General features: G+C 45.3%; 1 protein-coding gene across 5 annotated transcripts; it reads left to right on the top strand.

Moving 5' to 3' along the window:
* The first annotated feature begins 2,412 nt into the window (after positions 1-2,412).
* Positions 2,413-197,041, top strand: depdc5 (DEP domain containing 5, GATOR1 subcomplex subunit). Of its 5 annotated transcripts, none has more exons than XM_068005515.1 (41): positions 2,413-2,526; positions 4,304-4,391; positions 7,336-7,382; positions 10,474-10,559; positions 13,612-13,695; positions 18,400-18,449; positions 18,957-19,026; positions 22,726-22,804; positions 24,254-24,315; positions 25,090-25,159; positions 30,224-30,296; positions 34,226-34,329; positions 36,643-36,717; positions 39,252-39,386; positions 40,492-40,553; positions 49,526-49,599; positions 53,013-53,082; positions 53,951-53,987; positions 56,644-56,770; positions 58,129-58,343; positions 60,186-60,389; positions 66,487-66,622; positions 78,495-78,592; positions 83,819-83,875; positions 87,563-87,719; positions 107,809-107,969; positions 112,041-112,161; positions 121,058-121,225; positions 122,215-122,434; positions 128,505-128,638; positions 130,645-130,768; positions 140,001-140,176; positions 151,113-151,196; positions 153,670-153,802; positions 155,199-155,307; positions 158,869-159,093; positions 164,471-164,640; positions 171,782-171,953; positions 184,873-184,933; positions 191,690-191,772; positions 194,578-197,041. In XM_068005515.1, exons 1-41 carry the CDS (start codon positions 2,469-2,471, stop codon positions 194,871-194,873), a joined length of 4,755 nt encoding a protein of 1,584 aa, XP_067861616.1. In that variant the 5' UTR covers positions 2,413-2,468; the 3' UTR covers positions 194,874-197,041. The 5 variants fall into 5 exon arrangements, with proteins under 5 accessions (XP_067861616.1, XP_067861617.1, XP_067861615.1 ...); XM_068005516.1 differs by having other exon boundaries at positions 87,536-87,719; positions 158,869-159,033; XM_068005514.1 differs by having other exon boundaries at positions 87,536-87,719.
* The last annotated feature ends 46,752 nt before the right edge of the window (positions 197,042-243,793 follow it).

Raw genomic sequence — 243,793 nt, 5'->3', positions numbered from 1 at the left:
CAGATCAAGCTCTCCCAGGGCAGGCACTTCAGTTACGTGGATAGACTGGAGCTTGGGTTGTTCTCCTTCCAGCAGTGAAGGTTGAGAGGAGATGTGATAGAGGTGTTCAAAATCATGAGGGGTCTAGACAGAGTAGAGAGAGAGAAATACTTGCCTTAGAGGCAGTGCAACAAAGGTTCACTAGATTAATTCCTGGGAAGAGTGGGTTGTCCTTTGAGGAGAGGTTGAGTAGAATGGGCCTATGCTCTCTGGAGTTTAGAAGAATGAGAGGTGATCTCATTGAAACAGACAAGATTTGGAGGGGCTTTGATAGGGTAGATGCTGAGAGGTTGTTTCCCCTGGCTGACGAGTCTAGAATTAGAGAGCATAGTGGCAGGATAAGGGGTCGGCCATTTAAGACTGAGATGAGAAGGAATTTCTTCACTCAGACGGTTACGAATCTTTGGAATTCTCTACCCCAAAGGGCTGTGGATGCTGAGTCGTTGAGTATATTCAAGGCTGAGATTGATAGATTTTTGGACTCTAGGGGAATCAAGGGATATGGGGATCGGGCAGGAAAGTGGAGTTGAGGTTGAAAATCAGACATGATCTGATTGAATGGCAGGGCAGGCTTGAGGGGCCGGATGGCCTACTTCTGCTCCTATTTCTTATGTCCTTACATTCTTCCCTCCACATCAACTGAGCACAAACTGGGCCTTCTCTCTCCCCATCAACTGAGTATAAACTGGGCCTTCTCCTCATCAACTTAGCACAAACTGGGCCTTCCCTTTCCCCTTCTAAGAAGAAATCCCCACCCCCTGCTGAGCTGAAGGTTGTTCCCTGCTACCCTGCTTAGAACATTTCCGAGCAGTAACTCATCACCCACTCATTGAGAGGCAAATGCCCCCACACACCCTTAGAAACAACTTGTGCCTCTTTCAGCCCCTCACCCTGAAGCAACTCAGCACCACCCCCATCCTGAAGTGAAAACATACCCTCTGTAACATACCTCTCTGGAGACAGGAGGTTATGTGATGAAACCTCCAGGAATACGTCCAACCAGAGTTGGCACTCCCACCTGTCCCAGTGCAACAAAACCCTTCCCCATCCAATGTTGTTTTGTTCTCAATCCCCTATCCTCTACACTTGTTCTCCCATACCCTCCCTCTCTCTGTCAACCTGCTCCTACTCCCCCCACCCCCGGCTGAAGAAATAGGCCCTTGCTCATTCACACTCACCCCTTTATTGTCTTCTGTTGCTCCCTCTCCTCCAACCCCTCCTCCTTCAGCCCCCCCCACCCCCCGCTCTATTCCCTCTTCCCTTCCTTCTTCCCCACCCTCTTCATTCCCTCTTCTCCTCCCCATTCCCCCCCTCCCTTTGCTCCCTGTCTCACTGCCCTTTCCCCTGCTTGACCTGAATTCTCAACTTGGTGTTGACTCCCTGTGTGTAGGGTCACAGGAGATCAACTCGTTTATATTTTAACAAGGGGGCATAATTTTAAAATGAGAGCTCGGCCATTCAGAAGCGAAATGAGGACGCATTTTTTCATACAAAGGGTAGTGGAAATATGGAACTGTCTCCCCCAAAGGCTGTGGATGCTGGGTGAACTGAAATTTTCAAGACTGAGTTTGATGGATTTTTGTTAGGTATGGTTATCAATGAATATGGATTAAAGGCAGGTAATTGGAATTGAGGGGCAGATGAGCTATGATCTGACTGAATGGAGGAACAGGGTTGAGAGGCTGTGTATGTATAGTATCAGCTGTGGTTCAGTAGTAGCACTCTTGCCTCTGAGTCAGAAGGTTGTGGGTTCAAGTCCCACACTAGAAAATTGAACATAAAACTAGACTAATACTTCAGTGCAGTACTAAGGGAATGCTGCACTGTTGAAGATGCTGTCTTTTGGATGAGATGTTAAACCGAGACCCCATCTGCCCTCTAAGGTGGACATAAAAGATCCCATGGTGCTATTCGAAAAAAAGCAGGGGAATTCTTCCTGTGTCATGGTCACTATTTATCTCTCAACCAACTAATACAGATTATCTGATCATTATCCTATTGCTGTTTGTGGGATCTTGCTGTGCACAAATTGGTTGCCGCATTTCTTACAACAGTGACTACACTTCAAAACTATCTAATTGTCTGTAAAGTGCCTTGTGACATCCCGAGGATGTGAAAGGCGATGTATAAATGCAACTTTGTCTTTTTTATTCTATGTATATTTTATATATAGTGTGTGTATATATGTATATATATATATATAGGGTATATATATGATAGGTAGCTATATGGGTATTTCTATGTACAGATATATACATACCAGCAATAATCATTGCCATTGCAACATTATGTTGCTACTGCAAAACAGTTCCCTCCGAAAGCTATTCACTGTTACACCAGTAGTGCACGTGAATATATTTCCGGAGTGAAACAAGCGTTGGCAGAAAGTTCTCGGTGGTCTGAGTCCGGGATGTTGGTTCAGTGTCACCATGAGAACCAATAGAGTTTATAAACTGTGGATCCACAAGAAGGGATTCGGGGGCAGCGGTGAGTGCGGGGGTCCGGTGCAGCCGCCTCTTGTGTGACATTTCATCCCCCGATAAGCCGGGGTCTGTGAGCCGCTGAAGATGGAGGAGTTCTGTAACATGGGGCGGGGCGCTCCCGGTGGGATGGCTGTGTCCTGATCTCACTCCGTCTCTGTCCCGGTAACTGAAGGGCATTTGACTGGGATCTAAAGCAGCCCGTGTTTAATCCCTTCATGGCATCGCCCTCCATAGAACTCCTCCCAACCCAACCTCTGCTTTCCACCGACTCTGGCCCTTTGCCTCACCATTGACTGTGAACCATCTTTAGCCGCCAAGGCCCTATGCTCTGGAATTCCCTTCCTAAGCCCTTTTGCCTCTTCACCTCCTTTAAGATCCCATTGAAACCCACCTGTTTGTGGTCACCTCACCTAATGTCTCCTTTGGCTCTGTTCCATTTTTTAAAAAAAATTGCTTCTGTGAAGTGCCTTGGGATATTTTTTGTGTGTTAAATGCACTATATAAATGCAAATTCTTCTTGATGATTCCCAGGTCAATATGACCACAGCAAGTCTCTGATACTGGGCTGAACCTCCACAATAGTCTGAGTTTGAAAGGCCTGCAGTAAGGTGGCAGAATGTAACTTGCACCTCTCCACTTTGCCCAGCTCCAGATGACACTTTCTGTTGCTGAGTTATGGCTCTATGGGCAACAATTAACATCTAGCCCTTCAACCAAGTGCACTTTCTTTGTGTGAGCTGAGACAGTGAATATTGGCAAGCTATTTGAACATGGGGAACCTCACAGTTCAGCCTAATTCTTTTCTCACCCACTATCCACATGTGTACTTTCATTGGATGGTGATCAAGAGTGGGAAACCTGGCTGATTTTGTTTAATCTCTTTAGCTCCTCGGGAACTGTGACCAGTTGAAGCAGCCTCTGATCAGCTAACTCAACACAGACCAGCAATCAAGTGCCATTTTCTCAACCTGTGGACTTATTTTTTGGGGGGAGGATGGTTAGGAAGTATAAATGCAGCATTTTCCCTCCAAATATTAAATGGGTGAGGTAGAATCTGTGACAGTGGATCCTTTGTGCTCCTATGGAAAGAGTGGGCTTGATGGGCTGAATGGCCTTTTCTTATTCCATGTTCTCATACTAGATAGAATATAAAAACAGGGAGGTATTGGTGAGACCGCACCTGGAATACTGCATACAGTTTTGGTGTCCATACTTAAGAAAAGACATACTTGCTCTCGAGGCAGTACAAAGAAGGTTCACTCGGTTAATCCCGGGGATGAGGGGGTGGACATATGAGGAGAGGTTGAGTAGATTGGAACTCTACTCATTGGAGTTCAGAAGAGTGAGAGGCGATCTTATTGAAACATATAAGATTGTGAAGGGGCTTGATCGGGTGGATGCGGTAAGGATGTTCCCAAGGATGGGTGAAACTAGAACTAGGGGGCATAATCTAAGAATAAGGGGCTGCTCTTTCAAAAGTGAGATGAGGAGAAACTTCTTCACTCAGAGGGTGGTAGGTCTGTGGAATTTGCTGCCCCAAGAAGCTGTGGAAGCTACATCATTAAATAAATTTAAAACAGAAATCGACAGTTTCCTAGAGGTAAAGGGAATTAGGGGTTACGGGGAGCGGGCAGGAAATTGGACATGAATTTCGATTTGAGGTTAGGATCAGATCAGCCATGATCTTATTGAATGGTGGAGCAGGCTCGAGGGGCCGATTGGCCTACTCCTGCTCCTATTTCTTATGTTCTTATGTTCTTCCTGTTTCTTGCTTTCTTTAGACTATGAGCTGATGGTGAACCCCAAAGTCTTCCCTCAGGTGAAGCTGGGTGATATTGTGGAGATTGCATATATCAATGATGAATACAGGTAAATGTTTTGGCACCATTTTGATGCATTGCTTTTTGTTGAATGTTGCTTGTTATGATGCACAGCACCCTTCCTGGGGTATGTGCAACCCAGGAAGTTTAATGTTTTGATGGAATGTAATCTTTCTAATTGAACTTCAGAGTTAAAATGTCTGTGTAAAGCCACAAGAATTCTGTGTTAATATGCTAGATGGGTGGGTACTTTTTTTTTGCTGGTACTAATTTAGATTTATGTAGAAAATTTGGTATGCGTGGTGAAGGAAGGTCTGAAGATGACTCTGTGGGTACAGTGTAATGCCAATACCAGCACACTGCACCACAGGAGGGGATTGCACCCATATAACCTAATTTCAGTTGTGGCATCAGGGTAAAGTGTCAATGAGCAGGATTGAGATGGGACGACAGAGGATGAGTTGCCGTGGGATGTGGCTTTTCACTGAGGTGCAGCATTGGCAAGACCAAGAGATGGTTTGTCTGGCTGCCCCAGCTGTGAAATGTAATTGGGGGAGTGAAAGGCCTGACCAGAGGAGGATAAAGTAACTGTAAATGGGAGGATGAGAAGTACTTGTACACTACAGTAGAACCCCTCTAATTCTACCACCAGCAGGACTGGTGAAAAGTGTCTGACTTAGTGAGGTGATTACTTGGAGACTTCTGTCCCACTTTACTTTTCAGCAAAGCTGATGGGACTGTTGGGAATGTGTATTTTGCAATAATATAGAGGAAGGCTGCAGCCTTGTACCTATATGCCCAGGATGAATTCAATACACAGTCAAACGCTTTAAAGGTTAATGAACCTGGCCATACTCATGACCAACATCCGAGGTTACAAAGGATGCTTTGTTGCAGAAGATACACATATTACAGCTCAACCCTCCAGATGTCTCCCTTCTTCATCTTCCAATCTCACGTTACAATGGTCTTGCTTTTAAGCTTAGCTAAAAGGCCATTACATCACCGCCTTCATGATCGTCACTCTTAGTTTTACATTAGCTATTATTAGCTCAACATACCAAGGCTCAAAAAGGCTCCATAGCATGATTTCAGGGCATAACATAAACTACATTTAAATGTACAGAAAAGAATAAACATAGAGGGGCAGAAATCGAAACCAACACTGCTGGCTGCTCCATAGATTTATACTAATCCACTAGCTTACTTTTCATCGGCCACTTCCTCGAATAGGAAGCGGAGAAGATCCCAGCGTCAGTTCAGGCGTAGCTAGGACCCTGGGAGAAGCGAGAGGATCGCTCTCTCCCCTCGACCAATCAGATCGTAGCATTTTTGACACGCTGCGTTCACTGTCTCAGTAGGCTTTAATTGTTAAACCAGGAAGTGAAAGGTACAACCTTAAAATCAATATTAAAAACAGTTGTAGACAGCGAATAAAAGAGAGGGTAAGAAATAATTGAATTAAATAAAAGACAGAAAGGAATGACCAAAAACTATTAAAATAAGGAATAATGAGACTCGACATTTTTAAAAGTTAATTTTTAGTTGTTTGGCAGTCATTAAGACTTACCATGCTGTTAAAACTTCATTCAGACCTGTTTTGTGGTGTAATTAGTTACTTTCCAGCGGGGCAGATAAGGAAGTTTGCACTTTTTCACAGATTTCTCTGATTGCAGTGTGTGATATACCTTTAATTCGAAGCTGTCATTATCACCGGCGAACCAGTGGGAACAAGTTCCGGATTTCCGCGTTTCACCGCATATGTGCGAGCGCTGGAACTTGCTCCTCCATTTCGTCACTATCAATGGAGAGCGCTGTTGAGCTCTCCTTTATTTTGGGAGTGATTTCTGCCCCATTGATATATCCATGAGAAGATTAGGATTATCCAAGGCTATTTTTATATAACGACCGTCACATCCTAACAGATTTGTCGACATTTTACAGATATTCCCTGTTTCAGCAAATCGCTGAAGAAGTTGCCTTTCACCCACAAAATGGAGACTTCAGTTGATTACAACTTCATCTAGCATAGCTTCTCTAACAGGATGGTGCTCTGTTCCTCCAGTCCTTTATCCCAAATATTTTTAATATATATTTATAGTAACTCTATCTCTACCTCCTGATCGGTGACTTAGATGAAAAATGAGTGTTGGGCATTTTTTGTTTACTAACCTGGATGTAATTTCCATTGACTCTTGGTATTTCAAACAGGTCTGTGTAAAAGTAGCTGCCAATTGGGGTTCAATGTACTATTTGATTTAGTCAACTTTGCTTCCCCTTTTGCTAACAGCCAATGAAGTGTCAAGAATTCTAACTCTATAAAGTTAGAATAAACTTCATGAGTTTTGCTGATTTTAAAATTGTTATGCCTTTTTATACATAAAGGGAAAGTAACTTGTTTCTGAGGGGAGGACAGATTAATGTGCCAACTGTGCCACAGAGCAGGGGCGGACACTGGTTCAAGTCCTACTCTACACAGGTGCAGGTCTGAGTCACGCCCCTGCCACCAGAAGGAACAAACTTAAAATTGAAATCTGCTCCACAAAGCCCACAAGTGTAACTTGTGGGAGATTTCTCCTCATCTCATTGTGTGAGGGGAGTCAGTTGGTGGTTTATAGCTCCTAACTTCTCTCAACTGACCTGTTGTGCTAACTGAGCTCCCCTTAGATTGCTGCCTTATAATCACTCTTTTAATGAGGTGTCCTGACCAATGTTTATCCCTCAACCATTGTCACTAAAAACAGATAATCTGGTCATTTAACACATTGCTGTTTGTGGGACTTTGCTGTGTGCAAACTGGCTGAGCTGTTTCCCTACATTACACAGTGACCACACCTCAAAAGTACTTAATTGGCTGTGAAGTGCTTTGGGACGTCTTGAGATTGTGAAAGGCCACATATAAATGCAAGTTCTTTCTTTCGCTCTTGCGCTCTGTTTCTCGCACTCTCGTATGTGTTGCGTACTAATTATTATGTTGTCTCTATGAATTGCAGCCCTCTTCTTCTTCAGGTGAAGTCTTTGAAAGAAGATCTGCAGAAAGGTAATGCCCTGAATTATTTTGCGTTGTTTACTGCAGTGGCTGGCGGAGGTGGGGAAGAGTGGAAATTTGCAGCTTGTGAACCATGTCTGTGTTAAACTGTATCCAGATTGTGTGAGATCTGCACCATCAATCCGAAAATTAAGAGTGAGAAGCTCTCTGATTTCTTTTTGTTTGTTTAAAGATAGAATGGAGTGGACGTGTAGAGCTGAGGGGGGCCTCTGTTTTAGAGTACTTTTACATGGCATGTTCCTGATCGCTGTTCTGCCCTGTAGTTGGCAGCCTCTCCACAGGGAGGGAAGCCTGTTTGGCTCAGCCTTGCCAATCTTTCAGCAGTCAGTTACAATATTATGTTGTAAGAGATCTAGGAGCAAGACTCCTGTGTAGTCTAGGGGACCTGAAGGGGGGGGGGTGGATTGGGGTGGGGGAAGAGAATGAATATCAACAAATGGGTATTTTAATGTCTGAGCTGGGTTTGAATCAACTTTGCACAGATGAGACGAAGTCTTTCTCTGGGAACTGGGTAATCTCAACATGGTCCATAGCACACAGCTACTCCTAATTTAGGAGATTCGGGTTACAGAGGTAGATGGTGTGAGAAAGAGAGATGTCACCCAAGTACTGTGTCTGAAAGTGGTGATCACAGTGTTCCCCTGAGGTCTGGGTTGAAACGCTGTAGGAGGAAAGTCTTGTATTTGTATAGTGCCTTACTACCAAAGAGCTGTATCTGTTTTTGGTGGTGTTGATTGAGGGAGGAATGTCGGTCAAGGCACGGGTAGAGCTCACTGATCCTCTTCAAATGGATCCTTTAAAATTAAAACAAAAGCAAAATACTGGAGATACTGGAAATCATCTGAAATAAAAACAGAAAATGAAGGAAACACTCAGCAGGTCAGGCAGCATCTGTGGAGAGAGAAACAGAGTTGTAGAACTTCAAGGTGGGGCATTCTTGGAAGAGAAATGGCCGTGAATTACACACTAAAACAAAAGCAAAATATTACGGATGCTGGAAATCTGAAATAAAAACAGAAAATGCTGTAAATACTCAACTCTGTTTCTCTCTCTCCACAGATGCTGCCTGACCTGCTGAGTATTTCCAACATTCTCTGTTTTTATTTAAAATTAAAATATTCAAAAAAAAATGAATGTTTCAGCTTTCTGCTGGGGCCCCAGGCATACTGCACTATGACAGGTTCCACAGCCAGTCATTTCCAGTTACCCCACCCCGAAGCAGGTGACACACACAGCCCCGAACTCTCTCAAATTACAGTAACACCTCTGACCTCAGGATATGAGCCGGGGCACAGATGTAGGTGCAGGTCCTGCCCCATGGAGCGGCCCAGGGAAAACCTGCCCTGCTGCCTTGAATGCATTCAGTAAATCTATTCTCTTTCTTGTGCTGCTATTTCTCTCCCAATCTGTGTACCAGTTAAACTCTCCCATTATCACCACTTTTTCTTCTTGTAGGCCCCCTTGATCTGCATGCACATATATTCCTCTGTTAGGCCTTAAAATACTTCTGATGTTTTGGATCCCTTTATTGTTGTTTAGTTCTACATGTACTGATTCCACTTCGATCCCTCCCTTCTATTGCCATCATGACGTGCCTTTAGAAATCTTGCTCCTCTTCCTATTTTCCTTATCCTTTGAAAAAAATTCCTGTGTCTTGCTATATTTAGCTCCTGATCTTTCCCAGGCTGAAGCCAGATCTCTAATTGCATTCCCCTAAATTATTTTAATCCTTTCTCTTTTCACCTCATGCTATTTTAACCCCTTGCCCTACTTGCTTCAGTTCTTCCCCACTTCTCTATTTATCCTCTATGTGGATATTGATACTGGTATGGTTTACGTGTCTTGTTCTCATCCTTGTTTTTAAATCCCCCCATGGCCTTGCCCCTTCCTATCTCTGTAACCTCCTCCAGCCCTGCAACTCTCAGAGATCTCTGCGCTCCTCCAATTCTTGCCTCTTGCGCATCCCCAATTTTAATTGCTGCACCATTGGTGGCTGTGCCTTCAGCTGCCTAAGCCCTAAACCCTGGATTTCCCTCCCTAAACCTCTCCGCCTCTCTACCTCTCTCCTTTTTAAGACGCTTCTTAAAACCTACCTCTTTGGCCAAACTTTTGGCCACTTGTCCTAATTTTTTTTTTTATTCGTTCATGGGATGTGGGTGTCGCTGGCGAGGCCAGCATTTATTGCCCATCCCTAATTGCCCTTGAGAAGGTGGTGTTGAGCTGCTGCAGTCCGTGTGGTGAAGGTTCTCCCATAATGCTGTTAGGTAGGGAGTTCCAGGATTTTGACCCTGCGACGATGAAGGAACGGCGATATATTTCCAAGTCGGTATAGTGTATGACTTGGAGGGGAACGTGCAGGTGGTGGTGTTCCCATGTGCGGGCTGCCCGTGTCCTTCTAGGTGGGTGGAGGTCGCGGGTTTGGGAGGTGCTGTCGAAGAAGCCTTGTCGAGTTGCTGCAGTGCATCCTGTGGATGGTACACACTGCAGCCACAGTGTGCCGGTGGTGAAGGAAGTGAATGTTTAGGGTGGTGGATGGGGTGCCAGTCAAGCGGACTGCTTTGTCCTAGATGGTGTCGAGCTTCTTGAGTGATGTTGGAGCTGCGCTCATCCAGGCAAGTGGAGAGTATTCCATCACACTCCTGACTTGTGCCTTGTAGATGGTGGAAAGGCTTTGGGGAGTCAGGAGGTGAGTCACTCGCCGCAGAATACCCAGCCTCTGACCTAATATTTCCTTATGTGGCTCAGTGTCAAATTTTGTTTGAAAACGCTCCTGTGAAGCGCCTTGGGACGTTTTACTGCATTAAAGACGCTATATAAATGCCAGTTGTTGTTGGTACAGCTTCCTCTGCCTTAGAACTCGTCCCAATTCCCTTGAAATCTGAAACCCTTACAGAAGTGTAGTGAGTGCAGAGAGGTTTGGGTTGCCCAATAAACATTTATATTAAAAATATATATGTGCATCAGCACTTTTAACTTTCTTTTGTTCAAATAATTTTTAATGGAGATATGGGAAGGAAAAAATCCTTTTGGCACATTGTGAAATAAGTTTAATTGCATATTTTGCCCTTGTTGTTTGCCTCAGAAACTATTAGTGTGGACCAGACTGTGGCCCAGGTGTTTAAACTCCGAGCTTACCAGGACGTCTATGTTAATATTGCTGATCCCAAGGTAAGTGGTGTGTTTTATTTTTATTTCTCCCCTCCACTCCCTGGGTCCCCAGTGCCCTGTATGTTGCATTTCTGGCTTCCTTCTCATTTTTATATTTTTTTAGGCTTGCAAACCAACTACTTCAGCCTTCTATTCTGCTTGAAAAAGCACTTTCCTTCCCCTCGCTCTCTTAGCTGTCTCAGCACTCACTGATTGGCCTCTCCTTCTGCCACTAGCACTCTGCACCTGGCCACCCTCCCCACCCCTCTGCCAGTGATGTTCTGTAGCAGCTACCACATAGTGCATGAGACTGACCTGGAGAGACTGCTGATGTTTTTAGGTTTGCTGACTGGTGTTCTCATTCCCCCTAAGAACTTAGCTGTGTGGGGAACTCCCAGGCTTCAGACCATTGCACAGTGCCAGTAGGCTGCTTCCACTGAAAACTGTTTTGTGCCATACCTTTATAAATGTGACATAATAGTTCCCTTTGGACTTAAAACTCTAGTGCTTGTGATTTTTTTGTTATATTGTTAATAATTTCTCCTTTTTAAACTGCTTAATCCCCCTCCCTCACTTTTTAAAAAAAAAAATCCACAGCCATTAGAGCTTCGAGTCTAAAGGAACTAATTGGGCTGATGCTATGTTGTGTTTCACCGGCACGAACTCAACCAACTACCTCATTGTTCGATGTGTGAGCCTAGACATAGCTTATAATTGCATAGTTTACAGCATAGAAACAGGCCATTCGGCCCAACCGGTCTATGCCAGTGTTTATGTTCCACACGAGCCTCCTCTCACCCTACTTCATCTCACCCTATCGCGTATAGTCTAACCCTATCAGCATACCGTGCGTGTTGGCAAACTGTTCCACTGTGGGGTAGCATTGCAGCCGAGGAAAATTCTACTCTCTCCTGATGTCCAAATACTCGCACTTTCTGGCAGAGGTTCCCCTGGTAATTATTTTCCCCTTTCCTATCCTGTGGGCACTGGGGCCCATTGTAGAATCCTACTTCCACCATCACCAAGGATGGGTAACCGAGTACAGATGAGGGATCAAACACAGGAACTTGCTGCTTTTGCATGGCTTGGGTGCATTTATTACAACAACAACAACTTGTGCCTTTTAATGCAGAAAAACGTCCCAAGGCCCTTTACAGAAGCATAACCAGACAAAAAGTGACACCGAGCCAAAGAAGGAGATATTAGGAGGAGTAACAAAAAGCTTGGTCAAAGAAGTAGGTTTTATGGAGGATTTTAAAGGAGGAGGGAGAAGCGAAGTGGTTTAGGGAGGGAATTCCTCAGCTTTGGGCCTCAGTGGCCGTAGGCACAGCAGCCAATTATGGGGGGGAAAGGAGAGAGGAATGCATTGAGCTATCAGGAAGCTGTAATTTATTTTTTCGAATGTTATTTGAAAGGGATTTCAGAATAGCTCAAAATAAGAAGAAAAAGTCCATTTTTAGTTTTCTTCAGCTGCTGTAGAAGTTTTGCTACACTTGTCTAGAGGTGGAACTGCCTGGCGGGTATGACTGTGACCACAGCTGTCACAATGCATTTCACCATTTCTACCAACCAGCGAATGCAACTCCGCAAGTGGAAATTGAGCCCTGTCTGAACGCAACAATTATTTCTTGTGTAAATGCATGAGGACAGTTTCCATTAGCAGGCCGTCTCTTCTGTTACATTGAGTTAACTGAGCCCAAATAGAACAAGTAAACCTAATCACATTGCGTACTGGTGAGCATGCAGGATACCCACTGTTATCGTTTCAGAAGATGGAAAATTGCACATTGTGTAGGCTAAACTATTCATAAGATTGATTTACAATTAAAAATGATATACACAAGTATAGCCATAGGCAAAACAATAAGCAGTGGTGTAGGAGAACCGGAAACTGCCCAATTAGTGGTGGATTTACTCATCCAAATATTAGACTTTTCCACCTGGAATTCTTGTGGGGGTTCTCCTAATCTTCCACTGTAGCTTTGGCGGAAATCCTGGAAAGAAGCTATAAACAGCCGTTTATGCCATTTCTCCAGGATTCCTACTGAAGCGATGGTAGCAGATCAGGAGAACCCTTGCAGAAATTCTCCCTGTCCGTGATTAAAGCTAAACAATGTAGGGAGTACTGCTTTTGGCTTTTCTTAGTTTCAGACTGGAGCAGTTTCTTTGGGTGAATCAGGCCTTCTTTTCTTGCCAGGTAAATGGTATGAGGTCCTCCTCAAAGTTCATCATTCAGGGTGAGGTATTATATTTGAAATAAACCCCAAACATCCATGGAATTTGATGCACCTAGGTCAGAACTGCTGACTGCTGGAATTTTTTTGTGTCTCAAGTCTCTTTGTTTTAAGACGGTGCTGTCAAATCAGTTGTGATCAAAAGAACAATCGTTCAGCCCTCACGCTCTCAAAATACAGTAACATGAAGCCAGTCACAGGAATATTGAGAGGTTAACCACGTTATCTGGAATCCAAGCAGCTAACATGTGCTCAAGCCCTTACAATATATATTTTATTTTGCAAAGTGAGTATTGACACCACTGTGTCAGCCAATGAGTTGGAGGCAGAACGGGATTTACAGCAAACAGTCTATTTATTCAGCAAACGGAATCCATTTAAACAGAGTCTGTACGAACTACAGGGAACAGTTTCATGACTGAAACTACAGCAAAGTCTCCCGATAAAAGCAGGATTATTTCTCCAGGAAAATGCAGGGAGTGGAGGATAGTTACATAATACAAATTATGTGCATAAAATTAATCCTAGTCACTTACAGCAGTGTGGTTTCCAGGCGTGATTGACAGGGTAATTCGCCTATCATCTCCACTCTGGCCGGGACTAGTGGTGTCAACGTATGCTGCATTTATTTTAACTAATTCTTGACAAAAAAGAATCTGCCTTTTCTCTAGCCTGACCGTCTCCTGTCTTTCATTTTGAAACTCAGTTACTGTTGCATTTAAAACCTATTTCAAAAATTCTATTTTTGTCACAATCAGTTTTATTTAATTTAGTGTTTATTTTCGGATGTGCCCGAGCTGTAAATATTTCCCTGTGCTATCCGTCTGAATATTTAACAGGATGTTACCCTCGATCTGGTGGAGCTTACCTTCAAAGACCAGTACATTGGGCGCAGCGACATGTGGCGGCTAAAGAAAAGCCTGGTAAGTTGTAGATAATTTGATTTTACTTCATTCTAGCCCCAAATTGCTCATAAATTGCTATTTTGTAGGCTGATTGTACCACCCCACAAACCTCTGCCAAACTGTTCTAAACACCCTGAGCATCACAAGAACAGGAGTAGGCCATTCAGCCCCTCAAGCCTCTTTTGGAATCATTGAAAATTTACGACACAGAATGAGGCCATTCGGCCCATCGTGTCTGCGCCAGCCGAGAATGAGCCACCCAGCCTAATCCCACTTTCTAGCACTTGGTCTGTAGCCTTGTAGGTCACGGCACTTCAGGTGCACATCCAGGTACTTTTTTTAATGAGTTGAGGGTTTCTGCCTCTACCACCCTTTCAGACAACGAGTTCCAGACCCCTACCACCCTCTGGGTGAAAAAATTTCACCTCAGCTCCCCTCTAATCCTCCTATCAATCACTTTAAATCTATGCCCCCAGGATATTGACCTCTCTACTAAGGGAAATAGGTCCTTCCTATCCACTTTATCTAGGCCCCTCATAATTTTGTACACCTCAATTAAATCACCCCTTAGCCTCCTCCGTTCCAATGAGAACAACCCCAGCTTATCCAATCTTTCCTCATAGCTAAAATTCTCCAGTCCTGGCAACATCCGCGTAAATCTCCTCTGTACCCTCTCGAGTGTAATTACATCCTTCCAGCAATGTGGTGACCAGAACTGCGCACAATACTCAAGCTGTGGCCTAACCAGTGTTTTATACAGTTCCAGCATAACCTCAATGCTCTTATAATCTCTGCCTCGGCTAATAAAGGAAAGTATTCGATATGCCTTCTTAACCACTTTATCTACCTATCCTGCTACCTTCAGGGATCTGCGGACATGCACTCCAAGGTCCCTCACTTCCTTTACACCTTTCAGTATCCTCCCATTTATTGTGTACTCCCTTGCCTTGTTTGCCCTCCCCAAATGCATTACCTCACACTTCTCTGGATTGAATTCCATTTGCCATTTTTCTGCCCACCTGACCAGTCCATTGATATCTTCCTGCAGTCTACAGCTTTCCTCCTCACTATCAACCACACGACCAATTTTTGTACCATCTGCAAACTTCTTAATCATGCCCCCTACATTTAAGTCCAAATCATTAATATATAATCACAAAAAGCAAGAGACCTAGTACTGCGCCCTGCGGGACCCCACATTCAATTAGATCACGGCCGATCTGTATCTTAACTCCATTTACCCGCCTTGGTTCCGTAACCGTTAATATCCTTGCCCAACAGAAATCTATCAATCTCTGTTTTGAAATTTTCATTTGACCCCCAGCCTGAACAGCTTTTTGGGGGAGAGTGTTCCAGATTTCCACTACCCTTTGTGTGAAGAAGTACTTCCTGACATCACCCCTGAGTGGCCTAGCTCTAATTTTAAGGTTAAGCCCCCTTGTTCTGGACAATATCTGTGCACTTCATGGAACTCTGCTGGAGTGAACATGAAGACAGTGTTTAGGTGATCTTGAGTGTAATCCTATCGGATTTACTTTGTCTCAGATCTGTTGGTGCTGGTAGTAGTGGAGTGTGCAGGCTACAGCTAGGGCAGGATGTAGATTTATGTTTGAGATTCTTGGGAATTAATTATTAAAGCTGTGAGGATGTACTGTACAAAAGAAGGTGCATCCCACAAAGAGGGTGAATTGGAGGGAGAGTCACCATGGACCCGTCAAACACCTTACACCCAGTTTCAGTACCTTTTTTAGGAGGTGGTTTTGATGCTGGGGAAAACCTGGGATGTATAGAATTATTATTCACTTTTTAAACTTTGTGATTTTATGTTCTGAGAATGTCACTACAATGGAATGTCTCGGGCCAGCATTGGCTTGGAGGCACAACAGTATGAACCGTGCCTAAACTCCAAGCTGGTGCTCCTGCTATCAGCTGGGATGTAATCTGACCATAAGACCATAAGAGATGGGAGCAGGAGTAGGCCATTCGGCCCCTCGAGCCTGCTCCGCCATTCAATGAGATCATGGCTGATCTGATTTTTACCTCCTCCACTTTCCTGCCTTTTCCCCATATCCTTTGACTCCCTTGTTGACCAAAAATTTGTCCAACTCAGCCTTGAATGCATTCAATGACTCAGCCTCCACAGCTTTTTGGGGTAAAGAATTCCAAAGATTCACGACCCTCTGGGAGAAGAAATTCCTCCTCATTTCCGTCTTAAATGGGCGACCTCTTATTCTGAGACTATGCCCCCTAGTTTTAGATTCCCCTCTCAGCATCTACCCTATCGAGTCCCCTCAGAATCTTGTATGTTTCAATAAGATCTCTTCTCATTCTTCTAAACTCCAATGAGTATAGACCCAACCTGTTCAATCTTTCCTCGTAAGACAACCCTTCCATACCCGGAATCAACCTAGTGAACCTTCTCTGAACTGCCTCCAATGCAAGTATGTCCTTCCTTAAATAAGGGCACTAGAACTGTACACAGTACTCCAGGTGTGGTCTCACCAGCACCCTGTACAGTTGTAGCATGACTTCCCTGCTTTTATACTCTATCCCCCTGGAAATAAAGGCCAATATTCCATTTGCCTTCCGGATTACCTGCTGTACCTGTATGTTGACTTTTTGTGTTTCATGTACGAGGACACCCAGATCCCTCTGTACCGCAGCATTTTGTAGTATTTCTCCATTCAAATAATATTTTGCTTTTTTATTTTTCCTCCCAAAGTGGATGACTTTACATTTTCCCACATTATATTCCTTCTGCCAAATTTTTGCCCATTCGCTTAACCTGTCAATATCCCTTTGCAGACACTTTGTGTCCTCCTCGCAACTTGCTTTTCCACCTATCTTTGTACCATCAGAAAATTTGGCCACAAGACACTCTGTTCCTTCATCCGAGTCATTGATGTATATTGTAAATAGCTAAGGCCCCAGCACCGATCCCTGGGGCACCCCACTAGTTACAGATTGCCATTTTGAAAATGACCCTTTTATCCCGACTCTTTGTTTTCCGTTAGTTAGCCAATCCTCTATCCATGCCAGTATATTGCCCCCAACACCATGAGCTCTTATTTTGTGCAGTAATTTTTTATGTGGCATCTTATCAAATGCCTTTTGGAAATCCAAATATACTGCATCCATTGGTTCCCCTTTATCCACCCTGCCCGTTACTTCCTCAAAGAACTCTATTAAATTTGTCAGACATGATTTCCCCTTCATAAAACCATGTTGACTCTCCTTGACTGTATTATGAGTCTCCAAATGTCTTGCTACTACTTCCTTAATAATGGATTCTAGCATTTTCCCAACGATAGATGTCAGGCTAACTGGCCTATAGTTACCTTCTTTCTGTTTCGCTACCTTCTTGAATAGGGGTATTACGTTTGCGGTTTTCCAATCCGCTGGGACCTTTCCAGAATCTAGTGAATTCTGGAAGATTACAACCAATGCATCCACTATCTCTGTATCCACTTCCTTTAAGACCCTTGGATGCAAGTCATCAGGTCCAGGGGACTTGACAGCCTTTAGACACATTATTTGACCTAGTACTTCTTCTATAGTGATAGTGATTGTTTTTAGTTCCTCCCTCCCCTTTGCCCCTTGATTTTCTTCTATTATTGGTATATTATTAGTGTCTTCTACTGTGAAGACATACAAAATATCTGTTCAATTCCTCAGCCATTTCCTTGTTTTCCATTATTATTTCCCCAGTCTCATCCTCTAACGGACCAATGTTTACTTTAGCTACCCTCTTCCTTTTTATATACTTGTCGAAGCTTTTACTGTCAGTTTTTATATTTCTTGTTAGTTTACTCTCATAATTTATTTTCCCCCTCTTTATTATTCTTTTAGTCATCCTTTGCTGATTTTTAAAGTTTTCCCAATCTTCAGGCTTACCAGTAATCTTTGCCATGTTGTATGCTTTTTCTTTTAACCTGATACCATCCTTTACTTCCTTAGTTAGCCATGGTTGATTCACCCTTTTTGTGGAGTCTTTCCTCCTCACAGGGATATATTTTTGTGACGAGTCATAAAATATCTTTTTAAATGTTTGCCACTGCTTATCCACCATCTTACCATCTAATCTGTTTACCCACTTTAGCCAATTCTACCCTCATTCCTTTTATAATTGCCCTTATTTAAGTTTAATACAGTAGTTTCAGACCCAAGATCCTTGCTCTCAAACTGGATGTGAAATTCCATCATGTTATGATCACTGCTTTGAGATCATTAATCCTGTTTTGTTACCCATTACCAGATCCAAAATGGCCTGTTCCCTGGTTGGTTCCCCGATGTATTGGTCTAAGAAACAGTCCCCAATACACTCTATGAACTCCTCCTCAGGGCTATTTTTGCCAATTTGATTTGTCCAATCTATGTGAAAGTTAAAATTGCCCATGATTATTGCATTACCTTTTTTACAAGCCAATGTGGTGTTCTGCAGGTGAATTCCTGCAGCTGTAGAGACCGGACCAGACTGGCAATATCTTTGGGTTGACGAGATGCTGTGTTGCTAACACCAGCACACTGCGCTGGCGCACAGCACTGCGCAAGTAGTCCACACTGCAGTTGGCACTTGGAGTGAGTGGGTTGGAAGCAGGGCTCGACCATTTTAATATCTACATATTTGTAGTAAACTTCAGAGAAAGGATCAGGTGATGAGTGTTCATAAATTGGAACAATTATGATTTCTGATATTGTAAGATATTTGTCTATCTCTTCCAGGTTAACACCTGCGCTTATATCACACAGAAGGTGGAATTTGCTGGAATAAGGTCAGATATGTAGTTCTGTAACATGTAAAATCTCAGAAGTATAATTGATGAGAATTTCCTATGCGTGACTGGAGCATTGGCACCAGGAGTTGTTGGGGTATGGTTTTACCCCCATGATAGCTCTCTCGCTCACACGGAAGCGGTAGTGGCGGCTAGCAGGCGTCATCACTCTGCAGCTCTCGCGTGTCCCATCGCCGCGAACATGTGGCATTGGTGGAGGCTCAGTGGCAGGTCAGCTGCCAGTGGCATTTGGCAAGAACATTATGTGAAAATGGAAAAGGATAGTGTTGAGTTGCACCCTTAGGGAAGAAAAACGTCGAGTTGTGAATTCACAGGATTAGACCTCAGACAGCTCTGCATTCTGTTTGTCTTTAATTGAATCCTGGCAGAGACAATGCACTATTGGTTTAGTGTTTGCTGAGGATTCTCTTTGTGGGGGGGGGTACTGTATATAAGATTTCTGTATTACTGGTTAAGATGGTAGTCATGTTTATTCATTCCTTTTAGAGCACAAGCAAGTGAACTCTGGGTCAAAGGAGAAAAGGTTACATGCGGATACATAAGCGAAGATACCAGGGTAAGAACTTAGATGGTTATCGGCTTAGTGTTGTTATCGGTCATTGTTCAGGTATTATTTTAGGGGCTATCTGTAACCAGCACTGCGAGTAATCTTTTTGGTTTACATACATGCGTCATCCATCCAAAGTGACATTCTGTGTGATCTTGGTACATTACCCCTCCTCATCCTCTCTGCATCCTTTGACCCAGTCAACCACACCATCTTCCTCTACACCTCTCCTCTGTTATCCAGTTCTGAGGGACTGCCCTTGCTTTGTTCCACTCACGCCTATCTGATTGTAGCCACAGCATCTGCACCAACGGTTTATCTCCCCAGACCCGCACCGCCACCTCAGGGTTAATTCTTCCCCCGTTCTCTTCCTCATCTACGTGCAACCCCTTGATGACATCATCTGCAGACATGGGGTCAGCTTCCACATGTATGTTGATGGCATTTGGCTCTACCTCTCCACCACCCCTCTGAACTTCTTCATTGCCTTTGTGCGGTTAGATTATTTGTCCAACATCCATTCTTGGATGAGCTTCAATTTCCTAAACATTGGGAAGACCAAAACTATTACCTTCAGCCCACATCACAAGTGCCTTAACCTAGTCACTGACTCCGTGCACCTCCCCAGGCACTGTCTCATGCTGAACCAGACTGTTCACAACCTCGGTCTCCTGCTCAGCCCCATATATCTTCTCCATCACAAAGACTGGCTGCTTCCACCTCAGTCTTATCACCCACCTCTGCCGCTACATCATCTCATTTGCTGCTGAAATCCTCATCCATGCCTTTGTTACCTCCAGACTTGATTATTCCTGACCTACATTGGCTCTTGGTCCTCCAATTTAAAATTCTCATCCTTGAGTTTAATCCATCAATGTTCTCATCCCTCGCTATCTTTGTAACCACCTGTGCTACAACCCACCTCCTCCCCAAACCATCAGTTCCTCTGATTCATGCCTCTTGCGTATTTTCTCCCTCCCTTCGCCCCACTACTGAGAGCCCACCTTCAGCCGTCTAGGTCCACACTCTAGAATTCACTCTAAACTCCTCTGCCTTTCGATGTTCCTCTCCTCCTCCTTTAGGAGGCTCCTTGAAACCCACCTCACCCCTCCTCATACATATCTATCTTTGGCTCGGTGTCAATTTTTTTTTTCCTTGTCCTGTGTGAAGTGCCTTGAGAAGTTTTTTTTTCTACATTGAAGGTGCCATATAAATGCAAATTGTTTTTCCCCCCCATTTACCTCCCCCTCCTCTCCTGGAGGGAGTGACTCGTGCTGTGTTACAGTCCTACAGGCACTCGCTGCTGTCCAGTGCCCCATCAACATGGTATTTCTTCATATATGAGCCAAACATTTTTTTTATTCGTTCATGGGATGTGGGCGTCACTGGCGAGGCCAGCATTTGTTGCCCATCCCTAATTGGCCTTGAGAAGGTGGTGGCGAGCCGCCTCCTTGAACAGCTGCAGTTTGTATGGTGAAGGTTCTCCCACAGTGCTGTTAGGTAGGGAGTTCCAGGACTTTGACCCAGCGACGATGAAGGAACGGCGATATATTTCCAAGTTGGGCTGGTGTGTGTCTTGGAGGGGAACGTGCAGGTGGTATTGTTCCCATGTGCCTGCTGCCCTTGTCCTTCTAGGTGGTAGAGGTCGCGGGTTTGGGAGGTGCTATTGAAGAAGCCTTGGCAAGTTGCTGTAGTGCATCCTGTGGATGGTACATACTGCAGTCACAGTGCGCCGGTGATGAAGGGAGTGAATGGGGTGCCAATCAAGTGGGCTGCTTTGTCCTGGATGGCGTCGAACTTCGAGTGTTGTTGGAGCTGCACTCATCCAGGCAAGTGGAGAGTATTCCACCACTCTCCTGACTTGTGAGGAGTATGATGGAATACTCTGGTGAGTTACTCGCCGCAGAATACCCAGCCTCTGACCTGCTCTTGCCACAGTATTTATGTGGCTGGTCCAGTTAAGTTTCTGGTCAATGGTGACTCCCAGGATGTTGATGGTGGGGGATTCGGCAATGGTAATGCCATTGAATGTCAAGGGGAGGTTGTTAGACTCTCTCTTGTTGGAGATGGTCATTGCCTGGCACTTGTCTGGCGCGAATGTTACTTGCCACTTATGAGCCCAAGCCTGGATGTTGTCCAGGTCTTGCTGCATGCGGGCGTGGACTGCTTCATTATCTGAGGGGTTGCGAATGGAACTGAACACTGTGCAATCATCAGCGAACTTCCCCATTTCTGACCTTATGATAGAGGGAAGGTCATTGATGAAGCAGCTGAAGATGGTTGGGCCTCGGATACTGCCCTGAGGAACTCCTGCAGCAATGTCCTGGGGCTGAGATGATTGGCCTCCAACAACCAGTACTATCTTCCTTTGTGCTAGGTATGACTCCAGCCACTGGAGAGCTTTCCCCCTGATTCCCATTGACTTCAATTTTACTGGGGCTCCTTGGTGCCACACTCGGTCAAATGCTGCCTTGATGTCAAACGCAGTCACTCTCACCTCACCGCTGGAATTTAGCTCTTTTGTCCATGTTTGGACCAAGGCTGTAATGAGGTCTGGAGCTGAGTGGTCCTGGTAGAACCCAAACTGAGTGTCCGTGAGTAGGTTATTGGTGACTAAGTGCCACTTGATAGCACTGTCGACAACACCTTCCATCACTTTGCTGATGATTGAGAGTAGACTTATGGGGCAGTAATTGGCTGGCTTATGAGTATTGATGGGCTATTCCTTTGTGGTGTGCATCGTTGCCAAGCCCCTTTTTGTCCTCACCTTGTGTCCACACACACACTTCCCAGCAGGAGTCTGAGAATGGTGAGCAGGCGGGGGAACCTTGCCTGAGCCCAGTAGCAGAAACTCCCATCATCTCCCTTTTTTTAAAATTATTCATTTTTGGAATGTCGGTGACACTGGCAAGGCCCGAATTTATTGTCCATATCTAGTTGCCCTGAGAAAGTGGTGGTGGGCTGCCTGCTTGAAATGCAGGTAGCGGTTTGAGGTTTGACACAACTGAGTGGCTTGTTGGGTCACTTCAGAGGGCAATTAAGAGTCGACCATGTTGATGTGGGACTGGAGTCACATATAGGCCAGACCAGGTAAGGGTGTAAGGTTTCCTTCCCAAGAACATTAGTCAGCTAGTTGGCTCTCAGCTGCTGATAGCTGAGATCCACTCACTTAGCACGGACAAGAATTAAACCTGGAGCCATCTGGTCTGCGTGGTTCAGTACCACAGTTTGTAGTCCATTCACTCAGAGCCACTGAGGAGTTGTGTTTATAGGAAGATTGTGGCATTTGATGTTGCAAGCTGACTCGAAGTATAATTGCTGTCTGCCAAAGTCTTGCTATGGCGGCTCAGTGTTTAAAGGCATTATTAGGAGTTGCTGTTGCTTCTGGACATGTGATATGGTTTGGGGGAATTAGTTGCTGATGTTTTGAGACAAAAGACCCCAGAGTATGGCACTCTCAACAAAATCCAAAAGAGAGACATTGAAGGGCAAACCTGAAGGGGCAGGATTGAGGTCAATGCCAAATTTTGGTAATGGTGTAAGAAAGAGAGTTCATTGCAGGAGAGAGGGAACTTTAGCACTTGAGCTATATAAAGAGGAGGAAAAATATCATTTGAGTCTACGCTTTGGGGATGGGGATAATCAAGAGAATTCTGTAGTCAGAAATAGGTTGAATTGTGACTAACATTATTGGTGTCCTTTTTAAAGGTGGTGTTCCGATCTACCTCCGCCATGGTCTATATTTTCATCCAGATGAGCTGTGAGATGTGGGACTTTGATATCTATGGTAAGCCAGTTTTTAATACAATATGACTATAGTGTACATTTTATAACAAACTGTACTATAACGTCAGTCATAAACAGAAGTCATGTTCCATGACCATACTTGCAGTGCTGTGACTCTTTTTTCAAAGTAATCGGTGGGCCAAGAATTTTAAATATTCACTGTTCTGATGGGAGATTATCCACAGTTTAAATGGACACAGTATGATAATTTTGCACATTGTGCTGACAGCCCTAATAAGGTCTACTGTGAGAGAAAGGAGCCTAAGTGGCAAACTAGCAACACAAGGATGAATAGAATGATTTTTTTTCTTTAAAACTATGAATTACAAAACGGTTGGTTCAGTATGTTGTCTGACTAAATATCTGCTTCCTGTTCCTAAAAAGCTCAGTTGCTATCAAATATTGAGGTAATATCAGTTCTCTGAGTGGTATCACTGCCTCCTGTGTCTCCAATGTGCATTGGCCAGTACCCGAAGCTGAGGTAGGTTAAGAAATAGGTGCCTGCTCCGCCATTCAATAAGATCAAGGCTGGTTCTTCGACCTCAACTCTACTTTCCCGCCCGATCCCCATATCCCTTGATTCCCCTAGAGTCCAAAAATCCATCTATCTCATCTTGAATATATTCAATGACTCAGCATCCACAGCCCTCTGGGGTAGAGAATTCCAAAGATTCGCTCTGCGTGAAGAAATTCCTCCTCATCTCCATCCTAAATGGTCGACCCCTTATCCTACGACTATGCCCCCTAGTTCTACACTTTCCAGCCAGGGGAAACAACCTCTCAGCCTCTACCCTGTCAAGCCCCCTCATAATCTTATATGTTTCAAAGAGATCAGCTCTCATTCTTCTAAACTCCAAAGAGAATAGGTCCATTTGAGTCAATCTCTCCTCATAGGACAACCTTCTCATCCCAGGTATTAATCTAGTGAACCTTTATTGCACCACCTCTAAGGCAAATATATCCTTCCTTAGATAAGGTTATCTGCTTTTAAAACCATGTCCTGTGATCCTTGTGTTTTCTGCAGTATATATGAGATGAGCAGGTAAGTTGCTGCAACCCATTTCTGATTCTGTGATATTTAAAACACAGAACTCTTTGTGAATTCTATTTAACGAAACAATTTTTTTCTTTTCTCATGTAGACAGGTAGTTATGGGATAATATTTCATATTTGTATAGTTTAAAACCAGAGTGGCAACTCAGAGTTCCTGTCTCTTTCTTGAAGTGTCCCCACAATCACTGATTAGATACAATCTAGTTGGGCTGTGTGTCGGACTAATGTGCCCTAGACTGATGAGAATTTAAGGGAAAAAGATGCTGGACTTGTCAATTTGGTGAAGTTTTAACCTTCTCCACTTAATGGGGGGGGAAAAGCAGCGGGCAGATTGCAGATGTTTCTTCTAATGTTTGGACTGTTCACTAACCATCCCGTTTGTTTCTTTCTCACTTAGGTGATTTGTACTTTGAGAAGGCTGTAAATGGTTTCCTTGCTGACCTTTTTGCCAAATGGAAGGTAAAAAAGGGGGAAAGAAGGAGAACAACAACTGATTGTGATATAGTCAGTGTGGAAGATGCAATCAGCTTTGCTTGGAGTGTGTTATATATTTTTCTTCCCCCCACCCCCCCCCATTCCTGAAGAGACAAGTGCTGCCAGCTATCTGGTACCCATCTACCCATTCCCCCCCCAATTGGCCATTCTTGATGTGTTAACCTAGATGGTGAGAATTAGCAGGTTTTTTTGCTACAGGACTATTGCAGCAGAGCCTGGTTATGCCTCACCTATGGGCATGGGTTCCTCCAGTTGCCAATATGTGCGGTAAAGTTGGTAGGAGTATAAAATGGATAGCCAGCCTGCCACTGGTTTCCTTCCAGGTCTCCTTCAGCATCCTAGATTATATAAAGGTCACTGGGAAGTGCTCAGTCTCTATATGTTACCTCTCCCTGGGGCCATGCTGAGATTTGGAAACAACAGCACTTGAATCATAACTGCAAGTTCACATCTGACATCACGGTGACAACCACCCACTATTGTAACCTTTAGTCTGTCGATGTGTTTAGCTTCTATTACCCTGATCAGACCTGAATTCTAAATGTTGTATAACCTGTATATTGGACAGCCCTCATTGAGTATTCTTAATCTATTAGTAATAGAAATAAAAAGATTGAATAAGATATTCAAATGTGAGATGTTTTTGCTGTACAAATTTCTGTTACAATTTGAGTGTCCTATCAAACAAGATGGACTGATTGCATTTTCAAATTCTCTCTTTCCCTCCCTTAATTTTAGGATAAGAATTGTAGCCATGAAGTGACGGTGGTTTTGTTTTCCAGAACTTTCTATGATGCCAAGTCAATGGGTGAGTTTATCCTCAATACCTCGTGGTATTGTAAAGCTCTGAGTGAAGGAATGACCAAAGGCTACATCAATATGCTTTTCTTTTTAGATATTATAAAATTCGTTTAGCCCAGGAGTCTACACTAATGGTGCTGCTGGTTATCATTTGCTCCACTGTTGGAAGTTAATTGCAGATAAATCCATAATTGATTGAAGCATAAAATTAAATTGCTTTCCGTTCTATAAAACTACTAGTCCAGTGTGAAGCCTAAATCAAATGATCAATTTTGCTGTATTTACTGTTCATTATTTTTGGCATGGTCATTAAAAAAAATCTGGTTTCAAGTTGCTGAATCTAATACTTTTTTCATAGTCACAAACTGGAGCTCATTGATCAAAAATTTATTTGATTTTGTTTTTTTGACGTGTTCCACACTCAAAACTACAATCACATTTCATACTGGTAAGCTCTGTGCCTCAGCTTTGTATATCTCCGTGGCTCAGTTGTTCACACTCATGCCTCTGAGTCAGAAGTTTATGGCTTCAAGCCCCATTGCAGGACTCCAGCACATAATCTAGGTTGACACCCCAGAACTGAGTACCTAAGGGGTGCTACGTTATCAGAAGTGCTGTCTTTCTGATGAGGCATTAAACTGAGGCTCCATCTGCTTGTTCAGGTGTACAGGACAAAGCAGCCCACTTGATTGGCACCCTAAACATTCACTTCCTTCACCACCGGTGCACTGTGGCTGCAGTGTGTACCATCTACAGGATGCACTGCAGCAACTCGCCAAGGCTTCTTCGACAGCACCTCCCAAACCCGCGACCTTTACCACCTAGAAAGACAAGGGCAGCAGGCAAATGGAAACAACACCACCTGCACATTCCCCTCCAAGTCACACACCATCCCGACTTGGAAATACATCGCCGTTCCTTCATTGTCGCTGAGTCAAAATCCTGGAACTCCCTTCCTACCAGCACTGTGGGAGAACCTTCACCATACTGACTGCAGCGGTTCAAGAAGGCGGCTCACTACCACCTTCTCAAGGGTAATTAGGGATGGGCAATAAATGCTGGCCTTGCCAGCGTCGCCCACATCCCATGATTGAATTTATTTAAAAAAATAAAGATTCCATGTTGCTATTTGAGGAGAGGAAGTTCTCCTAGTGCCCTAGCCAACATTCCCCCTTCAACTAACACCATCAAAGATGAACGAGGAGAATAGGGAAGAAAATAGGAAAAGTAGAGAGAAAATTGGTATGCTCCATGCCCAGTTGGAATTGAGGGCAGGGTGAGTCTACCCATAGAACAGCCTCCTTACAGCCAGAAAGAGGTAATTCAGCCCATAGTGTCTTTGTCAGCGCTCTTTAGGATTAGCAATCTAAAGGTAACCCCACTACCACGCTCTATCCCCATAGCCCTGTATCTTCCTCTGCTTCAAATATTTATCCAAGTTTCTCTTAAAAGATGCATTGGTCTGTAAGGAAATTTCTCCTATCTTCTCTCCTCACTTTCTTAGTGACAATATTAAATTCACGATCACTTGTCACTTGTTCCCCAAAGAGAGGAAATAGTCTTTGTATATGTCTGTGGCTCAGTTGTTCACACTCTTGCCTCTGAATGAGGTCCCACTGTGGGACTCTAGCACATAATCTGGGTTGACACCCTGGTACTGAGTACTGAGGGTGTGCTACATTGTCAGAGGTGCTCTCTTTCTGTAGAATAACCCCTAGATCTCTTGGTGTGCATACTCCCATTCCTTGTTTATCCCCTAGATTATATTACCTCACACTGATCCACATTAAATTATACCTGCTACCTATCTACCAATTCTGCCAAGCTGCCTGTCTTCCTGAAGTCTTTTACAGTTCTCCTCACTGTTGCCAAACCACTACTTTTGTGTCATCAGCGAATTTCAATATTGTATTCCCGATACCCAAGTCCAAATCATTTATATAAACCGAGAATAAAAGTGGATTCAACACCGAACCCTGGGATACAGCACTTCCAACCCTTCTCCAAACCATTACCTTAACTCTCTTTGTTTCCTTTCTGTCAACCGACTTTGTGTCTATGTTGCTATATTTTCTCTTCTCTTACTGAAAAAACTGAATTTTTCTAGCAAGCCTTTTGTGAATGTTATCAAATGCCTTCTGAAAATCCATATTAATTACATCTATTGCATTCCATTTATCCAATTAGTCACTTCTTCAAAAAGCTCTAATATTTATCAAACATAACTCGCCTTTAACAAATTTCTGCTGGCCTTCATTGATTAACCCATGCATTTCTAAATGTTCACGAATTTTATCTTGAATTATGGATCCTAAAAGTTTGCCGCAGCAGACGTTTGACTCTTTGGCCGATAGTTGCTCAGTTTATCCTTCTCTCCTTTCTTGAACCATTGGCTAGTGCCCAGTCCCTTGACACAGTTTGCATATTTAAGGGGGAACAAAAAATTGTGGCCAGAGCCTCTGCAATCTCTTACATCTTTCAACAGCCCAGGGTGCAGCCATCAGGACCTGTTGAATTATCCACCTTGAGTTCTGTTAGTTTTTTTAAAACCAATTCATTTTCTACAGTAATCTCTAACCATTCCTTATCCTCCAGTACACCTACATGCTCACCATAATTTGTAAAAACTGATGCAAAATATTCATTTAGTATCTCTGCTGTAACTTCATCCTTCACAATTAGACTCTCTCCTTCATCCCTGCATGATCCTCCAGTCCCTTTAACTATTCTCTTCCTTTTTATGTGCCTAAAAAACAAAGCACTTTTTTAATATTCTGTTACCATGTTTCACATTCCCTTTTAATCTCTCTTTTTCACTTCGCCACTGCACTTTCTATATTCCTGATTATTTTGTTTAGTGTTGTAAACCCCACTTTTATCATATGTCTCCCTTTTAAGTTTGCTTAGTTTTAATCTCCATGATTCAATGAAACACCATCTTTTGATGCAGTCCCTTTTTGCTTTGCAGGAACTGGGAACAAATTTATTTTATACTTTATCCATCTCATATCTTTTGACGATTTTCCACTGCTGATTTGTCAGCCCATTTGCTAACTTTTCTGCTCGGTTACTTTGAGCCATATAGGAACAGGAGTAGGCCATTCAGCCCCTCGTGCCTGCTCCACCATTTGATAAGATCATGGCTGATCTGTGATCTAACTCCATATACCTGCCTTTGGCTCATATCCCTTAATACCTTTGGTTGCCAAAAAGCTATCTATAGCAGACTTAAATTTAGCATTTGAGCTAGTATCAATTGCCGTTTGCAGAAGAGAGTTCCAAACTTCTACCACCCTTTGTGTGTAGAAATGTTTTCTAATCTCGCTCCTGAAAGGTCTGGCTCTAAATTTTAGACTGTGCCCCCTACTCCTAAAATCCCCAACCAGCGGAAATAGTTTCTCTCTATCCACCCTATCCGTTCCCCTTAATATCTTATAAACTTCGATCAGATCACCTCTTAACCTTCTAAACTCCAGAGAATACAACCCCAATTTGTGTAATCTCTCCTTGTAACTTAACCCTTGAAGTCCGGGTATCATTCTAGTAAACCTACGCTGCACTCCCTCCAAGGCCAATATGTCCTTCCGAAGGTGCGGTGCCCAGAACTGCTCACAGTACTCCAGGTGCGGTCTAACCAGGGTTTTGTATAGCTGCAGCATAACTTCTGCCCCCTTGTACTCCAGTCCTCCAGATATAAAGGCCAGCATTCGATTAGCCTTCTTGATTATTTTCTGCACCTGTTCATGACACTTCAATGATCTATGCACCTGAGCCCCTAGGCCCCTTTGGACATCCACTGTTTTTAACTTTTTACCATTTAGAAAGTACCCTGTTCTATCCTTTTTTGATCCAAAGTGGATGACCTCACATTTGTCTACATTGAATTCCATTTGCCACAGTTTTGCCCATTCACCTAATCTATCAATATCCCTTTGTAATTTTATGTTTTCATCTACACTGCTTACAATGCCACCAATCTTTGTGTCGTTGGCAAACTTAGATATGAGACTTTCTATGCCTTCATCTAAGTCGTTAATAAATATCGGTGAATAATTGAGGCCCCAAGACAGATCCCTGCAGGACTCCACTAGTCACATCCTGCCAATGTGAGTACCTACCCATTATCCCTACTCCCTGTTGCCTTTCGCTCAGCCAGCTTCCTAACCAAGTCCGTACTTTTCCCTCTATTCCATGGGCTTCTATCTTAGCTAACAGTCTCTTATGTGGGACCTTATCAAATGCCTCTGGAAGTCCATATAAATAACATCCATTGACATTCCCCTGTCCACTACTTTAGTCACCTCTTCAAAAAATTCAATCAGGTTTGTCAGGCACGACCTACCTTTCACAAATGCCTTATCTTGCTGAATTTTTCATTTTTCATTTTTCCAGTCTAGCACCTTATCTTTGAGTCATCATTATCCTTTTCTGCTTTTACATTGTAACTATGTTGTGATTGCTATTTCCCAACAGCTCCCCTATGCTCGCATCAATTATTTGGCCCACTTCATTTGCCAGAACTAGATCAAACAATGCTTTTTTCCTTGTTGGACTAGAATTACACTAATCTAGGAAGCAGTCCTGGATACACTCTAAACAGCATTCCCCATCTTGACCAGAAACATTACCTTTTATGCAAGTCTATCTTGGGATAGTTAAAATCACTCAGTATTATTACCCAGTTCTTCTTGCATCTCTCTCTGAACTACCTGCAGGTGTCTCCTCTATCTCAACTCCAATGTTTGTTGGCATGCAATGCACATCAAAACAATTGTACAATTTCCCTTCCTGTTTCTTCATTCTATATAGGTTCTGCCGTTGCCCTCTTTGTTAGCAGTTTTAGTGGGACAAGTATTGAATGGGGCTCTTTTCATTGTGACAGAGCTGAAAAAAGTGAAATTGTGCAGAAAGCACATGGGTTATGTTTATGGGGCCATTCATAGCTTGGGCTGCTTCACCCCCTCTCTGTCTTTGTGACAGCATTGTTCTGACGGGGTTGACTGTGCGCTAACAAGGTATGACTTGTATCTTGACATGATCTGTGCTCACATCCCAATTGTGTTTGTTACAGATGAGTTTCCTGAGAGTCACCGATCCTCCATTCAGCAGGATCATGAGGGAAGATTCTACGAAGACTTTTATAAGTAAGTTTTTTTTTATATATACAAGTGTGATTTTCCTTCCCTCACACTCCATGGAACAAACAATTCATCGAATGAGAGCTGAGCCATTTTGGGTCCACCTCTCAGCTGCTGCAGTGATTCAGATTACAGGGAGAAGTGACTCCATTAGAGGTCAGAACTCCTGACTGAACAGCAATGGGTCCTTTTTTATATTTATGCTTTCAGTCAATAGTGGGTGTAAGATTTTGAGATCATTATCTATTTGGCCTCGATGGGATATTGGTTTAATTTAAATGATGTTGCTTTGAAGGTAGATTTGGTTCACAGAGTCTCAGAGACAAGCAACTGGGATATTGTTTATGAATAGTTGGAATACCAGATGAATCAGCCATCTGGGAGCTGTGTATTCTCACATACCATGTCAGTTTTGAGACAATGGAGGTCATTCAGCACTTTCCATAGTTTGCACCTTTTTAATGTTAGAATGGTCTTCATTCAATATGCCCAGTTGAGGTGAGCTTAGCTAATGGACAGTATATCATAGTAGGTAAAGCACAGAAGGAGGCCATTCAGCCCATCATGCCTGTGCTGGCTCTTTCAAAGAGCTATCCAATTAGTCCCACTCTCCTGCTCTTTAGCCCTGCAAATTTTTTCCCTTCAAGTATTTATCCAATTCTCTTTGAAAATTACTATTGAATCTGCTTCTGCCACCCTTTCAGGCAGTACATTCCAGATCATAACAACTCGCTGTGTAAACATTTTTTTCCTCAAGTTGCCGCTGGTTCTTTTGCCGATCACCTTAAATCTGTGTCCTCTGGTTATCAACCCTTCTGCCACTGGAAACAGTTTTTCCTCATTTACTCTATCAAAACCGTTCATGATTTTGAGCACCTCTATCTAATCCCCTCTTAACCTTCTGTGCTCTAAGGAGAACAATCCCACCTTCTCCCGTCTCTCCACATAACTGAAGTCCCTTATCCCCGGTATCATCCCCGGTTCACCACTACTCTCTGCTTTCTGTCCCTTAGCCAATTTTGTATCCACACTGCCACTGTTCCTTTAATCCCATGGGCTTTAATTATGCTAACAAGTCTATTATGTGGTACTTTATCAAATACCTTTTGAAAGTCCAAATACACAACATCAACCATATTATCCTCACCAACCATCTCCGTTACTTCATCATAGCTCCCACACCAAGGGGGGAGTTTCTCATTCAAGGTGGTAGCTTTAAATTACAGTTTGGCGAGCAGATCCTTGATGCACAGATCTGAGGCAGAGGGCTTAATTCCTTCTGTCTCCCTCTTTGTGTCTTTTTATTTGTCTCTATTTCTATCTGTGTGTGTTTCTATGTGACTCATGCATTTTCTACTATTGTTATCTATCCATCCCTGACACTTTCTGTAAGAAGCACTTGCTCTCTCGTGCACGCGCTCTCTCTGGATGGTCTTTTCTGTCAGCTGCCATATTAGATCTGGAGGTGTGACCTTACCCACTTCTCCAGACATATCCAAGAACTAGTGCGACAATTGTGGATGAGGGATTAACAGGAAGCTGAAGCCTAGAAGGGAGCAACAGAGGATCTAGCTGGGCAGGGAGGGAATCGTAGAGAGACTGGGCAATGAAGCACTTGCATTTATGTAGAACGAGTTGTGTGATCACCATGGACCAATGGCATAGCAAAACTGACACACCAGCTGAACTGATGCAGCTTTTTATATCATAGATTTTGTTTTGAGTATATGCAGATGAGGCACGCTAGTGCTGGGGAATAAATCGGCTTCCTATTTCATGTACCTAGTGTGAGCATTGACACTCCCAGGTCAAGTGTAGCACAGTTAGATGCTGAGTAAAGCTCCCTGTACTCCAACAAGGTGCCTTACTTGCAATCTCAGAAGAACACCATTATTGCTGTGCTGTTGTGACATTTTTCTGTTCCTAATAGTAGCTACCTTGAGTGAGGTCATCAGACAGTGCTGATCAACTGGGATTGTGCTTTTGGCTGATACTAACTTGGACCTGTGTTGAATATGGTCGGTAGGCAAAAGGGATGTGTATCCAATTAGTCTGAGCCCATGCCGGTTAAAACTTTTTAAAACTGTAACTTGAGTTTTCTGGCCAGTATTTTTAGTTTGTTTACCTATTGCATGAACTTGACCGATTGACACAACTTTCAGAAATTAGCTTGTAGAAAAGAGTTGTCCCTAACACTAATAGTAACGTTACATAAGAATCCCATGATTGGCCAGCTGAAAACTACAGAGTGAAAGTTTCTTTTAAATGAATAAAGGTCCCAATTGAAAAAGCTTACCAACCAAAGATCTCTTTCCAAACATTCCCGTTTCTGTTTAAAGTTTTTTTTTCCCCATTGGTAAGCTCGATCAAATCAGAGAGCTGTGCAAACATCACTGACTTTTCTTTGCTCCTTCACAGAGCCATGATTATATATAAAATCCATTTAGGCTCTGCCCCAGAAGGCCAGTGATGCAAGTCAACTGATGCATATGAAAGGGAGTTAGATACTTGGAAAGTAAGGTTATTAAGGGATATGGAGAAAAGGTAATTGGGATTAAAAAGATGAGCTGCCATGGCTAACAAATATGGTGGAGCAGACCTGATGGGCTGAATGGCCAACTCTTGTTCCTATTCCCTGTGTGGTTCCTGACATTGATGCTCACCACAAAATTACATCAAAATACATCAAATTTGGGAGTAGTTTGGTTTTCAATTTAGCTTTTCTTAGAATTTTCTTGCCCTGTTCTTCTCCCTATCTCTCCTGAAGATGTTGCCTCCTCAGTGGGGTACGTTTCTGTGGGTGCTGGTCACCCTCTGATTATGCTGCCATGTACCTTTTTCTGGGGGGAGAAAGATACTGATGATGAAACTGTCTGTTTTATCCTCTCCTAAAGACACTGACTCGTGTTGCGATACACTTACATGGATTATTCTTTGTGTGTGCCCCAACACGGTAAATGCTAGCGGACTGTTTGACCATGGGGGTATTACAGCTGAACCTGTTCATGTCCAAGCCAGCTGTTCAGCAAAGTTATTGGGGAGCTGTTTTTTTTACCCCTCCAGCCAGATAAGCTGAGTATTTATAACACGCAAACCACCTCAGCACAGAATCAAATCTAGGATATTGATTCTCCAGCTCCATGCCAATATAGTTGTAAGAAGAGTGGAAAGTTAGCAACATGGGACTAAACCGGCAGCATAAATTAAGCTTCTCCATGCTCCTCTCTTCTCTCCTGAGAGCAGTTTCTCATCTGGTTCATGGTTCCATGGGTGGCAGTTTCTCCAGTATCTTTCCCAAGTGGTCAGCCTTTACGTGTGAAACTAAACAGTGAGTGTCGGCGGGTTATTTGACTTTGGGTCATCGTAGTTGAGCCTGATCCTGTTCTCATCCATTCTCCACTTCTGTTATGGAGGTTTTTGTACAGTGATAAGGAACTCCGGATGTTCGAGTTTGTTCCCCTCTATCATTTGGGGAAGCTGAAGACAATTGTAGTCCCTCCATTGTTGCTCAAACTAAGTCAATGATCTCCAGTTTCAGTCCCTATCTGCATGTAGCCCCCTAAACCAAGATACAGGAACACTTATTATTAATACTTTCTTGTGAACTTTAAGATCTACAACGAATAGAACCATCATGGGACATAATTTTAACTTGGAGCTTTGAATTACTGCAGATCTGATGAAGCAGCCACCAGATAATGGCAGGTGACCCTGGAGTGTACCTAAATAGTGTCCTGCTATCTGGCTAATCTCTATCTGTCCTTTGTTGTTTTTAATTGGATCCAGCTGTATATGCTGGCAATCTTCACAGGGCTTTTGGTGTAATTATGTCAATTCAGTAATGGACTTAAATTTGTACATGGCCTCAAAAATAAGCAGTCTGAATTCTGAATTGATGGTGTTTCTTTGTTTTCCAATTTCTGTTGTTTTCCCAGAGTTGTTGCCCAGAATGAAAGACGGGAAGAGTGGACATCACTATTGACGACAATTAAAAAGCTCTTCATTCAGTATCCTGTGCTGGTGCGATTGCAGGAAGCAGGTACTTATCACAGTAACTTCATGAAGTGGAGCCAATGGGTTGCAGTTGTACAGTCTGCACTGGGAACACTTTGAGAGATCAGGGGGTCGCTATTAACCCCCCCCCCCACCACGACGGGCGGGAGAGAGTGGTGGTTAAAAATGTAAAATCGCGAAACGAGTCCCCAACCCGTCGCGTAAGCGTCTGTCGCCGTTTTTACAGCGGCGGGTTTTGTGCTGTACCTGTGTCCTGCTCTCGAGAGGCGGACACTTCATTATCATATTTAAATCAGATTGCCAAAGTGTAGTTGGGGGCCTGATTTAAAAATTTATCCCTGGCCGGTGGGTTTCCCAGCAGCTAAATAGAGACGGGAGCAGCCGGATAAAGCAGGTTACTGCTTTTTAATGCACTGCTTGAGGGCCAGGAGATGCAGGAGTTTCTCCCCCCCGGCCCCCCAAGCAAACCTTCTGCTGATCGCAGCCTCTCCTCACTGCTGCAATTGGCCTCCCCCTCCATTGGGGATTTCAACTTTGGGATGAAATCACTTTCTACTTTTTGCCCTCAAATAGCATCAAGTACTCCCAAATTGAGTACAGCTAGAGTAAAAGCAGAATAAAGCTCCCTCTTCACAACCCCATCAACTTACCTCGACCCTAAAAGAGCACCACCCATACTACCTTGGACCAGTACTGTACTGAAGTATCAACCCAGATTATGTTCTCGAGTCTGGGGTTGCGGGGGGGGAGGCTTGGAACCACAACCCACTGAGCGCTGCCTCTGAGCCAAAATAGGATCCCCCTTGCAGTCGAAACACTTGCTGGCAATCACCGTCTGGGGTCACACATGAGGTATCGCCACTTGAGGGAGGCACCAGTATGCGACCTGGACATGCAAAACCTTATCCCTGCAAGAAATCTGTGTTTTCAGGAGAGGATGGAGTAGTGGTGAGTAAACTGGCATAAAAAGGAGTTCCCCTGTGCTGTAGAAACTGCCCCATTCACAAGTTTGGGCAGGCACAGTTGTTTTTAGGGTGTAGTTTGAGAACTTTGTTTCCGGCCATTGTAACTTCTCCAGTGGTGGGGAAGCTGCATTGCTGGTTTGTACAGGTGGCCTAGGGAGTTCAGCCTCGAGAGCTCAAAAGAGATTGTGGGCTCTGCTCTTCTTGGTACTATCTGTACTTCAGTTGGCGGTACTGTGGTCTTGGAGGTGCTAGCGAAATTCACCTCCTTCTTCGTCTCGGTATATCAGCGCAGTCATATTCACTTCACAGCAATATTGCTGCATGCTGTGGTCAGCGGCAGGACTGTAGAGCAAAAGGGGCCATCTGTGTATCCTTTCCTGTAAACATCCCCTCTCCCTGGATTCAGATTCTGCAACACTTTCAGTATTTGAAGTCACGTTGTGTAAACCGGTCGGTTGCTGACCTCAACTGAGAATTATGCCTGAAGCCAAGTAAAGATTGGGATGACGAGGAGCAAGCAGGGTCCTCCAGAGATGGGATGTTCTTGTGTAGGCCAATGATCCTTGTAATCTTTTGGTGAGGGGGTGAAAATTTTTGCATTGCTGTTTTTAAATCTTAATTTTAATCTTAAGATTAGAGCTAGGCCTTTCAGGAGTGAAATCAAAAAGGACTTTTTCACACAAAGGATAGTGGAAACCTGGAATTCTCTTCCCTAAAAAGGCTGAGAATGCTGGGATAATTGAAATTATCAAGACTGAGGTCGACAAATTTTTGTTAGATAAGGATATCAAGGGATATAGATGAAAGGCGGGTACATGGAGTTGAGGTACAGATCATCCATAATCTAATTGATCATCCAAGCTCGAGGGGCTTAATGGCCTTCTCCTGTTCCTATGTGCATCTCTGCAAAGATGAGGTCTAATGCCTTGAACAACATGTCTCCTGCTTTAAAGCCTTAGTTTTATATTTATGGTTGTTTATTATCATGTTTCTTTGTTGTAGTAAAGGGCCCCTAGAATTGCAGCCTCTGGTGGGAGATGCTTTGACAGCCTGTAATTGTACAGCGCTGCGTTAGGGCATATCTACTCAATAATGACTCAGATATAATTCACAGTCAGTTCCCCTTTTCCATTTAACCAAAGTGATTGTATTGTGCATGTTTCAGGAATGAGCACTCTGCCAGGATCCCAGTATAATGGAGAGTGGGTTTTCTACCCATTCACTGTATATCTGATTGATTGATTTATGCTGTTAATACCAGTATCAAAGGCAACCACCTGTTGCTGCAGAATGAATGGCCGCTGATAGAACTATAACATGCTGAAATGTTTCTCATTGTACAAACTACACTGCTGCTTTTCTTTACTCCTTAGATGGTTTCCCACGTGGACAGAATTCTACTGCGGCCCAAGGAAACTATTTGGAGGCCATCAACCTCTCCTTCAATGGTGCATATCTGTGTGCCATTTGATTCATGTTTAGGGGATTGAACGAGTGAAACTGACTAGGTTTGCCCGGAGTGCCAACTGTAAGGAATCTGGGGTTGCCCAAATGTCTCGATGGATAGTTGCGCTGCCAGCTGTGGTTCTGACCCAGATAGACCAGAAAAACCCAATTCGATTCTTGGGCCGTGCTGTGAGCTGACCACAGCCAGGGCAGCAGTACAAACCATGATTGAATTCAGTGTCCCTGGACTGGAGAGGGAAAAATAAGCCAGTATCTCCCACCCATGATCGCTGTCCATTGTCTTCTACTGGAAAGAAACCGGGGCGAGCAGGTTTGGGCACAGGTGTAATTCCTACCCACACCCCTTCCCAGATCCCTGGTGTTAAATAACGTGCCCACACTCGATGACAAAGCTCACTTAAGTGAGGTACAGGAGGGTTGCTGGTGCCCACGGAGCTTCAACAACAACAACAACAACTTGCATTTATATAGCACCTTTAACTTGGTTTAAAAAAAACACCAAGGTGCTTCATGAGCATTATGAGACAAAATTTGACACTGAGTCACATAAGGAAATATTAGGACAGGTGACCAAAAGCTTGGTCAAAGAGGTAGGTTTTAAGGAGTGACTTAAAGAAGGAGAGAGGGGTGGAGAGATTAATGGAGGGAATTCCAGAGCTTGGGGGCTAGACAGCTGAAGGCACGGCCGCCAATGGTGGAGCGATGGAAACTGGGGATCCACAAGAAGCCAGAATTGGAGGAGCGCAGAGATCTCGGAGGGTTCTAGGGCTGGAGGAGGTTACAGAGATAGGGAGGGGCGAGGCCATGGAGAGATTTGAGCACGCGGATGAGAATTTTAAAATCGAGGCGTTGTCAGACCGGGAGCCAATGTAGGTCAGCTAGCACAGGGGTGATGGGTGAGCGGGACTTGGTACGAATTAGGATACGGGCAGCAGAGTTTTGGGTGGAAGGTGGGAGGCTGGCCAGGAAAGCATTCGAATAGTCGAGCCTGGAGGTAAGTAAGGCATGGATGAGGCTTTCAGTAGCAATTGAGCTGAGGAAGGTACTCAATATGAATTGGTACTTCCAGGAGAGAAAATTGGAAGGAAGACGAACAAAAAGAAAATATGAAACGTTGAACGCTCAATTATTCGAAGTCTTTTTTGTGATGATAGCGACCAAGATCTGAAAAATGTTTTTTTTTCGGGAAATACAGTGGGATTTGCTTGGCCTTTAAATTGAGCATTTTGCTGAGAATTAATCTTGGCTATTATGGGTTCTTCAAGTGGGGCTGAGAAGAAGAGTAGCTGCAGAACGTGTGGAGTGAATAAGCATTTCCACACTCCTAAAGTTTAATCTACGAGGGAACTGAAAGGATGAGAGCTATCACTTGTAATTTGCTCTTGACATCTGGAAAGCTCAAAAGGGATATTCAGTATTTTCGATGAAGATAAGGCAGTTTATAGTCTGACCCTGTACAGCACCGACACATGTAGGAATGTGCTTATTCGGCCTGTACCTGGAAGAGTTGGGGTTTTGGAATCAGATCTGACTGACTTTGTGCTGTAGGTAGAGTTTTGGATAAGGCATAAACATCCTGAGGTAGGAAACTGATAAAATTCCTGATAATTAAATTGAATCCTTCCAAAATACACTCGGCCCCACCTCCTTGCTGTGTTCATTTAATTTCTACTCTACCATTTCACTTTTCATTTATTCTTTATTTTCTAGTTTCTCACATGCATGATGATTTTCATTTTCTCTGTTTCATTGACGTTGATGTTTTTCATCCGTTCTCCTTTTTAGTTCCTTTTTTTCTTACTATTTTTCCTTCTCAAGATCATGTTTGATGAAGATACTGTCAGTTTCAGAAGTTAATTTCAGTATATTCAGAAGGAGTGTCCTGCATGTGTACAGAACGGGCCAAAGACTGGGACCAGTATCCAGAGTACTGGAGGGTAGCAGAGAAAAGTTGGACTTGTGATCAAGGTCCAGTGAAAAATGGGGGGAAAAAAAATAGGGAAGGACCAGTACTGATAGCCCGGCTGTCCTTTCTCTATCCTGTGTGTTACTGTGAAAAGAGCTGTCCAATTACACAGCAAAACAGCCCGTGTGTATTTGTCAGACCCTATTCATGGTGATCGGGCTCTGAATGTGTAAGGTTTCTATGATTTCTTTTGTTTTTTAGTAGTGAGAAGTGTCAGTGCTGGGGATTACCCACATCAGATGTCCTTAACCTCTGAGTGAAGTGCTAATTTGTGCCCATTTTTTGGATGTGCAGAATTGGGCTGAGATTACCCAGATCCATATAATATGGACCCTTTGCAGCTGGCAGACAGAAACCATTTTTGTCCCATCTGTCTGGATCCGACTGGATTTTGAACCAGGGTCCCAGAGCACAGTCAATCCTGCCACCCTCAAAAACTAAATTGCAGCAAACCGATTTAATGTGTGTTGGTGTATGTTGGTCTTGGTCTCTTACCAAGATTATTTTGTGAGTGTTTATAAAAAAAAATCTTTTTGTTTGCTCATTTAGTATTTGACAAGCATTACATAAACAGAAACTTTGACCGCACCGGGCAGATGTCTGTGGTTATCACACCCGGGGTGGGAGTGTTTGAAGTAGACCGGCTGCTGATGATTCTTACCAAACAGCGGATGATTGACAACGGTGAGCTTCGGCATTTGTGGCAATTTTTAATGTTCACTGTTCTACAGTCCTGTATTATATAACGGGGCCCAAAGACAAGAAATGGAGAAAGAAAGAAGTTTGTGGCCAAGATGGGTGTCAGCAAATGTCACATTTTTTCAATAATACTTTTCATCTACATTTTAAGCAGAAACAATTCTATTAGTGCTTAGTGTACAGAAGAGTTTGCAAAGCTTCACCTGAGGTACTGTCTAATTGCTGTAGCAATCTATTAAATCAAAGTTGATCAGGAGAGTGCTTTGCACCCTGAAGCTGCTTGTGAGCGATAGCTCCTTGTTTTTCTGGCTAAAGTATATTTGCCAACTGGTCTGGAATAACTTTATAACATGGTTTTTCCTTATTGTCCAATCATGGTCTCATCATAAGTCGTTAATGGGTGCCAGGGTAAACAGCTCCAGGGTCCCATTGTTAGAGAATGGATATTTTTACTTATAAGTATTACTTCATCCAATTAGCTGGACTTCAGTTTTAACAAGAACAACTCCCCATAACTTGACTCACTCCCTAATTTTCCAGATCTATGGCAGATGCCTTTTCAAGGCTAGAGCTAACAAATTTTTGTGCCCTCTCTTTATCGGCTAAAACACTGTCTGACTGGAATCCCTTTTACTAACTGAATATTGCTAATAGCAACTCACTTGAAAGCTAAAGTTAATATAAAGAATTTAACCATTTCCTTACACCCACCAATACTGTTCTCAAACTTGCCTCAAGGTCAGCAAAGCCAGTGCAAGGGGATGCTCCCTCTGATTTCTTCCTTCCCTGTGGGAAAGTACCTGGACTTGACCAGACAGCTCCCCATGATACGGCTGTGTATGTCTGAGATACATTGGAGTGTGGGAGTGTCAGGCATAATCTGACATCCCACTAGTGCATGGCTGGCACAGCGTGTTGATAGTCCAGTGCTCTGTGTCACCTAGCTGTCTCTTATTCATTTCATCCTCTCTGTGTTGGGGAATGGCTGTCAGGATCTATCTAAGAATGGGGATTCCTGAGTATCTTTTTCTTTTTAAAAAAAAATGTTGGTTCCGAATGACATTTTTTAACATTTATTTCCTGTGTGCAGGTATTGGTGTTGACCTGGTTTGTATGGGTGAGCAGCCCCTTCACGCTGTGCCATTGTTTAAGGTATGTGATGCTGTGTGACTCTGCCAGGCTATTGTGGGCATAGATCGATACCCATTTGAAATGCTGTACATGATCAGAATGGCTCAGAAATTTGTGGATGTTTCAAATTTTGTGTTAACTATTCAGATTGATACCACAGATCGTGTGGCAAAGCAGAGGTTCAAAATTCCAAAGCTATCACCGTCCCAATTTATAGATCAAAGCAATTAGTTTCTGTTGATGGAATTTGGAGGGGGTTAACCTGTCACTGGGGGCTGAGATTCTTTCTACTCTTGTGTATTGGTTTGCAAATTTACCATGAGTAAGCTGGTCCTAGCTGGACAAGCTAAATGGATTCTTGAGTGACTCTGACTTTCTAAAGCTCCCCGACAGATTAGCTGAGATTGTATTCTGAATGTTAGATGGGTACAGTTTGTATCTTTAATTCAGCATATTTAGAACTAAAGAGAAAAGCATCTTCCTCTGCCACCTATACACGATCAGTTTTCGTAAATAAGCCTGAAAGCTATTTAACCAGAATTATTTCGCTGGTAATTATGATATGTTGTCTATTTGCCAGCTACTGCATATGGTGTTTTTCAGATTAGCAAAAGCCCATTTGTCTAATCTTGTTTTTTGGATGTGACGTGTGTTTACTGTAAGCACTGAAAGGCAATGAACAAACACCATGGATTAAACTCAAGTTCAAAACTCTTTTGCAGTATCTCCATCCCGAAGGCTGTCAAAGCATCATTGATATTAATGACATTGAAATTAATTTACTTACTGAGCTTCTTCCAGAATGGTGCATGGTTGATGCTCTAGCAAACCAAGTACTCGATCACAAATGGATACTTGAATGACTCTGAATTTCTAAAGCTCCCTGACTGTTTAGGTGATTAAGGCAGTGAGTAGCTGAGCCATTCACACTGAAGTTTGTGCTGAGTTAGTTGATCTCAGCTGGGGCAGTGAAACGGTTACGATGATTGGTCTGAGTACCTCTGGATTAGGCAGGGGAAAATCAGCCAGGAAGTCCACTTCTGATTATCCAATGATGTCTGCCCAACACCCCAGCTCTTGTGTGGATATCAGGTGAGGACAAGATTAGACTTGATTTCCCCCTCCCCATACCAAACGGCCAAGTAGTCCGCTGACAGTAAACAACGACGTAGTAAAATGTCCCAAGGCGCTTCACAAGAGCGTAATCAGACAAAAAAATGTGACAGCGAGCCAAAGAAGATGATATTGGGACAGGTGACCAAAAGCTTGATCAAAGATTTAGGTTTTAAGGAGGAACTTAAAGGAAGAAAGAGAGGCGGAGAGGTTTACGGAGAGAATTCCAGAACCTAGGGCCTAGGCAGCTAAAGGCATGGCCACCAGTGGTGGAGCGAAAGAAATCGGGGATGCACAAGAGGCCAGAATTGGAGGAACTCAGAGGGCTATAGGGCTGGGGAGGTTGCAGAGGTAGGGAGGGGCGAGGCCATGGAGGAATTTGGACACAAGGTTGAAAATTTTAAATTTGAGGTTTTGGGGACCAGGAGCCAATGTAAGTCAGAAACATCTGGCCTCACAGGTAAGAAAGGCCACTTGGGTTCTGGTGGATGTTTGCTGACCATTAAATTGTATTGGAGCAAGGAATTGTGTCTTCAGGGGAGAAGGAGGTGAAGGGAAAAGATTGGTGGAAAAAGATGAAGAAAAGAATTGTACTTCTTGTTGCCTTTTGTAAAATTACATCTGTCTTCTGTTAATTTTTAAAGTTTCTTGTTTGCCTTGAAGAGAAATGCACTGATCTGCTTGGTTGGCTGGATTCCTCCCCCCCCACCCTGGTTTTCTTTTCTGCCCTCCTCACGACGGGACAGACTGTTGCTGGGGTACACTTCCGTGGGTACTGGCAGCCCTCCAGTACTTGCACAAGTGACCTTTCTTCTCATGTGAATTTTGTTGGTGAGGTTAATAGACTGTGGCGTTGCACTGCAGTCGGCCCTGATCCTGTTCTCTCCTGATGTTCACACGTGCTGACTCTGCAGCAGGATTTTAACATTTACTACACAATGCTGCACTTTGAACAGTAGAACATGGTTTGAAGGCTTGGATCTTGCGCTTTTAAACTGCCTGTAATGAAAACAAATTCTTGAGATTCACAGAAATTCGAGTCTTAATCATCCTTGCCACTTCTCTTTCGATTGGTAGGATGCTATTTCTAAATGTGGCCTCACCTCTGATCCATTTAAAGTGAGAATAACTTTTTTTTGACTTGCAGTCAAATGTTCTCCGGTATCAACCCAGTACTTGGTTAATCTCTATCATGACTGTGCCGCATTGATTGGAGAGTTAGGGTGTGATTATTGAGTGATCAATAACAGTATTTAATTATCTTACATTTGCACATATTAAAATCCCACCTGTCTTTTCTGGTATAGGTGAGATCATGGACTTGTAGGGATTGTTCACGCCAAGTCACAGTATATTGCAGCTCTAGTGCATTCGGATATTACAATGTCCTTTATTTTTATGTACAAGGGATGGTGCACTTTCAGCCATATTGCTGGTTAGCAGAGGAACGAGGTAGGGTCTCCAACTCTTCCCCCTTATTGTTTGTGTCAGCCTAACAGCCTGGCGCAGGTTATAGACATACTTCATCAGCTGCACCAAATGTCCAAAATGACATTCATCCCAATGAAGAAACTTTGCTTGAATTTGAGTGGCTTTACTTCCATACCCGGAATCAACATAGTGAACCTTCTCTAAACTACCTCCGATGCAAGTATGTCCTTCCTTAAATAAGGGCACCAGAACTGTACGGAGTACTCCAGGTGTAGTCTCACCAGCACTTTGTACAATTGTAGCATGACTCCATCCTCCTAGAAATAAAGGCCAATTTTCCGTTTGCCTTCCGGATTACCTGCTGCACATGTATGTTGACTTTTTGTTTCATGTATGAGGACACCCAGATCCCTCTACCGCAGCATTTTGTAGTATTTCTCCATTCAAATAATATTTTGCTTTTTTATTTTTCCTCCCAAAGTGGATGACTTCACATTTTCCCACATTATATTCCATCTGCCATATTTTTGCCCATTCGCTTAACCTGTCAATATCCCTTTGCAGACACTTTGTGTGCTCATCGCAACTTGCTTTTCCACCTATCTTTGTATCATCAGCAAATTTGGCTACAAGACACTCTGTTCCTTCATCCAAGTCATTGATATATATTGTAAATAGTTGAGGCCCCAGCACTGATCCCTGCGGCACCCCACTAGTTACAGATTGCCATTTTGAAAATTACCCTTTTATCCCGACTCTTTGTTTTCTGTTAGTTAGCCAATCCTCTATCCATGCCAGTATATTACCCCCAATGCCATGAGCTCTTATCTTGTGCAGTAATCTTTTATGTGGCACCTTATTGAATGCCTTTTGGAAATCCAAATATACATCATCCATTGGTTCCCCTTTATCCACCCTGCCCGTTACTTCCTCAAAGAAGGGTCATCAGAACTGGAAGACATAAACGATTTAACAGTGTTTAAGCAAGTACAGAGCCAGGGAAAGGGGAGGGGAGGAAAGAACAAAAGGGAAGGCCTGAGATAGGATGGAGGGTAGGAGTGATTAAATGGCAAAAGGGATGATGGTGCAAGGCAAGGAGGGTGGTAATGGGACAGGTTAAGAAACAAAAGATGGGTCTAGAGGAGCTGTAAATGACAACAGCAGAACCATTACCAGCAGCTGCTGTCCGAAAAAATGGAAGCAGTGATTACAATCTTCCGGAGTCAACACTGAATTCAGCAACTTCAGATTGTAAAGTGCCTAATTGAAAGTTGAGGTGCTGTTCCTCGAGCTTCTATTGAGCTTCATTACAACAGTGTAGGAGACTAAAGTCAGAGTGGGAGTGGGACGGTGAATTAAAATGACAAGCGACCGGAAGGTCAGGGTCGCACTTGCAGAGTGAACCGAAGTGTTCAGCAAAGCGATCACCCAATCTGCTTGGTCTTCCCAATGTAGAGGAGACCGCATCGTGAGCAGCGAATACAGTGTATTAAATTGAAAGATGTACAAATAAATCGCTGTTTCACCTGGAAAGAGTGTTTGGGGCCCTGGACGGTGGGAACGGAGGAGGTGAAAGGGCAGGTGTTGCATCTCCTGCGCTTGCACAAGAAAGGTGCCATGAGAAGGGGAGTGGATGTTGGGGATGATAGAACAGTGGACCAGGGTGTTGTGGAGGGAGAGGTCCCTTCGGAATGCTGGGAGAGGAAGATGTGTTTGGTGGTGGCATTGTGCTGGAAGTGGTAGAAATGCAGAGAGTGATCTGTTGAATGTGGAGGCTGGTGGGGTGGAAGGTCTCCAGAGGAGATGAGGTCAGTGATGGTCTGGAAAACGACAGCTTGATGTTTAGCAGTGGGGACATGGCGTAGGAGGAAGTTGTTGTTCAGCCCCCGTAAGGTAGAGGTCTATTCACCAAACAACGACAGCACCATTCTTGTCAGCAGGTTTAATGACAATGTCAGGGTTGGACCTGAGAAAACTGAGTGCTGCAAGTTCAGAGGGAGGTAGATTAGAGTGAGTGAAGGGAGCAGAGAAGTTGAGACGGCCAATGTCATGCCGACAGTTCCCAATGAAAAGATCGAGAGGGTAAGAGGCCAGAGGGAGGGGTGCAGGTGGAACGAGAATTCTGAAGATGGGAGAAAGTAGGAGGGTGGGGAAGACTCCTGGCCAAAGAAGTGAGCACGAAGGCGACGGAAGAAAAGCTCAGCAGCGTGTCGAGTTCGAAATTAATTTGCGGTGGGGGCATAAGGGGATGAAGTTGCTGAGGGCTGATCGTTCGGGATCGGAGAGGGGATAGTGAAAACCTGACAATGGGTGAGATTGGAAGGAAGGATGGTGTCAGAGGAAAGTGAAGGGGAAGAAGGATCAGGAGAGGCGTTGGTATCTGAGTTGTTGAAGCTTGTGATCCTTAACACCTGAATGGGGGAAAAAAAAAGTTATTTGTTAAAGCGCCAGATGAGGCGAAGGATGAAATGGAACTGCGGACCAGGACAGCTTTGAAGTAGAGTGAGACGGTCCTGCTGGAGAGAGAGGTCGAGAACGTGCGTGTGGCGTTGAGCGTGGATCTCAGGAAGCGGCGAGAGCAGTGGTTCGAGGAACGCTGAATATCATGGAGATATCTGTAATCACAGGTGGATCTGAAACATGAAGGGTGGAATTTAAGTTGGAATCCTCGTGGAATAAGTCAGAGCCAGAGACAGTTGCTGAGGAAAGAGATGTGGCTGTGAAAGCGAATTTTAGTAAATGCCTGATCACTGTAGTTGACAGGGCCCTGGACAGTGTCCGTCCCATTTCCCACACTTTTGCCCTCACCCCTTCCCCTCCCTCCCTCCCAGAACCACGATAGGGTCACCTTTGTCCTCACCTTCCACTCCACCAGCCTCCACATTCAACGGATCATCCTTCGCCACCTCCAGCGCGATGCCACCACCAAACACATTTTCTCTTCCCTCCCCTTTCAGCATTCTGAAGGGACCGTTGCCTCTGTGACACACTGGTCTACTCTTCCATCACCCCCAATACCGCACCTTCCCATGCAAACGCAGGAGATACAACACCTGCCCTTTCACCACCTTCCTTCCTACCGTCCAGGGCCCCAAACGCTCCTTCCAAGTGAAACAGTGATTTACTTTCAATTTAGCATACTGTATACGGTGCTCCCGATGCGGTCTTCTCTACATTGGGGAGACCAAACACAGATTGGGTGATCGCTTTGCTGAACGCCTTCGTTTAGTCCGCAAGCGTAGACCCTGAGCATCCGGTTGCTTGTCGTTTTAATTCTCCGTCCCACTTCCACTCTGACCTCTCTGTCCTCTGTCTCCTACGTTGTAGCAATGAAGCTCGAGGAACAGCACCTCATCTTTCGATTTAGTCACTTTACAATCTTCTGGACTCGTCGTTGATTTCCTTAACTTCAGATCATAACCACTGCTCCCATTTTTTTGGACAGCAGGTGCTGGTAATGGTTCTACTGTTGCCATTTACAGTTCCTCTAGACCCATCTTTTGTTTCTTTACTTATCCCATTACCCATTTAATCACTCCTGCCCTCCACCGTATCACAGACCTTCCCTTTTGTTCTTTCCTTCGCCCCCTCCCCCACCAAACTCTGTACTTGCTTCAAAACTGTTAAATCTGTTGAAAGGTCATCGACCTGAAAATGTAACTCTGTTTCTTTCTCCACAGATGCTGCCTGACTTGCTGGGTATTTCCTGCATTTTTATTTCAGATTTCCAGCATCCACAGTGTTTGCTTTTAATTTAGTGACAAATCTATCCCTGTTTCTAAGGGCCTCAAGTACCTCAGTCCTGGCAGTTTCCACAGTGCATCCATTTTACTTGCTGCAGTTCTTTGCCAAGCCTTTTGTCCAACAACCTTTCTTTACGACAAAGCATCTTAAACCTGTTTTTCTTCCGTAAGCATTATAACCTTTTCAAGAGTATGTGGAAAGACATGAGACATTGGGATGCTGAAAACAATGTCAAACTGGGTGTGACATCAAATCCCTGTCGCCCAGAGAGAATTCCCTCAGCGCATTGAACGATTTTCTCTTGTTCAAAAAATTGGCAGATAAGTCGGGAAGAAAAAGACATTTCCTGACCTTGTTCCCTGTGCCACAAAGTTTCTGTGTAGCTCAGGTTCCTGTGTTCAGAGCTTGGGTTCCTTGTGCCCTTTCCTTAATGGCCTTGGGATTCAGTCGGAACTCATTCCATTTTTTTTGCAATAATAACGTTAAGTCACAGGCTTTCTAACTCTTCAGTAAATTGGAAAAACTAAAGATTATTTTTTCTGCTCATATATTACTGAGATCATCCGGCTTTTCTGACCCAAGCTTTATCTGCCTCCAGTAGATGAGCCGATGATGGTTCAGCAAAGTTAGTCTTTCATCAACCACGCAGATCCTGTGATTTCTTGCCTCCACTCCATTCTCTGCAGTTTTAATACTCTCTTCAATTGATTTGAGGCTATTCGTCATTCTGGCTTTTAGTGCTGCCATTCATTCTAGCTAATCCTGCCCACTCGGAGTTGTCATCTCACACAGATTACCAGCTGGGACTCTAATTTCTAAGTGCTCCCTAAGGAGCTTTTTACATTAATGGTGTGCAATTGCCATCGGGACCTGCTGCCCCCACCCCCTCCCCCACCTGACAATTTAAAGTTACCAAGCTCAGTGTTGCCAGCGTCTAGGACCAAACTGTTTCTTCATTCTGAGAGCGACTGTTGGAGGCGTTGGGGAAAACCCTTCTCTCCTATGGGGCATCAAGTGGGCCTCACAATCATTGGTGGCACAGTGAGAAAATAAAAGGGTGAGGGGGGGGGGGGGGGGGAAGAGAAGAACGTGGACTTGCACTTTAGCCCCCTCCCCGCTCACAGGATCAATATAAATGTACCTTTAGTAGAGACCCTGCAGAGCTCATGCGTGAACTCCCTTTTGTTGGATTTTCCCAGTATATGTTACTCATCTAACTAGTATACTTGATGTCTTTAGTGCCATCCCAGTGATGTCTGTTACTGCTATATATTAAAACACAAAGACAAAGATCATCATTGTTTTTAAATATTATTCACCTTTGGATTGTGGCTTCCACCATCTTTTTGTATCACTTCTTGTCAGTTATGTTTACTTCTTAATTGCCTCTTCTGACAAACCTACCAATTAGGAGAAGGGAGGTTCTTAACCCAACTTCATACTGTTAATATTTTTTTCAGTCAGTAGTTTATTGAAGTTGCCCCACTGGATTAAAATTCCCATTGCAGAGAAGGTGAACCGCAGAACACTGGGGCAATTTAACCAGCCCCAGAATCAGCTGTTCTGCCAGTCCTTATGCTAACAGCGCCAATGGGGGCTAATTTCCAGCCATGGAGTCGTCTTACCAAGATTTTCAGTGATGTAAATGACATAACTTGTATTTCTATCAATGCTTTTTCCATTAATGAAGTATCTTTCAATATTGTTATGATGAGGTAAGCCTACAGGCTTGCATTATCATCTCATTCAGCTATGGCACCTGCATTCCTGTAGGCCTGCAGTGTAACACTTGGTGAGTATTACCTTCAGACAGTCAATAGTGAATCCTAACAACTACTCTCATTTTACCTAGTTTCAAATGCTGAATCACAGTACACTTCAAAATGTTGGAAAATGCACCAAAAGAAATGTCAAAAATCAAGATTTCCTTGACATTCCTTTCCCTGGGGGACATTCCCTTAGACTGCCCACTCCTAAGAAATAAATTTTGCACCTGCAGAATTCAGTTTCCCTCCCCCATCAAAAATTTCTAAATTCACCACTGCAAAAATTGCACTTCTGTGTAATTTTTTTTCCCCCTTTAACACATCTGCTAGAATAGTGCAGCAAAAGTCCTGACAAGTTCATTCCTACTGCGCTCTCATCGTAACTACTTTTTGTATATCGTATGTGAAACCATTGGGTTTCAGTAATTACAGTAAAACAAACTGAAATGCCAAAGGTGATCCCACAACACTAATAAAAGTCCTGAATTCCAATGCAATAAAAAGGAATTTAACTTAGTTACCTTGAAACAGTGGCCTGGGTCATAGACCTTTATTCAAGACTGTTTTTCAGTTATAGCTTTTTTTTTTCAGTTGTCAGGTTTTTTGAAGCTGTTGGGCAGCGTTTCAAGTTTTGTAAGTCGGCAGGTATGCATATAAAATAGAATGGCAATATTTATGTTGTGCAAATTCTTGGAACTTTTCTTCAGGGCTGAATTTGCATCTGACTGCTGAAGAACCTATTAATTGTTATGCAGTTTGGGCCAGTTCATTATTAAGTGTTTTATGCCTATTTACTTCAGTGGGTTTCCTGCCTGGTGAATTAGGTTAAAATTAACCCCGGTATTTTAAAAAAAAAACCTGGAGTATTCTCAAAGAACGTTATGGTGTCTCATTGGCTTGAAAATGTTTCAACTTTTCCTTTTTTTTTACAAAAAACAGTTGCACAATCGAAGTATCCCTGGAGATTCTCGTCTGGGTGATGACTACAACATTCCCCACTGGATAAACCACAGGTTGGTGGCCGTTGCCAAGAGTTTCCTCTGTTAGCGATGTATATGAGTAGATGTGCTGTGATTGAAGCTGTAGGTTTGCTACAAAGACCAACACTATTAACACTACATTCATGTTCAAAGCACTACTTGGACATCTGCTGGTAGCATTGTCCTGTGTGTTCTGCAGGGCTTTTTCTTCCCCACTGTGCTCACTTGAGATATCCAGTGTCAACATCAAGTACTCTCGGGGAATAGGGCAACCAGCTGTAAAGTTCCTTCCACTCTGCTCAACTGCAGAAAAGCGCCCTACTCCCCCAGTCTGACTGTTCTATTTACCATACGAATCCTCCTGTGATGAAGATGAAATGGAATTGTTAAAACTAGTATTGGGAGAGCTCCAGCTCCTAATCACACAAACTAACAAGAAGTCCTGCCAGCTATGACACAAGGCCATGGCTCCAGATCCACCACTATGTCCCAGACCAGACCAATATCCAGCATCCCCGCCGCCTCCCGGCCCAGGTCCCACCGCCGCCCCCGGCCCGGGTCCCGCCTCAGTTTCTCTTGTACTTATTTGTATTCCAGCAATCCCCAATCTTTCCACTCAGAGGTTCTCTTTCCCACCCAGGCTGGGGACTCATGCCTTCCGCGGTATGTTTTGGCGCTTGTATTGGTAAATGTCTTTTCGGGGTGGGGGGAATCCTTGAAAGAGATTCATTCAGTAATATATCTGAGAGGCATACAGAGGCAGATGGTGGCATATAGAAGAGCAGGGATGGGGAAGAACAGACTTTTAAGAGTGCAGTGGAATGTGCCTGAGACAGACAGAAGCTACTTTTTATATTAGCCTTTTTAAAATTTGAATCTGAGAGTCCGGAATCTGAGAGTCAGTTCCGTCTGTTAACACTGCTAAATCTGGGTCTGTTATGTTGCCAGCAGACTTGTAGCTTGTGGATATGCGAGTGCTAGATTTAGAAGTGTAAATGATAGTTTCATAGTAGGCACAGCCCATCATGCCTGTGCCGGCTCTTTGAAAGAGCTTTTCAATTAGTCCCACTCCCATGCTCTTTCTTCATAACCCTGCAAATTTTTTCCCTTCAAGAATTTATCTAATTCCCTTTTGAAAGTTACTATTGAATCTGCTTCCACCACTCTTTCAGGCAGTGCAGTCCAGATCATTATAATTCGCTGTGTAAAAAGATGTTTCTTTGTGTCACCTCTGGATCTTTTGCTGATCATCTTAAATCTGTATCCTCTAGTTACCAACCCTTCTGCCACTGGAAACAGTTTTTCCTTATTTACTCTCTCAAAACCGTTCTAGATTTTGAACACCTCTGTCAAATCTCCCCTTAAACTTCTCTGTTCTAATGAGAACCACCCCAGCTTTTCCAATCTCTCCACATAACTGAAGTCCCTTATCCCTGGTACCGTTCTAGTAAATCTCCTCTGCACCCTCTCTAAGGCCTTGACATCCTTCCTAACGTGTGATGTCCAGAATTGAACACAATATTCATGTGAGGCCTAACCAGTGTTTTATAAAGGTTTAGCATAACTTCCTTGCTTTTGTACTCTGCCTTTATTAATAAAGCCCAGGATCCCTTAGCTTTTTTTAACAGCCTTCTAAACTTGTCCTGCCACCTTCAAAGATTTGTGTATGTGCACCCCCAGGTGTCTCTGTTCCTGCACCCCCTTTAAAATTGTACTTTTTAGTTTATATTGCCTCTCCTCATTCTTCCTACCAAAATGCATTACTTCACACTTTTCTCTGCATTAAATTTCATCTGCCATGTGTCTGCCCATTTAACCAGCCTATATGTCCTCTTGAAATCTGTTACTACCCTCCACATTGTTTACTACATTTCTGAGTTTTGTGTCGTCTGCAGACTTTGAAATTATACCCTCTATACCCAAGTCCAGGTCATTAACATATATCAAAAAGAGTAGTGGTCCTAATACTGACCCCATGGGAACACCACCGTATACCTCAACGGTATTGCCGTTTGCCGACAAAAGGGAATTTGATCAGTACTTAAAGGGAAAAAATTTACAGGGCTATGTGGAAAGAGCAAGGGAATGGGACTAATTGGACAGCTCTTTCGAAGAGCCAGCACAGGCACGATGGTCCGAATGGCCTTCTCTTGTGCTGTACCTACTATGATATTTCCCTCCAGTCTGAAAAACAACCGTTCAACTACACACTGTTTTCTGCCTCTCAGCCAATTTTGTATCCACTCTGCCACTGTTCCTTTAATCCCATGGGCTTTAATTTTGCTAACAAGTCTATTATGTGGTACTTTATCAAATGCCTTTTGAAAGTCCATATACACATCATCAACCGCACTACCCTCATCAACCCTCTCCGTTACTTCATCAAAGAACTCAATCAAGTTAGTCAAACATGATTTTCCTTTAACAAATCTTTGCTGACTTTCATTTATTAGCCCATGCTTTTCCAAGTGCCAATTAATTTTGACCCGGATTATTGTGTCTCAAAGTTTTTCCACCACCGATGTTAGGCTGACTGGCCTGTAATTGCCAGGTTTATCACTCTCCCCTTATTTGAACAGGGGTGTAACATTTGCAATCCTCCAGTCCTCTGGCACCGTCCCCATATCTAAGGAGGATTGGAAGATTGTGGTCAGAGCCTCTGCAATTTCCACCCTTACTTCCCTCAGTAACCCAGGATACATCCCATTTGGTCCGGGTAACTTTCCTACTTTGAGTATTGTCAATCTTTTAAGTAGCTCCTCTTTATCTATTTTATCCTATCCAATATCACTACTACCTCCTCCTTTACTGCTACAATGGCAGCATTCTCTTATCTGTATCTGAATTAAAACATGGCCAATATAAAAGCAGCTAGCGAGGTGCATATATAGCTGAGCGAAAGTGTGTTACAGCCACACAGGGAGAGTGCATCAGAGCCACACAGAGAACACGAGAATAGAAGACAATCAGAAAAATAGAAGGGGAAACAGAATGAATTAGAGAGTTGGGTAGAAACAGACAGTTACAGAAAAAGAGGCATGATTTTTATTTTTGTCTATGGTCAACTCCAGAAAGAGATCAACTAGTATATATCGATAAAATACACACGGGTGCACAGACGCATGCATCACCCTAAATCCTTCTGCAAAACTTTTGCTGCGTCCTCTGTCTCCGCTGCTCTGTGTTGCCAAATTGATCGCCACCCCAATCTTTGTCTTCCTATTTCTATGGATTGCAAGCCACTTGATCACAGGGGGGAGGGGAGAGAGGGGTGGCACCAGCTAAGAATTGGTGAAATCCAGTCAAAATTTTCAATGAACTCTGGTCTGTTCGTCATTTGTAACACAAAGATTTCTGATTGATTGTTACCTATTCAAGAACACCAAACAATGTCCATATGATTGGTAACTTCCAGTAGGACTGACTTGGTTTCGTTTTATTTGCAGCTTCTACACCTCCAAGAGTCAGTTATATTATAATAGTTTCACTCCTCGCATTAAACTTGCAGCAAGAAAGGTGAGTTGAGGCCTGGCTGAAGATGAAATAGCTAGCATTTTAAAAATGTTAGTTATTCGCTTCTGGCTCCTATTAAAGTCTGTCATTATTCATCCAAAATAATATTTGGCTGTTCTTATATTAGCTGTCTGTGTATTTGATACTTATCTTTTTTCTAACCATTATTTTAAAGTTAATAATAGAAAATGATCTTAGAAACCTCCTCTGAAGGCCCAGTGGGTAGAACCACTGTCTAATATAACAATATGCTGTAGAGACTAGAAGGCCCCAGGTTTGATTCTAGGTCTAAGCTGAGTTAGCTGATCTGAGCTAGGCAGCAGTTGATGGCATTTGTTAAGGGAAGAGAAAATTCAGCCAGGTTTCCTGACTGCTATTAAGCACTTTCTTCTAGAAAGTAAATGTGGGCTGCCAGGTGTGCGATTGAGTTTTAATCGATAATGGTCACTGAAGATGCGTAAAAGGGTTATTGTTATAGTTTAGTTTTCCTCCCACGTGAAGATCTGAATTTGGTTTATTCTATTCCAGCATTTTATAAATCTTGTTTTACTTTATCCAGCACTGTTTATCTCTTTGTGCTATTTATTAGCTTCCTCTTTGCAGTCAGTATACTCTCCCTCTCCAACTGTTCTCCCCTGCCCTTTGTCCTGGTCAGCCCTATAAAGGGGCTTTTCATAACTGATTTCATTTCCAAGAATTACAGTTTTCCTTTTTATCTCTGGGTTTGTTTTTTTTTAAAGAGTACATTTGCTAAATGCAAGATTCAATTTACAGTATTTTATACAGCTCTTGGATTTAGATTTCATGTATTGAGGTCATTTCACTAAAACCCGCAGACAGTCACTGTCTTACATCTGTTCTGTTTTTCTAGGCGCCAGCAGAGAAAGGCAAAAATGATAGAGATAACAGTAAGTGCTTGCATCGTCTCGTACTCTTCTGTTGTCATGGAGACAGCAAGCCCTTTGTTAAAGCCAAATGTTGGACCCTGACAGTAAAATATCTGTCAAAACTATGAATGATGTTAAATTGGAGATTCATTGGCTCCCTGCAGGAGGACTTGCTGGTTTTGCTCTTTTTGGATCTTCTCCTGGTTTCTAGCACTCGATAACCTGCAGCCTTTTAAGTAGAGGGGTATTGCGTAATGCTGCAGAGCTTTACTAGCAGGAAAATTCAGCTTCACAACACCACCTATTGAGGCTGAGAGAAAGCCCAGCCATACTAATCTGAACAAGAGATGGTTCGGTGGGTAAAATGCATTCTCTGGTGTGGTACTTAGCTGTACAGATCAGATCCCCACTCTGTGCAGTGCTGGCTGATGTCAGATAGGACGGTGATGAGGGTGCTACAATTAGTCTCAGCACCGATGGGCTAGGGAGGGGGAGATCGGTGAGAGTTACTGCGTCTGATTGTAGTCCCGCTGGAAAAGTGAGTAGATATCGAGCAAGGACAGGATCAGATTTTGTTGTGGTGCATCCCATTGTTGAATAGCCTGCTAACACTGGTTGTTCAATATGATGACTGGCTATTTGGGTGACAGTACAGGAGGGCTAGCAGTGCCTGTGGAACAATAGCCCACAAGAGTCCGCACCATCAGGAGAGGCGGGGTGAAAAGGAGAGGAATGTTTTTAAAATAATTTATTATTAAAGAAAGGAATGTTTGGGTGTGTTTTTTTTAAATTGTCATCCAGTTGACTATTATGAACCCTAAGGTTTGAAGTAATACACTTGCTGCTTTTCCCCAACCTCTGCAGAGTAGCCTTACTGCACCAGCACAATAACCTTCTCCATTTCCCACCTCTGGTATCCCTGTGGCCTCTGAGTGAGGCTGGCTCCTTAGTACCAGTCTATGCTGAGTGCTTGTACCCTCTGGGAATTGGATTGAATCTCCAGGCTCATTTCACTTACAACACTTGCAGCCAGCAAAATGAAGAGACAATGAGAGAGCAGTGTGCTAACCAACAACGCCATCCAGTGTCCAATGTAGACTTGTGTTCTGATCTCATTGTTTCCCATTTCATGATGTATACAGAATTTGAGAGTTTCAAAGCTCCAATTGCTTCAGGGAATATCCACCATCTTGAGAAGAAAATTCAAACTGTTTATTACTGTCAGTTTAAGACTAAGATTATATTAAAGCCTTGAACTCCCTCCCTTGTATTTTCTAGCACCTGCTGTTAAATTTGTACGTGGGGAAGGGGGATTGTTGTCTAGTTTTGTTTTCTGGTTGCTGTAAGTCTGCTCCATATCATTAATATGTGATGATCACATGAAGATATTAATGGCTTGTGACCGCATTTCACGCCCCTCCACCCGGGTTGCTTTGGGATTACTGTGATTACTGTAAGAATGGATGTCCGTGTATATAATGTGACCGTGTTTGAATGCCCTCAGCCTCTAGGTGTTTACAAGTCAATGCTCTGAGTGCAGCTGCTTTTATTTTGTGCAGAAACTGTGTTCGTGGCAGCAGGTTCCTGCAAATCAGTGTCACGCTGTTGGCTGCAACCCAATAGTAATCTTGCTGGAATTAATTAAGGTGGAAACAGTCTTTCCAACTGTTGCAAAAACCAAAATACAGCAGATGCTGGAAATCTGAATTAAATAACCAAAAATGTTGGAAACACTCAGGTCAGGTAGCATCTGTGGTGAGAGGAAGGTAGGGTTAATGTTTCACGTTGTTTCTGATGAAAGGTCATCGACATGAAACATTAACGTTAACCCTACCAGATGCAGCCTGACCTACTGAGTGTTTCCAGCTTTTTTCTGTTTCTTTTTTTCCAGCCGTTACAAATCCTGGTAACTTTACGTTGTGTCACAGTTGGCCGCGTGAGACTAATGCATTGGAAGCCGGCCCCTCTCGCATGTGTCTTGTGCAGTATTAAAGTAGCTTCAGAGTGTGGTACTGCAACCCTCTTCTCTTTCTCTCTTTTTCTTTATCCTTTTTTCTCTTTTTCTTTCTCTCAGGGGAGAAATTTGGCAATTTGTTTTCGTAGTTAAAAATACCATGCACAGCCCCTGTAACTATAGGAACACAACAAAGGGTAGAGGACTGGAGGTTTAGCCATTGCCTCTCCTCCCAGATCTTGAGGGAAAACAGGGGGCAGTAATTTAAAAAAAAATTAAACATCTTTAATGAGTATTAAAAGTGCAAAAGATGCTTTGAAACTCCTGGTTAGGTCAGTGACCCAAGTGTTGCCATCTTGACTGTTCCATTAGAGGAAACAGTGAAACTCCAGGGCCTTTTCCTTCAAAATAATTGTACTTTAGTGGGGGGGATGATTGATTTGAGCTTACTTAAATCTCATCCAGTTGAAGCAGTAAGATGCAACTTTAATGCCAACTAAACTCATTATTACATCATTTTATTTTTGTGATGATAGTGGAGCTCAAAGTTCCTGCCAGCTCTCTGACCTTGATGCTAAAGGTCATTCTGTAGGCTCAAGGAGTTTTGAGATGACAGCAATACTAGGAGGGGCTATTGAGATCCCACAGCCATCGTTGAAGGAAAGGACACTGAATATTTGTTGTTTATTTACTCCAGCCCATTGTGCATTTCTTCACCTTTAGCGATTGGTGCCAGTAGTCCAAAGGAATCGGAGAACAGCCTTCCAATCCAGGTAGATTATGATGCATACGATGCTCAGGTATTCCGGTTGCCAGGACCTTCACGAGCCCAGCGGCCTACCTCCTTCAGGTGAGTTTTGCAATTGTTGCTCGAGAGACTTTTGGATTCCCAAGGTTTGTTCTTGGAAGTATTTTCTTGAGTCTTGCAGCTCCTTGGCCAAAGGATGGTTGGCAGTGGCTCCCTTCTGCCAGTGCATGTGAAACAGCTCATGAGGCAGTATGTGAATTCCAGGGTGGCCCTCTGGCTGATAATTACTTCCCTTTTGGGAAACCACCTAACCTTGACTTGGACGTTCTCCACAGTAAAACGCTGAGGGCAGGAACTGAGCCATATGGGATCACCGTGACACACCAAGGGCAGGAGTTAAAGTAGAGTGGAGTGGGGGAATCGCTGACACCACCCCCCCCGCCCCCCCCCCCCCCACTGGAGGCAGGAGCTAAGCAGTGGTGGGGGGGGGGTCCCAGTGATCTGAGCGGTGGGTTCCGATGATTGGAGTGGTGGGGGAAGTGTCCCGGTGATCTGGGGGGGGTGGGGGTGTCCCGGTGATCTGGGGGGGGGTGGTGGGGGTGTCCCGGTGATCTGGGGGGGGGTGTGTCCCGGTGATCTGGAGGGGGTGGGGGGGGGGGGTGTGTCCCGGTGATCTGGAGGGGGTGGGGGGGGGGTGTGTCCCGGTGATCTGGAGGGGGTGGGGGGGGTGTCCCGGTGATGTGGGGGGGGTGTCCCGGTGATCTGGAGGGGGTGGGGGGGTGTCCCGGTGATCTGGAGGGGGTGGGGGGGGTGTTCCGGTGATGTGGGGTGGGTGTCCCGGTGGGGGTGGGTGTCCCGGTGATGTGGGGGGGGGTGTCCCGGTGATGTGGGGGGGGGTGTCCCGGTGATGTGGGGGGGGGTGTCCCGGTGATGTGGGGGGGGGTGTCCCGGTGATGTGGGGGGGGTGTCCCGGTGATGTTGGGGGGGTGTCCCGGTGATGTGGGGGGGGTGTCCCGGTGATCTGGAGGGGGTGGGGGTGTCCCGGTGATCTGGAGGGGGTGGGGGGGGTGTCCCGGTGATCTGGAGGGGGTGGGGGGGGTGTCCCGGTGATCTGGAGGGGGTGGGGGGGGTGTCCCGGTGATCTGGAGGGGGTGGGGGGGTGTCCCGGTGATCTGGAGGGGGTGTCCCGGTGATCTTGGAGGGATAGTGACCGACAAGGGCAGGATCTGAGTTGTGTGGGGTTTTGCGTGATATGGTAGAAGTTACGGGCAGGAAATCGTGTCCCATCACTCCGGCGTTACGTTTTGGTGCTTTTTATTCTGTCTTTTATTGAGCAGTTATAAAATTACCATTGTTTGTTTGAGTTCTTCCATTGCTTTGATAGGTTATGTTACAGATTATATATAGCACTGTCTAAGCAACACTATACAGTGAACGTGATTTATTGTCTCTGATCTCAGACCTGTTCGAGAAAGCCACACCAGAAAAAGTTCCAGCTCCTATGATGTTTCGAGCAGCCCGCCCCATCACAGAGGGACCCTGCCCTTGGAGGAAGTCAGGAGCCAGGCCTCTGACAACAGCTCGCTGGGAAAGATTTCAAATATTCTCCTGATCCCACGGCCTCACCTTCACCAGTACGAAGTCAGCAGCTCTCTGGGCTACACAAGCACAAGGGGTAAGGGACAGGCTTTGATTTCTTCAAATCTTTTTTTTAACTGCTCTTCCTCCCAGGCCCTGTCTCCTGGACTCCAGCAGAGAGCGATGAGATCTCTAGCCAGACACATGTCCTGAAACCAGACCTGAGGTAAAACTCCCAACACCAAGCGGACCCCAGGGCTGCTCCAGAGCTGCCTCCCCATCCTGGACCTGCTCTTGGGCTAGTTTGGAATTATGCCCCCCCCACTGCTTAGGAGATCACAGTGGACGGTTTCCATGACTGTGATAAAATTGGCAATTGGCAAAAAAAAGTCTAAAGCAATTTCTGGTAAGGATAATGTCTTCTATTGAATAAGAGGTACCCTTAGAAATGTCTTCCCCTTTAAGCACTCAGCACAGCGAGTATTTGCCCAGCTAGTCTGGTGGTTGTTTGGATGTCTGTTGGTACTGACCCTTGTAAAATCGATCATCTTGCCTTCATTAGAAATACCCACATACCCATACGAGCTGGGAATAAGTACCTACAAAGGCATTAAACATTGTGCCATGTGCAAAATACATTACCTTATCACTAATAATTATGCCTGTCATACTTCTAGCCTTTGCCTTGGGTCCTCAGCCTGCATTCACTGAGTGCCATTGGGCCACATGACCCAAGTCATTCAGGTCAACATTGAGTGAAAAGGGACAAAAAAAAGAGGGCAACTCCTAGTTGGAGGTCACTGATGTGAATGTATCTGCCCAGTCTTAGATGGGGGTCACCAAGGGGGTCACATAGCACCCTCCAATACTGAAGATCAGGAAAGTGAAGGGCAGGCCACACCAACCCTTCCTGGGAAGGAGCCATTGGATTCGAAATACAATCAAAATGGTCACGGCCACATTCAAACAAATTTTGTTGATGGCTCGCTGGTTAGTAACTGAGAGTTTTTCAGAGTCTGGTACAGCCCCAGTAAAGGATAAAGTCTATACTACGGAGCCTCACAAGATTATTTCCCTTGACACAGAACCTTGAAGGCCATGACATAAGTGGGTGCTGTGTCGCACCCCCACCCACAAACCTGTGGACCAATGACCGCTGGGCTCTTCAAACCTATTGGAGAGTAGAATGATTCAAATAGCCCACCCTCCCTCAGATAAAAGTAATGAGTATTAACCTGCCAATCTGCAGTAACTCGTTCCAGTTTCCTCATCAGCAGATGGGTGAATAGGAACAAGGTGGAGGGGGACACTGACTCTCTACTTAAGGATGATCTTTTGGATCAGAGTTCTAATGTTAAGAGGCTTTGAATGCTCCCGTCGCTCAAAGCCTCAGCACATTTGGCCCAAGGGTGCCTGATCCCCGAGTGGAGCCTTTCCTTCACTGGCTGTGGACTATTTAAATGGGGTTTTTCATGCCGACGTCCCTTTGAGCCATGGCTGTAAGCATATGGTGTGATGTTGAATTTTAATGGGAACTGTCCTCAACATAAATCAAGCACATAAGGTTCACAGGAATGTTTCTTTCCTGAGCGTGGCTTCATTCCCTGCTGTTCACAGACTGTGCTGTAGACTGGTGTCCATGGAATTGTACTCCAGCACGAACCAGTGCCTTGTGGGGAAAGGATTGGAGAAAGCTGGAGGGGTGAGGGTATGTTTCTCGAGAACAAGTAGAGTCTAAGGGGGTAATTTTTATCTAACCTGAGTGGGGAAACCCACGGGATCAGGTGGAACGCCTGTTTTATACCCTGCCCAGTATTACTCCTCGGGGGTGTAAAACCAGTGTTGCACCCGATCCGTCAGTTTCCTGATAGGTGGGTTAGGTTAAAATTGGCCCCAGAGTGTCCATTTCTTGTTACCTTTGTTTAATTCTGAGTTGCAGATATCCTGGAGCGAATGATCGACTCGCAGCAGAGAGATTCCAGTGCCCCAGGGCGCTTTCATGTGGGCAGCGCCGAGTCCATGCTCCACGTCCGGCCAGGCGGGTACACCCCACAGCGGGCGCTCATTAATCCCTTTGCACCTTCCCGGATGCCGATGAAACTAACGTCAAACAGGCGGAGGTGGATGCATACGTTCCCAGTGGGTAAGTGAGATGGGTTGGCAGCCTGTTAGGTACGGCAAGTAATTGAATTGAACAACTTCCTGACAGCTCTGCTAATAGCTCAGTTGGTGAACGTGCTGCTCTGGTTTGGTACTGAAGCATGCTGACCAGGAAGATCCATAGTTTGATTCCTGCTCGATCCGGAGTTGGGGGTTCTCAACCAGAGTGGCAGTAGAGGCCACTACAGTTCATCTCAGTGCGTGGGGCTAGAAAGGAGAAGGCAAGACAGGACAGCCTTCACTGTGATGCTGTTCGGTCAAATAGCCTACTGACTGTCACTGTCTTGGCCGTGTGAGGCTACATCAGTGAGATACTGGAAGGCACCGGTTCAATAACCCATATTTGTATATTTAGAGCGCATAGGTTCTTTGACAATAACATCTGTTGTGGGGAAATTGCTGGAGTCTATGATTTAAGGATAGGGTGACTGAACACCTCGAGAATTTTCAGTTAATCAGAGAGAGCCAGCATGGACTTGTGAAAGGTAGGTCGTGCCTGACAAACCTGATTGAATTTTTTGAAGAGGTGACTAAAGTAGTGGACAGGGGAATGTCAATGGATGTTATTTATGTGGACTTCCAGAAGGCATTTGATAAGGTCCCACATAAGAGACTGTTAGCTAAGATAGAAGCCCATGGAATCGAGGGAAAAGTACGGACTTGGTTAGGAAATTGGCTGAGCGAAAGGCAACAGAGAGTAGGGATAATGGGTAGGTACTCACATTGGCAGGATGTGACTAGTGGAGTCCCGCAGGGATCTGTCTTGGGGCCTCAATTATTCACTATTTATTAACTACTTAGATGAAGGCATAGAAAATCTCCTATCTAAGTTGGCCGATGACACACAGATTGGTGGCATTGTAAGCAGTGTAGATGAAAACATAAAATTACAAAGGGATATTGATAGATTAGGTGAATGGGCAAAACTGTGGCAAATGGAATTCAGTGTAGACAAATGTGAGGTCATCCACTTTGGATCAAAAAAGGATAGAACCGGGTACTTTCTAAATGGTAAAAAGTTAAAAATAGTGGATGTCCAAAGGGACTTAGGGGTTCAGGTGCATAGATCATTGAAGTGTCATGAACAGGTGCAGAAAATAATCAATAAGGCTAATGGAATGCTGGCCTTTATATCTGGAGGACTGGAGTACAAGGGGGCAGAAGTTATGCGCAGCTATACAAAACCCTGGTTAGACCGCACCTGGAGTATTGTGAGCAGTTCTAGGCACCGCACCTTCGGAAGGACATATTGGCCTTGGAGGGAGTGCAGCGTAGGTTTACTAGAATGATACCCAGACTTCAAGGGTTAAGTTACAAGGAGGGATTTCACAAATTGGGGTTGTATTCTCTAGAGTTTCGAAGGTTAAGGGGTGATCTGATCGAAGTTTATAAGATATCAAGGGGAACAGATAGGGTGGATAGAGAGAAACTATTTCCGCTGGTTAGGGATTTTAGGAGTAGGGGGCACAGTCTAAAAATTAGAGCCAGACCTTTTCGGAGTGAGATTAGAAAACATTTCTACACACAAAGGGTTGTAGAAGTTTGGAACTCTTCCGCAAACGGCAATTGATACTAGCTCAATTGCTAAATTTAAATGTGAGATAGATAGCTTTTTGGCAACCAAAGGTATTAAGGGATATGGGCCAAAGGCAGGTATATGGAGTTAGATCACAGATCAGCCATGATCTTATCAAATGGCAGAGCAGGCACGAGGGGCTAAATGGCCTACTCCTGTTCCTATGTTCCTAACATAAGAATCGGAGATTAAGGAAGGTCATGTAGCCTATCAAAGCTCATCCCTCCATTATGGGATATTTATTATACAGTTCAATGTGACAAATATAGCTTTCACTCGCCATTGTTGCAGCCATCGACGAGATTTAAGCAGATTCCTCTTTATATACCATATTTCTGCTCCCCTGCCCGTCCCAACCCTGTCTCCATCGAGACTCGCCAGTTCAGCTGTTCTCTTTGATCAGAGCGAGTTTTAATTGCGGGGCGGGAGGTGGGTGTGCAGTGGGGGAGAAACTGATGAGCAAAGAAAAACTGTGAAATGACTCAACTTCTGGTGGATGTGTGTTCATGGGCAGTTTGACTGCAGTTAATTTTAGACATCTAGCAGATCCCTGCTTTATGCTGTTGCAGCCAGATATGAAATCCCGTGGAAGGAAGGGAGGCGGGGGGCACAGCGTGTGGCCATGTTTTTTAAAAATAAATAAATCTGATGGTAAGTTTGTGAGATGGGCTATCGAGCAGCTAACTGCTTGGGATCAAGGCCCTCAATTAAAAGTTAGTGCGTGCTCTGTTATGGAAGTTAAACTGTTCACCAGAGCGTCTAATCATATTTTGTATAATCCCAGTGCTTTTTTCCTTTACTACTTCGTAAATTGTTCCAAGCAAAACATCTAGAAACCAAAAGTAGAATGAAGACTAGTCAGCACGGATTTCAAAAGGGAGAGTCATGCTTGACTAATCTTATTAAATTCTTTGAAGAAGTATCAAAGAGTAGACAAGGGTAATGCAGTAGATGCAATATATTTGGATTTTCAAAAGGCCTTTGATAAGTTACTGCATAGAAGACTCGTGACGCAGGTCAGAGCAATGTAGAGTCAGGAGACGAGCAGCAGAATGGATAGCAAACTGGCTACAAAACAGAAAGCAGGGAGTAGGGGTTAAAGATAGTTACACAGACTGGCAAAAGATGAGAAGTGGTGTTCCACAAGGATATGTGCTAGGACCACTGCTGCTCACCATTTACATAAACAATTTGGACTCTGGAATTGGAAGTATAATTTCAAAATTTGCAGATGACACCAAATTGGAGGGTACAGTTAATACTGAGGAAGACTGTGACAAATTACAGGAAGACATTAATAAACTTGCAGCCTGGGCGTGTAATTGGCAAATGAATTTCAATATAGATAAATGTGAGATGGTGCATTTTGGTAGGAAGAGTAAAGAGGCCACATACTCGTCTAAACAGGGTACAGGAGCAAAGGGATCTAGGGGTCCTATCACAAAGTAGTGACACAAGTTATTACGGCCATTTTTTTAGAAAAGCAAACAAAGCACTAGGGTTCATTTCTAGAGGGACAGAATTGAAAAGCAGATAAATTGTTAATCTAGTATAGACCCTTGGTTAGACCACAATTGGAGTGCTGAGTACAGTTCTGGTTTCCATATTATAAAAAGGGATGTTGAGGCACCAGACAAGGTGCAAAAAAGATTTATAAGGATGATACCAGAAGTGAGAGGATATTCTTATCAGGAGAGGCTGAACAGGCTGGGGCTGTTTTCTCTAGAAAAGAGAAGGCTGAGGGGTGACCTGATAGAGGTCTTTAAGATTATGTAAGGGTTTGATGGGGTAAACGTAGAGAAGATGTTTCCACTTGTGGGGAAGTCCAAAACCAGGGGCCATAAATATAAGGTAGTCACTAATAAATCCAATAGGGAATTCTGGAGAAACTTCTTTACTCAGAGAGTGGTTAGAATGTGGATCTCTCTAGCACAAGGAGTTGTTGAGGCGAATAGCATAGATGCATTTAAGGGGAAGCTAGATAAGATCATGAGGGAGAAAGGAATAGAAGGGTTTGCTGATAAGAGTGGGAGGAGGCTTGTGTGGAGCATAAACACCACCATAGACCAGATGGGATGAATGGCCTGTTTCTGAGCTGTAAATTTTATGCAAGCATTTAAAACTGAGGTTTCTCTTGAACTTTGCTGCTTTTTGGATCTACTGCACACCACAGGAGTAAAGACAAACCTGATCGGTTCTGGGGAAACCAGGTGCTGAACACACAAATGAAAATGTCGCCACAACATATATAAAGCCCTAGGACTTGTCCTGTTGCACCCACAATGCTCCATGGTTTGTCTCTGCTATCGATACCTTCTCGGGTTCACTGACATCAGTCTCTCTCTAAGTGCTCCAAGACAAACTAATGAATTGCTTATTATTTACAGTCTATGGGGAAACAATATCAAAGCTAGATTATTTGCATCTTAAATACTGATCAGCTCAGAGCCTTTTTACTTGTGTGAATACACAATACATTAAAACACAATATCTAATGCAAATTCTTTTTTTTTCGGAAACTTTACTATGAAAAAAATGGTCAGAAAATCTCAATGTGCCAGTGCCTAAACAGGCGACCAAGGTAAAAGACTTGCACATTCTTGCACTAGACTGTCTTTTTCAGGGCAAGTACACAAAAGAAAACAAAAGTTATGCTCTATATAAGAAAAAAAGGAAGCCTTGTATTTATTTAGTATCTTATCCCATCTCTCTGGACTTCTCATGATGTATTTGTTGGTATGCAGCAGCCAGGTTGTGCATAGCAAACGAGTGAGTTACTGGATAATCTGTATTTAGTGTTAGCGACTGAGGGACGAATGTTGACTAAGACACTGGGAGAGCTCGCTGCTTTTTCAATAGCCGCTTCTTCGCAATGTACCATTCATTTAGCACTGGAGTTTCAAAATTAATTGTGATTCTCCTGTCTGCCACAGCATCTGCCAAGGGTTTTAAGTGCTGTGCAAAATACTGCAGTCCATTCACAATCGCTGACACGGTCATTGTATAAAATGTCACCTAACGCGATGCTGTGACTTGCCACATTTGGCTCTTGTCTGTGAGGGTTTATGATACTGTGCTTCTCACATTATTCAGAACAACTGTACACAAGCACAGGAAGCTAACAAAATCCAAACTCATGACACTGGCAATAGAAATAGTTCATTCCCAATCAGAACATTTATTTCCACCTCCCCACCCACCCACCCCAAACCAGGTATTTCGTACTTCATCCTGTACCAGACCTCCGTCGTAAACTGGTTCCTAAAATGGGAAACGTATAAGATGGTCGCACTACCGTAGATTATCCAGGCAGAGTACCAGAGTCTGGTTAGCTGCCACAAACCTAAAGGATGCATACTACCATAAACCCCTGTACAAGAATGCTACGAGACATTTCTTGGCTTCAACCTCGGGCAGGAAAGTTACCAGTATAAGGCCTTTCCTTAGCACCCAGGGTTTTCCCAAAGTACTTGTGTGTGACCTTGGTGCATCTTAGCATTCAACAGAAGAAAGGCTGTTGCCTTGAATCATGCAAGATCCAGAGCTGAGATCTGGTCACTCATTTCTACTTGAGATGGGGATGCTTCTTGCGACAGTTTTCCTGACACAATTGGTGGCTCGTATGCGGCAGAACTGAGCTCAGGAGAAATGGACAATAGAGCAATCAAGTCAGCACATCCGTCAATTGGATTGCCGGGTATTGAGGTTGGCCCTGGAACACTTTCACCCATAGTGCATGGTAAGCTGGCGTGTGTATGTGATCAAATATCACTGGTCTGTTATGCCAACAAGAAGTGGGGAGCCACTCCTGCTCCCTTTGTCAGTGTGCGATCCAACTACAATCCTGCTTTTTGGGTCGTGAGCCTAGTCTTAAGAGCTCAGCATCTAGCTGGAGTAAGTACATTGCAGCAGACATCCTCCTTCATCTCATAGTTCATCTTCACAAGTAGAAGATCCACTCTAAGGTAGCTCAGGTCATTTTCTGGAGTTGGGGAGCCATAAGGCAATAGACCTGTTTGCCTCTCTGGTCAGTGGCCAGCCATCAGGTCCCAGGTTTCTGCTCCAGGAGAGAGGCCATTTTCATTATGGAAGTTTAACATTCTCCTTTTTCTGGACGCAGATTTCTGAATGTGTTTCCTTCATTTCTCCTGTGTAGTTCAAAAGATCCAACAGGGAAAACAAAGGCACTGATTACCCTTTACTAGCCCATCAAATCATAATTAATCAGACATCATAGCAATGGGCAGAGGCAGGATTACGCAGTGTTGCAGGAGGGAGTTCATTTCACAGTTGGTCAAATATTGCATCCGAGCTCAGTGATGTCCTGATAATTGAAAGATGATGGCTGTTCGATCAGGCCGTCCTGTCCCATCCCCAGCAGGAAATTCATCGATTAGTTTCCAAAGAGCACCCACTAATACAGCTTGTAACACAAATCAGAAAAAGTTTGTTTGGTTGCCATGGCTCTAGGTGTGATTGTGCTGCTTGTATGTTTTCTTTGCAGGCCCCTCTGGAGAAGCCATCCAGATCCACCACCAGACCAGACAGCATATGGCAGAGCTTCAGGGAAGCAGTATGCGAGATCCCACACACTCTTCCGCAGAACTACTGGAGCTGGCCTACCATGAAGCGACTGGCAGGTGGGCACAGATGATGCCACTGGCAAATAATTCATGACCAGCTAACCTCATGTTCTGGTGTATCAGGAGCTAGAAACATGCAGCAGAGACCCAGCATGTCTGCAATTCTTGTTCAGTTGTTCCTTTCTGCGTAGTGCCATTTATCCAAATTTGTTACAAAGGCAGTTTACATCCTCCAGATATCTTAAAGCACTTCACATCCAATTAATTACTTTTTGAAGTGTAGTTACTGTTGTAATTTAGGCAAACACAGCAGCCAATTTGCACACAGTAAGGTCCCACAAACAGCAAATTACATAAATCTGTTTTTGGTGATGTTGGTTAAAGGAGGAATGTTGGCCACGACACCAGGAGAACGCCCCTGCTCTTCTCTGAATAGTGCGGACAGGCCCTCTGTTTAATATCTCATTTGAAAGACTCCTGCAGTATTACACTGGAGTGCTGTCAGTCTAGATTATATGCTGCAATCCTGGAGTGTAATCCCTAAAGTTTACAAAGGGAGATATCAGTATACCTAACTATTCCAGCTTCAACCCAGGTTCCACTGGAGCAGATTACAAATGATCCAGCTCCAGAAAAGTCCGCTTCATGGTCAGCCTGCATTGTTTTAAGTTAGTTGTGAATGAGAGTGTGCAGAAAATCTCAAATGCTCTTGTTTACAAAGGGCATGTATCACCTCCTGTCACTGATTTTTGTCTGCTGATTAACCCTGTATGAGCAGCCTCCATTTTTCGGGGGCAGGCAGATGAGATTTGTTGCCGTTTGCAGAGTTGCATATCTGGTGATGTAACAATCCATTTTTCCCATTTGTAATAACATTGGAGTACAACTTCATGATGTCACAGCCAGAGAACACTCTAAGATAAGAATATAAGAAGTAAGAGCAGGAGTCGGCCATACGGCCCCTCAAGCCTGATCCGCCATTCAATAATAATAATAATAGCTGACCTTCGACCTCAACTCCACGTTCCTGCCCGATCCCCATATCCCTTGATTCCCTTAGTGTCCAAAAATCTATTGAATATACTCAAAGATTGAGCATCCACAGCCTTCTGGGGTAGAGAATTCCAAACATTCACAACCCTCTGAAGAAATTTCTTCTCATCTCAGTCCTAAAAAAGCTGATCCCTATTCCTGAGACTATGCCCCTTAGTTCTAGACTCCCCAGCCAGGGGAAACATCCTCTCAGCCTCTACCCTGTCAAGCCCTCTCAGAATCTTATGTTTCAATAAGATTCACCTCTCGAGCATGGCACCGTGGTATAGGAAGTCGTTCAAGTGGGGGTGTAAAAAGGAAGGTAGTTGTAGTGGGGGATAGACACTGTTCTCTGCAGCCAGGAGCATGAGTCCCAAAGGCTATGTTGCCTACCCGGTGCCAGGGTTAAGGACATCTCCTCCAGGCTGGATAAGAACTTGGAGTGAGAGGGGGAGGATTCAGTTGTCATGGTCCACTTAGGTACCAACGACATAGGTAGGCCTAAGAAAGAGGTTCTGCTGGGCTAGTTTGAGCAGCTAGGGACTAAATTAAAAAGCAGAACCGCAAAAATAATAATCTCCGGATTATTACCTGGGCCACGAGCAAATTGGCACAGGGTAAATCAGATCAGAGAGATGAATGCGTGGCTCAAAGATTGGTGTGAGAGAAGTGGGTTTCAATTCATGGGGCACTGGCACCATTACTGGGGAAAGAGAGAGCTGTTCCGTTGGATTGGACTACACCTGAACCATGCTGGGACCAGAGTTCTAGCGAATAGAATAACTAAGGAGGTAGATAGGGCTTTAAAGTAAATAAGGTTGGGGAGGATCCCAGTGGAGAGAAATCTAGAGTGCCAAAGAGAAAAGACCTGGAAGCAGTGCAGGAAAGTGGGATAAGGATAACCAGATTGTGTTAGGAACGGACAGAGTGCACTAACAAATAGGATCCGGGTAAGAAAAAATGGTAATAAGACAAATAGGGCCATAGTACAAAAAAAAATGTTAAGATTCTAAAAATGTTAAAAAGATAAATCTAAAGGCACTTTATCTGAATGCACGAAGCATTTGTAATAAGGTAGACGAATTAACAGCACAAATAGATGTAAACGGATAAGATATAATTGCAATTACGGAGACCTGGCTGCAGGGTGACCAGGGCAAGGAACTGAATATCCAAGGGTATTCGATAGTTAGGAAGGGCAGGCAAAAAGGAAAATGAGGTGGAGTGGCGTTGTTAGTAAAGGATGAAATCAGAGCAATAGTGAGAGAGGATATTGGCTCAGAAAATCAAGATGAAGAATCAGTCTGGGTGGAGTTAAGAAGCACCAAAGGGCAGAAAACACTGTTGGGAGTTGTCTATAGGCCTCCAAACAGTAGTGGTAATGTAGGGGACAGCATCGAACAAGAAATTAGAGATGCATGTAACAAGGGTACTACAGTAATCATGGGTGACTTTAATCTACATATAGACTGGCCAAACCAAATTAGCAATAATACGGTGGAGGATAAATTCCTGGAGTGTGTACGAGATGGTTTTTTAGACCAGTACGTTGAGGAGCCAACCAGGGAACAGGCTATTCTAGATTGGGTATTGTGCAATGAGAAGGGGTTATTTAATAATCTTGTTGTGCGGGGTCCTTCAGGGAAGAGTGACCATAACGTGGTAGAATTCTTCATTAAGATGGAAAGTGAAGTAGTCCAATCCGAAACTAGGGTCCTAAATCTAAACAAAGGAAACTACAAAGGTATGAGGAGTGAGTTGGCTATGATAGATTGGAGAGCTTCATTAAAAGGCATGACGGTGGATAGGCAATGGCTAACATTTAAGGAACAAATGCATGAATTGCAACAATTTCTGGTGCAAAAACACAAAAGGAAAAGCAGGCCAACCATGGCTAACAAAAGAAATTAAGGATAGTATTAGATCCAAAGAGTTATAGAGTCATAGAGTTATACAGCACGGATAGAGGCCCTTCGGCCCATCGTGTCCGCGCCGGCCATCAAGCCCTGTCTAATCTAATCCCATATTCCAGCATTTGGTCCGTAGCCTTGTATGCTATGGCATTTCAAGTGCTCATCCAAATGCTTCTTGAATGTTGTGAGGGTTCCTGCCTCCACAACCCTTTCAGGCAGTGAGTTCCAGACTCCAACCACCCTCTGGGTGAAAAAGTTCTTTCTCAAATCCCCTCTAAACCTCCTGCCTTTTACCTTGAATCTATGCCCCCTTGTTATAGAACCCTCAACGAAGGGAAAAAGCTCCTTAGTATCCATCCTATCTGTGCCCCTCATAATTTTGTACACCTCAATCATGTCCCCCCTCAGCCTCCTCTGCTCCAAGGAATGTAAGGAATCTTACAACACCAGGTTATAGTCCAACAAATTTATTTTAAAATCACAAGCTTTCGGAGATTATCCCCTTCGTCAGATGAATGAGTGAAAAGGTTCTCAAATCGCATATCTTATACTATGCTGGGACAGCATCACACCAAAGCTTACCCGAAGATCGTTCTCCAAGGCGGCCTTCGAGACACACGACAACGCAAAATCGTCGAGCAGAAGTTGATAGCCAAGTTCCGCACCCATGAGGACAGCCTCAACCGGGATCTTGGGTTCATGTCACGCTACACGTAACCCCACCAGCAAAAAGGGGGGAAAAAATTATGTTTTTTAATATTCTCTCTCTCTCTCTGTCTCTCTCTCTCTCTCTATCTCGTTGCCATTTTGAGTTTCTTTCTGCCTGTCTGTGTAATTGACACAATGTATATCCAGTGTACTGGGACATGCTGTTCTCCGTGACTGGCCTGTTTGAATAACAACGACACCTTTTGATTGGTGTGATGCTGTCCCAGCATAGTATAAGATATGCGATTTGAGAACCTTTTCACTCATTCATCTGACGAAGGGGATAATCTCCAAAAGCTTGTGATTTTAAAATAAATTTGTTGGACTATAACCTGGTGTTGTAAGATTCCTTACATTTGTCCACCCCAGTCCATCACCGGCATCTCCACATCATGCTCCAAGGAAAACAAACCCAATCTTCCCAGTCTCTCTTCATAGCTGAAGCGCTCCAGCCCTGGTAACATCCTGGTGAATCTCCTCTGCACCCTCTCCAAAGCGATCACATCCTTCCTGTAGTGTGGCGACCAGAACTGCACACAGTACTCCAGCTGTGGCCTAACCAGTGTTTTATACAGCTCCATCATAACCTCCTTGCTCTTATATTCTATGCCTCGGCTAATAAAGGCAAGTATCCCATATGCCTTCTTTACCACCTTATCTACCTGTTCCGCCGCCTTCAGGGATCTGTGAACTTGCACACCAAGATCCCTCTGACCCTCTGTCTTGCCGAGGGTCCTCCCATTCATTGTGTATTCCCTTGCCTTGTTAGTCCCTCCAAAGTGCATCACCTCGCACTTTTCCGGGTTAAATTCCATTTGCCACTGTTCCGCCCATCTGACCAACCCATCTATATCGTCCTGCAGACTGAGGCTATCCTCCTCGCTATTTACCACCCTACCAATTTTTGTATCATCAGCGAACTTACTGATCATACCTTTTACATTCATATCCAAGTCATTAATGTAGACCACAAACAGCAAGGGACCCAGCACCGATCCCTGTGGTACCCCACTGGCCACAGGCTTCCAGTCACAAAAACAACCTTCGACCATCACCCTCTGCCTTCTGCCACTAAGCCAGTTTTGTATCCAAAGTGCCAAGGCACCCTGGATTCCATGGGCTCGTACCTTCTTGACCAGTCTCCTGTGGGGGACTTTATCGAAGGCCTTACTGAAATCCATGTATACCACATCCACTGCGTTACCCTCATCCACACGCCTAGTCACCCCCTCAAAAAATTCAATCAAATTAGTCAGACATGATCTTCCCTTGACAAAGCCATGTTGACTATCCCTGATTAATCCTTGCTTCTCCAAGTGGAGACTAATTTTGTCCTTCAGAATTTTTTCCAATAATTTTCCTACCACTGATGTTAGGCTCACTGGCCTGTAGTTCCCCGGTTTTTCCCTACTCCCCTTCTTGAATAATGGTACTACATTAGCGGTTCTCCAGTCCTCTGGCACATCCCCTGTGGCCAGAGAGGTTCTGAATATATGTGTTAGAGCCCCCGCAATCTCGTCCTTTGCCTCACACAGTAGCCTGGGATACATTTCGTCCGGGCCTGGGGATTTATCCATTTTTAGGCCTGCTAAAACCGCCAATACCTCCTCCCGCTCGATGTTAATATGTTCGAGTATATCACAGTCCCCCTGCCGTATTTCTATGTCTACATCGTCCTTCTCCATAGTGAAAACAGATGCAAAAAATTCATTTAGAACCCCTCCTACATCTGCCGGCTCCACACACACATTGCCATTTTTGTCCCTAATGGGCCCTATTTTTTCCCTAGTTATCCTCTTACCCTTAATATACTTATAAAACATCTTAGGATTTTCCTTTATTTTGCTCGCCAGTGTTATTTCATGGCCCCTCCTTGATCTCCTAATTTCTTTTTTAAGTATCCCCCTGCACTTTTTGTACTCCTCTAGGGCTTCCTCCGTCTTTAGCCTTTTGTATCTGCCAAAAGCCCTCCTTTTTTTCCTAATCCATTCTCGTATATCCCCTGACATCCAAGGTTCCCTGGAGTTCTTGGAACCACCCTTGACCTTTACGGGAACATGTTGCCATTGTATGGTCTCAATCTCCCTTCTGAAAGACTCCCATTGCTCCGATGCGGATTTTCCTACAAGCAGCTGATCCCAGTCCATTTTGGCCAGATCCTGCCTTATCCTATTAAAATCGGCCTTCCCCCAATTTAGAACCTTTATTTCCGGCCCCTCCCTGTCCTTTTCCATGACCACCTTAAATCTCACTGAATTATGGTCACTGTCACCAAAGTGCTCACCTACTAGCACTTCTTCCACTTGGCCGGCCACATTCCCTAGAATTAGGTCCAGTACCGCCCCCTCTCTTGTAGGACTTTCTACATGCTGGCTCAAAAAGCTCTCCTGGATGCACGTTAAGAATTTTGTACCCTCTAAGCCTTTTACACTCTGAGTATCCCAGTTAATATTGGGGAAGTTGAAATCCCCCACTATTATTACCCTATTATTTGCACAATTTTCTGAGATTTGCCTACATATCTGTTCCTCTATCTCCCCCTGACTGTTTGGGGGCCTATAGTACACTCCCATCAAAGTGCTTGCCCCCTTTTTGTTTTTAAGCTCCACCCATATGGCCTCATTAGAGGAACCTGCTAATATATCATCCCTCCTTATGGCAGTAATTGATTCTTTAATTAATATTGCGACCCCCCCTCCTCTTATACCTCCCCCTCTGTCTCGCCTGAAGATTCTGTACCCCGGAATATTGAGCTGCCAGTCTTGCCCCTCCCTCAACCATGTCTCTGTGACAGCAACAATATCATACTCCCATGTGTTTATCATCACCTTCAGTTCATCCACCTTATTCGCAAGACTCCTTGCATTAAAATAGATGCCATCCAGCCTTGCCCTTACATATTTGCCCTGTCTTCCAAGCTGACTTGTTTTTTTCTATATATTTGGCTGCACATCACCCCCTATTGTAGCTCCACTCTGTATCCCATCCCCCTGCCAAGTTAGTTTAAACCCCCCCCCCCCCCCAACAGTGCTAGCAAACCTCCCCGCAAGGATATTTGTCCCGCTCTGGTTCAGGTGCAACCCGTCCGACTTGTACAAGTCCCACCTTCCCCAGAAGCAGGCCCAGTGATCCAGGAAACTGAAACCCTCCCTCCTGCACCAACTCTTTAGCCACGCATTCATCTGTTCTATCCTCCTATTTCTATACTCACTAGCCCGTAGCACTGGGAGTAATCCAGAGATTACAACCTTTGAGGTCCTGCTCTTTAATCTGCTACCTAGCTCCCTAAATTCTTGATGCAGGACCTCATCTCCCTTCCTACCTACGTCGTTGGTCCCAATGTGGACCACGACCTCTGCCTGCTCACCCTCCCCCTTGAGAATGCCCTGTAGCCGCTCAGTGACATCCATGACCCTGGCACCAGGGAGGCAACAAACCATCCTGGAGTCACGTTTACGGCCACAGAAACGCCTGTCTGTTCCCCTTACGATAGAATCCCCTACCACTATAGCTCTTCCACTCTTTTTCCTCCCAGCCTGTGCAGCAGAGCTACCCCTGGTGCCAGGAAGTTGGCTGCTGCTGCCTTCCCCTGATAAGTCATCCCCCTCAACAATATCCAAAGCGGTATATTTGTTTGAGAGGGGGACGGCCACAGGGGACCCCTGCACTGCCTGCCTGCTCCTCTTACTCTGCCTGGTGGTCACCCAATTACTTCCTGCCTGTACAACCTTTACCTGCGGTGTGACCATCTCACTAAACGTGCTATCCACGACGTTCTCAGCATCGCGAATGCTCCATAATGAATCCATCCGCAGCTCCAGTGCCGCAATGCGGTTTGTCAGTAGCTGCAGCTGGATACATTTCCCGCACACATGGTCGTCAGGGACACCGGAAGGGTCCCTGATTTCCCACATAGAGCAGGAAGAGCATAACACGGGGCTGGGCTGTCCTGACATGACTTATCCTTTAACTAATTAATTCAAATTAAATGAATCCCACCAATTTCACTTCAATTAAAAGGTATACTCAAGGGCCCTTGCTGAACAGCAGTCCCCCACGACACAACAGAGACCAGAGAATCCACAAACTCTAACCTTAGACAAATTCAGCAGGAAAATACTCAGCAGTCAATCACTTACCTCTTCCTTGGTGACGTCCCACTTGGATTACTTTTTGCTTCTTATTTATCTTAGGTCCAGGAGTTAAGTCCCTAAAAACAAAATATAAAATCGAACCTACCCTTTAAATTCCCTCTACCCCCCCCAAAAGGTTAGAGGAGGTGGGAGGGTGGGAGTCTAGTGTAGTGTCTCGGGTTTAGCAACCGCTCCCTGCCTTTGAAAAAGCCCGCAAAGCTCCTTACCCGCTGGGGAAAAAGACTCACGTAGGTGAGTTTAATTACTCACCTCAGGCCTCCGCTGCTCCCTTTATCGACTCGCCGCCGCTCCAACCAGGTCCGCTCCTCCTTCCCCGCTGCCGACCGCTCTGTGGGAGAGAGAAAGAAAGGCTCCTCCTCCGCCGCTGTCGACGCTGGTCTCAAAGGAATCATAAATTTGCCAGAAAAAGTAGTAAGCCTGAGGATTAGGAGCAGTTTAGAATTCAGCAAAAAAAGGACCAAGAGATTGATTTAAGAGGGGAAAAATAGAGTATGAGAGTAAACTTGCAAGGGACATAAAAGCGGACTGTAAAAGCTTCTACAAGTATGTAAAAAGAAAAAGATTAGTGAAGACAAATGTAGGTCCCTTACAGTCAGAAATGGGAGAATTTATAATGGGGAACAAGGAAATGGCAGAGCAATTAAACAAATACTTTGGTTCTGTCTTACGGAAGAGGACTTCCCAGAAATGCAAGGGAACCAAGGGACTAGTGAGAAGGAGGAATTAAAGGAAATTAGTATTAGTAAAAAAAGTGCTGGAGACATTAATGGGACTGAAAGCTGATAAATCCCCAGGGCCTGATAATCTGCATCCCAGAGTACTAAAAGTGGTAGCCATGGAAATAGTGGATGCATTAGTTGTCATCTTCCAAAATTCTATAGATTATGGAACAGTTCCTGCAGATTGGAGGGTGGCAAATGTAACCCCACTATTTAAAAAAGGAGGGAGAGAGAAAACAGAGAACTACAGACTGGTTAGGCTAACATCAGTAGTAAGGAAAATGCTAGAGTCTGTTATAAAGGATGTGATGACAGGACACTTAGAAAATATCAACAGGATTAGACAAAGTCAACATGAGAGGGAAATCATGTTTGACAAACCTACTGGAGTTTTTTGAGGATGTAACTGGTAGAATTGATAAGGGAGAACCAGTGGATGTGGTGTATTTTGATTTTCAGAAGGCCTTTGATAAAGTTCCATGTAAGAGGTTAGTGTGCAAAATTAAAGCACATGGGATTGCTGGTAATATACTGGCATGGATTGAAAATTGGTTAGCAAACATGAAACAGAGTAGGAATAAATGGGTCTTTTTCATGGTGGCAGGCAGTGACTAGTGGGGTACCGTAAGGATCAGTGCTTGGGCCCCAGCTATTCACAACAATATGGTTAAATCAATGATTTGGATGAGGGAACCAAATGTAATATTTCCAAGTTTGCTGACGACACAAAACTAGGTGGGGTTGTGAGGAGGATGCAAAGAGACTTCAAGGCGATTTGGACACGTTGAGTGAGTGGGCAAAAACATGGCCTTTGCAGTATAACATGGATAAATGTGAAGTTATCCACTTTGGAAGGAAAAACAGAAAGGCAGAGTATTATTTAAATGGTGATAGATTGGGAAATGTTGATATGCAAAGGAACCTGGGTGTCCTTGTACACCAGTCACTGAAAGCAAACATGCAGGTGCAGCAAGCAGTTAGGAAGGCAAATGGTATGTTGGCCTTCATTGCAAGAGGATTTGAGTACAGGAGCAAGGATGTCTTACTGCAGCTATACAGGGCCTTGGTGAGACCACATCTGGAGTATTGTGTGCCGTTTTGGTCTCCTTACCAAAGAGAGGATATACTTGCCATAGAGGGAGTGCAGCGAAGGTTCACCAGACTGATTGCTGGGACGGCAGGACTGTCGTATGAGGAGAGATTGGGTCGACTTGGCCTGTATTCACTCTAGTTTAGAAGAATGAGAAGGGATCTCATTGAAACATATAAAATTCTGACAGGGCTCGACAGACTGGATGGGGAGGATGTTTCCCCTGGTTGGGGGGGGTCCAGAACGAGGGGTCACAGTCTCAGGATACGGGGTAGGACATTTAGGACTGAGATGAGGAGAAATTTCTTCACTGAGGGTGGTGAACCTGTGGAATTCTCTACCACAGAAGGCTGTGGAGGCCAAGTCACTGAATATATTTAGGAAGGAGCTAGATAGATTTCTAGACACAAAAGGCATCAAGGGGTATGGGGAGAGAGCGGGAATATGCTATTGAAATAGAGGATCAGCCATGATCATATTGAATGGCGGAGCAGGCTCAAAGGTCCGAATGGCCTACTCCTGCTCCTGTTTTCTATGTTTCATTCTTCTAAACTCCAGAGTATAGGCCTATTTTACTCAATCTCTCCTCGTAGGACAACCCTCTCATTCCAGGAATCAATCTAGCGAGCCTTCATTGCACCGCCTCTGTGACAAGTATATCCTTCCTTAAGTAAGGAGACCAAAATTATACACAGTACTCCACGTGAGGTCTCTCCAAAGCGCTCTACAAATGCAGCAAGATTCCTTACTCTTGTACTACAACCCCCTTGCAATAAAGGCTAACATGCCATTTGCTTTCCTAATTGCTTGCTGTACCTGCATGCTAACTTTTTGTGTTTCTTGTACCAGGACACCCAAATCTCTCTGAACACCAAAATTTAATAGATTCTCACCATTTTAAAAATGTTCTATTTTTCTGTTCTTCCTACCAAAGTGAATAACCTCACATTTCCCCACATTATACTCCATCTGCCACCTTGTTGCCCACTCACTTAACCTGTCTATAGCCCTTTGCAGACTCTTTGTGACCTCCTCACAGCTTACTTTCCCACCTAGCTTTGTATCATCAGCAAACTTGAATACATTACACTCAGTCCCTTCATCTAAGTCATTAATATAGATTTGTAAATAGCTGAGGCCCAAGCACTGATCCTTGCAGCACTCCACTAGTTACAGCCTGCCAACCTGAAAATGACCCGTTTATTCCTACTCTTTGTTTTCTATCTGTTAACCAATCCTCTATCCATGCTAATATATTACCCCCAACCCCATGAGCCCTTATCTTGTGTAAAAACCTTTTATGTGACACCCTATCAAATGCCATTTGAAGATCCAAATATACAACATCCACTGGTTCCCCTTTATCTACCCTGCTAGTTACATCCCCAAAAACCTCCAATAGATTGGTCAAACACTGTTTCCCTTTCATAAAACTGTTTTGACTCTGCTTAATCATATAATGATTTTCTAAGTGCCCCATTACCATGTCCTTAATAATAGATTCCAGCATTTTCCCGACTACTGATGTCAGTCTAACTGGCCTGTAGTTCCCTGTTTTCTCTCTCCCTCCTTTCTTGAATAGCGGTGTTATATTTCCGACCTTCCGATCCACTGGGACCGTTCTAGAATCTAGGGAATTTTGGAAGATCAAAACCAATGCATCCACCATCTCTACAACCAGAGATGTCTTCCCCCCCCCCCCCCCCCCCCCAAATCTGTGTAGGACTAGTGAGCAGAAAACTGGTAACAAGTGGTGTTTGAGTGACACGGCAAGAATATTGATCTCTTCCCTCTACAACATTTGAGATTGTGGGTCAGTTTAAGACTCTGCTACCCCTTTTCCCAAGCTGTAGTCTTCAGGTCTCTGATTTATTTTACCGTGTAAGGTCATGGCAGCCCATTAATTCCAAAGTTGATTTAATTTTGAAGTGTAACTTTGACAGCTAAATAATATATCACCTCTCTCCTCCCTCCCTCTCCCCCCTCCACCTCACTGTGTACTGATGTTGGGGGAGGAGTAATTCCTGGTTTCTCCGTTCCCAGGTTACAGTGCAATCAATGTGATGTGTAACACCATGAGTCTCTGCTAGAAAACCAATGGTCATGTGCTGTCTGTCAGTTTTGTCCTTCACTTCTCCAGTGATTTATAATCACAACCTATCTTCTATCTGGCAAGGCTTTTTTTGATCTTGATTGAAATTAAGGAGTAGAAGTAAAATGATGTATATTTGGAAAACTTGATTGCACCATTGAATAGCATTGGTGAGTCCTTGTTGCTTAACGTAATGTGTTTCTGGTTTCTCCTACTCCCAGACGGAGCACTGCCAGGCAGGCTGCCGATAATTTATCTTTCCTGGGGTGTACGGGAGTGGATGAGTTTGCCACAAGTCCAGCCAGCAGCCACAGTGCAGGTAAGAATACACAGGGAGTGGACTTGTTTTCTTGTTATTCTATCTGTGTTCGTTCAAGAATTTGTTTCATAGAATTATACAGCACAGATGGAGGCCATTCGGCCCATCATGCCTGTGCCAACTCTTTGAAAGAGCTATCCACTTAGTCCCACTCCCCCGTTCTTTCCCCATAGCCAGTCAAATTTCTCCTTTTTATAGTAATGATCCAATTCCCTTTTGAAAGTTATGATGTGGAGATGCCGGTGATGGACTGGGGTGGACAAATGTAAGGAATCTTACAACACCAGGTTATAGTCCAACAGTTGGACTATAACCTGGTGTTGTAAGATCCCTTACTTTTGAAAGTTACTATTGAATCTGCTTCCACCACCCTTTCAGACAGTGCATTTCAGATCATAACAACTCGCTGCATTTAAAGAAAAAATGCTCCTCATCTTCCCTCCCTGTTTTTTTTGCCAATTATTTTAAAACTGGTTACCGACCCTCCTGCCAGTGGAAACAGTTTCTCCCTATCTGCTCTACCAAAACCCTCCATAATTTTGAACACCTCTATTAAATCTCCCCTTCACCTTCTCCAGTCTCTCTAGATAACTGAAACCCACCCCTCATCCCTGGTACCATTCTCGTAAATCTCCTCTGCACGCTTTCCAAGGCCTTGGTGTCCTTTCTAAAGTGTGGTGCCCAGAATTGGACACAACACTCCAGCTGGGGCCTAATCAATGATTTATAAAGGTTTAACAGATTCATCTTTTCACTTTGTCTAGATGTTGACCTCGAGCGCTCAGCTCAGTTCAGTCCGTGCTGAGATGGCTGACCTTGCAATGCACCAGGGTTAGCGAGTAGAAAATGAGCCTGTCTTCCTGCTCCTGATCGCCACCCAGTGACCCCTGCTGTAAGTGCATATGTGTAGCTGTTGGCTGAGGACAGGATCCACATTTGGCTATGGTGCCCCACACAGTCGAATAGCCTGCCAACACTCACTTTTGGCTCACAGATTAGGAATAGCCAATTGGGTGTGAGTTACCAATAGAGAAGGAAGGAGAGAATCCAATTAAATGAGGCAGAGAAAAGTACTCATGCTGGATTGTGGTTTGGACAGCAGAATGAAGAAGAAAGCGGCTAATTTGGGAACACAATATGTACAAAGTAGCAGCAAGGACCTTTGTCAGATATCACGCACAGGATTTCATTCACTGTGATCGTGCCTCATTATGGCCTGCACTCATCCCATACGTCCTTATTCATCTCTCATGTTATCCATTGAGTTCTTATTAGTAGAGAGCCGTATAAAACTAAAAAGCAAAACTGCAAGAGTTGGAAATTGGAAATAAAAGTTGAAAATGATGGAAACACTCAGCAAGTCAGGCAGCATCTGTAAAGAACGGGAAAATGTTAGAAGTTTCAGGCATAACCCTTCAACAGAACCATACAGAACTAGTATCATAGTAGGTACAGCACAAGACCATCGTGCCTGTGCCCGGCTCTTTGAAAGAGCTGTCCAATTAGTCCCATTCCCTTGCTCCTACCACATAGCCCTGCAAATTTTTTCCCTTCAAGTATTGATCTAATTCGCTTTTGTCGGCAAATGGCAATACTGTTGAGCTACTTGAAGTGGCCACGTGTAAATTGAAGCAGAGTTGAGCAGGTTCTTTGACGCTGGCAGCATTTGTGTGAATAAAACACTGATGTCAGAAGTGGGATTCAAACCCACGCCCCTAGAAAGGGACCAGAATTCACCAACCTTTAGTAAGGTAAGGATAAGCAGTCCTTGAGTCTGGCGCCTTAGACCACTCATCAACTGTTGCAGTTCTTTTTCTCCCAATCCATTTCTATATTTTAAGAAGCGTAGAATGAGAGAAGCCCATTCATCCCATCAAGCCTGCTCCTTCCACACACTAAGTACAATTACCCCCATCATGCATTCTATCCCACTCATTCAATCTTCTGAGGGAAAGTTCAGTATCAATACTCCCTGATCACCAAAAGTTGTGAAGCAAAACTCCAGAATATTTATTCATTTTTGCGTCTCCATTGTTGAGCCCTGGCCCATTGTTCCCTACGACCCACGTGCCTCTTCCTGCCCCCCTGCAGCAATGTGTCCCTATGGAGTGTATATGTTTTTTTGTCCATTTTCCCCCTCTATTACTCCCTGTACTTTGCAGCCAGTTCCCAGGTCTCTGCCAGTGTCCTTCTGTAGCCACCCAGCAAGAGCGACCTGAGCTGAGTCTGTTGCCCAGACCGCCCCCACCCGGGGAATTCTGGATGCAGCCACTCTATGCCACCGTGTGTCGGAGGCTCAGACTCGCTGCCTGCTCCAACCCCTGTGAAATGCTCTGCTTTCATAGTATGGCACAGCAGAGGAGGAGCCCATTCAGCCCCTCGTGCCTGTGCCAGCTCTTTGAACAAGCTAGCCAATTAGTCCCATTCCCTTGCTCTTTCCCCATAGCCCTGTAAATATTTTCCCTTCAAGTATTTATCCAATTCCCTTTTCAATAGGCCGCCTACTGTAAAATGATTTTTCCACAGCCTTGAAAGCTGGCATTGTGGTGAGAGACTGTTATGTTTCTACTCCAGCACACAGTGCACTGTTGTCTGATGTATGCACTGGAGGGGACAACATGGCAGAAAATGTATCACCGTGTACCAGTTGTGTGATGGTACCATGACCAGCATGGCTGCCTTTCAAGCAGTTGACTTGGGTTCAATTCCCAGCCATCACTTTTCTCACTTTCTCAGAATGATACTGTGACTAAAAGGGTTAAATTATGAGGACAGGTTGCGTAGACTAGGCTTGTATTCCCTTGAGTATAGAAGATTAAGGTGTGAGGTAATTGAGGTGTTTGATGATTAAAGGATTTGATGGGGTAGATAGAGAGAAGCTATTTCCTCAGGCGGGGGAATCCAGAACAAGGGGGTATAACCTTAAAATTAGAGGTAGGCCATTCAGATGTGATGTCAGGAGGCACTTCTTCACACAAAGGGTAGTGGAAATCTGTAACACTCTCTCCCAGAAAGCTGTTGAGGCTGGGGGTCAATTGAAAATTTCAAAACTAAGATTGATGGATTTTTGTTAGGGAAGGGTATTAAGGGTTACGGAACCAAGGTGGGTAGATGGAGTTAAGATACAGTTCAGCCATGATCTAATAAAATGGCATAAAAGACTTAAGAGGCTGAATGGCCTCTTCTTGTTCCTATGTTCTTACCTTTTGGGTTTAATACAAGAACATAAGAAATTTTAGCAACGGAAGAAGGACATTTACCCGAACAAGCCCATTTTTGATAGATCTCAACCCACCTCCCTGGTGTATCACTCATTTCCTTCTCTTTCCAAAAGCGCATCTTGTTGCCTTTTGATATACTAGCCACAAGTTTGGATGTGGACATGCAAAATCATTTGCCACAGTCATGGGGTGTCTACATCCTTCTAAAATCAACCCAACTCTTGCAAAGAGGAGAATCATGTTAATTTGGAGCAGCACGACCAGTTTCGGGTGTGGGACAGACACCTGGAGGAGGACAGCGGAGGCTTGGGGTCAAGAAGCAAAGGCAGCAGCACTATCTAACCATAGAACCGGCAGAATCTAACCACCACCGCTTGACATTCAACGGCATTACCATCACCGAATCCCCCACCATCGACATCCTGGAGGTCACCATTGACCAGAAACTTAACTGGACCAGCCATATAAATACTGTGGCTACAAGAGCAGGTCAGAGGCTGGGTATTCTGTGGCGAGTGACTCACCTCCTGACTCCCCAAAGCCTTTCCACCATCTACAAGGCACAAGTCAGGAGTGTGATGGAATACTCTCCACTTGTCTGGATGAGTGCAGCTCCAACAACACTCAAGAAGCTCAACACCATCCAGGACAAAGCAACCCGCTTGATTGGCACCCCATCCACCATCCTAAACATTCACTCCCTCTACCACCAGCGCACTATGGCTGCAGTGTGTACCATCCACAGGATGCACTGTAGCAACTCGCCAAGGCTTCTTCGACAGCACCTCCCAAACCCGCGACCTCTACCACCTAGAAGGACAAGGGCAGCAGGCAAATGGGAACAACACCACCTGCACGTTCCCCTCCAAGTCACACACCATCCCGACTTGGAAATATATCGCTGTTCCTTCATTGTCGTTGGGTCAAAATCCTGGATTTACAGCACTGTGGGAGAACCTTCACCACACGGACTGCAGCGGTTCAAGAAGGCGGCTCACCACCACCTTCTCGAGCAATTAGGGATGGGCAATAAATGCTGGCCTTGCCAGTGATGCCCACATCTCATGAACAAATTATATATAAAAAAAACTATTGAGAAACAGGCCTGCTTGTGAGCAAATTGTGATCGCTCATTAATTATGGCCAGTGATTTGGATGGTGTGGCAAACACCACATTTGCCCTGTGCAGTGCAGTCCCCAATTTAACACAATTTTGCATAAAATGTGCTGGAGTAAGTGAAAACAGCAGTTTCTGACCATATTGAACGATAATAAATCATTTGCCCTAGTCGATTATCTGGTTAATACAACCACGGTGACCTTCAGTGAGCAGCCCGGCTGGTCCCAGAGCGTCTGCTCGGAAGCTGTCTGCAAGCAGGTTGTCTGCCCCATTTCTCGGAATGGGGAAGCAGCAGGAGCAAAAAATAATGTACCATGCTTTTTTAAAAAAAAAATCTTTTTGCCTGTAGGAGAGTGATTAATACAAATGCAAAAGTAAGGGTGGTTCAGTGACCGTGAACCAGTGACCTATCCTGTTAAATATATGCACAAGTGGGGCCACTTAACCTGTCGTAGTAACATTACATGTGAAGTCGGAGTGATGTGCCTAACGAATGGGACATGTCTGAAAGGGAGGAAAATTCATTATTAAAATTGTTTCAGAAGATGCTAAGAATCTTCTGGTTTCACAAACTCTTCATGACATAAATCTTCTGGTTTCACAAACCCTTCATGACAAACCATTCATGACATGAATGAGCGCTGGCTGACTGGGTGTTTGTGGGACGTTTTCTAGTCCTTGGAGATTGCTTTCATCTTTAGTTGGATGTTTGTGAGAGTTGGCTAATCTGTCCGTACTTACTGATCAATGGGAAGGAACCTTGCACTTCACTGGTGTGATCAGAAGCCAATGAGTTGAAAAGCGTGCAGCATTGTACACTCCATGCCTCCGGACTCTGCGTCTCTTATCCGAGGTCAGAATGACTGATGTCTGTTTTTGTTCCAGGGACTCCTCTGAACCAGGCATCGTCCTATGAGGACCCTTCTACCGGCCGTGATCCAAGTGAGTCACAGACAAGACCAAACCAGAGAAGAAAAAAAGGCAGCGAGAATGGTGGAAATACACAGCAGATCATCAGCATCTGACAGAGAAAAGACAGGTTAACATTCAGGGAGAGACCAGTCATCAGAACACTAACTTCTGAGGAAACATTAACCTGTCTCTTGTGTTTCAGATGCTGAGTTAACCTGATGTGTATTTACAGCATTTTCAGTTTTTATTAAAGGAGAGCTAGCGATCTGTTGTCATCTCTTGCCCTCCCTCTCCTCCATCCCAATAGATATCTGAAGAATTGAATAACTTTAGTACATCTGTTAACCTTTGAACTGTTAGTCATACATTTGTAGAACTGCACCACGTGGAGATGTATTGCATCTTTTTCATTTTCAAGGTGCTTTGGTATATTTCTTTCTTTTTGTATTTTTGTCTCTCTTTTTTCTATCCATCTCGCCCGAACCTTCGCCCAAGGGCACAGGTGCACAGTTTGTCCACAGGCTGCCCACCAGCTCCTCAGGTAATCAACCATAGAATCATAGAATGATACAGCACGGAAGGAGGCCATTTGGGCCATTGTGCCTGGGCTGGCTCTTTGAAAGAGCTAGCCAAGTATTTCCACTCCCCTGCTCTTTTTTCCCCCACAGCCCTGCAAATTTTTCCCCTTCAAGAATTTATCTAATTCCCTATTGAAAGTTACTATTGAATCTGCTTCCACTGCCCTTTGAGGCAGTGTATTCCAGATCATAACGATTCAATGTGTAAATTTTTTTTTCCATGTTGCCTCTGGTTCTTTTGTCAATTACCTTAAATCTGTGTCCTCTGGTTACCGATCCTTCTGCCACTGGAAACAGTTTCTCCTTATTCGTTAAACCACCAGGAATCGGAGGAGAGAGCCCGGGAGTGATTCACCTGTCTGATTTTTCCTTCTGCCCTGCAGGGGAAGGTGGGGCAGGGGTTGGGGGGGGTAGATGAGTGGAGCGGGGGAGGGGGCGCGATGGGTGGAGGTGGGGGAGGTTAGAAGTGGCCTTCACTCAATGTATTGCTGCTCAACACGGCTGAGATCAGGAGCTGAACTGAGGGGATCAGATATTAACCTTTGTCTACCCCACTCCAATTGGTGGGGTATTAAACCCCTCCCCCCCCCCCCCCCCCCAATCCCCATGTGTATTTTACTCAGTTGAATAAAAGACAGTCTTATTACTGTTTGCACTTCACAGAACTTATATTTTGGAATAATCTGTGTAATATAAAAATATGATATACTTTTGTAACCTCTCCCCTTCAATTATGTGCACACTTTCGGGCCTCTCTGTCTTTGCAGTGTCTTTCAACTGAAAGCACATTAAACTCTGACGTACTGCTCCGTATAAGCTGGCAGTAAGTGCACGTTAGCAAAGCACGATAAACCTGCTTGCCTAGGAAAGCTTTGGCTCCCACCAGAACCCCACAGTCTTGTAACGATTAACTTAATGCTTGTGTTGGGCCAGTGTAATATTGTATGACTGGCATTACATAACAGTTATAATGCTGTGTATTATATATTAAAGTACTGTGTAAAAATACTAAAAATTCCCATCAGCTCTGAGTGGGTATTTCACTGTTTTGACCCTTGATACCATTCCTTTATGTCCTCTAGTTCCTTTTTGCCTATGCCCCTACCCCCCCCCCAAAAATTTAGCTCTTCTGTTCAGACCACCTGGGTCCTTGCTGACTGGCTTTGAAATCCAGCCACACCCTGCACAGCTGAATTAGTTTGTTCAGCTGCACTTGTTATATCTAATCCTAGCTCTAGTTATCCAAAACCATATAGAGCTGCCTGGACTACTGATGGCAACCAATTACAGGACTGGGATAATGTGACCTGATCCAAGCTTTGAATTCCAATGTACCATTCCTGTTCACTCTCACGTAATAGAGAAATGCTGATCCAAAGGCTCTCCCCATGCCTTAATGGGTTGGAGGGGGAAATCAGCCAAAGTTCCCACTCCCAATCGGATATCTCCTGCTAAAAAGTGCTTGTGTGGGAGTATTGGGCTCAGCAGTAATGTCTCCAAAAGGGAAAGAAATTGGGAAGCAAAAATTGATCCTAGAGGAAAGTTTCCAAATAAGTTGGTTGTATATTCATTCACAGTTGACTGAAAGACAAAATGCCTGGTCAAATTATACTTTGAATTAGATTGTATTTATTGGTCTCTGGTTTTAAAAAAAAGTTCACTGATAACACAAAAAATGTACACAATGTTATTACTAATTATAACTTTCTTTATTCTGGTGCTGTGGCCTTGTATATGTGGAGAAGCATAGCTCCCTCAATGATCTACTGGGTAAAGACACTGCCTGGTGTAACACTGAACCATGTAGACTAGAAGGTCCCAGGCCTCATTCCCAGTCTGTGTTTCAACCAGGGCCGCAAAAGTGGGGGGCTATAATTGGCTAAAGTACTTCAGGGTCAGTGAGGGGAAAGAAACCGACCAAGGTTCCAGCTCCTGATTGCTGTCCATTGAGTCCTGCTGGAAAATGTGTGTGTGTAAATGTCAAGAACAGGATCAGGCTCGGCCTCCACAATCCTGCTGACTCTCGCTGTCTAGACTCGCACGTTAGGAGTGGGCAGTTGGGCAAGGTACTGGAGGGTAGCTAGTGCCCACAGACCTACCCCAGTGAGAGCACCGGAAGGAAAGTAGGGGAGAAAATCTGAAGGATTTAAGAAGTGTACTCACTCTGAACAGTACTAACTGCACACAATCAAACTAATAGCGGTGAGAAGTAACCACTATCCGATGTACTAACTGGGTCTTAATGCTGGCCTAACATTTTTTGTCTGCTGTCAGCACCATCCGGTGTCACTACAGCTAAACATCAAACGTAGTCCTGCTGAACCTGGGAGGGGGTGGGGGGTGCTTTGTGTGTGCGTGTGTGGCTATTTTGATTCACACTTCTAACATTTGTATGTCTGATACCACTTGACTGCTGCAGCTAGGAACCCTTGAACATATCCTCACATTGAGCGAGCTTGGAAAAGGTTCCGTGTGATTCCTGGTGTAGCAGTAGGAGGAAAACAATATTTATTCACAGTAGTGTTGAATGTTGCAGGATTTGATGCTGGATTTACTTTATTTCCTATTTTGATTTCTGTTTTTTTGTGCCCATTTTTCCGGCTCTGAAACTTACTGGCATGGTATGTGATTGTGACCCATCTCCTGTACTGTGTATGTGTTGGATATGTCGTATACAGTGAAACCTCACTATACCTAACGACCTCCTCCCCCTCCTCCGGACCCAATCCCGCTACTTTTTAACAATGGATGAAAAATGTGATTGATAATCAAATAATCCCTTCTGCTCTTGTTTTGCACACTGCGCAATTAATTTAAATGCTTAACAATTACTAAAGTAACACTTTTTGTGTTTTGGTATTGCTGTCAAATTATGCACAATGATGTATATGCATGTTAAATTTGGATAGCAAGAATCTTTTTTTTTAACAGCTAATAATTCTTTTTTCTTTCTTCTCACTCTTCCTACTTCCTTCCCTTTCTGCTCAACCAATGGCTTTACTTTTCTCTTCCCCTCCACTCCCCTTCTCTTCCCTCCCCCTCCGCTCCACTCCCCTTCCCTCTTTCCTTGCCCTGGAATTCGGTGTCCATATAATTTTCTGACTCGCTGAAGTTCTGATGCTGTCTGCTCCTCCTGTAGTGCCCAGTTTCTGTTGCACAGTGGGTGTTGACTGGAAATCTCTCACCACACCTGCCTGCTTGCCACTCACCACAGACTACTTTCCAGACCGGCAGAGCCTGCAGAATGACTACACAGAAGGGTGTTACGACCTCCTCCCAGAGACTGATGTCGACAGGTACGTATTGAGTATCCTTTACCTTGCTTAAGTTGGTCTTAGGGCTACCAACTGTTGCGAAGTAGAGATCAGCAGGATGGAGGGGAGATAGGGCATGAGATTATGCCTGGAGTTTTGAGGTTTGCTTTAGCAGTGACATTACATAGCAATTAAAATCAATAATTAATATCCATAATTAATATCTCTAGATCACAAGATAAAGAAGTGTTTTTAAAAACCAAAAGGGTGGCAACCCCAGGTGATCTTGAAGTCTTAATTCCTGTTTTTTTTTTAACGATTATATTGTGTGTCGGGTTATTCTGAGGGTAGGAAGCAAAATCCAACCAAGCCCGATCCCAAACCTCCTACTTTAACTCAGCATCCATTTCTGTTAGTGTCTTGACATTTTTCTATGTTAAAGGTGCTATATAAGGAGCAAGCTGCTGTTGTCCTACCTGTTGTTGGAACATTAGTAGCAGGAATCCTCTTTTTTTAATAGAAAAAAGCCCCCACTGTTTTCAAACTTCACGGTGTGGGGATTCCTCCATGCTGCAAATATTAGCACAGCGCTTGGGTGCCCTGCCCCAACTTCCCAAAGAACACGTCAACCACCTAAAGGAAAACAGAACCCTCATTGCCAAAGCATTTTCCATTCAGGTATAGAGCAGCAGAAATAATACAGAATAATTCAGGGACTTCAGTTTGAGAAGCTGTACTCTAAAATAATTTTTGCTTCGTGGGGAAATGCTGGTGGCCTATTGGAGGGGGTGGGGAGGATAGAGGCACTGCAGAGAGGGAAAGCAGTCTGAGGAGGCAAGAGTTGTGAAGGCAGACCTTCCAGAGTTGAAATCCTATTGCAGTAGTGAACCTGAGTGCTGAACAAAGTGACTCATTCAGCAAGTACATTTCCTGCCACGTACTACGGTGGTTGTTCTGTCTTTCACTGGAGTACGGGAGAGAGGGAGGGAGGGGTGGGGGTGGGGTGCGGAGGAGGAGGAAAATGGTAAAATAGATTTGAAAACAAGAGCCAGTGTTTCATTTTTTTGATGAAGTGCTCGTTACTGATATTAGTTGTCCCAATTAATTCATATCATTTGAACAGCATAATGTGGGAATACTTTTAACCCTCTAGCAGATGCAGGTCGGAGATGCTGAAAGGACAGAGGAAGGTTCAGTATCAAATTTTTAATGTGATTTTGAAGTATGACCATACATCTGATTGGGGGCGTAGCACTGTAGAAAGTTCCAGCAGCATGTAAATCTTCATTGTTCAGAAAAACAATGTCAGACGATTGATCTTAAAGCAATTGGAGCTCCCAAAAATATAATTGGTTTGACTGAAAAATCTGAAGTACAATTAAATACCACAATTGCCAGAAGTTGGTTAGTATGAGTGAGCTATCCAGCAGAAAGCCTTCTCTGTGTGACATCCGTTTAAAAATGAGATTCCAACCCCATATCCGCTCCATCACCATCGCCTACTTCCACCTCCGTAACATTGCGCGTCACCTCCGCTCCCTCAGCTCATCTGCCGAAACCCTCATCCATGCCTTTGTTACCTCTAGACTGCACTATTCCAGTGCTGTCCTGACCGGCCTCCCATCTTCCACCCACCATAAACTTGAACTCATCCAAAATTCTGCTGCCTGTATCCTAACTCGCACCAAGTCCAGTTCTCCCATCACCCCTGTGCTCTCTGACCTACATTGGCTCCCGGTCCAGCAATGCCTTGATTTTAAAATTCTTATCCTTGTTTTCAAATCCCTCCATGGCTTCACCCCTCCCTATCTCTGAAACCTCCTCCAGCCCTACAACCCTCCAAGACCTCTGCCCTCTTCCAGTTTCTGCCTCTTGCGCATCCCCATTGACGGCCGTGCCTTCAACTGTCTAGGCCCTAAGCTCTGGAATTCCCTCCCTAAATCTCTCCGCCTCTCTACTTTGCTCTCCTCTTTTTAAGACGCTCCTTAAGACCTACCTCTTTGACCAATCTTTTGGTCACCTGTCCTAATATCTCCTTATGTGGCTCAGTATCAAATTTTGTTTGAAAATCGTTCCTGTGCAGCGCCTTGGGATGTTTTACTACGTTAAAGGAGCTATATAAATGCAAGTTGTTGTTGGAGGATTGAATGTTGAAATATCAAATTTAACTATTCCTGACATCTCTGCTGCATGGACCATGTGAAAATTCTATATAATTTGTGCACTGTGTGTGCGTCTACTGTCAATTCAAATTTGATGTTTTTCATGAAAAACTTTGGATTATCTAATAATGTGAATTAACGGACCATCCATTCCAGTGAAAGTGAAGTAGACCAGACCGTACGCTGTGCGCGCATCCGTGGGGCGGCGTACGCTGTGCAGTACGTAATGCTTATATGGGGAGTGGGTGTACTGTGTATGCAGGGGGGTGTGCAGTAGCGTATACAGTATTGTGGGTGCAGTATCCAAAAAGATAGACTTGCATTTTATATAGCTCATTTCATGACCTCGGGATATCTCAAAGCGATTTACAGCCAATGAAGTACTTTTGAAGTGTAGTCACTGTTGTAATGTAGGAAACGTTAGGAAAAACCTGATTTTAGATGATATTTTTGAATAGATTTGAAAGTGAGACTAATTTATTTATATACGGCACTCTGATCATCAAATCCCTGACCGTGGGAGCCAGTTGTTTCACGAGGTACAATGAGGTGTTTACTATATGCAAATCCCACAAGAAAACATGAAATTAACGCAAGAAAGTTAGAAGCTAGAATCGAATTGTTTAATAACAGATGCGTAATTTAACAGAGCCTGATATTGAGGGGGTGGGTGTGATGTCTATAATAGAGATAGTAATTAATTGCTTCCACACAATAGCCTGGTTTTCAGCTCCTATTGACTGTTCATTCCAGTGGATGATGTCTGCTTTATATAAAAACACAAGGGTTGCTGCCATCAGTTAACTGAAGGCAAACTAAGTGACCTGGTATAGGTATGTTCCCAATCTGAGGGAGTTAGTTTTGACTTTGAAGCGTGTCTGAAATCCATGTTGCTAATCCTTCGATCTATTGTACTTTGAACGATTGTTGATGACTAACCAGAAGCTCCGGCTCTTGCCAGCAGGTGGCAGTGTTTTACTGTCCTTTGTCAGTCGCTGCAAATGAGTCAGTGGCAGTGATTGGAGACAGGGATATTCAAAGATTCTCTGTCTTTCTGAAATTCCCAAGCTTATTTTTACCTGTGCAAATTTAACAGCATGTGACTTGAGATACTTAACAGGTTCCACAGTTCTTGGGCTTCAATATAAAAGGATGCAAAAGAGAAAGCGCTGATAATCAACATCATTAAAACAGATGATCATAGTAGGTACAGCACAGGAAGAGGCCATTTGGCCCTTTGTGCCGGCCCTTTGAAGGAGCTCTCCAATTAGTCCCACTCTCCTGTAATTATTTTCCTTTCAAGTATTTATCCAATTCCCTTTTGAAAGTTACTATTGAATCTCCTTCCTCCACCCTATCAGACAGTGCATTCCCGATCATTACAACTCGCTGCATAAAAAGATGTTTCCTCAGGTCACCTCTGGCTCTTTTGCCGATCACCTTAAATCTTTGTCTTCTGTTTACCAACCCTTCTCCCACTGGAAATAGATTCTCCTTATTTACTCTGTCAAAACCTTTCATGATTTTGAATGCCTCCATCAAATCTCCCCTTAACCTTCTCTGTTCTAAGGAGAACAACCCCAGCTTCTCCAGTCTCTCCACATAACTGAAGTCCCTCATTCCTGGCTCCATTCTAGTAAATCTCATCTGCACCCTCCCTATGGTCTTAACATCCTTCCTAAAGTGTTGTGCCCAGAATTGAACACAACACTCCAGCTGAGGCCTAACCAGTGTTTTATAAAGATTTAATAAAGCCCAGGATCCCAAATGCTTTTTTAATAGCCTTCTCAACTTGTCTTTCCACCTTCAAAGATTTATGTATGTGTACCCCCAGGACTCTCTGTTCCTGCACCCCCTTTAAAATTGTACCATTTGGTTTATATTGCCTTTCCTCATTCTTCCTACCAAAATGCATCACTTCACACGTCCCTGTGTTAAATTTCATCTGCCATGTGTCTGCCCATTTTACCAGTCTGTCTGTGTTCTCCTGAAGTCTGTTACTATCCTGCACATTGTTTACTACATTTCCGAGTTTTGTGTCATCCGAAAACTTTGAAATTATACCCTGTATACCGAAGTCCAGCTCATTAATATATATCAAAACAAGCAGTGGACCTAATAGCTGGTCATTTATTTCATTGCTGTTTTTGAGACCATGCTGTGTGCAAATTGGCTGCTGCATTTCCTACATTATAACGGTGACTACACTTGAAAACTACTTAATTGGCTGTAAAGCACTTTGGGATGTCCTGAGGTCATAAAAGGTGCTATATAAATACAAGTTTTTTTTCTTGCTTGAGACATTTGAAATAACATTCATTCTGGTAACTGATCCTGCATTCACAAAGTGTAGCCCTTCATAAACCTACCTCCTAACACTGAAATCCCTCTCATGATTTAGGATTAAATCTCTGATCCAAAACATAGTTCTATCCTTTGCATTGCCAGTTATGCCAGTTTTAGTGGAGTGTCTCTGTGCCACTGACTCATTACCCATCAGAGCCAACACATTTTATTAGAGCTGTGCTTTTGTTTCTTTTCCCTCCTGTGCTGCCCAAACTTTTCCAATTCCACCTCCAAGTATGTTAAACTTCTCAACGCAGTGGAATTTACTGGAACTTTGACTTCAGCAAATGGGACACCAGAGCTAAAAGTGATGCGCGAGTGTCTCAGGCTTAAAATAACAACATAGTCCAGCTGGTACTGGGAGGGCAAAGTTCAAACTGGATTACTCCTGACCTTTAAACGCTGATTGTCAGTGATCTCATCAGAGGAGTTACCGAGTCTGGCAGTGTTTAGAAACTTGACATACATGGGGGAGGTTAAGTTTTCCCTTGTCAGTGATTGCATCCTCCAACATTAATCCAGTGCCCTCATGCTGTAAGGCTACGTTCTTCCAATGATGTAATCAGTACAAAAATATTCTGAATAGTCACAATGTTAATGTAACTCTCTGCAGCTTTCCTTCTTGTGAGAGTTGCTGAAGAGGCAGTTGCTGCCAGACCAGTCCTGATCCTCCAAATCTAGATGCCAATCCTTTCGATATTCGTGTAGTGCTTTATCACGGCTCTCTGAAATGTTCTGAAAGTTTCACATTAAAGGGCAGGCACAGCAACTATTTTGCGCACAGCAAGAATCCGCAAACTGAGAGAGAGTTGGAACGAGCAATTAATCTGTTTCTGGCGGTGCTGTTGAGGGATACGTGTTGGCCAGGATGTTGGGAGAATGCTGTTCTTCAAATCACACTATGGGATCTTTATAGAGCACCTGAACCATTGATTCAGGCAGGGCCTAATTTAACATCCCCGCTGCAGGCAAGCACTTTCAAAATTACAGCACTTTCTCCAACATACTGTATTTTTTTATCTGTCAGTTAGCTACTGCAGATAGATGTGTATAAAAAGGTGGGGAATCCTTCATGTGATTACCAGGAGTGCGCTGTAGTGCTGTTTAGCTGGTTTTGTTTAGACTTTTCATGAAAATGAATGCAGCTCTCAGTTTGTCATACAAATGTCATTAACATTTCACCAGGTTTCTCACAGCACACCTCCTGGACACTGCTAACCGTGAGTTCTGTTTCACCACGAGCTTTGCTCTTGTTCACTCGAAGCTGCCCGGGAAATGTTTATACATAGAAGTTTATAACACCAGAAACAAGCCATTCGGCCCAACCAGTCCATGTGATTGAGAGCCTGATATTGAGGGTCTCTGTTATAACAATCACCCTGTCACATCCCCACCCTCAGTATCAGGCTCTGTTATAACACACTCCATCACGCACCCCACTTTCAGTGCTGAGGGAGTGCAGCAATGTCGGAGGTGCCGTCTTTTGGTTGAGACATTAAACCGAGGCCCGAACTGCCCCCTCAGGTGGATGTAAAAGATCCCATGGCACTACTCAAAGAAGAGCAGGGGAGTTCTCCCCGGTGTTCTGCCCAATATTTATCCATCAACCAACACCTAAAACAGATTATCTGGTCATTATCAGGTTGCTGTTTGTGGGACGTTGCTGTTTGTGGGACCTTGCTGTGTGTAAATTGGCTGCCATGGTTTCCTATGTTGTAACAGTGACCAAACTTACTTCATTGGCTGTGAAGCATTTTGGGATGTCCTGAGGTTGTGAAATATGCTATATAAAATGCAAGTTCCTTTTTATCTTCCTTCATTTTTTTTCTCTCTGCTAGTTGGGGCTGAAGCACATTGTTGGATCTGTGTAAAGGGAGCTTTACATTGCGAGTAGCAAGGGTCAGAGGAACTAGGAAGTTAGGAACAGGGATATTTTAAACAAAGCATTGTGAAGTTGTGGGATAAATTGCCAGGTAAGGCTACAGTAGCAGGGAGTAGAACTGGATTCAAGAGACAATTAGATGTGTTTTCTGGAGAGAAAGGGGATTGAGGGATATTGTGACGAGCTGGATGGTTGCGATGAAATCATTGATAAAGGGGATGGGCTTGTTGGGCCTAATTGACTTTTTCTGTTCCTGAGAATTCTTGTGATTAAACCTAACTTCTGTGCCTGTTTAAATTAATTACACCGTTGGGCGGGGGATTGAATTATTCTTCGGGATTGAGGCAGCCTGAAAAACTCCCCACGATGGAGACTGCCTCTTTCAAAGGGCCACTTGCACCACTGTATCAACTTTGATTAACCCACGCTTCATACGAGTACTGCTTTAGTTAAATCTAATGCCAGGGGTTCTGACATTTAGGCCAGTTTACTGATACAGGATACATAATGGACCAATTGCTCCGCAGTGCCTGGTGAATGCGGAGAGTGTGAATGCCTTGTGTGGAATTCAGTGCAGTGCAGGTTTGAAATGCTCAGGCTAGCCTGTGTACTGCTGAACTGGGTTTGTGATTTATTGATGATTTATAGTGATGCTAATTTAATCAAAAGGCATTCCCAGACATAGCTGCTAAATAGCTGTTCTGCTGTGCGTTATTTGTCAGATTGCTTATTTGCGACCTTTGTGGTCTAGTTACCAATTAATGATCCAGAAGCTGGTGTGGAATGTAAGATTAGATCACGTTTTTGTGTCTAAATACTGGTTGCAAGTACTTTCATTTGCTCCCAGTGAGATCATTAACACAGCAGGCTGAGCTCGCCCTCTGACTGATTGGAGAAATGCCTCTTGCGGTACTGACCCAGACAGTAGGTCCCAGGTTTAATCCCTGGCCTGTGTTGTGTTAGCTGACCTCAGCTGGAGAAGCAGTACGATAACTCCTCCAATCAGTGTTTGTGAGGTAGGGAGGGGGAAAGATCAGCCAGGGTTCCAGCTCCAGATCACCCAGTGCCTCCAGCTGAAAAGTGTATGGATGTGGATATTGGGTGAGGACACGGCTGTGATGCTGTCCATTGGTTGAACTGTCGACCAACACTTATTTCTGATCACTGATGAAGAATGGCCATCAAGGCGAGGTACTGGACTTGTGAAACCAGCTCCCCCCTGTGAGATGGGGAACCGTATCTCCTCCCCCACCGCCCCCTCCCCCGAAGTGGAGAACCGTCTCTCTCTCTTTCCTCCCCCCACACCCCTGTGAGGTGGGGAACAGTCTTTTTCCCCCCCCACCCATGATGTGAGACCTTCAGACAATTGTATTCCGTCCCCCTTCCCCAACTGCTCTCCCTCCAGTTGAGGAATAGAGAAATGTTGGGAAAGGGGCAGAATAGAGTTGGTTGGTTAAATTTGTATCCTAACCTGTGTGCGAATAGCAGCAAATCATTCTTGTTGACTCTGGTATTTAGTAAAGTCCTTCACCCTGTATAATGTTTCATGGCAAATAGTACAGCATGCTAATGGTGTCCGTGGTTTGTCCCTCAATATGATGGTCAGGCATCTAGAAACCTCAAGGAACCTCAGACGAGCACTTTTCCCCCTGTGTTTGGCTGTCCGTGTCAGCTGGCCAGAGAGAATGTTCCTGCTAATCCCAACTCTATACAATTAAAATCTCTGCTGGGGCTGTTTAATAAAAGCTAGAAAGAAAGAATTTGCATTTATATAGCGCCTTTCATGACCTCAGGATGTCACAAAGTGCTTTACAGCCAATGAAGTAAGAATATAAGAAGCAGGAATAGTCTTTATGGCCCCTCGAGCCTACTCCGTCATTCAATCAGATCATGGCTGATCTTCAACCTCAACTCCACTTTCCTGCCCAATCCCCATATCTCTTGATTCCCCTAGAGCCCAAAAATCTATCCGTCTCAGCCTTGAATATACTCAATGACTCAGTATGCACAGCCCTCTGGGATAGAGAATTCTAAAGATTCACAACCCTCTGTGTGCCAGGGGAAACAACCTCTCAGCAACTACCCTGTCAAGCCCTCTCAGAATCTTATGTTTCAATGAGATCACCTCTCATTCTTCTAAACTCCAGAGAGTATAGGCCCATTCTACTTAATCTCTTCTCGTGGGACAACTATCACATCCCATGAATTAATCGAGTGAACCTTTGCTTCACTGCCTCTAAGGCAAGTATATCCTTCCTTAGATAAGGAGACCAAAACTGTACGTAGTACTCCAGGTGAGGTCTCACCAAAGCCCTGTACAACTGCAGTAAGCCTTCCTTACACTTGTACTCCAACCCCCTTGCAATAAAGGCCAATATACCATTTGCTTTCTAATTGCTTGCTGTACCTGAAAGCTAACTTTTTGTGTTTCTTATACGAGGACACCTAAGTCTCTCTGGACACCAACATTTAATAGTTACTCACCACTTAAAAAATATTCTGTTTTTCTATTCTTCCTACCAAAGTGAATAACCTCACATTTCACTCCATCCGCCACCTTCTTGTCCACTCACTTAACCTGTCCAATCCCTTTGCAGAGTCTTGTCCCCCTCACAGCTTACTTTCCCACCTGATTCTTGCGGTACCCCACTCGTTACAGCCTGCCAACCTGAGAATGACCCGTTTATCCCTATTCTGTTTTCTGTCCGTTAACCATTCCTCTATCCATGCTAATGTTACCCCCAACCCCATCTTGTGTAACAACCTTTTATGTGGCACCTTGTCGAGTGTCTTTTGAAAATCGAAATATACTACATCCACTGGTTCCCCTTTATCTATGATGCTAGTTACATCCTCAAAAAAAAAACTAATAAATTAGTCAAACACTATTTCCCTTTCATAAAACCATGTTAACTCTGCCTAATCATATTATGATATTCTAAGTGCCCTGTTTACAACTTCCTTAATAATGGATTCCATCATTTTCCTGACAACTGATGTCAGTCTAAGTGGCCTGTAGTTCCCTGTTTTCTCTCTCCCTCCTTTCATTTGCTACCTTGCAGTCCACTGGGACCGTTCCAGAATAGAGAGAATTTTGGAAGATCCTAACCAATGAATCCACTATCTCTGCAGCCCCCTCTTTTAGAACCTTAGGATGTAGGCCATCAGATCCAGGGGATTTATTGGCTTTTAGTCCCATTAGTTTCACCAGTACTTTTTCTAAACTGATATTAATTACTTTAAGTTCCTTACTCTCATTAGACCCTTGGTTCCCCACTATTTCTGGTATGTTTTTTTTGAGTCTTCTATTGTGAAGACAGATACAAAACATTTGTTTAACACACATGCCATTTCCTGATATTTCCATTATAATTTCTCCTGTCTCAGCCTCTAGGGGACCAATGTTTATTTTTGTTACTCTTTTTTACATACTTGTAGATGCTCTTACAATCCGTTTTTATATTTCTTGCTAGTTTACTTTCATATTCCATTTTTCCCCCTTTTTATCAACTTTGCTGGTTTCTAAAACTCTCCCAATCCTCAAGCTTACTACTCTTGGCAACATTATAGGCCTCTTCTAACCTAATACTATCCTTAACTTTAGTTAGCCACAGGTGGACCACTTTTCCCATGAGTTTTTATTTCTCAATGGAATATATATTTATTCAGAATATTGAAATATTTCTTTAAATGTTTGCCATTCACTCATGTCGCACATGTCACTTTGCTTTTTAAGAAAGGCGAGAGAGGGGGAAACCGGGGAATTATAGACCAGTTAGCCTAACATCTGTTGTGGGGAAAATGCTGGAGTCGACAATTAAGGATAGGGTGACTAACTGAAAATTCTCGGTGTTCAATCAGAGAGAGCCAGCATGGATTTGTGAAAGGTCGGTCGTGCCTGACAAACCTGATTGAATTTTTTGAAGAGGTGACTAAAGTAGTGGACAGGGGAATGTCAATGGATGTTATTTATATGGACTCCCAGAAGGCATTTGATAAGGTCCCACATAAGAGACTGTTAGCTAAGATAGAAGCCCATGGAATCGAGGGAAAAGTACGGACTTGGTTAGGAAGTTTGCTGAGCGAAAGGCGACAGAGAGTAGGGATAATGGGTAGGTACTCACATTGGCAGGATGTGACTAGTGGAGTCCCGCAGGGATCTGTCTTGGGGCCTCAATTATTCACAATATTTATTAACGACTTAGATGAAGGCATAGAAAGTCTCATATCTAAGTTTGCCGATGACACACAGATTGGTGGCATTTATATCTAGAGTACAAGGGGGCAGAACTTATGCTGCAGCTATACAAAACCCTGGTTAGACCGCACCTGGAGTACTGTGAGCAGTTCTGGGCACCGTACCTTCGGAAGGACATATTGGCCTTGGAGGGAGTGCAGCGTAGGTTTACTAGAATGATACCCAGACTTCAAGGGTTAAGTTACGAGGAGAGATTACACAAATTGGGGTTGTATTCTCTGGAGTTTAGAAGGTTAAGAGGTGATCTGATCGAAGTTTATAAGATATTAAGGGGAACAGATAGGGTGGACAGAGAGAAACTATTTCCGCTGGTTGGGGATTCTAGGAGTAGGGGGCACAGTCTTAAAAATTAGAGCCAGACCTTTCAGGAGCGAGATTAGAAAACATTTCTACACACAAAGGGTGGTAGAAGTTTGGAACTCTCTTCCGCAAACGGCAATTGATACTAGCTCAATTGCTAAATTTAAATCTGAGATAGATAGCTTTTTGGCAACCAAAGGTATTAAGGGATATGGGCCAAAGGCAGGTATATGGAGTTAGATCACAGATCAGCCATGATCTTATCTAATGGCGGAGCAGGCATGAGGGGCTGAATGGCCTACTCCTGTTCCTATGTTTCATTGCTTTTCAAACGTCATACCCTTTAATCTAATTTCCCAATCTACCTTTGCCAACTCGCCCCTCATTCCTATGTAATTGGCTTTATTTAACGTAAGGAATCTTACAACACCAGGTTATAGTCCAACAGTTTTATTTGAAAATCACAAGCTTTCGGAGGCTTTCTCCTTCGTCAGGTGTGTGTGGGATTCCTTGAGATTTATCGCATATATAGACAGAGAACAATGCCTGGTGATTACAGATAATCTTTCCAACTGCCCGTTATCAAGGCAATCAAAGGAATTGAATAGTGTTCAGACAGAGACACATTAGATACAAGACTACTGAATATACAAACGGCCAGAACCAAAGACAGACAAAGAGAGGAGAGAAACATCCAAAAGGAAGAGAGAGAGAGAATGACCAGTTGTATTAAAAACAGATAACTTTTTTTTTCGCTGGTGGGGTTACGTGTAGTGTGACATGAACCCAAGATCCCGGTTGAGGCCGTCCTCATGGATGCGGAACTTGGCTATCAATTTCTGCTCGACGATTTTGCGTTGTCGTGTGTCTCGAAGGCCGCCTTGGAGAACGCTTACCCGAAGATCGGTGGCTGAATGTCCTTGACTGCTGAAGTGTTCCCCGACTGGGAGGGAACCCTCCTGTCTGGCGATTGTTGCGCGGAGTCCGTTCACCCGTTGTCGCAGTGTCTGCATGGTCTCGCCAATGCACCATGCTCCGGGGCATCCTTTCCTGCAACGTATGAGGTAGACAACGTTTCCCGAGTCACAGGAGTATGAACCATGCACCTGGTGGGTGGTGTCCTCTCGTGTGATGGTGGTATCTGTGTCGATGATCTGGCATGTCTTGCAGAGGTTGCCGTGGCAGGGTTGTGTGGTGTCGTGGACGCTGTTCTCCTGAAAGCTGGGTAATTTTCTGCGAACGATGGTTTGTTTGAGGTTGAGTGGCTGTTTGAAGGCGAGTAGTGGAGGCGTGGGGATGGCCTTAGCAAGGTGTTCGTCGTTATTGATGACATGTTGAAGGCTGCGGAGAACATGACGTCGTTTCTCCGCTCCAGGGAAGTACTGGACGACGAAGGGTACTCTGTTGGTTGCGTCCCGTGTTTGTCTTCCGAGAAGGCCTATGCGATTTTTCGCTGTGGCCCGTCCAAACTGTCGATCAACGAGTCGAGCGTCATATCCCGTTCTTAAGAGGACGTTCTTTACCCAAACACACGGGACAGCCATGGGGACCAAATTCGCACCCCAATACGCCAACATTTTCATGCACAAGTTCGAGCAGGACTTCTTCACTGCACAGGACCTCCAACCAACACTATACACCAGATACATCGACGACATTTTCATCCTATGGACCCACGGCGAAGAATCACTGAAGAGACTACACGATAACATCAACCAGTTCCATCCTACCATCAAACTCACCATGAACTACTCCTCAGAATCAGTTTCTTTCTTGGACACACGAATCTCCATCAAAGACGGGCACCTCAGCACCTCACTCTACCGCAAGCCCACGGACAACCTCACGATGCTCCACTTTTCCAGCTTCCACCCTAACCACGTCAAAGAGGCCATCCCCTATGGACAGGCCCTGCGAATACACAGGATCTGCTCAGACGAGGAGGAACGCGATGGACACCTACAGACGCTGAAAGACTCCCTTGTAAGAACGGAATATGACGCTCGACTCGTCGATCGACAGTTCTGACGGGCCACAGCGAAAAATCGCATAGACCTCCTCGGAAGACAAACACGGGACGCAACCAACAGAGTACCCTTCGTCGTCCAGTACTTCCCCGGAGCGGAGAAACTACGCCATGTTCTCCGCAGCCTTCAACATGTCATCAATGACGACGAACACCTCGCTAAGGCCATCCCCACGCCTCCACTACTCGCCTTCAAACAGCCACTCAACCTCAAACAAACCATCGTTCGCAGAAAATTACCCAGCTTTCAGGAGAACAGCGTCCACGACACCACACAACCCTGCCACGGCAACCTCTGCAAGACATGCCAGATCATCGACACAGATACCACCATCACACGAGAGGACACCACCCACCAGGTACATGGTTCATACTCCTGTGACTCGGCCAACATTGTCTACCTCATACGTTGCAAGAAAGGATGCCCCGGAGCATGGTACATTGGCGAGACCATGCAGACACTGCGACAACGGATGAACGGACACCGCGCAACAATCGCCAGACAGGAGGGTTCCCTCCCAGTCGGGGAACACTTCAGCAGTGAAGGACATTCAGCCACCGATCTTCGGGTAAGCGTTCTCCAAGGCGGCCTTCGAGACACACGACAACTCAAAATCGTCGAGCAGAAATTGATAGCCAAGTTCTGCACCCATGATAACGGCCTCAACCGGGATCTTGGGTTCATGTCACGCTACACGTTACCCCACCAGCGAAAAAAAAAGTTATCTTTTTATTACAACTGGTCATTCTATCTCTTTCTTTCTTTCTGTCTGTCTGTCTGTCTGGCCGTTTGTATATTCAGCAGTCTGGTATCTAATGTGTCTCTGTCTGAACACTATTCAGTTCCTTTGATTGCCTTGATAACGGGCAGTTGGAAAGATTATCTGTAATCACCAGGCATTGTTCTCTGTCTATATATGCGATAAATTTCAAGGAATCCCACACACACCTGACGAAGGAGAAAGCCTCCAAAAGCTTGTGATTTTCAAATAAAACTGTTGGACTGTAACCTGGTGTTGTAAGATTCCTTACATTTGTACACCCCAGTCCATCACTGGCATCTCCGCATCATGGCTTTATTTAAGTTTAAGACTCTAGTTTCGGACTTAAGTACGTCACTCTCAAACTCCATGTGAAATTCATCACATTATGATCACTCTTCCCCAGAGGATCCTTTACTGTGAGATTACTAATTAACCCTGTCTTATTACACAAAACAAGATCCAAAATAGCCTGTTCCCTGGTTGGTTCCATGACGTATCACTCTAGGAAACTGTCTCGAATGCATTCCATGAACTTGTCCTCCAAATACCTTTGCCAGTTTGATTTGCCCAGTCTATATGAAGATTAAGGTCCCCCATGATTACTGCATTACCTTTGTTACAAGCTACTATTATTTCCTGATTAATACTCTGTCCAACAGTATGGCTACTATTAGGGGGCCTATAAACTACTCCCACCAGTGTTTTCTGCCTCTTGTTATTTCTCATTTCCACCCATACTGATTCTACTTCCTGATCATCACTGTCCTTATGTTATTAGGGCTACACCCCTCTTTTCCATTCTGCCTGTCTTTTCTAAATGTCATGTACCCTGGAATATTTAGTTCTCAATCTTGGTCACTTTGCAACCAAGTCTCTGTAATGGCGATTAGATCAAACCCATTTATCTCTATTTGTGCAACTAATTCATCTATCTTGCTCCGTGCATTCGGATAAAGAGCCTTTAATTTTGACTTTTACTTTTTTTTTCCTGCTTTGACCTTATTTGTTGATGCTCTGTTATTGGCAAGCTCTCTGTCCTTTCCTGTCGCACTCTGCTTATCTTTACACTGCTCTGTTGCCTTGACTTTTCTCATTAGATTTCTAAATTTGCCCTCACCTGATTTTTCCCACCCTCCCCCGCCTTTTTAGTTTAAAGTCCTATCCACAGCCCTGGTTATTCAGTTCACCAGGACACTGGTCCCAGCCTGGTTTAAGTGGAGCCCGTCTCCACAGAACAGCTCCCTCTTTCCCCAGTACTGGTGCCAGTGCCCCATGAATCGAAACCCCTGTCTCCCACACTACTCTTTGAGCCATGCATTTGACTCTCTGATCTGTTTGTCACTACACCCATTCGCATGTGGTTCAGGTAGTAATCCAGAGATTATTACCTTTTTGAGGTTCTGCTTATTAATTTAGACCCTAGCTGCTCAAACTGTCTCAGCAGAACCCCATCCTTAGTTCTACCTATGTTGTTGGTTCCTACGTGGACCATGACAACTGGATCTTCCCCCTCACGCTCAAAGTTCTTTTCCAGCCACGAGGAGATGTCCATAACCCTGGCACCGGGCAGGCAACACAAACTTCGGAACTCCTGGCCGCGGTTGCAGAGAACAGAGTCTATCCCCCTGACTATGCTATCCCGTACCACTACCACATTCCATTTTACTCCCACCCACTTGAATGGCCTCCTGTACCATGGTGCTATGGTCAATTTGCCCATCCTCCCTGCAGTCTTTGCTCTCATCCATATAGGTAGCAAGTACTTCGTACCTGTTGGACAAGGTCAAGGGCTGAGGCTCCTCTGTCACTAGATCCTGGGTCCCCATACCTGCCTGACTCGCAGTCACAGCCTTCTGTCCCTGACCATTGAATGAATCTAAACTACTATCTAATCTAAGGTGTGTGACTGCCTCCTGGATCAGAGTGCTCTCCCGAATGCATTGTAATATCTGCATCTCTGAGTCCAGCTCAACAACTCTGAGCCGACGTTCCTTGAGTTGCAGACACTTCCTGCAGATATGGTTGCCTGGGATCACACTGCTCTCCACAAACTCCCACATGCTGCAGTTACAGCACACCACCTGCACTGCCATCGCTTGTCGAACCAGAATTTATTTATTTACTTTATTAGAGTTTTTAATCTCTCGCTATTAGTTTCATTAACTAATTAATTTATCTAGTTTGTTATTGATTTAAGCTCGTACTTAAACCGCTGCCCTAACTTAGAGAGAAAAAAAACAGTAATACTCACCAATACTCACCCCCAATCACCTACCTGCTGTCCTGTGATGTCAGTCCTTCAATTTCTGCCTGTGCTGAGTATAGTCACTGTTGTAATATAGGGAACGGGGCAGCCAATTTGCACTGCTGTAGTTCCAGATTTTCACGTTGATGCCCCTTATATACCTGTCTATCAAATGCACTGAGCTATCTATTCCCTGAGCAGAATATTATAGCGTGGGGCACAGACCCTCCCAGTTTCCACTGGAAAATGTATTTGTTTTAAATGTAGATGGTGACACAGCAGGATGTCAGAGTTTGTTTTCACTTTTATTTGCCCTTCAAGTTGAGGGAACTAATTACTTGTGTAATTTGGGCACCCATTGTCAGCAAATAACTTTGAATCAAGAGTAGTAGCAGTTCGAGTGCGGCAATTTTTCCATGACTTTTTTCACTTTGAATTAAACAGCTTCTAATTAAGAGGAGTAATTTGTGCATATATTTTTCTGTCATTGTGCAACAAACAACAACTTGCATTTATATAGCGCCTTTAATGTAGTAAAAACATCGCAAGGCGCATCAAATGAGCCCCAACAACATCCCGGCTATAGTGCTGAACACTTGTGCTCCAGAACTAGCTGCGCCTCTAGCCAAGCTGTTCCAGTACAGCTACAACACTGGCATCTACCCGACAATGTGGAAAATTGCCCGGGCATGTCCCATACACAAAAAGCAGGACAAATCCAATCTGGCCAATTACTGCCCCATCAGTCTACTCTCAATCATCAGCAAAGAGATGGAAGGTGTCGTCGACAGTGCTATCAAGCGGCACTTACTCACCAATAACCTGGGTTCCACCAGGACCACTCGGCTCCAGACCTCATTACAGCCTTGGTCCAAACATGGACAAAAGAGCTGAATTCCAGAGGTGAGGTGAGAGTGACTGCCCTTGACATCAAGGCAGCATTTGACCGAGTGTGGCACCAAGGAGCCCTAGTAAAATTGAAGACAATGGGAATCAGGGGGAAAACTCTCCAGTGGCTGGAGTCATACCTAGCACAAAGGAAGATGGTAGTGGTTGTTGGAGGCCAATCATCTCAGCCCCAGGACATTGCTGCAGGAGTTCCTCAGGGCAGTGTCCTAGGCCCAACCATCTTCAGCTGCTTCATCAATGACCACCTCTCCATCGTAAGGTCAGAAATGGGGATGTTCGCTGATGATTGCACAGTGTTCAGTTCCATTCGCAACCCCTCAGATAATGAAGCAGTCCGTTTATTTTTTTTTTATTCGTTCATGGGATGTGGGCATCGCTGCCAAGGCCAGCATTTATTGCCCATCCCTAATTGCCCTTGAGAAGGTGGTGGTGAGCCGCCGCATTGAACCGCTGCAGCCCTTGTGGTGAAGGTTCTCCCACAGTGCTGTTAGGAAGGGAGTTCCAGGATTTTGACCCAACGGCGATATATTTCCAAGTTGGGATGGTGTGTGACTTGGAGGGGAACATGCAGGTGATGTTCCCATGTTCCTGCTGCCCTTGTCCTTCTAGGTGGTAGAAGTCGCGGGTTTGGGAGGTGCTGTCGAAGAAGCCTTGGTGAATTGCTGCAGTGCATCCTGTGGATGGTACACACTGCAGCCACTGTGCGCTGGTGGTGAAGGGAGTGAATGTTTAGGGTGGTGGATGGGGTGCCAATCAAGCGGGCTGCTTTGTCCTGGATGGTGTCGAGCTTCTTGAGTGTTGTTGGAGCTGCACTTGTCCAGGCAAGTGGAGAGTATTCCATCACACTCCTGACTTGTGCCTTGTAGATGGTGGAAAGGCTTTGGGAAGGCAGGAGGTGAGTCACTTGCCACAGAATACCCAGCCTCTGACCTGCTCTTGTAGCTACAGTATTTATATGGCTGGTCCAATTAAGTTTCTGATTAATGGTGACACCCAGAATGTTAATGGTGGGGGATTCAGTGATGGTAATGCTGTTGAATGTCAAGGGGAGGTGGTCATAACTGGGCACTTGTCTGGTGCAAACGTTACTTAACACTTATCAGCCCAAGCCTGGATGTTGCAGCAAGATCTGGACATGCGGGCATGGACTGCTTCATTATCTGAGGGGTTGCGAATGGAACTAAACACTGTGCAATCATCAGCGAATGTCTCCATTTCTGACCTTATGATGGAGGGAAGGTCATTGATGAAGCAGCTGAAGATGGTTGGGCCTAGGACACTGCCCTGAGGAACTCCTGCAGCAATGTCCTGGGGCTGAGATGATTGGTCTCCAACAACCACTACCATCTTCCTTTGTGCTAGGTATGACTCCAGCCACTGGAGAGCTTTCCCCCTGATTCCCATTGACTTCAATTTTACTAGGGCTCCTTGGTGCCACAACCTGAGTGAGCAGGTCAGTCAGTATCTACGGAGAGAAAAGACAGGCCAACATTTCAGGAAGAGCCCTTCTTCAGAACTGAAAACTGAAAGATAAGCGAGCATTTTAGTAGACTGGCGAAGAGCATTGTAGTCAGAGTTCAACTTCTGGGAGAGCAGCATCAGAAGAAGGAAGATGCTCCCACCATTCATAAAGGATCGATTATGAATGTGGAGTAAAAGCAGAGACAGGGAATACATAGTAAAAATTTGGAGATCAGCCCAGAGTAATTAGATGAAAGTCTGTGTGATGGCTCTAAGGATTCCATGAAGTGAGCTTAGTTAGTCTCAATCCATTTCTAGGTAGGGGTGGGCTGGTGGCAAAAAGCTAGACTAATTGGCAGTCTTGCTGAGAGAACATGAGGATGCCTGGTGAGCGAAAAGCCAAATTGTTGCAGTGGGGGGCGATCTATTGAGGTCAGGGCTGAGGCACATGGGACAGTGTAGATGGAGCTTTATCCTGCACCTGACCCTGCTACACCTGCCTTGCGAATGCTTGATGTTGATACTGGGCGCATGAAATGAAAAGTGTAAAACATTTGCAAATAAAAATTTAACAAGTAAATGTCAAAGATGGCAGGAAATACAAAGTGATGTGACTTGCAACTAGCAGAGCTGCTGCAATCTTCAGCTCCCTATAGCTGGAAGGAACAGAGTGGAATTTTCCATCTTTGGGCAGTACACGTGGCAGTGTGACTGAGAGCTGCCAGGTGCTGGCTGCCTCAAGGAGTGGAAGGAGGAGTAATCGGTCGTTTGTGCTCAGTGGCCTGAATATCGGTTTCAGTCTATTTTTGTAATTAAAACGTAATGTGTTAACAAAATGATCTTGCTTGTCACCAGACCAATGGGAGGAGGGAGGAGGGATTAGTTTAGTGCAGCAAGTACATTCTGACCTGGCTACTTAGACCCTTTACACCATTACAGTGACTTACCGAGAACGGAATGTAGTACCGACCATTGATTTGCTGTCTGGGTAATGGGCTGCATCTACTGCAGAATATGTTATCTGGACAGGGTGGCATATCACCATTACTGTGGCAGAATGTGGATCGGTCGCTCCTGTGATGACCCACTCTCCAGCTGAGCCACACTGACCAGGGGGTTCCCAGGTTATGTTCCCTGACTTAGCAGATCCCAGCAAAGGTGCTTCAATTGGGCTCATTGCTTCTGAACTAGAGAAGGGGGGGAAATCAACCAGGGCTCCTACTAGACATTACTATCCAGTGACCCATGCTGGGAAGTTTGCGTATGTGAACATTAGTTGCTTCAGCAGTGGGCTGCCTGCTCATCCTCCTCCCTACCTTGAGAGCAGGCTGTATACACACACTCTTACATAGGAAGTAAGCTGTCCGCCTGCCCTCTTATTTGGGGAGTGGGCTGTGTACCTGCTCTGTTGCCTGTCAAATGGTGCAGGGATGACTGTTGAAAGGAGTTCAAAGAGAAAGTAACAAGGTGTGTCGGTAAAATATAAATGAAAGTAAGTCATTCACTGTAATATTATGACCAATGAGAATTTGGTTAATTCTTAGAATGGGGATAGAGTATTTGATAACTAAAATATTCAGTTGTATCAGATCAGAACAGGTTTAGGCCTGGATCATATGGGAAGCACACTCTATAGTGAGATATCTGGCTGGGCCTGGACACACCCCTTTAGCTGGCTTGTGGGTGGGGAGGGAAGGTGAAGAGAGTGTGTTATTGCTAGTCTGAAGGAGAGACTGATGATGAAGCATTTTCTGACCTGTTGTTCTGATCATTCCTAGGAGAGATGAGGATGGGCCAATAATGACAGCCCAGCAGGTGTTTGAGGAGTTCATCTGTCAGCGCCTCATGCAGGGGTATCAGATTATTGTCCAAACCAAGAACAAACTGTCCACCACCACTGCCTCGGCCCCCCTCAGCAGCAGCCCCCTCTACACACGTGGTAAGGATCTGCATGTGTTGGCCACTGAGCTGACATTTTGTGTTGATAAATAAGATCTAGGAACTAACTATGTTTCAGAGGGTCACTGCAGTGTGTTACGGTGTACATAGTGGGTTCAATCCCAGTCGGTGTTGAGTTAGCTAATCTTCGACAGATTGCTTTAGGGCACTGCGGTTACCCACAGTGCCCGAATTGAGGGCGAGCGTTAGTTGGTCTTTCGCTTTGCGTCTCTATCCAGCGCCCACTGTCTTGTGTGAGGGCAGGAGTGGGCTGAGCCATGATGCCCCCCACGGATGAATAGGCTGCTTACATTCAGAGTCTAGGCGCACACATAAAGGATGGCTGTTTGGCTGGGAACAGGCGGTGACTTGGAACCGTACACTATCTTTGCGGGGAAAGGAGGAATTTGGCACAAGAATGTGGAAATGAACGTTGGAGAAGCAAAGCTTTTTGCAAGGTGAAGATGCTGGTGATACCATCATCATCGTTGGTCGACTATCATTGAAGCTCCTGTGACTGTCCTCCATTTTGGACAGAGTATTAATCAAGAAATAGTGAGAGCCTGTAACAAAGGTAATGCAATAATCGTGGGGGACTTTAATCATCTTGTAGACTGGACAAGTCAAATTGGAAAAGGTAGTTTGGAGGACGAGACAGTTTCGTAGAACAATACATAGTGGAACCAACCAGGGAACACGCCATTTTAGAACTTGTCTTGTGTAATGAGACAGGGTTAATTAGTAATCTTATAGTAAGGAATCCTCTGGGGAAGAGTGATCATAATATGATAGAATTTCATATTGTGTTCGAGAGTGACGTACTTAAGTCAGAAGCTAGAGCCTTAAACTTAAATAAAGCCAATTACATAGGTATGAGGGGCGAGTTCGCAAAGGTAGATTGGGAAATTAGATTAAAAGGTATATCAGCAGATAAGCAATGGCAAACATTTAAAGAAATATTTCATAATTCTCAACGAACATACATTCCATTGAGAAATAAAAACTCCAGAGGAAAAGTGATCCATCCGTGGCTAACTAAAGAAGTTAAGGATAGTATTAGATTAAAAGAAAAGGCTTATAATGTTGCCAAGAAGAGTAGTAACCCTGAGGATTGGGAGAGTTTTAGAAACCAGCAAAAGATTAGGAAAAAATTGACGAGGGAGAAAATAGAATAGGAGAGTAAACTAGCGAGGAATATAAAAACGGATTGTAAGAGCTTCTACAATTATGTAAAAAGGAAGAGAGTAGCGAAAGTATACCTGGGTCCCTTGGAGGCTGAGACAGGATAAATTAGAATGGGGAATAAGGAAATGGCAGAGATGTTAATTAAATATTTGTATTTATCGTCACAGTAGAAGACACTAAAAGCATACTGGAAATAGTGGGGAACCAAGGGTCTAATAAGAGTGAGGAACTTAAAGAAAAAGTACTGGAGAAATTAATGGGACTAAAAGCCGACAAATCCCCTGGACCTGATGGGCTATATCCTAGCGTCCTAAAAGAGGTGGCTGCAGAGATAGTGGATGCATTGGTTGTGATCTTCCAAAATTCCCTTGATTCTAGAATGGTCCCAGTGGATAGGAAGGTAGCAAATGTAACCCCGCTATTCACGAAAGGAGGAAGAGAGAAAACAGGGAACTACAGGCCAGTTAGCCTGACATCAGTCATCGGGAAAATGTTGGAATCCATTATTAAGGAAGTGGTAACGGTACTTAGAAAATCATAATATGATTAGACAGAGTCAACATGGTATGAGAAGGAAATCTTGTTGACAAATTTATTAGTTTTTTGAGGATGTAATAAGCAGGGTGGATAAAGGGGAACCAGTGGATGTAGTATATCTGGATTTTCAAAAGACATTTGATAAGGTGCCACATAAAAGGTTGTTACACAAGATAAGGGCTCATGGGGTTGGGGGTAATATATTAGCATGGATAGAGGATTAATTAACAGACAGAAAACAGAGTCATAAACAGGTCATTTTCAAGTTGGCAGGCTGTAACTAGTGGGGTACTGCAAGGATCAGTGCTTGGGCCTGAGCTATTTACAATCTGTATTAATGATGAAGGGACCGAGTGTAATGTATCCAAGTTTGCTGACGATACTGTGATGCTGAGTCGTTGAGTATATTCAAGACTGAGATCGATAGATTTTTGGACAAGGGAATCGAGGGATATGGGGAGTGGAATTGAGGTCGAAGATCAGCCATGATCTGATTGAATGGTGGAGCAGACTCGAGGGGCTGTATGGTCAAGTAAAAGTAAGCTGTGAGGAGGACACAGAGTCTGCAAAGGACTATAGACAGGTTAAGTGAGTGCGCAAAAAGGTGGCAGATGGAGTATAAACGTGGGGAATTGTGAGGTTATTCACTTTGGTAGGAAAAGTAGAAAAACAGAATATTTTTTAAATGGTGAGAAACTATTAAATGTTGGTGTTCAGAGAGACTTGGGTGTCCTTGTCCACGAAACACAGAAAGTTATCATGCAGGTACAGCAAGCAATTAGGAAGGCAAATGATATATTGGCCTTTATTGCAAGGGAGTTGGAGTACAAGAGTAAGGAAGTCTTGCTACAATTGTACAGGGCTTTGGTGAGACCATACCTGGAGCACTGTGTACAGCTTTGGTCTCCTTACATAAGGAAGGATATACTTGCTTTAGAGGCAGTACAATGAAGGTTCACTAGATTGATTCCTGGGATGAGAGGGTTGTCCTATGAGCAGAGATTGAGTAGAATGGGCCTATATTCTCAAGTTTAGAAGAATGAGAGATGATCTCATTGAAATGTATAAAATTCTTGGAGGGCTTGACAGGGTAGATGTGGAGAGGCTGTTTGCCCTGGCTGGGAAGTCTAGAACTAGGGGACACAGAGTCTTAGGATAAGGGATGGGTCATTTAAGACTGAGATGAGGAGGAATTTCTTCACGCGGAGATTTGTGAATTTTTGGAATTCTCTACCCGAGAGCTGTGATGCTGAGTCGTTGAGTATATTCAAGACAGAGATCGATAGATTTTTGGACAAAGGAATCGAGGGATATGGCGAGTGGAGTTGAGGTCGAAGATCAGCCATGATCTGATTGAATGGTGGAGCAGACTCGAGGGGCTGTATGGCCTACACCTGCTCCTATTTCTTATGTATTTTAAGGCATGGTGTTGTGTTTCGGACTGTCTGTGATCGCCCTTTCGTTGACTTGTTCTGTACTGTAGATGTGTCATGACTGCAGGCTGTGGACACCATTGGCTAATTCAAGGATTAGCTCATTCACCTTTTGATTCCCCCTTCCAGGGGCTCACCCGCCGGAACTCAGTGGCACCTTCTGGAGGTTGTCGGGTTATTTAACCCCCCCCCCCGGCACTCGGTGTTGACCAGTCATGGGGGCGTGCCATCTACTGTCGTTGCAGTAAAAGGTTTTAGCACCTGACCTGATTCCAGTTGGTGATACAGAGTAGAATATCATTCCATTTGAGCCACACGGGGTGAGCATTAAGCCCTCCCAGGTCAGGTATCCCAAACTTGATCAGTCACCCCTTAATGCACTAGTGCAGCATTTCCAGCTCCAACAGCAGCATTCCTTGTGGCTCTGAGTTGTCAGTCATGCTTGGAAAAGCCAAGTTGTGGATGTTTACACCCACTAGAGACTGAAACCCAATTCAACTTGGATCCTGAAAGGTGTGACCTTCATTCCATCATTGGACAGGATCCAGAGGTAAAAGGAAAGTTTATAACCCACTGCACCACCCTGCCCTCATGGTGGCAGAGGAGGCGAGTGCAAACCCAAGCTGTAAATCGAATGCAGTACGTACACCAGCAACAAAACCAAGTCTGCAGAGAAGCTGAGTCCAGGTATCACACCTTTTTATGGCCAACATGTGTCTCTGGGATCTCATTGGTTTCTGCTCAGCATGTGGTAGATCATACTGCATAGTTGCCACAGGCCAATCAGAAAAGCATTGGGATTTCTGCATTAATTCATACCGACAACACTTTCTTGGAGAGATCCTTCCAGATGAATGTCGGTTACCGAACCAGTGGGTGGTGCTGTTTAGTAACCAGTGTAATGCCTGTGTTTGTAGGCCTGGTGTCCAGGAACAAGCTGGAAGAGGAGGAGATCCCGTATTGGCTGAGCATGGGCCGCACTTTTCACAAGGTCTGCTTAAAAGACAAGATAATAACCGTCACCCGCTACCTACCCAAGTAAGTAGGAAACAAGTGGTCCAGCCCTGGCATTCACCCAGTTGGTGTATCTGTAGTTTCATTTTGGATGGGACAGGCAGGAGCTGCAGTCATGCTCTCTCTTTCTAAAAAATAAAGTGAGAATGCAAACTAGATTTGAAAATGAAAGCGGAGCTCAAACTTTTACCAGAACAGCTTACGGTCACACAACAATAGTGCTTTTTTGTATCTAGCAGAAAATCTTGACCTGGTTTGAACCTGCTAAAATAAAGCAGGCATTAACACCTCAGCAGCGAGAAGCTTGACTGAGCATTTATAAGATGCATCGGTCAAATAAGGCCGTGATTGGGTTTACATAAGTGAGTGCTGCCCTTGAAGATCAAAACTGTAAAATTCCTGCATTGTGTATCCAAAACGAACAAAATAACTTGCATTTATATAGCGCCTTTCATGATTTTGAGACATTCCAAAGCGCTTTACAGCCATTGAAGTACTTTTGAAGTGTACACTGTATCTACCCCATTCATGATATAGGAACAGCAGTAGGCCATTCAGCCTGTTCTGCCATTCAGAGCGTTCATGGCTGATCTGTATCCTAACTCCACTTACCCACTTTGACTCCCTATCCCTTAATACCAAAATCTATTTATCTCAGATTTAAAATTATTAACTGAGCTAGCAGCTACTGGGAGAGAGTTCCACACTTCTACCACCCTTTGCATGAAGAAGTGTTTCCCAAATTCTCTCCTGAATGGCCTGGCTCTGATTTTAAGGTTATGTCCCCTTATCCTCGACTCCACCACCAGTGGGAAAAAGTTTCTTTCTATCTACCCTATCAATTCCTTTCAAAATCCTAACAACCTGAATCAAATCACTCTTTAACAAGGTTCCCTTTAATTTTTTGTGGCCATGTGCGGAATGAATTTGGGTTTGTGCACCGATATAAAGGCTGTGTGTGCCACCATAAAAGAAATTGCTACTTTAAATAGAACATCTTTTTAGAAAACATTATTCAGGGTTAATAACAAGCAGAACAAATGTACAAATAATGGATAATTGTAACAATTTAATGTATATTGGCTGATAAATTTATTTAATTTATGAAATGGGTTTCCTGAGTTGCACGAAGATTGAGCAGACCAGTCTCGTGTTTTATTAAAAATTATCTGGTGGGAACAATTCCAGTCAGCTTTTTGTAGAATCAGCTTAATGATTCTGATTGCACACGATTTATTTCTGTTTGAATCAGAATTCTTAAATTGAGTCAGAAATACACAACAGCTGTTAAATCAGTCAGTGTGAATTTGGGGATAGCCAACAGTTTAATTAAAGCTGGTTTCCCCCCTCCTCCCCTCCATTGAATCCTCAGCAGGGTTTAAAAAATGATTGCATTCCAATTGTACATCCTGCAGGCCTCATTAGTTTTGGCTGCCTTTATGTACGGGCCCCTCGTCTCTGGGTGGAGGAGCCTGGTCCAGTCTGTGATTAGCCACTGACAAACGCATTGGTTTCGATTTTTACTTCCTGGTCTGGATTCTGCGCAGCCAATCAGCTGCTCGCTGTCTGCATTTCCTAGCAACGCAGTAAACAACTCGGCGGCTGGGACCGGAGCCACGGGATCGGATACTCCTCAGCACCGGAGGCAGAGCAGCCTGCCTGGGGCTGGAGCACTAGGGACCGGAGAGGCAGAGCTGGCGAAGGGCCTGGGGTCCGGGCACTGGTCAGCGTGAGAGAGCGGCCTGGGGTCTGGTCAGCGTGAGAGAGCGGCCTGGGGTCTGGTCAGCGTGAGAGAGCGGCCTGGGGTCTGGTCAGCGTGAGAGAGCGGCCTGGGGTCTGGTCAGCGTGAGAGAGCGGCCTGGGGTCTGGTCAGCGTGAGAGAGCGGCCTGGGGTCTGGTCAGCGTGAGAGAGCGGCCTGGGGTCTGGTCAGCGTGAGAGAGCGGCCTGGGGTCTGGTCAGCGTGAGAGAGCGGCCAAAAGCACTGGTGCCTAGACGGAATGTTTAAGTGCGCGGCCCACAACAGACTGCTGCGCACACGCACAGCTTAGTGGGAACAGTGCCCCTTAACCTTCTTTATTCCAGGGAATACATGCCTTGTTTATGTAATCTCTCCTCATAATTTAACCCATGGAGCCCTGATAACATCCTAGTGAATCTGCGCTGCGCTCTTTCCAAGGCCAGTATATCCTTTCTAAGGTGCGGTGCCCAGAACTGTACACTGTACTCCAGATGTGGTCTAACAAGGGCTTTGTATAGCTGGAACAAAACTTCCTCCCCTTTATATTCTAGCCCTCTAGTTATAAAGGCTAACATTCCATTAGCCTTTTTGATTATTTTTTGTACCTGACTACTATATTTTAGTGATCTGTGTACATGGATCCCTAAATCTCGTTAGATCTCCACTGTTCCGAGCTTTTCACCATTTAAATGGATGATCTCATACTTACCTGTGTTGAAATCCATCTGCTACAGTTTTGCCCACTCACTTAATCGATCAATGTCTCTGTGTTTTTATGCTCCCGTCTACACTACTTGCTATGCCACCAATCTTTGTGTCATCGGCAAACTTAGATATATGGCTCTCTATTGTTTTATCTCAGTCATTAATGAATATAGTGAATAGTTGAGGCCCCAGCACAGATCCTTATGGACTCAAATACCTTCCGATTCGAGTACATACCTATAATCCCTACTCTCTGTCTTCTACCGCCTAACCAATCTCCTAACCAGGTCAATAAATTGCCTTCAGTTCCATGAGCTTTAATTTTCGCCAATGGTCTCTTATGTGTCGCTTTATTGAATATCTTCTAGAAGTCTATATAAATACATCCATTGACATTCCCCTGTGTATAGAAACATGCTATTGACAGAGCTAAGCGATTCCACAACCAACGGATCAGATCAAAGCTCTGCAGTCCTGCCACATCCAGTCGTGAATGGTGGTGGACAATTAAACAACTAACGGGAGGAAGAGGCTCTGCAAACATCCCCATCCTCGATGATGGCGGAGTCCAGCACGTGAGTGCAAAAGACAAGGCTGAAACAGAAATCCCGAGTGGATGATCCATCTCGGCCTCCTCCCGATATCCCCACCATCACAGAAGCCAGTCTTCAGCCAATTTGATTCACTCCACGTGATATCAAGAAATGGCTGAGTGCACTGGATACAGCAAAGGCTATGGGCCCTGACAACATCCCGGCTGTAGTGCTGAAGACTTGTGCTCCAGAACGAGCCGCGCCTCTAGCCAAGTTGCTCCAGTACAGCTACAACACTGGCATCTACCCGACAATGTGGAAAATTGCCCAGGTATGTCCTGTCCACAAAAAGCAGGACAAATCCAATCCCCCACCATCAACATCCTGGGGGTCACCATTGACCAGAAACTTAACTGGACCAGCCATATAAATACTGTGGCTACAAGAGCAGGTCTGAGGCTGGGTATTCTGCGGCGAGTGACTCACCTCCTGATTCTCCAAAGCCTTTCCACCATCTACAAGGCACAAGTCAGGAGTTTGATGGAATACTCTCCACTTGCCTGGATGAGTGCAGTTCCAACAACACTCAAGAAGCTCGACACCATCCAGGACAAAGCAGCCCGCTTGATTGGCACCCCATCCACCACCCTAAACATTCACTCCCTTCACCACCGGCGCACAGTGGCTGCAGTGTGTACCATCCACAGGATGCACTGCAGCAACTCGCCAAGGCTTCTTCGACAGCACCTCCCAAACCCGCGACCTCTACCACCTAGAAGGACAAGAGCAGCAGGCACATGGGAACACCACCACCTGCACGTTCCCCTCCAAGTCACACACCATCTCGACTTGGAAATATAACGCCGTTCCTTCATCGTCGCTGGGTCAAAATCCTGGAACTCCCTTCCTAACAGCACTGTGGGAGAACCTTCACCACACAGACTGCAGCGGTTCAAGAAGGCGGCTCACCATCACCTTCTCGAGGGCAATTAGGGATGGGCAATAAATGCTGGCGTTGCCAGCGACGCCCACATCCCATGAACGAATTTTTTTTAAAAACTCCCTTAGATACTTCCTCAAAAAATTCAATTAGGTTCATTAGACATGACCTACCCATTACAAATCCATGTTGGCTCTCCCGAATCAGCTCAAATTTCTCTAAGTGCTCAGTCACTGTCCTTAATTATAGATTCCCCACAATAGATGTTAAGACTTTCCTGGTTTCTCTCTCTCTCCTTTCTTAAATAATGGAGTTACGGTTGCAATTTTCCAATCTAAAGGGACAATTCCTGAATCAAGAGAGCTTTGGAAGATTATGTCTAAAGGATCTGCAATTTCCTCACCTACTTTCTTTAAATCCCTGGGGTGGAAACCATCAGGTCTTGGGGACTTGCCAGTCTTTAGTGCCATTATTTTTTCTAATACTGTTCTCTTGCTTATGTTAACTTTAGTGAGTTTCATTCCTTGATTCACTATTAATTTCCCTGGAATGTCAGGTATACTATCCTCTTCCCACGTCTGGAACTAGAGTCTTAAACTTAAATAAAGCCAGTTACATAGGTATGAGGGGAGAGTTGGCAAAGGTAGATTGAGACATTAGATTAATAGATATGACAGTAGATAAGCAATGGCAAAGAATTAAAGAAATATTTCATAATTCTCAACGAACATACATTCCATTGAGAAATAAAAACTCCAGAGGAAAAGTGATTCATCCGTGGCTAACTAAAGAAGTTAAGGATAGTATTAGATTAAAAGACGAATCTTACAATGTTGTCAAGGAGAGTAGTAAGCCTGAGAATGGGAGAGTTTTAGAAACAGCAATAGAAGCCCAAAAAATTGATAGAGGGAGAAAATAGAATATGGGAGTAAACCAGCCAGAAATATAAAAACAGATTGCAAGAGCTTCTACAAACATGTAAAAAGGAAGAAAGTAGCGAAAGTAAGCATGGGTCCTTTAGAGACTGAGACAGGAGAAAGTATAATGGGAATTAGGAAATGGCAGAGACATTAAACAAATATTTTGCATCAGTAAAAGACACAAAAGAATACCAGAAATAGTGAGGAACCAAGGAGCTAATGAGTGAGGAACTTTAAAGTATTTAATATTAGTAAGGAATAAGTACTGGAGAAACGAATGGGACTAAAAGCTGAAACATCCCCTGGACCTGATGGCCGACATCCTAGGGTTCTAAAAGAGGTGGCTGCAGAGATAGTGGATGCATTGGTTGTGATCTTCCAAAATCCCCTAGATTCGAGAATGGTCCCAGTGGATTGGAAGGTAGCAAATGTAACCCTGCTATTCAAGAAAGGAGGGAGAGAGAAAACAGGGAACTACAAACCAATTAGCCTGACATCAGTCATCGGGAAAATGCTAGAATCCATTATTAAGGAAGTGGTGACAGGGCACTTAGAACATCATAATATGATTAGGCAGAGACAACATGGTTTTATGAAAGAGAAATCGTGTTTGACAAATCTATTAGAGTTTTTTGAGGATAGATAAGGGGGAACCAGTGGATGTCGTATATTTGGATTTTCAAACAGCATTCGATAAGGTGCCACACAAAAGGTTGTTGAGCAAGATAAGGGCTCATGTGGTTGGGGGTAACATATTAGCATGGATAGAGGATTGGTTAACGGACAGAAAACAGAGAGTAGGGATAAACAGGTCATTTTCAGGTTGGCAGGCTGTAACTAGTGGGATGCCACAAGGATCAGTGCTTGGGCCTCAGCTATTTACAATCTATATTAATGACTTAGATGAAGGGACCAAGTGTAATGTATCCAACTTTGCTGACAATACAAAGCTAGGTGGGAAAGTAATCTGTGAGGAGGACACAAGGGGGTGATTTTAAACCCCAAGAACGGGTGGGTTGGGGGCGGGTGGGAGTTGAAAATAGTTGTTTTTTGGGTCGCAACTGCAACCCAGCTTTATTTCCGGGTTCAACATTGGCGCGTAAAAGTACAGGCTTCCCACTGGGAATGCAAAGTCTAAAAATTTTGTGGTTGCGACATAAAAAAACAACTATTTTCAACTCCCACCTGCCCCCAACCCACCCGTTCTTGGGGTTTAAAATCACCCCCAAAGAGTCTGCAAAGGAATATAGACAGGTTAAGTGAGTGGGCAAAAAGGTGACAGATGGAGTACAATGTGGGGAAATGTCAGGTTATTCACTTTGGTAGGAAGAATAGAAAACAGAATATTTTTTAAATGGTGAGAAACTAGTAAATGTTGGTGTTGAGAAAGACTTGAGTATCATTGTACAAGAAACACAAAAAGTTAGCATGCAAGTACAGTAAACAATTAGGAAAGCAAATGGCATGTTGGCCTTTAGAATCATAGAACTATAGAAACGTTACAGAACGTAAGAAAGCCATTCGGCCCATCGAGTCCATGCCGGCTCTATGTAAGCGCAGCAGTCCAGCTAGTCCCACTCCCTCGCCCTATCCCTGTAGCCCTGCAAATTTTTTCTTTCAAAATGCTTATCGAGTACCCCTTTGAAGGCCATGATTGAATCTGCCTCCACCACCCCGTTGGGCAGTGTATTCCCGATCCTAACCACTCGCCGTGTGTAAAAAAGAAAGAACGTTTTTCTTCATGTCACCTTTTTGGTTCTTTTGCCAATCACCTTAAATCTATGCCCTCTGGTTCTTGACCTTTCCACCAATGGGAACAGTTTCTCTCTATCTACACTGTCTAGACCCTTTATTGCAAGGGAGTTGAAGTCAAGAGTATAGAAGTCTTACTACAATTGTCCAGGTCTCACCAAAGCCCTCACCTGGAGTACTGCGTACAGTTTTGGTCTCCTTATCTAAGAAAGGATATACTTGCCTTAGAGGCAGTGCAATGACAGTTCACTAAATTAATTCTTGGATGAGAGGGTTGTCCTAGGAGGAGAGGCTGAGTAGAATGGGCCTATTTCTCTCTCGAGTTTAGAAGAATGAAAAGTGATCTCATTAAAACATAAGATGCTGAGGTACTTGACATGGTAGATGCTGAGAGGTTGTTTCCCCTGGCTGGAGAGTCTAGAACTAGGGGGCATAGTCGCAGGATAAGAGGTCGGCCATTTAAGACTGAGATGAGGAGGAATTTCTTCACTGAGGGTTGTGAATCTTTGGAATTCCCTACCCCAGAGGGCTGTGGATGCTGAGTTGTTGAGTATATTCAAGGCTGAGACAGATACATTTTTGGACTCTAGAGGAATCAAGGGATATGGGGATCAGGCAGGAAAGTGGAGTTGAGGTCGAAGGTCAGCCATGATCTGATTGAATGCCGGAGCAGGCTCGAGGGGCCATATGGCCTACTCCTGCTCCCATTTATATTCTTACTATCTTTTTTGTCTTCCTTTGCTGTTCTTTATATCTCTCCCAGTCCCCTGAATCTACATTATCGTTTGCACTTTTGTATGCAATTTCCTTTTGTTTCATGTTATCTCTCACCTCTTTTGCCGGCTGTGGCTGATATATTTGGTAAGTAGAGCTCTTGCCCTTTTAGGGGTATATACTGGTCCTGTACTAAGTTAATTTTTTTTTTCATTAAAATATACTTTATTCATAAAATTTGCAGCAATACATACAATACAGTTGTCATATCACATTCCAAACGTACACTATACAGATTATACAATTTGCAGGTTACACCAAGTACAGTTCAATGAACACATTGTACATAATTACAGTTCATGACACTCTAGGATGCCTCATTGCATTACACTCAATACAGATTATTGATTACAGATTCATTACAGGTACATTACATCAATTAGAATTTTACATTCTGCACCTCTGTAGTTTTACCCGATAAAAGTTTTGACCAGTTTGCTGTTGTCAGTCTCTGTCTTACCCCATTAAAGTTAGTCCCACCAAAATGTAGAATCTTAGTAACTGTTACGTTTAAAAAGGACAAACACACATTTGAAGCTGTGCGGCTTCCCGCATCTTTACCAGCCTTATTGATCTTTGGTTATAGTGCTCTCTCACCCTGCTACTATATTTAAAACTAAAACTATGACATGTTAAGGGTGTGAGCTCAATCCCCACTTGGCACTGGAGCACATAACCCAAGCTGACACACTCGTGCAGGGCTTGTCAGAGGTGCCATCTTTTGAATGAGACGTTAAATGGAGGCCTCGTCTTGTCCAGTGGTTCAGATGGGCTTAAATGATCCCATAGTGCTATTTGAAGTGGAGCAGGGGGTTCTCCCAGTGTCCTGTCTGGTATTCTTCCCTCAATCAACAGCACCAAAAACAGATTATCTGCCCATTTGTTTCCTTGCTGTTTGTGGGATCTTGCTGTACAAAATTACTGCAGTGTCTGTCTACACTTCATAGTAATTAATTGTATATGAATCACTTTGGGATATTTCTGAGAAATGTGATTAAGGCTGTATAAATGCAACTTTTTTTAAATGGGGTGTGATTTTGGAAAAAATTTGATAGGCGAGTGTACAGAGGGGGGAGGGTTGACCAAATGGACACGTACTATTTTCAACAGTTGCTATGGGCCCGACGAAGCGATTCTGAGCGGGGAATAGTGTTGGTGAGAGTGGGTTCTGGCTCCATATAGAGTGGAGCAGTAAAAGCGCTCACTGAGTCACCCTGGCAACGCCAGGAACACTAAGTCTGGTCAGCTACAGGTTTTTAAAAAAAACTTATGTCAAAAAAAGATAAATTGTCTTGTGTTCTAAAGTGCATGTCTTCATGGGATGGAGTTGGAAAAGTGAAGAAGTGAGCGGTCAAAAAATGGTGGGTTTTGGCTTCTGTATTTTGTATAGTTTCTAAAACATCTTTCCTACTTGCCCCCTCATTCTGGAAATGCTGCTTAGAAGCGGGGGGAAGAAAGGATTGCAAAAACCTGGCAAAGTGAAGATTCTTTTAACAAACTTGACTAAGGACAGCAGCTGTGTTCTGATTTTTGGTGGCTGCTCTTTATCTCACTCAGGTACCCTTATGAATCTGCTCAGATCCAATACAGTTACAGCCTCTGCCCACCAAATTCCAGCACCGAGTTTGTGTCGTGCTGGGTGGAGTTCTCTCACGAGCGGCTCGAAGAGTACAAATGGAATTATCTGGATCAATACATTTGCTCATCAGGCTCTGAGGATTTCAGGTACGTATGTACGCGAGCTGCTACCCTGCTGTACATTCTGAAGTAAACAATCTGGAATGTGCTCCAGTGCCTCTCTGCTACCATCCCGCCTCTTGACCTCCGGTCAGTGCAAAGGTCTCCATTAGTGGCGTTTCTCATGCACACTCAGGAGTGCTAAATTCAAACCGGTGAACTCCTTGGTAGAGCTGAGAATACAGCTGAGTCCCGGGCTCACACTGACTGGCAATTGGAGAGAGAGGCTCTGGGGAACATTGCAAAGTTCTAATGTGGAATTATAGTGGGAGAGTTTGAAGTACCTTATGCTATGTGCAAAATCCAGTGTGAGTGGGGATGGAGACTGGGACCAGGCAAGGAGCAGAAATCTCGATGATATAGCAAGACCTCACAATGCCTCCAGACATGGCTGCTCATGTCTAGAGGCACAGTGCTCTCCTGCCCGGCCTCCCACCTTGCACCCTTTGTAAACTTGAGCTCATCTTAACTCTCACCAAGCCCCATTCACCCAATACCCCTCTGCTCGTTGACCTACATTGGCTCTCGGTCCGGCAATGCCTCAATTTTAAAATTATCATCCTTGTTTTCAAATCACTGTATGTCCTCGCCCCTCCCTAACTCTAACCTCCTACAACCCCTGAGATCCCTGTGCTTCTCCAATTCTGGCCACTTACCCATTCCCAGTTTTAATCGCTCCACCATTGGCGGCCGTGCCTTCAGCTGCCTAGACCCTAAACTCTGGAATTTCCTCCCTAAACCTTTCCACCTCTCTACCTCTCTCTCCTCCTTTAAGACCCTCCTTAAAACCTACCTCTTTGACCAAGCTTTTGGTCACTTGTCCGAATATCTCATGTTGCTCAGGATCAAATTTTGTTTGATAATTGTTGCTGTGATGCGCCTTGGGACGTTTTACTACATTAAAGGAGCTATATAAATGCAAGTTGTTGTTTTGTTATACTGCATAAGAGTAAACTTTCTTCATTGCTGCTTCACAGCCTGATCGAATCTCTGAAGTTCTGGCGCACGAGGTTCCTGCTGTTGCCGGCCTGCGTAACGGCTACAAAGCGGATCATGGAGGGGGAGACTCGCTGTGACGTTTACGGGGAGAAACTGCGCTCTGACCAGGAGGAGTGGCAGCTGCTGGATGGCTTCATTCGGTTTGTGGAGGGTTTAAACCGAATAAGGAGAAGGCATCGCTCAGACAGAATCATAAGGGTGAGGTTGCCTCTTTACTCTTCAGTAGAGCAGTTGATAGCTTGGACACTGGCGTGCTTAAGACACCCAACCAGAGGGGTCACGTGTTAATGTTCAACGGCTGCCTGTCATTCATCTTATTTTGCTTTGATTGGGTGATCTTTGTCAATTCTTAACTGTCCCACTGGAGTAAAGAGCTGGACTGAAGCCAGCTATCCCGTTTTTGGAAGGAAGAGATTTATGTTGCTCAACTTGCCCTGGCTGAATCGTGCCACCTACCGTAACATGCAAGTACACTGGATTCCTGTTAGGCATTAGGTCAAGATGGACTAAAGTATTACACTCACATTCCATGTAATAAGGCTGACAGTGTGACGGCCATAACCAGCCTGTGGGTGGACTGTAACCAGACTTTATTTACAACAGTAACAACAACTTGCATTTATATCTACTACTGTCCCGGAGAACTTTTTTAGCCAGTAGGTGACAAGCCCAACAAGAGGATGCAATTTCTAGATTTAGTCCTGGGAAATGAAGATGGGCAAGTGGGTGAAGTGACAGTGGGTGACCATATTGGGGATAGTGACCACAATTCAGTTAGTTTTAGCATTATTATGGAAAAGGACAGAGTTAAATCAGGAGTAAATGTTTTAAATTGGGGGAAGGCAAATTTTACAGAACTAAGGTGATTTGGCAGAAGTGAACTGGACACAACTACTTGAGGAGAAATCAGTGGGAGGTACTAAAAAGTGAAATTCTACAGGTACAATGCAGACACGTCCCCTCAAAGAAAAAGGGTGGCACTGCCAAATTTAGAGCCCCCTGGTTGCCTAGAAATATACGGGGCAAGATAAAGCAGAAAAAGAAAGCTTATGACTGTCACAGAAAACTAAATACTGCAGAAAGCCTAGAGGAGTATAGAAAGTACAGGGATGACATAAAAAAGGAAATAAGGAAAGCAAAGAGAGGGCATAAAAAAATATTAGCTAGTAAGATTAAAGAAAACCCAAAGATGTTTTATCAGTACATTAAGAACAAGAGGACAGCTAAGGAAAAGGTGGGACCTATCAGGGATGATAAGGGTAACTTGTGTGTAGAAACAGAAGATGTGGGTAGGGTTTTAAATGAATATTTTGTCTTCGTAGTCAAAAGGAAAGAGATGATCTGGACGTAGTAGTTAAAGAGGAGAGGTGTGAAATATTGGATAAGGTAAACATAACTAGAGAGGAAGTACTAGAGGGACTGGAGTCCTTTGAAAGTTGATAAGTCACCAGGGCCGGATGGATTGTTTCCTAGGCTATTGAAGGAAGCCAGGGAGGAAATAGTGGATGCTCTGAGGATCATTTTCCAATCCTCACTAGATACAAGGGAGGTACCGGAGGACTGGAAGACTGCAAACGTAGTACCATTGTTTAAAAAGGGTATGAGGGAACGGCCAAACAATTATAGACTGGTCAGTCTTACCTCGGTGGTGGGCAAACTATTAGAATCAATACTGAGAGATAGGATAATCTGTCACTTGGAAAGGCATGGTTTAATCAGGAATAGTCAGCATGGATTTGATCAGGGAAGGTCATGCCTTACAAATCTGATTAAATTCTTTGAGGAAGTGACATAAGAACATAAGAACATAAGAACATAAGAAATTGGAGCAGGAGTAGGCCAATCGGCCCCTCGAGCCTGCTCCGCCATTCAATAAGATCATGGCTGATCTGATCCCAACCACAAATCTAAAGAACACAAGAAGTCGGAGCAGGACCCGGCCACATAGCCCCTGGGCCCTCTCCGCCACCCACAGGGCATTGACCGATCCGAACTCAACTTCATGTCCAATTTCCTGCCCGCTCCCCATAACCCCTAATTCCCTTTACTTCTAGGAAACTGTCTATTTCTGTTTTAAATTTATCTAATGATGTAGCTTCCACAGCTTCCTGGGGCAGCAAATTCCACAGACCTACCACCCTCTGAGTGAAGAAGTTTCTCCTCATCTCAGTTTTGAAAGAGCAGCCCCTTATTCTAAGATTATGCCCCCTAGTTCTAGTTTCACCCATCTTTGGGAACATCCTTACTGCATCCACCCGATCAAGACCCTTCACAATCTTATATGTTTCAATAAGATCGCCTCTCATTCTTCTGAACTCCAATGAGTAGAGTCCCAATCTACTCAACCTCTCCTCATATGTCCGCCCCCTCATCCCCGGGATTAACCGCGTGAACCTTCTTTGTACTGCCTCGAGAGCAAGTATGTCTTTTCTTAAGTATGGAGACCAAAACTGTATGCAGTATTCCAGGTGCGGTCTCACCAATACCTTATATAACTGCAGCAATACCTCCTTGTTTTTATATTCTATCCCCCTAGCAATAAAAGCCAACATTCCGTTGGCTTTCTTGATCACCTGCTGCACCTGCATACCAACTTTTTGATTTTCTTGCACTAGGACCCCCAGATCCCTTTGTACTGCAGTACTTTCCAGTCTCTCGCCATTAAGAAAATAACTTGCTCTCTGATTTTTCCTGCCAAAGTGCATAACCTCACATTTTCCAATATTATATTGCATCTGCCAAATCTCCGCCCACTCACCCAGCCTGTCTATATCCCCTTGCAGGTTTTTTATGTCCTCCTCACTCTCTACTTTCCCTCCCATCTTTGTATCATCTGCAAATTTTGATATGTTGCACTCGGTCCCCTCCTCCAAATCGTTAATATAGATTGTAAAGAGTTGGGGACCCAGCACCGACCCCTGTGGAACACCACTGGTTACTGGTTGCCAGTCCGAAAATGAACCATTTATCCCAACTCTCTGCTTCCTGTTTGATAACCAATCCTCCACCCATGCCAGAATATTACCCCCAATCCCGTGATTTTTTATCTTAAGTAATAATCTTTTATGTGGCACCTTGTCGAATGACGAGGAGGATTGATGAGGGTAGTGCAGTGGATGTTGTCTACGTGGATTTTAGTAAGGCATTTGACAAGGTCCCACATGGCAGAGTGGTCAGAAAGGTAAAAGGGGGGCAGAAGTTATGCTGCAGCTATACAAAACCCTGGTTAAACTGCACCTGGAGTACTGTGAGCAGTTCTGGGCACCGCACCTTCGGAAGGACATATTGGCCTTGGAGGGAGTGCAGCGTAGGTTTACTAGAATGATACCCGGACTTCAAGGGTTAAGTTACAAGGAGAGATTACACAAATTGCGGTTGTATTCTCTGGAGTTTAGAAGGTTAAGAGGTGATCCGATCGAAGTTTATAAGATATTAAGGGGAACGGATAGGGTGGATAGAGAGAAACTATTTCCGCTGGTTGGGGATTCTAGGAGTAGGAGGCACAGTCTAAAAATTAGAGCCAGACCTTTCAGGAGCGAGATGAGAAAACATTTCTACACACAAAGGGTTGTAGAAGTTTGGAACTCTCTTCCGCAAACGGCAATTGATACGAGCTCAATTGCTAAATTTAAATCTGAGATAGATAGCTTTTTGGCAATCAAAGGTATTAAGGGATATGGGCCAAAGGCAGGTATATGGAGTTAGATCACAGATCAGCCATGATCTTAACAAATGGCGGAGCAGGCACGAGGGGCTGAATGGCCTACACCTGTTCCTGTGTTCCTATATTAATGAATTGGACTTGAATGTAGGGGGCATGATTGGCAAATTTGCAGACGACGCAAAAATTGGCCGTGTCGTTGATAGTGAAGAGGATAGCTGTAGACCCCAAGAAGATATCAATGGGTTGGTGGAGTGGGCGAAAAAGTGGCAAATGGAATTCAGCCCGGAGAAGCGTGAGGTAATGCACTTAGGGAAGGCAAACAGTAAAAGGGAATACGCAGTAAACGGGAATATATTAAGAGGGGTAGAGGAAGTGAGAGACTTGGTGTGCATGTGCACAGGTCCCTGAAGTGGCAGTACAGGTAGATAAGGTTGTGAAGAAGGCATATGGAATGCTCTCCGTTATTAGCCAAAGTATAGAATACAAAAGCAGGGATGTAATGATGGAACTGTATAAAACCCTGGTAAGGCCACAGCTGGAGTATTGTGCGCAGTTCTGATCACCACATTACAGGAAGGACGTGATTGCTCTGGAGAGTATGCAGGGAAGATTTACAAGAATGTTGCCAGGGCTTGAAAATTGCAGCTATGAGGAGAGATTGGATAGGCTGGGGTTGATTTCCTTGGGGCAGAGGAGGCTGAGGGGTGACTTGATTGAGGTGTACAAAATTGAGGGGCTCAGATAGAGTAGACAGGAAGTACCTGTTTCCCCTAGCAGAGAGTTCAAGAACTAGAGGGTGTAGATTTAAGCTGATTGGCGGAAGGATTAGAGGGGACATGAGGAAAAACTTTTTTACCCAGAGGGTGGTGGGTGTATGGAATTCACTGCCTGAATTGGTGGTAGAGGCAGGGACCCTCTACTCTTTTGAAAAGTACCTGGACCTGCACCTAAAGTGCTGTAAGCTACAGGGCTACGGACCGGGTGCTGGAAGGTGGGATTAGAATGGGCACCTGGTTGTTCTCCAAGCCGCCGTGGACACAATGGGCTGAATGGCCCCCTTCTGTGCTGTATCTTTTGTATGGTTCTATATAGTGCCTTTAACTTAGTAAAATGTCAGTATGCAGTTCCCGGAAGTGAAGTTAAATATCCTTCATTCCTCTTATGGTTAGGAAAGAAATAAATAGTGATCGGCTGATGGTTTTCCTGAGACCCTCTGATGAGACCCTCCTTGTGATGTTTCCTCATCACAAAGTTCCATATTATAGAGAATGGTTTTGCAGGTGAAGATGTTATGAATCTTATGTTAGGTAGCCAGGAAAATTAGATTTTAAAATGGCTTCAGCCGGTTGTGTTTTCCCATTGTTTCTGCAGCAGTGAGCAGTAGATGTCATTAGCCAGTCCTGACAGCATAGTTAGGACAATGTCCACCTTGAATGGGTTTACTTTGTGTCCATGCCTTGGTTCAAAACAAAGTTTGGTTGCTGGAACAGCTCAGTTGAAACATTAACATGCACATTGACAAGCTGTGGTGGAGGATCACTATTCCCTCTAAATGCTGAGATTAGGAAAATTCACTACAGGTGTGAAACGCCATCCAAGTGAGGTAATATATGTAGGGAATGACAGTTTCCCAACATTAACCGCTCACCGTATCAGATCTGTTAAACACTGTTTGTGTACTTCAAAGAAATGTCTATAACATAATGGACTTCTCTTAACATAAATCACAGCCATGGGCCCTCTGCTTCAGTTCTGGCAGAAGATGAGCTTCACTGGAGATTTATGTCATCCATGTACAACATAGCATCGTGAATATTGTTTCATCCAAAATTCCCGACAGTAATCAAATGACATGAGAATACATTCCAAAAATATTTTTTTAACCCCTTTGTGGACCAATTCTATTTTTATTGTTTCTTTTTAAAGTATTGGACTGTGTCAGTATCTTGTGTCTCACTAGATCTATGTATTGTTATAACTTTACATAAATTGGACGATTGGCTTTAGCCTGTAAAGGTTGATTTGATGATGTGGGCATCCCACCTGATCTCCGGTGTTCGATACTATAATTAGAGGATGATTGTTAATCCTGGGCCTGTTATGTCGGCCATGGTGCTTATAGGAGCAGAGATCTTGGATCATAAGAGACTTGGTGTGCTTATGGAAATGAGATTTTGAAGTGAACAGAAGTATTAGAAGAAAGATGTTTTTGGTTTGTGGAGATAGGTGGTCCTGCCAGATTCGATTTTATACAGGAAAGGCTCCCAACAATCTGATTAGGTCTGTGCGCTTGTATTTGGTCATTGCTCTGGCAATCATCCTGATCTATGGGACATTTGCTGGTGGCTCAGAATATGACATATTTAACACTGGTAAAGATTAAAAGTAATTTTGACCTTACTGGTTGGGAGGTACCAGAATAAGGCTTACAAATCGGACTTCTAGAATATTCGTTTCACTCTTTAGTTTTCCTCTATTTATTGTGATTGATTCTCGGGAGGGAAAGGCTAATCAGTCATCCAGTGTATGATTGGCTTTCAACTGCTGGTGAATGTGACTCTTCAGTTTGTTTAACTAATACAGGTTTTTCTATTCATGTTTCAGAAGGGGGCCCCCATTAAGGGACTGCAGGTGACTGGGCCCCTCTCAAGCTATCCCACTGAACCAGCAGGACCACCTCTCGGGAAGAAGGGGACTTCAGCTCTGTCAGCGTTGCTGGAGATGGAGGCCAACCAGAGGTGAGACCTCTTTTCGCTTTGAGCAGCTGGTTCCATGGTTACAGGATGATCCCAGTCAATCATCAACATCCCTCTGCCAGCTTTCTGCTCATTGTCACTCTTCCATTCAGGTCTTGATATACATAGCCCCACCATCTGAACTTTGGCCTTCTACATGAACTTTTCCCAACTGGGATCTATTCGGTCACTTACTGAGGGTACTGATCTTCAGCCATACAACATAACACAACTCGCTTTCACTCAGAGACTCACTGCTCAGATTGGGAACTGAATGGAATTGAAATAGCCCCTTGTTCATCCCCATTCCACATGCACTGAGTATTAAGAGTTTTAAAAACGTAGGTCTTCATTCAGTTGTAATTTAGTACTAAATCTGGGTGATTTGCTTTACCCCATAAATATCTCACTCTCTCATAATGAATGCAGCAGCTGAATTCATTCTTCCCACTGAATTGCATAAATGGTTTCAAATCAGCATTTTACTTTGATTAATCCCTATGTGATTGTTAAAAACTTCAAATCAATTCCCACTTAGTTATTTCCATAAAATCAAAAGCAAAATATTGCGGATGCTGGAAATCTGAAATAAAAACAGAAAATGCTGGAAAAGCTCAGCAAGTCAGGCAGCATCTGTGGAGAAAGAAACAGAGTTAACGTTTCAGGTCGAAGACCTTTCGTCAGAACTGGAAAATGTTAAGGAGTTAAAGTTTTTAAGCAAGTACAGAGCCAGGGAAAAGGAGGGGGCAGGGGGAAAGAGGGAAGGGAAGGAAAGAACAAAAGGGAAGGTCTGAGAGGGTAGAGAGCAAGAGTGATTAAACGACAAAAGGGATGATGGTGCAAGGCAAGGAGGGTGGTAATGGGACAGGTTAAGAAACAAGAGGTGGGTCTAGAGTAGCTGTGAATGACAACAGCAGAACCATTACCAGCACTTGCTGCCCAAAAAAATGGGATCAGTGGTTATGATCTGAAGTTATTGCAATCATTGTTAAGTCTGGAAGGTTGTAAAGTGCCTAAACGAAAGATGAGGCACTGTTCCTTGAGCTTACGTTGAGCTTCTTGGAACAGTGTAAGAGGCCGAGGTCAGAGTGGGAGTGGAATGGGGAATTAAAATGGCAAGCGACTGGCAAGTCAGGGTCATGCTTGCGGACAGAGCGGAGGTGTTCAGCCAAGTGATCGCCCAGTCTGTATTTGGTCTCCCCACTGTAGAGGAGACTGCATTGTGAGCAGTGAATACAGTATACTAAATTGAAAGAAGTACAAGTAAATCGCTGTTACACCTGGAAGAAGTGTTTGGGGCCCTGGACGGTGGGAAGGGAGGGATGTGAAGGGGCAGGTGTTGCACCTCCTGCACGCGCACTGGAAGGTGCCGTTGGGAGGAGAGCGGGTGTTGAGGGTGATGGAAGAGTGGATCAGGGTGTATTTCCATATTTCAGCCCAGTTGGCGATTAGGGCCTCCTGATCTGAGGGACAGCTGTTCAAATCTTCATAGATCTGAGGGACAGTAGTTGAAATCCCCAAAGTTTTGTCAGACATAATTCAGAAATAAAGTAAGCTGAAAGCTTGGGCTTCACTGTATCGGTGCTTTGCACAGTTTTACTGGCATTAGGAACGGCAGAGTGAAAATGGAAAGGGAAATGTCTGCACTGAGGGACTGAACCGTAGCCATTTCAGTGGAGATTTCTGAATGATGTAACTAGGTTAATTGCCTAAACAACTCCAGTCCCAAAGCAACATAATGAAGTGTCTGGATTGTGCTTTTAAATGTGATGTATAAAACTGAATCACGGTGACAGCTCTTTAATTAAACTCATTTTATAGCTGCACAATGGGGGCAAGAGAAGAAATCCGCACCCTTGATGTTAAAGGGATCTTGGTTGAAGTTGGGGCTAATCTCTGCCTCAGACCAGGCCGGTCTCCACTACAGGTTCAGTTTAACACCACTGCAACGCTGCCTTTTGGTTTTTCAAAAATATATTAAAATGTATTTCCCCTCTAATTGCCTTCAGGAGCTTTGAGGAGCAGCAGGCAGCAGTGCACTCTGGCAAAAGTGTCGGTCCGTCCTCTGACAGCACCCCACATTCTGGGCCAAATGTTGCCATCACGCCCACCTATGTTGACAGTCCAAGGAAGGTAAAAAGAACTCTTGTGTTTAAGATCGCTGCACACCATTAACACATTAGAGTCGTGAGAGTGGCTTCTGGTGTGGAGCATCCTAATGACATCACATGTGATTTAATACCGAGGTAAACAGGTAGAAAAACATTCCTTTTCTGCAAACGGTACACGTGGTGTTGCCACTGGGTGTATTTTACATATTGGTACCTGTACACTGCTGGGAATATGGCACTTAGGCACTGTGCTTGAACGTTGTGATAACAAACTTCAAGTGTGATAATATTCATTCTTCTCTCAAATTGCTCTCATCACTACCAGCGTCAGCCCTGTAACTACCAGTACTTCACCCCAGGGTTATACCACTCCAAGTGCGTGCTCTCACAAGGCGCAACCCATGTTTGGAAGGCCAGAATCTACAATTATTCTTGCTGGGTTTTTTTCCGCAGTTCAAATGGAACATGATATGAAAATGTCTCTCTCACTCTTGTGACAGCACTGTATTGAAAAAGAAGAGTTTAAATTAGTAAAAAGAATTTAATTACTCCCATTCAATTCAAATCAAACCATGTCTCTAGTTAAAAACAAAAGCAAAATATTGCTGGAAATCTGAAATACAAACAAAATGCTGGAAACACTCTGCAGGTCAGACAGCACATGTGGGGACAGAAACAGAGTTAACGTTTCAGGTCGATGACCTTAACTAGATGTTTCTAGTTCAATGGGCTACATTAAGACAACTAGGCATGGATTAGAAGTGAGTAGTGTTTCTTCACCCATAAGTAGTAAAGTACAACATCTTATTTCAATTAGTAGCTAAAATTTTATTCTGAACCCTAGTTTGCCTTTGTTTTGAGCGGACCTGCATGAAATAACCGTTAGGAACAGTAACTTGATGAAGGAATTAAAATAGCAGTATTCAATTTAACAGGATTACAGTGTCACAGCCTTTTTCTAGATTAAACTGAGCCCAGCTATCAACAATGTTGAACCTTGAAAGTTATAGTATATGCTTGTCAAAGCTCTATATAATGAGTTAACCGATAGCAGGCATGTTAGTGCTGTTTAAGTCTCTTCTTCTATTATAACAGTGACTACACTTCAAAAGGTTGTAAAGCGCTTTGGGACATGCTGAGGTTGTGAAAGGCCCTATATAAATGCAAGTCATCTTTTCTAGGCAAAGTTAACTGAAACTTTTTTGTCCTGGTAGCTGTTCAACTGCTATATGCTCAAGATTTCACAGGAGAGCAAAATGAGGTGATTGATTACCTCAGCTGGGCAAAGTCCGATTCCACAAACAGATCCTTTGCTTGGAGACCACTTATCCCATCTTTAACAAATGAGGTTATCTGGAGATGAACCGTGTGAGCACATGCCACAAGAATCTGTTATGGTTCTGCTGGCATTTTTCTATATTAAAGGTGCTATATAAATGCAAGTTGTTAATGTACAATACTCCTGAATAATCCATCAATCTCCTGGCTGAAGAGATTCCTGTCCAGCTTTCCTTCATTGATCTTTATAGTACAAGATTCAGGAGGAGGTCACTATGGTCATTCCAGTGACCCCATATTGGGCCAGGAAAGTCCTCAGGTTAATCTATCTCAGGAAACAGCCACTGAAGGTTTGAGCCGTCATTCCTAATTTGTTCCAATGAGAGGAAGTATTATTAGGTTGATGTGCACAAGACACAACCTATCACATAGATAGGATGAATGATCTTTTCTCAATCCAGTTGGTTCGTTTCACTTCGAAGCGAGACTGGGGAGAATCCATTACTGAGTAGCATTTGGAAAATTGGGTATTGGAGCTTATTACCGTGTGATGTTCCCTGGCAATCCAGGTCCCATGAGGGAAGATTAAAGCTCATTCGGCTCATACAGTGGTCATTTCTTGGGTCAACGAACAATACAAGGTCTTTGCTTGCGGTCAGATGAAGGTTGTGCTACAGCAGAAAGGGGGAAGATTATCTCACTGCTCCAGTGATGGGATGGTGTCCCGAGTGACTTTTCTTTTCCCCCAACCTCCATGATTAATGGCAACCTGCTACTCATATGCGGAAGGGAACTTGTGCCCAAGAATGTAAGTAATCTGTCATTCTCTTGTACTGATTTTTTACGCCGGAAGGATTAGAAGGGTAATGACATATCCCAGTTGATATGTTGTGCAGTACAGCACAACATGTTAGAAGCATTGTGGGGTAAAAGCTACCAAAGTTAAAGTCAGTGCAAAAGGCTTCATAGCACAAGCTTGTACTAGGGCATGTCAGGGAACCCAGCTCCTGATGAAGTATTGTTCTTTGCAGTGTACCAATTTTATTATATTTTTTTTCTTAAGTGCACTGTCAGCTTAAATCATTTGTTCCATTCATGAGGCTTGGGGGAATCGAAGTCACTATGAATTGCCAAGTGCATGGATAGCAATAAAGGGGACATGGGTAGATAGGAACAAGAGTAGGTCATTCACCTCCTCAAGCCTTGTTTGGCCATTCAGTTAGACCCTGGCTGATCTATACCTGAACTCCATTTACCCACCTTTGCTCTGTAGCTCTCGATACCCTCACTTAACAAAACTCTATCGATCTCAGTCTTGAAAATTTCAATTGACCCCCAGCATCCACAGCCTATTGGAGAACATTTCTAGATTCCAGTTACCCTTTGTGGAAATAGTGCTTTCTGATTTTACTCTTAAATGGCCTAGCTCTAATTTTAAGATTATGCCCCCTTGTTCTGGACAGTTTATTTGTATCGAGCCTTTTGAATCTCTATCATTTTAAAGGTATCGTGCAAACCAACCCATGGGTCTGTCCCAGGGTGCCATTTCAGATCTCAATATAGATTTGTGTTTGTCAAGGGGGTTGAAGTGAGTCACCCTTCAGTGCTTTAACAGGACCTGCTATAAATACAGGTATTGCTGTATTGCATGTGGCTGTGTTCCTGTGATTCTCCAATCCATCTTTTGGAAGTATGATGAATTACTTTAAAGCTGCATTGTGTGTAGAGTAATGTGCTGCTATTCTAGAATAGTCTTTTGTCATCCCTTGATGCAGAAGGTGGAAAGAAAGACGCATCAAGATAAATGCATGGGAATAATTTGAGGCCCATTTTGGATGTGACCTCTTCCCTTTACAACTCTGTCTAGCAGACTTTACATGAACTGATTGCAGTCTCGGTGTTAATTATGCATGAAACCCGGGCTGAACCCATTATATCAAAGGGAGCCATTACTGTCATAGCACAATTAACCAGACCAGGATGATGAATTTACACTTCACTGTGTCTGCTGCATACATTATTTTGGATTCACTGCCACAGGCTTTTACCACCTGATCTAGGGAATAGAGAGGTGAACTTCCCTTGTATACAGAAAGATAATGGCCCAAATCTTCCTGGAAAAATAACGGCAAGTTCACAACGCACGCTGTTATTAATGCGCAAATTGGCCAGCAGATTCGGACAAAGAAGAGATAAGCCGTGAGATGCAAACCACCATAACTTGCTGCTCGATTTATGCCGCTCCACTACTTGCTTCGCACAAACGGCATCTCTCCCTTAACCTGCCCGTTATTTTTAAGGACTTGCTGGATTCGCACATAAAACTCGAATTAAACTCACCGCAGAAAGTTAAGGCTCGTACTTAACACCGAAAGTACCCTTTTAACGATGTGGGAATTGTTAATGCAATGCCAATCAACCTCTCTGGCTCAGAAAGGGAACAGTTTAAACTGTTCAGTCTCATTCCTGCATGTAGTAAATTGTCAGTAAAGATTTTATTAATTTTTAATTTTTTTTTCCTTTTGTCTCTTTTTTTTCTCTCTCTTAATCCAATCTTTATTTTTCTTTCTGTACCTGATTTGAATTTAATTTACACTTCCTTCTCCGTTGTTCCTCATTTCTTTCACAATCCTTAAATTTCATTGGTTCAGGAGATAGACTGCTGGTCCTGTCTTTTACCAAGGTTCCAGATCCCCGTTATCAGCTCGCATTTCCATCAAATTACAGGGCAAAAAAATTCCGAGCTGATGGGTGCAGGGAAAGGTCTAATGAACAGGTCATGCCGCTCCAGCAAGATTTGCCCAATTTCTTGACTGTTTGTGATTCATTGTGGTTAATTCCTGTAAGTGTAATATGAAAAGGGCAGGACACACAAGTGACCATTCAGTGGGCCTTTGAATGATGTGTGAGATAGCTACCAGCATTCTGTCCCCTCTCCCCTGAGGGAGCAGGGCTATTTGCACCGTGGACTTCGGCTGATGAGATGCGTATTTGCAAAATCAGTGTGCTGGTAGAACAGAGTATATAAGTCTAGGATTTGTGCAGCTACAACATCTACTGGAGTGAGACCTGGATGTAAAGAAAGAAAGACTTTTATTTGTATAGCCCCTTTCATGATCTCAGGACGCTTTACAACCAATGAAGTACTTTTGAAGTGTAGTTACTTTTGTAATGTGGGAAAAGAGAGACTCTATTTCCTGTAATCTTTCTCATTTACAGTAACCTTCAATGGTGACGTTAGACACTCAGGTTTTGTTTTAGAACCATAAGATGCCTTGTAGCTCTGGCAGAGTTCTGGGTTCCTGTTTATAGGGCCCAGATTCGACTGATTCCACATCTCTGGCTATCTTTTAAATTTTTTTTTATATACATTCATGGGAATGTGGGCGTCGCTGGCGAGGCCAGCATTTATTGCCCTTCCCTAATAGCCCTTGAGAAGGTGGTGGTGAGCTGCCTTCTTGAACCGCTGCAGTCCGTGTGGTGAAGGTTCTCCCACAGTGCTGTTAGGAAGGGAGTTCCAGGATTTTGACCCAGCGACGAGGAAGGAACGGCGATATATTTCCAAGTCGGGATGGTGTGTGACTTGGAGGGGAACGTGCAGGTGATGTTGTTCCCATGTACCTGCTGCTCTTGTCCTTCTAGGTGGTAGAGGTCGCGGGTTTGGGAGGTGCTGTCGAAGAAGCCTTGCAGTGCATCCTGTGAATGGTACACAATGTAGCCACTGTGCGCCGGTGGTGAAGGGAATGAATGTTTAGGGTGGTGGATAGTGTGCCAATCAAGCGGGCTGCTTTGTCCTGGATGGTGTCGAGCTTCTTGAGTGTTGTTGGAGCTGCACTCATCCAGGCAAGTGGAGAGTATTCCATCACACTCCTGACTTGTGCCTTGTAGATGGTGGAAAGGCTTTGGGGAGTCAGGAGGTGAGTCACTCGCCGCAGAATACCCAGCCTCTGACCTGCTCTTGTAGCCACAGTATTTATATGGCTGGTCCAGTTAAGTTTCTGGTCAATGGTGACCCCCAGGATGTTGATGGTGGATGATTCGACGATGGTAATGCCATTGAATGTCAAGGGGAGGTGGTTAGACTCTCTCATGTTGGAGATGGTCATTGCCTGGCGCGAATGTTACTTGCCACTTATGAGCCCAAGCCTGGATGTTGTCCAGGTCTTGTGCATGCGGGCTCGGACTGCTTCATCATTATTTGAAGGGTTGTGAATGGAACTGAACACTGTGCAATCATCAGCGAACATCCCCATTTCTGACCTTATGATGGAGGGAAGGTCATTGATGAAGCAGCTGAAGGTGGTTGGGCCTAGGACACTGCCCTGAGGAACTCCTGCAGCAATGCCCTGGGGCTGAGATGATTGGCCTCCAACAACCACTACCATCTTCCTTTGTGCTGGGGGGGAGGGGCGGGGTGGGGTGTGCGGGCAAGGGAAGAATGAGATCATGAGCTATATTAGGGTGGGGAAGGTAAGCAAGGATCTGATGAAGGGAGGCGAGACGAAGAGTAAATGGTAGAGGAAGAAGGCAGAAACAAAATTGGGGCAGAAAAATAGAAAATATTATTGACTAAATGAGTAAGCAAAAGTTATAAATGAAAGGAGATCGGGAGATAAAATGCATTTTTGACATTAAATCAGTTTCTTTCCATGGGATATTGCACTAAGCCGAATGTTTCAGTGTCCTGTTACGTAGGGCAGTATCTGAAAATTCAAAAGGAACATCAAGGACCCCTCCAGCACGTTTTCTCCTGCTCCCAGAAGTGTTGAATTTTGTTTGATAACGCTCCCATGAAGCGCCTTGGGATGTTTTACTACGTTAAAGGTGCTATATAAATGCAAATTGTTGTTTATGGACTAAATTGCTCAGTTATCTCAGCCCCCTCTCAGGAGGGTGATGGTGTTTAAACAAGGTTCAAACCATAGCTGCTTAATTTTAAAAAAAATTCATTGTAGTTGAAGTAGAATTTTGTGTTTTAATAACCTTGTGTATTAATAACCTTGTGTGTTTTTTGAAATTTCCCTGCAATTATTCCTATTCTGAAGGCTGCAGGTTCCCAGTTGCCTGGTGCCTCCTAATCTGCGTTTACTGTTTGTAATGTTAAAGTTCATGTGTTTTGACTGCAGTTTGTTGCAAATCTCCATGTGTGTGTCTGCTGTTACTGTGATTACTCTTGTGTTTTGTGTGGTGAACCCTCTCTACTTTTTACATCTCTTGACGTCTCTGCTCCCAGGATGGGGCCTTCTTTCTGGAGTTTGTGCGAAGCCCCCGTACAGCGGCGATCTACCATCCACCGGTCAGTTTTGTGTTGGCATTTAAAATCTCTCTTCCATGCATCCCATCATTTCCTGCTAAAACAATGCTAACCCACAGCTGATTGATCTTCGGGGTTGGAGAAGGCTTTGTCTCTTCAAAACTTCCTTGGTGGGACTTGTTTTGTAATTTTTGTTTTTTTTTGTTCTCCTCCTGAAGGCATTGACTCTCTGTGGGGTACAGTTCCATCGTGTTGGTCATCCTCCAGCACTTCACCCAAATGACCATTCTTGTGTGATTCTAGACAGTTAGTGTTGGCAGACTAGTCAGTCATGGAGGAGAGTCACAATTGAGTCTTACTGTGTCCTTACTGACATTCTCACAGACTCTTTCCTACAGGAATCACTGGACAGCTGCAAGTAGTGGAAGCCCAGGCTGTTTTTATTCCCTTTGCCAGCCTTGTGTGCTAATGCCAGTTGTTGTACACCTACAGCCACCTCTGACCTAATGAGCCACCAGGATGCAAATAACCTTCAGCTGTACACGGTAACACTACCAGAAGCTGATGTTAGCCTGAGGATCGCTAGAACAGGGCCTGTTTGGTTTCTCTTCTTCATTTATCCTCAAGTTGTTCTGAAGATCAGTGCGGAGAATGAAACATTTTTACTGCTTGGCACCCAATCACCGTGTTTCTATTCCCTAGTCCATGTATAATGGGGATTGCTATAAAAACATGGTTTCTTTCAGCAGTGATATCTTATCCAGACCCAATATTGCTCTCCTTGCTGGACCAATGGGAGCAGGGGGTGGAGAATAGTTGGGAGGTTGCAAAGAGACTGAAGGTTGACAAAACTGCCTTGTGTCCCATCCCTAACTACAGTTGACCAGAACTAACTAATGCTGCCTTTCTAATCCACAGTATGAAAGGATGCATGTAATAGTGCAGCCATCGCTGCAGTAGCCCAGGGTGGCTGTATTTCTAACGGGTATGCTTTTGTAGTGCTGGGCATGGATGTATTAGGAGCCAGAAATGTTAAATGTTATCACAAACGATTTGCTCAGTTTTAAAGATCTCCTCATTGACTCTTTGAATACTGATCTGACGGCTTTGCTGTTTATTTTTGCATTTCCTACTACTCCAAGATCTGGCAAAATGTACTTTGAGTAAATTTCTTCTTGTATTTGTTTTTCCCTTTGAATTTCTTCCCTCCTTGCCTGAAGATGTTGACTCCCACTGGTGTAAAGCTACAATCAGGAGAGACGGGCTGCTCAAATGCATGGAATCCATCACAGCAACCCTCGCCTTGTCCTCCTGTGCCCACTTTCATCAGCGGTCACGGGATAGCGATCAGGGGCATAATCTCGACTGATTTATTTTATCCGTCCCTAGCCAGGAGCACTCAGCACAGACCAAAAATTGAACCTGGGCCCTTCATTTATGGTTCAGTTTGTAGCCCATGGAGTGCTTACCCCACTGATCCATGGCTGATAGCTTTTCTAAATTTCTGGTATTAGTTTTCTATTCATAGAATTATATAGCACAGGAGGAGGCCATTCGGCCCATCATGCCTCTGCTGGCTCTTTGAAAGAGCCAACCAATTAGTCCCACTCCCTGCTCTTTCCCCATAGCCCTGCAAATTTTTCCTTTTTAAGTATTTATCCAATTCCCTTTTGAAAGCTACTATTGAATCTGCTTCCATCCTCCTTTCAGGCTGGTGCTTTGTAGGTTTGCGGCATTTATTGGACCCATAGTGTTCTCTTGCGGCTTTAAAGAGATCATGTAGAGTTATTTTGCTTTGATGCAGAAGTATGGCACTGCCCTCAAAGGGTGATCTGCATGACGTATTATTCTTAATATTTCCTGATTTTTGTTCCTCATTTTCCCACAGTTGCTTATTGCCACCTTGCTCTACTGCACACCTCTGTCAGCCCTCAAACCTCCCTCCCCACCAATCTCAGTACTGCACTAGTCAGCTGGCAGGCATGATGGTCGTCCTGTCTGTGCGTGTCAGTTTTCTCCTTTCTCAGCAAAGGTAACTGTGTTTTGCCAGAGGTGAACACACAGTCTCTCAAAGCACAGTCACATTGGTGCATATCTAGAAGGCTTTCAGACAAGAGGGAAGACTGACAGTCCTGTTACTCTAGCCAATAACTGCTCAGATAAGAGACAGGTCTTCTACTTGAAGTACCAAGCTTATGCCATTTGAAATGAAATCGATTAATCCAGTTCCTTTGGCCTATAGGACTAGAGTTTCTCCACACTGACTGTGATTGGGTGAGAGGTCTAGCCCACAATTTTTTTTTCAAGTTTCCTTTGCTAATATTATATTTTTTTTAAATTAAACCTTTTTAAAAGGACTCCTTACAAAGAACTTACTTTGGGGAAATTTGTAATGAAACTATAACAGATTCAATTTCTGATTGCAGATCCTGCCCATCAAGTTTTTGACACCCCCTGTGTAGACTTGTGGATAAGGTGCTGTCCTGATTGGACGCCCTGTTTACAAACAGTGGTAAATTTATTCAGGACTATTTTTGCTTGGCTTACCATGCTTCTGAATTGCCCAGAATGGAAGTATTGATTTTGGTTAAGTAACTTCTTCTCGAGCAGTGCTTTCAAACAGTGCAGTTACACTTTCTCCAGTTAGGGTATTCCAGCTTTTTTTTAAATGGTGCAAAAATTCTGTACTTTTGTATTTATATTTTTTTTATCATGCACACAGATCCAAGGAGACCAGATGTCGTCCGGCGCTGACCATTCAGATTATAGCCCAGCTTCTGCAAACACTGCTCCAACCGGAGATAGATCCGGCTCGTCGGGAAATGCCCAGAGCTCTGCCATGGGTGTCACTCAGGGTACAGGGGACCAGCCCCCTGCACCTACCACATTAGAGGGCAGGTAAGGTCATCACCCACCTAGCAAGCATTGCCCAAGGTGTGCAATGTCACTAAATAGTATTCTTTATACAAAATCTTTCAGCAAGTGTGAAAATCATTCATTTTCTATTTTAATTCTTGATGTGATACTTTTCTACCATGCTATTGAGTGGGAATGGTACCTGTATCAGAACTTGTAGATGATTACTTTGTAATGTTGCACTTTTCATGTGGCTGCCATGCTGTGTTGGGTTTGTGACATGATGCGAACATTGTTCTCAGTGAGAGTTCCTCTCGTTGAATTAACTCATCCTGATGTGAAGCCAACAATCTTCATTAACGGAAGTAAAGAAGCTTGTACATAAGTGTTCTGTAAAAGGTTGGGGATAAATTGCCTTTGCGTAGGGAAGTCCCTTGGTGCTCTTGTTTGGACCAGTTTAGGACTGTAAATTCCTTCTACAATTCAAAGGCTTTTAAACCCTAAACTCTCATCACCTAGTCACTGCTACTTACTTTGTCTTTTCTTCTACTCCATATTTTTGCTCCAACCTTGATGGTTCTCTGCACTGAGAGTCTGGGGCTTACACTTGGGTTTCTCAACAAAAAATAATGCTCATTGGAATTTGGTCCAGTCCATGGTAAAGGTCAAAACCAGATAATGAACGTGGGGAGGGGGAGGGAGGAAGTTTGCTGTATTCTTTTGATGGGCAGAGTGCCCCAATAACCTAGTAACACTTCAATTCAAGTTGCTGTAGTTTCAGATCCTGCTCTAGCAGTGACCAATACTAGAACATGTAAACTGTTTGGTTTACTGAGGGATAGTCTGGTAGAGCAAAGTTTTTTTTTCTGTGTTTATCAATTTGAGAAGATACGTTGACCAAGACTGAAAGTCTTTAGGAGGGACCTCCAGAAATCGCCAACTTAACCCATTTCCCTCACTGCAAAAGCCCATTTGCTTTGACAGATTAAGTGTTTAGGGATAGGAGTTCGGGGATTCAAGCTTTGATTTTGGCCGTTCATAAGTTTGGATTTTGTTTTGTTACTGGGCGCCATTGCCACCCCACCGTGCCCACTGGGCGCCATTGCCACCCCACCGTGCCCACTGGGCGCCATTGCCACCCCACCGTGCCCACTGGGCGCCATTGCCACCCCACCGTGCCCACTGGGCGCCAGAAAATCTGGAATTAAATGCGGAAAGAATATCAGCAATTTGTAAATGGTGGGGTTGGTGTTTGGGTGACAGTTGACTTGATGTATCGTTAGATTATGAGCTCTGATTGACTGTAAAGCTGCTCAGTTCTCAAACAGAAAATTATGACTGGGTTCATCAATCACAGGTTTGGAATTCCGCTGAGTGAGGTTTAAACTAGTGTATGGGTCATAACCCCCAGGTTCTATAATCCAGCATAGGTATTGAGTAATTGTAGCTCTTGAGAAGAAGGACTGAGTGCGTTAAGATTCTCTAGAATGCTGCTGTATATTACAAACTGCTGTATATTACAAACTGCTGTATATTACAAACTGCTGTATATTACAAACTGCTGTATATTACAAACTGCAGCATAGCTAGAATTTCAGCAGCGTTGCAAATAAATGTGTAAAAATGACCAGAAATATACTTTTTTTTTAAAAAGAAGTTCCTCTACTTGTTGCTGTAAGATCCTTCTGCACTAAATTGTTCATCTTACTGAAAGGGGCCCCAATATAGCTGGTGTGGGAAATCGAAAAATGTGACATAAGTGCAGCAAGGGGTGCTTTCTGAGATTGGGGCTGAGGCACTTTGGGACAGAACAGAAGGTCCTTTACGTGGCATCTAACTCCTGACCTGGGAGTGGTTCATGCCAACACTGGGTGCCTGAAATGGAAAGTTTTCCATTCACCAGAATTAACACCCATCATCTTGTGTATAAAATTGACAAAAAAAACGAAAAAGTACTTCTTTACAGGCCTGTTCTGAGCCATTCTCCTATCACACCTTGTTACAGAGGTGTGTTTGACAGAGGCCTGGGATCAAGTCTCTTCTATGTGGTGCAGTGGCTGGGGGAGTAACAAAAGGCAAAAACGCCTTCAGTTTAAATAAGGCAGTAACCGCAACAAAGCAGCAAGGTCTGTCAAAGTTCAGCCTTTTACCCCCCCCCACCCCACAACCTTTCTTTCTTTCTATTCCTTACGATACCCAAAGAGGCCAGGGGATTTTGTCACATAAGTGTATTTGAAATGGGGTTCTCCATAATGGCTTTATTGAAAGACAGAACTTGCATTTATATAGCACCTTTTGTGACCTCAGGACATCCCCAAGTGTTTCAAAGCCAATGAATTACTTTTGAAGTGTTGTCACTGTTTGAGGTAAATGTAGTATACAGTTTGAGCACAACAAGATATCACAGATGAGATAAATGGCCAGTTAATCTGTTTTTGTAGTGTTAAATAAGGGGTAAATGTTAGCAGGGACACAGCGAAGAACTCCCCCGCTCTTCTTCAAATAGTATCACAGGATCTTTTACATCCACCAGAACAGGTAGACTTGGTTTATCATCTAACCCAAAAGACAGCCCTCCATTAGTACTGCACGAAGTGGCAGCCGAGATTACACGCTCAAACACTAGAGTGGGGCATGAACTCCAATCTTCTGACTCACGGTCGAGAGCTACCGCTCGGAGCGGAGACGAGCTGAAAACCTGTCTATAGATAAACCCCACTTACCTGGCCTGTCGTCCTCTCTTTCGGTCCCATCTCCAGAATCGCATCCAGTTGCGCCTTGAACCTACTTACACTACCCTGGAATGTGGGCCTGGGTCGAGGAAGCCAATTCCCCCAGACACATGATCCTACATAAAACCACTTTTTAAAATGCAAGTGTACTTTTTGCACCAGTGTAGAAGAAGTGACCATTCTGGATGGCCTTACTGTTTAGCCTCTGCCTAGGGAAGAGAAATGAATCATTAGACTGGAATATTTGTCAGAGGGAGCTGCATCTTTATTGCACAGAGTCAAGACCAAGTGCAGTTTTCAAGTGAAATATGTTGGGAGGGGGAAAGTAATTGGACCAGGGCATGAAGATTTAATTCAGTCCCCATTTTAGAGTCATACACTGTCCTTATTTTTATTATAAATTCCTATCTCCACTGTCATTGTAATTACACCTTTTTTTTTCATCGTTCACCTGACGAAGGAGGAAGCCTCCGAAAGCTTGTGAATTTAAAATAAAATTGCTGGACTATAACTTGGTGTTGTAAAATTGTTTACAACCGAGTACAATAGCAGCGATGTAGTGGGAGCACCATCAGTTCCAAGTCTCTCACGTTCCTGACTGGGACATATATCACCATTTTTTTTCATCATCACTGGGTCAGAATCCTGGAATTCTCCACCTAACGCCATTGTGGGAGCACCATCGCCACAAGGACTACAACAGTTCATGAAGAAGGCCCACCACCACAGTCTCAGGGCAGCCAGGAATGGGCAATAAATGCCACCTTGCCAGCATCACCCACTTCCCAAGAACAAATTTTTTAAAAATTCAGCAAGACCCCGTTTGGAGGATGTGAACACCCAGCTTCTGCAAGTCCTAAAGGTTATGAGGTGTCAGCAGGGTAAAAAACCATAGCCCTGCAGCTTCTGGCTTGTAGGAGACATGAGATCCCCTTGTAGGGGCCATAGAATGATATAGCACAGAAAGAGGCCTTTCGGCCCATCGTGCCTGTGCCGATTCTTTGAAAGAGCTATCCAGATAGTCTCACTCACCTGCTCTTTCCCCATAGCCCTGTAAATTTGTCCTCTTCAAGTATTTATCCAATTCCCTTTTGAAAGTTATTATTGAATCTGCTTCCACCACCCTTTCAGGCAATGCATTCCAGATCATCATAACTCGCTACATAAAACATTTTTTTCTCATTTCGCCTTTGGACCTTTTGCTAATTACCTTAAATCTGTGTCCTCTAGTTACCGACCCTTCTGCCACTGGAAACAGTTTCTGCTTATTTACTCTATCAAAACCCTTTATGATTTTGAACACCTCTATAAATTCTCCCCTTAACCTTCTCTGTTCTGAAGAGAACAACCCCAGTTTCTCCAGTCCCTCCATGTAACTGAAGTCTTTCATCCCTGGTAACATCTAGTAAATCTCTTCTGCACCCTCTAAGGCCTTGATGTCCTTCCTAAAGTGTGGTGCCCAGAATTGGCTATAATACTCCAGCTGAGGCCTAACCAACGCTTTTTAAAGGTTTAGCATAACTTCCTTGCTTTTGTACTCTATGCCTCTATTTATAAAACCAAGGATCCAGTATGCCTTTTTAACAGGCTCCTCAACTTGTCCTGCCACTTTCAAAGACTTGTGTACGTACACCCACAGGTCTTTTTGTTCCTGCACCCCCTTTAAAATTGTACCATTCAGTTTGTATTGCCTCTCCTCATTCTTCCTACCAAAGTGGATCACCTCACATTTCTTTGCGTTAAATTTCATCTGCCTCGTGTATACCCATTCACCAGTCTGTCTCTGTCCTCCTGATGTCTGTTACTATCCTCCTCACTGTTTACTACATTTCCGAGTTTCGTGTCATCTGCAAACTTTGAAATTATACCCTCTATACCCAGGTCATTAATATATATCAAAAAGAGCAGTGGTCCCAATACCGACTCCTGGGGGACACCACTGCACACTTCCCTCCAGTCTATAAAACAATGGTTTACGGCTACTCTCTGCTTTCTGTTGCTTAGCTAATTTCGTATCCATGCAGCCACTGTCCCTTTAATCCCATGGGCTTCAATTTTGCTAACAAGTCTTTTATGTGGTACTTTATCAAACATCTTTTAAAAGTCCATATACACATCGACTGCACTACCCTCATCAACCCTCTCTGTTACTTCATCAAAGAACTCAATCAAGTTAGTCAAACAAGATTTGCCTTTAACAAATCCATGCTGGGTTTCATTTATGAACCCCATATTTTTCCAAATGCCAATTAATTTTGCCCTGGATTATTGTCTCAAAGTTTCCCCACCACCGACATTAGGCTGACTAGCCTGTATTTGCCGGGTTTATCCCCCTCCCCTTTTTTGAACAGGGGTGTAACATTTGCAATCCTCCAGTCCTCTCGCACATCCCCATATCTAAGGAGGATTGGAAGATTGTGGCCAGAGCTGCCTCAATTTCCACCCTTACTTCCCTCTGCAACCTAGGATGTATCCCATCTGGAGTGGGTGACTTTTCTACTTTGAGCATTACCAACTCCTTTAAGTACCTCCTTTATTTATTTTTATCCTGTCCAATTTCTCTACTACCTCCTCCTTTTACTGTGACATTGGCAGCATTCTCTTCTTTAATGAAGACAGTTGCAAAGTATTAATTTAGTACCTCAGCCATGCCTTCTGCCTCCACAAGAAAATCTCCTTTTTTTTGTCCCAAATTGGCCCCATCCTTCCTTTGAACTAACCTTTTATTATTTATATGTTTATGAAAGACTTTTGGCTTCCCTTTTTATGTTGCCTGCTAATCTATTCTCAAACTCTCTTTGCCCCTCTTGTTTCCTTTTTCACTTCTCCCCTGTACTTTCTGTATTCAGCCTGGTTCTCCACTGAATTATGAACCTGACATTTATCATGAGCCTCCTTTTTCTGTTACAGTTTAATCTCTAACTTTAGTCATCCGAGGAGCTCTAGCTTTGGATGTCCTTCCTTTCCCCTCGTTGGAATGTGTCTACTCTGAACCTGAACTACCTCCTCTTTGAAGGCCCCCCTTTGCTCATTTACTGTTTTACCTGCCAATCTTTGATTCCAGTCCACCTGGGCCAGATCCCTTTTCAACTCACTACAATTAGCCCTCCTCCAGTTGAGTATTTTCACATTTGATTTTTCCATGTCCTTTTCCATAACTACTCTAAGCCTAATGGTATTATGATCAGTGTTTCCCAAATGTTCCCCAGCTGAAACATGCTCCACTTGCCCATCTTCATTCCCCAGAATTAGACCAGCAGTACTTCCTTCCTGGTTGGGCTGGAAACATACTGATCAAGAAAGCTCTCTTGCACACATTTCAGGAATTCCTCCCCCTCTTTGCCCTTATCACTGTTATTTTCCCAGTCTTTATTTGGATAATTGAAGTCCCCATTATCACTAGAATCATAGAATCATAGAAGTTACAACATGGAAACAGGCCCTTCGGCCCAACATGTCCATGTCGCCCAGTTTATACCATTAAGCTAGTCCCAATTGCCTGCACTTGGCCCATATCCCTCGATACCCATCTTCCCCATGTAACTGTCCAAATGCTTTTTAAAAGACAAAATTGTAGCCGCCTCTACTACTGCCTCTGGCAGCTCGTTCCAGACACTCACCACCCTTTGAGTGAAAAAATTGCCCCTCTGGATCCTTTTGTATCTCTCCCCTCTCACCTTAAATCTGTGCCCCCTCGTTATAGACTCCCCTACCTTTGGGAAAAGATTTTGACTATCGACCTTATCTATGCCCCTCATTATTTTATAGACTTCTATAAGATCACCCCTTAACCTCCTACTCTCCAGGGAATAAAGTCCCAGTCTGTCTAACCTCTCCCTGTAAGTCAAACCATCAAGTCCCGGTAGCATCCTAGTAAATCTTTTCTGCACTCTTTCTAGTTTAATAATATCCTTTCTATAATAGGGTGACCAGAACTGTACACAGTACTCCAAGTGTGGCCTCACCAATGCCCTGTACAACTTCAACAAGACATCCCAACTCCTGCATTCAATGTTCTGACCAATGAAACCAAGCATGCTGAATGCCTTCTTCACCACCCTATCCACCTGTGACTCCACTTTCAAGGAGCTATGAATCTGTACTCCTAGATCTCTTTGTTCTATAACTCTCCCCAACGCCCTACCATTAACGGAGTAGGTCCTGGCCCGATTCGATCTACCAAAATGCATCACCTCACATTTATCTAAATTAAACTCCATCTGCCATTCATCGGCCCACTGGCCCAATTTATCAAGATCCCGTTGCAATCCTAGATAACCTTCTTCACTGTCCACAATGCCACCAATCTTGGTGTCATCTGCAAACTTACTAACCATGCCTCCTAAATTCTCATCCAAATCATTAATATAAATAACAAATAACAGCGGACCCAGCACCGATCCCTGAGGCACACCGCTGGACACAGGCATCCAGTTTGAAAAACAACCCTCGACAACCACCCTCTGTCTTCTGTCGTCAAGCCAATTTTGTATCCAATTGGCTACCTCACCTTGGATCCCATGAGATTTAACCTTATGTAACAACCTACCATGCGGTACCTTGTCAAATGCTTTGCTGAAGTCCATGTAGACCACGTCTACTGCACAGCCCTCATCTATCTTCTTGGTTACCCCTTCAAAAAACTCAATCAAATTCGTGAGACATGATTTTCCTCTCACAAAACCATGCTGACTGTTCCTAATTAGTCCCTGCCTCTCCAAATACCTGTAGATTCTGTCCCTCAGAATACCCTCTAACAACTTACCCACTACAGATGTCAGGCTCACTGGTCTGTAGTTCCCAGGCTTTTCCCTGCCGCCCTTCTTAAACAAAGGCACAACATTTGCTACCCTCCAATCTTCAGGCACCTCACCTGTAGCGGTGGATGATTCAAATATCTCTGCTAGGGGACCCGCAATTTCCTCCCTAACCTCCCATAACGTCCTGGGATACATTTCATCAGGTCCCGGAGATTTATCTACCTTGATGCGCGTTAAGACTTCCAGCACCTCCCTCTCTGTAATATGTACACTCCTCAAGACATCACTATTTATTTCCCCAAGTTCCCTAACATCCATGCCTTTCTCAACCGTAAATACCGATGTGAAATATTCATTCAGGATCTCACCCATCTCTTGTGGTTCCGCACATAGATGACCTTGTTGATCCTTAAGAGGCCCTACTCTCTCCCTTGTTACCCTTTTGCCGTTTATGTATTTGTAGAAGCTCTTTGGATTCACCTTTGCCTGATCTGCCAAAGCAATCTCATATCCCCTTTTTGCCCTCCTGATTTCTCTCTTAACTCTACTCCGGCAATCTCTATACTCTTCAAGGGATCCACTTGATCCCAGCTGCCTATGCATGTCATATGCCTCCTTCTTATTTTTGACTAGTGCCTCAATCTCCCGAGTCATCCAAGGTTCCCTACTTCTACCAGCCTTGCCCTTCACTTTATAAGGAATGTGCTTACACTGAACCCTGGTTAAAACACTTTTGAAAGCCTCCCACTTACCAGACGTCCCTTTGCCTGCCAACAGACTCTCCCAATCAACTTCTGAAAGTTCCTGTCTAATACCATCAAAATTGGCCTTTCCCCAATTTAGAATTTTAACTTTTGGGCCAGACCTATCCTTCTCCATAGCTATCTTAAAACTAATGGAATTATGATCACTGGTCCCAAAGTGATCCCTCACTAACACTTCTGTCACCTGCCCTTCCTTATTTCCCAAGAGGAGGTCAAGTTTTGCCCCCTCTCTAGTCGGGCCATCCACATACTGAATGAGAAATTCCTCCTGAATGCACTCAACAAATTTCTCTCCATCCAAGCCCCTAATGCTATGGCTGTCCCTTTCTGCAATATTTGCACCTTTCTGCAATATTTGCTCCTCTATCTCCGTCTGACTATTTGGTGGCCTATAGTATACAACCAGCAGTGTAATAGCTCCTCTATTGTTCCTTAATTCTAACCAAATAGATTCTGTCTTTGAACTCTCAACTACATCATACCTTTCTAGTGCTTTAACTGTATCTTTGATCAATACTGCCACCCCCTCCTTTTTTTCCTTTCCAGTCTTTCCTGAATACATTGTAGCCAGGAATATTAAGTGCCTTGTTTGAGCCAGGTCTCCATTATTGCCACTATATCATAATCCCATGTGGTTACTTATGTCTGCAGCTCACCAACCTTATTTACCACACTCTGTGCATTTATGCACTCTAAACCCATCTTAATCTGCCTTGCATTTCCCCCTGTCTGATCCCTCCTATTTCTGAACTACTCTTTATTCTAATTCTGTTTGTCCCTCCCAGTCCTCTGTGCACCGTGTATCCCCTCTCTAATGCTTTATCCTGGTGCACCCCCCCTGCCAAATTAGTTTAAACCCTCCCCCACAACACTAGTGAACCTTCCTGCGAGAACATTGGTCCCAGCTCTGTTGAGGTGCAACCCGTCCATCTTGAACAGATCCCCCCTGCCCCGGAACTGGTCCTAATATCCCAGGAATCTGAAGCCCTTCCTCCTGCACCATTTCTCCAGCCACGCAGTAACCTGTCTTATCCTACTATTCCTATACTCACTAGCATGTGGCACTGGGAGTAATCCAGAGATTACTACCTTAGTGGTCCTGCTCTTTAACTTCCTCCCTACCTCCTGAAACTCTAGGACTTCAACCCTTTTCCTACCATGTCATTGGTTCCAACCTGGGCCACGACTTCCAGCTGTTCCCTTCCCCCCCCCCCCCCCCCCCCCTCGCAAAATGTTCTGCGCTGTTAAGTGATTTCCTTTACTCTGGCACCAGGGAGGCAACATACTGTGTGTGTGTGTGTGTTATCCCCTTAACTCCTATATTATTTATGTATACCAGATTTTTTATTGGAATTCGGATCCCTTTAATGTTGGTATCTTCCACTTAATTTGATCCCCTTAGATCTAATTAATTACTGTGATTATTTATTTATATATTTACTGTTGCCCCTTGGTTTAAATGACTTAGCACCTCCTTTCCCCCCACACCAAATTCCCATTTTATAGTCTTCACTCTGTTTGCAACTCAATCCATTTTGCAGATTCACCCAACTCTCTCCAAGCTCTGTATCAAAGCTCCTCTTGTAGGGGGACGCCAGCTCCTCTTGTAGGGGGACGCCAGCTCCTCTTGTAGGGGGACGCCAGCTCCTCTTGTAGGGGGACGCCAGCTCCTCTTGTAGGGGGACGCCAGCTCCTCTTGTAGGGGGACGCCAGCTCCTCTTGTAGGGGGACGCCAGCTCCTCTTGTAGGGGGACGCCAGCTCCTCTTGTAGGGGGACGCCAGCTCCTCTTGTAGGGGGACGCCAGCTCCTCTTGTAGGGGGACGCCAGCTCCTCTTGTAGGGGGACGCCAGCTCCTCTTGTAGGGGGACGCCAGCTCCTCTTGTAGGGGGACGCCAGCTCCTCTTGTAGGGGGACGCCAGCTCCTCTTGTAGGGGGACGCCAGCTCCTCTTGTAGGGGGACGCCAGCTCCTCTTGTAGGGGGACGCCAGCTCCTCTTGTAGGGGGACGCCAGCTCCTCTTGTAGGGGGACGCCAGCTCCTCTTGTAGGGGGACGCCAGCTCCTCTTGTAGGGGGACGCCAGCTCCTCTTGTAGGGGGACGCCAGCTCCTCTTGTAGGGGGACGCCAGCTCCTCTTGTAGGGGGACGCCAGCTCCTCTTGTAGGGGGACGCCAGCTCCTCTTGTAGGGGGACGCCAGCTCCTCTTGTAGGGGGACGCCAGCTCCTCTTGTAGGGGGACGCCAGCTCCTCTTGTAGGGGGACGCCAGCTCCTCTTGTAGGGGGACGCCAGCTCCTCTTGTAGGGGGACGCCAGCTCCTCTTGTAGGGGGACGCCAGCTCCTCTTGTAGGGGGACGCCAGCTCCTCTTGTAGGGGGACGCCAGCTCCTCTTGTAGGGGGACGCCAGCTCCTCTTGTAGGGGGACGCCAGCTCCTCTTGTAGGGGGACGCCAGCTCCTCTTGTAGGGGGACGCCAGCTCCTCTTGTAGGGGGACGCCAGCTCCTCTTGTAGACTGTAACAAGAGGGACCGACTCATTAAACACTTCACATTGCATTACCCAGTAGGCAGGTAATTGAGACATACTCATCACAGAGCCCCTTGAGTACTTTTTTTGATATAAAGTACTGTATTATGTAACTACTTAATGTGTATCAATACATTCAGCTGTATTTGCTCATAAGTTGAACTATATCTGCAAGATTTAGTGTGTTTGGTTACATTGCAGCAGCCAGCTGTCCTCTGGGATTGCAAATTCACTGACTTCCTCCTCTTCACTGGCAGAAATACTGGAAACAATGAAGCACCCCACGTGAGTCTTTAAATTACACAGCTCTGCCCTGTGTGTGTATGTATGTGTCGTGCCTCCGGTATGTGTATTTGTGAGCGTGCCTGCGTGTGCCTTCTGGCAGAAGGCAGAGGGTGATGGTCGAAGGTTGTTTTTGTGACTGGAAGCCTGTGGCCAGTGGGGTACCACAGGGATCGGTGCTGGGTCCCTTGCTGTTTGTGGTCTACATTAATGACTTGGATATGAATGTAAAAGGTATGATCAGTAAGTTCGCTGATGATACAAAAATTGGTAGGGTGGTAAATAGCAAGGAGGATAGCCTCAGTCTGCAGGACGATATAGATGGGTTGGTCAGATGGGCGGAACAGTGGCAAATGGAATTTAACCCGGAAAAGTGCGAGGTGATGCACTTTGGAGGGACTAACAAGGCAAGGGAATACACAATGAATGGGAGGACCCTAGGCAAGACAGAGGGTCAGAGGGATCTTGGTGTGCAAGTTCACAGATCCCTGAAGGCGGCGGAACAGGTAGATAAGGTGGTAAAGAAGGCATATGGGATACTTGCCTTTATTAGCCGAGGCATAGAATATAAGAGCAAGGAGGTTATGATGGAGCTGTATAAAACACTGGTTAGGCCACAGCTGGAGTACTGTGTGCAGTTCTGGTCGCCGCACTACAGGAAGGATGTGATCGCTTTGGAGAGGGTGCAGAGGAGATTCACCAGGATGTTACCAGGGCTGGAGCACTTCAGCTATGAAGAGAGACTGGGAAGATTGGGTTTGTTTTCCTTGGAGGCTGAGGGGGGACATGATTGAGGTGTACAAAATTATGAGGGGCACATATAGGATGGATACTAAGGAGCTTTTTTCCTTCGTTGAGGGTTCTATAACAAGGGGACATAGATTCAAGGTAAAAGGCGGGAGGTTTAGAGGGGATTTGAGAAAGAACTTTTTCACCCAGAGGGTGGTTGGAGTCTGGAACTCACTGCCTGAAAGGGTTGTGGAGGCAGGAACCCTCACAACATTCAAGAAGCATTTGGATGAGCACTTGAAATGCTACGGACCAAATGCTGGAATATGGGATTAGAGTAGACAGGGCTTGATGGCCGGCGCGGACACGATGGGCCGAAGGGCCTCTATCTGTGCCGTATGACTCTATGACTCTATGTATGAGGGTGAGGACCATGACTTCCTCTCAGTAACATTGTCTGTTAAATTCTACCATATTTATTTTACCAGAAGCTTACAGTAACAGATGTGACCCTGTTAGGTGTTGAAATTTGGTTGTACGGTTACAGTGGATGAATTCAAGGATTTATGAGCTTTATTTGGCCTTTGTAGGTGAGAAGGATGAAATAGTTAGACCGATGATTGATAATTTAGGAGGAGAGCTAACCTGGTTGAAAGATGGCTACTGTAAACACTGCACTGTTAAATGTGAGATTGGATTGAGGAGGATTTCCTTCCTTGTCCAGGCCATTAAATGAGGGCCACACAGTGCTGGGTTATTCCTTAACCCAAGCGTACACCTGGGACCGCTCACTCCTGTCGGTGAAAGTCCATCATCTGCCACCTGAGTGACACTGGATCAGCTGATATGCCAGCTTACACAGGCCAGTTAGAAGTTGCATAATGTTGACGAGCACCGGTGGGTTATAACACTGGTCTTCCACCTCTTCAGTGGTTTTAATCCAGCCCACACTAATGGAATATGTATCCTCTATCAGGGTGCTGTGAGCTGATTTTGTACAGTCTCAGTCCAGTTCCTGGTAGATACTGGTCCACAACACAAAGTAGCCCATAATGCAACAACTTGTATTTATGTAGCCCCTTTAAGATAGAAAACATCCCAAGGGGCTTCAGACACATTGGGAAAAACAAACACCAAGCCAAAGAAAAATAGATTTAGGAGGCACGACCAAAAAAGGAAGTTGGAGGGGTTTGGGGAGGGATTATAGAAAGAGGGGCACCTTTTTATTTTAATTTGTACAGAAAAATATATTTACTGTTTAGTTATCCCACGTGAGCAATGTCTGGTACAGCTCATCAGCTCCTTGTGCTTGGCAGGAAATGATGCCTCGGATGTACCATTTATAACTCTTGGGATTTGCTGTTTTCCAGCTCTGTAATCACAGGCTGCACTTTACACTTCTTGGAAAATGGGCAACGGTGAAACAGAATAAATTTAACGTAAGGAAATTGGGTATTGAACATAAAATTCCATATTTATTCGGGACAAGGCCAAGGAGAGTGGATAGGTCACTTTAAAATGCACGATTATTCCACCTGTTGATGGAATTTGCAGGACAGTGTGAGGACTGAATGTTTTGGTGTGTGTGGGAAGTGTTCCTGACCTCGGGGTTTGCTGTTTGTGTGATCAGTCAATGAGACAATGTGCAAACCAGACTGGTTTGGGTGATGATTTATTTTTTATTTTAATGGATTATGATTTAAATGTGGGACTCTAATGCTAGTTACTGCTTGTTCTCTATTCCCAGTACTGGTATTCAGCTGCTTCCAGAACAGAGGGGGCTGCATCCCAATTGCTTCATCAGTGCAGAGGTGGTCCACTGGCTCATCAGCAACGTCGAATGTGTCCAGACTCAGCCTATGGCCATCGACATCATGCAGGTACAGTGCACCGGCAGCACCGCTGTCTCACCATTCCCTGGCACCATATCCTGGCTTGTACTTTGTTTTGGGCATTCTGAAAGCCCAAGTTTGTGGTGAGTCAGCTGATCTCAACCATGCAGCTGTGGGGGCCCTATAATTGCCCTCAGCGGGCTGATTTTTTTTTTCCCAACAACTTTTGCAAATCTCTACTTTTTAAAAGAAAAATGCTGTGATTCTTGCAGCAGATGGCAGCAGCCTGGAGTGCTGCTCATAAAATGTCCTCTAGTCTGGGAAGGGAAAAAATCACCCACAGTACCAGCTCCAGAGTCACTATCCTGTGACACCCTGCATGCCTGTGTCAGACGGGATCAGGCTTGGCTTTGATACCCTGCCAAATAGCCAGATTCTCACCTTGAGAATGGCTACTTGTGTGAAGTGCCAAAAGACAAGTGCCACCTATTGAAGTGTCTCCAGCAAAAGTCAGTACCTTGGAGAGGAGTGCAGAGAATTGGATAATAACCAGAAACTGCACCTTTTTACTGAAAGCTGCAGTGTGGTGTAAACATCACCAAAGCAAAGTGTGAATTAACTTTTGAACTAGTTTTTAAGAACGACTTGGATGTAATTGGTCTACACCAGCAGCGTGAAATGGCCTCATAGTGAAACGGCAGCCTGTTTTCCATCACTCTTTTCCATTGACATCAAAAATTGGGCGTGTTGCAAAATGAGCTGCTGATTTTGTTATGAGGCCGTTTTGCACTACACGTGTGGACCAGTTTCACTCCCATAGATTCCCCACTGCTATTTTAAGGTTGTTTTGTGTTTCACTTTTTTTTTAAAATACACATTTTCATCCTTTTCTTGAACAAAACCCCCTCAGTTTTTAAACTACTGATTTTTTTTTCCCGAATGTAACGTTGGCTGATTTTTTTTTTCCCCCCACCAACTTTTGAAAATCTCTACTTTTTAAAACGAAAACACTGTGATCCTTGCAGCAGATGTATGATGGGATACCTCATCCGCTCAGAGTGCTGCTCGTAAAATCTCCTTTCCCCTTCCCCTCCTGCCCACACAACAAGATGGGAAACTGGTAACTTGCTCCAGGCTCTCTGCCAAGCCAGACATTAAGAGACCCAGGAGAGGGGGTGTGGCTCAACTTCCCACTGGGTTTCTTTCCATGTGCAAAACAGCTGTTCTCAAAGACCCAGCTGAGATCTGAAACTCACTGTGTGAGTGATCCTGTGTGTGGTGATAGTGGGAGGGTTCAAATCCAAATCATACCCCCCCACCCCGTGGCACACCATCTTGACATAGACACTTGCACCCCTGGGTCGTGCTCTGTTTGCTGCTTCTAACAGAGACTTGTTGCAGTGCTGTAAAATTGACCATTACTTTTGTGTGTATCTTTGTATAGAAAATGCTGGACGAGCAACTCATCGTTCATGCTTTTGGGGAGTCCATGCGGGCGTTCGTGTATGGTTTCTACCTGTACAGGCTCGTCACAGACAAAGACGCAGAGAAAGGTAAAGTGCACTTCAGTGAAGCCATTCGGTAACTGGCTTATTAATGATGCCTCTGCATAAAGAACAAAAGAACTTGTATTTATATCACACCTTTTTAATATCCTCCAGGATGTCCTAAAGCGTTTCACGGCCAGTGAATTACTGGTTTGAGGTGCAGTTGCTGCTGTTTTGTAGGCCAAGCATGGAAGCCAGTTTGGTCCCACAAACAAGATAAATGACCATGTAATCTGTTTTAATGATCTTGGTTGAGGGATGAATATTGACTAGGACACTGGGGGTCGCTCCTGCTCTTCTTCGAACAGCGCCACCTTAGAGGGCTGATAGGGCCTCGGTTTAACGTCCCATTTTAAAGACTGCGGGGGAGAAATTCGATAAGGGTCCGTTTTGGGCGGTGTTAGTGCGATGCGCTAGCACCCCGCGCCCGACGGACCCTGCGCAGGCAGGACGCAAGTTCGGACCCAAGGGAGCACTTACCTGCAATCAGCGTTCCTTTCCAGGCCTTGCACGTGGAATCGATGCAATTCATACTTTCTACCACCAGAGGGAGCTCAACCTCTTAAAGGGAGGATGTTTCTTAGAAATCTCTTAAAGGTAACTGGTACCTGTTATTTGCTGAAAATAACAGTCTGCTGTCTGCATGGAGTCTGAACAGAGATCGCACATGTAAAACACAGGTGCAGATCCCATCCCTGTGTTTACACACTGAGTTATGTTAAAACATTGAGTAAAAGTTGCGCACCAATAAATCCCACATCCTCCAATCTACACCAGATCTCACCAATCTGCCGCTCTGAGTTGGTACCAGGCCTGCGAGAGTGCATGCACCAAGGTTCTCTGCTAATGCACGAGACCTTGGGTGCAAGAGGAAGACAGGAGGAGGGACGTCCTATATCCACGGTGTGGTGGGGGCAAGAGGCCCTTCAGACAAATACTCAAAAGACAGTGGGAGGCAGCTGGGGACGAAGTCAATGCCAGGCGCACAGCATCATGAACATGGATGCAGTGCAGGAAGAAGTTCAATGCTTGACATGAGTGGTCAAGGTGAGTGAGGTCAACTGTCATGTGGCGTCTCCTACCAACTGCAGCACGCACTACATCCCCCATCCCCCACATACCAATAAACTCTTTCCATCAGTACTCAACTCTTCCAACCAGATGCTTCCTCTCACCCTTACACATTACCATTGTTGCAAGCCGCCCACCCACAACTCACAAGCCACACACACTGGCAGCTATTCAACCATGACAGGCACATCACCCAGGCACACGTCCTGCTTTCTTGCAGGAGAAGGTGGCACATATCAAGAGGCAGCAAGTGGCCGTGGCATTTAGACCCTCGAGCCTGTTCCACCATTCATTGAGATCATGGTGGACCTGTGACCTAACTCCATATACCCATCTTAGCCCCATATCCTTTAATACCCTTGGTTCACAGAAATCTATCTGTCTCAGATTTAACATTTACAAGTGAGCTAGCATCAACTGCTGCCTGTAGAAGAGCGTTCCAAACATCGCCCACCTTTTGCGTGTAGAAGCATTTTCCATCTTCACTCCTGCACGTCCTGGCTCTAAATGTTAGGCTATGACCCAGCGTCCTAGTATGCAAGTGTAGGAGACCTCCAAAAACAATTACAAATGTCTCGGCAGCCAGAGGTAATAATCCAGCCATTAACCTGTAAATCCTGCATGGTCCCTTTAAATAGTGCTGGTGGGGGGTCCTCCAGGCACTGTAAGACACGTTCAGGTGTTCGGGGTTAAGACTGTGCATTGAGTTGAGCGTTAAGTGCCAAAATGGTGTCTATGATTTTAAATCAGCGTTGCATGTTGATTGAAGCCATTTTTTCCCTACTTTACATGATTCCAGCGTTCGTTATCTGCACCTGCACAAACTCCTATACCAAGATGGCATCTGGCGCACGTCACACAGGAAACGTGCGTGCACATCCAAGATGCATCTTGGATGTCAGAGAGGCCGTGTAGCACCGAAACAACGGGCGCTACACGGCCCAATTTAGCACCCCGCATCTCCCAACAATGCAGCACTCCCTCAATACTGCACGATAGATTATGTGATTGAGTTCTGCAGCGGGACTTAAACCCACAACCCTCTAACTCTGAGGTGACACTGCTACCAACTGAAACATAATTCAGCTTTATACAATAAATACATTATTATTCTATAGCAATTTAGTACATTTTTGCTGCTGAGACTTGACTATAAAAAGGAACCAGGGGATAGGCCAAATGGTGTTAGTATTTCAATTGCTTTCCAGTTTTTCTCCTCTGCTGTCCTGAAGACACTGACTCGTATGACAACAGGCACAAGGAGCCCTCTGGGATCTCATCCAAGAGGCCATTTTTCATGAGCGATCCCAGACGGTGACTATCAACAGGCTGTGTGGGCTTCACAGTCCAACACAGTCTTATCCGTGCATGATGTCCGAACACAGTCTTTCCAGCAGGAGCTACCCCATAGCGGCCAAGAGCAGGAACTGACTGACCTTTTTGTTCTCCCGAGCCCAGGGAGACAGAGGCTAACCGTAGTATCCCTCCACTGCCTCGGCCGAGATCAGTTAACTCAATACAGAGCGGGAATCGAATCTGGGACGCTCTTAGTTTGAATGACTCCATATTGCGCAAATTGGCTCCCACATTTCCTACATTACAACAGTGACTACACTGCAAAAGTACTTAACTGGCTATAAAGTGCTTTGGGACGTCCTACGGTTGTGAAAGGCACGGTATAAATGCAAGTTTGTTCTTTACATCAGGTGGTGTATTGCCCCACTGAGCCAACTGTATGAAAGGGCTTTTCTAATAACTGAATTTTCAATAATCAAAGGGTTAATTAGACTTTTTTTTTATTCGTTCATGGGATGTGGACATTGCTGTCGGTGCTTTTTTTGATGTATGATGGGACTTATTAAAATGGTGTGAGCCTCGGCTCAGTTGGTAGCACACTCTCCTCTGAATCAGAAGGTCATGAGTTCAAGTCGCACTTCAGAGATTTGAGCACAAAAATCCAGACTGACACTCCAGTGCAGTACTGAGGGAGTGCTGCAGTGTCCTTCAGATGAGAAGTTAAACCGAGGCCCCGTCTGCCATCTCAGGTCGACGTAAAAGATCCCATAGAACTATTTCGAAGAAGAGCGAGGGAGTTCTCCCCGGTGTCCCCGGCCAATATTTATCCCTCAACCAACATCAATAAAACAGATTATCTGGTCATTATCACATTGCTGTTTGTGGGACCTTGCTGTGCACAATTGGCTAACGCATTTCCTACATTACAACAGTGACTACACTTCAAAAAAGTACTTAATTGCCTGTAAAACGCGTTAGACATCCTAAGTGAATCCTGTGAATGGAGCTATATAAATGCAAGTCTTTATTCCAAATTGAAAGAAAGAAAGAAAGTGCCATACTTTCTCATACTTTTATGGGGCATTTTTGACTGCTGTCGCAGGCGATGTAATGTTGATGAGAGAATTACTGATTCCTGTATCCAGTGTCTGCTCATTAAACTGCTTCAAAGTGACTCTCTTCCCATCCTCCTTTCTGCAGGAAGTCTGCAGTCTTCCACTATCTGGTACACCTCGACGATGGACGACCTGGCTGCGTTCCAGCGCAAGTGGTTTGAGGTGGCTTTCCTCACGGAAGAGCGGCTTCATGTCGACATCCCTGCCTTCCTGTTACCGTGGTTACCCAGTAGGCCAGCGTCCTATGCAAGTAGGCACAGTTCCTTCAGCCGCAGTTTTGGAGGACGAAGTCAAGCCGCTGCCTTACTAGGTAGATGCACAGCACAGGCAGCCGGGGGAACGGCCTCCAAGGGAATGAGTTCATGTGGACAGCAGCCATTTGCCTCCTCCCATTCTCAACATCAGCTACTCAGACTATTCATTTTTATGTACATATCTATTCTATAAATCTGTTTCACAAGGCAGAAATTCCTTGTTTAATCATAGCTTCCAGCATCTGGAACCCATGCAACCTGGATCAGTTTTTAATATAAATAGTGACCTCACATACAAGGCAACACTTGGAATACATAAGATGCTTGGTTTGTTTAAAGTGGGAGGGGGTCTCGGGAATGCTTACTTTCTGCTCAAATTATACCTCCCCTCCCCATCATCTCTATCTCAGATATTACTAATATAGATTTCTTTTTTTTTGCTTCTTACAAAAACCCATCGTTTCACATTTCCTTGCCTTCTCTGCTGCTGTCTGTTATCGGATGAGCTGCCTGCATCCGGATTTCAAAGAGGGGAGGCTGTAACTTCAGACCAGAGGCACCTGACTCGATAAACCATGATATCGGGTGTGTGCTCCCGCACACTCGGCCGGTACGGAGCAGAGCTTTCTGGCCTCAGGTGGCGCCGCATCAGCTGCCAGATCAGTCTGAAGTTCTGGCTCCCGTTGAAATGAGATGCAGCTGGTTCCTCTCCATAATTTACCTGATTGCAGTGGCATTTGAACAGAAAGCATCAGACTCTTCCCAAGACTTTCCCTCCCATTTAAAGGAACCAAGCGCCTTGTAATGAAAGTCTCAAAGTTAACTGGTTTTCTTAATTCATTCTGGGGATGTGGGCATCACTGGCAAGGCTGGCATTTGTTGCCTATCCCTAGTTGCCCTGAGAAGGTGATGGGCCGCTGCCTTCTTAAACCGCTGCAGTCCTTTTGTGACAGTTTGATACATTGGCCTGCTAGGCCACTTCGGAGGGCAATTAAAAGTCAACCACGTTGGTGTGGGACTGGAGTCACACATAGGCCAGCTCGAGTAAGGACAGCAAGTTTCCTTCACTAAAGAGCATTAGTGAACCTGTTGGGATTTTATGACAGTCCGACCACTTCGTGGTAACTTTTACTGATGGCGGTTTTTTATTTCAGATTTTTTTAAACTAAATTCAAATTCTCATACTGCCATGGTGGGATATGAACTCACGTTCTAGTGATTTATTAGTCCAGGCCTCTGGATTACTAGTCAATAACAACCGTTACACAACTCTACTGTATAGAAAAACTGAGCCAGGTTAGTGTAGGGGGGGTCTCGGTTATAATTTTTTGGCACGCACAGCATTCAGTCAGTGGGCTTTCTCTACCCCTGACTGCTCCCTAATTTCAGGATGAGAGCTGAGGTCACTGATGGGCTGTGCTGAGCATAGCTTTTTTTCATTGATATTCTATCTTGATCATTCATTGTTAATGAGGGATGTTTGACACTATTGGCCTGTCAGTCGGAGAGGCCCACAGGATGGCTGTTGCAGAAATGGGGGTACTCTTCTGAGATTGGGGCTAATTCATGTGGTTAGGACAGTGTGGAGGCTGAACCCTTAAACTACCAGCTGGGATAGGAAAATTAAAGCTTTCTGTTCATTTTCAGCTCATGCATTGTGATGCTGATGCAAACACTAATATTACAGTGTAAAGCCACATAAATGTCAGGAGTAACTTTAATACAAATCCTATATATTTAAATTCAACATTTAAAAATAATAAATAAAAAAACATTTTTTATATTCTTGCCTTTCCTCCTCCCTCAATTTCTTCTTCTTCTTCCCCATTTCTCTCTTTCCTATTTTGTTTAACTTTAATTAGACTTTTTTTATCCAATTTAACCTGATCATTCTCATTAAACTTTGGAAATGGGAGTAACTTTGAAAGAAGTGGCCTTTCACGGACTGAGACATGGTCTGAGGAGAGGCCTAGTCCTGTCATAGATACAATTGGGTCACCCCATTTAAAAAGACAAACAGCACATCAAACCTGGGAGGCCTGCTGGATGAAGAATCTAGTCAGTGCCTCCAGGGCCCAGTTGTGTCTGGATAATTAAACTCATCCATGGCACAGAAAGGGTTAATTAAATACATTTTTAAAAATGGAGTGAATGGCAGACACTGCTGTCAGCCAATGAGTTAGAGGCAGGGTGGGACTTGAGTGTCTCCTGAGTACAGCAGGATTATTTCTCCAGCAAAATGCAGTGAGTGGAGGATAGTTACATAACACAAATAATGTGCAATAAATCAATCCCAGTCACTTACAGCAGTGCGGTTTCCAGGCGTGAATGACATGGGACTTACCCAATCATCTCCATTCTGCCCAGGACTAGTGGTGTCCCTATTTGCAGCCTAAAAAAAAAGACAGCCAGGACATAACTTGAGGCTGGGTGAGGATAGATCACCGTCCAGACCCCTAAAGCCAGGCCCTAGTACGCCGCACAATGAAATATGTGGTAGAGCCTGTAATTTAGAAATGAAGATGCTGCTTGTTCAGCCAAACAAGGACTGCCTGTTGAAACAGACTTTACAGAATTGACAAATTGCTTCTGCCAATTTCTGAACAGTAAGCTTTACTAACCACGAGCTTTCAAGAAATGCTCATTGTGACAAAACAGACTGCGTTGTTTCCACGATGGCGTAGCCTATAGCTGCTCAAATCCATTGTAGCTGTTTGCTACCAAGCTTTCAAACTAATGTATCATATCCACTCTCTCTTTCTGGCATCTGGTCGGTAGCAAATGTCCATTTAAGCTTTTACTAAATCTAACCTGTCCACATGATCTCATTTGTTCCCCTCTTGGATGAAATTGGCCGATTCCCTGCGCCGAGCCTGTGATGTGGAATTGCATGTACAGAAGAGCTCAGGAACAAGCTCAACTTCCCCGTAATCTAAAACCCCCTTCCCTCACCCTCACCCCCAGTAATCTGTCCCTTAGATTATCCTGCATGATTCCTTCCCCCTCCCCTTTAGTGTGGTAAATTTGGGGGTATGTTGACACAGGTTACTTGGAATGACTTATGTTAAGTGATTGATCTCCCCTGATATGGTGCTAATCAATATAGGCCAGGAAAGTCCTATGATCCTATCCCTCAGTGTTGAGTTTGTTGATCTTGGCAGGGATGGGCATTGAGAGCCCTATCTCCCTGGGCCAGGAAAGGGAAAAATCAACCAGAGTCCCCATTACTGATCCCCATCCAGTGACCCATGCTGGAAAGTATGGGTGTTTGGTCAGAACAGGATCAGGCTTGTTTGTGATGCCCCTAACAGTCAAACATCCTGTCGATACCTACTGCCTAGACTCACCCAAGAAGGGCCACTTGGCGGAGATTCCTGAAGGCCATGGTGCCTGTTGAACCATTTGTCACCATGAGTTACAGCTTTTGGAGAAGAGGGGAAAGAATTGGATGTGGAAATATGTTCGCTCATCGCTATTACAATGTTGTTCATTCAGTTTTTTTCATTTTCATCAGCACAATTTGATCTGTTACATGTGTTGATGTGATATTTTTCTGTGTGTCCCATTTTGTGTTGGTTTTCTTCCCTCCCCTTGGTTTTCTGCTACCCACGTCCCAACTTACAGAACGGGAGGAGAGCTCAGTGAACGCTCGAGTGCCTCACTGAAGACCAACTCTCCTGCTTTAACTTCCCACCTCCCTCACCATGCACAATGTAAAGAAATACCTAGCCCCAGTGGCTGTGACTGAGGTCAGCAGATCAGTGAGGGGGGAAGGGGAGGGAACGTGAGCACAGATCCAATCGTCACTGCTCTATGATGCACTTTTTAGTGGACTGTGCAGAATTGCAGTGATTGTGTTAACACTAGCGTATTAGCCAACCGGGTGAGGTACAGCCCTGGTGCCCTGGAGCTGGACCCCTGCAAGAGTCAGCACCATCACAGGAAGGGAGAGAACTGGAAAACAGAATAAGAAAAGCAGCCTCCATGATGGCTGTTGGGAATGGTCCACAAAATGAGAGTCGGGGCTGTTGGGAGTCATCAGTCAGTGAAGCGGAGCTCCTGGTACAAAATGACCCTTGCAATTTATAGCTGCTCCAACAAAAAGCAGCTTCATTCCGATTGATGTGTTTACTAGAGAGATAATGATACCTACCGTTATCTCCTCTTTAGTCCATGCTGTACCCAGTAATTATCTGTACCGTGCTGGGTGTGACAGTACCTCGCAATTACTGGGTTTCTTTAAGACCCTCTGGTTCTTGCTTTATTTTCTAAGCTGCTTTTCTTCCTTTGCCCTTTTTCCTGATTGCCTCCCGCAGAGCACGTCACTCTTCACTGAGTGATCTGGTCTCTAGCTCCCAGTGAGGATCCAACTCTTAATAAGCACATGGGACAGTTCTGGATTTACTCGTTTTCTGCTGAAAAGCATCTTGGGGCATTTTATTATGTCAAAATTGCTATATAAATGCAAACTATTGTTGATTTCCATTACAAATTTGGGACTGCCGTAGATCGGGTTCAGTGGCGCCGTTTTCTCCTGGAAGCGGCCTTACTCTTATGGGAGTTGACTCACAGCCCTATATCTACTCGTACAATAACGTAACCCAAAAGTGTGACAGTAGCATCCCCTTGCCATCTGGACCGAATACTTGTGTCTTGTGCATGTTTGTTTCTTCAATCTCTCCGAAGACGGACCAAGTTAACTCGATGGGACAACGTTTGGTTCAGATCATTAAGCTGCTTTATTCCAAAGAAAGATGAAATGTATAGAGCAAACAGATATGATCAGGGTTACTTAGTTCAAATGATGCAAGAACATCCTCCCAGCCTGGTTGGTCTCCTTACTCTCCCTCCCTGTCAAAAAGCCTCCTCCACAGACCAGCAGAGATCAAAAGGTCAGAGTTGTCTTTCCAAATACCCAGATAATACCCAGCCAAACTAACAAGTCGCTCACTGTTTAGACACAACTTTAGAAGCAACCTCTGATTGGGGATTCAATAGGGTAGATACAGAGAAACTATTCCTGCTGGTGGTGGGTCCAGAACAAGAGGCATAATAAAATTAGAGCTAGGCCATTTGGCAGAAATCCCAATGAAATGATCTGTACCTCAACTCCATTTACTCACCTTAGCTCTATATCCCTTGGTACCCTTCCCTAAAAAAAAATCCATCGATCTCAGTCTTGAAAGCTCTAATTGTCCCAGCAGCCTTTTGGGGGATAGAATTCCAGATTTGTATTCCCCTTTTTGTGTTGAAAAATTACTTCCTGATTTCCCTCCTAAATGGCCTGACTCTAATTTTAAGATCATGTCCCCTCGTTCTTGATTCCCCCGCACCACTAATACTGTGGTACATTTAGTACTTCGAATGTAGTAAGAATTGTTTCGCATTTTAATTTCTTCCTGTCTGCTTCCTCATGACCCTCTTCCTCTGTAGCTGCCACAGTCCCCGAGCAGAAGACGGTGACCTTGGATGTGGATGTCAATAACCGCTCGGACCGTGTTGAGTGGTGCAGTTGCTATTACCATGGGAACTACTCCTTAAATGCTGCATTTGAAATCAAGCTGCACTGGATGGCGGTAACATCAGCTGTGCTCTTTGAAATGGTAGGTGAGAGCAGACAATTGAGTTACACCATAGGAAGGACAGGAAACTGCGATCTGTCCTGATGTACAAGTGTTGACCACTGCTAGGACTACAATGAAAAAGCAGCTTTTTTCAGTCAGCACCAGTTCCTGACAGCCAGGTTGCAACTGTTAATTGTATGATGTGTCAATTGGGGTTGATTGTATTCAGGTGGTGGGTATCAATTGGGGACTCTCTTGGATCCTTTTTATAGGAGAGCTTAGCTAGGGTGTGGGGTGTGCAAGAGGAAACTCTGAATAAAGGCTTAGAGGCAACTAAAGACCAGGCTCTAGTATTCCTTCCTTCACCACATAGCTATCCAGTTTTAACAGCCACCCAAAAGTAAACTTGCCGGGATCCATTAAGATCCGCAATCAGGAAACCCATTTTTTAAATTCATTCTTGGCATATGGGCGTCGCCAACAAGGCCAACAATTATTGCCTATCCCTAGTTGTTTTTAAGATGGTGGTAATGAGCAACCTTCTTGAACTAGGAACATAGGAACAGGAGTAGGCCATTCAGCCCCTCGTGCCTGCTCCACCATTTGATAAGATCATGGCTGATCTGTGATCTAACTCCATATACCTGCCTTTGGCCAATATCCCTTAATACCTTTGGTTGCCAAAAAGCTATCTATCTCAGATTTAAATTTAGCAATTGAGCTAGTATCAATTGCCGTTTGCGGAAGAGAGTTCCAAACTTCTACAACCCTTTGTGTGTAGAAATGTTTTCTAACTGATGCCATCTGTGGTGAAGGTGCTATTACAATGCTATTAGGTAGGGAGTTCCAGGATTTTTTCCCAGCAATGATGAAGGAACGGCGATATATATCCAAGTGAGGGCGGTGTGTGACTTGGAAGTGATGGTGTTCCCCTACTGCCCTCGTCCTTCTAGGTGGTAGAGGTCGCGGGTTTGGGAGGTGCTGTCGAAGAAGCATTGGCGAGTTGCTGCAGTGCATCCTGTAGATGGTACACATTGCAGCTACAGTGCGCCGGTGGTGGAGGGAGTGGAGGTTTAAGATGGTGGATGGGCTGCCGATCAAACGGACTGCTTCGTCCAGAATAGTGTTGAGCTTAGTGAGTTTTTACCGTGTCTGCGCAGCCGCTGACCTTGGCGAGCCCAGGCAGGTTCATTTTCGGTTTGCAGCCAACAGTGAGAGTCTGTTAGTGCAAATATAAAAGCAGATATAGTGACAAACCAGTCCCACGGTCTCTGGTGTGACAGGATGTGTGATTTGTTACAGAAGGTATTGTTACCCTTGCCAGAAGTTGCAATCTGTGTTTTATTATAATGAACTGCACTTACTTATAAAATGAGATGTTTTACCATAGTTTACAGCCTGTGACATCACTGACAACAATCAAAAAACAGCAAGTATTCCCTCGCCTCTCATTGTGCTTTAATCCAAGGAGAGAACAAAAAATATAAGTTTGATATAAGAAGTAATTATATTTGAAATTTGGATTAAAAACTTTTTTTCTGCCATTTTCAAATGAGACCGCAAGAATTCTTAAGCAAGAGGAAAAGGTCAGTGAGTCAGTCCCGTTTTCACAGATCATCCCTATCATCTCCCAATATCCTTCAATCACTTCTCTCCCCAGACATCCATACAGTTATCTCTGGAGCCCATTTATACTACATGCTTCACTGCTGTTCCCTAGGAACAGGAGTAGGCCATTCAGCCCCTCAAGCCTGTTCCACCATTCAGTTAGATCATGGCTGATATGTACCTCAATTTCACTTACCTGCCTTCGATCCATATCCCATGATACCGTTGCCTAATAAAAATCTGTCACTCTGTGTCTTGAAAATTTCAGCATCCACAGCCTTTTGGGGGAGAGAATTCCAGATTTGAACTACCCTTTGTGTGAAAGTGCTTCCTGATTTCAGCCTTGAACGGCCTAGCTCTAATTTGAAGATTGTGCCCCCTTGTTCTGCATTCCTCCACCTGAGGAAATAGCTTCTCTGTATCTACTCTTACCAAATCTATTTATCGTTTATAACACTTCAATTAGATCACTCCTCCACCTTCTAAACTCAAAGGAATAAAAGCCAGGTTTATGCAACCTGTCGCCATAATTTAACCTTTAAGCCCTGGTATCACTCTGGTGAATCTGTGCTGTACTTCCTCCAAGGCCAATATAATCCTTCCTGAGGTGCGGTGCCCAGAACTAGACTCAATACTCCAGGTGGGGTCTGACCAAGGCTCTGTACAACTGTAGCATAACTTCCTCCCCTTTGTATTCCAGCTCCCTTGAGATAAAGGCCAACATTCCATTAGCCTTTATGATTACTTTTTGTATCTGTGCACTAGCTTTTAGTGATTTGTGTAAATGGACACCTAAACCCCTTTGCTCCTCCACATGTCCTAGTCTCTCGCCATAAGAAAATATTCTGATTTATCTTTCTTGGATCCAAAGTGGATGACCTCACAGTTCCCCACATTGAACTCCATCTTTCATTGTTTTGCCCAGTCACTTAATCTATCTATGATTTGTAACTTCCTGCTCCCATCTACACAACTTACTGTGCCTCCTAATTTAGTGTCACCTGCAAACTTGGATGTACAACTCCTATTCCATGATCCAAGGCACTGATATATGATGAAAAGCTGAGGCCCCAGTACAGATCCCTGGGGAGCAGCACTTGTCACATACCTGTAATCAGAGTACATTCCTTTTATCCCTACTCACTGTCTCTTACCTCCCAACTAATTACCAACCCATATCACAAGGTTACCTCCAATTCTGTGCACTTTTATTTTTGCTGATGATCTCTTGTGCGGAACCTTATCAAATGTCTTCTGGAAATCCATATAGACAACAATCATAGATGCTCCCCTAGGTACTATGTTAGTGACCGCCTCAAAAAATTCAACTAGATTAGTCAGACGTGACCTACCCTTCACAATCCATGCTGACTGTCTTTGATCAGCTCATACTTGTGGAATGCTCAGTTACTTTGTCTCTAATGATACATTCAGCAACCTCCATTAAGCTGACAGGTCTGCGGTGTCCTGGTTTCTCCCTCCCTCAATTTTCTAATCCAAAGGCACAATTCCCGAATCTAAAGGGCTTTGAAAAAATATGACTAAAGCATCTGCAATTTCTCCACCTGTTTATTTTAACATCCATGGTTGGAAACCATCAGGTGCTGGAGATTTGTCTATCTTAAGTCCCATTATTTTCACCATTATCATTTTTTTTACTAATATCAAATCTACTAAGTTCTCCCCTTGACTTATTTTTAGGTTCCCTTGTACTGCTGATAATTTGTCCTCTTCCCCTACTATCCATTATACTATCCCCTGCATCTGACTTTACTGGGCTCATTCCCCCTTACCACTTTCTTTCTCAATATATTTATAAATGTTTCACTGTTAGCTTTGATATCTCTTGCAAGTTTTTTTTTCATATTCCCTTTATGCACCTCATTACTTTCTTTATATCCCTTTGTTGTCTTTTATAGCTCTGTCTGTCCAAATACATTCTAAATATTCACTGCCGTTACTACTTGAGCTATTCCCAGTTTATGTGAGAATTAAAATCTGTTAACTTATTTCAGTACTCTTACCCTTTGGGTGAAAAAGTTTCATCTGACTTCCCTTCTTACTCCTATCTTCCTGATATTTAAGCCCATCATGATGGTTAACGTTTCTGCATTAACATCATCTTAATATATGAATTTGTCAGCAGAGTGCCGATGGTGTATCGGGGATTCACTGATTAAATGCAGCCATGTAACGTAGGCTGTTCTCTGCAGTACTAATTTCACAAATATAAAAACCTAGTCTCCAGCTCTCCAATTATAAATAACTGCAGACCTTAAACTCTTGCGGTTCCATGCCAGCTTGTGCTGTTCTTTGATCATCTTGTTGAAATGAGGGATGAGCTTCAAATAGCTAAATTGACTTTTCTTGTGAAATAGAAGGACTCTTGGAGACTTGACACCTAGAATTCTGTTTCTTCATTTCCTTCTTGTTCTCATTTATTCATTAATTTGTACTCTTCTTCCTCGCCCCCACATTTTCTAATTAATTCTCTCTCCCCTCCCCATGCCGCTGTCCCTCCCTCATTTTCTGATTTTATTTTTCTATCGCTCATTAAGTCATTTTTTTTCACTTTTTAATTTTCTTGACACTAAAGTCTGAAAGTGTAAATGAGCTCAGCCTGCACAGCCAGCTGAGTGAAATAAGATGCATTTGAAGTTGAACTTTGCAAAGTTAACTGTCATGAATTGAGTCAGTGTGTCTGCTGTGTTAAATGTACATGGAGCTGCAGGCTATTTAGCGGGGTAACGGCTGGTACCTTTCAAAATGGCCCTTGATTGTCTGACATTAATTATGTCATTCATGAATCAATCTGCTCCATTAGTTCTGTCTAAGTATTATACCTGTAATCCTTTAATGAATATCTGTTTTCCTAGACTGTTACTGCAGTGTTTCACTGAATACCATTCACACTGTCTCAGTATCATTAGTCAGATATCCACTTTGTTTGGAGTGACGGATATTACAGAAGCAACATAAGCAAATTCACCCTCCGCGGTTCAAGAAGGCGGCTCGCCATCACCTTAAGGGCAACTAGGCACGGGCAATAAATGCTGGCCTTGCCAGCAATGCCCACATCCCAAGAATTATTTTTTAAATAATCCTTCCTCAGGCAGGGGCTGCTGCGAGACTGCGATGGCATTTCATTTCTGTTAGCGTGTCATCTGGTAGGCAATCCCTCTCTCGTCTCCAACCTTTCTTCTCTCTGTTATACCAATGCTACCGTGATCCGTGCTTATCTGAACTTTTCTCTCTCCCCCTGAGCTGCAAACAACATCGTCCTACACATTCTCCTTTCTGCATTCTCACTGTGCTGAAATCAAGGTTCGTTGCCACTATCTCCTACTCTAAAGAGAGAAACAACTTGTATTTATATAGCACCTTTCACAACCTCAGGATCTCCCACAACATTTAACAGCCAATATAGTACTTTTTGAAGTGTAGTCACTGTTGTAAATCTGGAACTCTGTCCCTCAAAAAGCTGTTGAAGCTAGGTTAATTGATAAATTCAAAATCGAGAGTCAGATTTTTGTTAGGTAAGGGATATGAAGCAAAGCCAGGTAAATAGAGTTGAGGTACATATCAGCCATGATCTAATTGAATGGTGGAATGGGCTGAATGGCCTACTCCTGTTCCTATGTAATGTAGGAAATGCGACAGCCAATTTGCGCACAGCAAGGTTCCACAAATAGCAATGACCGGTAAAAGACCAGTTAATCTGTTTTTAGTGATTTTGGTTGAGGGATAAATATTGGCCAGAACAGCGCGAGAACTCCCCTGCTCTTCGAATAGTGCCAAGGGATCTTTTACGTCCATCTAAGAGGACAGATGGGGCCTTGGTGTAACGTCTCATCTGAAAGACTGCGCCTCCGACACTGCAGCAATCCCTCAGTTCTGAAATGTCAGCCCGGATTACGTGCTCAAGTCCCTGGACTAGGGCTGGAACCCATGACCTTCTGACTCAGGCAAGAGTGCTACCACTGAGCGAAGGCTGACACCTTTTTAAAGAGGCTGCAATTAAAGGAGAGTATTCGAGTGAGGGGGCAAAAATAATGACGGTTTTTGGAGAGCGTCACTCATGAGCAACCTTGGCCAAAATGGAAGGGACAGAAGATTAAGAAGTGAAAGGGAGAAATGAAGGGAAGGTGCAGACATGCGTCCATAGTCGGGTGACCGAGCAGCCAATTCCCAACCTCCTGATTGATGGCTGTTGGTCGAGGTGATGCTGCATGAAATCCTAATTCTCTCCCAACAACTCATATCAGACCTTCTGCCCTCAATCAGTCTTCCTTTCCGCCCATTGGCTAAAGTGGCCCAAAACTCCTGGAAAAGCTTTTTTTTAAGCTATGTTTGTGTGAGGCTCTGCTGCAGTATATGTGTGGGAGACTCTGCCGTAGTGTGACGGGCGTGGGAGACTCTGCCGCAGTATAATGTGTGTGTGTGTGTGTGTGTGTGTATGTTTCCCACATTGTTGGAGTTATTATGTACAACGTTTTGAGTAAAATAATTCAAAATATAATTTCTTTCAAAATGGCTCTTGGGTACAATATCAAATATACAGGCTTTTCCATGTGTTTAGGATGCAAGTTTTTATAGTAAGTCCCAGGCAAAATAAAACTGAAGCAACGATTCAACTAGTTTGCATCTTCGTTTACTAAACTATCTCTAGCACTATACTTGGCGTTGCTAAACTAAATTTTAGTTACTAAACTAAAATTTCTGCTTAAATTTAAACATGTTTAAACTTAGAACTTTTGTTCAGAACCTTCCTTCAAACCTGAATAATGATACAGTCCTCCCTGCAGTTGCCTTCTGCTGTTGTTTTTGAATTTTCACTCAAATAAATAAAATAAAGAAGGCTGTTCTAATCATTTGGAATACATTCCAAAATAGATTTTAAAAGCACACTTAAATATAAAGTTTCACTTATCAAACATGTAACCGGATGTATTTGCTAAATAAGCAATCACTCAGAATATAGAAATTTATATTGATTCCTGTGACAGTTCATGCTTTGTTCTGTTAATGATTTTATATTTTTAAAAAATCAAATTATCTTGCTTCAAATGATTTCTCTGGGGGTTTTTGCTCACAAAGCAAGCCAGGACTTTTTGTTTATAAGTGTGTCCTTTCTTTCCCTGATGGCATGAGAGGAAGGGGTGGGGTTTTCAAGCAGCAAGTGCTGGCCTGTTTGGAATGGCCAGCCCCGGTATCAATCATATTGTTTTAAGAAGAATTCTGGGAGCTGTAGACACAGATGCATGCTGGGAATAGTACGCCTACTACCTTGTTGAGTGGCTGTGGGGAAATGCCCTGCTCGCTGTGGACCAGGAAGATCCTGAGTCTATGCTGAGTTGGCTAATATCAACTGGAGCAGCAGTTGGAGTGCAACAATTGGCAAAAGAGGTGGGAATCAACCAGGGTCGCTGCTCCTGTTCACTATTTGCTGACAACCTGCTGGAAAGTTTGAGTGTGGATTTCAGATGAGGATACGCTCAGGGTCAGTTTGTCATGCTTCCCCAAGGCCAAACAGCCGACTCATTGACTAATTATTCAATTTACTCATATCTAGGTGCAAGGCTGGCATAGGAAGGCAACCTCCTGCGGGTTTCTCTTGGTACCTGTCCTCGAAGGTCCATTTGCTCTCCCCAGCTACCTGTATGGAGATCCACTACGAACTCAGCTTTTCATCCCCCTTAATATCAGCTGTTTGGTGAAGGAAGGTGCTGAGCATCTCTTTGACGGTAACTATCTTGCTGGCCATCAATGGGGAGAGAGGGGTACAAACTGATGAAATAGCTCATCTGTACAATGAATAATGCTGTCACTATGATTTCAATGAAGTGTAACGATGGGGGTGTAAAATTCTCTTGCTGTGTCCATTTGAAATGTGGAAAACACCCAGCAGTTGAATAAAGAGTGTTAAGAATTAGATTGTGACTGGAGAGGCTTTGAAGAGTGGTGGTCATTGGGTCTGTGTGCAGTGAATGGAAGCAATTTCAGTAGATGAATAGGAGTATCATGTACATTAAAGGGAAGATGGGCTTAAGCCTCTTTTCTCGTGTAGTATATTAGTGCTGGTGTACTAAATAAACCTGGTGACAGCACAAATTAAGTAATCACATTTTTAGTTTTAAATTATAGGTGTTTTTGCCATTTTCATGTTTGCACTGTTACTTATAGGCGGGGGGAGTGTTTGCACTGTTACGGGGGGAGGTGGGAGTGTTTGCACTGTTGGAGAGTGTTTGCACTGTTATTTATGGGGGGGAGTGTTTGCACTGTTATTTATGGGGGGGAGTGTTTGCACTGTTGGTTGTGGGGGGGAGAGGGCGTTTGCACTGTTGGTTGTGGGGGGAGGGGGCGTTTGCACTGTTGGTTGTGGGGGGGAGGGGGCGTTTGCACTGTTGGTTGTGGGGGGGAGGGGGCGTTTGCACTGTTGGTTGTGGGGGGAGGGGGCGTTTGCACTGTTGGTTGTGGGGGGGAGGGAGCGTTTGCACTGTTGGTTGTGGGGGGAGGGGGCGTTTGCACTGTTGGTTGTGGGGGGGAGGGAGCGTTTGCACTGTTGGTTGTGGGGGGAGGGGGCGTTTGCACTGTTGGTTGTGGGGGGGAGGGGGCGTTTGCACTGTTGGTTGTGGGGGGAGGGGGCGTTTGCACTGTTGGTTGTGGGGGGGAGGGAGCGTTTGCACTGTTGGTTGTGGGGGGAGGGGGCGTTTGCACTGTTGGTTGTGGGGGGGAGGGGGCGTTTGCACTGTTGGTTGTGGGGGGGAGGGAGCGTTTGCACTGTTGGTTGTGGGGGGAGGGGGCGTTTGCACTGTTGGTTGTGGGGGGGAGGGGGCGTTTGCACTGTTGGTTGTGGGGGGAGGGGGCGTTTGCACTGTTGGTTGTGGGGGGGAGGGAGCGTTTGCACTGTTGGTTGTGGGGGGAGGGGGCGTTTGCACTGTTGGTTGTGGGGGGAGGGGGCGTTTGCACTGTTGGTTGTGGGGGGGAGGGAGAGTTTGCACTGTTGGTTGTGGGGGGAGGGGGCGTTTGCACTGTTGGTTGTGGGGGGAGGGGGCGTTTGCACTGTTTGTGGGGGCAGGGGGCGTTTGCACTGTTGGTTGTGGGGGGGAAGGGGGCGTTTGCACTGTTGGTTGTGGGGGGAGGGGGCGTTTGCACTGTTGGTTGTGGGGGGGAGGGGGCGTTTGCACTGTTGGTTGTGGGGGGGAGGGAGCGTTTGCACTGTTGGTTGTGGGGGGAGGGGGCGTTTGCACTGTTGGTTGTGGGGGGGAGGGGGCGTTTGCACTGTTGGTTGTGGGGGGGAGGGGGCGTTTGCACTGTTGGTTGTGGGGGGGAGGGGGCGTTTGCACTGTTGGTTGTGGGGGGGCGGGGGCGTTTGCACTGTTGGTTGTGGGGGGGAGGGGGCGTTTGCACTGTTGGTTGTGGGGGGGAGGGGGCGTTTGCACTGTTGGTTGTGGGGGGGAGGGGGCGTTTGCACTGTTGGTTGTGGGGGGGAGGGGGCGTTTGCACTGTTGGTTGTGGGGGGGAGGGGGCGTTTGCACTGTTGGTTGTGGGGGGAGGGGGCGTTTGCACTGTTGGTTGTGGGGGGGAGGGGGCGTTTGCACTGTTGGTTGGGGGAGGGGGCGTTTGCACTGTTGGTTGGGGGAGGGGGCGTTTGCACTGTTGGTTGGGGGGGAAGGGGTCGTTTGCACTGTTGGTTGTGGGGGGGAGGGGGCGTTTGCACTGTTGGTTGTGGGGGGAGGGGGCGTTTGCACTGTTGGTTGTGGGGGGGAGGGGGCGTTTGCACTGTTGGTTGTGGGGGGGCGGGGGCGTTTGCACTGTTGGTTGGGGGAGGGGGCGTTTGCACTGTTGGTTGGGGGGGAGGGGGCGTTTGCACTGTTGGTTGGGGGGGAAGGGGTCGTTTGCACTGTTGGTTGGGGGGGAAGGGGTCGTTTGCACTGTTGGTTGGGGGGGAAGGGGTCGTTTGCACTGTTTGGGGGGGGGCGGGGGCGTTTGCGCTGTTGTTTGGGGGAGGGGGCGTTTGCACTGTTGGTTGTGGGGGGGAGGGGGCGTTTGCACTGTTGTTTGGGGGGGAGGGGGCGTTTGCACTGTTGGTTGGGGGGGAAGGGGGCGTTTGCACTGTTGGTTGGGGGGGAAGGGGTCGTTTGCAATGTTGGTTGGGGGGAAGGGGGCGTTTGCACTGTTTGGGGGGGGGCGGGGGCGTTTGCGCTGTTGTTTGGGGGAGGGGGCGTTTGCACTGTTGGTTGGGGGGGAGGGGGCGTTTGCGCTGTTGGTTGGGGGGGAGGGAGGGGGCGTTTGCACTGTTGTTTGGGGTGGCGGGGGCGTTTGCACTGTTGTTTGGGGTGGCGGGGGCGTTTGCGCTGTTGGTTGGGGGGAGGGGGCGTTGCACTGTTGGTTGTGGGGGGGAGGGGGAGAGTAAAAACTAGAGCAAATAGTGATCCCACACAATTTTCTTCTTTACTTTGGAGGAGACTCAGAAACGCAACCCAATGGTATTAAAAATTTAATTAAAATTAGACTAGACTAAGTTATTACAGAATGATCAAATATAAAGAGTGTATATTAGTTTTGTTTTCAGTGTTAAATGAATGAAGATGATTGTGTCAGCCGTGGCTCAGTGGTAGCACTCTCACCTCTGAGTCAGAAGGTTAGCGGTTCAGTTCCCACCCCAGAGACTTGAGCCCAAAATCTGGGTTAACACTTCAGTGCAGTACTGAGGGAGTGCTGCACTGTCTGAAGTGCTGTCATCCAGATGAGACATTAAACTGAGGCCCCACCTGCCCCCTCAGGTGGATGTAAAAGATCCCATGGCACTGTTTGAAGAAGCACAGCGGAGTTCTGAGTTCTCCCTGGTGTCCTGGCCAATATTTATCCCTCAACCATAGAATCATAGAAAGGTTACAGCATGGAAAGAGGCCATTCAACCCATCGAGTGCATGCCGACTGTATGCAAGAGCAATCCAGCCAGTCCCACTCCCTCGCCCTATCCCCGTAGCCCTGCAAATCTTTTCCTTTCAAGTACTTATCCAGTTCCCTTTTGAAGGCCATGATTGAATCTGCCTCCACCATCCCCTCGGGCAGGGCATTCCAGATCCTAACCACTCGCCGTGTTTTTAAAAAAAAAGTTTTTCCTCATGTCACCTTTGGTGCTTTTGCCAATCACCTTAAATCTATGTCCTCTGGTTCTTGACCCTTCCACCAATGGGAACAGTTTGCCTCTACTTACTCTGTCTAGACCCTTTATGATTTTGAATACCTCTATCAAATCTCCTCGCAACCGTTTTTGTTCCAAGGAGAACAACCCCAGCTTCTCCAGTGTATCCACGCAACTAAAGTCCCTCATCCCTGGAATCATTCTAGTAAATCTCTTCTGCATCCTCTCTAAGGCCTTCACATCTTTCCTAAAGTGCGGTGCCCAGAACTGGACACAATACTCCAGTTGCGGCCGAACAAATATATATTCCTTTTAAGGCACAAAAACCCAACAGGAAAAATGGTCCAACCCTGGCTAACGACTGAAATTAAAAATAGTATTAAATCAAAGAAAGAGGCATATAAAGTTGCCAGAAAAAGCAGTAAGCCTGAGGATTGGGAACATTGTAGAATTCAACAAAGGAGGACCAAGAAATTAATAGAGGGAAAATAGAATATGAGAATAAACTAGCGAGAAACATTAAAAACGGACTGTAAAAGCTTCTATACGTATGTAAAAAGGAAAAGACTGGCGAAGGTAAATGTGGGTCCCTTACAGACAGAGACAGGAGAATTTATAATGGGGAATAAGGAAATAGCAGAGAAATTAAACAAATACTTTGTGTCTGTCTTCACTGAAGAAGAAACCTCCCAGAAATACTAGAGAACCAAGGGTCTGGCAAGACGAGGAACAGAAAGAAATTAGTAATCGTAAAAAAAAAAGTAGTACGAGAAATTAATGGGACTGAAAGTCGATAGATCCTGATGATCTACATCCCAGGGTTTTGAAAGAGGTGGCTATAGAGATAGTGGATGCATTGGTTGTCATCGTCCAAAATTTTATAGATTCTGGAACGGTTCCTGCAGATTGGAGGGTAGCAAATGTAACCCCACTATTTAAGAAAGGAGGGAGAGAGAAAACAGAGAACTACAGACCTGTTAGTCTGACATCAGTAGAAGGGAAAATGCTAGAGTCTATTATAAAGGATGTGATAACAGGACACTTAGAAAATAATAATAGGATTTGGCAGAGCCAACATGGATTTATGAAAGGGAAATCATGTTTGACAAACCTATTGGAGTTCTTTGAGGATGTAACTAGTAGAATAGATAAGGGGGAACCAGTGGATGTGGTGTATTTGGATTTTCAGAAGGCTTTCGATAAGGTCCCACACAGGAAGTTGGTGAACAAAGTTAGAGCACATGGAATTGGGGGTAATATTCTGGCATGGATTGCGAATTGGTTAACGGACAGAAAACAGAGAGTAGGAATAAACAGGTCTTTTTCAGGTTGGCAGACTGTGACTAGTGGGGTACCACAGGGATTGGTGCTTGGGCCCCAGCTATTCACAATCTATATCAATGATTCAGATGAGGGGACCAAATGTAATATTTCTAAGTTTGCTGATGGCACAAAACTAGGTGGGAATGTGAGTTGTGAGGAGGATGCAAAGAGGCTTCAAGGGGCTAAGTGAGTGGGCAAGAACATGGCAGATGGAATATAATGTGGAAAAATGTGAAGTTATCCACTTTGGTAGGAAAAACAGAAATGCAGAATATTTTTTAAATAGTGAGTGTGGGAAATGTTGATATTCAAAGGGACCTGGGTGTCCTTGTACATGAGTCACTGAAAGCTAAATGCAGGTGCAGCAAGCAATTAGGAAGGCAAATGGTATGTTGGCCTTTATTACAAGAGTAACTGTCTTAATTATATAGGGCCTTGGTGAGACCACACCTGGAGTATTGTCTACAATTTTGGTCTCCTTACCTAAGCGAGAATATACTTGCCATAGAAAGGAGTGCAACGCAGGTTCACCAGACTGATTCCTGGGATGGCAGGATTGTTGTATGAGGAGGGATTGAGTAGACTAGGCCTGTATTCTCTAGAGTTTAGAAGATCGAGAAGGGATCTCATTGAAACATACAAAATTCTTAGAGCTCGACAGGGTAGATGCAGGGAGGATGTTTCCCCTGGCTGGGGAGTCTAGAACCAGGGGTCATAGTCTCAGAATAAGGGGTCGGCCATTTAGGACTGAGATGAGAAATTTCTTCACTCAAAGGGTGGTGAATCTGTGGAATTCTCCACCCCAGAGGGCTGTGGAGGCTCAGTCATTGAGTACATTCAAAACAGAGATGGATAGATTTCTAGATATTAAAGGCATCAAGGGATATGGGGATGGTGCAGGAAAATGGCGTTGAGGTAGAAGATAAGCCATGATCTTTTTGAATGGCGGAGCGGGCTTGAGGGGCTGGATGGTCTACTCCTGCTCCCATTTCTTATGTTCTTAACCAGTGTTTTATAAAGGTTCATCATGACTTCCATACTTTTGTACTCTATGCCTCTATTTATAAAGCCTAGGATCCCATCTGCTTTTTTTAACCACTTTCTCAACCGGCCCTGCCACACCTTCAACGATTTGTGCACATATATCCCCAGATCTCTGTTCCTGTGCCCTCTAGTTTATATTGCCTCTCCTCATTCCTCCTACCGAAATGTATCACTTTGCATTTTTCTGTGTTAAATTTCATCTGCCACATGTCCGCCCATGCCACCAGCCTGTCTATAATCCTGTTGAAGATATATGCTCCTCACTGTTTACTACCCTTCCAAGTTAACTGCAAATTTTGAAATTGTGGCCTGTACACCCAAGTCCAAGTCATTAATATATGTATTAACCATCATCACTAAAACATTTTTTTTTAATTTGTTCATGGGATGTGGGCGTCGCTGGCGAGGCCGGCATTTATTGCCCATCCCTAATTGCCCTTGAGAAGGTGGTGGTGAGCCGCCGCCTTGAACCGCTGCAGTCCGTGTGGTGAAGGTTCTCCCACAGTGCTGTTAGGAAGGGAATTCCAGGGTTTTGACCCAGTGACGATGAAGGAACGGCGTTATATTTCCAATATATATATATATTATCTGGTCATTATCACATTGCTGTTTGTGCGACCTTGCTGTGTGTAAATTGGCTGCTGTGTTTCCTACATTACAACAGTGTCTACACTTCAAAAAGTATTTCATTGGCTGTAAAGCTCTTTGGGATGTACCGAGGTCATGAAAGGCGAAATATAAATGGAAGACTTTCGTTTTAATCTGGGGCTGTGGATGGTACTTTTATGTACATGTACTGGCACTTGACAAAAGGAAGATGATTCCTTGTGTGTGCAAATGTAAGGAATCTTACAACACCAGGTTATAGTCCAACAGTTTTATTTGAAAATCACGAGCTTTCGGAGGCTTTCTCCTTCGTCACTCACCTGACGAAGGAGAAAGCCTCCGAAAGCTTGTGATTTTCAAATAAAACTGTTGGACTATAACCTGGTGTTGTAAGATTCCTTACATTTGTACACCCCAGTCCATCACCGGCATCTCCACATCCTTGTGTGTGGAGGAAGAGTGCTGGAAAAATTGTCCAGTTTATGTTGAATTTATTCAATGTTAAAATAACAGACTAGATAGACGCCACCCACACCGTTACAACAATTCACAGCTGTTCCACATTTCATTCCATCACTTTATGTTCAATAAATAATCTGCATACTCTTGAGTTCTGTTCCAGTTTATTTTTTTTTTGAGAGTTTTGTGCTCATCAAGTTGAGGATGTTCGTGCTGAGAATTAGAACAAACGTTTCCCAGTTCAAGCAACTAGTCTCAACATCAGACTGGTCCAGTACAGTGCAGTTAGACACCGAGTAAATCTCCCTCCACTCTGCTCCAGCCATGTACCTCAAACTCAATCTCAGGAGAGCGCTGGGGTGTTGGGAAAGGTCCTACATTTGGCCTCTGTGTCTTCGAATTATGGCTTGAGAAGAAATAAAACGACTGAGGTTCCTGCTCCCAACTGTTATCTTATGATTTCTCCCAGAAAGTGCACGTCAGTGGGTTTTATGAGTTGCACATAGGATTGGGCTCAACTATTGGACCTTCCCACTTTCAAATAGCCTGCTGACGCTCACACATAAAGAATGGCCATTTGGATGAGGGACTGGAAGGCACCCAGTCTGTGGAACCGTGTCCCCAGTGCCGGTTAGTGCCTTCAGGACTAGGGGAGAGAAAGAAGTGTAATTTATCTATTTCTCACGCCAACTGTTCTGTGGCTTCTCCAAGTGAAATTGCCAGTTAGTGCAGGATTGGGGGCAGTTTGCTTGTGTTGCTGGGTTAATAGGAATAAAATCAGGCAGGGTTTCCACTCTGGTTGTTACCCAGTGACTCCCTACTAGAAAATGCACCAGTGCCCAGCCGGTGAGGAGGGGCTCACGCCTGAAACCCAACCCCCGCAAGCCTGTTGTCCAGTAGACTACATTTCCTCACTGGAAACGTGCATGAAGAATTGCCACTGGGCTAAGATACCGTTGGGCTCTGAGTGACAGTTTTCACCTTGCTAACCGAGAGTATAACTGGCGATGTGGATGTAGAACTGAATTTCATTTCCATTGATTTCAACGGGAATTAACATTGGCCGCTCGTTATAGAAACCACCCAGTCGGCCACACCTGTTTTACACCAGGGTGGCAAGTTGAAAATCACCCCCAATGTTTTGTATCGTGCCCATTGTTCCTTCTTGCACACTGCGCCATTTACATACTGCGCCATTTCCACACTGCGCCAGTAAAGCTGTTACGGTTTCAGTCTCGTGAACAAGTTAGCTAAATGGCTAACTCGAAACGGCTGGAAAAGAATCTGGAAAGGGAGGGGGAGGGGTCCAGTTGTTGTGATCCACATCGGAACCAACGACAAAGGAAAGAATAGGGAGGAGGTTCTGGTAAGGGAGTATCAGGAGTTAGGAATTAAATTGAAAAGCAGGACCTCCAGGGTAGTACTCTTCGGTTTATTACCTGAGCCACGTGTGAATTGGCACAGGGACAAACAGATCAGGAAAGTAAACACATGGCTGAAGGATTGATGTGGGAAAGAGAGGTTTCTTTTCATGGGACATTGGCATCACTACTGGGACAGGAGGAGCTGTACAGTTGGGATGGGCTGCACCTGAACCAGGCTGGGACCAAGGTCCTAGCAGAAAGGATAAATAGGGTGGTTAATAAGACTTTAAACTGGTAAAGGTGGGGGGGAGGAGGGAGGGCTCAGGCAAAAATATTAGTAAAAAAAGATAAAACAAGAGCAAGAAAAAGGGACCAGAGTAAAATCCAGGCCAGTTGTAGAAACCAATAAAATAATTGAAATTAATACAGTGGGACTGATAGATAAGAAAAATTATACCATAAAAAGTGTAAAAGTAAAAAGAACAACAAATAACTACTGAAGACAATTTAAACTGCTTGCACAGCAATGTACATAGTGTCTGAAATAAAACGGGGGAACTGGAGGAAATAATCCGAAGTGAGGAACCAGATGTAGTAGGAATTAACTGAAACATGGCTACAGAAAAAACAGGACTGGCAACTAAATATTGCAGATTGTAACATAATCAGAAAGGATAGGGAAGGAAGATGGGGGGGGGAGGTGGAGTAGCTGAACTAATTAGGGATAACATAATGGCAGTAGAAAAAAAGAGACATAACTATCAGAAGGATTGAAATAAAAGAAAAGAAGGGATTGATCATGCTAATAGGTGGTCAGTAGTATACCCCTAATAGTGGAAATATGTAAGCAAATATGTGAAATAAGTAAAGGGCATAGAAGAATAATCATGGGAGATTTTAACTACCCCCAAATAAACTGACAAGAAGAGGTAGGTAAAGGGTTACAGGAATGGAGTTTTACAATGTGTGCAGGACTCATTTCTCACCCAGTATGTAAAAAGCCCAACAAGAGAGGAAGCTCTGCTGGATCTAGTAATGGGAAATGAACCAGAGATAAGAGAAGTGTAGAGGAACATCTAGGCAATAGCAATCACAACATAATAAGGTTTAAGATAAAGATTGAGAAGGACATAAGTAAGACAAAGACCAAAGTTATAAATTTGGAAAAAAGCTGATTTTGAGGGGATGGGAATGGAACTAGGAAAAACAAACTGGAAAAATTTACCGACAAAGAAATAGAACAGCAGTGGGAAACATTCAAAACGATGATCAGTAGAGTCCAGGAGAAATATATCCCACTAAAAAGCAAGAACAAACTAGCCATGGATGAATAAAGAAATAAGGGCAAAATTGAAACTAAAGAAAAGGCATACACTAAGTACATAGACACAAAGGACAGTGTGATTAAAAAAGGGAATACGAAAAGGTTAGGAAAGGTGTCAAAAAAAACAATTAGGAAGGCAAAGAGAAACTACAAAATTACTATTTCTTTTATATTCTTTGATAATTTAAAGTATTCTACAGACACAAATTGCAAAAGAAAAATCAGGACAGGGATAAGGCCACTAAGGGATACACATAATAAACTCAGGTAATGACAGCGAAATGGCAGAAATACTAAATAATGACTTTGCCTCAGTATTTACCAGGGAGACTAACATGGTGGGCATGACATTAGAAGAAGAGATCAAAAAAGATATAAAGACATTTAAGATAGAAAGGGGGAAGATAATTGATAAACTGATAAAACCCCTGAGATAGCTGTGTGTGTTTTATATATTTATATATATATATATATATCTATCTCATTCAAAAACGGAATAGTGCAAGAGGACTAGCAGACAGCTAATGTGATCCCTATATTTAAAAACAGTTGTAGAACAAATCCAGGGAACTATAGACCAATTAGCTTAACCTCGGTGGTAGGAAAGATAATGGAATCCTTACTCAAAGATGTAATAGAAAAACATCTAGAAACTGAAAATATAATAAATAGTTAGCCAGATTTCAAAAGGGAAGGTCATGCTTGACCAACTTTATTGAATTCTTTGAAGAAGTAACAAAGAGTAGACGAGGGTAATGTAGTAGATGTGATATATTTGGATTTTCAAAAGGTCTTTGATAAGGTACCACATAGTAGATTCATGACTAATGTGGAGTCGGGGGACAAGTAGCAGAATGGATAGCAGGCTGGCTACAGAATAGAAAACAGAGAGTAGGGGTTAAAGGTAGTTACTCAAACTGGCAAAAGGTGGGAAGTGGTGTTGCACAAGGATCAGTGCTGGGACCACTGTTATTCATCATTTGCATTAACGATTTGGATTTGGGAATCGGAAGTACAATTTCAAAATTTGTGGACGACACCAAATTTTTGGGATATTGTTAATACGGAGGAGGACTGCGACAAAATACAGGAAGGCATTAATAAACTTGCAGAATGGGCATGTAATTGGCAAATGAATTTCAATATAGATAAGTGTAAGGAGGTACATTTTGGTAGGAATAATAAGGCCACATATTCCTTGGGAAAATAAAATCTAAACTGAGTAGAGGAGCAGAGGGAATTAGGGGTACAGATACACAAATCACCAAAAGCGGCAAGGCAGGTTAATAAGATCATTTTTTTAAAAAAAAAGCAAACCAAGCACTGGGGTTCATTTCTAGAGGGATAGAAATAATAAGCAGAGAAATTATGCTAAACTTGCACAGAACCTTGGTTAGACCACGCTTGGAGTACTGTGAACAGTTTTGGTCGTCTTATTATAAAAAGGATATAGAGGCACTGGAGAAGGTGCAAAAAAGATTTACTAGGATGATACCAGAAATGAGTGATTATACTTATCAGGAAAGATTGAACAGGCTGGGGCTTTTTTCTGTAGAGAAGAGAAGTCTGAGGGGTGACCTGATAGAGGTCTTTAAGATCGTTAAAGGGTTTGACAGGGTAGACGTAGAGAAGGTGTTTCCACTTTCAGAACTAGGGGCCATAAATATAAGATAGTCATTAATAAATCCAATAAGGAATTCAAGAGAAACTTCTTCACCCAGAGAGTGGTTAGAATATGGAACTCGCTACCACAAGGAGTAGTTGAAGGGACTAGCATAGATGCATTTAAGGGGAAGCTAGATAAACACATGAGGGAGAAAGGAATAGAAGGATATGTTGATAGGGTTAGATGAAGAAGGGTGGGAGGAGGCTCACGTGGAGCAGAGACACTGGCATGGACCTATTGGGCTGAATGGCCCGTTTCTGTGCTATGCATTCTATGTAATTCTTTGTAAATACTTCCGGGGGGAGTATGATTGCAAAGCTGAAACCGCCCTTCCGGTAACATTTCTTAGTTACTCGCTCCCCTGGTGGCAAGTTACTGTGCCATACTATAGCGAGTCAGCTGATCTGAGGTTGGCGGAGGGGAGGAGGCGTTATGATTGGCCTTGATGCCCCCTGTGCACTATTCCCAACCAGGGGGTGTGGTGCGATGTACATTTTCTTTCCATCCATGTCAGGAACACTTGGCTTCTAGTCTGTAGAGGGGGCACTGACTGTGTGAGGGGCTGTGGGTTCAAAGCTGAGCCATGCCAGGATGTGTCAGTAAACCACCCTGCTGTGCCTGGGTATCTCAACTGTTGCAATGTAAGAAGTTTTCTTTCATGTGGGTAGATTTATTAGAACGGTTTTTACAAGTCCTCCTCCAGCTAATCATCATACAACCATGTTACCGTCAGTTAGTGGACAGGAGGGCTCCCCTCACAGGTCCACGGACTGCGAGCAGTCACTCTGCCTGACAGAGCATATATGAGGAATGTGAGAGCGGATCACATCCTCGCTGCATTTATCTCTGCTCCTTACACATGTTCAGTGCCTGTTCTGTCATGACACCTTCGAGTAGGAGTACAGTAGAATCCTGTTGTACCGATCACTGCTTGTAGTGATGAAGTGCTTAGAACAATCGCTTTCCAAAACCACAGCCCCTCTGAGGTTACCTGCACTCTTGTGTAGTGATCAGCTCAGTTGTGAGCGGCTTGTTGAACGACAGTTGCCTCGGTTGTAGTGTCTAACCTGCATGGATCAAGACACTATTGGTGAAGGGACGTGGCCTGGGGTCTCCATCCACCACAGTATATCGGGGATCATGAGATTAGCAGTATACATGGGGATAGTGGGATCAGCAGTGTAGAAGCTTAGAGCATAGAGGAGGCCATTCGGACCATTGTACACATGACTCCTTGACTGTATAACTCACTCACAGGAGGCGGTGAATGTTCCCTTTATCACACTTGCAGTGTTTGTTTGTTTTGAGTTTGCAAAATTAATTGGACAGGACGCGGCGGGGACGGTGGGACGGCCAGGGTGCGGCGGGGACGGTGGGATGGCCAGGGTGCGGCGGGGACGGTGGGATGGCCAGGACGATGCGGGGATGGTGGGATGGCCAGGACGCTGGTGGGAATGGCCAGGGCGCGGCGGGGACGGTGGGAATGGCCAGGGCGCGGCGGGGACGGTGGGAATGGCCAGGGCGCGGCGGGGACGGTGGGAATGGCCAGGGCGCGGCGGGGACGGTGGGAATGGACCCTTCTGATATATCAATCAGTTGGGTTTGGTGATCATTAGGGCTGCTGACCAATTCACTTACTATACAAAGGTTGTGAGCAGACGCTCGTGCCCTTTAAACTCTATTCCGTGATTATTCTCACTGCTCTGCTGTTGATTGGGTTTTCCAGGGTTCGAGCCTGAGACGTACTGGGATCGGATGCAGCTTCTGCAGGAGGCCATTCTTGCCAGGTACAGTGCTTCAGGATACTCGTAAGGGCAGCATTGTTACACACGGGTTTTAATTGAGGCATAATCTTTGTTTGAAGCATAAAACTAATCAAAACATTGCTCATATGTACAAACAGCAATAGTTACAACCCTTCAGCCTACTATTTTCTGCTATTAGAGCTATTTTTGTCAACAATGGTAATCTTTTAATTTTATTTTTTTCTCCCCTCTCCCTCTTTCAGTTATTTCCTCCATCCCCACCTCCCCAATAATGCACCAGTTCCTTAGCATGAAGGCAAGCAGGCAGTTCATGGCTCTGGCAGTGTCCCTCTGTAACCATTAGGGGGTGCATGAGGTTGCCTTATTATGATTACCTGCCTTCTTTATATAGGGCCTCCTCACTTCAACACATCTCGTAGTGTTTCACCCAATGCATTACTGTTTTGAAGTGCAGTTTGCTTGTTGTGTAGCCAAATGCTGATTTTTTTTTTACCCCTGGGTAAATTTCCACTTAGTGCCAAGCTGGTGTCATTGGCTTGCCCGGTGACTAACGGTGAGGATGCACCTCTTTATTTTTTAATGGTACTCTGACTAACTTGTTAATATTTTGCCTTTGAGATGTCCGTTTTGGAGTGTTTTTATTTTATTATAATGTGTGCGGTGAATGTCTAACCTGAGAACAGCCCCCTAGTGCGCTGTTCTACAGGGACACAGGCACAGACGAGCAGACACTCAGCCAGGCAAATTAATTCCTGTCTGTCAAAGTATTTTTGAAAGTGAAGTGGAGCTGGGGTGTAAAGCAGTGAGATCACCAAGTGCATTAACCGGAGATGCTGGGATTTGTGTCTAGAATTAAGGCACGGTTTACAGTGGCAGTGCCGTGACCTCAGCTCGATCGGAAGCGGTGCGAGTCAGCCTGTTCTCACCAACTCGGCTTCACGCCGGTTGCCGTGCGACTCCAGCTGGTGCGAAGCCAAGTCCTTAAACGTTTTTAATGTTAGCAGCAACCCATTATCCCATCATCCCATCGGTACAGCTTAACAACAACAACTTGCATTTATATAGCACTTTTAACATAGTAGAACGTCCCAAGGCACTTCACAGGAACAACATCAAACTAAATTTGACACCAAGCCACATGAGATATCAGGACAGGTGTCCAAAAGCTTGGTCAAAGAGGTAGGTTTTAAGGAGGAGAGAGGGGTAGAGAGGCGAAGAGGTTTAGGGAGGGAATTCTAGAGCTTAAGGCCAAGGCAGCTGAAGGCACGGCCGCCAATAGTGGAGCGATTAAAATCGGGGATGCAGAAGAGGCCAGAATTGGAGGAGCGCAGAAATCTCGGAGGGTTGTAACCTCCTCCAGCCCTACGACCCTCCGAGATCTCTGTGCTCCTCCAATTCTGGCCTCTTGCGCGTGCCCGATTTTAGAGACAGGGAGGGGTGAGGCAATGGAATTGTATTGGGATGCCAGTGAGCTGGGTTCGGCACAAGTGGGCAAGTACTCGAGCACACGGACCTGCTTCACCTGACCAGAGAGGGTTGCAGACCCGGTGGTTAAAATCCGTGCTGCCAGCATACACCACTCTATAGCAGGTGTGGTGTCAAACTGGTATAACAGGCTCATAAGACTACAGTGGACCCATCGAGGGGAAAATTGCTGGCAATGTCTGCAGTAGTATACTTGATGCACTCTAGATTAGATAATGGTGTGGGAGAAGTGGGTTTCGATTCATGGGGCACTGGCACCAGTACTGGGAAAAGAGGGTGCTGTTCCCTTGGGACGGGCTTCACCTGAACCATGCTGGGACCAGTGTTCTGGCAAACCGAATAACTAGGACGGTAGAGAAGGCTTTAAACTAAACAGGGTGGGGGGGCTCAGGTGGGGCAAAGTTTAGATTGATAAAGAGAAAAGACAAGAAAGTAGTGATACACTCTGTTTATCAGGAAAGGACAGCGTACAAACATAGCAAATGAGGCCGGGGTAGGAAAGAAAGGTAAAAAGGCAAAATTAAAGGTTCTTTATCTGAATGCATGCAACATTCGTAATAAGAGAGATGAATTGACAGCACAAATGGGTATGATCTCTTGCCCATTGCAGAGACCTGGTTGCAAGGTGACCAAGGTTGGGAGCTAAATATTCAGGGTTATTTAACATTTCGGAAGGATAGGAAGAAAGGTAAAGGTGGTGGGGTAGCTCTGTTAATAAAGGATGAAGTTGGTATAATAGTGAGAAATGATCTTGGCTCAGAAGATCAAGATGTCGAATCACTTTGGGTGGAAGTAAGAAATAGCAAGGGAAAGAAATCACTGGTGGGAGTAGTATATAGGCCCCCTAACAGTAGCTACACTGTAGGGCAAAATATAAATCAGGAAATAAGGGGGGCTTGTAAAAAAAGGTAATGCAATAATCATGGGCGATAATAACTTTCATGTAGATTGGACAAATCAAATTGACAAAAATAGCCCTGAGGAGGAGTTCATAGAATGTATTAGGGACTGTTTCTTAGACCAATATGATCGGGGAACCAACCAGGGAACAGGCCGATTTGGTAATGGGTAACGAAACAGGATTAATTAATGATCTCAAAGTAAAGGATCCCTTGGGAAGCAGTGATCATAACATAGAATTTCACATCCAGAGGAAGTAAAGGACAGGGTGCATAAAGGGGAACCAATGGATGCAGTATATTTGGATTTCCAAAAGGCATTTGATAAGGTGCCACATAAAAGATTACTGCACAAGATAAGAGCTCATGGTGTTGGGGGTAATATACTGGCATGGATAGAGGATTGGCTAACTAACAGAAAATAGAGTCTGGATAAAAGGGTCATTTTCAAAATGGCAATCTGTAACTAGTGGGGTGCCGCAGGGATCTGTGCTGGAGCCTCAACTATTTACAATATATATCATTGGATGAAGGAACAGAGTGTCTTGTGGCCAAATTTGCTGATGACACAAAGATAGGTGGAAAAGCAAGTTGCGAGGAAGTCACAAAGTGTCTGCAAAGGGATATTGACAGGTTAAGCGAATGGGCAAAAATTTGGCACATTGAATATAATGTGGGAAAATGTGAAGTCATCCACTTTGGGAGGAAAAATAAAATAGCAAAATATTACTTGAATGGAGAAATACTACAAAATGCTGCGGTACAGAGGGATCTGGGTGTCCTCATACATGAAACGCAAAAAGTCAACATACAGGAACAGATATGTAGGCAAATCTCAGAAAATTGTGCAAATAATAGGGTAATAATAGTGGGGGATTTCAACTTCCCCAATATTAACTGGGATACTCAGAGTGTAAAAGGCTTAGAGGGTACAAAATTCTTAACGTGCATCCAGGAGAGCTTTTTGAGCCAGCATGTAGAAAGTCCTACAAGAGAGGGGGCGGTACTGGACCTAATTCTAGGGAATGTGGCCGGCCAAGTGGAAGAAGTGCTAGTAGGTGAGCACTTTGGTGTCAGTGACCATAATTCAGTGAGATTTAAGGTGGTCATGGAAAAGGACAGGGAGGGGCCGGAAATAAAGGTTCTAAATTGGGGGAAGGCCGATTTTAATAGGATAAGGCAGGATCTGGCCAAAATGGACTGGGATCAGCTGCTTGTAGGAAAATCCGCATCGGAGCAATGGGAGTCTTTCAGAAGGGAGATTGAGACCATACAATGGCAACATGTTCCCGTAAAGGTCAAGGGTGGTTCCAAGAACTCCAGGGAACCTTGGATGTCAGGGGATATACGAGAATGGATTAGGAAAAAAAGGAGGGCTTTTGGCAGATACAAAAGGCTAAGGACGGAGGAAGCCCTAGAGGAGTACAAAAAGTGCAGGGGGATACTTAAAAAGGAAATTAGGAGATCAAGGAGGGGCCATGAAAAAACACTGGCGAGCAAAATAAAGGAAAATCCTAAGATGTTTTATAAGTATATTAAGGGTAAGAGGATAACTAGGGAAAAAATAGGGCCCATTAGGGACAAAAATGGCAATCTGTGTGTGGAGCCGGAAGATGTAGGAGGGGTTCTAAATGAATTTTTTGCATCTGTTTTCACTATGGAGAAGGACGATGTAGACATAGAAATACGACAGGGGGACTGTGATATACTCGAACATATTAACATCGAGCGGGAGGAGGTATTGGCGGTTTTAGCAGGCCTAAAAATGGATAAATCCCCAGGCCCGGACAAAATGTATCCCAGGCTACTGTGTGAGGCAAAGGAGGAGATTGCGGGGGCTCTAACACATATATTCAGAACCTCTCTGGCCACAGGGGATGTGCCAGAGGACTGGAGAACCGCTAATGTAGTACCATTATTCAAGAAGGGGAGTAGGGAAAAACCGGGGAACTACAGGCCAGTGAGCCTAACATCAGTGGTAGGAAAATTATTGGAAAAAATTCTGAAGGACAAAATTAGTCTCCACTTGGAGAAGCAAGGATTAATCAGGCTTTGTCAAGGGAAGATCATGTCTGACTAATTTGATTGAATTTTTTGAGGGGGTGACTAGGCGTGTGGATGAGGGTAACGCAGTGGATGTGGTATACATGGATTTCAGTAAGGCCTTCGATAAAGTCCCGCACAGGAGACTGGTCAAGAAGGTACGAGCCCATGGAATCCAGGGTGCCTTGGCACTTTGGATACAAAACTGGCTTAGTGGCAGAAGGCAGAGGGTGATGGTCGAAGGTTGTTTTTGTGACTGGAAGCCTGTGGCCAGTGGGGTACCACATGGATCTGTGCTGGGGCCCTTGCTGTTTGTGGTCTACATTAACGACTTGGATATGAATGTAAAAGGTATGATCAGTAAGTTCGCTGATGATACAAAAATTGGTAGGGTGGTAAATAGCGAGGAGGATAGCCTCAGTCTGCAGGACGATATAGATGGGTTGGTCAGATGGGCGGAACAGTGGCAAATGGAATTTAACCCGGAAAAGTGCGAGGTGATGCACTTTGGAGGGACTAACAAGGCAAGGGAATATACAATGAATGGGAAGACCCTAGGCAAGACAGAGGGTCAGAGGGTTATCTTGGTGTGCAAGTTCACAGATCCCTGAAGGCGGCGGAACAGGTAGATAAGGTGGTAAAGAAGGCATATGGGATACTTGCCTTTATTAGCCGAGGCATAGAATATAAGAGCAAGGAGGTTATGATGGAGCTGTATAAAACACTGGTTAGGCCACAGCTGGAGTACTGTGTGCAGTTCTGGTCGCCGCACTACAGGAAGGATGTGATCACTTTGGAGAGGGTGCAGAGGAAATTCACCAGGATGTTACCTGGGCTGGAGCGCTTCAGCTATGAAGAGAGACTGGGAAGATTGGGTTTGTTTTCCTTGGAGCAGAGGAGGCTGAGGGGGGACATGATTGAGGTGTACAAAATTATGAGGGGCATAGATAGGATGGATACTAAGGAGCTTTTTCCCTTCGTTGAGGGTTCTATAACAAGGGGGCGTAGATTCAAGGTAAAAGGCGGGAGGTTTAGAGGGGATTTGAGAAAGAACTTTTTCACCCAGAGGGTGGTTGGAGTCTGGAACTCACTGTCTGAAAGGGTTGTGGAGGCAGGAACCCTCACAACATTCAAGAAGCATTTGGATGAGCACTTGAAATGCCATAGCATACAAGGCTACGGACCAAATGCTGGAATATGGGATTAGATTAGACTGGGCTTGATGGCCGGCGCGGACACGATGGGCCGAAGGGCCTCTATCCGTGCTGCATAACTCTATGACTCTCGGTCTGGCAGGTAATCTTGAAGGCAAACGCAATATTGGCCTTTATTTCTAGGGAGATGGAGTATGAAAGCAGGGAAGTCATGCTACAATTGTACAGGGTGCTGGTGAGACCACACCTGGAGTACTGCGTACAGTTCTGGTGCCCTTTATTGAAGGAAGGACATACTTGCATAGGAGGCAGTTCAGAGAAGGTTCACTAGGTTGCTTCCGGGTATGGAAGGGTTGTCTGATGTGGAAAGATTGAACAGGTTGGGTCTATACTCATTGGAGTTTAGAAGAATGAGAGGAGATCTTATTGAAACATACAAGATTCTGAGGGGACTCGATAAGGTAGATGCTGAGAGGATGTTACCCTTCATGGGGGAATCTAAAACTAGGGGGCATAGTCTCAGAATAAGGGGTCACCCATTTAAGATGGAAATGAAGAGGAATTTCTTCTCCCAGAGGGTCGTGAATCTTTGGAATTCTTTACCGCAAAAAGCTGTGGAGGCTGAGTCATTGAATACATTCAAGGCTGAGTTAGACACATTTTTGATCAGCAAGGGAGTCAAAGGATATGGGGAAAGGGCGGGAAAGTGGACTTGAGGTAAAAATCAGATCAGCCATGATCTCATTAAAAGACAGAGCAGGCTTGAGGGGCCGAATGGCCTACTCCTGCTCCTATCTCTTCTGGTCTCTTATAGTAATGCTTGGGAGTCGGCTTGCCAACACTCCAGGATTGTCCTGGAGTTTCCAGGAATTAATCTCCTGGACAATGCTGCAAGCAACCTGGGACAGAAATCATAGGGGCAATAAACAAAAATTCTCTCCAATCTCTCTCCTTCTATCTCTCTTTTTTTTTCTCTCTCTCTCTCTCTCTCTTTCTCTCAACTCTGCGTAATGATACTTCTCCGGAGGACTGACATCCATTGTAATACCATCACCCCAGCTCAGACCAGCAATTGCAACCAGCCTAGTCTGTGGGGCTCAGTTCCACACTGTACACTGACCAGTCTAGCCATCAGGGAGGCCAGGATCTCTGCTTTATACTTGCGTTTATCTTGCTCACTTATCTCTCTGTTCCAGGTTTGGTTTTGTCCAAGACAAGTACTCTGCCTCAGCCTTTAACTTCCCGGCAGAGAACAAGCCGCAGTATATTCACGTCACAGGTGAGTGCCAGTCTAGGATTCCACGGCAAGCTGTATTCATGCAGTGCTAAGAATGACGATGCAAGGGTGCCAGTTACACAGATGGTGAACCGTAGCGTTTTCAGTCTGACAATTTGTCCCATCGCTGAGGACTCCCAAAACCTCCCCCAAGAGCAGCAAAGTATTTACTGTGGTCCATTTTGCATTCGCAGCTATAAAGGAATTTTTTTAATATTTAAAAGTAACTTTTTCTTTTTTTGGTTTTGTTTCTCCCTCTAGTTATTTTCTCCCTTCTTAGTTTCCCACTCTGTGTTCCCCATAGAGTTTGCGAGCAACATTCGGTGGCACTGCCTCTGCTGCTATGTACCTAACCACCGAGAGGTGTGCAGTGGGGACTCGACCCTTAGCTTTCCCCTCCTTCGCTGGGGGGGAAGCTGCTAGGGTGAGAGTTGAGAGACTCCCAACTGCCCAGCGGGGAGGCTGCTGGTGTGAGAGCTGAGACACTCCCAACTGTCCAGCGGGGAGGCTGCTGGTGTGAGAGCTGAGACACTCCCAACTGTCCAGCGGGGAGGCTGCTGGTGTGAGAGCTGGGACACTCCAAACTGTCCAGCGGGGAGGCTGCTGGTGTGAGAGCTGGGACACTCCCAACTGTCCAGCGGGGAGGCTGCTGGTGTGAGAGCTGGGACACTCCCAACTGTCCAGCGGGGAGGCTGCTGGTGTGAGAGCTGGGACACTCCCAACTGTCCAGCGGGGAGGCTGCTGGTGTGAGAGCTGAGACACTCCCAACTGTCCAGCGGGGAGGCTGCTGGTGTGAGAGCTGGGACACTCCCAACTGTCCAGCGGGGAGGCTGCTGGTGTGAGAGCTGGGACACTCCCAACTGTCCAGCGGGGAGGCTGCTGGTGTGAGAGCTGGGACACTCCCAACTGTCCAGCGAGGAGGCTGCTGGTGTGAGAGCTGGGACACTCCCAACTGTCCAGCGGGGAGGCTGCTGGTGTGAGAGCTGGGACTTCCAACTGTCCAGCTGTGACCATGAATTTTCTGAGCAGGGCACGACCAGGTTTATAGTGCCATGTCTTTGTGCTACACTGGCGCACTAATCAGTGCACTGCATGTGGATTTAGAGTGCCTAGTTTCCCTTCTGCAATATCATGAATCAGTTTCTGTGAATTTATGGTGTGAAAAATGTATTTTTTTTATTTTGTGCTACTGCATGTTAATTTCATTTTGGGAGGGTGGGGCGGGGGAGGTTTATGGAGAAGTCTTGAGAAGAAACTGGAAATGTTTTAAATAACTGGGAAAAAAAGTGACATTATCTTGGTGAAAATGTTAATGCTAAAATTCAGACTTGTCCTAAAGTTTCCCCTGAGGACCTAGGCCTTGAAATTATACTAAGTGTTAATGTACAGACAGTTAACTCATTAGTAAAATGTTCCTTTGCCCTCTGTTTACTGGAGATGTTAACTGGTTAATATCTCTGAAAGTAGCCAACAAAAAATTACAATTTTTGTAATTTGTTGGCCTTCATTGCAAGGGGATTTGAGTACAGGAGCAAGGATGTCTTACTGCAGTTATACAGGGCCTTGGTGAGACCACACCTGGAGTATTATGTGCAGTTTTGGTCTCCTTACCTAAGAGAGGATATACTTGCCATAGAGGGAGTGCAGCGAAGGTTCACCAGACTGATTCCTGGGATGGCAGGACTGTCGTACGAGGAGAGATTGGGTCGACTCGGCCTGTATTCACTCGAGTTTAGAAGAATAAGAGGGGATCTCATTGAAACATATAAAATTCTGACAGGGCTAGACAGACTGGATGCAGGGAGGATGTTTCCCCTGGCTGGGGGGGTCCAGAACGAGGGGTCACAGTCTCAGGATACGGGGTAGAACATTTAGGACTGAGATGAGGAGAAATTTCTTCACTCAGAGGGTGGTGAACCTGTGGAATTCTCTACCACAGAAGGCTGTGGAGGCCAAGTCACTGAATATATTTAGGAAGGAGATAGATAGATTTCTAGGCACAAAACGCATCAAGGGATATGGGGAGAGAGCAGGAATATGGTATTGAGATACTAGTCCTGCTCCTATTTTCTATGTTTCTATGTTTAAAACAAAAGCAAAATACTGCGGATGCTGGAAATCTGAAATAAAAACAGAAAATGCTTAAAACTCTCAGCAGGTCAGGCAGCATCAGTGGGGAGAGAAACAGAGTTAACATTTCAGGTCGAAGACCTTTTATCAGAACTGTTAAGAGATGAACAGTTTTTAAGCAAGTGCAGAGTCAGGGAAAAGGGGACAGGAAAAGAACAAAAGGGAGAGGCCTATGATGGGGTGAAGGGCAGGAGTGATTCATTGATAAAAGTGGTGATGGTGCAAGGGAAAAGGAGGTGATAATGAGATAAGTATAGAAACAAAGGATGGTTCCAGAGGAGATGTAAATGGTTACAGCAGAATAGCAGGGAAGTATGGAAAATCTGGCAAAGTGGAGGGGGTTGCCATGGCCCAGGAATGTGGTGGAAGAAAGGCATGTAGACCCCAGCGGTGCGGACCATCCCTCCGGCCGTGTATCGACAAGGGATCCCCACCCCAAGCATCAGCCCACACCCCCTCCACTCCCAGTGCCTGCTGTCCGAAACACAATGGGAGTGGTGGCTAAGGTCTAACAATGTTACAAATTATAAAGGAAAGCATTAAGATTTTGTTCACTGGTTCATACAACATAATGTCAAGACCTTAATGAGAAGTAGAAGATGTGACCTTTGGTTTGCCTCTGATGTGGACAGGCAATCTATTAATTCCAAATTATTGTTTCTTCTATGCTCACCCCAGGTACAGTATTTCTTCAGTTGCCATATTCCAAACGCAAGTTCACCAGCGGCCAACAGAGACGGCGGAGAAACTCCACCAGCTCCAGCACCCAGAGCCTCTTCGGTGAGGAGAAAATCGGCTACAACTGGGCCTACAACACCATGCTGACCAAAACCTGGCGATCCAGTGCCACCGGTGACGAGAAATTCGCTGATCGTCTGCTCAAGGACTTCAATGACTTCTGCTCCAACAGGGACAACCGTCTGGGAAGCTTCTGGGAGAGCTGTCTGGAGAAAATGCATTCCAGTGCACCCTGAGACTGAGAACCAGTACAGAACGGGTGGGAGCAGCGGGGAACCACGGTCATCTTCAGCGTAAAACCAGTCATCTAGCTCGTGGTAACCTTTGCCCATTGGAAGCACATCCAATGCCCATTGGCACCTGCATCTAACCTTTGCTCATTGGAAACACATCCAATGCCCATTGTATGCTTGGGTCAAATTTCCCACGCTGCCAGTCCACAGTGCCACACGTACTCCGCCCCTCAGTGCCTCAGCTGAGTTTTACCAAATGGCTTACCCAACTGCTTCCGTTATGTCCTAGTCGGTCATAGCCGTACATTTGGTCACATTGACTACGAATGCAGATATTATCTCAATTTCAGCCACACTGACGAAAGCCTGGCCAGGTTAGTGGATTTGGTTGGGCAGAGTAAGACGTGAGTTCTTGGGACTCTCGGCAATGAACATTTCAAATGGGAGTGTGGAGGTATCAGAGGGGAGAAGGGGCATCATTTGCTGGTGGTCTTGCAGTAACTTAAATTATGCAGTCAAATCTCTTCATTAACAAACACTTCTCGCAAACCATTAGCTCTTGTCAGTTTCTGTGGTTCTTGCTAATTTCAAGCCTTCGTTAGATGAGCTCATTAGAATGAATGACTCGGTCCCCACAGTTTGTAACTATGTGCCTTTGACTGTGCTGAGATGTCCAGTCCAGATAATGAATAATGTGATTCTCCTGTTGAATATTTATTTGAGATTTTGTACATTGAATTTCTGCATTCAGTTTTATTTAGACGGGAATGGAATGGCACAAGGCTGCATATAGAGCAGAATGTTCCAAAGGAATTTAGAAAAATTAACTTGGTCACAAGTGGTAGTGATCACTTGGGTGTTGCTGTACAGCACAGTCCTGATCATGAGCACAGTAGTGACCACCTTCCGAGTTATAGCGCATCCCAGTATATGTCCCAAACAGGGACCCGTACACACTGCCCCCCCCCGTTTCATTAGGACTTTCACTTCATTGTTTTTTCTTGGGATTCTGCTTACATTTCCATAATTTTCTTCTGCTCTCCTTCCCCCTCCACGATATGCCCACCCTCTCTATTCTCAGCTAGTTGGAGAGGGGGGACGCCAACCAAAAAAAAACTCCATTTTTTATTTGACGTGACTGGTTCTGAGAGAGGAAAATTAATATTCAGAACATGGGGGGGAGGGAGGGGATTGCATATTTCCAAGGATAGTGAGAACAGTTTGGTAATTTACATACCTCTACTTGGTTGTAGTGCTGAGTATGGGAGTCTAACTGGGATTCTGCACAAGGCAGGGTGAGAAGGCGATTAGAGACTGGGCTCTACTGGAGGAATTCCAATCACTTCTGTTGAATGAATGTTCTGTGACTCCTGAAACCGAACACAAAGTTTCAACTCCCTCCAAGGTATTTGTTAATTTATACAAAATAATAATATATTAATCATTACTCCTGGGTCAGGCAGGCTATGCAAATAGGAAAACCAAGTGACTGGCCCATTAAGTTTCTCCAGCGTGGAATCCCCCCAAGTTTGTAAACCCAGCCCCTCCTGCATGGAATCCCCTTGAGTGTGTAAACCACCAGGTTGTGTTCCCGTTGAGACAGTGTGGCCTGGAAAATGGATGATGTTGAACCTGAAGGATAAACCGATGAGGGGTAGACATGGCACAATATTTATTGCGCATGTTTTTCATGTATATACTGTATGGTAACTCAGTGTATTCACTGGCTTAAACACATAAGTACCAGGACACCGGAAAATTGTTTTAAGCCAATACATTTTAATATGCGACTAATTTCTTGTGCGATGCTCTTAATTCCTATCAAATTCCTCACTGCCAGTGAGCAATCTATAATCCCCCACACTTACACTTGGTGTTTGACTGTATCTGTAGAGTTGTCAGTGATATGGACATGGTTTGGACCATAGTCTTCAGTGAGACTGAAACCTGTGGTTCTGGTCACGACCAGGTACCTAGCTGACCGCTCTAAAGAGAAACAAGTACCGCTAACATTTCCTCAGCTTTATCTTCGTAACTTATATTTGCAAATAAAAAATTTTTTTAAATCCTTCTGTTTTATTTTTTACAATTTGTGTAATTCTGTATAGAAAATTGTTGGGCTGTGCAATGTTAAATCACCAGACCAAGATTAAAATGTCTCACTAATGGTATTTCCAGACTCGGTCAATTTTCACATGAAGGTTTTTTTTCTTCTTTGTATTTGAGATTTTAATGAAAGCATGGCACAAGGCAACGTAGGTGGGAGCTCCTCCTTTAAGATGCTCCTTAAAACCTACCTCTTTGACCCTGTCCTAATATCTCCTTATATGGCTCGGTGTCAAATTTTGACTGATAACGCTCCTGTGACGTGCTTTGGGACATTTTATTGCTAATGCATTGATGCAACTGCTATACCTTGACCAAGATATTGCACAAAGTAGTACTAACTCTGCCATTATCAACACACCTTGCTCTGTTCTCAGATCTTCTCTCTCCCACTATGCCGACTGTTCCACTTATTATTTTACAGCTCAGTTTCTACTGAAGCGATTCTCAGTGTTCCAAGCTAATTTGAGATGTGTTTTGAGCCTGTGTTCTAGATAGATCCAAATGGGACACAATGCTGGGAATGTACAGCAGGGCGGGTAACATCTTAAAAACGATTCCCAGGCAACAGGAGCCTTCTCCTCTTTGCCAGATTTTCCCTACTTCCCTCCCATTTTGTTATTCTGCTGTAACCATTTACACCTTCTCAGTATGTTTCCAGTCCAACGAGGAAGGAGGCATTGCTGGATCTGGTTCCGGGGAATGAGGTGGGCCAAGTGGAGCAAGTGTCAATGGGGGAACATTTAGGGAACAGTGATCATAGTGTCATATGGTTTAGATTAGTTATGGGATAGGACAAGGAACAACCTAGAGTAAAAATACATTTACCTGAGGAAGGAGGAAGCCTCCGAAAGCTTGTGAATTTAAAATAAAATTGCTGGACTATAACTTGGTGTTGTAAAATTGTTTATAATTGGAGGAGGGCCAATTTCAGCGGGTTGAGAACAGATCTGGCCCGGATAAGTTGGAATCAAAAGATTGTCAGGCAAAACTGTAATCTAACAATGGGCGACCTTTAAAGAGGAGTTGGTTCGGGTACAGTCTAGGTACATTCCCACAAGGGGCAAAGGTAGGGCAACCAAAGCCAGAGCTCCCTTGAAGACAAAAGAGGTAAAGAGTAAGATGAAGCAGAAAAAGGGAGCATATGACATGTCAGGTTGATAATACAAGTGAGAACCAGGCTGAATATAGAAAGTTCAGAAGGGAAGTAAAAAAGGAAATGGGGGGCAAAGACAGAGTATGAGAATAGACTGGCGGCCAACATAAAAGGGAATCCGAAAATCTTCTAAAAGCATATAAATAGTAAACTGGTAGTAAATGGAGGGGTGGGGCTGATTATGGACCAAAAAGATCTACGCACGGAGGCAGAGGGCATAGCTGAGGTACTAAATGAGTATTTTGCATCTGTCTTTACCATGGAAGAAGATGCTGCAAAGTCACAGTAAAAGAGGTGGTAGTTGAGATACTGGATGTGCTAAAAATTAATAGAGGAGCTACTAGAAAGGCTGGCTGTCCATATGGGATGCTTCCTAGGTTGCTGAGGGAAGGGTGGAAATTGCAGAGGTGCTGGCCACAATCTTCCAATCCTCCTTAGATACGGGGGAGGTGCCAGAGGACTGGAGAATTGCAATTATATCACCCTTGTTCAAAAAAGGATAAACCTGGCAACTACAAGCAGTCAGTTGATCCTCTGGTGGGGAAGCTTTTAGAAATGATAATCTGAGACAAAATTAATAGTCACTTGGACAAACGTAGATTAATAAATGAAAGCCAGCACGGATTTGTTAAAGGCAAATCGTGTTTAATTAACAGAGAGGGTTGATGAGGGCAATACGGTTGATGTGTATATGGACTTTCAAAAGACAATGATAAAGTGCCACATAATAGGCTTGTTAGCAAAATTGAAGCCCATTGAATAAAAGGGGCAGTAGCAGCATGGATATGAAATTGGTTAAGTGACAGGAAACAGAGTGTAGTGGTGAATGGTTGTTTTTCAAAATGGGAAGGTGTACACAATGTATGAGGACCATTGCTTTTTTAAAAATATAATATGACTTGGACTTGAGTGTACAGGGCACAATTTCAAACTTTACAGGTGACTCAAAACTTGGAAGTGTAGTAAACAATGAGGAGGATAGTAATAGACATGAGGAGGATAGTAATAGACTTCAAGAGGATATAGACAGGCTGGTGGAATGGGCAGACATATGGCAGATGAAATTTAATGCAGAGAAGTGTGAAGTGATACATTTTGGTAGAAAGAACGAGGAGAGGCGATATAAAGTAAATGGTACAATTCTAAAGGGGGTGCAGGAACAGAGACCAGGGGATATATGTGCACAAATTTTTGAAGGTGGCAGGACAGGTTGAGAAAGTGGTTAAAAATGCATTTGGGATCCTGGGCTTTATAAATAGAGGCATAGAGTACAAAAACAAGGAAGTTATGTTGAACTTTTATAGAACACTGGTTTGGCCACAACTGGGTGTTATGTCCAATCTGGGCACTGCACTTTAGGAAGGATGTGAAGGCCTTAGAGAGGGTGCAGAGGTTTACTAGAATGGTTTCAGGGATGAGGGACTTCAGTTATGTGAATAGACTGGAGAAGCTGGGGTTGTTCTCCTTTATAGCAGAGAAGGTTGAGAGGAGATGTGATAGAGGTGTTCAAAATTATGAAGGGCCTAGACAGAGTAGATCGAGAGAAACTGTTCCTATTGGTGGAAGGGTCGCAAACCAGAGGGGACAGATTTTAGGTGATTGGCAAAAGAACCAAAGGCGACAGGAAGAAAAGCTTTTTTACACAGCGAGTGGTTATGATCTGGAATGCGCTGTAGAAAGGGTGGTGGAAGGATACTTAATCGTGCCTTTCATAAAGGAATTGGATAAATACTTGAAGGAAAAAAATTGCAGGGTTACAGGGAAAGAGCAAGGGAATGGGCCTAACTGGATTGCTCTTACAAAGAGCCAGCACAGGCTCGATGGGCTGAATTACCTCCTTCTATGCTGTAACCGTTCCATTACCACCCCCTTTTGCCTTGCATCATCATCCCTTTGGTCATTTAATCACTCCTGTCCTCCACACTATCTCCCATTTGCTCTTTTCTTGCTCCCCATTTTCCCAGGCTCTGTACCTGATTTAAAACTGTTAAATTTCTAACATCTTCCAGTTCTGAAAGATCATCGACCTGAAACGCTAACTGTTTCTTTCTCCACAGCTGCTGCCTGACCTGCTGAGTGTTTCCAGCGTTTTCTGTTTTTATTTCTTAAAAATTAAGGTTAACTTTTCACGTGAACGGGTCCGATCAGGTTGGAGCAGCCCCTTTTGAAAAGGGCTAAATAAAACCGAGAGGAACAAGCGGTCAAGGGCGTGCTAACTACTTTTACAGAAAGACAGCAACTAGAGAAGAAAACAGTGCAAATCCTGGAAATAGGCAGCAAATCAGTCCGTATCTGAAACGGTCCTGAACTCTCCGCTGACTGTGGCTTTGATTGAAATAACTGCCGGACTCCAGGATAAGGCAAAAACAGAGCAATGAACCTTCGACAAGGAAGTGGGGATTTAAATCCTGCAGCTGTTGGTTAAAGTTTTACTATTGCTGCTGTACTAACGCTAACTGTAAATCAGCCAGGCACAAAACACGCACACTGCGCTCAAAGCAGCCCCGGTCTGCAGCAAGACTGCAGACTTTGTTACTGACCCTCCCATCACCGGCCGGGCAGCTTAACTCTCAAGGGGTTGCAGATCAGTGGGGTGGGAGTGCGGTTTTCTGTGGAACTGATACTATGGGATGGAGATTGTTGCTGCTTTTCATCCTATCTTATGTCCAGATTAAAATGGGATAGCAGAGAGTTACACTGGAGAGCCAAAGAGCCATGGAGAATTCTGAGAATTAATGTTTTCAGTGCAATTTTTTAAAGTAAGCAATAAATGCGACTTTAACAACTATTATATATTACATAACCAGCTGTTCCAACTGCTTATTTGCGATGGAATTAATTTAACACCTGTTAAAATTTACATACAAAAATATGAAAATTGCATAACTGCACATTGATTCCATTCTCACTTATCCATTTGACAAATCGCACACTTACGCATTCAGTTCACAGAATCATCCCTTTCGTGTACATTCCCTGTCCCCCTCACAGTTTTACATCTTAAGGGCTTACCAGCTGAACATAGTTAGAGTCCCAACCATTATAGGGAAAAGGCTGAAATCCCTGGTCACCATATTTTCTAATGTATAATAGGAACAAGAACACTGTGCACTGTAGACATAGAGTTACATAGCAACATGGAAACAGGCTGTTCGGCCCAACAGTCCATATTGTTTAATGTCCTTTAGGGAAGGGAACCTGCCATCCTTACCCAGTCTGGCCTACAGGTGACTCCAGTCACACCTTACATGGTTGACTCTAACGCCGTCAGGGCAACTAGGAACATAGGAACAGGAGTTGGCCATTCAGCCCCTCGAGCCTGTTTCACCATTCAATGAGATCATAACTCCATTTACCCACCTTGACTATATCTCTTAGTACCCTTGGCTAGCAAAAATCTATCGGTCTCAGATTTAAAATTATTAATTAGAATCATAGAAAGGTTACAGTACAGAAGGAGGCCATTCGGCCCATCAAGTCCGTGCCAGCTCTATGCAAGAGCAATCCAGCTAGTCCAACTCCACCACCCTATCCCAGTAGCCCTGCAAATATTTTCCTTTCAAGTATTTATCCAGTTCCCTTTTGAAGGCCATGATTGAATCTGCCTCCACCACCCCCTCGGGCAGTGAATTCCAGATCCTAACCACTCGCTGGGTAAAAAAGTTTTTCCTCATGTCACCTTTGGATCTTTTGCCAATCACCTTAATTGAGCTAACATCTACAGCTTTTTGTGGGAGAGTTCTCCACACTTCTACCATCCTTTGTGTGAAGAAGTGTTTCCTAACCTCTCTCCTGAATGACCTGGCTCTGATTTTAAGGTTTTGTCCCCTTGTCCTAAACTCCCCAACCAGCAGAAAAAGTTTCTCTCTATCTACCCTGGTAACATTCTGGTGAATCTGCACTGCACTCCTTCCAAGGCCAATATATCCTTTCTAAGGTGGCAGTGCCCAGAACTGTACACAGTCTTCCAGATGTGGTCTAACCATGGCTTTGTACAGCTGTAGCAAAACTTCCTTTTATATTCTAGCCCTCTAGATAGAAAGACTAACATTCCATTAGCCTTTTTGATTATTTTTTGTACCTGACCACTACATTTAGTGATCTGTGTACATGGACCCCTAAATCTCTTTGGATCTCCACTGTTCCTAGCTTTTCGCCATTTAAATGGATAACCTCACACTTACCTGTGTTGATGTGTTGAAATCCATCTGCCACAGTTTTGCTCACTCACTTAATCGATCAATGTCTCTCTGTAATTTTATGCTCCCGTCTACACTATGCCACCAATCTTTGTGTCATCGGCAAATTTGGATATATGGCTCTCTATTGTCTAAGTCTATTATCTAAGTAGTTAATAAATATGGTGAATAGTTGAGGCCCTAGAGATGGGCAATAAATGTGGCCATGCTAGTATCAGCCACATCCTGAGAACAAATATTTTTTAAATCCTCCAGATGAGCACTAGTCCTTACCCATGTGCCTGCTCTGTTCCTAAATTCCTTCATTCCTCTTTCCTTAGACCACCTAGGAACGGGAAACGTCCATTAGCCTCGACAAGAGAGGTCAACTTCACCAGCCCACCTTCACACCCACATCCCTTAATCCCTTCTCCAGAAACATGTTCAATTGTTTCTTGAACTCTGTCTCACTGTTTGCTTCAACCATCTTCTCTAGTAACTTATTTTGTAGCTCTATTACGCTTTAGGTGAAAATGATGAATACGGTCAGACCCAACTAATCCATTAATATTTGGAAAATCAGATATTGTTATTAAATAAAACAAATCAATGTGTTAATGAGCCACGTCACAATATTTTGATTGAACTCAGCTAGTATATGTCATGTCATAAAACATCCAAAAAATAATTTATTGGTGAAAGATAAATTTATGTTGCTATGTTTTGATTCTGCGTTATAGTGTCAACAAAATGGGTAGTATCGAGGCACAGCTACTGCTCCACATAAGCACAGGTTAGAAGACCATCGTGGGTCTCACAAAGGGTTAATGAAGGTGAATGGGGCCGATTGTTCCAGATCCCCTTTCTTTCAGTCTAAATCAGGTCAATATGTCCACACTTATTAGTGGGGCTGTAGTTTCAATGCCTGTGCCTGTTAATGATAGTTTCAATGCCTGTCCTGGGTACAGTCTTGATGTTTGTGCTTGTTAGAGGTACTGCAGTCTCTAGTTCTGTGCCTGTCAAGGTTTCATATTCTATGTCTGTGCCTGTTAATGGTAGCTTCAATTTATGAACCTGTTGATTTTACAGTCTCATATTCTGTGCCTGTTGATGGTACAGTGTGGGTGCCTGTGCCTGTTGATGGTACAGTGTGGGTGCCTGTGCCTGTTGATGGTACAGTGTGGGTGCCTGTGCCTGTTGATGGTACAGTGTGGGTGCCTGTGCCTGATGATGGTACAGTGTGGGTGCCTGTGCCTGATGATGGTACAGTGTGGGTGCCTGTGCTTGTTGATGGTACAGTGTGGATGCCTGTGCCTGTTGATGGTACAGTGTGGGTGCCTGTGCTTGTTGATGGTACAGTGTGGGTGCCTGTGCCTGTTGATGGTACAGTGTGGATGCCTGTGCCTGTTGATGGTACAGTGTGGGTGCCTGCGCCTGTTGATGGTACAGTGTGGGTGCCTGTTGATGGTACAGTGTGGGTGCCTGTGCCTGTTGATGGTACAGTGTGGATGCCTGTGCCTGTTGATGGTACAGTGTGGGTGCCTGCGCCTGTTGATGGTACAGTGTGGGTGCCTGTTGATGGTACAGTGTGGGTGCCTGCGCCTGTTGATGGTACAGTGTGGGTGCCTGTTGATGGTACAGTGTGGGTGCCTGCGCCTGTTGATGGTACAGTGTGGATGCCTGTGCTTGTTGATGGTACAGTGTGGGTGCCTGTGCCTGTTGATGGTACAGTGTGGGTGCCTGCGCCTGTTGATGGTACAGTGTGGATGCCTGTGCTTGTTGATGGTACAGTGTGGATGCCTGTGCTTGTTGATGGTACAGTGTGGATGCCTGTGCCTGTTGATGGTACAGTGTGGGTGCCTGTGTGATGAGTTAGCTAATACCCCTACATCTCTTGCATCTTTCCTCTTGCCAAGTCCATCCATGGAGTAAACTTATCTCTTATTGTTTTAACTTCTGATGCACACACCTTGCATTTGTCTGTATTGAACCTAATTTGCCAGTCATCAGTCCAGGTGCAAACTCCATCAAGCTCGGCTGCCTACTACCAGTCCACAGAATCCCCTAGCTTGATTTAAATAATGAATTTAACTACTTGCATTGAAACTAAGATTCCAGGTGATTTATGTGTAAGGAGAGACCTCATCTTTGATCCTCCTATTATATACCCCCTCTCCATCGCAACCCAGATCCTCTCTACTTCTTTCCCTATAGCCAGTTTATAATCCATGATAATACCATAGCCTTGACACCCACTGACCTTAGTTTGTAAAGGAGTCTCTCGTGTGGCACTTTATGAAAGGCTTTATTGATGTCACATAGCTTCCCACTCCATTAATTAATGTGTCACCTCTTCAATTAAAAGCCCGAGGTTGGTTAAGCAATATCAACCTCTTCTACAGCCACATTGACTGCCAATTGTTCAATAATTCACCGGATACTGCGGACAGCGACGGTTAAGTTCCTTTTTATAGAAGTACGGAGATTTTTCAGCAGGAACTGTATCGGAAACACAGGCACCATTAGAGTTCATTCCTCTCGCCCACAGAGGGTCGCAGGTGTAACGGGACGAGTCTGTTGCTGAGAGTAGCCATTTCTCAGTTTCTGTAGATGTAACCGCACACTGATAGGCCCAGGCACACACTGAATTCAGAATGTGCATATCAAGCACTCTCTTTGTAAGGAGCACGAGGTTTGTTCTGCTTCCATCTGCACAGCTGCTGTTTTTTGCACTATTCATATCTTTGCAAATTCACTTAATGGGCATTCACAATGCCATCTCACAATTAGTTGTAATAGATAGCGCTGTGTGCCGGTTTCCATTCAAACTGATTGTGCACAGTCGGGTCAGTGACTGATTCGTTCACATTGAGTGTGCACAGTCGGGTCAGTGACTGATTCGTTCACATTGAGTGTGCACAGTCGGGTCAGTGACTGATTCGTTCACATTGAGTGTGCACAGTCGGGTCAGTGACTAATTCGTTCACAGTGAGTGTGCACAGTTGGGTCAGTGACTGATTCGTTCACGGTGAGTGTGCACAGTCGGGTCAGTGACTAATTCGTTCACATTGAGTGTGCACAGTCAGGTCAGTGACTGATTCGTTCACATTGAGTGTGCACAGCTGGGTCAGTGACTGGTTCGTTCACATTGAGTGTGCACAGCTGGGTCAGCGACTGGTTCGTTCACATTGAGTGTGCTCAGTCTGGTCAGTGACTGGTTCGTTCACAGGGAGTGTGCACAGTCGGGTCAGTGACTGATTCGTTCACAGTGAGTGTGCACAGTCGGGTCAGTGACTGATTCGTTCACGGTGAGTGTGCACAGTCGGGTCAGTGACTGGTTCGTTCACAGTGAATGTGCACAGTCGGGTCAGTGACTGATTCGTTCACGGTGAGTGTGCACAGTCGGGTCAGTGACTGATTCGTTCACGGTGAGTGTGCACAGTCGGGTCAGTGACTGGTTCGTTCACGACGAGTGTGCACAGTCGGGTCAGTGACTGATTCGTTCACGGTGAGTGTGCACAGTCGGGTCAGTGACTAATTCGTTCACAGTGAGTGTGCACAGTCGGGTCAGTGACTGATTCGTTCACATTGAGTGTGCACAGTCGGGTCAGTGACTGATTCGTTCACATTGAGTGTGCACAGTCGGGTCAGTGACTAATTCGTTCACAGTGAGTGTGCACAGTTGGGTCAGTGACTGATTCGTTCACGGTGAGTGTGCACAGTCGGGTCAGTGACTAATTCATTCACATTGAGTGTGCACAGTCAGGTCAGTGACTGATTCGTTCACATTGAGTGTGCACAGCTGGGTCAGTGACTGGTTCGTTCACATTGAGTGTGCACAGCTGGGTCAGCGACTGGTTCGTTCACAGGGAGTGTGCACAGTCGGGTCAGTGACTGATTCGTTCACAGTGAGTGTGCACAGTCGGGTCAGTGACTGATTCGTTCACAGTGAGTGTGCACAGTCGGGTCAGTGACTGGTTCCTTCACAGGGAGTGTGCACAGTCGGGTCAGTGGCTGGTTCGTTCACAGCGAGTGTGCACAGTCGGTTCAGTGACTGATTCGTTCACAGTGAGTGTGCACAGTCGGGTCAGTGACTGATTCGTTCACGGTGAGTGTGCACAGTCGGGTCAGTGACTGGTTCGTTCACAGTGAATGTGCACAGTCGGGTCAGTGACTGATTCGTTCACGGTGAGTGTGCACAGTCGGGTCAGTGACTGATTCGTTCACGGTGAGTGTGCACAGTCGGGTCAGTGACTGGTTCGTTCACGACGAGTGTGCACAGTCGGGTCAGTGACTGATTCGTTCACGGTGAGTGTGCACAGTCGGGTCAGTGACTAATTCGTTCACGGTGAGTGTGCACAGTCGGGTCAGTGACTGATTCGTTCACGACGAGTGTGCACAGTCTGGTCAGCGACTGGTTCGTTCACATTGAGTGTGCACAGTTGGGTCAGCGACTGGTTCGTTCACAGTGAGTGTGCACAGTCGGGTCAGTGACTGATTCGTTCACAGTGAGTGTGCACAGTCGGGTCAGTGACTGGTTCCTTCACAGGGAGTGTGCACAGTCGGGTCAGTGGCTGGTTCGTTCACAGCGAGTGTGCACAGTCGGTTCAGTGACTGATTCATTCACAGTGAGTGTGCACAGTCTGGTCAGTGACTGATTTGTTCACATTGAGTGTGCACAGTTGGGTCAGTGACTGGTTCGTTCACAGTGAGTGTGCACAGTCTGGTCAGTGACTGATTCATTCACAGTGAATGTGCACAGTCGGGTCAGTGACTGATTCGTTCACAGTGAGTGTGCACAGTCGGGTCAGTGACTGATTCGTTCACAGTGAGTGTGCACAGTCGGGTCAGTGACTGATTCGTTCACAGTGAGTGTGCACAGTCGGGTCAGTGACTGGTTCGTTCACGACGAGTGTGCACAGTCTGGTCAGCAATGATGTATACTACTCATTAATTCAATTTGGATTCAAAAGCAGAAGTGCACAAATTAGCTGTGTAAAACACAATGGTCTAGATTGGTAATGAAGTAAAATGTACTGGATCTCGAGGACTGTGGATGAATGAAAGCTGGATTAAATGGGTCTGATTGTACTTAACATATATTCAGATCACTGTGCTACAGTTGGAATACGGAAGTTGTCTATAAATGGCACATTGAAAAACATCAGTGAAGAAAGGCAGCTGCCCAGGGTAAACATTAAAACCTGCTTATTTACCACAAGCAGATTAAATGTTATCGGCACTGTACAGGAGGAGCCCTGGAGAGTCCCTCCCTTCCCAGGACAGTGCGACCCTCTGGGTGATGCCTCGAGCCTTTCTCTAAAGCTAGCCATCCAATTCTGATGAAAGGTCATCGACCTGAAACTTTAACTTTTTTTTCTCTCCACAGACGCTGCCTGACCTGCTGAGAGTTTCCAGCATTTCCTGTTGTTATAGCACCTGGACTAGGGTTGTCCAATAGAAATCACTGACAGATGTGCAACAACGACACTGCTTTAACCACATGCATTATTTTAGTAGAAAACCTTACACACAATACAGGTAAATGTATTTCACGTTTATATATTTACTTAACAAATAACTACCACCATTCAGAAACCAATGAAGTGAAGTACTCACAATGATTAAAAAACACTGGGGGTAGATGTTGACTTTGTGCGATGGTGTAAAACTGGTGATAGCGAATCGGCAGCCCGTTTTACATCTCTCCTGATTGAATGAAATGGAAATAAAGTCAAAGTCTATCCCCAGTCACTTTTCACCTCACTGTTTTACCAACAATCACACACAGAGGTTACTGTTCACATTGCTGTGCAAATAAGAATATTGAGATCACATGCCCAATGACAATGTCTATTAGTCACTTTTTATTTACTAACCAGAAATACAATTACCCACATCTGGATTCCTAATTAACCACATGTGGCAAGTGGCTAACAGACTGGACAATACTGACTTAGACCCAACTCTATTCAGAGCTTTTTTTTAATTACTCGCCTGTGAAGCACTTTGGGGCATTTTTCTATGTTAAAGCCACTATATAAATACAAGTTGATGTTGATTTTTGCAGCTTTAACCCTGCTCACGCTCTCCCAGCACTCGCTCAAAGGGCCAGGTCCCTTCCTGACAAGTTTCCAACAAACCTTTTTTTGTGTTCACAGAGTAAGCAGACACGGTGGTGCAACTCATAATAAAAAGGTCACCTTGCTGCTTCCTTGGGGCAAATGATGGCTGGCTGTTGTGTTAGTCTCCCTCTGTGGACATAAGGACACTGATGGCTTAAAGAGACAGGTTCTGCTTTGTACTATCAGCATTAATTCCCTTCAGGTCTGGGGGTAGTTTCGCTTTAAACTGCAAATGTGTGATTAATTTGCACCTCCCATAGGTGAAGAGGAGATGACTTTAATACAGTTTAATTACTGTGTGTGTTCCACTAATATTGATAAGACAGAGGTCCCGATATTTACGGGGAGGCGGGGAGGGAGTGGGGGAGCCTGTCAGCGGCCTGGAAACCCAGAAATACCGGAAGGTGGAGCTCCTGCCGAAGTTAATGGCAGGACCTTATTAGAAATTTTTTACTCCATTTATTGGCCGGCAGCAGCCAAGGACTGGAGAGGAGGGAGAGATCACGGGAGGGAGAGAGATCAGGTCGCAGGGGGGAAAGAGCAGGTCGGAGGGGGGAGGGAGAGGCCGGATCATGGAGGGGAGAGGTTGGATCATGGAGGGGAGAGGTAGGATCATGGGGGGGGGGGAGCTCGGATCATGGGGGGGGCGAGATCAGATCATGGGGGAGAGGTCGGATCGCAGGGGGAACGGTCGGATCGCTGGCGGGGGGTGGGGGGGGGGGGGGGGGGGGAGAGGTCGGATCGTGGGAGAACATATCTGATCATGGAGGGGGGTCAGCCAATCTCGGGCGGGCTGGATATCGCGGTGGGTTTGCTTGGGGGGCCGGGGGAAGCTCCCCTGCTCTTTCTGGCCCACAAGCAGTGCTGGAAAAGCACTTACCTGCTGGATCAGGCAGCTCCCACCTCCCTATGGCTGGCAGGTTTCCTGAGCCCTGGGAAACCCGTGCTGGAGGCGTGAAATCCAAATCACTGACAAAATCTGAGGCACGGAGACTCATTAACAGATTATAATGAACGACCCGTCTCTCGAGAGCAGGTTACTCGCCCGACCCCCAAACCTGTCCTGATTAAACCGGAAGTGGGTGCGTTCGGGGCGGGTTGGGGGTCAGGTTTCACATTTTCAACAATTTAACCCGCCCCCCACCCCGACACTCTCCCGTCCCCCACCCCGACACTGTCCCGCCCCCCACCCCGACACTGTCCCGCCCATCCTGGGGGGGTTAAAACTCCCTCCAGAGTGTCTGTGGGTGGGAGGTAGAACACACTGCACTGTGCTTATAGGAGCGGCTGTTCACCATTGGTTGATTTTATTAATAATGATTTGTTCTCGAAATAGGCAGCTTTGACTCAAATTAATTTAACTTTGATTTCTTGGAACACTGCATTAACCAAGCATGTTGGGACAGATCAATATTATAAATCTCGTGCCGAACAACCAATAGGAGTGTCTGAATGTTAAAAATGAATGGAGTTCTGAGCCTCCTGGGCTGCTGCAGCTTTGAGTTTAAGTCCAGGTGAGCTGCTTGTTCAAAGACATTTTCAGCCCAGTCACATTTCCCAGTTCACACTGTAAATGATGTGGGGAGGAAGACATCTTGTATAGTAGATGAGGGCCGATTCTCGGATGGCGGGTGCGTTGGGGGCGGGGGGGGGGGGCTCCTAAAATGGCGGCATCCCGGGGCGGGTTCAGAGCCCGGCTCCAACCCGCCCACTTCCGGGTTCCCCAGTGGCCCGTTCGGGTGCGCGCACCTCCGGAATGCGGGACTCCCATCGGCAATTAAAGCCGGCGGGGTGATAATTTAGAAAGTTAGTCAGATAGTTGAGGCACTTGAGAGACCTCATTGAGTGGATATTTTGGCAGGGGTGCAATTTTGAAGGATCCTCAGCATGTTTCCCGTGCTGTGGGAAACACTCCCAGTTGGAGCAGACGTGTTTCAGCCAGTGGGAGATTCAAAGGATTATTTGACAGGTGGGGGGAAAACCTCATTTATTGCAGCAGGGCACTCTGTCACTTCAGACAAAGTTTTGGCTGCAACACCTTTGTCTTTCACTCAAAATTATTAATTTATACCCAAAACTCTGCTGTGCAAACACATTTACCTACTTTGCGGACCCCCTCAAACTCACACCAACAGGATGGGGGGCGCCATAGCTGCATTCACCACTTCATCCGAGGACGAGCAACATCACCAGCCTTGCCAGGCACGGCATCCACCTCCACCACGTGGAGCTCCACAACACAGTGCTGCGCCACAGGCACCTGCACTACAGCACGGAGGGCAACGACAGAGAGAGCGACGTCGCAGGAGGCACTACCCTCACCACAGGGTCTACAGGCCGAGGCTCAGCTTCCTGGACCTTTCTGAGGAGCAGTGCATACGGAGGCTCAGAGTCAGTCGCCAGATAGTCGTGGACATCTGCAGCCTCCTTCATGCCGAGCTGCTCCCGGCTGGGCCGAGCAGCATCTCATTACCTGTCACTGACAAAGTCACCACTGCCCTCAACTTCTTCACCTGTGGATCATTCCAGGGTGCCACCGGGGACATCACTGGAGTCTCTCAGTCGTCTGCACACAAGTGCATAAGGCAGGTCACTGATGGCTTGTTTCGCAGGGCCTCACACTATAGCAACTTCCCATGGATGACCTCAGCCAGACGGAGAGAGCAGTGGGATTCCACGCTGTGGCTGGTTTCCCACAGGTGCAGGGTGTAATCGATTGCACCCATATAGCAATGCGAGCACCTCCACACGAGCCAGGACTGTTCATCAACAGGAAGGGCTATCACTGCATCAACACTCAGCTCAGCTGTAACCACCGCAAGAGATTCCTTCACGTGTGCGCCAGATACCCTGGCAGCTGCCACGATTCCTTCATCCTCCGGGAGTCCAACATCCCACCCCTCTTCCATGCACCCAACACCCACAAGGGCTGGCTCCTCGAGGACAAGGGATACCCCCTGCACACGTGGCTCATGATACCCCTGAGGAACCCCACCACCGATCAACAACATCGATATAACGACAGCCACATCGCTACCAGGTCTATAATTGAGCATGCTATAGGGCTGCTCAAGATGCGCTTCAGGTGCCTTGATCGTTCTGGGGGAGCGCTTCAATACGCACCAGACAGAGTGGGACGCATTACAGTCGTGTGTTGTGCCCTGCACAGCGTGGCACAACAGAGAGGGGTGCTGCTGGAGGAGGCCCCATCCACATCTGCCACCCATATTGAGGAGGAGGAGGACGAGGAGGAGGAGGCAGAGGAGGAGGAGCAACCCATGGGCAGAGCAACGGCTCACCTGGCTGCTTGTGAGGCCAGGGAGTCACTGATATGTGAACGGTTCTCCCAACATCAGACAGTGTGAAGAGTCCAATCCTCACTATCTGGACAGAGCAGCGGCCACACCAGCCCCTTCCCCCCACCCCCGCACAAAACAGTCCTGCAACTACACATACACCCACTGTAGAGTGACCCAATGGGTGGCATCAAGTGTGGGTGTTCATGGTGAACCTCATGAAAGGGACTTATTACATAAGCCAGTCAAGAATGGCCGAGACATGGCAGTAGTGGTGACAATAATAATATTTAACGTGCGATTAACAAAAAGCAAATATAAATAAAAAACATGACAAACCGTCAAACACCCTTGTGCATCTGCTTTGTGCTCACAAAACCTTTGCCTTTCGCTTACGACTACTTCTCCGTGGTGCTTCCCCAATGGCTGCAGCAGAGGTAGTGGCAGGTTGCTCTTGTTCATGCCCTGAACGATTAGATGCTTTGGGCCAATGCCCTCTGGGTTTTGGTGCCCGTGAGGGCCCCTCCAAAGACTGCTCCACCTGCACCTGTGCAGGGGCAGACTCGGCCACCTGGAGAGGAGGCAGCATTGCAGGTACTGGTTGAGAGGGGGGCAACGGGTGAGACATGGGAGCGCTTTGAGTGGTGTCCCCACTTCCATATCCCCTTTCGCCATCATCCCTCTCCTGTGCCAGGCCCACATTACTCCTACCACTCTGCTGGACGACAGTTTGGAGGACACTTGTGAAGCCTTGTAAGGCCAGTGCCAGAGTATCTGCCTGCCTGTTTAAGGTGGCAGAATGTTGTTCACCCTGAGTCTGAAGGGCCGTTGTCAGGGCCTGAATGGACTCATTTGTGAGCCGTGCTTGAAGCTCCATGGAGGCTAGCGTTCCCTCCATCGCAGACATTCCCGCACTTACCCGTGATACTATCTCAGCAATGCCCTCACGTCCCTGTGACGGTACCTCAGAGATTCCCTCCCATATCTGTGCCACCATTCCACTCATGCAGGAATTGGACTCCTCCATCCTCTGCGCTGTTGTGGAGAGTGCGCGTGGCACCTGTTCCAGCACCTCGCAAATGTGCTGCTGCCCCTCGATCATTCTCCTTTTCATGGATGGCCCCCAGGGTTCAGCATCTGTGTCCAGCTGAGCAGAGCCTAGAGAAAAGTGCTCACACCGACGCGGACTCTCCACAGCTGCCCCTGCCACCAGTGTCTGCTCGTGCTCACGTGTGTGGTGACTCACCGTGTGCGACCCCAACTAACTGAGGAGGGGGACCCACTGAGGTGTGTGTATCTGCGCTGGTGGATGGCTCGCTCAGATGTGACGTGCCCCCTCAGAGGCCGGCAGGTCCTCTGAGGAATTGCCCTCCGCCGTCTCAGCGGTCGTTGAAGGCCCTGTAAGAGAACAGAAGGCAATATTAAGCATGACGACAGATGTTGAGGTGCTGAAGATGGCAAGGCATGTTAACATCATTTGCTGTGAGTGCTGAATGTTAAAGTTCTGTCACCAGCTGTTTGTCGGGTGCCAGTCTCGGCATCCCCGACGGACAGGCACTCGAGGGTGCGGCTCAGTTCCAGAGCCTCCTGCTCCATGTCTGTGAGGACAACCAGATGTTGCCGCCCCACTCCGGTCTTCGCCCTCTCCCGTGCATTCTGGGCTCTCTTCTCCTATAAGGGGAGAAAGTAGAGAGGCGTGAGTGAGTGATGGTGACTTGGCCAACCGCTGAATGCATTGGTTTGGGTGAGGCTGACTGTGAAAGAGAGGCATCAGAGGGTGAGTATGAGACAGAGCCATGACATTGTAAGAGGATTGGGTTGAGTGGTAGTGGTGGGGTGAGTACTGGGGAGGTGAGGAAGTGGTGAGTAAGTGCAGGTAAGTTGAGGATGAGCTTTGAGTGGGTGTGAGGAGTGATGTGATGGAGTGGTGTTGGCAGTGCAGAATGAGTTGTGAGGTGGGGGCAGTGATGTGGAAGATGGAATGTAGGTGAATCAGTAAGTGTACTCACTTTGACTGACCTAGTTAGGTCATTGAAGTGCTTCCTGCACTGGATCCAGGTGCGGGAGACGTTGCTGCTGCTGGTGACCTCCTCTGCCATCTCGAACCAGGCCTTCTTGGTGGCAGAGGCAGGTCACTTCCTCCTGTCCGCCGGGTAAAAGACATCCCTCCTCCTCCTCACCCCATCCAGTTGCACCTGGAGTGAGGCATCACTGAATCTAGGAGCAGCCTTTCCCCTGGGCTGCTCCATTGTGTTATTTTGGGTGTTTGCTCCAGGAGCAGCCATTGGACTGCCCCTTTAAATAGGGCTCCTCCAGCTGACAGCCTGTGATGCGGGTGCGCAGTCCGCCCGCATCACAGGTAATATTGGGGCCGATGACTCTGCAAATAACACCGTGCTTTGCTCCCAAACAACAAGTGTAAGAGCCTGATAGCACTCAAAGGCGCCTGGACCAATTAAGCAGATTGGTTAAAGAGATAACGGATTGATTATAAAGTAAGATCATGTACACGGAGGAAGGACTGGACCTGGGGCTGGATCTGATTACTGACCATTCAGTGATGGTATCCAGTCAGTGTGAAGCTGTTATCAGCTTAGCTGGTCATGGACTGGGATACATCGAACTCACATTGGACTATAAGTCAAAACAAGTTATTCTAATATACAGATATTGTTAGTGAAGCTATGTATGGAGTATTCCATGCTGGTTTGTTTACCCTACCTTCAAAAGGACCGTGACAAAAATATATTTTTTGTCTATTAAATTTTTATTTGGTATTCTTCACAGATTAGAAGCAGCAAATGAAGGGTTAATATAGGTCACAGGTTAAGATCAATTATGGCAAGCTATTTTCTGCAAGACAGAAGAAATTTATATCATAGTTTTTACATTACAACAGTGACTACACTTCAAAAGTACTTCATTGTCTGTAAAGCGCTTTGAGATATCCTGAGGTTGTGAAAGGCTCTGTATAATTGCGAGTTCTTTCTCCCTTTAGCATGCAAAATGGACCAATTCAGAGGAACTTTTCCTCAGAAGCACTTTGTGGAACTTTACTGCTGTCTAAGACTTTTGAGAAGGGACAGCGTCATTGATTGGCTGTAGCACTTTTTGTCGGAAAGCTTGGTGTCCAGAGGTCTCCAGTGAGGGCATTATATGTAGTTCAAGACTTAGTCGACAGTGTTTCAATTCAGCAGCCAGAAACCAGAGAGCTCTGTGTTTTATGTTTTGTGCCAACCATCAGAGGGGCTTGGTCAGTTAGAGGCTGTGGCATTTTGATGTGGTGGAGGAACTTTACTGTGTATCTAACCAGTGCTGTACCTGTCCTGGGGGCGTTTGACAGGACTATGTAGAAGGAACTTTAATATGTATCTAACCCATACTGTATGTGATCCAAGAGTGTTTCATGCGATAGTGTAAAGAATTATAGAATGATGCAGCACAATAGAAAGCCATTAGGCCCATCATGCCTGTGCTAGCTCTTTGAAAGAGCTATCCAATTAGTCCCTTTCCCCTGCCCTTTCCCCAAATCCCTGCAAATCTTTCCTCTTCAAGTATTTATCTAATTCCCTTTTGGAAGTTACTACTGAAACTGCTTCCACCACCCTTTCAGGCAGTGCATTCCATATCATTACAACTCGCTGCATAAAAAAATTTCTCCTCATCTCGCCACTGGTTCTTTTGTCATTAACTTTAAATCTGTGTCCTCTGGTCACTGACCCTTTTGCCACTGGAAACACTTTCTCCTTATTCTGTCAAAACCATTCATGATTTTGAATACCTCCATCAAATCTCCCCTTAACCTTCTCTGCTCTAAGGAGAACAACCCCAGCTTCTTCAGTCTATCCCCGTAACTGAAGTCTCTCATCCCTGTCACCATTCTAGTAAATCTCCTCTGCACCCTCTCCAAGGCATTGACATCCTTTCTAAAGTGCGGTGCCCAGAATTGGACACAATACTCCGGCTAGGGCCTAACCAGTGATTTATAAAGGTTTAGCATAACTTCCTTGCTTTTGTACTCAATGCCTCTGTTTATAAAGCCAAGGATCCCATATGTTTTATTTAACAACCTTCTCAACTTGTCCTTCCATCTTCACAGATTTGCGTATACACCCACAGATCTCTCTGTTCCTGCACCCCCTTTCACATTGTAACATTTAGTTTATATTGCTTCTCCTCATTCTTCCTACCAAAATGCAGCACTTCACACTTATCTGTGTTAAATTTCACCTGCCATGTATCTGCCCATTTCACCAGTCTGTTTATGTCCTCCTGAAGCCTGTTACTATCCTCCTCAGAATGTAGAGGGAATGTTACTCTGTATTTAACCCACACTGTTTGAGACCCAAGAGTGTTTCATGCGATACAGTGTAGAGGGAGCTTCATTATCTTTTCTAACCCATTCTGTACCAGCCTTGGGTGTCTTTGATGGGACAGTCTAATGGGAGCTTTACTTTGTATCTACCCTGTGCTGTACCTGACCTAGGAGTATTTGATGAGACAGTTTAGAGACGGTGTTACTCTGTATCTAATCTCTGCTGTACCTGCCCTGGGAGTGTTTGATGGGACAGTGTAGAAGGGATGTTACTCTGTATCTAACCCGTACAGTACATGACCTGGGAGTGCCTGATATTGACATTGAATACTTGAAATGCAAGTTTTGGATTCCCCAGCAATAACATCCCTCACCTTGATGAGCAGGAAATTCACAAAAAAAAATATTGCATGCAAAAAGCCTTGATAAACATTTTGTAAAACTCCAGTCTCAGTGTAGAATTTTAACTGCGAGTACTTGTTACACATCTGACCCACCAGTTAACCCCACTGTTTAAAAAAACCCAGGGGCAGGCGGTCCTGATGGGAGGCTGGCTCAGGGTGGATGGTGCAGAATTCGGTCTCCGGGTCGGAAGCAAAATACTGCGGATGCTGGAAATCTGAAATAAAAATAGAAAATGCTGGAAATACTCAGCAGGTCAGGCAGCATCTGTGGAGAAAGAAAAAGGAATTAATGTTTCAGGTGGAAGTCCAGGTGGAGAGAGAAACAGAGATAACGTTTCAGGTGGAAGTCCAATTCTGCCCAGAGGTCTTGGACCAGAGGCATCTGTGGAGAGAGAAACAGAGATAACGTTTCAGGTGGAAGTCCAATTCTGCCCAAACCTCTGGTCCAAGACCTTTGGGCAGAACTGGACTTCCACCTGAAACGTTAATTCCTTGTTTTGCCTGACCTGCTGAATATTTCCTGCATTTGTTGAGTATTTCCAGCATTTTCTGGTTTTATTTCGGTCCACAGTTGCTTGGAGCTTTGCAGGGGGGGCGGAGTTGGTCCAGATCTGGTCAGTGCGATGGGCAGAGACGGTGTGAAGCGGTGAGTGGCGATTGTGTCCGGAGTGGGGGGGGGGGAGGGGGTGTCCGGAGTCCGGAGTCCGGAGCCCGCTCACCCTTTGACCCCGGGAGACCCTCACATTGTATGTAAGTCAATATAAATAAAACAAACTCTGAGATTATAAAGTTTTTTAAAAAAAAAGTTTAACCATAGTTTGTAAAATAAAAATGAGGATAAAATAAAAGTGAGTGAAATGTTTGACTGAAGGGAGAAGTTGGGGTGAAAGCCCCTCCCGGTGCGGGTGTTTTGCGGGGGGAGCAGGTCCGGCGGCCGATCCGCCCTCTCCTTTCCCGGGTTTTCTCCGCGTGGCGGGCGGGCGGGCGATGGGCCGGAGCCGCGGCTCATCTTATCTTCGATGTCCGAGTCCCCCCTTTCGATGCTCACTGGTTGGGGAGCAGGTCGCCTCGGGGGTCAGTTGTTGGAGTCTCTGATCCGCCGGCCCCACTTCTCGTTACAGAAGCGGCTCGGAGTGCGAGGAGGTCCCCGGAGGAGGATGGAGGGGAGAAGGAGGCAGCGAGGAGCCCCGGAGACGGCCGAGCAACTGAGAGCGGCGGTCCGGGACCTGATCCGGGACAGGGAGTTCGGGAGAGCCACCACACTCCTGGAGGTAGAAGCCCCTCACACTGACCACTGACCCCCTCACACTGACCACCAGTCCCAGCCCCTCTCACACTGACCACTGATCCCCTCACACTGACCACTGGTCCTGGCCCCCTCACATTGACCACTGACCACCTCACACTGACCCCCTCACACTGACCACTGACCCCCTCACACTGACCACTGGTCCTGGCCCCCTCACATTGACCACTGACCCCCTCACACTGACCACTGACCACTGGTCCTGGCCCCCTCACATTGACCACTGACCCCCTCACACTGACCACCTCACACTGACCCCCTCACACTGACCACTGACCCCCTCACACTGACCACTGGTCCTGGCCCCCTCACATTGACCACTGACCCCCTCACACTGACCCCCTCACACTGACCACTGACCCCCTCACACTGACCACTGGTCCTGGCCCCCTCACATTGACCACTGACCCCCTCACACTGACCCCCTCACACTGACCACTGACCCCCTCACACTGACCACTGACCCCCTCACACTGACCCCCTCACACTGACCACTGACCCCCTCACACTGACCACTGACCCCCTCACACTGACCACCAGTCCCAGCCCCTCTCACATTGATCACTGACCCCTCACATTGACCACTGACCCCTCACACTAACCACCAGTCCTGGCCCCCTCACATTGACCACTGACCCCCTTACATTGACCACTGACCCCCTCACACTGACCACTGGTCCTGGCCCCCTCACATTGACTACTGACCACTGACCCCCTTACATTGACCACTGACCTCCTCACACTGACCATTGACCACCGGTCCTAGCCCCCTTACATTGACCACTGACCCCTCACACTGACCACCAGTCCCGGCCCCCTCACACTGACCACTGACCCCCTCACACTGACCACCGGCCCTGGCCCCCTCACACTGACCCTGTTTGTTCTTCAAAGTTTAAATCTCTTTCCATTCTTTGGAATAGTCAAGTAAAACCCAACTGTTGAAGTTTACTTCAAGGAAATACAAGTGTGGGGGGAGGAGGGGAAGTTGGTTCCAAGGTGATATTTTGAGACCCTCCTCAAACTGATGCCAAATCACCTCCTCTCCCCCTCCTCACTTCAGATTTTAACTTTAATTCACTGAAATATTTGAAATCTTTTGAGAAAATATGGATGAGAACCATTGGGCCCATTCTTGGGTCATCCGTCCAGAAAGATCCCACGGCTCCTTCCCCTCCCCCTTCCCCTCCCCATCACAGCAGCTAACTTGTCTCTTAAATGATTCAGGTGCTTCTTCCTCATCCCCCAACTGAGTGCCCATTCCACGTGTGATGGCTCACGGTGTGAAGAGCTTCATGGCCTCAGTGCGACATCTGCCTTTTGTTAATCAGACTCTGTGCCCCATTGTCCTCCACACATGGTTTAATTTGAAGTCGAGTTCTAGACCTGCCTTTTCTGTATTGTTATATTTATATTTTCTATATTTTATAAGCTAAATAATCGTATATATGCTCAACCCTAAGGCACCTTCTTTCAAGGCTGAAAAGGCCAAGTTTCTCCAGTCTTTCCCCATCACTCGGTCCTCTCGGGGTCAAATAGGAGGCCAAGGTTGCAAATTTCTGGTTCAGCCTCAGACAGTGGCCAGGGAACGGTCTTCCCAATATTTAGTTGGAAGAAATTTTTGCTCATCCAGTACTAGATGTCAGGCAAGCAATGTGCGAAATGAGAGACAGTGGAGGGGTTGAGGGAGATGGGTTGTGAGGTAGAGTTGGGTGTCGTCAGCGTACATGTGGAACCTGACGTGTTTTTGGATGACATCGCCGAGGGGCAGCATGTAGATGAGAAATTGGAGGGGGCCAAGGATAGATCCTTGGGGGACTCCAGAGGTAACGGTGCAGGAGTGGGAAGAGAAGCTCTTGTAAGTGATTCTCTGGCTACGACTGGATAGAGGATGGTGTGGTCAACCGTGTCAAAGGCTGCAGACAGGTCGAGAAGGATGAGAAGGGATCACAGTCGGTCACAGTCACATAGGATGTCATTTGTGACTTTGATAAAGGCCGTTTCAGTTCTGTGGCGGGGTGGAAACCTGATTGGAGGGATTCAACCATGGAGTTGTGGGAAAGGATTTGGGAGGTGATAACACGTTGAAGGACTTTGGAGAGGAAAGGGAGGTTGGAGATGGGACGATAGTTTGCAAGGACAAGAGGGGTCAAGGGAGGGTTTTTTGAGGAGGGGGGTGATGACGGTAGATTTAAAGGGGAGGGGGTCAGTACCTGAGGAAAGGGAACCGTTAACAATATCAACTAACATGGGGTTCAGGAAGGGAAGTTGGGTGGTCAGCAGTTTGGTGGGAATAGGATCGAGGGAGCGGGAGGTGGATCTCATGGTCAAGATAAGCTCAGAGAGGGCACGAGGGGAGATGGAAGAGAAACTAGAGAAAGATGTGAGTTCAGGGTTAGGGCAGGGGGGAACTGTAGGGGAAGTTTGGCTCGGTGGGCTAGGGGAAGGGAGGGAAGCGGCAGAGGCAGCTGAACGGATGGTCTCAATCTTAGTGACAAAGAAGTCCATGAGCTCCTCGCACTTGGAGGTGAGGGTGGAAGAGGCAGGGGAGAGGGGTTTAAGAAGACGGTTTGTATTGGAGAAGAAAAGCCGGGGTTATCTTTGCATTCCAGGATGATCCTGGAATAGTGAGCAGTTTTGGCAAAGGAGAGCAGGACCCGATAGTGCTTTATGTGGTCCAGCCAGATCTGGGGATGAATGGCTAAACCAGTTGTCTATCATAAATATTCAAGTCTGTGCTCCTTGGACTTAAGGGAGCAGAGATGAAGGCCGTATCAGAGGGAGTGACCAGGGTGAGAGAGAGTAATGGTTTTAATGGGGACAAGGGCATCAAAGGTGAAGGTGAGGGTGTGATTGAGCAAATCAGTAGCTGCAGAAATGTCGTGGTGAATGGAGAGCCAAAGGCTAAACAGTTGGGAATTTGAAAGTGTCGTTGTAAGTGACTTGGGGGAGAGTTTTTTCCGGGGCGGACACAGAAGGAAGTGGGATTGGGAGGGGGAGGGAGATGTGGGTGGAGAGAGATACAAGGAAGTGATCAGAGATGGCCGTGTCGGTGATTGACATGATGGGAGTAGAGAGGCCACGTGAGATGGCAAGGTGGAGGGGGTGGCCGTGAATATGGGTAGGGGAGTTTATATGGAGGGAGAGATTAAGGGAGATTAGGAGGGCAGTGAACTCGGAAGAGAGAGAGCATGATGAGTTGAGATGGAGGTTGAAATCAGCAAGGATGAGAAGTCGTTCAGTGCAGAGGCTGAGGGAGGAAAGCAGTGAAGATATCTCGGTGAGAAACTTGGCGTGGTACTTGGGTGGGCGGTGGAGAACGAGGATTTTAAAGGAGAGGCGAGGGGTGTGGAACAAGGTGAGATGCTCAAAGGAAGAGAAGGTGCCAGAGGAGTAGGGGGACAGACCAAGGTGTGATTTGGTGATAAGGGCCAAACCGTCACCGTGGCGATCTGGGCAGGGCAAGTCATGGAAGGTATAGTTAGGTGGGGAGGCTTCATTAAGGGGGAAGGTATCATCAGCCAAGTTTCCATCAAGGCAATGATATCGATGCAAGGGCCTTGACCACAAGTAACATACATTCTGGAGGGAGATGCGGAGAGGGGCGGTGATAGCTGATCTGTTGGCAGAGTGCACAGGGTCAGTAGGGGAGAGGTGATTGGGACAGGAAGGAGATTGGCCAGATTAGCCCCCAGCGGGTATGCTGGGTGGGAATGTTGGTGAGAGAGTAAGGATGGGGTAGTTGGGGTTGTTGCTCATAAGGAGGCAGTGACGATTGCCTCGGTGGACCCTGCGGAGGATGCCAAGAGAGGTACAGAGGGAAGCTGATACTTATCTAAGAGGGAATCAAGCCTGCGACGGTGGCAGGAGAGTAGGAAGGTTGAGGAGTGGTAAAGGGTTGGGGTAGGGATTTGAGGGGGGCAGAGTACCCGAGAGGGGAGAAATGAAAGGAGGCATGACGACAGGAGAGAGGGGCCCAGGGAGGGGCAAAGAGAAAAGAAGAAAAAATGGGAAGTAGAAGTGATGGGACATTCCACAGCCCTTCAGAATAGTGCCATGGGATATTTTACATCCACCTGAGAGGGCAGACAGGGCCTCGGTTTAACGTCTTATCTGAAAGACGGCACCTCCGACAGTGCAGCATTCCCTCAGTACTGCACTGAAGCGTCAGCCTAGATTTTGTGCTCAGTTCCATTACAGAGCACATCGTAAAGTCAGGAAAAATACAAACAATATAGAAAAACTACAAAAAAGGGAGATTAGAAAGGCTGAGAGGAAGTATGAGAGGAGATTGGCACACTAGCAGTAAGAGGATAGTCGCAATAAGGATAGGACCCCTGAGAAATAAAGGCAAGGTTGTAGCAGAGAATAATGGAATGGCAGAGATGCTCAATAAATACTTAGTTTTAATATTCACAGAGAGGGTGGATACTGGAATTCATAGAATCATACAGCACATAAGGAGGCCATTCAGCCCATTGTGCCTGTGCCGTCTCTTTGAAAGAGCTATCCAATTATTCCCACTCTTTCCCCATAATCCTACAAATTTTTCCTTTTCAAATATATATCCAATTCCTTTTTGAAAGGCACTAGATTGTAGAGCTATTAGTGGAGGTTATTGTCAGGAGATAAATGGCACTAATGGTATAGGCAAATTGCCAGGACCTGATGATTTACATCCAAGGATCCTGAGGGAAGATGAGGAAGAAATAATAGAGGCTCTGAGTATAATTTTCCAACAATTTGGTAGAAAGTTGTTCCTGGGGGTTGGAGGGGGACGAATGTAGCACCCTCTTCAAATAAATGGAGATAGGGACTTTAATTGGATGCTGTTTGACTTGGGGAAGATTTGTGTCTGAGTCTAGTGCTATCCTCACCCAACAGCTACATATACACACTTTACAGTGGGGGGGGACACTGGATCGTGGTGAAGATTGAGAATCGTGACTGAATTCCCCCAAGTCCAGAGGCACTGAGGCTAATTTTACCAAACCTACAACCACCCCACCTAATAAAAACTAACTGAACACAGACCAGGCATAGAGCCGGGCCCTCTTAATAGACACATCACTTTCAATGTTAACTAATGCAACAGAGTAATTAAAGCTAATAGGGAACAAGGGAACATATTGCCAGAACAGGAGAATCTCCACAGGTTATGCAGAGGCTTTACAATACACTGGCAGACCTCACTTGGACTACTGTGTTCTTTCCTGGTACTACACCATAAGCATGTACAATCACTGGAGGGGGTGCAGAAAAGAGCAACTAGACTGACTCTGCATGTAAAGGGCATGAGCAGTGAGGATCTGAACGGTACATTCTGGGAAGAAGGCAATGGAAGGTATGTAAAATATGAAATGGTATAGAGGTAAGATAACCCCTGAATATTATAGTAATGTAATCCAGGAGAGTAGGACAAGAGGATATAATTAGTGAAAAATAAATGTACTCAAAGATTAGGGTAATGGGGGAGTAGAAACAAAATCTTAAGGGACTTTCAGAACGCAGCTGGATGCTATAATGGGAGAGTTAGTGTGCCAGAGAGATGGGCTTCAATGGGAGAGTTAGGATACTGAAGGGATGGGGATTAATCGGAGAGTTAGGGTATTGGAGGGATGGATTTCATTGGGAGAGTTAGGGTACTGGAGGGATGGGGATTAATGGGAGAGTTAGGGTACTGGAGGGATGGATTTCATTGGGAGAGTTAGGGTGTTGGAGGGATGGGGATTAATAGGAGAGTTAGGGTATTGGAGGGATGGGGATTAATGGGAGAGTTAGGGTATTGGAGGGATGGATTTCATTGGGAGAGTTAGGGTGTTGGAGGGATGGGGATTAATAGGAGAGTTAGGGTATTGGAGGGATGGATTTCATTGGGAGAGTTAGGGTATTGGAGGGATGGGGATTAATAGGAGAGTTAGGGTATTGGAGGGATGGGGATTAATGGGAGAGTTAGGGTATTGGAGGGATGGGGATTAATGGGAGAGTTAGGGTATTGGAGGGATGGGGATTAATAGGAGAGTTAGGGTATTGGAGGGATGGGGATTAATGGGAGAGTTAGGGTATTAGAGGGATGGGGATTAATGGGAGAGTTAGGGTATTGGAGGGATGGGGATTAATGGGAGAGTTAGGGTATTGGAGGGATGGGGATTAATGGGAGAGTTAGGGTATTGGAGAGCTGGGGATTAATGGGAGAGTTAGGGTACTGGAGTGATGGGGAATAATGGGAGAGTTAGGGTACTGGAGGGATGGGGATTAATGGGAGAGTTAGGGTACTGGAGGGATGGGGAATAACGGGAGAGTTAGGGTGTTGGAGGGATGGGGAATAATGGGAGAGTTAGGGTATTGGAGGGATGGGGAATAACGGGAGAGTTAGGGTGTTGGAGGGATGGGGAATAATGGGAGAGTTAGGGTGTTGGAGGGATGGGGAATAATGGGAGAGTTAGGGTATTGGAGGGATGGGGATTAATGGGAGAGTTAGGGTATTGGAGGGATGGGGATTAATGGGAGAGTTAGGGTATTGGAGGGATGGGGATTAATGGGAGAGTTAGGGTATTGGAGGGATGGGGATTAATGGGAGAGTTAGGGTATTGGAGGGATGGGGATTAATGGGAGAGTTAGGGTATTGGAGGGATGGGGATTAATGGGAGAGTTAGGGTGTTGGAGGGATGGGGATTAATGGGAGAGTTAGGGTATTGGAGAGCTGGGGATTAATGGGAGAGTTAGGGTACTGGAGTGATGGGGAATAATGGGAGAGTTAGGGTACTGGAGTGATGGGGAATAATGGGAGAGTTAGGGTACTGGAGGGATGGGGATTAATGGGAGAGTTAGGGTACTGGAGGGATGGGGAATAACGGGAGAGTTAGGGTGTTGGAGGGATGGGGAATAATGGGAGAGTTAGGGTATTGGAGGGATGGGGAATAACGGGAGAGTTAGGGTGTTGGAGGGATGGGGAATAATGGGAGAGTTAGGGTGTTGGAGGGATGGGGAATAATGGGAGAGTTAGGGTATTGGAGGGATGGGGAATAACGGGAGAGTTAGGGTGTTGGAGGGATGGGGAATAATGGGAGAGTTAGGGTGTTGGAGGGATGGGGAATAATGGGAGAGTTAGGGTATTGGAGGGATGGGGAATAACGGGAGAGTTAGGGTGTTGGAGGGATGGGGAATAATGGGAGAGTTAGGGTATTGGAGGGATGGGGAATAACGGGAGAGTTAGGGTGTTGGAGGGATGGGGAATAATGGGAGAGTTAGGGTATTGGAGGGATGGGGATTAATGGGAGAGTTAGGGTGTTGGAGGGATGGGGATTAATGGGAGAGTTAGGGTATTGGAGGGATGGGGATTAATAGGAGAGTTAGGGTATTGGAGGGATGGGGATTAATGGGAGAGTTAGGGTATTGGAGGGATGGGGATTAATGGGAGAGTTAGGGTATTGGAGGGATGGGGATTAATGGGAGAGTTAGGGTATTGGAGGGATGGGGATTAATAGGAGAGTTAGGGTATTGGAGGGATGGGGATTAATGGGAGAGTTAGGGTACTGGAGGGATGGGGATTAATGGGAGAGTTAGGGTATTGGAGGGATGGGGAATAATGGGAGAGTTAGGGTGTTGGAGGGATGGGGATTAATAGGAGAGTTAGGGTATTGGAGGGATGGGGATTAATGGGAGAGTTAGGGTATTGGAGGGATGGGGATTAATGGGAGAGTTAGGGTACTGGAGGGATGGGGATTAATGGGAGAGTTAGGGTACTGGAGGGATGGGGATTAATGGGAGAGTTAGGGTATTGGAGGGATGGGGATTAATAGGAGAGTTAGGGTACTGGAGGGATGGGGATTAATGGGAGAGTTAGGGTATTGGAGGGATGGGGATTAATGGGAGAGTTAGGGTATTGGAGAGCTGGGGATTAATGGGAGAGTTAGGGTGTTGGAGGGATGGGGATTAATGGGAGAGTTAGGGTACTGGAGGGATGGATTTCATTGGGAGAGTTAGGGTACTGGAGGGATGGGGAATAGTGGGAGAGTTAGAAAGGTAACCAACCGTGTATCGAATGTTAACTGACTATAGGGGGTTGGCCAAACAAAAATCAAGAGAAGCTAAGCAATGTAACCATAAATATCTGAGGGGGGTGTTAAAGATTTGAGGAGGAATTAATCAAACTATACAAGGACGTCTCCTGGTAGATTTCGGTTCTGTTCACATTGTTGTCAGTGAAGTTGCACGTGAGCAACCTTCGGTACTAAATACACGAGGGACAGGGCATTCCTTCACCTGCAAAATAAATTTGTCATAAGGTGGCCTTTAACTGAACTGAAAGTGGCCGTTGGATACTCTCTCGAGTAGTTATGAGAGGGGAAAATCTCATCGTTCGAACCCAACTTCCCCCTGTGATTTTTGTAGTTGGGTTGGCCAGCTACCCACACTGTGTAGATTCCACCTGTATCTGGAGAACTATACCTATGGCACACACAGATTAGTAATGTACCTTTAAAGACTGTGTAAGTGGCCAGTGAAATCGGGAATGTCCCCATTGAGGCCTTTGTGACCTATGCCTGGGGTGGAGTTGGAATATCTTTAGGGTGAAGCAAAGTTCCATTCATTTGTAACCATTTTAATAATAGATTGGGATTAGGGTGGGGGGTTAAGGAAATCTCTTGCTTATTTGTCTCCCTCGTAAAATTCTGGTCGGTGGTGGGGGAGGTAGACTTTTATTGGGGATCAGGAATCTCCTGAACACAGTGGAACCTCTATTGTCGTGTTCCAATTATCTGCCGTAATCCCCGTAGGCTGCCCCCTTGTACGGGATGTAACCCTTAATGTACAGCCTGCTGACACCAATCTCCAGTCTGGCATTAATCCACTTCACAGCACCAGTACGATTAAATTTGTTCTGTTGCTCATATTGTACTTGTTTTCATTCTTGTACCAGGAGTATTGCGGGACTGTATATGCACGACCAACATTTGGGGACTGGCAGTTACCATTATCCATCGGGGTGGGGGAGGGGGGGGCGATGGTGGGTCCCCTACGTTATGGCAGATGATGGACATTCTACTGTAAGAGGTTTCAGAAAAACTTTGAGTCCAATGGTGAGGAGGAATGGAAGGAGTTCCGTCCATTAACAGGCAGTTGTTTCATGTTAGGCCTGCAGGATCGAAGAGAAAGGGGACATCATGTCTCTCTGGTATGAAGTCCATTATATGAAACTGAAGGATCAGCTTGGAATGAACAGCTTGACCGCTGTACAACGATTCCGCTGCAGAAAGAGGTACACTGCTAGATCTTAACCTGCCCAGTCCCCACCGTGTTTTTGAACTAGACAGAGAGACCCGGCTCACTGCAGGTCTCAGTACAGTACATGCTGTGATTAACCAGCAGAAGTCACTTTACAAGATGGCCACAAGCACATAGAATTATATAGATTTTACAGTACAGAAACAGGCCATTCAGTCTATGCCGGTGTTTATGCATCACACGAGCCTCCTCTCACGCTATTTACTTCATTTCACCCTATCGAAATAACCTTCTATTCCTTTCTCCCTCATGTACTTATCTAGTTTCCCCTTAAATCAATCTATGGTATTTGTCTCAACCACTCCATGTGGTAGTGAGTTCCACATCTCACCACTCTTAAATCTGGTGCCAGCACTTAGCTTTCAGTAGCCAAAACAAACCATTTCAAATTTGGGTCTAGTCTTTCCCTCCTTTGTTCAGCTATTGATTGGTTCCTGTGTCCAAGAAGTTTGTGTTTCTGTATAAAGTACTTCCTTCCACTGTAACAACTCCTAACTCTCTAAAGTCCAAGTCAGATTTGAATCCTGCTGCCCTATTTGGGGAGGCTCCTCTCACCTCTCCCACATTCCTGGGCAGGACCCTGGAAAATGCTTGTTGTCTGATAGGTGATCTCTCTCTAACCTCGCTCTGTCTCAGCCTTCGCCTTTCTCTCTCTCTCTATCTTATCAATGTATGCTGTGTTCAGTGCTCCTCAGAACGTTCCCCTCTCATTCCGTCATCCTAAACATTCTTCCTTCTCTCTGCATCCTCTCAGTGTTGAAACCAGCTCGTGGCACAACCCACCTCCATCTCCTTCTCCGGACCTCGGAACTCCTCACCTCCCTCCGTGTTTTCTTCTTCCTACGATCTGCAGGTTTTTAAATTCCCAGCTTGGTGTCACCTAGTCTCGACTTCCTGATTTTCCTAATCTTCTCTGCTACTCCTTTCAGTCTTGTGCTTTGGAGCCTTTGGTCTTTCACCTGGTTTCTCAAAATAAGACAAGAAAAGTGGTCCTGGCTCATAATGTTTAAAACTTGTTCATGGATGGGTCTTTAACATTTCCGTCTCCTGAAGATAATGGAGGTCAGTTTGACTTTGCGCGATAGTGTGAAATGGGTGATAGCGAATTTCCATTTGGAAATAAGAATCGGGAGTGGTGTAAAACGGGCTGCCGATTCGCTATTGCCCATTTTACACTATCGCATCAAGTCAAAATTACCCCAATATTTCAAAACTTGTTCATGATGGATCTGTACTATCTCCCTCTCCTGAAGGTAGTGACTCTGCCTTGGGAGCTGGAACCCTTTAACGCCTCACCTAAGTGGTCATCATGTGTGAGCCTGTATAATCAGGTTATTCAACTGTGGAGGCATCACAGCCAATCTCAGCCTTGTCCTCGTTGACTGCCACACATGCCCTTCCAATAGCAGTCACTCTGGCTGATATTTTTCCCCCCTTCCTGGCGGCGCTCAGCTAGCTCAGCACAGACTCGAGTCTAAACGTTGGATTATGCTGGCCTGAATGGCTCTGTATACGGCTGCATTTACTCACTAAGCTACACATAATTGATCTGTATTGGTAGATTGTGACACTGAGCAGAGAATAAGTCTGCGCCGAGAGAGCACTCGACACGGGGCTATCTCAGAGCGCCAGCAGATTTAATAACAGCGTTCCATAAACCTTCTAGGAACCCGCCACCCCGCACCCTCTGTCCAGATGAATTGAAGACGAGGAGCCTACCACCGGAAGCGAGGCAGCACCTGAGAGCCTGGGCCGAAGGAAACACGGTTACTCCCAGTATTGCTGAGAGGGTAAAGAGAGACTTGCATTTATATAGCATCTTTCACGTCCCAAAGTGCTTTACAGCCAAAGAATTACTTTTAAAGTGTAATCACTGTTGTAATGTGGGAAACGCGGCAGCCAATTTGCGCACAGCAAGATCCCACAAACAGCAATGTGATAACGACCAGATAGTCTGTTCTTTCAGTGATGTTGGTCGAGGGCTAAATATTGGCCAGGACACTGGGGAGAACTCCCCAGTTATTCTTGGAATAGTACCATGAGATCTTTTACGTCCACCTGTGAGGTAGGGGCCTCGGTTTAACGTCTCATCTGAAAGACAGCACCTCTAACACTACAGCGCTCCCCAAGTACTCCACTGGAGTGTCTGGGTTTTGTGCTCAATTCTCTGAAGTGGGACTTGAACCTGTGACCTGCTGACTCAGACATGAAAGTGCTCCCACTTAAATAGCGTAGGGCCCCATGTCTCACCTTGTCTGCTGAGACTGGCAGGAGAGTGTTTCTCTTGTTACTGGGACATTTCAGCGGGAGGTGTGCTGACATGTAAGGTGCAGAATCTTTTCTCGTGACACAAATAGTCCGTGCCAAATATATTTTTTTTCTTGCCCAGTTTTCCCCCTCCCCTCCTCTCCTGACGGCGGTAACTCCGGCTGGGGTACAGATTCCCCAGCAACCTCCCACGCCACACTCGAGGGACCACTGTTCACTATGCGAGACATTTTGCTCTGTCACCTGAAAAGGTGGAGGTTAATCGGGGATCCTCAGTGAGGTAAATCTATCTGTTTTAATATGGTAGCGGTCTTGTGTATGGCGGACTTCACACTTTAAGTGTGTTCACGGTCTCACACTTCCCTGTTTGACTGAAATTTCCAATCAAAAACAGTTTAGCATTTACCTTCCTGGGTCTCACAAACATCCGCTGTATCTTTCAGCTCACACTGAGCAACTCCACGGAGATCCACCAGTGAAATGTTAAATGGTGCAGATAGAGTAAACCATAATATTACTTCAAATTAGTGGTAGGATCAGGGAAATAAAATTAGCGCAAAGCAAATTTAAGAGAGATATTGAGAAGAAATTCTTTACTCTGAGTGATAAATGTTTGGAACGGTTTCCCAGACAGAAGCACTGTTGGCCCAGTGGAGGCTGGATGCAGTAATGGCAGTGCTGATGTGCGAGAGCTTCAATGGGCCGGTGACCTTTCTCGGCTGTGCCTCTTTAATATCTTGAAGTGGGGCTCGGGCGATTCTCGCTCGGGTTTTCCTTGGTGATGTGCCTGCCCTGAGTGCACTGCCTGGGGGACGGAGCCTGTTCCAAGAGCAGCGTGGCTGAACTCTGCGTTAGTGGTGCCACAGATTTAAGAGTATGTGGTGCAGTCAGTAATACACTTAACCGTGTGTTTCCTCTTGTGTAGGAAGAGCTAATCAAAGAGACTGGCCTGGAAAAACAACAGATCTACAACTGGTTTGCAAACTACAGGCGCAGACAGAGGAGAGTAAATAGCCAGCGAGAGCATGATGGAGAGCTCAGACACACAACAATTGATTACAGCGAAAGTACTCACAGATGGTCTGCTAGATGTCCACAAGTAATTATCAGGGGCAGCACCAGGCTACCTATTTCAGGTAAGTAATCTAATCGTGAGGTCAAGACTCTATAGGGTCGACTGTGCCAGTGGGTTTGTGATTTCTCGATCTGGGTCCCGCTCCCCACTGGGAGTGTCAGATCACAGAATCACCCTTTGGCCGCAGGCCCTGGTAATCCAGCCCTTCAAACCCAGCAACTCGGTTCTAATTACCTTTTTATTTCTTACTCGCTGGTTTGTTCTCTTTGAATTTTGGAGGCCTGGGGATTTATTTTAGCACTGTTGCCTCATTGGTGGATAAATCCTAAACCAATATTATATGTTTATATGTAAATTACCCACTCATGGATGTAAAATTAATACGTGACCTTCAAAGTTCAATGGTGCACAACTATACGGCCCATGAAAACAGAAAGCTTGGAGCCTCCTGCTTTAAAGGGATGTGCTTCTGGGTAGAACAGGCCACACGCTGGCTTTGGTCACCAAGCTGAGTAATATTCTCTTGGTACTAATTTATCTTTATCCAGTCTTCTCTTCTGAAGGCCTGAGCCATTGCTGTGCCACAGTTCCATTACCTCACCTATGTGGTCATTGACAGTGTGAGCCTTGATGGTGAGTGTTAGCAAGCTATTCACCCACGGGAAGCATCGCAGCCGAGCCGGATCCTGTCCTCGGACAATATCCACAGGCATCTCCAGAAAAAAATCACCGGATAGAGATTAGGAGCGGCTCCCCAGCTGCCATTCTCCCCGTCCCAAGGGTTGCCTGGGCTGAGAATAGCTAATTTGCCAACAGCGAGGGATTAATCGCGGGACCCGTGCTTGGTGTGGCTCAGCACCCCAGCGAGCGGTGAACTTAGCATCCGAGGCACCAGGGGAGATGCACATGTCACCAAGAGTGCCTGGCCTCCAGTAAGGCCCAGAATCCGGGCCACGTTTCTGGAGCTCGGTGTGGAGACCTCATTGCTTGGCTCTCGCTCCCTGTGGGAGATGTAACACAAGATGCATGTTCAGGGGTCTTCAGTTCAAAAACAATACTTAACGTAACCCAGATCAGAGGAGAGCCTGTTTCATTATGTGGACCGCTCAAGGATTCAGGTCATAATAAAAGCACTGTGCCAGTGTTGGGCTTATCCTGAATACTGCTTCAAGTGTTTGACGCACTCTCCCTGTGAATCCCTGTTTGGACTTTAAATCCACCAACTCAGAGTTCCCCCCGCCCCGCCCTGTCGAAACAGGGTTGTGTTATGTCAGTTTATTTAAACAAATGTTTCTACATGAACAGTCTTACTTTAAAGCAGAAAGTTCTGGAGGGTGACAGTTGAAGTGTTTTACTTCCTTTTAGGCACTTGTAACTGAGAAGGTGCTCCAGACCCCCATCCCTACAAACTCGTCACTCCCAGACCCCCATCTCACCGAACTGGTCACTCCCAGACCCCCATCTCACCGAACTGGTCACTCTCAGACCCCCATCTCACCGAACTGGTCACTCCCAGACCCCCATCCCTACAAACTCGTCACTCCCAGACCCCCATCTCACCGAACTGGTCACTCCCAGACCCCCATCTCACCGAATTGGTCACTCCCACACCCCCATCTCACCGAACTGGTCACTCCCAGACCCCCATCTCACCGAACTGGTCACTCTCAGACCCCCATCTCACCGAACTGGTCACTCCCAGACCCCCATCTCACCGAACTGGTCACTCTCAGACCCCCATCTCACCGAACTGGTCACTCTCAGACCCCCATCTCACTGAACTGGTCACTCCCAGACCCCCATCCCTACAAACTCGTCATTCCCAGACCCCCATCTCACCGAACTGGTCACTCCCAGAACCCCATCCCTACAAACTGGTCACTCCCAGACCCCAATCTCACCGAACTGGTCACTCCCAGACCCCCATCTCACCGAACTGGTCACTCCCAGACCCCCATCCCTACAAACTCGTCACTCCCAGACCCCCATCTCACCGAACTGGTCACTCCCAGACCCCCATCTCACCGAATTGGTCACTCCCAGACCCCCATCTCACCGAACTGGTCACTCCCAGACCCCCATCCCTACAAACTCGTCACTCCCAGACCCCCATCCCTACAAACTCGTCACTCCCAGACCCCCATCTCACTGAACTGGTCACTCCCAGACCCCCATCTCACCGAACTGGTCACTCCCAGACCCCCATCTCACCGAACTGGTCACTCCCAGACCCCCATCTCACCGAACTGGTCACTCCCAGACCCCCATCTCACCGAACTGGTCACTCCCAGACGCCCATCTCACCAAACTGGTCACTCCCAGATGCCCATCTCACCGAACTGGTCACTCCCAGACCCCCATCTCACTGAACTGGTCACTCCCAGACCCCCATCTCACCGAACTGGTCACTCCCAGACCCCCATCTCACCGAACTGGTCACTCCCAGACGCCCATCTCACCAAACTGGTCACTCCCAGATGCCCATCTCACCGAACTGGTCACTCCCAGACCCCCATCTCACCGAACTGGTCACTCCCAGACCCCCATCTCACCGAACTGGTCACTCCCAGACACCATTTCTCCAAACTGGTCACTCCCAGACCCCCATCTCACCGAACTGGTCACTCCCAGACCCCCATCTCACCGAACTGGTCACTCCCAGACCCCCATCTCACCGAACTGGTCACTCCCAGACCCCCATCTCACAGAACTGGTCACTCCCAGATGCCCATCTCACAGAACTGGTCACTCCTAGACCCCCATCTCACGCAATTGGTCACTCCCAAACCCCCATATCTCCGAACTGGTCAGTCCCAAACCCCCATCTCACCAAACTGGTCACACCCAGACCCCCATCTCACCAAACTGGTCACACCCAGACCCCCACCTCACCGAACTGGTCACTCCCAGATCCCCATCTCTCCAGACTGGTCACTCCCAGACCCCCATCTCACCAAACTGGTCACTCCCAGACCCCCATCTCACTGAACTGGTCACTCCCAGACTCCAAGCTCACTGAACTGGTCACTCCCAGACCCCCATCTCTCCAGACCGGCCACTACCAGACCCCCATCTCACCGAACTGGTCACTCCCAGACGCCCATCTCAATGAACTGTCACTCCCAGACGCCCATCTCTTCAAACTGGTCACTCCCAGACCCCCATCTCACCGAACTGGTCACTCCCAGACCGCCATCTCACAGAACTGGTCACTCCCAGACCCCCATCTCTCTGAACTGGTCACTCCCAGAACCCATCTCCCTGAACTGGTCACTCCCAGATACCATCTCTCCGAACTGGTCACTCCCAGACATCATCTCTCCAAATTGGTCACTCCCAGACCCCATCCACGAACTGGTCACTCCCAGACCCCCATCTCACGCAATTGGTCACTCCCAGACTCCAAGCTCATTGAACTGGTCACTCCCAGACTCCCATCTCTCCAGACTGATCACTCCCAGACCCCCATCTCACCAAACTGGTCACTCCCAGACTCCAAACTCACTGAACTGGTCGCTCCCAGACCCCCATCTCTCCAGACCGGCCACTCCCAGACCCCCATCTCACCGAACTGGTCACTCCCAGACGCCCATCTCTTCAAACTGGTCACTCCCAGACGCCCATCTCTTCAAACTGGTCACTCCCAGACGCCCATCTCTTCAAACTGGTCACTCCCAGACGCCCATCTCTTCAAACTGGTCACTCCCAGACCCCCATCTCTTCAAACTGGTCACTCCCTGACCCCCATCTCTTCAAACTGGTCACTCCCAGACCCCCATCTCTCTGAACTGGTCACTCCCAGAACCCATCTCCCTGAACTGGTCACTCCCAGATACCATCTCTCCGAACTGGTCACTCCCAGACATCATCTCTCCAAATTGGTCACTCCCAGACCCCATCCACGAACTGGTCACTCCCAGACCCCCATCTCACGCAATTGGTCACTCCCAGACTCCAAGCTCATTGAACTGGTCACTCCCAGACTCCCATCTCTCCAGACTGGCCACTCCCAAACCCCCATCTCTCCAGACTGGCCACTCCCAGACACCATATCTCTGAACTGGTCAGTCCCAGACCCCCATCTCACCAAACTGGTCACACCCAGACCCCCATCTCACCGAACTGGTCTCTCCCAGACCCCCATCTCACCGAACTGGTCACTCCCAGATCCCCATCTCTCCAGACTGATCACTCCCAGACCCCCATCTCACCAAACTGGTCACTCCCAGACCCCCATCTCACTGAACTGGTCACTCCCAGACTCCAAGCTCACTGAACTGGTCGCTCCCAGACGCCCATCTCTTCAAACTGGTCACTCCCAGGCGCCCATCTCTTCAAACTGGTCACTCCCAGACGCCCATCTCTTCAAACTGGTCACTCCCAGACGCCCATCTCTTCAAACTGGTCACTCCCAGACCCCCATCTCTTCAAACTGGTCACTCCCTGACCCCCATCTCTTCAAACTGGTCACTCCCAGACTCCCATCTCACTGAACGGGTCACTCCCAGACCGCCATCTCACAGAACTGGTCACTCCCAGACCTCAAACTCCCTGAACTGGTCACTCCCAGAACCCATCTCCCTGAACTGGTCACTCCCAGATACCATCTCTCCGAACTGGTCACTCCCAGACATCATCTCTCCAAATTGGTCACTCCCAGACCCCATCCCCGAACTGGTCACTCCCAGGCCCCTGAACACACCTCACTGAACTTGTCACTCCCAGACCCCATTTCACTGAACTGGCCAGTCCCAGGCCCTTAGGCACATCTCACCAAACTGGTCACTCCCTGACTCCCATTTCTCTGAACTGACCACTCCTAGGCTTTGGCCTGCACCTCACTGAAGTAACCACTGTGATGTGGCCGTGTGACCCAGGGCCGAGTCTGCCTCCGATTTATCCTCCATTGGTGCCTCCGTACAGCTGAGATCATGAATTCAGCAGAGTGGAGGGACCAATGCAGCTTCCCGCTGTGTGTTGTTGATCCAACGTGCTTCACTGCACTGCTTCCTCTCGATTATTTGAGCAGTTGCTGCTTCTGAATAAAAACCTTCTGTCATTCATGATCTCACCCGTAGCTCAGCCTCTTGTTCGTTTTCATTTCAAGTAAGTCTTTAAACGGCTGCACTGACCTCTCCTCAGGTTAACTTCAGCTGGTAAGTGTAGTCTTTATAGTTTCAGGCCCTATACCTCAGCCGAGAGCATGGGCCAATGACTTGTCTGAGGCCTGTACCACGCAGTGACTAGGAGTGAGGGGAACTACTCCAGGGTGACTCTCCCTTCCTAGTAAGAAAGACCTGCATTCATACAGCGCCTTTCATGACCTCAGGACGTCCCGAAGCGTTTTACAGCCAAAGAAGTACTTTGATGTGTAGTCACTGTTGTAATGTAGGAAATGTGGCAGCCAATTTGCGCACAGCAAGATCCACAAACAGCAATGTGATAATGACCAGACAATCTCTTTTAGTGATGTTGGTTGAGGGATAAATATTGGCCAGGACACCAGGAGAACTCCCCTGCTTTTCTTTGAACAGTGCCATGGGATCTTTCACATCCACACGAGAGGGCAGGTTTAATGTCTCATTCAAAAGACGGCATCTCCGACACTGCAGCACTCCCTCAGTACTGCACAGAATTGTCAGCCTAGAATTTGTGCTCAAGTCTCTGAAGTGGGATTTGAACCCGGACATTCTGACTCAGAGGCGAGAGTGATGCCCACTGACACCTACTATCTCAAGGAGCAGGACTGCTGCTCTCTCCTTGACCACTCAGCCGAGACAGACCTGTGGGGAATTGTGGATCCAAACTCACCTTTTGCTATAATGAAAACAGAAAATGCTGCAAATACTCAGGAAGTCAGGCAACTTCTGTGGAGAGAGAAACTTTTTTTTTTCAAAAAATATACTTTATTCATAAAATTTGCAGCAGTACATACAATACAGTTGTCATATCACTTTCCAAACGTACACAATACAGATCATACAATTTGCAGGTTACGTCAAGTACAGTTCAATGAACACATTGGACATAATTACAGTTCATGACACTCTAGGGTGTCTCATTGCATCATACTCAACACAGATTATTGCTTGCAGATTCATTTCAGATTCATTACAGGTACATTACAGCAATTTGAATTTTACTTTCTGCCCGAGGGGGTTTTTCCCTGATTGCAGCCCCTCGGTTTACAATGGCGGGAAGGCTCTAAACGGTTGCCTTTCCCTACAGGGCCTTTGCGGCGGCCGCACCCAGCCTCAGTGCGTCCCTCAGCACGTAGTCCTGGACCTTGGAATGTGCCAGTCTGCAACACTCGGTCGAGGACAGCTCCTTGTGCTGGAAGACCAGCAAGTTTCGGGCAGACCAAAGGGCGTCTTTCACCGAGTTGATGGTCTTCCAGCAGCAGCTGATGTCCGTCTCAGTGTGCGTCCCCGGGAACAGCCCGTAGAGCACAGAATCCTGTGTTACGGAACTGCTCGGGACGAACCTGGACAGATACCACTGCATCTCTCTCCAGACCTTCTTTGCAAAGGCACATTCCATAAGGAGATGGGTGACGGTCTCGTCTCCACCGCAGCCTCCTTGGGGGCAGCGCGCGGTGGCGCTGAGAGTCCGGGAGTGCATGAAGGATCTGACGGGAAGGGCCCTTCTCACCACCAGCCAAGCTAGGTCTTGGTGCTTGTTTGAAAGCTCTGGCGATGAGGCGTTCTGCCAAATGACATTGACAGTCCGCTCGGGGAACCAACCGACAGGATCCACCATCTCCTTTTCCCGCAGGGTCTCGAGGACGTTACGTGCGGACCACTTGCTGATCGCCTTGTGGTCAAAGGTGTTTTCCTGCACAAACCTTTCCACGAAGGACAGGTGGGGCGGAACGGTCCAACTGGACGGAGCGTTCCGTGGCAGCGTGGCCAGGCCCATCCTTCTCAACACCGGGGACAGGTAGAACCTCAGCACGTAGTGACACTTTGTGTTTGCGTACTGAGGGTCTACGCACAGCTTGATGCAGCCGCACACAAAGGTGGCCATCAGGATGAGAGAAACAGAGTTTATGTTTCAGGTCGAAGCCCTTCAGAACTGGAAAAAGTTGAAGAGTTAATCAGTTTTTGAGCAAGTACAGAGCCAGGGAAAGGGGAGGGGGGTGGGGGAGGAGAACAAAAGGGAAGGTCTGTGATAGGGTGGAGGGCAGGAGTGATTAAATAACAAAAGGGATGATAGCGCAGGGCAAGGAGGGTGATAATGGGACAAGTAAAGAAACAAAAGATGGGTCTAGAAGAGCTGTAAATGGCAACATCAGAACCATTACCAGCACTGGCGTCCGAAAAAAATGGTAGCAGTGGTTATGATCCGTTATTGAAATCAATGTTGGGTCCAGAAGGTTGTAAAATAAATGAAAGATGAGGTGCTGTTCCTCGAGCTTCTGTTGAGCTTCATTAGAACAGTGTAGGAGGCCGAGGTCAGAGAGGTCAGAGTGGGAGTGGGACAGGGAATTAAAATGGTCAGGATCATGCTTGCGGTCTGAGCGGAGGTGTTCATCAAAACCCTGGACAGTGGGAAGGGAGGAGGTGAAAGGGCAGGTGTTGCATGTCCTGCGCTCGCACGAAGGTGCGGTGAGAAGGGGAGCCGGTGTTGGTGGTGATGGAAGAGTGGACCAGGGTATCGGGGAGGGAGCAGTCCCTTCGGAATGTTGAAAGAGGAGGGATGGGAAAGATGTGTTTGGTGATGGGCTCGCTTGGAGGTGGCGGAAATGGCAGAGGATGATATGTTGAATGTGGAGGCCTCCCCACAGCACCTTCCCGTGCGAGCGCTGGAGATGCAACACCTGCCCTTTCACCACCTCCCCACTTCCCACCGTCCAGGGCCCCAAACACTCCTTCCAGGTGAAGCAGCGATTTACTTGTACTTCTTTCTACACTGTATTCGCTGCTCACAATGCGGTCTCCTCTACACTGGGGAGACTAAACGCAGATTGGGTGATCACTTTGCCGATCACCTCCGCTCTGTCCACAAGCGTGACCCTGACCTGCCGGCCGCTTGTCATTTTAATTCCCTGTCCCACTCCCACTCTGACCTCTCTGTCCTCGGTCTCTTACACTGTTCTAATGAAGCTCAACGGAAGCTCAAGGAACAGCACCTCATCTTTAGAATAGGCATTTTACAACCTTCTGGACTCAACACTGATTTCAGTAACTTTGGATCAGAACCACTGCTCCCATTTTTTCGGACGCCAGTGCTGCTAATGGTTCTGATGTTGCCATTTACAGCTCCTCTAGACCCATCTATTGTTTCTTTACCTGTCCCATTCTCACCCTCCTTGCCTTGCACCATCATCCCATCATCTAATCACTCCTGCCCTCCACCCTATCACAGACGTTCACATTTGTTCTTTCCACCCCTCCCCTTCCTCCCCCTCTTTCCCTGGCTCTGTACTTGCTTAAAAACTATTTAATCTTCAACTTCTTCCAGTTCTGACGAAGGGTCATCGACCTGAAACGTTAACTCTGTTTCTTTCTCCACAGATGCTGCCTGACTTGCTGAGTATTTTCAGCATTTTCTCTTTTTATTTCAGATTTCCAGCATCTGCAGTATTTTGCTTTTGACTCGCCTCTTGCTAGTCGATTACACTGGAAATATCACTTTGATTGTAAAAAGTTCATTAAGTGGTGTGTGCGGGGATGCCCTTTTTACAGCAGTGTGTTCAGAAAGACTGGAGTGAGTGTTTCTCTAAGAACTGTCGTATCCTAAGGCCCCTGTTCTTTCACCAGGTGACTACACTGCTGCAGACGTCCCTTGTGTTGTTAAAGAGGAACAGGTGCCGGACCAGCGAACCAGAGGCATAGGTTACACTGCAGCCCAGAGACCAACACTGCCCAGTCCGCAGTAAGCAGCCCAGAGCTTTGAAAGCAGTCTAGGCAGATAATAATGGAGGGGGAATCCAAGCAACTGATACAGTGAATGTTTTCCAACCCAAGAAAGGGAGGCAGTAGAGGGTCCTTTTTCTTTCTATTGGGTGAGGATAACATTCTCTGGGGGTAATTTTAACTTTGGGCGATGGTGTAAAACAGGCAATAATGAATTAGCCACCTGTCGTGCACCCCGCCAGTCGTGCACCCCGCCTGTTTCGCAGGGCGCCTGTTGTGCACCCCGCCTGTTGTGCACCCCGCCTGTTGTACACCCTGCCTGTTTTGCAGCACACCTGATTTTCATTTCAATTGAAGTCGATGGGAACCAAAATCAGGAGATGTGTCTAATGTGTGGCCAATTCGATATCGCACGTTTTACGCCATCGATCAAAGTTAAAACAATTCCCTCTGTCTTCTTAAAACTGTTTTCTCTCCTTTTCTCTATTCATGGCAGAGAGGTGAGCTGTTCCCAGCCTTGGCCAGTGCCACACTGAGCCTGATAGCTGTGAGGGGCTAGGGGGGACCCTCCATCTGATCACCTCCCCCTTTCCTTCGGTGGTACATCAGAGACTGGGATCACGATGTGCTGGAGGGATGGTGGGGTGAGGGGGTGGGTGAGCTGGTGTCCTCCTGTGCGGTGGAGGCATGTGTTAACTTTAGGGTGAGTGTAGCAGCGTCAGTCGAGGGCAGAGTTAACGGTGAGTCCTGGGGCCCCAAGACGTTCCATCTTTTCGGGGCTGAGGGAGAAGTCATTGTCTCCTCTTACCCCTCGACTCCCGAAGGCGGTGATCTCCTGGGCTCAGCAGGGAACAATACTGATTCTGATCCTGATTCCGATTTTGATTCTTTCTTAACCAATACATTTCTAGCCCAACAAGGAAGGAGGCATTGCTGGACTTGGTTCTAGGGAATGAGGTGGGCCAAGTGACAGTGGGTGAGCATTTAGGGAGCAGCGATTATAGTATCATAAAGTTTAGAATAGCTATGGAAAAGGACACGGACCACTCTAAAGTAAAAATACTCAACTGTAGGAAGGCCAATTTCAATGGGATGAGGACAGATCTTGCCCGGGTAATTTGGAATCAAAGATTGCCAGGCAAAATTGTAATTGAACAGTGGGCGGCCTTTAAAGAGGAGATGGTTTGGGTACAGTCTAGGCACATTCCCACGAGGCAGAAAGGTAGGGCAACTAAAGCCAGAGCTCCCTGAACGACATAAGAGAAAGTGAGTAAGATGAAACGGAAAAAGGGGCGTATGACAGATGTGATAACACAAGTGAGAACCAGGCAGAATACAGAAAGTTCAGAGGGGAAGTGAAAAAGGAAATAAGAGGGGCAAAGATAGAATATGAGAATAGACTGGCGGCCAACATAAAAGGGAATCCAAAAGTCTTCTACAGGCATGTATGCTGTATAACTCTATGACTCTATGTAAACAGTAAACGGGTAGTAAGAGGAGGGGTGGGGCCGATTAGGGACCATGAAGGAGATCTACTCATGGAGGCAGAGGGGGATGGCTGAGGTACTAAATGAGTACTTTGCATTTGTCTTTACCAAGGAAGGAGATGCTGCCACAGTCTCAGTAAAGGAAGATATAGTTGAGATACTGGATGGGCTAAAAATTGATAAAGAAGAGGTACTTGAAAGGCTAACTGTACTTAAAGTAGATAAGTCACCCGGTCCGGATGGGATGCATCCTAGGTTGCTGAGAGTAGTAAGGCTGGAAATTGCAGAGGTACTGGCCATAATCTTCCAAATATCCTTAGATAAGGGGGTGGTGCCAGAGGACTGGAGAATTGCAAATGTTACACCCTTGTTCAAAAAAGGGTGTAAAGATAAACCCAGCAACTACAGGCCGGTCAATTTAACCTCAGCGGTGGGGAAACTTTTAGAAACGATAATCTGGGACAGAATTAGCAGTCACTTGGACGAGTGTGGATTGATTAGGGAAAGCCAGCGTGGATTTGTTAAAGGCAAATCGTGTTTGACTAACCTGATGAGGTTTTTGATGAGGTAACAGAGAGGGTCGATGAGGGCAATGCAGTTGATGTGGTGTATATGGACTTTCAAAAGGCGTTTGATGAAGTGCCGCATGGTAGGCTTATCATCAAGATTGCGGCCCATGGAATAAAGGGGGCAGTAGCAACATGGATACAGAATAAGGGACAGGAAACAGAGAGTAGTGGTGAATGGTTGTTTTTCAGACTGGAGGGAGGTGTACAGTGGTGTTCCCAAGGGGTCGGTGCGGGGACCATTGCTTTTCTTGATTAATGACTTGGACTTGGGTGTACAGGCCACAATTTCAAAATTTGCAGATGACACAAAACTTGGAAGGATAGTAAACAGTGAGGAGGATAGACTTCAAGAGGATATAGACAGGCTGGTGGCATGGGCAGACACGTCGCAGATGAAATTTAACACGGAAAAATGCGAAGTGATACATTTCGGTAGGAAGAACAAGGAGAGGCAATATAAACCGGAGGGCACAATTCTAAAAGGGGTACAGGAACAGAGAGATCTGGGGGTATATGTACACAAATCATTGAAGGTGGCAGGGCAGATTGAGAAAGCAGTTAAAATAGCATACGGGATCCTGGGCTTTATAAATAGAGGCATAGAGTACAAAAGTATGGAAGTCATGATGAACCTTTATAAAACACTGGTTCGACCACAACTGGAGTATTGTGTCCAGTTCTGGGCATCGCACTTTAGGAAGGATGTGAAGGCCTTAGAGACGATGCAGAGAAGATTTACTAGAATGATTCCAGGGATGAGGGACTTCAGTTATGTGGATTGACTGGAGAAGCTGGGGCTGTTCTCCTTGGAACTGAGATGGTTGCGAGGAGATTTGATAGAAGTATTCAAAATCATGAAGAGTCTAGACAGAGTAGATAGAGAGAAACTGTTCCCATTGGCGGAAGGGTCAAGAACCAGAGGACATAGATTTAATATGATTGGCAAAAGGACCAAAGGTGACATTAGGAAAAACTTTTTTACACAGCGAGTGGTTAGGATCTGGAATGCCCTGCCCGAGGGGGTGGTGGAGGCAGATTCAATCATGGCCTTCAAAAGGGAGCTGGATAAATACTTCAAAGGGAAAAATTTGCAGATCCACGGGGATAGGGCGGGGAACTGGGACTAGCTGGATTGCTCTTGCATAGAGCCGGCATGGACTTGATGAGCCGAATGGCCTCCTTCCGTGCTGTAACCTTTCTATGATTCCGATCCTGATATCAGTCCTGATACCGATCCCGATACCGAAAGTAATACCGATCCTGATGCCTGGTCCTGATACTGATCCTGATACCAATCCTGATACCAATCCTGATACTGGTCTTGATACTGATCCTGATACAGGTCCTGATCCCGATCCCGATACTGACCCTGATACCAGTCCTGATACCGATACCGAAACTGATAACGATACTGATACCCGATCCTGATACTGGTCCTGATATCGACCCTGATTCCGGTCCTGATATCGATCCTGATACCCAGTCCTGGTTCCGGTCCTGATATCGATCCTGATACCCAGCCCTGGTTCCGGTCCTGATATCGATCCTGATACCCAGCCCTGGTTCCGGTCCTGATATCGATTCTCGTCACTCGTAATGAAGGGGGTGCGGACGTCGTGAGAGCAGAAGAGGCTCCGTCATAATCTCCCATGGTTGAATAACCTGAAGTCACAGCTGTGAAGTGAGCAGATTGAAGACATTTGAAAATCAATTCCCATCTTTTTATATATTCACTTTTTCCAATTTCTGTCCCCTCGGACCGACTCCCGGTGGGGTACAGTTCTATGGTCACTAGTAGCCAGCCAAGGTTCCTGATCCTGGTCACTGTCCAGGGACCCGGCTGGAATGTGTACCTGTGGAGGTCGGGTGAGTTGAGGATCAGGCTCAGACTCACTGTCCAGCTTCTTAGGCTTCACAAGATAATTACAGATGTGGGAGGCCATTCAGCCCATCTTAATTCACCGTCCAGAGATCCTAGCATCCTCCTCATTGTAACATCCAACTGTTTCCTAAATGATTCCAGGGTTTTTGCCTCTAGTAAAAAGGAATTTAAGAAGTGACACCGGGAAATTCTTCCTCACACAAAGAGTGACCGACATGTGGAATAAACTTCCAGATAGAGTCATGGAGGAACAAACCCTGGAATCATTTAAAAAACAGTTGGATATTACAATGAGGGGACTATCTGAAATAATATAAGAATGAAAGCCCCAATTTTAACTCTGGTCGGGAGTGGAACGAGCGGGAATCCTCCATTATGTAGTCAGCGGGAGACCCGGCCAATTTGATCTCTCAGTGCCTTGTTAATGTTTTGGAGGTTGGACTCCCGCCCGAACATGGTGGGAATCATTAGCTGGCCGGCAGGTGGGAGCAGGATTTCGGGCGGGAGAAGGCCACCTCCGGGGTCCTGTGGGCACCTTCCGCGTGGTTAAAAATATTGGGTCAGGATCGCAGCGGGAAATGCCCGGCCGCCATTTTAACCGCCCGCCCAC

The sequence above is a fragment of the Heptranchias perlo genome, chromosome 25, assembly GCF_035084215.1.
Source record: "Heptranchias perlo isolate sHepPer1 chromosome 25, sHepPer1.hap1, whole genome shotgun sequence".
NCBI classification, from domain to species: domain Eukaryota; kingdom Metazoa; phylum Chordata; class Chondrichthyes; order Hexanchiformes; family Hexanchidae; genus Heptranchias; species Heptranchias perlo.
Note: the sequence above shows the minus strand (reverse complement) of the source record. Positions and strands in the feature narration are given on the sequence as shown.

What these genes read in the sequence shown, in the direction of transcription:
- depdc5 (XM_068005514.1), top strand. Translation starts at nt 2,469, where the DNA reads ATGAGAACCAATAGAGTTTATAAACTGTGGATCCACAAGAAGGGATTC. An exon ending in ACAGCGGATGATTGACAACG is followed by an intron (nt 39,387 to 40,491) that starts GTGAGCTTCGGC and finishes TCCTGTGTGCAG; the next exon opens with GTATTGGTGTTGACCTGGTT. An exon ending in GATGCATACGTTCCCAGTGG is followed by an intron (nt 60,390 to 66,486) that starts GTAAGTGAGATG and finishes TTTTCTTTGCAG; the next exon opens with GCCCCTCTGGAGAAGCCATC.